Raw genomic sequence first — 288,358 nt, 5'->3', positions numbered from 1 at the left:
CTATCACTCTGTATCACTCTCTGACCCTCTCAGACACTCACGATCACTCTCTGACACTCTCAGAAACTCTCTATCACTCTCTGACGCTCTCTATCACTCTCTGACACTATCTGACACTCTCTATCACTCTCAGACACGCTCAAAGACTCACTATCACTCTCTAACACTCTCCATCACTCTCTGACACAGTCTGATACACTCTATAACTCTCTGACACTCTCAGACACTCACTATCACTCTCTGACACTCTCTATCACACGCTGACTCTCTTTGACACTCTCTATCACTCTCCGACACTCTCGGACACTCTCTGAAACTCTCAGACACTCACTATCACTCTGTGACACTCACTATCACTCTCTGACACTCTCTGACACTCTCTGACATTCTCTGACACTCTCTGACACTCTGTATCACTCTCTGACACTCTCAGACACTCACTATCACTCTCTGACACTCTCTATCACTCTCTGATATTCTCTGACACTCTCTATCACTCTCTGACACTCTCTGACACTCTCTGACACTCACTATCACTCTCTGACACTGTCTTACACTCACTGGCACTCTCTGACACTCTCTATCACTCTCTGACACTCTCGATCACTCTCTATCACTCTCTGACACTCACTGACACTCTCAGACACTCACTATCACTCTCTGACACTGTCTTACACTCACTGGCACTCTCAGACACTCACTATCACTCTCTGACACTCACTATCACTCTCTGACGCTCTCTATCACTCTCTGACACTCTCTGACACTCTCTATCACTCTCAGACACTCTCAGAGACTCACTATCACTCTCTGACACTCTCTATCAGTCTCTATCACTCTCTGACACTCTCTATCACTCTCTATCACTCTCTGATACTCACTGACACTCTCAGGCACTCACTATCACTCTCTGACACTCACTATCACTCTCTGACACTCTCTATCACTCTCTGACGCTCTCTATCACTCTCTGACACTCTCTGACACTCTCTATCACTCTCAGACACTCTCAGAGACTCACTATCACTCTCTGACACTCTCTATCAGTCTCTGACACTCTCTGACACACTCTGACACTCTCTATCACTCTCCGAAACTCTCGGACACTCTCTGAATCTCTCAGACACTCACTATCACTCTCTGACACTCACTATCACTCTCTGACACTCTCTATCACTCTCTATCTCTCTCTGACATTCTCTGACATTCTCTGACACTCTCTATCACTCTGTATCACTCTCTGACCCTCTCAGACACTCACGATCACTCTCTGACACTCTCTATCAGTCTCTATCACTCTCTGACACTCTCTATCACTCTCTATCACTCTCTGATACTCACTGACACTCTCAGACACTCACTATCACTCTCTGACACTCACTATCACTCTCTGACACTCACTATCACTCTCTGACACTCTCTATCACTCTCTGACGCTCTCTATCACTCTCTGACACTCTCTGACACTCTCTATCACTCTCAGACAGTCTCAGAGACTCACTATCACTCTCTGACACTCTCTATCAGTCTCTGACACTCTCTGACACACTCTGACACTCTCTATCACTCTCCGAAACTCTCGGACACTCTCTGAATCTCTCAGACACTCACTATCACTCTCTGACACTCACTATCACTCTCTGACACTCTCTATCACTCTCTATCTCTCTCTGACACTGTCTGACATTCTCTGACACTCTCTATCACTCTGTATCACTCTCTGACCCTCTCAGACACTCACGATCACTCTCTGACACTCTCTATCACTCTCTGATATTCTCTGACACTCTCTATCACTCTCTGACACTCTCTGACACTCACTATCACTCTCTGGCACTCTCAGAGACTCACTATCACTCTCTGACACTCTCTATCAGTCTCTATCACTCTCTGACACTCTCTATCACTCTCTATCACTCTCTGATACTCACTGACACTCTCAGACACTCATTATCACTCTCTGACACTCACTATCACTCTCTGACACTCTCTATCACTCTCTGACGCTCTCTATCACTCTCTGACACTCTCTGACACTCTCTATCACTCTCAGACACTCTCAGAGACTCACTATCACTCTCTGACACTCTCTATCAGTCTCTGACACTCTCTGACACACTCTGACACTCTCTATCACTCTCCGAAACTCTCGGACACTCTCTGAATCTCTCAGACACTCACTATCACTCTCTGACACTCACTATCTCTCTCTGACTCTCTCTGACATTCTCTGACACTCTCTATCACTCTGTATCACTCTCTGACCCTCTCAGACACTCACGATCACTCTCTGACACTCTCTATCAGTCTCTATCACTCTCTGACACTCTCTATCACTCTCTATCACTCTCTGATACTCACTGACACTCTCAGACACTCACTATCACTCTCTGACACTCACTATCACTCTCTGACACTCTCTATCACTCTCTGACGCTCTCTATCACTCTCTATCACTCTCTGACACTCTCTGACACTCTCTATCACTCTCAGACACTCTCAGAGACTCACTATCACTCTCTGACACTCTCTATCAGTCTCTGACACTCTCTGACACACTCTGACACTCTCTATCACTCTCCGAAACTCTGGGACACTCTCTGAATCTCTCAGACACTCACTATCACTCTCTGACACTCACTATCACTCTCTGACACTCTCTATCACTCTCTATCTCTCTCTGACACTCTCTGACATTCTCTGACACTCTCTATCACTCTGTATCACTCTCTGACCCTCTCAGACACTCACGATCACTCTCTGACACTCTCTATCACTCTCTGATATTCTCTGACACTCTCTATCACTCTCTGACAATCTCTGACACTCACTATCACTCCCTGGCACTGTTTTACACTCTCTGACACACTCTATCACTCGCTATCACTCTCTGACACTCTCTGACACTCTCTGACACTCTCTATCACTCTGTTTCACTCTCTGACACTCACAGACACTTACTATCACTCTCTGACACTCTCTATCACTCTCTGACATTCTCTGACACTCACTATCACTCTCTGACACTCTCAGAGACTCACTATCACTCTCTGACACTCTCGATCACTCTCTGACACTCTCTGACAGTCTCTGACAATCTCAGACACTCACTATCACTCTCTGATACTCTCAGACACTCACTATCACTCTCTGACACTCTCTATCACTCTCTGACACGCTCTGACACTCACTATCACTCGCTGACACTGTCATACAATCTCTGACACTCTCAGACACTCACTATCACTCTCTGACGCTCACTATCACTCTCTGACACTCACTATCACTCTCTGACACTCTCTATCACTCTCTATCTCTCTCTGACACTCTCTGACACTCTCTGACACTCTCTGTCACTCTGTATCACTCTCTGACCCTCTCAGACACTCACGATCAGTCTCAGACACTCTCAGAGACTCACTATCACTCTCTGACACAGTCTGATACACTCTATCACTCTCTGACACTCTCAGACAATCTCTATCACTCTCTGATGCTCTCTATGACTCTCTGACACTCTCTGACACTCTCTATCACTCTCAGACACTCTCAGAGACTCACTATCACTCTCTAACACTCTCCATCACTCTCTGACACAGTCTGATACACTCTATCACTCTCTGACACTCTCAGACACTCACTATCACTCTCTGACACTCTCTATCACACGCTGACTCTCTCTGACACTCTCTATCACTCTCCGACACTCTCCGACACTCTCTGAAACTCTCAGACACTCACTATCACTCTGTGACACTCACTATCACTCTCTGACACTCTCTGACACTCTCTGACACTCTCTGACACTCTGTATCACTCTCTGACACTCTCAGACACTCACTATCACTCTCTGACACTCTCTATCACACTCTGATATTCTCTGACACTCTCTATCACTCTCTGACACTCTCTGACACTCACTATCACTCTCTGACACTGTCTTACACTCACTGGCAATCTCTGACACTCTCTATCACTCTCTGACACTCTCTATCGCTCTCTATCACTCTCTGACACTCACTGACACTCTCAGACACTCACTATCACTCTCTGACACTGTCTTACACTCACTGGCACTCTCAGACTCTCACTATCACTCTCTGACACTCTCTATCACTCTCTGACGCTCTCTATCACTCTCTGACACTCTCTGACACTCTCTATCACTCTCTATCACTCTCTGACACTCTCTATCACTCTCTATCACTCTCTGACACTCACTGACACTCTCAGACACTCACTATCACTCTCTGACACTCACTATCACTCTCTGACACTCTCTATCACTCTCTGACGCTCTCTATCACTCTCTGACACTCTCTGACACTCTCTATCACTCTCTATCACTCTCAGACACTCTCAGAGACTCACTATCACTCTCTGACACTCTCTATCAGTCTCTGACACTCTCTGACACACTCTGACACTCTCTATCACTCTCTGACACACTCTGACACTCTCAGACTCACTCAGAGACTCACTATCACTCTCTGACACTCTATATCACTCTCTATCACTCTCTGACACTCTCTATCACTCTCTATCACTCTCTGACACTCTCTATCACTCTCTATATCTCTATGACACTCTCTGACACTCTCTTTCACTCTGTATCACTCTCTGACACTCTCAGACACTCACTATCACTCTCTAACACTCTCTGACACTCTCTGACACTCTCTATCTCTCTCTGACACTCTCTGACTGTCTCTGACAATCTCAGACAATCACTATCACTCCCTGATACTCTCTAACACTCTCTGACACTCTCTAACACTCTCTGACACTCTCTATCTCTCTCTGACACTCTCTGACAGTCTCTGACAATCTCAGACACTCACTATCACTCCCTGATGCTCTCTGACACTCACTATCACTCTCTGACACTCTCTATCACTCTCTGACACGCTCTGACACTCTCAGACACTCACTATCACTCTCTGACACTCTCTGACACTCACTATCAATCTCTGACACTGTCATACAATCTCTGACACTCTCTGACACTCTCTATCACTCTCTGACACTCTCTGTCACTCTCCGACACTCTCGGACACTCTCTGAAACTCTCTGACACTCACTATCACTCTCTGACACTCACTATCACTCTCTGACACTCTCTATCACTCTCTATCTCTCTCTGACACTCTCTGACACTCTATTTCACTCTGTATCACTCTCAGACACTCACGATCACTCTCTGACACTCTCTATCACTCTCTGATATTCTCTGACACTCTCTATCACTCTCTGACACACTCTGACACTCACTATCACTCTCTGACTCTCTTTTACACTCTCTGACACACTCTATCACTCGCTATCTCTCTCTGACACTCTCTGACACTCTCTATCACTCTGTTTCACTCTCTGACACTCACAGACACTCACTATCACTCTCTGACCCTCTCTTTCACTCTCTGACACTCTCTGACACTCACTATCACTCTCTGACACTGTCTTACACTCTCTGACACTCTCTAACACTCTCTATTACTCTCTGACACTCACTGATACACTCTGACACTCACTATCACTCTCTGACACTATCTATCACTCTCTGACTCTCTCTGACACTCTCTATCACTCTCTATCACTCTCTGACACTCTCTATCAGTCTCTATCACTCTCTGACACTCACTGACACTCTCAGACACTCACTATCACTCTCTGACACTCACTATCACTCTCTGACACTCTCTATCACTCTCTATCACTCTCTGACTCTCACTGACACTCACTGACACTCTCAGACACTCACTATCACTCTCTGACACTCACTATCACTCTCTGACACTCTCTATCACTCTCTATCACTCTCTATCACTCTCTGACACTCTCTATCACTCTCTATCACTCTCAGACACTCACTATCACTCTCTGACACTCTCAGACACTCACTATCACTCTCTGACACTCTGAGACACTCACTATCACTCTCTGACACTCTCTGACACTCTCTATCTCTCTCTGACACTCTCTGACAGTCTCTGACAATCTCAGACACTCACTATCACTCCCTGATACTCTCTGACAATCACTATCACTCTCTGACACTCTCTATCACTCTCTGACACGCTCTGACACTCTCAGACACTCACTATCACTCTCTGACACTCTCTGACACTCTCTGACACTCACTATCACTCTCTGACACTGTCATACAATCTCTGACACTCTCTGACACTCTCTATCACTCTCTGACACTCACTATCACTCTCTGACACTCTCTATCACTCTCTATCTCCCTCTGACACTCTCTGACATTCTCTGACACTCTCTATCACTCTGTATCACTCTCTGACCCTCTCAGACACTCACGATCACTCTCTGACACCCTCTATCACTCTCTGATATTCTCTGACACTCTCTATCACTCTCTGTCACTCTCTGACACTCACTATCACTCTCAGACACTCACTATCACTCTCTGACACTCTCTATCACTCTCTATCTCTCTCTGACACTCTCTGACATTCTCTGACACTCTCTATCACTCTGTATCACTCTCTGACCCTCTCAGACACTCACGATCACTCTCTGACACTCTCTATCACTCTCTGAAATTCTCTGACACTCTCTATCACTCTCTGACAATCTCTGACACTCACTATCACTCTCTGGCACTGTTTTACACTCTCTGACACACTCTATCACTCGCTATCACTCTCTGACACTCTCTGACACTCTCTGACACTCTCTATCACTCTGTTTCACTCTCTGACACTCACAGACACTTACTATCACTCTCTGACACTCTCTATCACTCTCTGACATTCTCTGACACTCACTATCACTCTCTGACACTCTCAGAGACTCACTATCACTCTCTGACACTCTCGATCACTCTCTGACACTCTCTGACAGTCTCTGACAATCTCAGACACTCACTATCACTCTCTGATACTCTCAGACACTCACTATCACTCTCTGACACTCTCTATCACTCTCTGACACGCTCTGACACTCACTATCACTCGCTGACACTGTCATACAATCTCTGACACTCTCAGACACTCACTATCACTCTCTGACGCTCACTATCACTCTCTGACACTCACTATCACTCTCTGACACTCTCTATCACTCTCTATCTCTCTCTGACACTCTCTGACACTCTCTGACACTCTCTGTCACTCTGTATCACTCTCTGACCCTCTCAGACACTCACGATCAGTCTCAGACACTCTCAGAGACTCACTATCACTCTCTGACACAGTCTGATACACTCTATCACTCTCTGACACTCTCAGACAATCTCTATCACTCTCTGATGCTCTCTATGACTCTCTGACACTCTCTGACACTCTCTATCACTCTCAGACACTCTCAGAGACTCACTATCACTCTCTAACACTCTCCATCACTCTCTGACACAGTCTGATACACTCTATCACTCTCTGACACTCTCAGACACTCACTATCACTCTCTGACACTCTCTATCACACGCTGACTCTCTCTGACACTCTCTATCACTCTCCGACACTCTCCGACACTCTCTGAAACTCTCAGACACTCACTATCACTCTGTGACACTCACTATCACTCTCTGACACTCTCTGACACTCTCTGACACTCTCTGACACTCTGTATCACTCTCTGACACTCTCAGACACTCACTATCACTCTCTGACACTCTCTATCACACTCTGATATTCTCTGACACTCTCTATCACTCTCTGACACTCTCTGACACTCACTATCACTCTCTGACACTGTCTTACACTCACTGGCAATCTCTGACACTCTCTATCACTCTCTGACACTCTCTATCGCTCTCTATCACTCTCTGACACTCACTGACACTCTCAGACACTCACTATCACTCTCTGACACTGTCTTACACTCACTGGCACTCTCAGACTCTCACTATCACTCTCTGACACTCTCTATCACTCTCTGACGCTCTCTATCACTCTCTGACACTCTCTGACACTCTCTATCACTCTCTATCACTCTCTGACACTCTCTATCACTCTCTATCACTCTCTGACACTCACTGACACTCTCAGACACTCACTATCACTCTCTGACACTCACTATCACTCTCTGACACTCTCTATCACTCTCTGACGCTCTCTATCACTCTCTGACACTCTCTGACACTCTCTATCACTCTCTATCACTCTCAGACACTCTCAGAGACTCACTATCACTCTCTGACACTCTCTATCAGTCTCTGACACTCTCTGACACACTCTGACACTCTCTATCACTCTCTGACACACTCTGACACTCTCAGACTCACTCAGAGACTCACTATCACTCTCTGACACTCTATATCACTCTCTATCACTCTCTGACACTCTCTATCACTCTCTATCACTCTCTGACACTCTCTATCACTCTCTATATCTCTATGACACTCTCTGACACTCTCTTTCACTCTGTATCACTCTCTGACACTCTCAGACACTCACTATCACTCTCTAACACTCTCTGACACTCTCTGACACTCTCTATCTCTCTCTGACACTCTCTGACTGTCTCTGACAATCTCAGACAATCACTATCACTCCCTGATACTCTCTAACACTCTCTGACACTCTCTAACACTCTCTGACACTCTCTATCTCTCTCTGACACTCTCTGACAGTCTCTGACAATCTCAGACACTCACTATCACTCCCTGATGCTCTCTGACACTCACTATCACTCTCTGACACTCTCTATCACTCTCTATATCTCTATGACACTCTCTGACACTCTCTTTCACTCTGTATCACTCTCTGACACTCTCAGACACTCACTATCACTCTCTAACACTCTCTGACACTCTCTGACACTCTCTATCTCTCTCTGACACTCTCTGACTGTCTCTGACAATCTCAGACAATCACTATCACTCCCTGATACTCTCTAACACTCTCTGACACTCTCTAACACTCTCTGACACTCTCTATCTCTCTCTGACACTCTCTGACAGTCTCTGACAATCTCAGACACTCACTATCACTCCCTGATGCTCTCTGACACTCACTATCACTCTCTGACACTCTCTATCACTCTCTGACACGCTCTGACACTCTCAGACACTCACTATCACTCTCTGACACTCTCTGACACTCACTATCAATCTCTGACACTTTCATACAATCTCTGACACTCTCTGACACTCTCTATCACTCTCTGACACTCTCTGTCACTCTCCGACACTCTCGGACACTCTCTGAAACTCTCTGACACTCACTATCACTCTCTGACACTCACTATCACTCTCTGACACTCTCTATCACTCTCTATCTCTCTCTGACACTCTCTGACACTCTATTTCACTCTGTATCACTCTCAGACACTCACGATCACTCTCTGACACTCTCTATCACTCTCTGATATTCTCTGACACTCTCTATCACTCTCTGACACACTCTGACACTCACTATCACTCTCTGACTCTCTTTTACACTCTCTGACACACTCTATCACTCGCTATCTCTCTCTGACACTCTCTGACACTCTCTATCACTCTGTTTCACTCTCTGACACTCACAGACACTCACTATCACTCTCTGACCCTCTCTTTCACTCTCTGACACTCTCTGACACTCACTATCACTCTCTGACACTGTCTTACACTCTCTGACACTCTCTAACACTCTCTATTACTCTCTGACACTCACTGATACACTCTGACACTCACTATCACTCTCTGACACTATCTATCACTCTCTGACTCTCTCTGACACTCTCTATCACTCTCTATCACTCTCTGACACTCACTGACACTCTCAGACACTCACTATCACTCTCTGACACTCACTATCACTCTCTGACACTCTCTATCACTCTCTATCACTCTCTGACTCTCACTGACACTCACTGACACTCTCAGACACTCACTATCACTCTCTGACACTCACTATCACTCTCTGACACTCACTATCACTCTCTGACACTCTCTATCACTCTCTATCACTCTCTATCACTCTCTGACACTCTCTATCACTCTCTATCACTCTCAGACACTCACTATCACTCTCTGACACTCTCAGACACTCACTATCACTCTCTGACACTCTGAGACACTCACTATCACTCTCTGACACTCTCTGACACTCTCTGACACTCTCTATCTCTCTCTGACACTCTCTGACAGTCTCTGACAATCTCAGACACTCACTATCACTCCCTGATACTCTCTGACAATCACTATCACTCTCTGACACTCTCTATCACTCTCTGACACGCTCTGACACTCTCAGACACTCACTATCACTCTCTGACACTCTCTGACACTCTCTGACACTCACTATCACTCTCTGACACTGTCATACAATCTCTGACACTCTCTGACACTCTCTATCACTCTCTGACACTCACTATCACTCTCTGACACTCTCTATCACTCTCTATCTCTCTCTGACACTCTCTGACATTCTCTGACACTCTCTATCACTCTGTATCACTCTCTGACCCTCTCAGACACTCACGATCACTCTCTGACACCCTCTATCACTCTCTGATATTCTCTGACACTCTCTATCACTCTCTGTCACTCTCTGACACTCACTATCACTCTCAGACACTCTCAGAGACTCACTATCACTCTCTGACACTCTCTATCAGTCTCTGACACTCTCTGACACACTCTGACACTCTCTATCACTCTCCGAAACTCTCGGACACTCTCTGAATCTCTCAGACACTCACTATCACTCTCTGACACTCACTATCACTCTCTGACACTCTCTATCACTCTCTATCTCTCTCTGACACTGTCTGACATTCTCTGACACTCTCTATCACTCTGTATCACTCTCTGACCCTCTCAGACACTCACGATCACTCTCTGACACTCTCTATCACTCTCTGATATTCTCTGACACTCTCTATCACTCTCTGACACTCTCTGACACTCTCTGACACTCTCTATCACTCTGTTTCACTCTCTGACACTCACAGACACTTACTATCACTCTCTGACACTCACAGACACTTACTATCACTCTCTGACACTCTCTATCACTCTCTGACATTCTCTGACACTCACTATCACTCTCTGACACTCTCAGACACTCACTATCACTCTCTGACACTGTCTTACACTCACTGGCACTCTCAGACACTCACTATCACTCTCTGACACTCACTATCACTCTCTGACGCTCTCTATCACTCTCTGACACTCTCTGACACTCTCTATCACTCTCAGACACTCTCAGAGACTCACTATCACTCTCTGACACTCTCTATCAGTCTCTATCACTCTCTGACACTCTCTATCACTCTCTGATACTCACTGACACTCTCAGACACTCACTATCACTCTCTGACACTCACTATCACTCTCTGACACTCTCTATCACTCTCTGACGCTCTCTATCACTCTCTGACACTCTCTGACACTCTCTATCACTCTCAGACACTCTCAGAGACTCACTATCACTCTCTGACACTCTCTATCAGTCTCTGACACTCTCTGACACACTCTGACACTCTCTATCACTCTCCGAAACTCTCGGACACTCTCTGAATCTCTCAGACACTCACTATCACTCTCTGACACTCACTATCTCTCTCTGACACTCTCTGACATTCTCTGACACTCTCTATCACTCTGTATCACTCTCTGACCCTCTCAGACACTCACGATCACTCTCTGACACTCTCTATCAGTCTCTATCACTCTCTGACACTCTCTATCACTCTCTATCACTCTCTGATACTCACTGACACTCTCAGACACTCACTATCACTCTCTGACACTCACTATCACTCTCTGACACTCTCTATCACTCTCTGACGCTCTCTATCACTCTCTGACACTCTCTGACACTCTCTATCACTCTCAGACACTCTCAGAGACTCACTATCACTCTCTGACACTCTCTATCAGTCTCTGACACTCTCTGACACACTCTGACACTCTCTATCACTCTCCGAAACTCTGGGACACTCTCTGAATCTCTCAGACACTCACTATCACTCTCTGACACTCACTATCACTCTCTGACACTCTCTATCACTCTCTATCTCTCTCTGACACTCTCTGACATTCTCTGACACTCTCTATCACTCTGTATCACTCTCTGACCCTCTCAGACACTCACGATCACTCTCTGACACTCTCTATCACTCTCTGATATTCTCTGACACTCTCTATCACTCTCTGGCACTGTTTTACACTCTCTGACACACTCTATCACTCGCTATCACTCTCTGACACTCTCTGACACTCTCTGACACTCTCTATCACTCTGTTTCACTCTCTGACACTCACAGACACTTACTATCACTCTCTGACACTCTCTATCACTCTCTGACATTCTCTGACACTCACTATCACTCTCTGACACTCTCAGAGACTCACTATCACTCTCTGACACTCTCTATCACTCTCTATATCTCTCTAACACTCTCTGACACTCTCTTTCACTCTGTATCAGTCTCTGACACTCTCAGACACTCACTATCACTCACTGACACACTCTGACACTCTCAGACTCACTCAGAGACTCACTATCACTCTCTGACACTCTCTATCACTCTCTATCACTCTCTGACACTCTCTAAAACTCTCTGACACTCTCTGACACTCTCTATCACACTCTATCAATCTCGATATCTCTCTGACACTCTCAGACACTCACTATCACTCTCTGACACTCTCTAACACTCTCTGACACTCTCTATCTCTCTCTGACACTCTCTGACAGTCTCTGACAATCTCAGACACTCACTATCACTCTCTGATACTCTCTGACACTCACTGTCACTCTCTGACACTCTCTATCACTCTCTGACACGCTCTGACACTCACTATCACTCGCTGACACTGTCATACAATCTCTGACACTCTCAGACACTCACTATCACTCTCTGACGCTCACTATCACTCTCTGACACTCACTATCACTCTCTGACACTCTCTATCACTCTCTATCTCTCTCTGACACTCTCTGACACTCTCTGACACTCTCTGTCACTCTGTATCACTCTCTGACCCTCTCAGACACTCACGATCAGTCTCAGACACTCTCAGAGACTCACTATCACTCTCTGACACAGTCTGATACACTCTATCACTCTCTGACACTCTCAGACAATCTCTATCACTCTCTGATGCTCTCTATGACTCTCTGACACTCTCTGACACTCTCTATCACTCTCAGACACTCTCAGAGACTCACTATCACTCTCTAACACTCTCCATCACTCTCTGACACAGTCTGATACACTCTATCACTCTCTGACACTCTCAGACACTCACTATCACTCTCTGACACTCTCTATCACACGCTGACTCTCTCTGACACTCTCTATCACTCTCCGACACTCTCGGACTCTCTCTGAAACTCTCAGACACTCACTATCACTCTGTGACACTCACTATCACTCTCTGACACTCTCTGACACTCTCTGACACTCTCTGACACTCTGTATCACTCTCTGACACTCTCAGACACTCACTATCACTCTCTGACACTCTCTATCACACTCTGATATTCTCTGACACTCTCTATCACTCTCTGACACTCTCTGACACTCACTATCACTCTCTGACACTGTCTTACACTCACTGGCAATCTCTGACACTCTCTATCACTCTCTGACACTCTCTATCGCTCTCTATCACTCTCTGACACTCACTGACACTCTCAGACACTCACTATCACTCTCTGACACTGTCTTACACTCACTGGCACTCTCAGACTCTCACTATCACTCTCTGACACTCTCTATCACTCTCTGACGCTCTCTATCACTCTCTGACACTCTCTGACACTCTCTATCACTCTCTATCACTCTCTGACACTCTCTATCACTCTCTATCACTCTCTGACACTCACTGACACTCTCAGACACTCACTATCACTCTCTGACACTCACTGTCACTCTCTGACACTCTCTATCACTCTCTGACACGCTCTGACACTCACTATCACTCGCTGACACTGTCATACAATCTCTGACACTCTCAGACACTCACTATCACTCTCTGACGCTCACTATCACTCTCTGACACTCACTATCACTCTCTGACACTCTCTATCACTCTCTGTCACTCTCAGACACTCTCAGAGACTCACTATCACTCTCTGACACTCTCTATCAGTCTCTGACACTCTCTGACACACTCTGACACTCTCTATCACTCTCTGACACACTCTGACACTCTCAGACTCACTCAGAGACTCACTATCACTCTCTGACACTCTATATCACTCTCTATCACTCTCTGACACTCTCTATCACTCTCTATCACTCACTATCACTCTCTGACACTCTCTATCACTCTCTATCACTCTCAGACACTCTCAGAGACTCACTATCACTCTCTGACACTCTCTATCAGTCTCTGACACTCTCTGACACACTCTGACACTCTCTATCACTCTCTGACACACTCTGACACTCTCAGACTCACTCAGAGACTCACTATCACTCTCTGACACTCTATATCACTCTCTATCACTCTCTGACACTCTCTATCACTCTCTATCACTCTCTGACACTCTCTATCACTCTCTATATCTCTATGACACTCTCTGACACTCTCTTTCACTCTGTATCACTCTCTGACACTCTCAGACACTCACTATCACTCTCTAACACTCTCTGACACTCTCTGACACTCTCTATCTCTCTCTGACACTCTCTGACTGTCTCTGACAATCTCAGACAATCACTATCACTCCCTGATACTCTCTAACACTCTCTGACACTCTCTAACACTCTCTGACACTCTCTATCTCTCTCTGACACTCTCTGACAGTCTCTGACAATCTCAGACACTCACTATCACTCCCTGATGCTCTCTGACACTCACTATCACTCTCTGACACTCTCTATCACTCTCTGACACGCTCTGACACTCTCAGACACTCACTATCACTCTCTGACACTCTCTGACACTCACTATCAATCTCTGACACTGTCATACAATCTCTGACACTCTCTGACACTCTCTATCACTCTCTGACACTCTCTGTCACTCTCCGACACTCTCGGACACTCTCTGAAACTCTCTGACACTCACTATCACTCTCTGACACTCACTATCACTCTCTGACACTCATAATCACTCTCTGACACTCTCTATCACTCTCTATCTCTCTCTGACACTCTCTGACACTCTATTTCACTCTGTATCACTCTCAGACACTCACGATCACTCTCTGACACTCTCTATCACTCTCTGATATTCTCTGACACTCTCTATCACTCTCTGACACACTCTGACACTCACTATCACTCTCTGACTCTCTTTTACACTCTCTGACACACTCTATCACTCGCTATCTCTCTCTGACACTCTCTGACACTCTCTATCACTCTGTTTCACTCTCTGACACTCACAGACACTCACTATCACTCTCTGACACTCTCTTTCACTCTCTGACACTCTCTGACACTCACTATCACTCTCTGACACTGTCTTACACTCTCTGACACTCTCTATCACTCTCTCTCACTCTCTGACACTCACTGATACACTCTGACACTCACTATCACTCTCTGACACTATCTATCTCTCTCTGACTCTCTCTGACACTCTCTATCACTCTCTATCACTCTCTGACACTCTCTATCAGTCTCTATCACTCTCTGACACTCACTGACACTCTCAGACACTCACTATCACTCTCTGACACTCACTATCACTCTCTGACACTCTCTATCACTCTCTATCACTCTCTGACTCTCACTGACACTCACTGACACTCTCAGACACTCACTATCACTCTCTGACACTCACTATCACTCTCTGACACTCTCTATCACTCTCTATCACTCTCTATCACTCTCTGACACTCTCTATCACTCTCTATCACTCTCAGACACTCACTATCACTCTCTGACACTCTCAGACACTCACTATCACTCTCTGACACTCTGAGACACTCACTATCACTCTCTGACACTCTCTGACACTCTCTGACACTCTCTATCTCTCTCTGACACTCTCTGACAGTCTCTGACAATCTCAGACACTCACTATCACTCCCTGATACTCTCTGACAATCACTATCACTCTCTGACACTCTCTATCACTCTCTGACACGCTCTGACACTCTCAGACACTCACTGTCACTCTCTGACACTCTCTGACACTCTCTGACACTCACTATCACTCTCTGACACTGTCATACAATCTCTGACACTCTCTGACACTCTCTATCACTCTCTGACACTCTCTATCACTCTCTGACACTCACTATCACTCTCTGACACTCACTATCACTCTCTGACACTCTCTATCACTCTCTATCTCTCTCTGACACTCTCTGACATTCTCTGACACTCTCTATCACTCTGTATCACTCTCTGACCCTCTCAGACACTCACGATCACTCTCTGACACCCTCTATCACTCTCTGATATTCTCTGACACTCTCTATCACTCTCTGTCACTCTCTGACACTCACTATCACTCTCTGACACGCTCTGACACTCTCAGACACTCACTATCACTCTCTGACACTCTCTGACACTCACTATCACTCTCTGACACTGTCATACAATCTCTGACACTCTCTGACACTCTCTATCACTCTCTGACACTCTCTGTCACTCTCCGACACTCTCGGACACTCTCTGAAACTCTCAGACACTCACTATCACTCTCTGACACTCACTATCACTCTCTGACACTCACTATCACTCTCTGACACTCTCTATCACTCTCTATCTCTCTCTGACACTCTCTGACACTCTATTTCACTCTGTATCACTCTCTGACCCTCTCAGACACTCACGATCAATCTCTGACACTCTCTATCACTCTCTGATATTCTCTGACACTCTCTATCACTCTCTGACACACTCTGACACTCACTATCACTCTCTGACACTCTTTTACACTCTCTGACACTCTCTATCACTCGCTATCTCTCTCTGACACTCTCTGACACTCTCTATCACTCTGTTTCACTCTCTGACACTCACAGACACTCACTATCACTCTCTGACACTCTCTATCACTCTCTGACACTCTCAGACACTCACTATCACTCTCTGACACTCACTATCACTCTCTGACGCTCTCTCTCACTCTCTGACGCTCTCTATCACTCTCTGACACTCTCTGACACTCTCTATCACTCTCGATCACTCTCTGACACTCTCTATCACTCTCTATCACTCTCTGACACTCACTGACACTCACTGACACTCTCAGACACTCACTATCACTCTCTGACACTCTCTGACACTCTCTGACACTCTCTATCACTCTCTGACACTCACTGACACTCTCTGACACTCTGAGACACTCACTATCACTCTCTGACACTCTCTGACACTCTCTGACACTCTCTATCTCTCTCTGACACTCTCTGACAGTCTCTGACAATCTCTATCTCTCTCTGACACTCTCTGACAGTCTCTGACAATCTCAGACACTCACTATCACTCCCTGATACTCTCTGACAATCACTATCACTCTCTGACACTCTCTATCACTCTCTGACACGCTCTGACACTCTCAGACACTCACTATCACTCTCTGACACTCTCTGACACTCTCTGACACTCACTATCACTCTCTGACACTGTCATACAATCTCTGACACTCTCTGACACTCTCTATCACTCTCTGACACTCTCTATCACTCTCTGACACTCACTATCACTCTCTGACACTCACTATCACTCTCTATCTCTCTCTGACACTCTCTGACATTCTCTGACACTCTCTATCACTCTGTATCACTCTCTGACCCTCTCAGACACTCACGATCACTCTCTGACACCCTCTATCACTCTCTGATATTCTCTGACACTCTCTATCACTCTCTGTCACTCTCTGACACTCACTATCACTCTCTGACACTGTTTTACACTCTCTGACACTCTCTATCACTCGCTATCTTTCTCTGACACTCTCTGACACTCTCTGACACTCTCTATCACTCTGTTTCACTCTCTGATACTCACAGACACTCACTATCACTCTCTGACACTCTCTATCACTCTCTGTCACTCTCTGACACTCACTATCACTCTCTGACACTGTTTTACACTCTCTGACACTCTCTATCACTCGCTATCTTTCTCTGACACTCTCTGACACTCTCTGACACTCTCTATCACTCTGTTTCACTCTCTGATACTCACAGACACTCACTATCACTCTCTGACACTCACTATCATTCTCTGACACTATCGATCACTCTCTGACACTCTCTATCACTCTCTGACACAGGCTGACACACTCTATCACTCTCTGACACTCACTATCACTCTCTGACACTCACTATCACTCTCTGACACTCTCTATCACACGCTGACTCTCTCTGACACTCTCTGACACTCTCTATCAGTCTCTGAAACTCTCTGACACACTCAGAGACTCACTATCACTCTCTGACACTCTCTGTCACTCTCTGACTCTCTCTGACACTCTCTGACACTCCCTGACACTCTCTGACACTCTCTATCACTCTCTGACACTATCTGACACTCTCAGACACTCTCAGACACTCTCAGAGACTCACTATCACTCTCTGACACTCTCTATCACTCTCTGACACTGTCTGACACTCTCTGACACTCTCAGACACTCACTATCACTCTCTGACACTCTCTGACACTCTCTATCACTCTCTGACACTCTCTGACACTCACTATCACCCTCTGACACTGTCTTACACTCTCTGACACTCTCTATCACTCTCTATCACTCTCTGACACTCACTGACAATCTCAGACACTCACTATCACTCTCTGACACTCACTATCACTCTCTGACATTCTCTGACACTCTCTATCTCTCTCTATCACTCTCTATTACTCTCTGACGCTCTCTTTCACTCTCTGACATTCTCTGACACTCTCTATCACTCTCTGACACTCTCTATCACTCTCTATCACTCTCTATCACTCTCTGACACTCACTGACACTCTCAGACACTCAGTATCACTCTCTGACACTCACTATCACTCTCTGACACTCTCTATCACTCTCTGACGCTCTCTGACACACTCTGACACTCTCTATCACTCTCTATCACTCTCTGACACTCTCTATCACTCTCTATCACTCTCTATCACTCTCTGACACTCTCTGACACTCTCTAACCATCTCTATATCTCTCTGACACTCTCTATCACTCTCTTTCACTCTGTTTCACTCTCTGACACTTTCAGACACTCACTATCACTCTCTGACACTCTCTAACACTCTCTAACACTCTCTATCTCTCTCTGAAACTCTCTGACAGTCTCTGACAATCTCAGACACTCACTATCACTCTCTGATACTCTCTGACACTCACTATCACTCTCTGACACTCTCTATCACTCTCTGACACGCTCTGACACTCTCAGACACTCACTATCACTCTCTGACACTCTCTGACACTCTCTGACACTCTCTGACACTCTCTGACACACTCTGACACAATCTGACACACTCTGACACTCACTATCACTCTCTGACACTGTCATACAATCTCTGACACTCTCTGAAACTCTCTATCACTCTCTGACACTCTCTATCACTCTCCGACACTCTCGGACACTCTCTGAAACTCTCAGACACTCACTATCACTCTCTGACACTCACTATCACTCTCTGACACTCACTATCACTCTCTGACACTCACTATCACTCTCTGACACGCTCTATCACTCTCTATCTCTCTCTGACACTCTCTGACACACTCTGACACTCACTATCACTCTCTATCACTCTCTATCACTCTCTATCTCTCTCTGACACTCTCTGACCCTCTCAGACACTCACTATCACTCTCTATCACTCTCTATCACTCTCTATCACTCTCTATCACTCTCTATCACTCTCTGATTTTCTCTGACACACTCTATCACTCTCTGACACACTCTGACACTCACTATCACTCTCTGACACTGTTTTACACTCTCTGACACTCTCTGACAATCTCTATCACTCTCTGACACTCTCTACCACTCTCTATCACTCTCTGACACTCACTGACACTCTCAGACACTCACTATCACTCTCTGACACTCACTATCACTCTCTGACTCGCTCGATCACTCTCTGACACTCTCTGACACTCTCTGACACTCTCTATCACTCTCTATCACTCTCTGACACTCACTGACACTCTCAGACACTAACTATCACTCTCTGACACTCACTATCACTCTCTGACACTCTCTATCACTCGCCGACGCTCTCTATCACTCTCTGACACTCTCTGACACTCTCTATCACTCTCTGACACTCACTATCACTCTCTGACACTCTCTATCACTCTCTATATCTCTCTAACACTCTCTTTCACTCTGTATCACTCTCTGACACTCTCAGACACTCACTATCACTCACTGACACTCTCTAACACTCTCTGACACTCTCTGACACTCTCTATCTCTCTCTGACACTCTCTGACAGTCTCTGACAATCTCTGACAATCTCAGACAATCACTATCACTCTCTGATACTCTCTGACACTCACTATCGCTCTCTGAAACTCTCTATCACTCTCTGACACGCTCTGACACTCTCCGACACTCACTATCACTCTCTGACACTCTCTGACTCTCACTATCACTCTCTGACACTCACTATCACTCTCTGACACTCTCTGACACTCACTATCACTCTCTGACACTCTCTATCACTCTCTGACACGCTCTGACACTCTCAGACACTCTCTATCTCTCTCTGACTCTCTTTATCACTCTCTATCACTCTGTATCACTCTCTAACACTCTGTATCACTCTCTGACACTCTCAGGCACTCACTATCACTCTCTGACACTCACTATCACTCTCTGACGCTCTCTATCACTCTCTGGTACTCTCTGACACTCTCTATCACTCTCTCTCACTCTCTGACACTCTCTATCACTCTCTATCACTCTCTGACACTCACTGACACTCTCAGACACTCACTATCACTCTCTGACACTCACTATCACTCTCTGACACTCACTATCATTCTCTGACACTCTCTATCACTCTCTGACTCTCTCTATCACTCTCTGACACTCTCGATCACTCTCTGACACTCTCTATCACTCTCTGACACAGGCTGACACACTCTATCACTCTCTGACACTCTCAGACACTCACTATCACTCTCAGACACTCACTATCACTCTCTGACACTCTCTATCACACGCTGACTCTCTCTGACACTCTCTGACACTCTCTATCAGTCTCTGAAACTCTCTGACACACTCAGAGACTCACTATCACTCTCTGACACTCTCTGTCACTCTCTGACTCTCTCTGACACTCTCTGACACTCCCTGACACTCTCTGACACTCTCTATCACTCTCTGACACTCTCTGACACTCTCAGACACTCTCAGACACTCTCAGAGACTCACTATCACTCTCTGACACTCTCTATCACTCTCTGACACTGTCTGACACTCTCTGACACTCTCAGACACTCACTATCACTCTCTGACACTCTCTGACACTCACTATCACTCTCTGACACTCTCTGACATTCTCTGACACTCACTATCACTCTCTGACACTCACGATCACTCTCTGACACTCTCTGACACTCACTATCACTCTCTGACACTCTCTATCAGTCTCTGACACACTCTATCACTCTCTGACACTCTCTATCACTCTCTATCACTCTCTGACACTCTCTATCACTCTCTATCACACTCTATATCTCTCTGACACTCTCTGATACTCTCTTTCACTCTGTATCACTCTCTGACACTCTCTAACACTCTCTGACACTCTCTATCACTCTCTGACACTCTCAGACACTCTCTATCTCTCTCTGACTCTCTTTATCACTCTCTATCACTCTGTATCACTCTCTAACACTCTGTCTCACTCTCTGACACTCTCAGGCACTCACTATCACTCTCTGACACTCACTATCACTCTCTGACGCTCTCTATCACTCTCTGGTACTCTCTGACACTCTCTATCACTCTCTCTCACTCTCTGACACTCTCTATCACTCTCTATCACTCTCTGACACTCACTGACACTCTCAGACACTCACTATCACTCTCTGACACTCACTATCACTCTCTGACACTCACTATCATTCTCTGACACTCTCTATCACTCTCTGACTCTCTCTATCACTCTCTGACACTCTCGATCACTCTCTGACACTCTCTATCACTCTCTGACACAGGCTGACACACTCTATCACTCTCTGACACTCTCAGACACTCACTATCACTCTCAGACACTCACTATCACTCTCTGACACTCTCTATCACACGCTGACTCTCTCTGACACTCTCTGACACTCTCTATCAGTCTCTGAAACTCTCTGACACACTCAGAGACTCACTATCACTCTCTGACACTCTCTGTCACTCTCTGACTCTCTCTGACACTCTCTGACACTCCCTGACACTCTCTGACACTCTCTATCACTCTCTGACACTCTCTGACACTCTCTGACACTCTCAGACACTCACTATCACTCTCTGACACTCTCTGACACTCACTATCACTCTCTGACACTCTCTGACATTCTCTGACACTCACTATCACTCTCTGACACTCACGATCACTCTCTGACACTCTCTGACACTCACTATCACTCTCTGAAACTCTCTATCAGTCTCTGACACACTCTATCACTCTCTGACACTCTCTATCACTCTCTATCACTCTCTGACACTCTCTATCACTCTCTATCACACTCTATATCTCTCTGACACTCTCTGACACTCTCTTTCACTCTGTATCACTCTCTGACACTCTCTATCACACGCTGACTCTCTCTGACACTCTCTATCACTCTCTGACACTCTCGGACACTCTCTGAAACTCTCAGACACTCACTATCACTCTCTATAACTCTCTATTACTCTCTGACACTCTCAGACACTCACTATCACTGTCTGACACTCTCTATCACTCTCTGATATTCTCTGACACTCTCTATCACTCTCTGACACTCTCTGACACTCACTATCACTCTCTGACACTGTCTTACACTCACTGGCACTCTCTGAAACTCTCTATCACTCTCTGAAACTCTCTATCACTCTCTGACACTCTCTATCACTCTCTATCACTCTCTGACGCTCACTGACACTCACTGACACTCACTGACACTCTCAGACACTCACTATCACTCTCTGACACTCACTATCACTCTCTGACACTCACTATCACTCTCTGACGCTCTCTATCACTCTCTGACTCTCTCTGACACTCTCTATCACTCTTTATCACTCTCTGACACTCTCTATCACACTCTATCACTCTTTGACACTCACTGACACTCTCAGACACTCACTATCACTCTCTGACACTCACTATCACTCTCTGACTCTCACTATCACTCTCTGACGCTCTCTATCACTCTCTGACACTCTCTATCACTCTCAGACACTCTCAGAGACTCACTATCACTCTCTGACACTCTCTATCTGTCTCTGACACTCTCTGACACACTCTGACACTCTCTATCACTCTCTGACACACTCTGACACTCTCAGACTCACTCGGAGACTCACTATCACTCTCTGACACTCTCTATCACTCTCTATCACTCTCTGACACTCTCTAGCACTCTCTATCACTCTCTATCACTCTCTATCACTCTCTATCACTCTCTATATCTCTCTGACACTCTCTTTCAGTCTGTATCACTCTCTGACACTCTCAGACACTCACTATCACTCTCTGACACTCTCTAACACTCTCTGACACTCTCTGACACTCTCTATCCCTCTCTGACACTCTCTGACAGTCTCTGACAATCTCAGACACTCACTATCACTCCCTGATACTCTCTGACACTCACTATCACTCTCTGACACTGTCATACAATCTCTGACACTCTCTGACACTCTCTACCACTCTCTGACACTCTCTATCACTCTCCGACACTCTCGGACACTGTCTGAAACTCTCAGACACTCACTATCACTCTCTGACACTCACTATCACTCTCTGACACTCACTATCACTCTCTGACACTCTCTATCACTCTCTATCTCTCTCTGACACTCTCTGACATTCTCTGACACTCTCTATCACTCTGTATCACTCTCTGACCCTCTCAGACACTCATGATCACTCTCTGACACTCTCTATCACTCTCTGATATTCTCTGACACTATCTATCACTCTCTGACACTCTCTGACACTCACTATCACTCTCTGACACTGTTTTACACTCTCTGACACTCTCTATCACTCGCTATCTCTCTCTGACACTCTCTAACACTCTCTATCACTCTCTGACACTCTCTATCACTCTCTATCACTCTCTATATCTCTCTGACACTCTCTGACACTCTCTTTCACTCTGTATCACTCTCTGACACTCTCAGACACTCACCATCACTCTCTGACACTCTCTAACACTCTCTGACACTCTCTGACACTCTCTATCTCTCTCTGACACTCTCTGACAGTCTCTGACAATCTCAGACACTCACTATCACTCCCTGATACTCTCTAACACTCTCTGACACTCTCTATCTCTCTCTGACACTCTCAGACACTCACTATCACCCTCTGACACTCTCTGACACTCACTATCACTCTCTGACAAGCTCTGACACTCTCTGACACTCTCTGACACTCTCTGACACGCTCTGACACTCTCAGACACTCACTATCACTCTCTGACACTCTCTGACACTCACTATCACTCTCTGAAACTGTCATACAATCTCTGACACTCTCTGACACTCTCTATCACTCTCTGACACTCTCTATCTCTCTCAGACACTCTCTATCTCTCTCTGACACTCTCTGACACTCACTATCACTCCCTGATAATCTCTGACACTCTCTATCACTCTCTGACACGCTCTGACACTCTCTGACACTCTCTATCACTCTCTGACACGCTCTGACACTCTCAGACACTCACTATCACTCTCTGACACTCTCTGACACTCTCTGACACTCACTATCACTCTCTGACACCGTCATACAATCTCTGACACTCTCTGACACTCTCTATCACTCTCTGACTCTCTCTATCACTCTCCGACACTCTCGGACACTCTCTGAAACTCTCAGACACTCACTATCACTCTCTGACACTCACTATCACTCTCTGACACTCTCTATCACTCTCTATCTCTCTCTGACAATCTCTGACATTCTCTGACACTCTCTATCACTCTGTATCGCTCTCTGACCCTCTCAGACACTCACGATCACTCTCTGACACTCTCTATCACTCTCTGACACTCTCTGACACTCACTATCACTCTCTGACACTGTTTTACACTCTCTGACACTCTCTATCACTCGCTATCTCTCTCTGACACTCTCTGACACTCTCTGACACTCTCTATCACTCTGTTTCACTCTCTGGCACTCACAGACACTCACTATCACTCTCTGACACTCTCTATCACTCTCTGACACTCTCTGACACTCACTATCACTCTCTGACACTCTCAGAGACTCACTATCACTCTCTGACACTCTCTATCACTCTCTATATCTCTCTAAAATTCTCTGACACTCTCTTTCACTCTGTATCACTCTCTGACACTCTCAGACACTCACTATCACTCACTGACACACTCTGACACTCTCAGACTCACTCAGAGACTCACTATCACTCTCTGACACTCTCTATCACTCTCTGACACTCTCTATCACTCTCTATCACTCTCTATCACTCTCTGACACTCTCTATCACTCTCTATCACTCTCTGACACTCTCTATCACTCTCTATATCTCTCTGACACTCTCTGACACTCTCTTTCACTCTGTATCACTCTATGACACTCTCAGACACTCACTATCACTCTCTGACACTCTCTAACACTCTCTGACACTCTCTATCTCTCTCTGACACTCTCTGACACTCTCTGACACTCTCTGTCACTCTCAGACTCACTCAGAGACTCACTATCACTCTCTGACACTCTCTATCACTCTCTATCAATCTCTGACACTCTCTATCACTCTCTAATACTCTCTGACACTCTCTTTCACTCTGTATCACTCTCTGACACTCTCAGACACTCACTATCACTCTCTGACACTCTCTAACACTCTCTGACATTATCTATCTCTCTCTGACACTCTCTGACAGTCTCTGACAATCTCAGACACTCACTATCACTCTCTGATACTCTCTGACACTCACTATCACCCTCTGAAACTCTCTATCACTCTCTGACACGCTCTGACACTCTCAGACACTCACTATCACTCTCTGACACTCTCTGACACTCACTATCACTCTCTGACACTCTCTGACACTCACTATCACCCTCTGACACTCTCTGACACTCACTATCACTCTCTGACACTGTCATACAATCTCTGACACTCTCTGACACTCTCTGACACTCTCTATCACTCTCTGACACGCTCTGACACTCTCAGACACTCACTATCACTCTCTGACACTCTCTGACACTCTCTGACACTCTCTGACACTCTCTGACACACTCTGACACAATCTGACACACTCTGACACTCACTATCACTCTCTGACACTGTCATACAATCTCTGACACTCTCTGAAACTCTCTATCACTCTCTGACACTCTCTATCACTCTCCGACACTCTCGGACACTCTCTGAAACTCTCAGACACTCACTATCACTCTCTGACACTCACTATCACTCTCTGACACTCACTATCACTCTCTGACACGCTCTATCACTCTCTATCTCTCTCTGACACTCTCTGACACTCTCTGACACTCTCCATCACTCTGTATCACTCTCTGACCCTCTCAGACACTCACTATCACTCTCTGACACTCTCTATCACTCTCTGATATTCTCTGACACACTCTATCACTCTCTGACACACTCTGACACTCACTATCACTCTCTGACACTGTTTTACACTCTCTGACACTCTCTGACAATCTCTATCACTCTCTGACACTCTCTACCACTCTCTATCACTCTCTGACACTCACTGACACTCTCAGACACTCACTATCACTCTCTGACACTCACTATCACTCTCTGACTCGCTCGATCACTCTCTGACACTCTCTGACACTCTCTGACACTCTCTATCACTCTCTATCACTCTCTGACACTCACTGACACTCTCAGACACTAACTATCACTCTCTGACACTCACTATCACTCTCTGACACTCTCTATCACTCGCCGACGCTCTCTATCACTCTCTGACACTCTCTGACACTCTCTATCACTCTCTGACACTCACTATCACTCTCTGACACTCTCTATCACTCTCTATATCTCTCTAACACTCTCTTTCACTCTGTATCACTCTCTGACACTCTCAGACACTCACTATCACTCACTGACACTCTCTAACACTCTCTGACACTCTCTGACACTCTCTATCTCTCTCTGACACTCTCTGACAGTCTCTGACAATCTCTGACAATCTCAGACAATCACTATCACTCTCTGATACTCTCTGACACTCACTATCGCTCTCTGAAACTCTCTATCACTCTCTGACACGCTCTGACACTCTCCGACACTCACTATCACTCTCTGACACTCTCTGACACTCACTATCACTCTCTGACACTCACTATCACTCTCTGACACTCTCTGACACTCACTATTACTCTCTGACACTCTCTATCACTCTCTGACACGCTCTGACACTCTCAGACACTCTCTATCTCTCTCTGACTATCTCTATCACTCTCTATCACTCTGTATCACTCTCTAACACTCTGTATCACTCTCTGACACTCTCAGGCACTCACTATCACTCTCTGACACTCACTATCACTCTCTGACGCTCTCTATCACTCTCTGGTACTCTCTGACACTCTCTATCACTCTCTCTCACTCTCTGACACTCTCTATCACTCTCTATCACTCCCTATCACTCTCTGACACTCACTGACACTCTCAGACACTCACTATCACTCTCTGACACTCACTATCACTCTCTGACACTCACTATCATTCTCTGACACTCTCTATCACTCTCTGACTCTCTCTATCACTCTCTGACACTCTCGATCACTCTCTGACACTCTCTATCACTCTCTGACACAGTCTGACACACTCTATCACTCTCTGACACTCTCAGACACTCACTATCACTCTCAGACACTCACTATCACTCTCTGACACTCTCTATCACACGCTGACTCTCTCTGACAATCTCTGACACTCTCTATCACTCTCTGAAACTCTCTGACACACTCAGAGACTCACTATCACTCTCTGACACTCTCTGTCACTCTCTGACTCTCTCTGACACTCTCTGACACTCCCTGACACTCTCTGACACTCTCTATCACTCTCTGACACTCTCTGACACTCTCAGACACTCTCAGACACTCTCAGAGACTCACTATCACTCTCTGACACTCTCTATCACTCTCTGACACTGTCTGACACTCTCTGACACTCTCAGACACTCACTATCACTCTCTGACACTCTCTGACACTCACTATCACTCTCTGACACTCTCTGACATTCTCTGACACTCACTATCACTCTCTGATACTCTCTGACACTCTCTGACACTCTCAGACACTCACTATCACTGTCTGACACTCTCTATCACTCTCTGATATTCTCTGACACTCTCTATCACTCTCTGACACTCTCTGACACTCACTATCACTCTCTGACACTGTCTTACACTCACTGGCACTCTCTGAAACTCTCTATCACTCTCTGACACTCTCTATCACTCTCTATCACTCTCTGACGCTCACTGACACTCACTGACACTCACTGACACTCACTGACACTCTCAGACACTCACTATCACTCTCTGACACTCACTATCACTCTCTGACACTCACTAACACTCTCTGACGCTCTCTATCACTCTCTGACTCTCTCTGACACTCTCTATCACTCTTTACCACTCTCTGACACTCTCTATCACACTCTATCACTCTTTGACACTCACTGACACTCTCAGACACTCACTATCACTCTCTGACACTCACTATCACTCTCTGACTCTCACTATCACTCTCTGACGCTCTCTATCACTCTCTGACACTCTCTATCACTCTCTATCACTCTCTGACACTCTCTGACACTCACTATCACTCTCTGACACTGTCTTACACTCACTGGCACTCTCTGAAACTCTCTATCACTCTCTGACACTCTCTATCACTCTCTATCACTCTCTGACGCTCACTGACACTCACTGACACTCACTGACACTCTCAGACACTCACTATCACTCTCTGACACTCACTATCACTCTCTGACACTCACTATCACTCTCTGACACTCACTATCACTCTCTGATGCTCTCTATCACTCTCTGACTCTCTCTGACACTCTCTATCACTCTTTATCACTCTCTGACACTCTCTATCACACTCTATCACTCTTTGACACTCACTGACACTCTCAGACACTCACTATCACTCTCTGACACTCACTATCACTCTCTGACTCTCACTATCACTCTCTGACGCTCTCTATCACTCTCTGACACTCTCTATCACTCTCAGACACTCTCAGAGACTCACTATCACTCTCTGACACTCTCTATCTGTCTCTGACACTCTCTGACACACTCTGACACTCTCTATCACTCTCTGACACACTCTGACACTCTCAGACTCACTCGGAGACTCACTATCACTCTCTGACACTCTCTATCACTCTCTATCACTCTCTAGCACTCTCTATCACTCTCTATCACTCTCTATCACTCTCTATCACTCTCTATCACTCTCTATCACTCTCTATATCTCTCTGACACTCTCTTTCAGTCTGTATCACTCTCTGACACTCTCAGACACTCACTATCACTCTCTGACACTCTCTAACACTCTCTGACACTCTCTATCCCTCTCTGACACTCTCTGACAGTCTCTGACAATCTCAGACACTCACTATCACTCCCTGATACTCTCTGACACTCACTATCACTCTCTGACACTCTCTATCACTCTCTGACACGCTCTGACACTCTCAGACACTCACTATCACTCTCTGATACTCTCTGACACTCACTATCACTCTCTGACACTGTCATACAATCTCTGACACTCTCTGACACTCTCTACCACTCTCTGACACTCTCTATCACTCTCCGACACTCTCGGACACTCTCTGAAACTCTCAGACACTCACTATCACTCTCTGACACTCACTATCACTCTCTGACACTCACTATCACTCTCTGACACTCTCTATCACTCTCTATCTCTCTCTGACACTCTCTGACATTCTCTGACACTCTCTATCACTCTGTATCACTCTCTGACCCTCTCAGACACTCATGATCACTCTCTGACACTCTCTATCACTCTCTGATATTCTCTGACACTATCTATCACTCTCTGACACTCTCTGACACTCACTATCACTCTCTGACACTGTTTTACACTCTCTGACACTCTCTATCACTCGCGATCTCTCTCTGACACTCTCTAACACTCTCTATCACTCTCTGACACTCTCTATCACTCTCTATCACTCTCTATATCTCTCTGACACTCTCTGACACTCTCTTTCACTCTGTATCACTCTCTGACACTCTCAGACACTCACCATCACTCTCTGACACTCTCTAACACTCTCTGACACTCTCTGACACTCTCTATCTCTCTCTGACACTCTCTGACAGTCTCTGACAATCTCAGACACTCACTATCACTCCCTGATACTCTCTAACACTCTCTGACACTCTCTATCTCTCTCTGACACTCTCTGACAGTCTCTGACAATCTCAGACACTCACTATCACTCCCTGATACTCTCTGACACTCTCTATCACTCTCTGACACGCTCTGACACTCTCAGACACTCACTATCACCCTCTGACACTCTCTGACACTCACTATCACTCTCTGACAAGCTCTGACACTCTCTGACACTCTCTGACACTCTCTGACACGCTCTGACACTCTCAGACACTCACTATCACTCTCTGACACTCTCTGACACTCACTATCACTCTCTGAAACTGTCATACAATCTCTGACACTCTCTGACACTCTCTATCACTCTCTGACACTCTCTATCTCTCTCAGACACTCTCTATCTCTCTCTGACACTCTCTGACACTCACTATCACTCCCTGATAATCTCTGACACTCTCTATCACTCTCTGACACGCTCTGACACTCTCTGACACTCTCTATCACTCTCTGACACGCTCTGACACTCTCAGACACTCACTATCACTCTCTGACACTCTCTGACACTCACTATCACTCTCTGACACTGTCATACAATCTCTGACACTCTCTGACACTCTCTATCACTCTCTGACTCTCTCTATCACTCTCCGACACTCTCCGACACTCTCTGAAACTCTCAGACACTCACTATCACTCTCTGACACTCACTATCACTCTCTGACACTCTCTATCACTCTCTATCTCTCTCTGACAATCTCTGACATTCTCTGACACTCTCTATCACTCTGTATCGCTCTCTGACCCTCTCAGACACTCACGATCACTCTCTGACACTCTCTATCACTCTCTGACACTCTCTGACACTCACTATCACTCTCTGACACTGTTTTACACTCTCTGACACTCTCTATCACTCGCTATCTCTCTCTGACACTCTCTGACACTCTCTGACACTCTCTATCACTCTGTTTCACTCTCTGGCACTCACAGACACTCACTATCACTCTCTGACACTCTCTATCACTCTCTGACACTCTCTGACACTCACTATCACTCTCTGACACTCTCAGAGACTCACTATCACTCTCTGACACTCTCTATCACTCTCTATATCTCTCTAAAATTCTCTGACACTCTCTTTCACTCTGTATCACTCTCTGACACTCTCAGACACTCACTATCACTCACTGACACACTCTGACACTCTCAGACTCACTCAGAGACTCACTATCACTCTCTGACACTCTCTATCACTCTCTGACACTCTCTATCACTCTCTATCACTCTCTATCACTCTCTGACACTCTCTATCACTCTCTATCACTCTCTGACACTCTCTATCACTCTCTATATCTCTCTGACACTCTCTATCACTCTCTATATCTCTGACACTCTCTGACACTCTCTTTCACTCTGTATCACTCTATGACACTCTCAGACACTCACTATCACTCTCTGACACTCTCTAACACTCTCTGACACTCTCTATCTCTCTCTGACACTCTCTGACACTCTCTGTCACTCTCAGACTCACTCAGAGACTCACTATCACTCTCTGACACTCTCTATCACTCTCTATCAATCTCTGACACTCTCTATCACTCTCTAATACTCTCTGACACTCTCTTTCACTCTGTATCACTCTCTGACACTCTCAGACACTCACTATCACTCTCTGACACTCTCTAACACTCTCTGACACTCTCTATCTCTCTCTGACACTCTCTGACAGTCTCTGACAATCTCAGACACTCACTATCACTCTCTGATACTCTCTGACACTCACTATCACCCTCTGAAACTCTCTATCACTCTCTGACACGCTCTGACACTCTCAGACACTCACTATCACTCTCTGACACTCTCTGACACTCACTATCACTCTCTGACACTCTCTGACACTCACTATCACCCTCTGACACTCTCTGACACTCACTATCACTCTCTGACACTGTCATACAATCTCTGACACTCTCTGACACTCTCTGACACTCTCTATCACTCTCTGACATTCTCTATCACTCTCTGACACTGTCATACAATCTCTGACACTCTCGGACACTCTCTGAAACTCTCAGACACTCACTATCACTCTCTGACACTCACTATCACTCTCTGACACTCACTATCACTCTCTGACACTCTCTGACAGTCTCTGACAATCTCAGACACTCACTATCACTCTCTGATACTCTCTGACACTCACTATTACTCTCTGAATCTCTCTATCACTCTCTGACACGCTCTGACACTCTCAGACACTCACTATCACTCTCTGACACTCTCTGACACTCACTATCACTCTCTGACACTCTCTGACACTCACTATCACTCTCTGACACTCTCTGACACTCACTATCACTCTCTGACACTGTCATACAATCTCTATCTCTCTCTGACACTCTCTGACACTCTCTATCACTCTCTGACACTCTCTATCACTCTCCGACACTCTCGGACACTCTCTGAAACTCTCAGACACTCACTATCACTCTCTGACACTCACTATCACTCTCTGACACTCTCTATCACTCTCTGACACTCTCTATCACTCTCTATCTCTCTCTGACACTCTCCGACACTCTCTGACACTCTCTGACACTCTCTATCAATCTCTATCACTCTGTATCACTCTCTGACCCTCTCAGACACTCACGATCACTCTCAGACACTCTCAGAGACTCACTAACACTCTCTGACACTCTCTATCACTCTCTGACACAGTCTGATACTCTCTATCACTCTCTGACACTCTCTGACACTCTCTATCACTCTCAGACACTCTCAGAGACTCACTATCACTCTCTGACACTCTCCATCACTCTCTGACACAGTCTGATACACTCTATCACTCTCTGACACTCTCAGACACTCACTATCACTCTCTGACACTCTCTTTCACAAGCTGACTCTCTCTGACACTCTCTATCACTCTGTATCACTCTGTATCACACTGTATCACTCTCTGACACTCTCAGACACTCACTATCACTCTCTGACACTCTCTGACACTCTCTGACACTCTCTATCACTCTCTGATATTCTCTGACACTCTCTATCACTCTCTGACACTCTCTGACACTCACTATCACTCTCTGACACTGTCTTACACTCACTGGCACTCTCTGACACTCTCTATCACTCTCTGACACTCTCTATCACTCTCTATCACTCTCTGACACTCACTGACGCTCTCAGACACTCACTATCACTCTCTGACACTCACTATCACTCTCTGACGCTCTCTGTCACTCTCTGACTATCTCTGTCACTCTCTGACTCTCTCTGACACTCTCTGACATTCTCTATCACTCTCTATCACTCTCTGACACTCACTATCACTCTCTGACACTCACTATCACTCTCTGACACTCACTATCACTCTCTATCACTCTCTGACATTCACTATCACTCTCTATCACTCTCTGACACTCACTGACACTCTCAGACACTCACTATCACTCTCTGACACTCACTATCACTCTCTGACACTCTCTATCACTCTCTGACACTCTCAGAGACTCGCTATCACTCTCTGACACTCTCTATCAGTCTCTGACACTCTCTGACACACTCTGACACTCTCTATCACTCTCTGACACACTCTGACACTCTCAGACTCACTCAGAGACTCACTATCACTCTCTGACACTCTCTATCACTCTCTATCACTCTCTGACACTCGCTATCACTCTCTATCACTCTCTGACACTCTCTATCACTCTCTATCACTCTCTATATCTCTCTGACACTCTCTGACACTCTCTTTCACTCTGTCTCACTCTCTGACACTCTCAGACACTCACTATCACTCTCTGACACTCTCTAACACTCTCTGACACTCTCTGACACTCTCTATCTCTCTCTGACACTCTCTGACAGTCTCTGACAATCTCAGACACTCACTATCACTCCCTGATACTCTCTGACACTCACTATCACTCTCTGACACTCTCTATCACTCTCTGACACTCTCTGACAGTCTCTGACAATCTCAGACACTCACTATCACTCCCTGATACTCTCTGACACTCACTATCACTCTCTGACACTCTCTATCTCTCTCTGACACGCTCTGACACTCTCAGACACTCACTATCACTCTCTGACACTCTCTGACACTCACTATCACTCTCTGACACTGTCATGCAATCTCTGACACTCTCTGACACTCTCTATCACTCTCTGACACTCTCTGACAATCACTATCACTCTCTGACACTGTCATGCAATCTCTGACACTCTCTGACACTCTCTATCACTCTCTGACACTCTCTGTCACTCTCCAACACTCTCAGACACTCTCTGAAACTCTCAGACACTCACTATCACTCTCTGACACTCACTATCACTCTCTGACACTCACTATCACTCTCTGACACTCTCTATCACTCTCTGACATTCTCTGACACTCTCTATCACTCTGTATCACTCTCTGACCCTCTCAGACACTGACGATCACTCTCTGACACTCTCTATCACTCTCTGATATTCTCTGACACTCTCTATCACTCTCTGACACTCTCTGACACTCACTATCACTCTCTGACACTGTTTTACACTCTCTGACAATCTCTATCACTCGCTATCTCTCTCTGACACTCTCTATCACTCTGTTTCACTCTCTGACACTCACAGACACTCACTATCACTCTCTGACACTCTCTATCACTCTCTGACACTCTCTATCACTCTCTGACACTCGCTGACACTCACTATCACTCTCTGACACTGTCTTACACTCTCTGACACTCTCTATGACTCTCTGACACTCTCTATCACTCTCTATCACTCTCTGACACTCACTGACACTCTCAGACACTCACTATCACTCTCTGACACTCACTATCACTCTCTGACACTCACTATCACTCTCTGACGCTCTCTATCACTCTCTGACACTCTCTGACACTCTCTATCACTCTCTATCACTCTCTGACACTCTCTATCACTCTCTATCACTCTCTGACACTCACTGACACTCACTGACACTCACTATCACTCTCTGACACTCACTATCACTCTCTGACACTCACTATCACGCTCTGACACTCTCTATCACTCTCTGACACTCTCTGACACTCTCTGACACTCTCTATCACTCTCTATCACTCTCTATCACTCTCTGACACTCTCTGACACTCTCTATCACTCTCTATCACTCTCTGACACTCACTGACACTCACTGACACTCACTATCACTCTCTGACACTCACTATCACTCTCTGACACTCTCTATCACTCTCTGACACTCTGACACTCTCTGACACTCTCTACCACTCTCTATCACTCTCTGACACACTCTATCAATCTCTGACACTCTCTATCACTCTCTGACCCTCTCAGACACTCAATATCACTCTCTGACACTCACTATCACTCTCTGACACTCTATCACTCTCTGACGCTCTCTATCACTCTCTGACACTCTCTGACACTCTCTATCACTCTCTATCACTCTCTGACACTCTCTATCACTCTCTGACCCTCTCAGACACTCACGATCACTCTCTGACACTCTCTATCACTCTCTGATATTCTCTGACACTCTCGATCACTCTCTGACACTCACTATCACTCTCTGACACTCACTATCACTCTCTGACACTGTTTTACACTCTCTGACACTCTCTATCACTCGCTATCTCTCTCTGACACTCTCTGACACTCTCTGACACTCTCTATCACTCTGTTTCACTCTCTGACACGAACAGACACTCACTATCACTCTCTGACACTCTCTATCACTCTGTGACACTCTCTGACACTCTCTGACACTCACTATCGCTCTCTGACACAGTCTTACACTCTCTGACACTCTCTATCACTCTCTATCACTCTCTGACACTCACTGACACTCTCAGACACTCACTATCACTCTCTGACACTCACTATCACTCTCTGACTCTCACTATCACTCTCTGACGCTCTCTATCACTCTCTGACACTCTCTGACACTCTCTATCACTCTCTATCACTCTCTGACACTCTCTATCACTCTCTGACACTCACTGACACTCTCAGACACTCACTATCACTCTCTGACACTCACTATCACTCTCTGACACTCTCTATCACTCTCTGACGCTCTCTATCACTCTCTGACGCTCTCTATCACTCTCTGACACTCTCTGACACTCTCTATCACTCTCTATCACTCTCTGACACTCTCTATCACTCTCTATATCTCACTGACACTCTCTGACACTCTCTTTCACTCTGTATCACTCTCTGACACTCTCAGACACTCACTGTCACTCTCTGACACTCTCTAACACTCTCTGACACTCACTATCACTCTCTGACACTCTCTGGCACTCACTATCACTCTCTGACACTGTCATACATTCTCTGACACTCTCTGACACTCTCTATCACTCTCTGACACTCTCTATCACTCTCCGACACTCACTATCACTCTCTAACACTCTCTATCACTCTCTATCTCTCTCTGACACTCTCTGACATTCTCTGACACTCTCTATCACTCTGCATCACTCTCTGACACTCTCAGACACTCACGATCACTCTCTGACACTCTCTATCACTCACCGATATTCTCTGACACTCACTATCACTCTCTGACACTGTTTTACACTCTCTGACACTCTCTATCACTCGCTATCTCTCTCTGACACTCTCTATCACTCTCTATCTCTCTCTGACACTCTCTATCACTCTCTGACACTCTCTGACACTCTCTATCACTCTCTGACACGCTCTGACACGCTCTGACACTCTCAGACACTCACTATCACTCTCTGACACTCTCTGACACTCACTATCACTCTCTGACACTGTCATACAATCTCTGACACTCTCTGACAGTCTCTATCACTCTCTGACACTCTCTATCACTCTCTATCATTCTCCGACACTCTCGGACACTCTCGGACACTCTAGGACACTCTCAGACACTCACTATCACTCTGTGACACTCACTATCACTCTCTGACACTCTCTATCACTCTCTATCTCTCTCTGACACTCACTGACACTCTCTGACACTCTCTATCACTCTCTATCACTCTCTATCACTCTCTGACACTCTCTGACACTCACTATCACTCTCTGACACTGTCTTACACTCTCTGACACTCTCTATCACTCTCTGACACTCTCTATCACTCTCTATCACTCTCTGACACTCACTGACACTCTCAGACACTCACTATCACTCTCTGAACAAAGAACAAAGAACAAAGATAATTACAGCACAGGAACAGGCGCTTCTGCCCTCCAAGCCTGCGCCGATCCAGAGCCTCTCTCTAAACATGTCGTCTATTTTCTAAGCTTCTGTATCTCTTTTCTTCCTGCCCATTCATGTATCTGTCTAGATACATCTTAAAAGACTCCATCGTGCCCGCATCTACCACCTCCGCTGGCAATGCGTTCCAGGTGCCCACCACCCTCTGCGTAAAGAACTTTCCACGCATATCCCCCCTAAACTTTTCCCCTTTCACTTTGAACTCGTGTTCTCTAGTAATTGAAACCCCCACTCTGGGAAAAAGCTTCTTGCTATCCACCCTGTCTATACCTCTCATGATTTTGTACACCTCAATCAGGTCCCCCCTCAACCTCCGTCTTTCTAATGAAAATAATCGTAATCTACTCAACCTCTCTTCATAGCTAGCGCCCTCCATACCAGGCAACATCCTGGTGAACCTCCTCTGCACCCTCTCCAAAGCATCCACATCCTTTTGATAATGTGGCGACCAGAACTGTACGCAGTATTCCAAATGTGGCCGAACCAAAGTCCTATATAACTGTAACATGACCTGCCAACTCTTGTACTCAATGCCCCGTCCAATGAAGGAAAGCATGCCGTATGCCTTCTTGACCACTCTATTTACCTGCGTTGCCACCTTCAGGGAACAGTGGACCTGAACACCCAAATCTCTCTGGACATCAATTTTCCCCAGGACTTTTCCATTTACTGTATAGTTCACTCTTGAATTGGATCTTCCAAAATGCATCACCTCGCATTTGCCCTGATTGAACTCCATCTGCCATTTCTCTGCCCAACTCTCCAATCTATCTATATTCTGCTGTATTCTCTGACAGTCCCCTTCACTATCTGCTACTCCACCAATCTTAGTGTCGTCTGCAAATTTGCTAATCAGTCCACCTATACTTTCCTCCAAATCATTAATGTATATCACAAACAACAGTGGTCCCAGCACGGATCCCTGTGGAACACCACTGGTCACACGTCTCCATTTTGAGAAACTCCCTTCTACTGCTACTCTCTGTCTCCTGATGCCCAGCCAGTTCTTTATCCATCTAGCTAGTACACCTTGGACCCCAAGCGCCTTCACTTTCTCCATCAGCCTGCCATGGGGAACCTGATCAAACACCTTACTGAAGTCCATGTATATGACATCGACAGCCCTTCCCTCATCAATCAACTTTGTCACTTCCTCAAAGAATTCTATTAAGTTGGTAAGACATGACCTTCCCTGCACAAAACCATGTTGCCTATCACTGATGAGCCCATTTTCTTCCAAATGGGAATAGATCCTATCCCTCAGTATCTTCTCCAGCAGCTTCCCGACCACTGACGTCAGGCTCACCGGTCTATAATTACCAGGATTATCCCTGCTAACCTTCTTAAACAAGGGGACAACATTAGCAATTCTCCAGTCCTCCGGGACCTCACCCGTGTTTAAGGATGCTGCAAAGATATCTGTTAAGGCCCCAGCTATTTCCTCTCTCGCGTCCCTCAGTAACCTGGGATAGATCCCATCCGGACCTGGGGACTTGTCCACCTTAATGCCCTTCAGAATACCCAACACTTCCTCCCTCCTTATGCCGACTTGACCTAGAGTAATCAAACATCTGTTCCTAACCTCAACATCCGTCATGTACCTCTCCTCGGTGAATACCGATGCAAAGTACTCGTTTAGAATCTCACCCATTTTCTCTGAGTCCAAGCATAACATTCCTCCTTTGTCCTTTAGTGGGCCAATCCTTTCTCTAGATACCCTCTTTCTCCTTATATATGAATAAAAGGCTTTGGGATTTTCCTTAACCCTGTTTGCTAAAGATATTTCATAACCCCTTTTAGCCCTCTTAATTCCTCGTTTCAGATTGGTCCTACATTCCCGATATTCTTTCAAAGCTTCGTCTTTCATCAGCCGCCTAGACCTTATGTATGCTTCCTTTTTCCTCTTAGCTGGTCTCACAATTTCACCTGTCATCCATGGTTCCCTAATCTTGCCATTTCTATCCCTCATTTTCACAGGAACATGTCTCTCCTGCATGCTAATCAACCTCTCTTTAAAAGCCTCCCACATATCACATGTGGATTTACCTTCAAACAGCTGCTCCCAATCTACATTTCCCAGCTCCTGCCGAATTTTGGTATAGTTGGCCTTCCCCCAATTTAGCACTCTTCCTTTAGGACCACTCTCGTCTTTGTCCATGAGTATTTTAAAGCTTACGGAATTGTGATCACTATTCCCAAAGTAGTCCCCTACTGAAACTTCAACAACATGGCCGGGCTCATTCCCCAACACCAGGTCCAGTATGGCCCCTTCCCGAGTTGGACTATTTACATACTGCTCGAGAAAACCCTCCTGGATGCTCCTTACAAATTCTGCTCCATCTGGACCTCTAACATTAAGCGAATCCCAGTCAATGTTGGGAAAATTAAAATCTCCTATCACCACCACCCTGTTGCTCCTACATCTTTCCATAATCTGTTTACATATTTGTACCTCTATCTGACGCTCGCTGTTGGGAGGCCTGTAGTACAGCCCCAACATTGTTACCGCACCCTTCCTATTTCTGAGTTCTGTCCATATTGCCTCACTGCTCGAGTCCTCCATAGTGCACTCCTTCAGCACAGCTGTGATATCCTCTTTGACCAGTAATGCAACTCCTCCACCCCTTTTACCTCCCTCTCTATCCCGCCTGAAGCATCGATATCCTGGGATATTTAGTTGCCAATCATGCCCTTCCCTCAACCAAGTCTCAGTAATAGCAATAACATCATACTCCCAGGTACTAATCCAAGCCCTAAGTTCATCTGCCTTACCAACTACACTTCTTGCATTAAAACAAATGCACCTCAGACCACCAGTCCCTTTATATTCATCATCTGCTCCCTGCCTGCTCTTCCCCTTGGTCACACTGACTTCATTATCTAGTTTCTTACAGGCTTTTGTTACTGCCTCCTCACTGTCAACTGACCTCAATTGGTTCCCATCCCCCTGCCACATTAGTTTAAACCCTCCCCAACAGCGTTAGCAAAAGCACCTCCAAGGACATTGGTTCCAGTCCGGCCCAGGTGTAGACCGTCCAATTTGTAATCGTCCCACCTCCCCCAGAACCGGTCCCAATGTCCCAAAAATCTGAACCCCTCCTTCCTGCACCATCTCTCAAGCCACGCATTCATCCTGACTATTCTTTCATTTTTACTCTGACTATCACGTGGCACTGGTAGTAATCCTGAGATTACTACCTCCGAGGTCCTACTCTTTAACTTGGCTCCTAACTCCCTAAACTCTGCTTGTAGGACCTCATCCCGTTTTTTACCTATATCATTAGTGCCTATGTGCACAATGACAACTGGCTGTTTACCTTCCCCCTTTAGAATGTTCTGCAGCCGATCTGAGACGTCCCCTGACCCGTGCACCTGGGAGGCAACATACCATTCGGGAGCCTCGTTTTCGACCACAGAACCGCCTATCTACTCCCCTTACAATCGAATCCCCTACGACTATAGCCCTTCCACTCTTTTTCCCGCCCTTCTGAGCAGCAGAGCCAGCCACGGTGCCATGGACCTGGCTACTGCTGCCTTCCCCTGGTGAGCCATCTCCCTCAACAGTATCCAAAACGGTATACTTGTTTTGGAGGGAGATGACCGCAGGGGACTCCTGCGCTGCCTTCCTGCTCTTTCTCTGCCTTTTGGTCACCCATTCCCTTTCTCCCTCAGCAATCCTAATCTGCGGTGTGACCAATTCACTAAACGTGCTATCCACGACCTCCTCAGCATCGCGCATGCTCCAAAGTGAGTCCATCCGCAGCTCGAGAGCCGTCATGCGGTCTAACAAGAGCTGCAGCTGGACACACTTCCTGCACGTGAAGGAGTCAGGGTCATCAGCCATGTCCCTGAGCTCCCACATTGAGCAAGAGGAGCATGATACGGGTCTGAGATCTCCTGCAATTTTTAATCTTAAGTTTAAACTTAGTTAAATGAAAAAGGAACGAAAAGTTTTCACCAATCACAATAAAACCAGAGAAATCGAAAAAGCCTTACCTTATAAACACCCCACCGAGTCCTTTTTTTTTTTTGGTTAGAGGAGGAGGGCGGGTGGGAGACACTACAAGTGTGGTGTCTCGGGTTCAGAAACCGCCCAAATATATAGTGTTTTACTTACCCAGCAGCCCCCTGGCCTCCGCCGAAATACAACAGGAAATTAAATTTACTTTCAAACTGACTTTCCCAGCTGCTCACTCGCTCACACGCTGCTCCCGAAAAAGCTGCTGCACTGAAAGGAAAGTTATTTTAAACCGCCCAAATATATAGTGTTTTACTTACCCAGCAGCCCCCTGGCCTCCGCCGAAAAACACTCACTCTCACTCTCTGACGCTCTCTATCACTCTCTGACACTCTCTGACACTCTCTATCACTCCCTATCACTCTCTGACACTATCTATCACTCTCTATCACTCTCTGACACTCACTGACGCTCTCAGACACTCACTATCACTCTCTGACACTCACTATCACTCTCTGACACTCTCTATCACTCTCTGACGCTCTCTATCACTCTCTATCACTCTCTGACACTCTCTGACACTCTCTGACACTCTCTATCACTCTCAGACACTCTCAGAGACTCACTATCACTTTCTGACAATCTCTATCACTCTCTGACACAGTCTGACACACTCTATCACTCTCTGACACTCTCAGACACTCACTATCACTCTCTGACACTCTCTATCACACGCTGACTCTCTCTGACACTCTCTGACACTCTCTATCACTCTCTGACACTCTCTGACACACTCAGAGACTCACTATCACTCTCTGACACTCTCTGTCACTCTCTGACTCTCTCTGACATACTCTGACACTCTCCATCACTCTCTATCACTCTCTGACACTCTCTGACACTCTCTGACACTCTCAGAGACTCACTATCACTCTCTGACACTCTCTCTCACTCTCTGACACTGTCTGACACTCTCTGACACTCTCAGACACTCACTATAACTCTCACGCACTCTCTGGCACTCACTATCACTCTCTGACACTGTCTGACACTCTCTAACACTCTCTATCTCTTTCTGACACTCTCTGACAATCTCAGACACTCACAATCACTCTCTGACACTATCTATCACTCTCTATCACTCTCTGACACTCACTGACGCTCTCAGACACTCACTATCACTCTCTGACACTCACTATCACTCTCTGACACTCTCTATCACTCTCTGACGCTCTCTATCACTCTCTATCACTCTCTGACACTCTCTGACACTCTCAGAGACTCACTATCACTTTCTGACAATCTCTATCACTCTCTGACACAGTCTGACACACTCTATCACTCTCTGACACTCTCAGACACTCACTATCACTCTGTGACACTCTCTATCACACGCTGACTCTCTCTGACACTCTCTGACACTCTCTATCACTCTCTGACACTCTCTGACACACTCAGAGACTCACTATCACTCTCTGACACTCTCTGTCACTCTCTGACTCTCTCTGACATACTCTGACACTCTCCATCACTCTCTATCACTCTCTGACACTCTCTGACACTCTCTGACACTCTCAGAGACTCACTATCACTCTCTGACACTCTCTCTCACTCTCCCACACTGTCTGACACTCTCTGACACTCTCAGACACTCACTATAACTCTCACGCACTCTCTGGCACTCACTATCACTCTCTGACACTGTCTGACACTCTCTAACACTCTCTATCTCTTTCTGACACTCTCTGACAATCTCAGACACTCACAATCACTCTCTGATACTCTCTGACACTCACTATCACTCTCTGACACTCTCTATCACTCTCTGACACGCTCTGACACTCACTATCACTCTCTGACACTGTCATACAATCTCTGACACTCTCTGACACTCTCTATCACTCTCTGACACTCTCTATCACTCTCGATCACTCTCTATCACTCTCCGACACACTCGGACACTCTCTGAAACTCTCAGACACTCACTATCACTCTGTGACACTCACTATCACTCTCTGACACTCACTATCACTCTCTGACACTCTCTATCACTCTCTATCTCTCTCTGACACTCTCTGACACTCTCTGACACTCTCTATCACTCTGTATCACTCTGTATCACTCTCTGACACTCTCCGACACTCACTATCACTCTCTGACACTCTCTATCACTCTCTGATATTCTCTGACACTCTCTGACACTCTCTATCACTCTCTGACACTCTCTGACAATCTCAGACACTCACTATCAATCTCTGATACTCTCTGACCCTCTCTATCACTCTCTGACAGTCTCTCTCACTCTCTGACACTCTCTGACACTCTCAGACACTCACTATCACCCTCTGACACTGTCATACACTCTCTGACACGCTCTGACACTCTCCATCACTCTCTGACACTCTCTATCACTCTCGAACACTCTCTGACACTCTCGGACACTCACTATCTCTCTCTGACACACACTATCACTCTCTGACACTCAGTATCACTCTCTGACACTCTCTATCACTCTCTATCACTCTCTATCCATCTCAGACACTCTCAGAGACTCACTATCACTCTCTGACACTCTCTATCACTCTCTGACACTCTCTATCACTCTCTGACACAATCTGACACACTCTATCACTCTCTGACACTCTCAGACACTCACTATCGCTCTCTGACAATCTCTATCACACTCTGATTCTCTCTGACACTCTCTATCACTCTCTGACACTCTCTGACACTCTCTGACACTCTCAGAGACTCACTATCACTCTCTGACACTCTCTGTAAGTCTCTGACACTCTCTGACACACTCTATCACTCACTGACACTCTCTGACACTCTCTGACACTCACTATCACTCTCTGACACTGTCATACAATCTCTACACTCTCTGACACTCTCTATCACTCTCTGACACTCTCTATCACTCTCTATCTCTCTCCGACACTCTCTATCACTCTCTGTCACTCTCTATCACTCTCTATCACTCTCTATATCTCTCTGACACACACTGACACTCTCTTTCACTCTGTATCACTCTCTGACACTCTCAGACACTCACTATCACTCTCTGACACTCTCTAACGCTCTCTGACACTCTCTATCTCTCTCTGACACTCTCTGACACTCTCTGACAATCTCAGACACTCACTATCACTCTCTGATACTCTCTGACACTCACTATCACTCTCTGACACTCTCTATCACTCTCTGATATTCTCTGACACTCTCTGACACTCTCTATCACTCTCTGACACTCTCTGACAATCTCAGACACTCACTATCAATCTCTGATACTCTCTGACCCTCTCTATCACTCTCTGACAGTCTCTCTCACTCTCTGACACTCTCTGACACTCTCAGACACTCACTATCACCCTCTGACACTGTCATACACTCTCTGACACGCTCTGACACTCTCCATCACTCTCTGACACTCTCTATCACTCTCGAACACTCTCTGACACTCTCGGACACTCACTATCTCTCTCTGACACACACTATCACTCTCTGACACTCAGTATCACTCTCTGACACTCTCTATCACTCTCTATCACTCTCTATCCATCTCAGACACTCTCAGAGACTCACTATCACTCTCTGACACTCTCTATCACTCTCTGACACTCTCTATCACTCTCTGACACAATCTGACACACTCTATCACTCTCTGACACTCTCAGACACTCACTATCGCTCTCTGACAATCTCTATCACACTCTGATTCTCTCTGACACTCTCTATCACTCTCTGACACTCTCTGACACTCTCTGACACTCTCAGAGACTCACTATCACTCTCTGACACTCTCTGTAAGTCTCTGACACTCTCTGACACACTCTATCACTCACTGACACTCTCTGACACTCTCTGACACTCACTATCACTCTCTGACACTGTCATACAATCTCTACACTCTCTGACACTCTCTATCACTCTCTGACACTCTCTATCACTCTCTATCTCTCTCCGACACTCTCTATCACTCTCTGTCACTCTCTATCACTCTCTATCACACTCTATATCTCTCTGACACTCACTGACACTCTCTTTCACTCTGTATCACTCTCTGACACTCTCAGACACTCACTATCACTCTCTGACACTCTCTAACGCTCTCTGACACTCTCTATCTCTCTCTGACACTCTCTGACACTCTCTGACAATCTCAGACACTCACTATCACTCTCTGATACTCTCTGACACTCACTATCACTCTCTGACACTCTCTATCACTCTCTGACACGCTCTGACACTCTCAGACACTCACTATCACTCTCTGACAGTCTCTATCACTCTCTATCACTCTCCGACACTCTCAGACACTCTCTGAAACTCTCAGACACTCACTATCACTCGGTGACACTCACTATCACTCTCTGACACTCACTATCACTCTCTGACACTGTCATACAATCTCTGACACTCTCTGACAGTCTCTATCACTCTCTGAGACTCTCTATCACTCTCTATCTCTCTCTGACACTCTCTGACAATCTCTGACACTCTCTGAGTCTCTCTATCACTCTCTATCACTCTCTGACACTCTCTGACAATCTCTGACACTCTCTGACACTCTCTATCACTCTCTGACACTCTTTGACAATCTCAGACACTCACTATCACTCTCTGATACTCTCTGACCCTCTCTATCACTCTCTGACACTCTCTCTCACTCTCTGACACTCTCTGACACTCTCAGACACTCACTATCACTCTCTGACACTGTCATACTCTCTCTAACACGCTCTGACTCTCTCTATCTCTCTCTGACACTCTCTATCACTCTCGATCACTCTCTGACACTCTCGGACACTCTCTGACACTCTCAGACACTCACTATCTCTCTCTGACACACACTATCACTCTCTGACACTCAGTATCACTCTCTGACACTCTCTATCACTCTCTATCACTCTCTATCCATCTCAGACACTCTCAGAAACTCACTATCACTCTCTGACACTCTCTATCACTCTCTGACACAGCCTGACACACTCTATCACTCTCTGACACTCTCAGACACTCACTATCGCTCTCTGACCATCTCTATCACACTCTGACTCTCTCTGACACTCTCTATCACTCTCTGACACTCTCTGACACTCTCTGACACTCTCCATCACTCTCGGACACTCTCTTACACTCTCAGACACTCTCAGAGACTCACTATCACTCTCTGACACTCTCTATCACTCTCTGACACTGTCTGACACTCTCTGACACTCAGACACTCACTATCACTCTCTGACACTCTGTGACTCTCACTGTCACTCTCTGACACTGTCTGAAACTCTCTGACAGTCTCTGACATTCTCTATCACTCTCTGACGTTCTCGGACACTCTCTGACACTCTCAGACAATCACTTTCACTCTCTGACACCCTCTATCACTCTCTGACACTCTCTGACAATCTCAGATACTCACTTTCACTCTCTGACACTCACTATCACTCTCTGACACTCTCTATCACTCTCTGACACACTCTGACACTCTCTATCACTCTCTGACACACTCTGACACACTCTGACACTCTCAGAAACACTCAGAGACTCACTATCACTCTCTGACACTCTCTATCTCTCTTTGAGACTCTCTGACACTCTCTGACAATCTCAGACACTCACTATCACTCTCTGATACTCTCTGACACTCACTATCACTCTCTGACACTCTCTATCACTGTCTGACACGCTCTGACACTCTCAGACACTCACTATCACTCTCTGACACTCTCTGACACTCACTATCACACTCTGACACTTTCATACAATCTCTGACACTCTCTGACAGTCTCTATCACTCTCTGACACCCTCTATCACACTCTGACACTCTCTGACAATCTCAGATACTCACTATCACTCTCTGACACTGACTATCACTCTCTGACACTCTCTCTCACTCTCTGACACTCTCGATCACTCTCAATCACTCTCTGACACTCTCTATCACTCTCTATCACACTCTGACACTCACTGACACTCTCAGACACTCACTATCACTCTCTGACACTCTCTATCACTCTCGGACGCTCTCTATCACTCTCTGACACTCTCTGACACTCTCTATCACTCTCAGACACTCTCAGAGACTCACTATCACTTTCTGACACTCTCTATCACTCTCTGACACAGTCTGACACACTCTATCACTCTCTGACACTCTCAGACACTCACTATCACTCTCTGACACTCTCTATCACACGCTGACTCTCTCTGACACTCTCTGACACTCTCTATTACTCTCTGACACTCTCTGACAATCTCAGACACTCACCATCACTCTCTGATACTCTCTGACACTCACTATCACTCTCTGACACTCTCTATCACTCTCTGACACGCTCTGACACTCACTATCACTCTCTGACACTGTCATACAATCTCTGACACTCTCTGACAGTCTCTATCAATCTCTGACACTCTCCATCACTCTCTATCACTCTCTGACACTCTCGGACATTCTCTGAAACTCTCAGACACTCACTATCACTCTGTGACACTCACTATCACTCTCTGACACTCTCTATCACTCTCTATCTCTCTCTGACACTCTCTGACACTCTCTATCACTCTGTATCACTCTCTGACACTCTCAGACACTCACTGTCACTCTCTAACACTCTATATCACTCTCTGATATTCTCTGACACTCTCTATCACTCTCTGACACTCTCTGACACTCACTATCACTCTCTGACACTGTCTTACACTCTCTGACACTCTCTATCACTCTCTGACAGTCTCTATCACTCTCCATCACTCCCTGACACTCACTGACACTCTCAGACACTCACTATCACTCTCTGACACTCACTCTCACTCTCTGACGCTCTCTAGCACTCTCTGACACTCTCTGACACTCTCTATCCCTCTCTATCACTCTCTGACACTCTCTATCACTCTCTATCACTCTCTGTCACTCACTGACACTCTCAGACACTCACTATCACTCTCTGACACTCACTATCACTCTCTGACACTCTCTATCACTCTCTGACGCTCTCTATCACTCTCTGACACTCTCTGACACACTCTATCACTCTCAGGCACTCTCAGAGACTCACTGTCACTTTCTGACACTCTCTATCACTCTCTGACACAGTCTGACACACTCTATCACTCTCTGACACTCTCAGACACTCACTATCACTCTCTGACACTCTCTATCACACGCTGACTCTCTCTGACACTCTCTGACACTCTCTATCACTCTCTGACACTCTCTGACACACTCAGAGACTCACTATCACTCTCTGACACTCTCTGTCACTCTCTGACTCTCTCTGACTCTCTCTGACACTCTCTATCACTCTCTATCACTCTCTGACACTGTCTGACACTCTCTGACACTCTCAGACACTCACTATCACTCTCTGACACTCTCTGGCACTCACTATCACTCTCTGACACTGTCTGACACTCTCAGACATTCACTATCACTCTCTGACACTCTCTGGCACTCACTATCACTCTCTGACACTGTCTGACACTCTCAGACACTCACTATCACACTCTGACACTCTCTAACACTCTCTGACACTCTCTGTCTCTCTCTGACACTCTCTATCACTCTCTGACACGCTCTGACTCTCTCAGACACTCACTATCACTCTCTGATACTCTCTGACTCTCACTATCACTCTCTGACACTCTCTATCACTCTCTGACACGCTTTGACTCTCTCAGACACTCACTATCACTCTCTGACACTCTCTGACACTCACTATCACTCTCTGACACTCTCTATCACTCTCTATCACTCTCCGACACTCTCGGACACTCTCTGAAACTCTCAGACACTCACTATCACTCTGTGACACTCACTATCACTCTCTGACACTCACTATCACTCTCTGACACTCTCTATCACTCTCTATCTCTCTCTCTGACACTCTCTGACACTCTCTGACACTCTCTATCACTCTGTATCACTCTCTGACACTCTCAGACACTCACTATCACTCTCTGACACTCTCTATCACTCTCTGATATTCTCTGGCACTCTCTATCACTCTCTGACACTCTCTGACACTCACTATCACTCTCTGACACTGTCTTACACTCTGACACTCTCTATCACTCTCTGACACTCTCTATCACTCTCTGACACTCACTGACACTCTCAGACACTCACTATCACTCTCTGACACTCTCTATCACTCTCTGACGCTCTCTATCACTCTCTGACACTCTCTGACACTCTCTATCACTGTCTGACACGCTCTGACACTCTCAGACACTCACTATCACTCTCTGACACTCTCTGACACTCACTATCACTCTCTGACACTGTCATACAATCTCTGACACTCTCTGACAGTCTCTATCACTCTCTGACACTCTCTATCACTCTCCGATACACTCAGACACTCTCAGAAACTCTCAGACACTCACTATCACTCTCTGACACTCACTATCACTCTCTGACACTCACTATCTCTCTCTCTCCCTCTCTCTGACACTCTCTGACACTCTCTGATACTCTCTCTCACTCTGTATCACTCTCTGACACTCTCAGACACTCACTATCACTCTCTGAAACTCTCTGACACTCACTATCACTCTCTGACACTGTCTTACACTCACTATCACTCTCTGACACTCTCTATCACTCTCTATCACTCTCTGACACTCACTGACACTCTCAGACACTCACTATCACTCTCTGACACTCTCTATCACTCTCTGACGCTCTCTATCTCTCTCTGACACTCTCTGACACTCTCTATCACTCTCTGACACTCTCTGACACACTCAGAGACTCACTATCACTCTCTGACACTCTCTGTCACTCTCTGACTCTCTCTGACTCTCTCTGACACTCTCTATCACTCTCTATCACTCTCTGACACTGTCTGACACTCTCTGACACTCTCAGACACTCACTATCACTCTCTGACACTCTCTGGCACTCACTATCACTCTCTGACACTGTCTGACACTCTCAGACATTCACTATCACTCTCTGACACTCTCTGGCACTCACTATCACTCTCTGACACTGTCTGACACTCTCAGACACTCACTATCACACTCTGACACTCTCTAACACTCTCTGACACTCTCTATCTCTCTCTGACACTCTCTATCACTCTCTGACACGCTCTGACTCTCTCAGACACTCACTATCACTCTCTGATACTCTCTGACTCTCACTATCACTCTCTGACACTCTCTATCACTCTCTGACACGCTTTGACTCTCTCAGACACTCACTATCACTCTCTGACACTCTCTGACACTCACTATCACTCTCTGACACTCTCTATCACTCTCTATCACTCTCCGACACTCTCGGACACTCTCTGAAACTCTCAGACACTCACTATCACTCTGTGACACTCACTATCACTCTCTGACACTCACTATCACTCTCTGACACTCTCTATCACTCTCTATCTCTCTCTCTGACACTCTCTGACACTCTCTGACACTCTCTATCACTCTGTATCACTCTCTGACACTCTCAGACACTCACTATCACTCTCTGACACTCTCTATCACTCTCTGATATTCTCTGGCACTCTCTATCACTCTCTGACACTCTCTGACACTCACTATCACTCTCTGACACTGTCTTACACTCTGACACTCTCTATCACTCTCTGACACTCTCTATCACTCTCTGACACTCACTGACACTCTCAGACACTCACTATCACTCTCTGACACTCTCTATCACTCTCTGACGCTCTCTATCACTCTCTGACACTCTCTGACACTCTCTATCACTGTCTGACACGCTCTGACACTCTCAGACACTCACTATCACTCTCTGACACTCTCTGACACTCACTATCACTCTCTGACACTGTCATACAATCTCTGACACTCTCTGACAGTCTCTATCACTCTCTGACACTCTCTATCACTCTCCGATACACTCAGACACTCTCAGAAACTCTCAGACAGTCACTATCACTCTCTGACACTCACTATCACTCTCTGACACTCACTATCTCTCTCTCTCCCTCTCTCTGACACTCTCTGACACTCTCTGATACTCTCTCTCACTCTGTATCACTCTCTGACACTCTCAGACACTCACTATCACTCTCTGAAACTCTCTGACACTCACTATCACTCTCTGACACTGTCTTACACTCACTATCACTCTCTGACACTCTCTATCACTCTCTATCACTCTCTGACACTCACTGACACTCTCAGACACTCACTATCACTCTCTGACACTCTCTATCACTCTCTGACGCTCTCTATCTCTCTCTGACACTCTCTGACACTCTCTATCCCTCTCAGACACTCTCAGAGACTCACTGTCACTCTCTGACACTCTCTATCACTCTCTGACACTCTCTGACACACTCTGACACTCTCTATCACTCTCTGACACACTCTGACACACTCTGACACTCTCAGACTCATTCAGATACTCACTATCACTCTCTGACACTCTCTATCACTCTCTATCACTCTCTGACACTCTCTATCACTCTCTATCACTCTCTATCACTCTCTATCACTCTCTATACCTCTCTGACACTCTCTGACACTCTCTTTCACTCTGTATCACTCTCTGACACTGTCATACAATCTCTGACACTCTCTGACAGTCTCTATCACTCTCTGACACTCTCTATCACTCTCTATCACTCTCCGACACTCTCGGACACTCTCAGAAACTCTCAGACACTCACTATCACTCTGTGACACTCACTATCACTCTCTGACACTCTCTATCACTCTCTATCTCTCTATGACACTCTCTGACACTCTCTGACACTCTCTATCACTCTGTATCACTCTCTGACACTCTCAGACACTCACTATCACTCTCATACACTCTATATCACTCTCTGATATTCTCTGACTCTCTCTATCACTCTCTGACACTCTCTGACACTCTCTGACACTCACTATCACTCTCTGACACTGTCTTACACTCTCTGACACTCTCTATCACTCTCTGATACTCTCTGTCACTCTCTATCACTCTCTGACACTCACTATCACTCTCTGACACTCACTCTCACTCTCTGACGCTCTCTCTCACTCTCTGACACTCTCTGACACTCTCGATCACTCTCAATCACTCTCTGACACTCTCTATCACTCTCTATCACTCTCTGACACTCACTGACACTCTCAGACACTCACTATCACTCTCTGACACTCTCTATCACTCTCGGACGCTCTCTATCACTCTCTGACACTCTCTGACACTCTCTATCACTCTCAGACACTCTCAGAGACTCACTATCACTTTCTGACACTCTCTATCACTCTCTGACACAGTCTGACACACTCTATCACTCTCTGACACTCTCAGACACTCACTATCACTCTCTGACACTCTCTATCACACGCTGACTCTCTCTGACACTCTCTGACACTCTCTATTTCTCTCTGACACTCTCTGACAATCTCAGACACTCACCATCACTCTCTGATACTCTCTGACACTCACTATCACTCTCTGACACTCTCTATCACTCTCTGACACGCTCTGACACTCTCAGACACTCACTATCACTCTCTGACACTCTCTGACACTCACTATCACTCTCTGACACTGTCATACAATCTCTGACACTCTCTGACAGTCTCTATCAATCTCTGACACTCTCCATCACTCTCTATCACTCTCTGACACTCTCGGACATTCTCTGAAACTCTCAGACACTCACTATCACTCTGTGACACTCACTATCACTCTCTGACACTCTCTATCACTCTCTATCTCTCTCTGACACTCTCTGACACTCTCTATCACTCTGTATCACTCTCTGACACTCTCAGACACTCACTGTCACTCTCTAACACTCTATATCACTCTCTGATATTCTCTGACACTCTCTATCACTCTCTGACACTCTCTGACACTCACTATCACTCTCTGACACTGTCTTACACTCTCTGACACTCTCTATCACTCTCTGACACTCTCTATCACTCTCTATCACTCTCTGACACTCACTGACACTCTCAGACACTCACTATCACTCTCTGACACTCACTCTCACACTCTGACGCTCTCTATCACTCTCTGACTCTCTCTGACACTCTCTATCACTCTCTATCACTCTCTGACACTCTCTATCACTCTCTATCACTCTCTGTCACCCACTGACACTCTCAGACACTCACTATCACTCTCTGACACTCACTATCACTCTCTGACACTCTCTATCACTCTCTGACGCTCTCTATCACTCTCTGACACTCTCTGACACTCTCTATCACTCTCAGGCACTCTCAGAGACTCACTATCACTTTCTGAAACTCTCTATCACTCTCTGACACAGTCTGACACACTCTATCACTCTCTGACACTCTCAGATACTCACTATCACTCTCTGACACTCTCTATCACACGCTGACTCTCTCTGAAACTCTCTGAACACTCTCGATCACTCTCTGACACTCTCTGACACACTCAGAGGCTCACTATCACTCTCTGACACTCTCTGTCACTCTCTGACTCTCTCTGACTCTCTCTGACACTCTCTATCACTCTCTATCACTCTCTGACACTCTCTGACACTCTCTGACACTCTCAGACACTCACTATCACTCTCTGACACTCTCTGGCACTCACTATCACTCTCTGACACTGTCTGACACTCTCAGACACTCACTATCACTCTCTGACACTGTCTGGCACTCACTATCACTCTCTGACACTGTCTGACACTCTCAGACACTCACTATCACACTCTGACACTCTCTATCACTCTCTGACACGCTCTGACTCTCTCAGACACTCACTAACACTCTCTGGTACTCTCTGACACTCACTATCACACTCTGACACTCTCTATCACTCTCTGACACGCTCTGACTCTCTCAGACACTCACTATCACTCTCTGACACTCTCTGACACTCTCTATCACTCTCTGACACTCTCTATCACTCTCAATCACTCTCCGACAGTCTCGGACACTCTCTTAAACTCTCAGGCACTCACTATCACTCTATGACATTCTCTATCACTCTCTATCTCTCTCTCTGACACTCTCTGACACTCTCTGACACTCTCTATCACTCTGTATCACTCTCTGACACTCTCAGACACTCACTATCACTCTCTGACACTCTCTATCACTCTCTGATATTCTCTGACACTCTCTATCACTCTCTGACACTCTCTGACACTCACTATCACTCTCTGACACTGTCTTACACTCTGACACTCTCTATCACTCTCTGACACTCTCTATCACTCTCTATCACTCTCTGACACTCACTGACACTCTCAGACACTCACTATCACTCTCTGACACTCTCTATCACTCTCTGACGCTCTCTATCACTCTCTGACACTCTCTGACACTCTCTATCACTGTCTGACACGCTCTGACACTCTCAGACACTCACTATCACTCTCTGACACTCTCTGACACTCACTATCACTCTCTGACACTGTCATACAATCTCTGACACTCTCTGACAGTCTCTATCACTCTCTGACACTCTCTATCACTCTCCGACACACTCGGACACTCTCAGAAACTCTCAGACACTCACTATCACTCTCTGACACTCACTATCACTCTCTGACACTCACTATCACTCTCTCTCTCTCTCTGACACTCTCTGACACTCTCTCTCACTCTGTATCACTCTCCAACACTCTCAGACACTCACTATCACTCTCTGACACTCTCTATCACTCTCTGATATTCTCTGACACTCTCTATCACTCTCTGACACTCTCTGACACTCACTATCACGCTCTGACACCGTCTTACACTCACTATCACTCTCTGACACTCTCTATCACTCTCTATCACTCTCTGACACTCACTGACACTCTCAGACACTCACTATCACTCTCTGACACTCTCTATCACTCTCTGACGCTCTCTATCACTCTCTGACACTCTCTGACACTCTCTATCCCTCTCAGACACTCTCAGAGACTCACTGTCACTCTCTGACACTCTCTATCACTCTCTGACACTCTCTGACACACTCTGACACTCTCTATCACTCTCTGACACACTCTGACACAATCTGACACTCTCAGACTCATTCAGATACTCACTATCACTCTCTGACACTCTCTATCACTCTCTATATCTCTCTGACACTCTCTGACACTCTCTTTCACTCTGTATCACTCTCTGACACTCTCAGACACACACTATCACTCTCTGACACTCTCTAACACTCTCTGACACTCTCTATCTCTCTCTCTCTCTCTCTCACACTCTCTGACACTCTCTGACAGTCTCTGACAGTCTCTGACAATCTCAGACACTCACTATCACTCTCTGACAATGTTTTACACTCTCTGACACTCTCTGACACTCACTATCACTCTCTGACACTGTCTTACACTCTCTATCACTCTCTGACACTCACTGACACTCTCAGACACTCACTATCACTCTCTGACACTCTCTATCACTCTCTGACGCTCTCTATCACTCTCTGACACTCTCTGACACTCTCTATCACTGTCTGACACGCTCTGACACTCTCAGACACTCACTATCACTCTCTGACACTCACTATCACTCTCTGACACTGTCATACAATCTCTGACACTCTCTGACAGTCTCTATCACTCTCTGACACTCCCTATCACTCTCAGACACACTCGGACACTCTCAGAAACTCTCAGACACTCACTATCACTCTCTGACACTCACTATCACTCTCTGACACTCACTATCACTCTCTCTCTCTCTGACACTCTCTGACATTCTCTGACACTCTCTCTCACTCTGTATCACTCTCTGACACTCTCAGACACTCACTATCACTCTCTGACACTCTCTATCACTCTCTGATATTCTCTGACACTCTCTATCACTCTCTGACACTCTCTGACACTCACTATCACTCTCTGACACTGTTTTACACTCTCTGACACTCTCTATCACTCTGTATCACTCTCTGACACTCTCAGAAACTCACTAACACTCTCGGACAGTCTCTATCACTCTCTGATATTCTCTGACACTCTCTATCACTCTCTGACACTCTCTGACACTCACTATCACTCTCTGACACTGTCTTACACTCACTATCACTCTCTGACACTCTCTATCACTCTCTATCACTCTCTGACACTCAATGACACTCTCAGACACTCACTATCACTCTCTGACACTCTCTATCACTCTCTGACGCTCTCTATCACTCTCTGACACTCTCTGACACTCTCTATCCCTCTCAGACACTCTCAGAGACTCACTGTCACTCTCTGACACTCTCTATCACTCTCTGACACTCTCTGACACACTCTGACACTCTCTATCACTCTCTGACACACTCTGACACTCTCAGACTCATTCAGATACTCACTATCACTCTCTGACACTCTCTATCACTCTGTATCACTCTCTGACACTCTCAGACGCACACTATCACTCTCTGACACTCTCTAACACTCTCTGACACTCTCTATCTCTCTCTATCTCTCTCTCACACTCTCTGACACTCTCTGACAGTCTCTGACAGTCTCTGACAATCTCAGACACTCACTATCACTCTTTGACACTGTTTTACACTCTCTGACACTCTCTATCACTCTCTGACACTCTCTACCACTCTCCGACGCTCTCTATCACTCTCTGACACTGTTTTACACTCTCTGACACTCAATGACACTCTCAGACACTCACTATCACTCTCTGACACTCACTATCACTCTCTGACACTCTCTATCACTCTCCGACGCTCTCTATCACTCTCTGACACTCTCTGACACTCTCTATCACTCTCTATATCTCTCTAACACTCTCTGACACTCTCTTTCACTCTGTATCACTCTCTGACACTCTCAGACACTCACTATCACTCACTGACACTCTGTAACACTCTCTGACACTCTCTATCTCTCTCTGACATTCTCTGACACGCTCTGACACTCTCAGACACTCACTATCACTCTCTGACACTCACTATCACTCTCTGACACTCTCTATCACTCTCTGACACGCTCTGACACTCTCAGACACTCTCTATCTCTCCCTGACACTCTCTATCACTCACTATCACTCTCTGACACTCTCTGACACTCACTATCACTCTCTGACACTCTCTATCACTCTCTGACACTCTCTATCACTCTCTGACACGCTCTGACACTCTCAGACACTCTCTATCTCTCTCTGACACTCTCTATCACTCTGTATCACTCTCTGACACTCTCAGACACTCACTAACACTCTCTGACACTCACTATCACTCTCTGACACTCACTATCACTCTCTGACGCTCTCTATCACTCACTATCACTCTCTGACACTCTCTATCACTCTCTGACACGCTCTGACACTCTCAGACACTCTCTATCTCTCTCTGACACTCTCTATCACTCTGTATCACTCTCTGACACTCTCAGACACTCACTATCACTCTCTGACACTCACTATCACTCTCTTACGCTCTCTATCACTCTCTGACACTCTCTGACACTCTCTATCACTCTCTCTCACTCTCTGACACTCTCTAACACTCTCTATCACTCTCTGACACTCACTGACACTCTCAGACACTCACTATCACTCTCTGACGCTCTCTATCACTCTCTGACACTCTCTATCACTCTCATACACCCTCCGAGACTCACTATCACTCTCTGACGCTCTCTATCACTCTCTGAAACAATCTGACACACTCTATCACTCTCTGACACTCTCAGACACTCACTATCACTCTCTGACACTCTCTATCACACGCTGACACTCGCTGACACACTCAGAGACTCACTATCACTCTCTGACACTCTCTGTCACTCTCTGACTCTCTCTGACACTCTCTGACACTCTCTATCACTCTCTGACACTCTTTGACACTCTCCGACACTCTCAGAGACTCACTATCACTCTCTGACACTCTCTATCACTCTCTGACACTGTCTGACACTGTCTGACACTCTCAGACACTCACTATCACTCTCTGACACTCTCTGACATTCTCTGACACTCACTGTCACTATCTGACACTCACTATCACTCTCTGACACTCTCTATCACTCTCTAACTCTCTCTGACACTCTCTGACACTCTCTGACACTCTCTATCACTCTGTATCACTCTCTGACCCTCTCAGACACTCACGATCACTCTCAGAGACTCTCAGAGACTCACTATCACTCTCTGACACTCTCTGACACTCTCTATCACTCTCTGACACTCTCTATCACTCTCTGACACTCACTGACACTCTCAGACACTCACTATCACTCTCTGACACTCACTATAACTCTCTGACGCTCTCTATCACTCTCTGACTCTCTCTGACACTCTCTATCACTCTCTGACACTCTCTATCACTCTCTGACACGCTCTGACACTCTCAGACACTCACTATCACTCTCTGACACTATCTGACACTCACTATCACTCTCTGACACTCTCTATCACTCTCTGACACGCTCTGACAATCTCAGACACTCTCTATCTCTCTCTGACACTCTCTATCACTCTGTATCACTCTCTGACACTCTCAGACACTCACTATCACTCTCCGACACTCTCTGACACTCACTATCACTCTCTGACATTCTCTATCACTCTCTGACACGCTCTGACACTCTCAGACGCTCTCTATCTCTCTCTGACACTCTCTATCACTCTGTATCACTCTCTGACACTCTCAGACACTCACTATCACTCTCTGACACTCACTATCACTCTCTGACGCTCTCTATCACTCTCTGACACTCTCTATCACTCTCTCTCACTCTCTGACACTCTCTATCACTCGCTTTCACTCTCTGACACTCACTGACACTCTCAGACACTCACTATCACATTCTGACACTCACTATCACACTCCGACACTCTCTATCACTCTCTGACGCTCTCTATCACTCTCTGACACTCTCTATCACTCTCAGACACCCTCAGAGACACAAAAGCACTCTCTGACACTCTCTATCACTCTCTGAAACAGTCTGACACACTCTATCACTCTCTGACACTCTCAGACACTCACTATCACTCTCTGACACTCTCTATCACACGATGACTCTCTCTGACACTCTCTGACACTCTCTATCACTCTCTGACACTCTCTGACACACTCAGAGACTCACTATCACTCTCTGACACTCTCTGTCACTCTCTGACTCTCTCTGACACTCTCTGACACTCTCTATCACTCTCTGACACTCTCTGACACTCTCAGACACTCTCAGAGACTCACTATCACTCTCTGACACTCTCTATCACTCTCTGACACTGTCTGACACTCTCTGACACTCTCAGACACTCACTATCACTCTCTGACACTCTCTGACACTCACTATCACTCTCTGACACTCTCTGACATTCTCTGACACTCACTATCACACTCTGACACTCACTATCACTCTCTGACACTCTCTATCACTCTCTATCTCTCTCTGACACTCTCTGACACTCTCTGACACTCACTATCACTCTGTATCACTCTATGACCCTCTCAGACACTCACGATCACTCTCAGAGACTCTCAGAGACTCACTTTCACTCTCTGACACTCTCTATCACTCTCTGACACAGTCTGATACACTCTATCACTCTCTGACACTCTCAGACACTCTCTATCACTCTCTGACGCTCTCTATCAGTCTCAGACACTCTCAGAGACTCACTATCACTCTCTGACACTCTCCATCACTCTCTGACACAGTCTGATACACTCTATCACTCTCTGACACTCTCAGACACTCACTGTCACTCTCTGACACTCTCTATCACACGCTGACTCTCTCTGACACTCACTATCACTCTCTGACACAGTCTTACACTCACTGGCACTCTCTGACACACTATCACTCTCTGACACTCACTATCACTCTCTGACGCTCTCTATCACTCTCTGACTCTCTCTGACACTCTCTATCACTCTATATCACTCTCTGACACTCTCTATCACTCTCTATCACTCTCTGACACTCACTGACACTCTCAGACACTCACTATCACTCTCTGACACACACTATCACTCTCTGACACTCTCTATCACTCTCTGACGCTGTCTATCACTCTCTGACACTCTCTGACACTCTCTATCACTCTCAGACAATCTCAGAGACTCACTATCACTCTCTGACACTCTCTATCAGTCTCTGACACTCTCTGACACACTCTGACACTCTCTATCACTCTCTGACACACTCTGACACTCTCAGACACACTCAGAGACTCACTATCACTCTCTGACACTCTCTATCACTCTCTATCACTCTCTATAACTCTCTGACACTCTCTATCACTCTCTATCACTCTCTGACACTCTCTATCACTCTCTATATCTCTCTGACACTCTCTGACACTCTCTTTCACTCTGTATCACTCTCTGACACTCTCAGACACTCACTATCACTCTCTGACACTCTCTAACACTCTCTGACATTCTCTATCTCTCTCTCTGACACTCTCTGACAGTCTCTGACAATCTCAGACACTCACTATCACTCCCTGATACTCTCTGACATTCACTATCACTCTCTGACACTCTCTATCACTCTCTGACACGCTCTGACACTCTCAGCCACTCACTATCACTCTCTGACACTCTCTGACACTCACTATCACTCTCTGACACTGTCATACAATCTCTGACACTCTCTGACACTCTCTATCACTCTCTGACACTCTCTGTCACTCTCCGACACTCTCGGAGACTCTCTCAAAGTCTCAGACACTCACTATCACTCTCTGACACTCACTATCACTCTCTGACACTCACTATCACTCTCTGACACTCTCTATCACTCTCTATCTCTCTCTGACACTCTCTGACATTCTCTGACACTCTCTATCACTCTGTATCACTCTCTGACCCTCTCAGACACTCACGATCACTCTCTGACACTCTCTATCACTCTCTGATATTCTCTGACACTCTCTATCACTCTCTGACACTCTCTGACACTCACTATCACTCTGTGACACTGTTTTACACTCTCTGACACTCTCTATCACTCGCTATCTCTCTCTGACACTCTCTATCACTCTCTATCACTCTCTATATCTCTCTGACACTCTCTGACACTCTCTTTCACTCTGTATCACTCTCTGACACTCTCAGACACTCACTATCACTCTCTGACACTCTCTAACACTCTCTGACACTCTCTATCTCTCTCTGACACTCTCTGACACTCTCAGACACTCACTATCACTCCCTGATACTCTCTGACACTCTCTATCACTCTCTGACACGCTCTGACACTCTCAGACACTCACTATCACTCTCTGACACTCTCTGACACTCACTATCACTCTCTGACACTGTCATACAATCTCTGACACTCTCTGACACTCTCTATCACTCTCTGACACTCTCTATCACTCTCCGACACTCTCGGACACTCTCTGAAGCTCTCAGACACTCACTATCACTCTCTGACACTCACTATCACTCTCTGACACTCTCTATCACTCTCTATCTCTCTCTGACACTCTCTGACATTCTCTGACACTCTCTGACACTCTCTATCACTCTCTGATATACTCTGACACTCTCTATCACTCTCTGACACTCTCTGACACTCACTATCACTCTCTGACACTGTTTTACACTCTCTGACACTCTCTATCACTCGCTATCTCTCTCTGACACTCTCTGACACTCTCTGACACTCTCTGACACTCACTATCACTCTCTGACACTCTCAGAGACTCACTATCACTCTCTGACACTCTCTATCACTCTCTATATCTCTCTAGCACTCTCTGACACTCTCTTTAACTCTGTATCACTCTCAGACTCACTCAGAGACTCACTATCACTCTCTGACACTCTCTATCACTCTCTATCACTCTCTGACACTCTCTATCACTCTCTATCACTCTCTGACACTCTATATCACTCTCTATCACTCTCTATATCTCTCTGACACTCTCTTTCACTCTGTATCACTCTCTGACACTCTCAGACACTCACTATCACTCTCTGACACTCTCTAACACTCTCTGACACTCTCTATCTCTCTCTGACACTCTCTGACAGTCTCTGACAATCTCAGACACTCACTATCACTCTCTGATACTCTCTGACACTCACTATCACTCTCTGACACTCTCTATCACTCTCTGACACGCTCTGACACTCTCAGGCACTCACTATCACTCTCTGACACTCTCTGACACTCACTATCACTCTCTGACACTGTCATACAATCTCTATCACTCTCCGACACTCTCGGACACTCTCTGAAACTCTCAGACTCTCACTATCACTCTCTGACACTCACTATCACTCTTTGACACTCACTATCACTCTCTGACACTCTCTATCACTCTCTATCTCTCTCTGACACTCTCTGACACTCTCTGACACTCTCTATCACTCTGTATCACTCTCTGACCCTCTCAGACACTCACGATCACTCTCTGACAATCTCCATCACTCTCTGACACAGTCTGATACACTCTATCACTCTCTGACACTCTCAGACACTCACTATCACTCTCTGACACTCTCTATCACACGCTGACTCTCTCTGACACTCTCTATCACTCTCCGACACTCTCGGACACTCTCTGAAACTCTCAGACACTCACTATCACTCTGTGACACTCACTATCACTCTCTGACACTCTCTGACACTCTCTATCACTCTGTATCACTCTCTGACACTCTCAGACACTCACTATCACTCTCTGACACTCTCTATCACTCTCTGATATTCTCTGACACTCTCTATCACTCTCTGACACTCTCTGACACTCACTATCACTCTCTGACACTGTCTTACACTCACTGGCACTCTCAGAGACTCACTATCACTCTCTGACACTCTCTATCAGTCTCTGACACTCTCTGACACACTCTGACACTCTCTATCACTCTCTGACACACTCTGACACTCTCAGACACACTCAGAGACTCACTATCACTCTCTGACACTCTCTATCACTCTCTATCACTCTCTGACACTCTCTATCACTCTCTATCACTCTCTATATCTCTCTGACACTCTCTGACACTCTCTTTCACTCTGTATCACTCTCTGACACTCTCAGACACTCACTATCACTCTCTGACACTCTCTAACACTCTCTGACACTCTCTATCTCTCTCTGACACTCTCTGACAGTCTCTGACAATCTCAGACACTCACTATCACTCCCTGATACTCTCAGACACTCACTATCACTCTCTGACACTCTCTGACACTCACTATCACTCTCTGACACTGTCATACAATGTCTGACACGCTCTGACACTCTCTATCACTCTCTGACACTCTCTGACACTCTCTATCACTCTCCGACACTCTCGGACACTCTCTGAAACTCTCAGACACTCACTATCACTCTCTGACACTCACTATCACTCTCTGACACTCACTATCACTCTCTGACACTCTCTATCACTCTCTATCTCTCACTGACACTCTCTGACATTCTCTGACACTCTCTATCACTCTGTATCACTCTCTGACCCTCTCAGACACTCACTATCACTCTCTGACACTCACTATCACTCTCTGACACTCACTATCACTCTCTGACACTCTCTATCACTCTCTATCTCTCACTGACACTCTCTGACATTCTCTGACACTCTCTATCACTCTGTATCACTCTCTGACCCTCTCAGACACTCACGATCACTCTCTGACACTCTCTATCACTCTCTGATATTCTCTGACACTCTCTATCACTCTCTGACACTCTCTGACACTCACTATCACTCTCTGACACTGTTTTACACTCTCTGACACTCTCTATCACTCGCTATTTCTCTCTGACACTCTCTATCACTCTCTATCACTCTCTGACACTCTCTATCACTCTCTATCACTCTCTATATCTCTCTGACACTCTCTGACACTCTCTTTCACTCTGTATCACTCTCTGACACTCTCAGACACTCACTGTCACTCTCTGACACTCTCTAACACTCTCTGACACTCTCTATCTCTCTCTGACACTCTCTGACAGTCTCTGACAATCTCAGACACTCACTATCACTCCCTGATACTCTCTGACACTCTCTATCACTCTCTGACACGCTCTGACACTCTCAGACACTCACTATCACTCTCTGACACTCTCTGACACTCACTATCTCTCTCTGACACTGTCATACAATCTCTGACACTCTCTGACACTCTCTATCACTCTCTGACACTCTCTATCACTCTCCGACACTCTCGGACACTCTCTGAAACTCTCAGACACTCACTATCACTCTCTGACACTCACTATCACTCTCTGACACTCTCTATCACTCTCTATCTCTCTCTGACACTCTCTGACATTCTCTATCACTCTCTGATATTCTCTGACACTCTCTATCACTCTGTGACAATCTCTGACACTCACTATCACTCTCTGACACTGTTTTACACTCTCTGACACTCTCTATCACTCGCTATCTCTTCTGAAAACTCTCTGACACTCTCTATCACTCTGTTTCACTCTCTGACACTCACAGACACTCACTATCACTCTCTGACACTCTCTATCACTCTCTGACACTCTCTGACACTCACTATCACTCTCTGACACTCTCAGAGACTCACTATCACTCTCTGACACTCTCTATCACTCTCTATATCTCTCTAGCACTCTCTGACACTCTCTTTCACTCTGTATCACACTCAGACTCACTCAGAGACTCACTATCACTCTCTGACACTCTCCATCACTCTCTGACACAGTCTGATACACTCTATCACTCTATGACACTCTCAGACACTCACTATCACTCTCTGACACTCTATCACACGCTGACTCTCTCTGACACTCTCTATCACTCTCCGACACTCTCGGACACTCTCTGAAACTCTCAGACACTCACTATCACTCTGTGACACTCACTATCACTCTCTGACACTCTCTGACACTCTCTGACACTCTCTATCACTCTGTATCACTCTCTGACAATCTCAGACACTCACTATCACTCTCTGTCACTCTCTATCACTCTCTGATATTCTCTGACACTCTCTATCACTCTCTGACACTCTCTGACACTCACTATCACTCTCTGACACTGTCTTACACTCACTGGCACTCTCTGACACTCTCTATCACTCTCTGACACTCTCTATCACTCTCTGACGCTCTCTATCACTCTCTGACACTCTCTGACACTCTCTATCACTCTCAGACACTCTCAGAGACTCACTATCACTCTCTGACACTATCAGTCTCTGACACTCTCTGACACACTCTGAAACTCTCAGACTCACTCAGAGACTCACTATCACCTTCGAGAAGGTGACCAAACAGGTGGATGAGGGTAAAGCTGTGGATGTGGTGTATATGGATTTCAGTAAGGCGTTTGATAAGGTTCCCCACGGTAGGCTATTGCAGAAAATACGGAAGTATGGGGTTGAAGGTGATTTAGAGCTTTGGATCAGAAATTGGCTAGCTGAAAGAAGACAGAGGGTGGTGGTTGATGGCAAATGTTCATCCTGGAGTTTAGTTACTAGTGGTGTACCGCAAGGTTCTGTTTTGGGGCCACTGCTGTTTGTCATTTTTATAAACGACCTGGATGAGGGTGTAGAAGGGTGGGTTAGTAAATTTGCGGATGACACGAAGGTCGGTGGAGTTGTGGATAGTGTCGAAGGGTGTTGTAGGGTACAGAGGGACATAGATAGGCTGCAGAGCTGGGCTGAGAGATGGCAAATGGAGTTTAATGCGGAGAAGTGTGAGGTGATTCACTTTGGAAGGAGTAACAGCAATGCAGAGTACTGGGCTAATGGGAAGATTCTTGGTAGTGTAGATGAGCAGAGAGATCTTGGTATCCAGGTACATAAATCCCTGAAAGTTGCTACCCAGGTTAATAGGGCTGTTAAGAAGGCATATGGTGTGTTAGCCTTTATTAGTAGGGGGATCGAGTTTCGGAGCCACGGGGTCATGATGCAGCTGTACAAAACTCTGGTGAGGCCGCACCTGGAGTATTGCGTGCAGTTCTGGTCACCGCATTATAGGAAGGATGTCGAAGCTTTGGAAAGGGTGCAGAGGAGATTTACTAGGATGTTGCCTGGTATGGAAGGAAGGTCTTACGAGGAAAGGCTGAGGGACTTGGGGTTGTTTTCGTTAGAGAGAAGGAGGAGGAGAGGTGACTTAATAGAGACATACAAGATAATCAGAGGGTTAGATAGGGTGGATAGTGAGAGTCTTTTTCCTCGGATGAGGATGGCAAACACGAGGGGACATAGCTTTAAGTTGAGGGGTGAAAGATATAGGACAGATGTCAGAGGTAGTTTCTTTACGCAGAGAGTAGTAGGGGCGTGGAACGCCCTGCCTGCAACAGTAGTAGACTCGCCAACTTTAAGGGCATTTAAGTGGTCATTGGATAGACATATGGATGTAAATGGAATAGTGTAGGTCAGATGATCGGCGCAACATCGAGGGCCGAAGGGCCGGTACTGCGCTGTAATATTCTAATTCTAATTCTAATTCTAATTCTGACACTCTCTATCACGCGCTATCTCTCTCTGACACTCTCTGACACTCTCTGACACTCTCTGACACTCTCTATCACTCTGTTTCACTCTCTGACACTCACAGACACTCACTATCACTCTCTGACACTCTCTATCACTCTCTGACACTCTCTGACACTCACCATCACTCTCTGACACTGTCTTACACTCTCTGACACTCTCTATCACTCTCTATCACTCTCTGACACTCACTGACACTCTCAGACACTCACTATCACTCTCTGACACTCACTATCACTCTCTGACGCTCACTATCACTCTCTGACGCTCTCTATCACTCTCTGACACTCTCTGACACTCTTTATCACTCTCTATCACTCGCTGACACTCTCTATCACTCTCTATCACTCTCTGACACTCACTGACACTCTCAGACACTCACTATCACTCTCTGACACTCACTATCACTCTCGGACGCTCTCTATCACTCTCTGACACTCTCTATCACTCTCTATCACTCTCTGACACTCTCTATCACTCTCTATCATTCTCTGACACTCTCTATCACTCTCTATCACTCTCTATATCTCTCTGACACTCTCTGACACTCTCTTTCACGCTGTATCACTCTCTGACACTCTCAGACACTCACTATCAGTCTCTGACACTCACTATCACTCTCTGACACTGTTTTACACTCTCTGACACTCTCTATCACTCGCTATCTCTCTCTGACACTCTCTGACACTCTCTGACACTCTCTATCACTCTGTTTCACTCTCTGACACTCTCTATCACTCTCTGACACGCTCTGACACTCTCAGACACTCACTATCACTCTCTGACACTCTCTGACACTCACTATCACTCTCTGACACTGTCATGCAATCTCTGACACTCTCTGACACTCTCTATCACTCTCTGACACTCTCTGTCACTCTTCGACACTCTCGGACACTCTCTGAAACTCTCAGACACTCACTATCACTCTCTGACACTCACTATCACTCTCTGACACTCACTATCACTCTCTGACACTCTCTATCACTCTCTATCTCTCTCTGACACTCTCTGACATTCTCTGACACTCTCTATCACTCTGTATCACTCTCTGACCCTCTCAGACACTCACGATCACTCTCTGACACTCTCTATCACTCTCTGATATTCTCTGACACTCTCCATCACTCTCTGACGCTCTCTGACACTCTCTATCACTCTCTGACACTCTCTATCACTCTCTATCCATCTCTATATCTCTCTGACACTCTCTGACACTCTCTTTCACTCTGTATCACTCTCTGACACTCTCAGACACTCACTATCACTCTCTGACACTCTCTAACACTCTCTAACACACTCTGACACTCACTATCACTCTCTGACACTGTCTTACACTCTCTGACACTCTCTATCACTCTCTATCACTCTCTGACACTCACTGACACTCTCAGACACTCACTATCACTCTCTGACACTCACTATCACTCTCTGACACTGTTTTACACTCTCTGACACTCTCTATCACTCGCTATCTCTCTCTGACACTCTCTGACACTCTCTGACACTCTCTATCACTCTGTTTCACTCTCTGACACTCTCTATCACTCTCTGACACGCTCTGACACTCTCAGACACTCACTATCACTCTCTGACACTCACTATCACTCTCTGACACTGTCATGCAATCTCTGACACTCTCTGACACTCTCTATCACTCTCTGACACTCTCTGTCACTCTCCGACACTCTCGGACACTCTCTGAAACTCTCAGACACTCACTATCACTCTCTGACACTCACTATCACTCTCTGACACTCACTATCACTCTCTGACACTCTCTATCACTCTCTATCTCTCTCTGACACTCTCTGACATTCTCTGACACTCTCTATCACTCTGTATCACTCTCTGACCCTCTCAGACACTCACGATCACTCTCTGACACTCTCTATCACTCTCTGATATTCTCTGACACTCTCCATCACTCTCTGACACTCTCTGACACTCTCTATCACTCTCTGACACTCTCTATCACTCTCTATCCATCTCTATATCTCTCTGACACTCTCTGACACTCTCTTTCACTCTGTATCACTCTCTGACACTCTCAGACACTCACTATCACTCTCTGACACTCTCTAACACTCTCTAACACACTCTGACACTCACTATCACTCTCTGACACTCTCTATCACTCTCTATCACTCTCTGACACTCACTGACACTCTCAGACACTCACTATCACTCTCTGACACTCACTATCACTCTCTGACACTCTCTATCACTCTCTGACACTCTCTGACACTCTCTATCACTCTCTATCACTCTCTGACACTCTCTATCACTCTCTATCACTCTCTGACACTCACTGACACTCTCAGACACTCACTATCACTCTCTGACACTCACTATCACTCTCTGAAACTCTCTATCACTCTCTGACACTCTCTATCACTCTCTGACACTCTCTGACACTCTCTATCACTCTCTGACACTCTCAGAGACTCACTATCACTCTCTGACACTCTCTATCACTCTCTGACACTCTCTATCACTCTCTGACACACTCTGACACTCTCAGACTCACTCAGAGACGCACTATCACTCTCTGACACTCTCTATCACTCTCTGACACTCTCTATCACTCTCTATCCATCTCTATATCTCTCTGACACTCTCTGACACTCACTATCACTCTCTGACACTCTCTATCACTCTCTAACACTCTCGATCTCTCTCTGACACTCTCTGACAGTCTCTGACAATCTCAGACACTCACTATCACTCTCTGATACTCTCTGACACTCACTATAACTCTCTGACACTCTCTATCACTCTCTGACACGCTCTGACACTCTCAGACACTCACTATCACTCTCTGACACTCTCTGACACTCACTATCACTCTCTGACACTGTCATACAATCTCTGACACTCTCTGACACTCTCTATCACTCTCTGACACTCTCTATCACTCTCCGACACTCTCGGACACTCTCTGAAACTCTCAGACACTCACTATCACTCTCTGACACTCACTATCACTCTCTGACACTCACTATCACTCTCTGAAACTCTCTATCACTCTCTATCTCTCTCTGACACTCTCTGACACTCTCTGACACTCTCTGACACTCTCTATCACTCTCTGACACTGTCTTACACTCTCGGACACTCTCTATCACTCTCTATCACTCTCTGACACTCACTATCACTCTCTGACACTCACTATCACTCTCTGACACTCTCTATCACTCTCTATCTCTCTCTGACACTCTCTGACACTCTCTATCACTCTGTATCACTCTCTGACCCTCTCAGACACTCACTATCACTCTCTGACACTCTCTATCACTCTCTGATATTCTCTGACACATCTCTATCACTCTCTGACACTCTCTGACACTCACTATCACTCTCTGACACTATTTTACACTCTCTGACACTCTCTGACACTCTCTGACACTCACTGACACTCTCAGACACTCACTATCACTCTCTGACACTCACTATCACTCTCTGACACTCTCTATCACTCTCTATCACTCTCTGACACTCTCTATCACTCTCTATCCATCTCTATATCTCTCTGACACTCTCTGACACTCTCTTTCACTCTGTATCACTCTCTGACACTCTCAGACACTCACTATCACTCTCTGACACTCTCTAACACTCTCTAACACACTCTGACACTCACTATCACTCTCTGACACTGTCTTACACTCTCTGACACTCTCTATCACTCTCTATCACTCTCTGACACTCACTGACACTCTCAGACACTCACTATCACTCTCTGACACTCACTATCACTCTCTGACGCTCTCTATCACTCTCTGACACTCTCTGACACTCTCTATCACTCTCTATCACTCTCTGACACTCTCTATCACTCTCTATCACTCTCTGACACTCACTGACACTCTCAGACACTCACTATCACTCTCTGACACTCACTATCACTCTCTGAAACTCTCTATCACTCTCTGACACTCTCTATCACTCTCTGACACTCTCTGACACTCTCTATCACTCTCTGACACTCTCAGAGACTCACTATCACTCTCTGACACTCTCTATCACTCTCTGACACTCTCTGACACACTCTGACACTCTCTATCACTCTCTGACACACTCTGACACTCTCAGACTCACTCAGAGACTCACTATCACTCTCTGACACTCTCTATCACTCTCTGACACTCTCTATCACTCTCTATTACTCTCTGACACCCTCTATCACTCTCTATCCATCTCTATATCTCTCTGACACTCTCTGACACTCACTATCACTCTCTGACACTCTCTATCACTCTCTAACACTCTCGATCTCTCTCTGACACTCTCTGACAGTCTCTGACAATCTCAGACACTCACTATCACTCTCTGACACTCTCTATCACTCTCTGACACGCTCTGACACTCTCAGACACTCACTATCACTCTCTGACACTCTCTGACACTCACTATCACTCTCTGACACTGTCATACAATCTCTGACACTCTCTGACACTCTCTATCACTCTCTGACACTCTCTATCACTCTCCGACACTCTCGGACACTCTCTGAAACTCTCAGACACTCACTATCACTCTCTGACACTCACTATCACTCTCTGACACTCACTATCACTCTCTGAAACTCTCTATCACTCTCTATCTCTCTCTGACACTCTCTGACACTCTCTGACACTCTCTATCACTCTCTGACACTGTCTTACACTCTCTGACACTCTCTATCACTCTCTATCACTCTCTGACACTCACTATCACTCTCTGACACTCACTATCACTCTCTGACACTCTCTATCACTCTCTATCTCGCTCTGACACTCTCTGACACTCTCTATCACTCTGTATCACTCTCTGACCCTCTCAGACACTCACTATCACTCTCTGACACTCTCTATCACTCTCTGATATTCTCTGACACATCTCTATCACTCTCTGACACTCTCTGACACTCACTATCACTCTCTGACACTGTTTTACACTCTCTGACACTCTCTGACACTCTCTATCACTCTCTGACACTCTCTACCACTCTCTGTCACTCTCTGACACTCACTGACACTCTCAGACACTCACTATCACTCTCTGACACTCACTATCACTCTCTGACGCTCTCTATCACTCTCTGACACTCTCTGACGCTCTCTATCACTCTCTATCACTCTCTATCACTCTCTATCACTCTCTGACACTCACTGACACTCTCAGACACTCACTATCACTCTCTGACACTCACTATCACTCTCTGAAACTCACTATCACTCTCCGACGCTCTCTGACACTCTCTGACACTCTCTGACACTCTCTATCACTCTGAGACTCACTATCACTCTCTGACACTCTCTGTCACTCTCAGACACTCACTATCACTCTCTGACACTCACTATCACTCTCTGAAACTCTCTATCACTCTCTGACACTCTCTGACACACTCAGAGACTCACTATCACTCTCTGACACTCTCTGTCACTCTCTGACACTCTCTGACACTCTCTGACACTCTCTATCACTCTCTGACACTCTCTGACACTCTCAGACACTCTCAGAGACTCACTATCACTCTCTGACACTCTCTATCACTCTCTGACACTGTCTGACACTCTCTGACACTCTCAGACACTCACTATCACTCTCTGACACTCTCTGACACTCTCTATCACTCTCTGACACTGTCTGAAACTCTCTGACACTATCTGACATTCTCTATCACTCTCTGACACTCTCGGACACTCTCTGATACTCTCCGATACTCTCTATCACTCTCTGACACTCTCTGACACTCTATCACTCTCTGACACTCTCTGACTCTCTCTGACACTCTCTGACATTCTCTGACACTCACTATCACTCTCTGACACTGTCTGAAACTCTCTGACACTATCTGACATTCTCTATCACTCTCTGACACTCTCGGACACTCTCTGACACTCTCAGATACTCTCTATCACTCTCTGACACTCTCTGACACTCTCTATCACTCTCTATCCATCTCTATATCTCTCTGACACTCTCTGACACTCTCTTTCACTCTGTATCACTCTCTGACATTCTCTGACACTCTCTAACACTCTCTAACACTCTCTAACACTCTCTGACACTCACTATCACTCTCTGACACTGTCTTACACTCTCTGACACTCTCTATCACTCTCTATCACTCTCTGACACTCACTGACACTCTCAGACACTCACTATCACTCTCTGACACTCACTATCACTCTCTGACGCTCACTATCACTCTCTGACACTCACTATCACTCTCTGACGCTCTCTATCACTCTCTGACACTCTCTGACACTCTCTGACACTCTCTATCACTCTCTGACACTCTCTATCACTCTCTATCACTCTCTGACACTCACTGACACTCTCAGACACTCACTATCACTCTCTGACACTCACTATCACTCTCTGAAACTCTCTATCACTCTCTGACACTCTCTATCACTCTCTGACACTCTCTGACACTCTCTATCACTCTCTGACACTCTCAGAGACTCACTATCACTCTCTGACACTATCACTCTCTGACACTCTCTGACACACTCTGACACTCTCTATCACTCTCTGACACACTCTGACACTCTCAGACTCACTCAGAGACTCACTATCACTCTCTGACACTCTCTATCACTCTCTGACACTCTCTATCACTCTCTATCACTCTCTGACACCCTCGATCACTCTCTATACATCTCTATATCTCTCTGACACTCTCTGACACTCACTATCACTCTCTGACACTCTCTATCACTCTCTAACACTCTCGTTCTCTCTCTGACACTCTCTGACGGTCTCTGACAATCTCAGACACTCACTATCACTCTCTGATACTCTCTGACACTCACTATCACTCTCTGACACTCACCATCACTCTCTGACACTCACTATCACTCTCTGACGCTCTCTATCACTCTCTGACACTCTCTGACGCTCTCTATCGCACTCTATCACTCTCTATCACTCTCTATCACTCTCTGACACTCACTGACACTCTCAAACACTCACTATCACTCTCTGACACTCACTATCACTCTCTGACACTCACTATCACTCTCCGACGCTCTCTGACACTCTCTGACACTCTCTGACACTCTCTATCACTCTCAGACACTCTCAGAGACTCACTATCTCTCTCTGACACTCTCTATCACTCTCTATATCTCTCTAACACTCTCTGACACTCTCTTTCACTCTGTATCACTCTCTGACACTCTCAGACACTCTCAGACACTCTCTATCTCTCTCCTACACTCTCTATCACTCTGTATCACTCTCTGACACACTCAGACACTCACTATCACTCTCTGAAACTCACTATCACTCTCTGACGCTCTCTATCACTCTCTGACACTCTCTGACTATCTCTATCACTCTCTATCACTCTCTGACACTCACTGACACTCTCAGATACTCACTATCACTCTCTGACACTCTCTATCACTCTCAGACACCCTCAGAGACTCACTATCACTCTCTGTCACTCTCTATCACTCTCTGATATTCTCTGACACATCTCTATCACTCTCTGACACTCTCTGACACTCACTATCACTCTCTGACACTGTTTTACACTCTCTGACACTCTCTGACACTCTCTATCACTCTCTGACACTCTCTACCACTCTCTGTCACTCTCTGACACTCACTGACACTCTCAGACACTCACTATCACTCTCTGACACTCACTATCACTCTCTGACGCTCTCTATCACTCTCTGACACTCTCTGACGCTCTCTATCACTCTCTATCACTCTCTATCACTCTCTATCACTCTCTGACACTCACTGACACTCTCAGACACTCACTATCACTCTCTGACACTCACTATCACTCTCTGAAACTCACTATCACTCTCCGACGCTCTCTGACACTCTCTGACACTCTCTGACACTCTCTATCACTCTCAGACACTCTCAGAGACTCACTATCACTCTCTGACACTCTCTATCACTCTCTATATCTCTAACACTCTCTGACACTCTCTTTCACTCTGTATCACTCTCTGACACTCTCAGACACTCTCAGACACTCTCTATCTCTCTCTGACACTCTCTATCACTCTGTATCACTCTCTGACACACTCAGAAACTCACTATCACTCTCTGAAACTCACTATCACTCTCTGACGCTCTCTATCACTCTCTGACACTCTCTGACACTCTCTATCACTCTCTCTCACTCCCTGACACTCTCTATCACTCTCTGTCACTCTCTGACACTCACTGACACTCTCACACACTCACTATCACTCTCTGACACTCTCTATCACTCTCTGACGCTCTCTATCACTCTCTGACACTCTCTATCACTCTCCGACACCCTCAGAGACTCACTATCACTCTCTGTCACTCTCTATCACTCTCTGACACAGTCTGACACACTCTATCAGTCTCTGACACTCTCAGACACTCACTATCACTCTCTGACAATTTCTATCACACGCTGACTCTTTCTGACACTCTCTGACACTCTCTATCACTCTCTGACACTCTCTGACACACTCAGAGACTCACTATCACTCTCTGACACTCTCTGTCACTCTCTGACTCTCTCTGACACTCTCTGACACTCTCTATCACTCTCTGACACTCTCTGACACTCTCAGACACTCTCAGAGACTCACTATCACTCTCTGACACTCTCTATCACTCTCTGACACTGTCTGACACTCTCTGACACTCTCAGACACTCACTATCACTCTCTGACACTCTCTGACACTCACTATCACTCTCTGACACTGTCTGAAACTCTCTGACACTATCTGACATTCTCTATCACTCTCTGACACTCTCGGACACTCTCTGATACCCTCCGATACTCTCTATCACTCTCTGACACTCTCTGACACTCTATCACTCTCTGACACTCTCTGACTCTCTCTGACACTTTCTGACATTCTCTGACACTCACTATCACTCTCTGACACTGTCTGAAACTCTCTGACACTATCTCACATTCTCTATCACTCTCTGACACTCTCGGACACTCTCTGACACTCTCAGATACTCTCTATCACTCTCTGAAACTCTCTGACACTCTCTATCACTCTCTATCACTCTCTGACACTCTCTATCACTCTCTATCCATCTCTATATCTCTCTGACACTCTCTGACACTCTCTTTCACTCTGTATCACTCTCTGACACTCTCTGACACTCTCTAACACTCTCTAACACTCTCTGACACTCTCTATCACTCTCTATCACTCACTGACACTCTCAGACACTCACTATCACTCTCTGACACTCGCTATCACTCTCTGACGCTCTCTATCACTCTCTATCACTCTCTGACACTCTCTGACACTCTCTATCACTCTCTAACACTCTCTGACACTCACTGACACTCTCAGACACTCACTATCACTCTCTGACACTCACTATCACTCTCTGAAACTCTCTATCACTCTCTGACACTCTCTATCACTCTCTGACACTCTCTGACACTCTCTATCACTCTCTGACACTCTCAGAGACTCACTATCACTCTCTGACACTCTCTATCACTCTCTGACACTCTCTGACGCACTCTGACACTCTCTATCACTCTCTGACACACTCTGACACTCTCAGACTCACTCAGAGACTCACTATCACTCTCTGACACTCTCTATCACTCTCTGACACTCTCTATCACTCTCTATCACTCTCTGACACCCTCTATCACTCTCTATACATCTCTATATCTCTCTGACACTCTCTGACACTCACTATCACTCTCTGACACTCTCTATCACTCTCTGACACTCTCTGACAGTCTCTGACAATCTCAGACACTCACTATCACTCTCTGATACTCTCTGACACTCACTATCACTCTCTGACACTCTATCACTCTCTGACACGCTCTGACACTCTCAGACACTCACTATCACTCTCTGACACTCTCTGACACTCACTATCACTCTCTGACACTGTCATACAATCTCTGACACTCTCTGACACTCTCTATCACTCTCTGACACTCTCTATCACTCTCCGACACTCTCGGACACTCTCTGAAACTCTCAGACACTCACTATCACTCTCTGACACTCACTATCACTCTCTGACACTCACTATCACTCTCTGAAACTCTCTATCACTCTCTATCTCTCTCTGACACTCTCTGACACTCTCTGACACTCTCTGACACTCTCTATCACTCTCTGACACTGTCTTACACTCTCGGACACTCTCTATCACTCTCTATCACTCTCTGACACTCACTATCACTCTCTGACACTCACTATCACTCTCTGACACTCTCTATCACTCTCTATCTCTCTCTGACACTCTCTGACACTCTCTATCACTCTGTATCACTCTCTGACCCTCTCAGACACTCACTATCACTCTCTGACACTCTCTATCACTCTCTGATATTCTCTGACACTCTCTATCACTCTCTGACACTCTCTGACACTCACTATCACTCTCTGACACTGTTTTACACTCTCTGACACTCTCTGACACTCTCTATCACTCTCTGACACTCTCTACCACTCTCTATCACTCTCTGACACTCACTGACACTCTCAGACACTCACTATCACTCTCTGACACTCACTATCACTCTCTGACGCTCTCTATCACTCTCTGACACTCTCTGACGCTCTCTATCGCACTCTATCACTCTCTATCACTCTCTATCACTCTCTATCACTCTCTGAAACTCACTGACACTCTCAGACACTCACTATCACTCTCTGACACTCACTATCACTCTCTGACACTCACTATCACTCTCCGACGCTCTCTGACACTCTCTGACACTCTCTGACACTCTCTATCACTCTCAGACACTCTCAGAGACTCACTATCACTCTCTGACACTCTCTATCACTCTCTATATCTCTCTAACACTCTCTGACACTCTCTTTCACTCTGTATCACTCTCTGACACTCTCAGACACTGTCAGACACTCTCTATCTCTCTCTGACACTCTCTATCACTCTGTATCACTCTCTGACACACTCAGACACTCACTATCACTCTCTGAAACTCACTATCACTCTCTGACGCTCTCTATCACTCTCTGACACTCTCTGACAATCTCTATCACTCTCTCTCACTCTCTGACACTCTCTATCACTCTCTATCACTCTCTGACACTCACTGACACTCTCAGATACTCACTATCACTCTCTGACACTCTCTATCACTCTCTGACGCTCTCTATCACTCTCTGACACTCTCTATCACTCTCAGACACCCTCAGAGACTCACTATCACTCTCTGTCACTCTCTATCACTCTCTGACACAGTCTGACACACTCTATCACTCTCTGACACTCTCAGACACTCACTATCACTCTCTGACACTTTCTATCACACGCTGACTCTCTCTGACACTCTCTGACACTCTCTATCACTCTCTGACACTCTCTGACACACTCAGAGACTCACTATCACTCTCTGACACTCTCTGTCACTCTCTGACTCTCGCTGACACTCTCTGACACTCTCTATCACTCTCTGAGACTCTCTGACACTCTCAGACACTTTCAGAGACTCACTATTACTCTCTGACACTCTCTATCACTCTCTGACACTGTCTGACACTCTCTGACACTCTCAGACACTCACTATCACTCTCTGACACTCTCTGACACTCACTATCACTCTCTGACACTCTCTGACATTCTCTGACACTCACTATCACTCTCTGACACTGTCTGAAACTCTCTGACACTATCTGACATTCTCTATCACTCTCTGACACTCTCGGACACTCTCTGACACTCTCAGATACTCTCTATCACTCTCTGACACTCTCTGACACTCTATCACTCTCTGACACTCTCTGACTCTCTCTGACACTCTCTGACATTCTCTGACACTCACTATCACTCTCTGACACTGTCTGAAACTCTCTGACACTATCTGACATTCTCTATCACTCTCTGACACTCTCGGACACTCTCTGACACTCTCAGATACTCTCTATCACTCTCTGACACTCTATCACTCTCTGACACTCTCTGACTCTCTCTGACACTCTCAGACACTCACTATCACTCTCTGACACTGTCTGACACTCTATATCACTCTCTGACACTCTCTGACACTCTCTGACACTCTCTGACAGTCAGTATCACTTTTTGACACTCTCTGAAAGTCTCTGACAATCTCAGACATTCACTATCACTCTCTGACACTCACTATCACTCTCTGACACTCTCGGACACCCACTATCACTCTCTGACAATCTCTGACACTTACTATCACTCTCTGACAATCACTATCACTCTCTGACACTCTCTATCACTCTCTGACACTCTCTACCACTCTCTATCACTCTCAGACACACTCAGAGACTCACTATCACTCTCTGAGACTCTCTATCACTCTCCATCACTCTCTGACACTCACTATCACTCTCTGACGCTCTCTATCACTCTCTGACACTCTCTGACACTCTCTATCACTCTCTATCACTCTCTATCACTCTCTATCAATCTCTGACACTCACTGACACTCTCAGACACTCACTATCACTCTCTGACACTCACTATCACTCTCTGACACTCTCTATCACTCTCCGACGCTCTCTAGCACTCTCTGACACTCTCTGACACTCTCTATCACTCTCTGACACTCTCTATCACTCTCTGACAATCTCAGACACTCACTATCACTCTCTGATACTCTCTGACACTCCCTGACACGCTCTGACACTCTCAGACACTCACTATCACTCTCTGACACTGTCATACACTGTCTGACACTCTCTGACACTCTCTATCACTCTGTGACACTCTCTATCACTCTCTATCACTCTCTGACACTCTCGGACACTCACTGACACTCTCAGACACTCACTATCACTCTCTGACACTCACTATCACTCTCTGGCACTCTCTATCACTCTCTGACACTCTCTGACACTCTCTATCACTCTCTATCACTCTCTGACACTCTCTATCACTCTCTGACACTCACTGACACTCTCAGACACACACTATCACTCTCTGACACTCACTATCACTCTCTGAAACTCTCTATCACTCTCTGACACTCACTATCACTCTCTGAAACTCTCTATCACTCTCTGACACTCTCTATCACTCTCTGACACTCTCTGACACTCACTATCACTCTCTGAAACTCTCTATCACTCTCTGACACTCTCTATCACTCTCTGACACTCTCTGACACTCTCTATCACTCTCTGACACTCTCAGAGACTCACTATCACTCTCTGACACTCTCTATCACTCTCTGACACTCTCTGACACACTCTGACACTCTCTATCACTCTCTGACACACTCTGACACTCTCAGACTCACTCAGAGACTCACTATCACTCTCTGACACTCTCTATCACTCTCTGACACTCTCTATCACTCTCTATCACTCTCTGACACCCTCTATCACTCTCTATCCATCTCTATATCTCTCTGACACTCACTATCACTCTCTGACACTCACTATCACTCTCTGAAACTCTCTATCACTCTCTGACACTCTCTATCACTCTCTGACACTCTCTGACACTCTCTATCACTCTCAGACACTCTCAGAGACTCACTATCACTCTCTGACACTCTCTATCAGTCTCTGACACTCTCTGACACTCTCTGACACACGCTGACACTCTCTGACACACTCTGACACTCTCAGACTCACTCAGAGACTCACTATCACTCTCTGACACTCACTATCACTCTCTGACGCTCTCTATCACTCTCTGACTCTCTCTGACACTCTCTATCACTCTCTGACACTCACTATCACTCTATGACACTCTCTATCACTCTCTGACGCTCTCTATCACTCTCTGACACTCTCTGACACTCTCTATCACTCTCAGACACTCTCAGAGACTCACTATCACTCTCTGACACTCTCTATCAGTCTCAGACACTCTCTGACACTCTCTGACACACGCTGACACTCTCTGACACACTCTGACACTCTCAGACTCACTCAGAGACTCACTATCACTCTCTGACACTCTCTATCACTCTCTATCACTCTCTGACACTCTCTATCACTCTGTATCACTCTCTGACACTCTCTATCACTCTCTATCACTCTCTATATCTCTCTGACACTCTCTGACACTCTCTGACACTCTCTTTCACTCTGTATCACTCTCTGACACTCTCAGACACTCACTATCACTCTCTGACACTCTCTAACACTATCTGACACTCTCTATCTCTCTCTGACACTCTCTGACAGTCTCTGACAATCTCAGACACTCACTATCACTCCCTGATACTCTCTGACACTCACTATCACTCTCTGACACTCTCTATCACTCTCTGACACGCTCTGACACTCTCAGACACTCACTATCACTCTCTGACACTCTCTGACACTCACTATCACTCTCTGACACTGTCATGCAATCTCTGACACTCTCTGACACTCTCTGTCACTCTCTGACACGCTCTGACACTCTCAGACACTCACTATCACCCTCTGACACTCTCTGACACTCACTATCACTCTCTGACACTGTCATACAATCTCTGACACTCTCTGACACTCTCTAGCACTCTCTGACACTCTCTATCACTCTCCGACACTCTCTGACACTCTCTGAAACTCTCAGACACTCACTATCACTCTCTGACACTCACTATCACTCTCCGACACTCACTATCACTCTCTGACACTCACTATCACTCTCTATCTCTCTCTGACACTGTCTGAAATTCTCTGACACTCTCTATCACTCTGTATCACTCTCTGACCCTCTCAGACACTCACGATCACTCTCTGACACTCTCTTTCACTCTCTGATATTCTCTGACACTCTCTATCACTCTCTGACACTCTCTGACACTCACTATCACTCTCTGACACTGTTTTACACTCTCTGACACTCTCTATCACGCGCTATCTCTCTCTGACACTCTCTGACACTCTCTGACACTCTCTGACACTCTCTGACACTCTCTGACACTCTCTATCACTCTGTTTCACTCTCTGACACTCACAGACACTCACTATCACTCTCTGACACTCTCTATCACTCTCTGACACTCTCTGACACTCACTATCACTCTCTGACACTGTCTTACACTCTCTGACACTCTCTATCACTCTCTATCACTCTCTGACACTCACTATCACTCTCTGACACTGTCATACAATCTCTGACACTCTCTGACACTCTCTATCACTCTCTGACACTCTCTATCACTCTCCGACACTCTCGGACACTCTCTGAAACTCTCAGACACTCACTATCACTCTCTGACACTCACTATCACTCTCTGACACTCACTATCACTCTCTGAAACTCTCTATCACTCTCTATCTCTCTCTGACACTCTCTGACACTCTCTGACACTCTCTGACACTCTCTATCACTCTCTGACACTGTCTTACACTCACTGACACTCTCTATCACTCTCTATCACTCTCTGACACTCACTATCACTCTCTGACACTCACTATCACTCTCTGACACTCTCTATCACTCTCTATCTCTCTCTGACACTCTCTGACACTCTCTATCACTCTGTATCACTCTCTGACACTCTCAGAGACTCACTATCACTCTCTGACACTCTCTCTCAATCTCTGACACTCTCTGACACACTCTAACACTCTCTATCACTCTCTGACACTCTCTATCACTCTCTATCACACTCTGACACCCTCGATCACTCTCTATACATCTCTATATCTCTCTGACACTCACTATCACTCTCTGACACTCTCTATCACTCTCTAACACTCTCGATCTCTCTCTGACACTCTCTGACAGTCTCTGACAATCTCAGACACTCACTATCACTCTCTGATACTCTCTGACACTCACTATCACTCTCTGACACTCTCTATCACTCTCTGACACGCTCTGACACTCTCAGACACTCACTATCACTCTCTGACACTCTCTATCACACTCTGACACTCACTATCACTCTCTGAAACTCTCTATCACTCTCTATCACTCTCTGACACTCACTATCACTCTCTGACACTCACTATCACTCTCTGACACTCTCTATCACTCTCTATCTCTCTCTGACACTCTCTGACACTCTCTATCACTCTGTATCACTCTCTGACCCTCTCAGACACTCACTATCACTCTCTGACACTCTCTATCACTCTCTGATATTCTCTGACACTCTCTATCACTCTCTGACACTCTCTGACACTCACTATCACTCTCTGACACTGTTTTACACTCTCTGACACTCTCTGACACTCTCTATCACTCTCTGACACTCTCTACCACTCTCTGTCAATCTCTGACACTCTCTGACTCTCTCTGACACTCTCTATCACTCTCTGACACTCACTATCACTCTCTGACACTCTCTATCACTCTCTGACGCTCTCTATCACTCTCTGACACTCTCTGACACTCTCTATCACTCTCAGACACTCTCAGAGACTCACTATCACTCTCTGACACTCTCTATCAGTCTCTGACACTCTCTGACACTCTCTGACACACGCTGACACTCTCTGACACACTCTGACACTCTCAGACTCACTCAGAGACTCACTATCACTCTCTGACACTCTCTATCACTCTCTATCACTCTCTATCACTCTCTATCACTCTGTATCACTCTCTGACACTCTCTATCACTCTCTATCACTCTCTATATCTCTCTGACACTCTCTGACACTCTCTGACACTCTCTTTCACTCTGTATCACTCTCTGACACTCTCAGACACTCACTATCACTCTCTGACACTCTCTAACACTATCTGACACTCTCTGTCTCTCTCTGACACTCTCTGACAGTCTCTGACAATCTCAGACACTCACTATCACTCCCTGATACTCTCTGACACTCACTATCACTCTCTGACCCTCTCTATCACTCTCTGACACGCTCTGACACTCTCAGACACTCACTATCACTCTCTGACACTCTCAGACACTCACTATCACTCTCTGACACTCTCTGATACTCACTATCACTCTCTGACACTGTCATGCAATCTCTGACACTCTCTGACACTCACTATCACTCTCTGACGTTCTCTATCACTCTCTGACACTCTCTGACACTCTCTGACAACCTCTATCACTCTCTGACACTCTCTGACAATCTCAGACACTCACTATCACTCTCTGACACTCTCTATCACTCTCTGAAACTCTCTGTCACTCTCTATCACTCTCAGACACACTCAGAGACTCACTATCACTCGCTGACACTCTCTGACACTCTCTGCCACTCTCTGACACTCTTTGACACTCTCTTTCACTCGCTGACACTCTCTGACACTCTCTGACAATCTCAGAAACTCTCAGACACTCTCTATCATTCTCTGTCACTCTCTATCATTCTCTGACACTCTCTATCACTCTCTGACACTCTCTATCTCTCTCTATCACTCTCAGACACACTTAGAGACTCACTATCACTCTCTGACACTCTCTGACACTCTCTATCACTCGCTGACACTCTCTGACACTCTCTGACACTCTCTGTCACTCTCTGACACTCTCTGACACTCTCTGACACTCACTATCAATCTGAGACACTCACTATAACTCTCTGATACTCTCTGACACTCACTATCACTCTCTGACAATCTCTATCTATCTCTGACACTCTCTGACACTCACTATCTCTCTCTGATAGTCTCTATCTCTCTCTGACACTCTGACACTCTCTGACACTCACTATCACTATCTGACACTATCTGACACACTCTATCACTCTCTATTGCTCTCTGACTATCTCTGACACTCTCAGAAACTAACTATCACCCTCTGACACTCACTATCACTCTCTGACACTCTCAGAAACTAACTATCACTCTCTGACACTCACTATCACTCTCTGACACTCTCTGACACTCTCTATCTCCCTCTGACACTCTCTGACACTCTCTATCACTCACTATCACTCTCTGACACTCTCACTCACTCTCTGACACTCTCTATCTCCCTCTGACACTCTCTGACACTCTCTATCACTCACTATCACTCTCTGACACTCTCTGACACTCTCTATCACTCTCTGACACTCTCAGAAACTAACTATCACCCTCTGACACTCACTATCACTCTCTGACACTCTCAGAAACTAACTATCACTCTCTGACACTCACTATCACTCTCTGACACTCTCCGAAACTCTCGCTCACTCTCTGACACTCTCTATCTCCCTCTGACACTCTCTGACACTCTCTATCACTCACTATCACTCTCTGACACTCTCACTCACTCTCTGACACTCTCTATCTCCCTCTGACACTCTCTGACACTCTCTATCACTCACTATCACTCTCTGACACTCTCTGACACTCTCTATCACTCTCTGACACTCTCTGACACTCTCTATCACTCTCTGACACTCTCTGACACTCACTATCACTCTATGACACTCTCTATCTCTCTCTGACACTCTCTGACACTCTCTATCACTCACTATCACTCTCTGACACTCTCTGACACTCTCTATCACTCTCTGACACTCTCTGACACTCTCTATCACTCTCTGACACTCTCTGACACTCTCTGACACTCTCAGACACTCACTATCACTCTCTGACACTCTCTGACACACTCTGACACTCTCTGACACACTCTATCACTCTCAGAAACTCACTATCACTCTCTATCACTCTCTGACACTCTCTATCACTCTCTGGCACTCTCTATCACTCTCTGGCACTCTCTATCACTCTCTGACACACTCTGACACTCTATATCACTCTCTATCACTCTCTGACACACTCTGACACACTCTGACTCTCTCAGACACTCTCAGACACTCACTATCACTCTCTGACACTCTCTGACAATCTCTGTCAGTCTCTATCACTCTCTGACACCCTCTATCTCTCTCTGACACTCTGTTACACTCTCTATCACTCTCTATCACTCTCTATCGCTCTCTGACACTCTCTGACACTCTCCGACTCTCTCAGACACTCACTATCACTCTCTGATACTCTCTGATACTCTCTGACACTCTGTATCACTCTATGACACACTCTATCTCTCTCTGACACTCTCTGACACTCTCTGACACCCTCTGACACTCTCTATCACTCTCTATCACTCTCTGACACACTCTGACACTCTCAGACACTCACTATCACTCTCTGACACACTCTGACAATCTCTGACACTCTCTGACACTCTGTAGCACTCTATGACACACTCTATCTCTCTCTGACACTCTCTGACACTCTCTGACACCCTCTGACACTCTGTGACACTCTCTATCACTCTCTATCGCTCTCAGACACTCTCTGACACTCTCAGACACTCACTATCACTCTCTGACACACTCTATCTCTCTCTGACTCTCTCTGAAACTCTCTGACACTCTCTGACACTCACTATCACTCTCTGACACTCTCTATCACTCTCTGACATTCTCTATCTCTTTCTGAAACTCTCTGACACTCTCTATCACTCTCTATCGCTCTCTGACACTCTCTGGCTCTCTCAGAATCTCACTATCGCTCTCTGACGCTCTCTGTAACTCTCTGCCACTATCTGAAACTCTCTGACACTCTCTGACACTCTCTGACACTCTCTGTCACTCTCTGACACTCTCTGACACTCTCTGACACTCTCTGACAATCTCAGACAGTCTCAGACAATCTCAGACAATCACTAACACTCTCTGACACTCTCTATCTCTCTCTGACACTCTCTGACATTCTCCGACACTCTCTGACACTCTCTATCACTCTCTAACACTCTCAGACACTCTCAGACACTCACTATCACTCTCTGACAATCTCTATCACTCTCTGCCACTCTCTGACACTCTCTATCACTCTCTGACACACTCTGACACTCTCAGACACTCTCAGACAGTCACTATCAATCTCTGACACTCTCTGACGCACTCTGACACACTCTATCACTCTCTGACACTCTCTGAAACTCACTATCACTCTCTGACACTCTCTATCGCTCTCTATCATTCTCTGACACTCTCTGAAACTCTCTGACACAGTCAGACACTCTCAGACACTCACTATCACTCTCTGACACTCTCTGACATTCTCTGACACTCTCTATCACTCTCTATCACTCTCTGACACTCTCTGACACTCTCTATCACTCTCTGACACTCTCTGACACTCTCAGACACTCACTATCACTCTCCGACTCTCTCTATCACTCTCTGCAACTCTCTGCCACTCTCTGACACACTCTACCACTTGCTGACACTCTCAGACACTCTCAGACACTCATTATAGCTCTCTGACTCTCTCTGACACTCTCTGCAACTCTCTGACACTCTCTACCACTCGCTGACACTCTCTGACACTCTCTGACTATCTCAGACACTCTCAGACATTCTCAGACACTCATTAACACTCTCTGATACTCTTTGACACTCTCTTGCACTCTCGGACACTCTCTGAAACACTCTGACACTCTCTATCACTCTCTGACACTCTCTGAAACTCACTATCTCTCTCTGACACTCTTTATCACTCTCTATCACTCTCTGACACTCTCTGACACTCTCTGACACTCTCTATCACTCTCTATCACTCTCTGACACTCTCTGAAACTCTCTGAAACTCACTATCTCTCTCTGACACCCTCTATCACTCTCTGACAATCTCTGACAATCTCAGACACTTACTATCACTCTCTGACACTCTCTATCACTCTCTGACACTCTCTGACACTCACTATCACTCTCAGACACTCACTATCACTCTCTGACTCGCACTATCGCTATCTGACAACCTCTATCACTCTCTGAAACTCTCTGACACTCTCAGACAGTCACTATCACTCTCTGACACTCACTATCAATCTCTGACACTCACTATCACTCTCTGACACTCTCAGACACTCACTATCACTTTCAGACACTCACTATCACTCTCTGACTCTCACTATCACTCTCTGACACTCACTATCACTCTCTGACATTCTCTATCACTCTCTGACACTCTCTGACAACCTCTATCACTCTCTGACACTCTCTGACAATCTCAGACACTCACTATCACTCTCTGACACTCTCTATCACTCTCTGACACACTCAGAGACTCACTATCACTCGCTGACACTCTCTGACACTCTCTGCCACTCTCTGACACTCTTTGACACTCTCTTTCACTCGCTGACACTCTCTGACACTCTCTGACAATCTCAGAAACTCTCAGACACTCTCAGAGACTCACTATCACTCTCTGACACTCTCTCACACTCTCTATCTCTCTCTATCACTCTCTGACACTCTCTGACACTCTCTGACACTCTCTGACACTCTCTATCACTCCCTGACACTCTCTATCATTCTCTGACACTCTCTATCATTCTCTGACACTCTCTATCACTCTCTGACACTCTCTATCTCTCTCTATCACTCTCAGACACACTCAGAGACTCACTATCACTCTCTGACACTCTCTGACACTCTCTATCACTCGCTGACACTCTCTGACACTCTCTGTCACTCTCTGACACTCTCTGACACTCTCTGACACTCACTATCAATCTGAGACACTCACTATAACTCTCTGATACTCTCTGACACTCACTATCACTCTCTGACAATCTCTATCTATCTCTGACACTCTCTGACACTCACTATCTCTCTCTGATAGTCTCTATCTCTCTCTGACACTCTGACACTCTCTGACACTCACTATCACTATCTGACACTATCTGACACTCTCTATCACTCTCTATTGCTCTCTGACTATCTCTGACACTCTCAGAAACTAACTATCACCCTCTGACACTCACTATCACTCTCTGACACTCTCAGAAACTAACTATCACTCTCTGACACTCACTATCACTCTCTGACACTCTCTGACACTCTCTATCTCCCTCTGACACTCTCTGACACTCTCTATCACTCACTATCACTCTCTGACACTCTCGCTCACTCTCTGACACTCTCTATCTCCCTCTGACACTCTCTGACACTCTCTATCACTCACTATCACTCTCAGAAACTAACTATCACCCTCTGACACTCACTATCACTCTCTGACACTCTCAGAAACTAACTATCACTCTCTGACACTCACTATCACTCTCTGACACTCTCTGAAACTCTCGCTCACTCTCTGACACTCTCTATCTCCCTCTAACACTCTCTGACACTCTCTATCACTCACTATCACTCTCTGACACTCTCTGACACTCTCTATCACTCTCTGACACTCTCTGACACTCACTATCACTCTATGACACTCTCTATCTCTCTCTGACACTCTCTGACACTCTCTATCACTCTCTGACAATCCCTGACACTCTCAGACACTCACTATCACTCTCTGACACGCTCTATCACTATCTGACACTCTCTGACACTCTCTATCACTCTCTGACACTCTCTGACACCCTCTGACACTCTCTATCACTATCTGACACTCTCTGACACTCTCTGATATTCTCTATCACTCTCTGACACTCTCTGACACTCTCAGACACTCACTATCACTCTCTGACTCTCTCTATCACTCTCTGCCACTCTCTGACACTCTCGATCACTCTATGACACTCTCTATCACTCTCTGACACTCTCTATCACTATCTGACACTCTCTGACACTCTCTGACACTCTCTATCACTCTCTGACACTCTCTGACACTCTTTATCACTCTCTGACACTCTCTGACACTCTCAGACACTCACTATCACTCTCTGACACGCTCTATCACTATCTGACACTCTCTGACACTCTCTATCACTCTCTGACACTCTCTGACACCCTCTGACACTCTCTATCACTATCTGACACTCTCTGACACTCTCTGATACTCTCTATCACTCTCTGACACTCTCTGACACTCTCAGACACTCACTATCACTCACTGACTCTCTCTATCACTGTCTGACACTCTCTGACACTCTCTGACACTCTCTATCACTCTCTGACACTCTCAGACACTCACTATCACTCTCTGACTCTCTCTATCACTCTCTGCCACTCTCTGACACTCTCTATCACTCTCTGACACTCTCTGACACTCTCTGACACTCTCTGACAATCTCAGACACTCTCAGACACTCTCAGACACTCTCTGACACTCTCTGACAATCTCAGACACTCTCAGACACTCTCAGACACACTCTGACACTCTCTGACACACTCTGAAACTCTCTGACACACTCTGAAACTCTCTATCACTCTCTGTCATTCTCTGACACTGCCTGACAATCACTATCACTCTCTGACTCTCTCTATCACTCTCTGCCACTCTCTGACATTCTCTCTCACTCTTTGACACTCTCTATCACTATCTGACACTATCTGACACTCTCTATCACTCTCTATCGCTCTCTGGCACTCTCTGACACACTCAGCAACTCACTATCACTCTCTGACACTCTCTATCACTCTCTGACACTCTCTATCACTCTCTGACACTCTCTGACACTCACTATCACTCTCTGACACTCTCTATCTCTGTCTGACACGCTCTGACAGTCACTATCACTCTCTGACACTCTCTATCACTCTCTGACACTCTCTATCTCCTTCTGACACTCTCTGACACTCTCTATCACTCTCTATCACTCTCTGACACTCTCTGACACTCTCAGGCACTCACTATCACTCTCTGACACGCTCTATCACTATCTGACACTCTCTGACACTCTCTATCACTCTCTGACACTCTCTGACACTCTCTGACACTCTCTATCACTATCTGACACTCTGACACTCTCTGACACTCTCTATCACTCTCTGACACTCTCTGACACTCTCAGACACTCACTATCACTCTCTGACTCTCTCTATCTCTCTCTGCCACTCTCTGACCCTCTCTATCACTCTCTGACACTCTCTGGCACTCTCAGACACTCTCAGCCACTCTCAGACACTCACTATCACTCTCTGACTCTCTCTATCTCTCTCTGCCACTCTCTGACCCTCTCTATCACTCTCTGACACTCTCTGGCACTCTCAGACACTCTCAGCCACTCTCAGACACTCACTATCACTCTCTGACACTCTCTGACACACTCTGACACTCTCTGACACACTCGATCACTGTCTGCCACTCTCTGACACTCTCTGCCACTCTCTGACACTCTCTATCACTCTCTGACACTCTCTGACACTCTCAGACACTCTCAGACACTCACTATCACTCTCTGACACTCTCTGACAAACTCTGACACTCTCTGACACACTCTATCACTGTCTGACACTCTCTGACACTCTCTGACACTCTCTGACACTCTCAGACACTCTCTGAAACTCACTATCACTCTCTGACACTCTCTATCACTCTCTATCATTCTCTGACACTCTCAGACACTCTCAGACACTCACTATCACTCTCTGACACTCTCTGACACTCTCTGACACTCTCTATCACTCTCTATCACTCTCTGACACTCTCAGACACTCACTATCACTCTCTGATACTCTCTGACAATCTCTATCTCTCTCTGACACTCTCTATCTCTCTCTGACACTCTCAATCACTCTCTGACACTCTCTATCGCTCTCTGACACTCTCTGACACTCTCAGAAACTCACTATCACTCTCTGACACACGCTATCACTATCTGACACTATCTGACTCTCTCTATCACTCTCTATCGCTCTCTGACACTCTCTGACACTCTCAGAAACTCACTATCACTCTCTGACACTCTCTCTCACTCTCTGACACTCTCTATCACTCTCTGACACTCTCTGACACTCTCTATCACTCACTATCACTCTCTGACACTCTCTGACACTCTCTATCACTCTCTGACACTCTCTGACACTCTCTATCACTCTCTGACACTCTCTGACACTCTCTGACATTCACTATCACTCTCTGACACTCTCTATCTCTCTCTGACACTCTCTATATCTCTCTGACACTCTGACACTCTCTGACACTCACTATCACTATCTGACACTATCTGACACTCTCTATCACTCTCTATTGCTCTCTGACTATCTCTGACACTCTCAGAAACTAACTATCACCCTCTGACACTCACTATCACTCTCTGACACTCTCAGAAACTAACTATCACTCTCTGACACTCACTATCACTCTCTGACACTCTCTGAAACTCTCGCTCACACTCTGACACTCTCTATCTCCCTCTGACACTCTCTGACACTCTCTATCACTCACTATCACTCTCTGACACTCTCGCTCACTCTCTGACACTCTCTATCTCCCTCTGACACTCTCTGACACTCTCTATCACTCACTATCACTCTCTGACACTCTCTGACACTCTCTGACACTCTCTATCACTCTCTGACACTCTCAGAAACTAACTATCACCCTCTGACACTCACTATCACTCTCTGACACTCTCAGAAACTAACTATCACTCTCTGACACTCACTATCACTCTCTGACACTCTCTGAAACTCTCGCTCACTCTCTGACACTCTCTATCTCCCTCTGACACTCTCTGACACTCTCTATCACTCACTATCACTCTCTGACACTCTCTGACACTCTCTATCACTCTCTGACACTCTCTGACACTCTCTATCACTCTCTGACACTCTCTGACACTCACTATCACTCTATGACACTCTCTATCTCTCTCTGACACTCTCTGACACTCTCTATCACTCTCTGACAATCCCTGACACTCTCAGACACTCACTATCACTCTCTGACACGCTCTATCACTATCTGACACTCTCTGACACTCTCTATCACTCTCTGACACTCTCTGACACCCTCTGACACCCTCTGACACTCTCTATCACTATCTGACACTCTCTGACACTCTCTGATATTCTCTATCACTCTCTGACACTCTCTGACACTCTCAGACACTCACTATCACTCTCTGACTCCCTCTATCACTCTCTGCCACTCTCTGACACTCTCGATCACTCTATGACACTCTCTATCACTCTCTGACACTCTCTATCACTATCTGACACTCTCTGACACTCTCTGACACTCTCTATCACTCTCTGACACTCTCTGACACTCTCAGACACTCACTATCACTCTCTGACACGCTCTATCACTATCTGACACTCTCTGACACTCTCTATCACTCTCTGACACTCTCTGACACCCTCTGACACTCTATATCACTATCTGACACTCTCTGACACTCTCTGACACTCTCTGATACTCTCTATCACTCTCTGACACTCTCTGACACTCTCAGACACTCACTATCACTCTCTGACTCTCTCAATCACTCTCTGCCACTCTCTGACACTCTCTATCACTCTCTGACAATCTCTATCACTCTCTGACAATCTCTATCACTATCTGACACTCTCTGACACTCTCTGACACTCTCTATCACTCTCTGACACTCTCTGACACTCTCAGACACTCACTATCACTCTCTGACTCTCTCTATCACTCTCTGCCACTCTCTGACACTCTCTGACAATCTCAGACACTCTCAGACACTCTCAGACACTCACTATCACTCTCTGACACTCTCTGACACTCTCTATCACTCTCTGACACTCTCTGACACTCTCAGACACTCACTATCACTCTCTGACTCTCTCTATCACTCTCTGCCACTCTCTGACACTCTCTATCACTCTCTGACACTCTCTGACACTCTCTGACACTCTCTGACAATCTCAGACACTCTCAGACACTCTCAGACACACTCTGACACTCTCTGACACACTCTGAAACTCTCTGACACACTCTGAAACTCTCTATCACTCTCTGTCATTCTCTGACACTGCCTGACAATCACTATCACTCTCTGACTCTCTCTATCACTCTCTGCCACTCTCTGACACTCTCTCTCACTCTTTGACACTCTCTATCACTATCTGACACTATCTGACACTCTCTATCACTCTCTATCGCTCTCTGACACTCTCTGACACACTCAGCAACTCACTATCACTCTCTGACACTCTCTATCACTCTCTGCCACTCTCTGACACTCTCTATCACTCTCTGACACTCTCTGACACTCTCTGACACTCTCTGACAATCTCAGACACTCTCAGACACTCTCAGACACACTCTGACACTCTCTGACACACTCTGAAACTCTCTGACACACTCTGAAACTCTCTATCACTCTCTGTCATTCTCTGACACTGCCTGACAATCACTATCACTCTCTGACTCTCTCTATCACTCTCTGCCACTCTCTGACACTCTCTCTCACTCTTTGACACTCTCTATCACTATCTGACACTATCTGACACTCTCTATCACTCTCTATCGCTCTCTGACACTCTCTGACACACTCAGCAACTCACTATCACTCTCTGACACTCTCTATCACTCTCTGACACTCTCTATCACTCTCTGACACTCTCTGACACTCACTATCACTCTCTGACACTCTCTATCTCTGTCTGACACGCTCTGACAGTCACTATCACTCTCTGACACTCTCTATCACTCTCTGACACTCTCTATCTCCTTCTGACACTCTCTGACACTCTCTATCACTCTCTATCACTCTCTGACACTCTCTGACACTCTCAGGCACTCACTATCACTCTCTGACACGCTCTATCACTATCTGACACTCTCTGACACTCTCTATCACTCTCTGACACTCTCTGACACTCTCTGACACTCTCTATCACTATCTGACACTCTGACACTCTCTGACACTCTCTATCACTCTCTGACACTCTCTGACACTCTCAGACACTCACTATCACTCTCTGACTCTATCTATCTCTCTCTGCCACTCTTTGACCCTCTCTATCACTCTCTGACACTCTCTGGCACTCTCAGACACTCTCAGCCACTCTCAGACACTCACTATCACTCTCTGACTCTCTCTATCTCTCTCTGCCACTCTCTGACCCTCTCTATCACTCTCTGACACTCTCTGGCACTCTCAGACACTCTCAGCCACTCTCAGACACTCACTATCACTCTCTGACACTCTCTGACACACTCTGACACTCTCTGACACACTCGATCACTGTCTGACACTCTCTGACACTCTCTGCCACTCTCTGACACTCTCTATCATTCTCTGACACTCTCTGACTCTCTCAGACACTCTCAGACACTCACTATCACTCTCTGACACTCTCTGACAAACTCTGACACTCTCTGACACACTCTATCACTGTCTGACACTCTCTGACACTCTCTGACACTCTCTGACACTCTCAGACACTCTCTGAAACTCACTATCACTCTCTGACACTCTCTATCACTCTCTATCATTCTCTGACACTCTCAGACACTCACTATCACTCTCTGACACTCTCTGACACTCTCTATCACTCTCTATCACTCTCTGACACTCTCAGACACTCACTATCACTCTCTGATACTCTCTGACAATCTCTATCTCTCTCTGACACTCTCTTTCTCTCTCTGACACTCTCAATCACTCTCTGACACTCTCTGGCACTCTCTGAAATTCTTCATAACTCTCTGAAACTCTCTGGCACTCTCTGACACCCTCTGACACTCTCAGACACTCTCAGACACTCACTATCACTCTCTGACACTCTCTGAAACTCTCTGACACTCTCTGACAGTCTCTGACAGTCTCTATCACTCTCTGATACTCTCTGACACTCTCAATCACTGTCTGACACTCTCTATCTCTCTCTGAAACTCTCTATCTCTCTCTGACACTCTCTGACATTCTCTGACACTCTCTGACACCCTCTGACACTCTCTATCACTCTCTATGACTCTCTATCACTCCTTGACACACTCAGACACACTCTGACAATTCAGACACTCTCAGACACTAACTATCACTCTCAGACGAACTCTCTGACACTCTCTGACACTCTCTGACATTCTCTGACACTATCTGACACTCTCTATCACTCTCTATCGTTCTCTGACACTCTCTGACACTCTCAGACACTCTCTATCACTCACTATCACTCTCTGACACTCTCTGACACTCTCTATCACTCTCTGACACTCTCTGACACTCTCTATCACTCTCTGACATTCACTATCACTCTCTGACACTCTCCATCTCTCTCTGACACTCTCTGACACTCTCTGACACTCTCTATCTCTCTCTGACACTCTGACATTCTCTGACACTCACTATCACTATCTGACACTATCTGACACTCTCTATCACTCTCTATCACTCTCTGACACTCCCTGACACGCTCAGAAACTAACTATCACTCTCTGACACTCACTATCACTCTCTGACACTCTCTGAAAGTCTCGCTCAATCTCTGACACTCTCTATCTCCCTCTGACACTCTCTGACACTCTCTATCACTCGCTATCACTCTCTCTCACTCTCTGACACTCTCTATCACTCTCTGACACTCTCTGACACTCTCAGACACTCTCTATCTCTCTCTGACACTCTCTGACACTCTCTATCACTCTCTATCACTCTCTATCACTCTCTGACACTCTCTGACACTCTCAGACACTCACTATCACTCTCTTACACGCTCTATCACTATCTGACACTCTCTGACACTCTCTGACACTCTCTATCACTCTCTGACACTCTCTGACACTCTCAGACAATCACTATCACTCTCTGACTCTCTCTATCACTCTCTGCCACTCTCTGACACTCTCTATCACTCTATGACATTCTCTATCACTCTCTGACACTCTCTATCACTATCTGACACTCTCTGACACTCTCTGACACTCTCTATCACTCTCTGACACTCTCTGACACTCTCAGACACTCACTATCACTCTCTGACACGCTCTATCACTATCTGACACTCTCTGACACTCTCTATCACTCTCTGACACTCTCTGAAACCCTCTGACACTCTCTATCACTCTCTGACACTCTCTGACACTCTCTGACACTCACTATCACTCTCTGACACTCTCTATCACTCTCTGCCACTCTCTGACACTCTCTATCACTCTATGACACTCTCTCTCACTCTCTGACACTCTCTATCACTATCTGACACTCTCTGACACTCTCTGACACTCTCTATCACTCTATGACACTCTCTCTCACTCTCTGACACTCTCTATCACTATCTGACACTCTCTGACACTCTCTGACACTCTCTATCACTCTCTGACACTCTCTGACACTCTCAGACACTCATTATCTCTCTCTGACTCTCTCTGCCACTCTCTGACACTCTCTATCGCTCTCTATCACTCTCTATCACTCTCTGACACTCTCTGACACTCTCTGACAATCTCAGACACTCTCTGACACTCTCAGAAACTCTCTGACACTCTCTGACACACTCTGAAACTCACTATCACTCTCTGACACTCTCTATCACTCTCTATCACTCTCTATTACTCTCTGACACTCTCTGACACTCTCTGACACTCTCAGACACTCTCAGACTCTCTCTCACTCTCCGACAATCACTATCACTCTCTGACTCTCTTTATCACTCTCTGCCACTCTCTGTCACTCTATGCCACTCTCTATCACTCTCTATCACTCTCTGACACACTCTGAAACTCACTAACACTCTCTGATACTCTCTGACAATCTCAGACACTCTCAGACACTCTCAGACACACTCTGACGCTCTCTGACACTCTCTGACACACTCTGAAACTCACTATCACTCTCTGACACTCTCTATCACTCTCTATCACTCTCTATCACTCTCTGACACTCTCAGACACTCACAATCACTCTCTGACAATCACTATCACTCTCTGACTCTCTCTATCACTCTCTGCCACTCTCTGACACTCTCTCTCACTCTATGCCACTCTCTATCACTCTCTGATACTCTCTGACACTCTCTGACACACTCTGACTCTGTCAGACACTCTCAGACACTCTCAGACACTCTCAGACACACTCTGACACTCTCTGACACACTCTGAAGCTCACTATCACTCTCTGACACTCCCTGACACTCTCTGACACTCTCTGACAATCACAGACACTCTCAGACAATCTCAGACACGCTCAGACACACTCTGACACTCTCTGACAAACTCTGAAGCTCACTATCACTCTCTGACACTCTCTGTGACACTCTATCACTCTCTGACACTCTCTGACACTCTCTATCATTCTCTGACACTCTCTGACACTCTCTTTCACTCTCAGACACTCTCTGACACTCTCTGACACTCTCTATCACTCTCTATCACTCTCTGACACTCTCTGAAACTCACTATCACTCTCTGTCACTCTCTATCATTCTCTGACACTCTCTGACACTCTCAGACACTCACAATCACTCTCTGACACTCTCTGACACTCTCTGACAATCTCTGACACTCTCTTTCACTCTCTAACACTCTCTGACACTCTCTGAAACTCACTATCACTCTCTGTCACTCTCTATCATTCTCTGACACTCTCTGACACTGTCAGACACTCACTATCACTCTCTGATACTCTATGACACTCTATCACTCTCTGACATCCTCTATCTCTCTCTGACACTCTCTATCTCTCTCTGACACTCTCAATCACTCTCTGACACTCTCTGACACTCTCTGAAACTCACTATCACTCTCTGTCACTCTCTATCATTCTCTGACACTCTCTGACATTCTCAGACACTCACAATCACTCTCTGACACTCTCTGACACTCTCTGACACTCTCTATCACTCTCTATCACTCTCTGACACTCTCTGACACTCTCTGAAACTCACTATCACTCTCTGTCACTCTCTATCATTCTCTGACACTCTCTGACATTCTCAGACACTCACAATCACTCTCTGACACTCTCTGACACTCTCTGACACTCTCTGACACTCTCTATCACTCTCTATCACTCTCTGACACTCTCTGAAACTCACTATCACTCTCTGTCACTCTCTATCATTCTCTGACACTCTCTGACACTGTCAGACACTCACTATCACTCTCTGATAGTCTCTGACACTCTATCACTCTCTGACATCCTCTATCTCTCTCTGACACTCTCTATCTCTCTCTGACACTCTCAATCACTCTCTGACACTCTCTGACACTCTCTGACACTCTCGATCACTCTCTATCACTCTCTGACACACTCTGACACACTCTGACACTCTCAGACACTCACTATCACTCTCTGACACTCTCTGAAACTCTCTGACACTCATTTAAACTCTCTGACAGTCTCTGACAGTCTCTATCACTCTTTGATACTCTCTGACACTCTCTATCACTCTCTGACACTCTCTGACATTCTCTGACATTCTCTGACACTCTCTGACACCCTCTGACACTCTCTATGACTCTCTATGGCTCTCTATCACTCTCTGACACTCTCTGACACACTCTGACACTCTCAGAATCTCTCAGACACTCACTATCACTCTCTGACTCTCTCTGCCACTCTCTGACACTCTCTATCACTCTCTGACACTCTCTGACACTCTCTGTCACTCTCTGACAATCTCAGACACTCTCAGACACTCTCAGACACTCTCAGACACTCTCTGAATATCTCTAACATACTCTGACACTCTCTGACACTCTCTGACACTCTCTGACACTCTCTATCACTCTCTATCACTCTCTGACACTCTCTGAAACTCACTATCACTCTCTGTCACTCTCTATCATTCTCTGACACTCTCTGACATTCTCAGACACTCACAATCACTCTCTGACACTCTCTGACACTCTCTGACACTCTCTGACACTCTCTATCACTCTCTATCACTCTCTGACACTCTCTGAAACTCACTATCACTCTCTGTCACTCTCTATCATTCTCTGACACTCTCTGACACTGTCAGACACTCACTATCACTCTCTGATAGTCTCTGACACTCTATCACTCTCTGACATCCTCTATCTCTCTCTGACACTCTCTATCTCTCTCTGACACTCTCAATCACTCTCTGACACTCTCTGACACTCTCTGACACTCTCGATCACTCTCTATCACTCTCTGACACACTCTGACACACTCTGACACTCTCAGACACTCTCAGACACTCACTATCACTCTCTGACACTCTCTGAAACTCTCTGACACTCATTTAAACTCTCTGACAGTCTCTGACAGTCTCTATCACTCTTTGATACTCTCTGACACTCTCTATCACTCTCTGACACTCTCTGACATTCTCTGACATTCTCTGACACTCTCTGACACCCTCTGACACTCTCTATGACTCTCTATGGCTCTCTATCACTCTCTGACACTCTCTGACACACTCTGACACTCTCAGAATCTCTCAGACACTCACTATCACTCTCTGACTCTCTCTGCCACTCTCTGACACTCTCTATCACTCTCTGACACTCTCTGTCACTCTCTCTCACTCTCTGTCACTCTCTGACAATCTCAGACACTCTCAGACACTCTCAGACACTCTCTGAATATCTCTAACATACTCTGACACTCTCTATCACTCTCTGACACACTCTGAAACTCACTATCACTCTCTGACACTCTCTATCACTTTCTATCATTCTCTGACACTCTCTGACACTCTCAGACACTCACTATCACTCTCTGATACTCTCTGACACTCTCTATCACTCTCTGACACTCTCTATCTCTCTCTGACACACTCTGACAAACTCTGACACTCTCAGACACTCTCAGACACTCACTATCACTCTCTGACACTCTCTGAAACTCTCTGACACTAATTTAAACTCTCTGACAGTCTCTGACAGTCTCTATCACTCTTTGATACTCTCTGACACTCTCTGTCACTCTCTGTCACTCTCTGACAATCTCAGACACTCTCAGACACTCTCAGACAATCTCTGATTATCTCTAACATACTCTGACACTCTCTATCACTCTCTGACACACTCTGAAACTCACTATCACTCTCTGACACTCTCTATCACTTTCTATCATTCTCTGACACTCTCTGACACTCTCAGACACTCACTATCACTCTCTGACACTCTCTGACACACTCTGACTCTGTCACTCTCAGACACTCTCAGACACTCTCAGACACACTCTGACACTCTCTGACACACTCTGAAGCTCACTATCACTATCTAACACTCTCTGACACTCTCTGACACTCTCTGACAATCACAGACACTCTCAGACAATCTCAGACACGCTCAGACACACTCTGACACTCTCTGACACACTCTGAAGCTCACTATCACTCTCTGACACTCTCTGTGACACTCTATCACTCTCTGACACTCTCTGACACTCTCTATCATTCTCTGACACTCTCTGACACTCCATGACACTCTCAGACACTCTCTGACACTCTCTGACACTCTCTATAACTCTCTATCACTCTCTGACACTCTCTGAAACTCACTATCACTCTCTGTCACTCTCTATCATTCTCTGACACTCTCTGACACTCTCAGACACTCACAATCACTCTCTGACACTCTCTGACACTCTCTGACATTCACTATCACTCTCTGACACTCTCCATCTCTCTCTGACACTCTCTGACACTCTCTGACACTCTCTATCTCTCTCTGACACTCTGACATTCTCTGACACTCACTATCACTATCTGACACTATCTGACACTCTCTATCACTCTCTATCACTCTCTGACACTCCCTGACACGCTCAGAAACTAACTATCACTCTCTGACACTCACTATCACTCTCTGACACTCTCTGAAACTCTCGCTCAATCTCTGACACTCTCTATCTCCCTCTGACACTCTCTGACACTCTCTATCACTCGCTATCACTCTCTGACACTCTCTGACACTCTCTATCACTCTCTGACACTCTCTGGCACTCTCTATCACTCTCTGACACTCTCTGACACTCACTATCACTCTCTGACACTCTCTATCTCTCTCTGACACTCTCTGACACTCTCTGACACTCTCTATCACTCTCTATCACTCTCTATCACTCTCTGACACTCTCTGACACTCTCAGACACTCACTATCACTCTCTTACACGCTCTATCACTATCTGACACTCTCTGACACTCTCTGACACTCTCTATCACTCTCTGACACTCTCTGACACTCTCAGACAATCACTATCACTCTCTGACTCTCTCTATCACTCTCTGCCACTCTCTGACACTCTCTATCACTCTATGACACTCTCTATCACTCTCTGACACTCTCTATCACTATCTGACACTCTCTGACACTCTCTATCACTCTCTGACACTCTCTGACACTCTCAGACACTCACTATCACTCTCTGACACGCTCTATCACTATCTGACACTCTCTGACACTCTCTATCACTCTCTGACACTCTCTGAAACCCTCTGACACTCTCTATCACTCTCTGACACTCTCTGACACTCTCTGACACTCACTATCACTCTCTGACACTCTCTATCACTCTCTGCCACTCTCTGACACTCTCTATCACTCTATGACACTCTCTCTCACTCTCTGACACTCTCTATCACTATCTGACACTCTCTGACACTCTCTGACACTCTCTATCACTCTATGACACTCTCTCTCACTCTCTGACACTCTCTATCACTATCTGACACTCTCTGCCACTCTCTGACACTCTCTATCATTCTCTGACACTCTCTGACTCTCTCAGACACTCTCAGACACTCACTATCACTCTCTGACACTCTCTGACAAACTCTGACACTCTCTGACACACTCTATCACTGTCTGACACTCTCTGACACTCTCTGACACTCTCTGACACTCTCAGACACTCTCTGAAACTCACTATCACTCTCTGACACTCTCTATCACTCTCTATCATTCTCTGACACTCTCAGACACTCACTATCACTCTCTGACACTCTCTGACACTCTCTATCACTCTCTATCACTCTCTGACACTCTCAGACACTCACTATCACTCTCTGATACTCTCTGACAATCTCTATCTCTCTCTGACACTCTCTTTCTCTCTCTGACACTCTCAATCACTCTCTGACACTCTCTGGCACTCTCTGAAATTCTTCATAACTCTCTGAAACTCTCTGGCACTCTCTGACACCCTCTGACACTCTCAGACACTCTCAGACACTCACTATCACTCTCTGACACTCTCTGAAACTCTCTGACACTCTCTGACAGTCTCTGACAGTCTCTATCACTCTCTGATACTCTCTGACACTCTCAATCACTGTCTGACACTCTCTATCTCTCTCTGAAACTCTCTATCTCTCTCTGACACTCTCTGACATTCTCTGACACTCTCTGACACCCTCTGACACTCTCTATCACTCTCTATGACTCTCTATCACTCCTTGACACACTCAGACACACTCTGACAATTCAGACACTCTCAGACACTAACTATCACTCTCAGACGAACTCTCTGACACTCTCTGACACTCTCTGACATTCTCTGACACTATCTGACACTCACTATCACTCTCTATCGTTCTCTGACACTCTCTGACACTCTCAGACACTCTCTATCACTCACTATCACTCTCTGACACTCTCTGACACTCTCTATCACTCTCTGACACTCTCTGACACTCTCTATCACTCTCTGACATTCACTATCACTCTCTGACACTCTCCATCTCTCTCTGACACTCTCTGACACTCTCTGACACTCTCTATCTCTCTCTGACACTCTGACATTCTCTGACACTCACTATCACTATCTGACACTATCTGACACTCTCTATCACTCTCTATCACTCTCTGACACTCCCTGACACGCTCAGAAACTAACTATCACTCTCTGACACTCACTATCACTCTCTGACACTCTCTGAAAGTCTCGCTCAATCTCTGACACTCTCTATCTCCCTCTGACACTCTCTGACACTCTCTATCACTCGCTATCACTCTCTGACACTCTCTGACACTCTCTATCACTCTCTGACACTCTCTGGCACTCTCTATCACTCTCTGACACTCTCTGACACTCACTATCACTCTCTGACACTCTCTATCTCTCTCTGACACTCTCTGACACTCTCTATCACTCTCTATCACTCTCTATCACTCTCTGACACTCTCTGACACTCTCAGACACTCACTATCACTCTCTTACACGCTCTATCACTATCTGACACTCTCTGACACTCTCTGACACTCTCTATCACTCTCTGACACTCTCTGACACTCTCAGACAATCACTATCACTCTCTGACTCTCTCTATCACTCTCTGCCACTCTCTGACACTCTCTATCACTCTATGACATTCTCTATCACTCTCTGACACTCTCTATCACTATCTGACACTCTCTGACACTCTCTGACACTCTCTATCACTCTCTGACACTCTCTGACACTCTCAGACACTCACTATCACTCTCTGACACGCTCTATCACTATCTGACACTCTCTGACACTCTCTATCACTCTCTGACACTCTCTGAAACCCTCTGACACTCTCTATCACTCTCTGACACTCTCTGACACTCTCTGACACTCACTATCACTCTCTGACACTCTCTATCACTCTCTGCCACTCTCTGACACTCTCTATCACTCTATGACACTCTCTCTCACTCTCTGACACTCTCTATCACTATCTGACACTCTCTGACACTCTCTGACACTCTCTATCACTCTATGACACTCTCTCTCACTCTCTGACACTCTCTATCACTATCTGACACTCTCTGACACTCTCTGACACTCTCTATCACTCTCTGACACTCTCTGACACTCTCAGACACTCATTATCTCTCTCTGACTCTCTCTGCCACTCTCTGACACTCTCTATCGCTCTCTATCACTCTCTATCACTCTCTGACACTCTCTGACACTCTCTGACAATCTCAGACACTCTCTGACACTCTCAGAAACTCTCTGACACTCTCTGACACACTCTGAAACTCACTATCACTCTCTGACACTCTCTATCACTCTCTATCACTCTCTATTACTCTCTGACACTCTCTGACACTCTCTGACACTCTCAGACACTCTCAGACTCTCTCTCACTCTCCGACAATCACTATCACTCTCTGACTCTCTTTATCACTCTCTGCCACTCTCTGTCACTCTATGCCACTCTCTATCACTCTCTATCACTCTCTGACACACTCTGAAACTCACTAACACTCTCTGATACTCTCTGACAATCTCAGACACTCTCAGACACTCTCAGACACACTCTGACGCTCTCTGACACTCTCTGACACACTCTGAAACTCACTATCACTCTCTGACACTCTCTATCACTCTCTATCACTCTCTATCACTCTCTGACACTCTCAGACACTCACAATCACTCTCTGACAATCACTATCACTCTCTGACTCTCTCTATCACTCTCTGCCACTCTCTGACACTCTCTCTCACTCTATGCCACTCTCTATCACTCTCTGATACTCTCTGACACTCTCTGACACACTCTGACTCTGTCAGACACTCTCAGACACTCTCAGACACTCTCAGACACACTCTGACACTCTCTGACACACTCTGAAGCTCACTATCACTCTCTGACACTCCCTGACACTCTCTGACACTCTCTGACAATCACAGACACTCTCAGACAATCTCAGACACGCTCAGACACACTCTGACACTCTCTGACAAACTCTGAAGCTCACTATCACTCTCTGACACTCTCTGTGACACTCTATCACTCTCTGACACTCTCTGACACTCTCTATCATTCTCTGACACTCTCTGACACTCTCTTTCACTCTCAGACACTCTCTGACACTCTCTGACACTCTCTATCACTCTCTATCACTCTCTGACACTCTCTGAAACTCACTATCACTCTCTGTCACTCTCTATCATTCTCTGACACTCTCTGACACTCTCAGACACTCACAATCACTCTCTGACACTCTCTGACACTCTCTGACAATCTCTGACACTCTCTTTCACTCTCTAACACTCTCTGACACTCTCTGAAACTCACTATCACTCTCTGTCACTCTCTATCATTCTCTGACACTCTCTGACACTGTCAGACACTCACTATCACTCTCTGATACTCTATGACACTCTATCACTCTCTGACATCCTCTATCTCTCTCTGACACTCTCTATCTCTCTCTGACACTCTCAATCACTCTCTGACACTCTCTGACACTCTCTGAAACTCACTATCACTCTCTGTCACTCTCTATCATTCTCTGACACTCTCTGACATTCTCAGACACTCACAATCACTCTCTGACACTCTCTGACACTCTCTGACACTCTCTATCACTCTCTATCACTCTCTGACACTCTCTGACACTCTCTGAAACTCACTATCACTCTCTGTCACTCTCTATCATTCTCTGACACTCTCTGACATTCTCAGACACTCACAATCACTCTCTGACACTCTCTGACACTCTCTGACACTCTCTGACACTCTCTATCACTCTCTATCACTCTCTGACACTCTCTGAAACTCACTATCACTCTCTGTCACTCTCTATCATTCTCTGACACTCTCTGACACTGTCAGACACTCACTATCACTCTCTGATAGTCTCTGACACTCTATCACTCTCTGACATCCTCTATCTCTCTCTGACACTCTCTATCTCTCTCTGACACTCTCAATCACTCTCTGACACTCTCTGACACTCTCTGACACTCTCGATCACTCTCTATCACTCTCTGACACACTCTGACACACTCTGACACTCTCAGACACTCACTATCACTCTCTGACACTCTCTGAAACTCTCTGACACTCATTTAAACTCTCTGACAGTCTCTGACAGTCTCTATCACTCTTTGATACTCTCTGACACTCTCTATCACTCTCTGACACTCTCTGACATTCTCTGACATTCTCTGACACTCTCTGACACCCTCTGACACTCTCTATGACTCTCTATGGCTCTCTATCACTCTCTGACACTCTCTGACACACTCTGACACTCTCAGAATCTCTCAGACACTCACTATCACTCTCTGACTCTCTCTGCCACTCTCTGACACTCTCTATCACTCTCTGACACTCTCTGACACTCTCTGTCACTCTCTGACAATCTCAGACACTCTCAGACACTCTCAGACACTCTCAGACACTCTCTGAATATCTCTAACATACTCTGACACTCTCTGACACTCTCTGACACTCTCTGACACTCTCTATCACTCTCTATCACTCTCTGACACTCTCTGAAACTCACTATCACTCTCTGTCACTCTCTATCATTCTCTGACACTCTCTGACATTCTCAGACACTCACAATCACTCTCTGACACTCTCTGACACTCTCTGACACTCTCTGACACTCTCTGACACTCTCTGACACTCTCTATCACTCTCTATCACTCTCTGACACTCTCTGAAACTCACTATCACTCTCTGTCACTCTCTATCATTCTCTGACACTCTCTGACACTGTCAGACACTCACTATCACTCTCTGATAGTCTCTGACACTCTATCACTCTCTGACATCCTCTATCTCTCTCTGACACTCTCTATCTCTCTCTGACACTCTCAATCACTCTCTGACACTCTCTGACACTCTCTGACACTCTCGATCACTCTCTATCACTCTCTGACACACTCTGACACACTCTGACACTCTCAGACACTCTCAGACACTCACTATCACTCTCTGACACTCTCTGAAACTCTCTGACACTCATTTAAACTCTCTGACAGTCTCTGACAGTCTCTATCACTCTTTGATACTCTCTGACACTCTCTATCACTCTCTGACACTCTCTGACATTCTCTGACATTCTCTGACACTCTCTGACACCCTCTGACACTCTCTATGACTCTCTATGGCTCTCTATCACTCTCTGACACTCTCTGACACACTCTGACACTCTCAGAATCTCTCAGACACTCACTATCACTCTCTGACTCTCTCTGCCACTCTCTGACACTCTCTATCACTCTCTGACACTCTCTGTCACTCTCTCTCACTCTCTGTCACTCTCTGACAATCTCAGACACTCTCAGACACTCTCAGACACTCTCTGAATATCTCTAACATACTCTGACACTCTCTATCACTCTCTGACACACTCTGAAACTCACTATCACTCTCTGACACTCTCTATCACTTTCTATCATTCTCTGACACTCTCTGACACTCTCAGACACTCACTATCACTCTCTGATACTCTCTGACACTCTCTATCACTCTCTGACACTCTCTATCTCTCTCTGACACACTCTGACAAACTCTGACACTCTCAGACACTCTCAGACACTCACTATCACTCTCTGACACTCTCTGAAACTCTCTGACACTAATTTAAACTCTCTGACAGTCTCTGACAGTCTCTATCACTCTTTGATACTCTCTGACACTCTCTGTCACTCTCTGTCACTCTCTGACAATCTCAGACACTCTCAGACACTCTCAGACAATCTCTGATTATCTCTAACATACTCTGACACTCTCTATCACTCTCTGACACACTCTGAAACTCACTATCACTCTCTGACACTCTCTATCACTTTCTATCATTCTCTGACACTCTCTGACACTCTCAGACACTCACTATCACTCTCTGACACTCTCTGACACACTCTGACTCTGTCACTCTCAGACACTCTCAGACACTCTCAGACACACTCTGACACTCTCTGACACACTCTGAAGCTCACTATCACTATCTAACACTCTCTGACACTCTCTGACACTCTCTGACAATCACAGACACTCTCAGACAATCTCAGACACGCTCAGACACACTCTGACACTCTCTGACACACTCTGAAGCTCACTATCACTCTCTGACACTCTCTGTGACACTCTATCACTCTCTGACACTCTCTGACACTCTCTATCATTCTCTGACACTCTCTGACACTCCATGACACTCTCAGACACTCTCTGACACTCTCTGACACTCTCTATAACTCTCTATCACTCTCTGACACTCTCTGAAACTCACTATCACTCTCTGTCACTCTCTATCATTCTCTGACACTCTCTGACACTCTCAGACACTCACAATCACTCTCTGACACTCTCTGACACTCTCTGACATTCACTATCACTCTCTGACACTCTCCATCTCTCTCTGACACTCTCTGACACTCTCTGACACTCTCTATCTCTCTCTGACACTCTGACATTCTCTGACACTCACTATCACTATCTGACACTATCTGACACTCTCTATCACTCTCTATCACTCTCTGACACTCCCTGACACGCTCAGAAACTAACTATCACTCTCTGACACTCACTATCACTCTCTGACACTCTCTGAAACTCTCGCTCAATCTCTGACACTCTCTATCTCCCTCTGACACTCTCTGACACTCTCTATCACTCGCTATCACTCTCTGACACTCTCTGACACTCTCTATCACTCTCTGACACTCTCTGGCACTCTCTATCACTCTCTGACACTCTCTGACACTCACTATCACTCTCTGACACTCTCTATCTCTCTCTGACACTCTCTGACACTCTCTATCACTCTCTATCACTCTCTATCACTCTCTGACACTCTCTGACACTCTCAGACACTCACTATCACTCTCTTACACGCTCTATCACTATCTGACACTCTCTGACACTCTCTGACACTCTCTATCACTCTCTGACACTCTCTGACACTCTCAGACAATCACTATCACTCTCTGACTCTCTCTATCACTCTCTGCCACTCTCTGACACTCTCTATCACTCTATGACACTCTCTATCACTCTCTGACACTCTCTATCACTATCTGACACTCTCTGACACTCTCTATCACTCTCTGACACTCTCTGACACTCTCAGACACTCACTATCACTCTCTGACACGCTCTATCACTATCTGACACTCTCTGACACTCTCTATCACTCTCTGACACTCTCTGAAACCCTCTGACACTCTCTATCACTCTCTGACACTCTCTGACACTCTCTGACACTCACTATCACTCTCTGACACTCTCTATCACTCTCTGCCACTCTCTGACACTCTCTATCACTCTATGACACTCTCTCTCACTCTCTGACACTCTCTATCACTATCTGACACTCTCTGACACTCTCTGACACTCTCTATCACTCTATGACACTCTCTCTCACTCTCTGACACTCTCTATCACTATCTGACACTCTCTGACACTCTCTGACACTCTCTATCACTCTCTGACACTCTCTGACACTCTCTGACACTCTCAGACACTCATTATCTCTCTCTGACTCTCTCTGCCACTCTCTGACACTCTCTATCGCTCTCTATCACTCTCTGACACTCTCTGACACTCTCTGACAATCTCAGACACTCTCAGACACTCTCAGAAACTCTCTGACACTCTCTGACACACTCTGAAACTCACTATCACTCTCTGACACTCTCTATCACTCTCTATCACTCTCTATTACTCTCTGACACTCTCTGACACTCTCTGACACTCTCTGACACTCTCAGACACTCTCAGACTCTCTCTCACTCTCCGACAATCACTATCACTCTCTGACTCTCTTTATCACTCTCTGCCACTCTCTGTCACTCTCTGACACTCTCTATCACTCTCTATCACTCTCTGATACTCTCTGACACTCTCTGACACACTCTGACTCTGTCAGACACTCTCAGACACTCTCAGACACACTCTGACACTCTCTGACACACTCTGAAGCTCACTATCACTCTCTGACACTCCCTGACACTCTCTGACACTCTCTGACAATCACAGACACTCTCAGACAATCTCAGACACGCTCAGACACACTCTGACACTCTCTGACAAACTCTGAAGCTCACTATCACTCTCTGACACTCTCTGTGACACTCTATCACTCTCTGACACTCTCTGACACTCTCTATCATTCTCTGACACTCTCTGACACTCTCTTTCACTCTCAGACACTCTCTGACACTCTCTGACACTCTCTATCACTCTCTATCACTCTCTGACACTCTCTGAAACTCACTATCACTCTCTGTCACTCTCTATCATTCTCTGACACTCTCTGACACTCTCAGACACTCACAATCACTCTCTGACACTCTCTGACACTCTCTGACAATCTCTGACACTCTCTTTCACTCTCTAACACTCTCTGACACTCTCTGAAACTCACTATCACTCTCTGTCACTCTCTATCATTCTCTGACACTCTCTGACACTGTCAGACACTCACTATCACTCTCTGATACTCTATGACACTCTATCACTCTCTGACATCCTCTATCTCTCTCTGACACTCTCTATCTCTCTCTGACACTCTCAATCACTCTCTGACACTCTCTGACACTCTCTGAAACTCACTATCACTCTCTGTCACTCTCTATCATTCTCTGACACTCTCTGACATTCTCAGACACTCACAATCACTCTCTGACACTCTCTGACACTCTCTGACACTCTCTATCACTCTCTGACACTCTCTGACACTCTCTGAAACTCACTATCACTCTCTGTCACTCTCTATCATTCTCTGACACTCTCTGACATTCTCAGACACTCACAATCACTCTCTGACACTCTCTGACACTCTCTGACACTCTCTGACACTCTCTATCACTCTCTGACACTCTCTGAAACTCACTATCACTCTCTGTCACTCTCTATCATTCTCTGACACTCTCTGACACTGTCAGACACTCACTATCACTCTCTGATAGTCTCTGACACTCTATCACTCTCTGACATCCTCTATCTCTCTCTGACACTCTCTATCTCTCTCTGACACTCTCAATCACTCTCTGACACTCTCTGACACTCTCTGACACTCTCGATCACTCTCTATCACTCTCTGACACACTCTGACACACTCTGACACTCTCAGACACTCTCAGACACTCACTATCACTCTCTGACACTCTCTGAAACTCTCTGACACTCATTTAAACTCTCTGACAGTCTCTGACAGTCTCTATCACTCTTTGATACTCTCTGACACTCTCTATCACTCTCTGACACTCTCTGACATTCTCTGACATTCTCTGACACTCTCTGACACCCTCTGACACTCTCTATGACTCTCTATGGCTCTCTATCACTCTCTGACACTCTCTGACACACTCTGACACTCTCAGAATCTCTCAGACACTCACTATCATTCTCTGACTCTCTCTGCCACTCTCTGACACTCTCTATCACTCTCTGACACTCTCTGTCACTCTCTCTCACTCTCTGTCACTCTCTGACAATCTCAGACACTCTCAGACACTCTCAGACACTCTCTGAATATCTCTAACATACTCTGACACTCTCTGACACTCTCTGACACTCTCTATCACTCTCTATCACTCTCTGACACTCTCTGACAATCTCAGACACTCTCAGACACTCTCAGACACTCTCTGAATATCTCTAACATACTCTGACACTCTCTGACACTCTCTGACACTCTCTATCACTCTCTATCACTCTCTGACACTCTCTGAAACTCACTATCACTCTCTGTCACTCTCTATCATTCTCTGACACTCTCTGACATTCTCAGACACTCACAATCACTCTCTGACACTCTCTGACACTCTCTGACACTCTCTGACACTCTCTATCACTCTCTATCACTCTCTGGCACTCTCTGAAACTCACTATCACTCTCTGTCACTCTCTATCATTCTCTGACACTCTCTGACACTGTCAGACACTCACTATCACTCTCTGATAGTCTCTGACACTCTATCACTCTCTGACATCCTCTATCTCTCTCTGACACTCTCTATCTCTCTCTGACACTCTCAATCACTCTCTGACACTCTCTGACACTCTCTGACACTCTCGATCACTCTCTATCACTCTCTGACACACTCTGACACACTCTGACACTCTCAGACACTCTCAGACACTCACTATCACTCTCTGACACTCTCTGAAACTCTCTGACACTCATTTAAACTCTCTGACAGTCTCTGACAGTCTCTATCACTCTTTGATACTCTCTGACACTCTCTATCACTCTCTGACACTCTCTGACACTCTCTGACATTCTCTGACATTCTCTGACACTCTCTGACACCCTCTGACACTCTCTATGACTCTCTATGGCTCTCTATCACTCTCTGACACTCTCTGACACACTCTGACACTCTCAGAATCTCTCAGACACTCACTATCACTCTCTGACTCTCTCTGCCACTCTCTGAAACTCTCTATCACTCTCTGACACTCTCTGTCACTCTCTCTCACTCTCTGTCACTCTCTGACAATCTCAGACACTCTCAGACACTCTCAGACACTCTCTGAATATCTCTAACATACTCTGACACTCTCTATCACTCTCTGACACACTCTGAAACTCACTATCACTCTCTGACACTCTCTATCACTTTCTATCATTCTCTGACACTCTCTGACACTCTCAGACACTCACTATCACTCTCTGATACTCTCTGACACTCTCTATCACTCTCTGACACTCTCTATCTCTCTCTGACACACTCTGACACACTCTGACACTCTCAGACACTCTCAGACACTCACTATCACTCTCTGACACTCTCTGAAACTCTCTGACACTAATTTAAACTCTCTGACAGTCTCTGACAGTCTCTATCACTCTTTGATACTCTCTGACACTCTCTGTCACTCTCTGTCACTCTCTGACAATCTCAGACACTCTCAGACACTCTCAGACAATCTCTGATTATCTCTAACATACTCTGACACTCTCTATCACTCTCTGACACACTCTGAAACTCACTATCACTCTCTGACACTCTCTATCACTTTCTATCATTCTCTGACACTCTCTGACACTCTCAGACACTCACTATCACTCTCTGACACTCTCTGACACACTCTGACTCTGTCACTCTCAGACACTCTCAGACACTCTCAGACACACTCTGACACTCTCTGACACACTCTGAAGCTCACTATCACTATCTAACACTCTCTGACACTCTCTGACACTCTCTGACAATCACAGACACTCTCAGACAATCTCAGACACGCTCAGACACACTCTGACACTCTCTGACACACTCTGAAGCTCACTATCACTCTCTGACACTCTCTGTGACACTCTATCACTCTCTGACACTCTCTGACACTCTCTATCATTCTCTGACACTCTCTGACACTCCATGACACTCTCAGACACTCTCTGACACTCTCTGACACTCTCTATAACTCTCTATCACTCTCTGACACTCTCTGAAACTCACTATCACTCTCTGTCACTCTCTATCATTCTCTGACACTCTCTGACACTCTCAGACACTCACAATCACTCTCTGACACTCTCTGACACTCTCTGACACACTCTGAAACTCACTATCACTCTCTGACACTCTCTATCACTCTCTATCACTCTCTGACACTCTCTGACACTCTCAGACACTCACAATCACTCTCTGACAATCACTATCACTCTCTGACTCTCTCTATCACTCTCTGCCACTCTCTGACACTCTCTCTCACTCTATGCCACTCTCTATCACTCTCTGATACTCTCTGACACTCTCTGACACACTCTGACTCTGTCAGACACTCTCAGACACTCTCAGATACACTCTGACACTCTCTGACACACTCTGAAGCTCACTATCACTCTCTGACACTCTCTGACACTCTCTGACACTCTCTGACAATCACAGACACTCTCAGACAATCTCAGACACGCTCAGACACACTCTGACACTCTCTGACACACTCTGAAGCTCACTATCACTCTCTGACACTCTCTGTGACACTCTATCACTCTCTGACACTCTCTGACACTCTCTATCACTCTCTATCACTCTCTGACACTCTCTGAAACTCACTATCACTCTCTGTCACTCTCTATCATTCTCTGACACTCTCTGACACTCTCAGACACTCACAATCACTCTCTGACACTCTCTGACACTCTCTGACACTCTCTGACATTCTCTATCACTCTCTATCACTCTCTGACACTCTCTGAAACTCACTATCACTCTCTGTCACTCTCTATCATTCTCTGACACTCTCTGACACTGTCAGACACTCACTATCACTCTCTGATACTCTCTGACACTCTATCACTCTCTGACATCCTCTATCTCTCTCTGACACTCACTATCTCTCTCTGACACTCTCAATCACTCTCTGAAACTCTCTGACACTCTCGATCACTCTCTATCACTCTCTGACACCCTCTGACACCCTCTGACACTCTCAGAAACTCTCAGACACTCACTATCACTCTCTGACACTCTCTGAAACTCTCTGACACTCATTTAAACTCTCTGACAGTCTCTGACAGTCTCTATCACTCTTTGATACTCTCTGACACTCTCTATCACTCTCTGACACTCTCTGACATTCTCTGACATTCTCTGACACTCTCTGACACACTCTGACACTCTCTATGACTCTCTATGGCTCTCTATCACTCTCTGACACTCTCTGACACACTCTGACACTCTCAGAATCTCTCAGACACTCACTATCACTCTCTGACTCTCTCTGCCACTCTCTGACACTCTCTATCACTCTCTGACACTCTCTGTCTCTCTCTCTCACTCTCTGTCACTCTCTGTCACTCTCTGACACTCTCAGACACTCTCAGACACTCTCAGACACTCTCAGACACTCTCTGACACACTCTGAAGCTCACTATCACTCTCTGACACTCTCTGACACTCTCAGACACTCTCAGACACTCTCTGACACTCTCTGACAATCACTATCACTCTCTGACTCTCTTTATCACTCTCTGCCACTCTCTGTCACTCTATGCCACTCTCTATCACTCTCTATCACTCTCTGACACACTCTGAAACTCACTAACACTCTCTGATACTCTCTGACAATCTCAGACACTCTCAGACACTCCCATACACACTCTGACGCTCTCTGACACTCTCTGACACACTCTGAAACTCACTATCACTCTCTGACACTCTCTATCACTCTCTATCACTCTCTATCACTCTCTGACACTCTCTGACACTCTCAGACACTCACAATCACTCTCTGACAATCAGTATCACTCTCTGACTCTCTCTATCACTCTCTGCCACTCGCTGACACTCTCTCTCACTCTATGCCACTCTCTATCACTCTCTGATACTCTCTGACACTCTCTGACACACTCTGACTCTGTCAGACACTCTCAGACACTCTCAGACACTCTCAGACACACTCTGACACTCTCTGACACACTCTGAAGCTCACTATCACTCTCTGACACTCTCTGACACTCTCTGACACTCTCTGACAATCACAGACACTCTCAGACAATCTCAGACACGCTCAGACACACTCTGACACTCTCTGACAAACTCTGAAGCTCACTATCACTCTCTGACACTCTCTGTGACACTCTATCACTCTCTGACACTCTCTGACACTGACTATCATTCTCTGACACTCTCTGACACTCTCTTTCACTCTCAGACACTCTCTGACACTCTCTGACACTCTCTATCACTCTCTATCACTCTCTGACACTCTCTGAAACTCACTATCACTCTCTGTCACTCTCTATCATTCTCTGACACTCTCTGACACTCTCAGACACTCACAATCACTCTCTGACACTCTCTGACACTCTCTGACACTCTCTATCACTCTCTATCACTCTCTGACACTCTCTGAAACTCACTATCACTCTCTGTCACTCTCTATCATTCTCTGACACTCTCTGACACTGTCAGACACTCACTATCACTCTCTGATACTCTCTGACACTCTATCACTCTCTGACCTCCTCTGTCTCTCTCTGACACTCTCTATCTCTCTCTGACACTCTCAATCACTCTCTGACACTCTCTGACACTCTCGATCACTCTCTATCACTCTCTGACACACTCTGACACACTCTGACACTCTCAGACACTCTCAGACACTCACTATCACTCTCTGACACTCTCTGAAACTCTCTGACACTCATTTAAACTCTCTGACAGTCTCTGACAGTCTCTATCACTCTTTGACACTCTCTGACATTCTCTGACATTCTCTGACACTCTCTGACACCCTCTGACACTCTCTATGACTCTCTATGGCTCTCTATCACTCTCTGACACTCCCTGACACACTCTGACACTCTCAGAATATCTCAGACACTCACTATCACTCTCTGACTCTCTCTGCCACTCTCTGACACTCTCTATCACTCTCTGACACTCTCTGTCACTCTCTCTCACTCTCTGTCACTCTCTGACAATCTCAGACACTCTCAGACACTCTCTGAAACTCTCTGACACTCATTTAAACTCTCTGACAGTCTCTGACAGTCTCTATCACTCTTTGATACTCTCTGACACTCTCTGTCACTCTCTGTCACTCTCTGACAATCTCAGACACTCTCAGACACTCACTATCACTCTCTGACACTCTCTGACACACTCTGACTCTGTCAGACACTCTCAGACACTCTCAGACACTCTCAGACACACTCTGACACTCTCTGACATACTCTGAAGCTCACTATCACTCTCTGACACTCTCTGACACTCTCTATCATTCTCTGACACTCTCTGACACTCCATGACACTCTCAGACACTCTCTGACACTCTCTGACACTCTCTATAACTCTCTATCACTCTCTGACACTCTCTGAAACTCACTATCACTCTCTGTCACTCTCTATCATTCTCTGACACTCTCTGACACTCTCAGACACTCACAATCACTCTCTGACACTCTCTGACACTCTCTGACACACTCTGAAACTCACTATCACTCTCTGACACTCTCTGACACTCTCTATCACTCTCTGACACTCTCTGACACTCTCTGACACTCTCTGACACTCTCTGACACTCTCTGACACTCTCTGACAATCACTATCACTCTCTGACTCTCTCTATCACTCTCTGCCACTCTCTGACACTCTCTCTCACTCTATGCCACTCTCTATCACTCTCTGATACGCTCTGACACTCTCTGACACACTCTGACTCTGTCAGACACTCTCAGACACTCTCAGACACTCTCAGATACACTCTGACACTCTCTGACACACTCTGAAGCTCACTATCACTCTCTGACACTCTCTGACACTCTCTGACACTCTCTGACACTCTCTGACAATCACAGACACTCTCAGACAATCTCAGACACGCTCAGACACACTCTGACACTCTCTCACACACTCTGAAGCTCACTATCACTCTCTGACACTCTCTGTGACACTCTATCACTCTCTGACACTCTCTGACACTCTCTATCATTCTCTGACACTCTCTGACACTCTCTGACACTCTCAGACACTCTCTGACACTCTCTGACACTCTCTATCACTCTCTATCACTCTCTGACACTCTCTGAAACTCACTATCACTCTCTGTCACTCTCTATCATTCTCTGACACTCTCTGACACTCTCAGACACTCACAATCACTCTCTGACACTCTCTGACACTCTCTGACACTCTCTGACATTCTCTATCACTCTCTATCACTCTCTGAAACTCACTATCACTCTCTGTCACTCTCTATCATTCTCTGACACTCTCAGACAGTGTCAGACACTCACTATCACTCTCTGATACTCTCTGACACTCTATCACTCTCTGACAACCTCTATCTCTCTCTGACACTCTCTATCTCTCTCTGACACTCTCAATCACTCTCTGACACTCTCTGACACTCTCGATCACTCTCTATCACTCTCTGACACCCTCTGACACCCTCTGACACTCTCAGACACTCTCAGACACTCACTATCACTCTCTGACACTCTCTGAAACTCTCTGACACTCATTTAAACTCTCTGACAGTCTCTGACAGTCTCTATCACTCTTTGATACTCTCTGACACTCTCTATCACTCTCTGACATTCTCTGACACCCTCTGACACCCTCTGACACTCTCTATGACTCTCTATGGCTCTCTATCACTCTCTGACACTCTCTGACACACTCTGACACTCTCAGAATCTCTCAGACACTCACTATCACTCTCTGACTCTCTCTGCCACTCTCTGACACTCTCTATCACTCTCTGACACTCTCTGTCACTCTCTCTCACTCTCTCTCACTCTCTGTCACTCTCTGACAATCTCAGACACTCTCAGACACTCTCGGACACTCTCTATCATTCTCTGACACTCTCTGACACTGTCAGACACTCACTATCACTCTCTGATACTCTCTGACACTCTCTGACAATCACAGACACTCTCAGACAATCTCAGACACGCTCAGACACACTCTGCCACTCTCTGACACACTCTGAAGCTCACTATCACTCTCTGACACTCTCTGTGACACTCTATCACTCTCTGACACTCTCTGACACTCTCCATCATTCTCTGACACTCTCTGACACTCTCTGACACTCTCAGACACTCTCTGACACTCTCTGACACTCTCTATCACTCTCTATCACTCTCTGACACTCTCTGAAACTCACTATCACTCTCTGTCACTCTCTATCATTCTCTGACACTCTCTGGCACTCTCAGACACTCACAATCACTCTCTGACACTCTCTGACACTCTCTGACACTCTCTGACACTCTCTATCACTCTCTATCACTCTCTGACACTCTCTGAAACTCACTATCACTCTCTGTCACTCTCTATCATTCTCTGACACTCTCTGACACTGTCAGACACTCACTATCACTCTCTGATACTCTCTGACACTCTATCACTCTCTGACATCCTCTATCTCTCTCTGACACTCTCTATCTCTCTCTGACACTCTCAATCACTCTCTGACACTCTCTGACACTCTCTGACACTCTCGATCACTCTCTATCACTCTCTGACACACTCTGACACACTCTGACACTCTCAGACACTCTCAGACACTCACTATCACTCTCTGACACTCTCTGAAACTCTCTGACACTCATTTAAACTCTCTGACAGTCTCTGACAGTCTCTATCACTCTTTGATACTCTCTGACACTCTCTATCACTCTCTGACACTGTCTGACATTCTCTGACATTCTCTGACACTCTCTGACACCCTCTGACACTCTCTATGACTCTCTATGGCTCTCTATCACTCTCTATCACTCTCTGACACTCTCTGACACACTCTGACACTCTCAGAATCTCTCAGACCCTCACTATCACTCTCTGACTCTCTGTGCCACTCTCTGACACTCTCTATCACTCTCTGACACTCTCTGTCACTCTCTCTCACTCTCTGTCACTCTCTGTCACTCTTTGACAATCTCAGACACTCTCAGACACTCTCAGACACTCTCAGACACTCTCTGAATATCTCTAACATACTCTGACACTCTCTATCACTCTCTGACACACTCTGAAACTCGCTATCGCTCTCTGACACTCTCTATCAGTTTCTATCATTCTCTGACACTCTCTGACTCTCTCAGACACTCACTATCACTCTCTGATACTCTCTGACACTCTCTATCACTCTCTGACACTCTCTATCTCTCTCTGACACACTCTGACACACTCTGACACTCTCAGACACTCTCAGACACTCTCAGACACTCACTATCACTCTCTGACACTCTCTGAAACTCTCTGACACTCATTTTAACTCTCTGACAGTCTCTGACAGTCTCTATCACTCTTTGATACTCTCTGACACTCTCTGTCACTCTCTGTCACTCTCTGACAATCTCAGACACTCTCAGACACTCTCAGACACTCTCTGATTATCTCTAACATACTCTGACACTCTCTATCACTCTCTGACACACTCTGAAACTCACTATCACTCTCTGACACTCTCTATCACTTTCTATCATTCTCTGACACTCTCTGACACTCTCAGACACTCACTATCACTCTCTGACACTCTCTGACACACTCTGACTCTGTCAGACACTCTCAGACACTCTCAGACACTCTCAGACACTCTCAGACACTCTCAGACACTCTCAGACACACTCTGACACTCTCTGACACACTCTGAAGCTCACTATCACTCTCTGACACTCTCTGACACTCTCTGACACTCTCTGACAATCACAGACACTCTCAGACAATCTCAGACACGCTCAGACACACTCTGACACTCTCTGACACACTCTGAAGCTCACTATCACTCTCTGACACTCTCTGTGACACTCTGACACTCTCAGACACTCTCTGACACTCTCTATCACTCTCTATCACTCTCTGAAACTCACTATCACTCTCTGTCACTCTCTATCATTCTCTGACACTCTCTGACACTCTCAGACACTCACAATCACTCTCTGACACTCTCTGACACTCTCTGACACTCTCTGACACTCTCTATCACTGTCTGACACTCTCTGAAACTCACTATCACTCTCTGTCACTCTCTATCATTCTCTGACACTCTCTGACACTGTCAGACACTCACTATCACTCTCTGATACTCTCTGACACTCTATCACTCTCTGACATCCTCTATCTCTCTCTGACACTCTCTATCTCTCTCTGACACTCTCAATCACTCTCTGACACTCTCTGACACTCTCTGACACTCTCTGACACTCTCTGGCACTCTCTGACAGCCTCTGACACTCTCGATCACTCTCTATCACTCTCTGACACACTCTGACACACTCTGACACTCTCAGACACTCTCAGACACTCACTATCACTCTCTGACACTCTCTGAAACTCTCTGACACTCATTTAAACTCTCTGACAGTCTCTGACAGTCTCGATCACTCTTTGATACTCTCTGACACTCTCTATCACTCTCTGACACTCTCTGACACTCTCTGACATTCTCTGACATTCTCTGACACTCTCTGACACCCTCTGACACTCTCTATGACTCTCTATGGCTCTCTATCACTCTCTGACACTCTCTGACACACTCTGACACTCTCAGAATCTCTCAGACACTCACTATCACTCTCTGACTCTCTCTGCCACTCTCTGACACTCTCTATCACTCTCTGACACTCTCTGTCACTCTCTCTCACTCTCTGTCACTCTCTGTCACTCTCTGACAATCTCAGACACTCTCAGACACTCTCAGACACTCTCTGAATATCTCTAACATACTCTGACACTCTCTATCACTCTCTGACACACTCTGAAACTCACTATCACTCTCTGACACTCTCTATCACTTTCTATCATTCTCTGACACTCTCTGACACTCTCAGACACTCACTATCACTCTCTGATACTCTCTGACACTCACTATAACTCTCTGACACTCTCTATCTCTCTCTGACACACTCTGACACACTCTGACACTCTCAGACACTCTCAGACACTCACTATCACTCTCTGACACTCTCTGAAACTCTCTGACACTCATTTAAACTCTCTGACAGTCTCTGACAGTCTCTATCACTCTTTGATACTCTCTGACACTCTCTGTCACTCTCTGTCACTCTCTGACAATCTCAGACACTCTCAGACACTCTCAGACAGTCTCTGATTATCTCTAACATACTCTGAAAATCTCTATCACTCTCTGACACACTCTGAAACTCACTATCACTCTCTGACACTCTCTATCACTTTCTATCATTCTCTGACACTCTCTGACACTCTCAGACACTCACTATCACTCTCTGATACTCTCTGACACTCTCTATCACTCTCTGACACTCTCTATCTCTCTCTGACACTCTCTAACTCTCTCTGACACTCTCTGACACCCTCTGAACTCTCTATCACTCTCTATCACTCTCTGACACACTCTGACACACTCTGACAATCTCAGACACTCTCTATCACTCTCTATCACTCTCTGACACACTCTGACACTCTCTGACAGTCTCTATCACTCTCTGACACCCTCTATATCTCTCTGACACTCTGTGACACTCTCAGACACTCACTATCACTCTCTATAACTCTCTGACACTCTCTGACACCATCTGACACTCTCTGACAGTCTCTATCACTCTCTGACACCCTCTATCACTGTCTGACTCTCTCTATATCCCTCTGACACTCTCTATCTCTCTCTGACACTCTCTGACATTCTCTGACACTCTCTGACACCCTCTGACTCTCTCTATCACTCTCTATCACTCTCTATCACTCTCTGACACACTCTGACACTCTCAGACACTCACTATCACTCTCTGACACTCTCTATCACTCTCTGCCACTCTCTATCACTCGCTGACACTCTCTGACACTCTCTGACACTCTCTGACATACTCTGACACTCTCTATCACTCTCTGACACTCTCTGACACTCTCAGACACTCACTATCACTCTCTGATACGCTCTGACTCTCTCTATCACTCTCTGACACTCTCTATCTCTCTCTGACACTCTCTATCTCTCTCTGACGCTCTCTATCACTCTCTGACACTCTCTGACACTCTCTGACACTCTCTATAACTCTCTGACACTCTCTGACACTCTCTGACACCCTCTGACACTCTCTATCACTCTCTGACACAATCTGACACACTCTGACACACTCTGACACTCTCAGACACTCTCAGACACTCACTATCACTCTCTAACACTCTCTGACACTCTCTGACAGTCTCTATCACTCTCTGACACCCTCTATATCTCTCTATGACACTCTGTGACACTCGCTATCACTCTCTATCGCTCTCTGACACTCTCTGACACTCTCAGACACTCACTATCACTCTCTGCCACTCTCTGACACTCTCTATCACTCGCTGACACTCTCTGACACTCTCTGACATACTCTGACACTCTCTGTCACTCTCTGACACTCTCTGGCACCCTCTGACACTCTCTGACATACTCTGACTCTCTCTATCACTCTCTGACACTCTCTGAAACTCACTATCACTCTCTGACACTCTCTATCACTTTCTATCATTCTCTGACACTCTCTGACACTCTCAGACACTCACTATCACTCTCTGCCACTCTCTGACACTCTCCATCACTCGCTGACACTCTCTGCCACTCTCTGCCACTCTCAGACAATCTCAGACACTCTCAGACACTCTCAGACACTCTCTGACACTGTCTGACACTCTCTGACATACTCTGACACTCTCTATCACTCTCTGACACTCTCTGAAACTCACTATCACTCTCTGACACTCTCTATCACTTTCTATCATTCTCTGACACTGTCTGACACTCTCAGACACTCACTATCACTCTCTGATACTCTCTGACACTCTCTATCACTCTCTGACACTTTCTATCTCTCTCTGACACTCTCTATCTCTCTCTGACACTCTCTATCACTCTCTGACACTCTCTGACACCCTTTGACACTCTCTATCACTCTCTGACACACTATGACACACTCTGACACTCTCAGACACTCTCAGACACTCACTATCACTCTCTGACACTCTCTGACACTCTCTGACACTCTCTATCACTCTCTGACACCCCCTATCTCACTCTGACACTCTGTGACACTCTCTATCACTCTCTATCACTCTCTATCAATCTCTGACACTCTCTGACAATCTCAGACACTCTCAGACACTCTCAGACGCTCTCAGACACTCTCTATCACTCTCTGACACTCTCTGAAACTCACTATCACTCTCTGACACTCTCTGACAGTCTCTATCATTCTCTGACACTCTCTGACACTCTCAGACACTCACTATCACTCTCTGAAACTCTCTGACAATCTCTATCACTCTCTGACACTCTCTATCTCTCTCTGACACTCTCTATCTCTCTCTGACACTCTCAATCACTCTCTGACACTCTCTGACACTCACTGACGCTCTCTATAACTCTCTGCCACTCTCTAACACTCTCTGACACTCTCTGACAGTCTCTATCACTCTCTGACACCCTCTATATCACTCTATGGCACTCTGTGACACTCTCTATCACTCTCTATCGCTCTCTGACACTCTCTGACACTCTCAGACACTCACTATCACTCTCTGCCACTCTCTGACACTCTATCACTCGCTGACACTCTCTGACACTCTCTGACATACTCTGACACTCTCTGTCACTCTCTGACACTCTCTGGCACCCTCTGACACTCTCTGACATACTCTGACTCTCTCTATCACTCTCTGACACTCTCTGAAACTCACTATCACTCTCTGACACTCTCTATCACTTTCTATCATTCTCTGACACTATCTGACACTCTCAGACACTCACTATCACTCTCTGCCACTCTCTGACACTCTCTATCACTCGCTGACACTCTCTGCCACTCTCTGACAATCTCAGACACTCTCAGACACTCTCTGACACTCTCTGACACTCTCTGACACTCTCTATCACTCTCTGACACTCTCTGAAACTCACTATCACTCTCTGACACTCTCTATAACTTTCTATCATTCTCTGACACTGTCTGACACTCTCAGACACTCACTATCACTCTCTGCCACTCTCTGACACTCTCTATCACTCGCTGACACTCTCTGACACTCTCTGACAATCTCAGACACTCTCAGACACTCTCTGACACTCTCTGACACTCTCTGACACTCTCTGACATACTCTGAGACTCTCTATCACTCTCTGACACTCTCTGAAACTCACTATCACTCTCTGACACTCTCTATCACTTTCTATCATTCTCTGACACTGTCTGACACTCTCAGACACTCACTATCACTCTCTGATACTCTCTGACACTCTCTATCACTCTCTGACACTTTCTATCTCTCTCTGACACTCTCTATCTCTCTCTGACACTCTCTATCACTCTCTGACACTCTCTGACACATCTCTATCACTTTCTATCATTCTCTGACACTCTCTGACACTCTCAGACACTCACTATCACTCTCTGTCACTCTCTGACACTCTCTATCACTCGCTGACACTCTCTGCCACTCTCTGACAATCTCAGACACTCTCAGACACTCTCAGACACTCTCTGACACTCTCTGACATACTCTGTCACTCTCTATCACTCTCTGACACTCAATATCACTCTCTGCCACTCTCTGACACTCTCTATCACTCGCTGACACTCTCTGACACTCTCAGACACTCTCAGACACTCTCAGATACTCTCTGACACTCTCTGACACTCTCTGACATACTCTGACACTCTCTATCACTCTCTGACACTCTCTGAAACTCACTATCACTCTCTGACACTCTCAATCACTTTCTATCATTCTCGGATACTGTCTGACACTCTCAGACACTCACTATCACTCTCTGATACTCTCTGACACTCTATATCACTCTCTGACACTCTCTATCTCTCTCTGACACTCTCTATCTCTCTCTGACACTCTCTATCACTCTCTGACACACTATGAAACACTCTGACACTCTCAGACACTCTCAGACACTCACTATCACTCTCTGACACTCTCTGACACTCACTGACAGTCTCTATCACTCTCTGACACCCTCTATCTCTCTCTGACACTCTGTGACACTCTCTATCGCTCTCTAACACTCTCTGACACTCTCAGACACTCTCTATCACTCTCTGACACTCTCTGAAACTCACTATCACTCTCTGACACTCTCTGACACTCTCTATCATTCTCTGACACTCTCTGAAACTCACTATCACTCTCTATCACTCTCTGACACTCACTATCACTCTCTGCCACTCTCTGACACTCTCTATCACTCGCTGACACTCTCTGACACTCTCAGACACTCTCAGACACTCTCAGATACTCTCTGACACTCTCTGACACTCTCTGACATACTCTGACACTCTCTATCACTCTCTGACACTCTCTGAAACTCACTATCACTCTCTGACACTCTCTATCACTTTCTATCATTCTCGGATACTGTCTGACACTCTCAGACACTCACTATCACTCTCTGATACTCTCTGACACTCTCTATCACTCTCTGACACTCTCTATCTCTCTCTGACACTCTCTATCTCTCTCTGACACTCTCTATCACTCTCTGACACACTATGAAACACTCTGACACTCTCAGACACTCTCAGACACTCACTATCACTCTCTGACACTCTCTGACACTCACTGACAGTCTCTATCACTCTCTGACACCCTCTATCTCTCTCTGACACTCTGTGACACTCTCTATCGCTCTCTAACACTCTCTGACACTCTCAGACACTCTCTATCACTCTCTGACACTCTCTGAAACTCACTATCACTCTCTGACACTCTCTGACACTCTCTATCATTCTCTGACACTCTCTGAAACTCACTATCACTCTCTGACACTCTCTGACACTCTCTATCATTCTCTGACACTCTCTGACACTCTCAGACACTCACTATCACTCTCTGATACTCTCTGACACTCTCTATCACTCTCTGACACTCTCTATCTCTCTCTGACACTCTCTATCTCTCTCTGACACTCTCAATCACTCTCTGACACACTCTGACACTCTCTGACACTCTCTATCACTCTCTGCAACTCTCTGAAACTCACTATCACTCTCTGACACGCTCTATCACTTTCTGTAATTCTCTGACAATGTCTGACACTCTCAGACACTCACTATCACTCGCTGACAATCTCTGACACTCTCTGACGTACTCTGACACTCTCTATCACTCTCTGACACTCTCTGAAACTCACTATCACTCTCTGACACGCTCTATCACTTTCTATAATTCTCTGACAATGTCTGACACTATCAGACACTCACTATCACTCTGTGATACTCTCTGACACTCTCTATCACTGTCTGACACTCTCTATCTCTCTCTGACACTCTCTATCTCTCTCTGACACTATCTATCACTCTCTGACACCCTTTGACACTCTCTATCACTCTCTGACACACTATGACACACTCTGACACTCTCAGACACTCTCAGACACTCACTATCACTCTCTGACACTCTCTGACACTCTCTGTCAGTCTCTATCACTCTCTGACACCCTCTATCTCTCTCTGAAACTCTGTGACACTCTCTATCACTCTCTATCACTCTCTGACACTCTCTGACAATCTCAGACACTCTCAGACACTCTCAGACACTCTCTATCACTCTCTGACACTCTCTGAAACTCACTATCACTCTCTGACACTCTCTGACACTCTCTATCATTCTCTGACACTCTCTGACACTCTCAGACACTAACTATCACTCTCTGATACTCTCTGACACTCTCTATCACTCTCTGACATTCTCTATCTCTCTCTGACACTCTCTATCTATCTCTGACACTCTCAATCACTCTCTGAAACTCACTATCACTCTCTGACACTCTCTGACACTCTCTATCATTCTCTGACACTCTCTGACACTCTCAGAAACTCACTTTCACTCTCTGATACTCTCTGACACTCTCTATCACTCTCTGACACTCTCTGACACTCTCAGACACTCACTATCAATCTCTGACACTCTCTGACACTCTCTGACAGTCTCTATCACTCTCTGACACCCTCTATCTCTCTCTAACACTCTGTGACACTCTCTATCACTCTCTATCGCTCTCTGACACTCTCTGAAACTCACTATCACTCTCTGACACTCTCTGAAACTCACTATCACTCTCTGACACTCTCTGAAACTCACTATCACTCTCTGACACTCTCTGACACTCTCTATCATTCTCTGACACACTCTGACACACTCTGACACTCTCAGACACTCTCAGACACTCACTATCACTCTCTGACTCTCTCTATCACTCTATGCCACTCTCTATCACTCGCTGACACTCTCTGAAACTCTCTGACACTCTCTGACACACTCTGACACTCTCAGACACTCTCAGACACTCACTATCACTCTCTAACACTCTCTGACACTCTCTGACAGTCTCTATCACTCTCTGACACACTCTATCTCTCTCTCTGACACTCTGTGACACTCTCTATCACTCTCTATCGCTCTCTGACACTCTCTGACACTCTCAGACACTCACTATCACTCTCTGCCACTCTCTGACACTCTCTGACACTCTCTATCACTCGCTGACACTCTCTGACATTCTCTGACATACTCTGACACTCTCTATCACTCTCTGACACTCTCTGGCACCCTCTGACACTCTCTGACATACTCTGACTCTCTCTATCACTCTCTGACACTCTCTGAAACTCACTATCACTCTCTGACACTCTCTATCACTTTCTATCATTCTCTGACACTCTCTGACACTCTCTGAAACTCACTATCACTCTCTGACACTCTCTATCACTTTCTATCATTCTCTGACACTCTCTGACACTCTCAGACACTCACTATCACTCTCTGCCACTCTCTGACACTCTCTATCACTCGCTGACACTCTCTGCCACTCTCTGACAATCTCAGACACTCTCAGACACTCTCAGACACTCACTATCACTCTCTGCCACTCTCTGACACTCTCTATCACTCGCTGACACTCTCTGCCACTCTCTGACAATCTCAGACACTCTCAGACACTCTCAGACACTCTCAGACATACTCTGACACTCTCTATCACTCTCTGACACTCTCTGACACTCTCTGAAACTCACTATCACTCTCTGACACTCTCTATCACTTTCTATCATTCTCTGACACTCTCTGACACTCTCTATCATTCTCTGATACTCTGTGACACTCTCTATCACTCTCTATCACTCTCTGACACTCTCTGACAATATCAGACACTCTCAGACTCTCTCAGACACTCTCTATCACTCTCTGACTCTCTCTGAAACTCACTATCACTCTCTGACACTCTCTGACACTCTCTATCATTCTCTGATACTCTCTGACACTCTCAGACACTCACTATAACTCTCTGATACTCTCTGACACTCTCTATCACTCTCTGACACTCTCTGACACTCTCTATCTCTCTCTGACACTCTCTATCTCTCTCTGACACTCTCTATCACTCTCTGACATTCACTATCACTCTCTGACACTCTCTGACACTCTCTATCATTCTCTGACACTCTCAGACACTCACTTTCACTCTCTGATACTCTCTGATACTCTCTGACACTCTCTATCACTCTCTGACACTCTCTGACACTCTCAGACACTCACTATCACTCTCTGACACTCTCTGACACTCTCTGACAGTCTCTATCACTCTCTGACACCCTCTATCTCTCTCTGACACTCTCTGAAACTCACTATCACTCTCTGACACTCTCTGAAACTCACTATCACTCTCTGACACTCTCTGAAACTCACTATCACTCTCTGACACTCTCTGAAACTCACTATCACTCTCTGACACTCTCTGACACTCTCCATCATTCTCTGACACACTCTGACACTCTCAGACACTCTCAGACACTCTCTGACTCTCTCTATCACTCTCTGCCACTCTCTATCACTCGCTGACACTCTCTGAAACTCTTTGACACACTCTGACACTCTCAGACACTCTCAGACACACTCAGACACTCACTATCACTCGCTAACACTCTCTGACACTCTCTGACAGTCTCTATCACTCTCTGACACCCTCTATCTCTCTCTGACACTCTGTGACACTCTCTATCACTCTCTATCGCTCTCTGACACTCTCAGACACTCACTATCACTCTCTGCCTCTCTCTGACACTCTCTATCACTCGCTGACACTCTCTATCACTCTCTGACACTCTCTGACACTCTCTGGCACCCTCTGACACTCTCTGACATACTCTAACTCTCTCTATCACTCTCTGACACTCTCTGAAACTCACTATCACTCTCTGACACTCTCTATCACTTTCTATCATTCTCTGACACTCTCTGACACTCTCAGACACTCACTATCACTCTCTGCCACTCTCTGACACTCTCTATCACTCGCTGACACTCTCTGCCACTCTCTGACACTCTCAGACACTCTCAGACACTCTCAGACACTCTCTGACACTCTCTGACATACTCTGACACTCTCTATCTCTCTCTGACACTCTCTATCACTCTCTGACACTCTCTGACACCCTTTGACACTCTCTATCACTCTCTGACACACTATGACACACTCTGACACTCTCAGACACTCTCAGACACTCACTATCACTCTCTGACACTCTCTGACACTCTCTGACAGTCTTTATCACTCTCTGACACCCTCTATCACTCTCTGACACTCTGTGACACTCTCTATCACTCTCTATCACTCTCTGACACTCTCTGACAATCTCAGACACTCTCAGACACTCTCAGACACTCTCTATCACTCTCTGACACTCTCTGAAACTCACTATCACTCTCTGACACTCTCTGACACTCTCTAACATTCTCTGACACTCACTGACACTCTCAGACACTCACTATCACTCTCTGATACTCTCTGACACTCTCTATCACTCTCTGACACTCTCTATCTCTCTCTGACACTCTCTATCTCTCTCTGACACTCTCAATCACTCTCTGACACTCTCTGACACTCTCTGACACTCTCTATAACTCTCTGCCACTCTCTATCACTCGCTGACACTCTCTGACACTCTCTGACATACTCTGACACTCTCTATCACTCTCTGACACTCACTATCACTCTCTGACACGCTCTATCACTTTCTATAATTCTCTGACAATGTCTGACACTCTCAGACACTCACTATAACTCTCTGATACTCTCTGACACTCTCTATCACTCTCTGACACTCTCTGACACTCTCTATCTCTCTCTGACACTCTCTATCTCTCTCTGACACTCTCTATCACTCTCTGACACTCACTATCACTCTCTGACACTCTCTGACACTCTCTATCATTCTCTGACACTCTCAGACACTCACTTTCACTCTCTGATACTCTCTGATACTCTCTGACACTCTCTATCACTCTCTGACACTCTCTGACACTCTCAGACACTCACTATCACTCTCTGACACTCTCTGACACTCTCTGACAGTCTCTATCACTCTCTGACACCCTCTATCTCTCTCTGACACTCTGTGACACTCTCTATCACTCTCTATCGCTCTCTGACACTCTCAGACACTCACTATCACTCTCTGCCTCTCTCTGACACTCTCTATCACTCGCTGACACTCTCTATCACTCTCTGACACTCTCTGACACTCTCTGGCACCCTCTGACACTCTCTGACATACTCTAACTCTCTCTATCACTCTCTGACACTCTCTGAAACTCACTATCACTCTCTGACACTCTCTATCACTTTCTATCATTCTCTGACACTCTCTGACACTCTCAGACACTCACTATCACTCTCTGCCACTCTCTGACACTCTCTATCACTCGCTGACACTCTCTGCCACTCTCTGACACTCTCAGACACTCTCAGACACTCTCAGACACTCTCTGACACTCTCTGACATACTCTGACACTCTCTATCTCTCTCTGACACTCTCTATCACTCTCTGACACTCTCTGACACCCTTTGACACTCTCTATCACTCTCTGACACACTATGACACACTCTGACACTCTCAGACACTCTCAGACACTCACTATCACTCTCTGACACTCTCTGACACTCTCTGACAGTCTTTATCACTCTCTGACACCCTCTATCACTCTCTGACACTCTGTGACACTCTCTATCACTCTCTATCACTCTCTGACACTCTCTGACAATCTCAGACACTCTCAGACACTCTCAGACACTCTCTATCACTCTCTGACACTCTCTGAAACTCACTATCACTCTCTGACACTCTCTGACACTCTCTAACATTCTCTGACACTCACTGACACTCTCAGACACTCACTATCACTCTCTGATACTCTCTGACACTCTCTATCACTCTCTGACACTCTCTATCTCTCTCTGACACTCTCTATCTCTCTCTGACACTCTCAATCACTCTCTGACACTCTCTGACACTCTCTGACACTCTCTATAACTCTCTGCCACTCTCTATCACTCGCTGACACTCTCTGACACTCTCTGACATACTCTGACACTCTCTATCACTCTCTGACACTCACTATCACTCTCTGACACGCTCTATCACTTTCTATAATTCTCTGACAATGTCTGACACTCTCAGACACTCACTATAACTCTCTGATACTCTCTGACACTCTCTATCACTCTCTGACACTCTCTGACACTCTCTATCTCTCTCTGACACTCTCTATCTCTCTCTGACACTCTCTATCACTCTCTGACACTCACTATCACTCTCTGACACTCTCTGACACTCTCTATCATTCTCTGACACTCTCAGACACTCACTTTCACTCTCTGATACTCTCTGATACTCTCTGACACTCTCTATCACTCTCTGACACTCTCTGACACTCTCAGACACTCACTATCACTCTCTGACACTCTCTGACACTCTCTGACAGTCTCTATCACTCTCTGACACCCTCTATCTCTCTCTGACACTCTGTGACACTCTCTATCACTCTCTATCGCACTCTGACACTCTCTGAAACTCACTATCACTCTCTGACACTCTCTGAAACTCACTATCACTCTCTGACACTCTCTGAAACTCACTATCACTCTCTGACACTCTCTGACACTCTCCATCATTCTCTGACACACTCTGACACTCTCAGACACTCTCAGACACTCTCTGACTCTCTCTATCACTCTCTGCCACTCTCTATCACTCGCTGACACTCTCTGAAACTCTCTGACACTCTTTGACACACTCTGACACTCTCAGACACACTCAGACACTCACTATCACTCGCTAACACTCTCTGACACTCTCTGACAGTCTCTATCACTCTCTGACACCCTCTATCTCTCTCTGACACTCTGTGACACTCTCTATCACTCTCTATCGCACTCTGACACTCTCAGACACTCACTATCACTCTCTGCCACTCTCTGACACTCTCTATCACTCGCTGACACTCTCTATCACTCTCTGACACTCTCTGACACTCTCTGGCACCCTCTGACACTCTCTGACATACTCTAACTCTCTCTATCACTCTCTGACACTCTCTGAAACTCACTATCACTCTCTGACACTCTCTATCACTTTCTATCATTCTCTGACACTCTCTGACACTCTCAGACACTCACTATCACTCTCTGACACTCTCTGACACTCTCTATCTCTCTCTGACACTCTCTATCACTCTCTGCCACTCTCTGACACTCTCAGACACTCTCAGACACTCTCAGACACACTCTGACACTCTCAGACACTCTCAGACACTCACTATCACTCTCTGACACTCTCTGACACTCTCTGACACTCTCTGACAGTCTCTATCACTCTCTGACACTCACTATCACTCTCTGACATGCTCTATCACTTTCTATAATTCTCTGACAATGTCTGACACTCTCAGACACTCACTATCACTCTCTGATACTCTCTGACACTCTCTATCACTCTCTGACACTCTCTATATCTCTCTGACACTCTCTATCACTCCCTGACACACTCTGACACTCTCAGACACTCTCAGACACTCACTATCACTCTCTGACACTCTCTGACACTCTCTGACAGTCTCTATCACTCTCTGACACCCTCCATCTCTCTCTGACACTCTGTGACACTCTCTATCACTCTCTATCGCTCTCTGACACTCTCTGACAATCTCAGACACTCTCAGACACTCTCAGACACTCACTATCACTCTCTGACTCTCTCTTTCACTCTCTGCCACTCTCTATCACTCGCTGACACTCTCTGAAACTCTCTGACACTCTCTGACATACTCTGACACTCTCTATCACTCTCTGACACTCTCTGAAACTCACCATCCCTCTCTGACACTCTCTATCACTCTCTATCATTCTCTGACACTCTCTGACACTCTCAGACTCTCACTATCACTCTCTGATACTCTCTGACACTCTCTATCACTCTCTGACACTCTCTATCTCTCTCTGACACTCTCTATCTCTCTCTGACACTCTCAATCACTCTCTGACACTCTCTGACAATCTCTGACACTCTCTGACACTCTCTATAACTCTCTGCCACTCTCTGACACATCTCTGACACTCTCTGACACTCTCTGACATACTCTGACACTCTCTATCACTCTCTGACACTCTCTGAAACTCACTATCACTCTCTGACACTCTCTATCACTTTCTATCATTCTCTGACAATGTCTGACACTCTCAGACACTCACTATCACTCTCTGATACTCTCTGACACTCTCTATCACTCTCTGACACTCTCTATCTCTCTCTGACACTCTCTATCACTCTCTGACACTCTCTGACACCCTGTGACACTCTCAAACAATCTCTGACACACTCTGACACACTCTGACACTCTCAGACACTCTCAGACACTCACTATCACTCTCTGACACTCTCTATCACTCTCTGACACCCTCTATCTCTCTCTGACACTCGGTGACACTCTCTATCACTCTCTGACACTCTCTGACACTCTCAGACACTCACTATCACTCACTCTCTGATACTCTCTGACACTCTCTATCACACTCTGACACTCTCTGACACTCTCAGACACTCACTATCACTCTCTGACACTCTCTGACACTCTGACAGTCTCTATCACTCTCTGACACCCTCTATCTCTCTCTGACACTCTGTGACACTCTCTATCACTCTCTATCGCTATCTGACACTCTCTGAAACTCACTATCACTCTCTGACACTTTCTGAAACTCACTATCACTCTCTGACACTCTCTGACACTCTCTATCATTCTCTGACACACTCTGCCACTCTCAGACACTATCTGACATTCTCTGACATACTCTGACACTCTCTATCACTCTCTGACACTCTCTGACACTCTCAATCATTCTCTGACACTCTCAGACACTCACTATCACTCTCTGCCACTCTCTATCACTCGCTGACACTCTCTGAAACTCTCTGACACTCTCTGACATACTCTGACACTCTCTATCACTCTCTGACACTCTCTGAAACTCACTATCACTCTCTGACACTCTCTGACAGTCTCTATCATTCTCTGACACTCTCTGACACTCTCAGACACTCACTATCACTCTCTGATACTCTCTGACACTCTCTATCACTCTCTGACACTCTCTATCTCTCTCTGACACTCTCTATCTCTCTCTGACACTCTCAACCACTCTCTGACACTCTCTGACACTCTCTATAACTCTCTGCCACTCTCTATAACTCGCTGACACTCTCTGACACTCTCTGACACTCTCTGATACACTCTGACACTCTCTATCACTCTCTGACACTCTCTGACCCTCTCTGACACTCTCTTACTCTCTGACACTCTCTGAAACTCACTATCACTCTCTGACACTCTCTACCACTTTCTATCATTCTCTGACACTGTCTGACACTCTCAGACACTCACTATCACTCTCTGATACTCTCTGACACTCTCTATCACTCTCTGACACTATCTATCTCTCTCTGACACTCTCTATATCTCTCTGACATTCTCTGACACCCTTTGACACTCTCTATCACTCTCTGACACACTCTGACACTCTCAGACACTCTCAGACACTCACTATCACTCTCTGACTCTCTCTATCACTCTCTGATACTCTCTGACACTCTCTATCACTCTCTGACACTCTCTATCTTTCTCTGACACTCTCTATCTCTCTCTGACACTCTCTATCTATCTCTGACACTCTCAATCACTCTCTGACACTCTCTGACACTCTCTGGCACTGTCTGACAGCCTCTGACACTCTCTATCACTCTCTATCACTCTCTGACACACTCTGACACACTCTGACACTCTCAGACACTCTCAGACACTCACTATCACTCTCTGACACTCTCTGAAACTCTCTGACACTCTGTGACACTCTCAGACACTCACTATCACTCTCTATCACTCTCTGACACACTCTGACACACTCTGACACTCTCAGACACTCTCAGACACTCACTATCACTCTCTGACACTCTCTATAACTCTCTGACACTCTCTGACACCCTCTGACATTCTCTGACAGTCTCTATCAATCTCTGACACTCTCTATCACTGTCTGACACTCTCTATCTCTCTCTGACACTCTCTATCTCTCTCTGACACTCTCTGACATTCTCTGACACTCTCTGACACTCTCTATAACTCTCTGACACTCTCTGACACTCCCTGACACCCTCTGACACTCTCTGTCACTCTCTATGACTCTCTATCACTCTCTGACACACTCTGACACACTCTGACACTCTCAGACTCTCTCAGACACTCACTATCACTCTCTGCCGCTCTCTATCATTCGCTGACACTCTCTGACACTCGCTGACATACTCTGACACTCTCTGACATACTCTGACACTCTCTATTACTCTCTGACACTCTCTGAAACTCACTATCACTCTCTGACACTCTCTGACACTCTCTCTCATTCTCTGACACACTCTGACACTCTCAGAGACTCACTATCACTCTCTGATACGCTCTGACTCTCTCTATCACTCTCTGACACTCTCTATCTCTCTCTGACACTCTCTATCTCTCTCTGACACTCTCTATCTCTCTCTGACACTCTCTATCACTCTCTGACACTCTCTGACACTCTCTGACACTCTCTATAACTCTCTGACACTCTCTGACACTCTCTATCATTCTCTGACACACTCTGCCACTCTCAGACACTATCTGACATTCTCTGACATACTCTGACACTCTCTATCACTCTCTGACACTCTCTGACACTCTCAATCATTCTCTGACACTCTCAGACACTCACTATCACTCTCTGCCACTCTCTATCACTCGCTGACACTCTCTGAAACTCTCTGACACTCTCTGACATACTCTGACACTCTCTATCACTCTCTGACACTCTCTGAAACTCACTATCACTCTCTGACACTCTCTGACAGTCTCTATCATTCTCTGACACTCTCTGACACTCTCAGACACTCACTATCACTCTCTGATACTCTCTGACACTCTCTATCACTCTCTGACACTCTCTATCTCTCTCTGACACTCTCTATCTCTCTCTGACACTCTCAACCACTCTCTGACACTCTCTGACACTCTCTATAACTCTCTGCCACTCTCTATAACTCGCTGACACTCTCTGACACTCTCTGACACTCTCTGATACACTCTGACACTCTCTATCACTCTCTGACACTCTCTGACCCTCTCTGACACTCTCTTACTCTCTGACACTCTCTGAAACTCACTATCACTCTCTGACACTCTCTACCACTTTCTATCATTCTCTGACACTGTCTGACACTCTCAGACACTCACTATCACTCTCTGATACTCTCTGACACTCTCTATCACTCTCTGACACTATCTATCTCTCTCTGACACTCTCTATATCTCTCTGACATTCTCTGACACCCTTTGACACTCTCTATCACTCTCTGACACACTCTGACACTCTCAGACACTCTCAGACACTCACTATCACTCTCTGACTCTCTCTATCACTCTCTGATACTCTCTGACACTCTCTATCACTCTCTGACACTCTCTATCTTTCTCTGACACTCTCTATCTCTCTCTGACACTCTCTATCTATCTCTGACACTCTCAATCACTCTCTGACACTCTCTGACACTCTCTGGCACTGTCTGACAGCCTCTGACACTCTCTATCACTCTCTATCACTCTCTGACACACTCTGACACACTCTGACACTCTCAGACACTCTCAGACACTCACTATCACTCTCTGACACTCTCTGAAACTCTCTGACACTCTGTGACACTCTCAGACACTCACTATCACTCTCTATCACTCTCTGACACACTCTGACACACTCTGACACTCTCAGACACTCTCAGACACTCACTATCACTCTCTGACACTCTCTATAACTCTCTGACACTCTCTGACACTCTCTGACACCCTCTGACATTCTCTGACAGTCTCTATCAATCTCTGACACTCTCTATCACTGTCTGACACTCTCTATCTCTCTCTGACACTCTCTATCTCTCTCTGACACTCTCTGACATTCTCTGACACTCTCTGACACTCTCTATAACTCTCTGACACTCTCTGACACTCTCTATAACTCTCTGACACTCTCTGACACTCCCTGACACCCTCTGACACTCTCTGTCACTCTCTATGACTCTCTATCACTCTCTGACACACTCTGACACACTCTGACACTCTCAGACTCTCTCAGACACTCACTATCACTCTCTGCCGCTCTCTATCATTCGCTGACACTCTCTGACACTCTCTGACACTCGCTGACATACTCTGACACTCTCTGACATACTCTGACACTCTCTATTACTCTCTGACACTCTCTGAAACTCACTATCACTCTCTGACACTCTCTGACACTCTCTCTCATTCTCTGACACACTCTGACACTCTCAGAGACTCACTATCACTCTCTGATACGCTCTGACTCTCTCTATCACTCTCTGACACTCTCTATCTCTCTCTGACACTCTCTATCTCTCTCTGACACTCTCTATCTCTCTCTGACACTCTCTATCACTCTCTGACACTCTCTGACACTCTCTGACACTCTCTATAACTCTCTGACACTCTCTGACACCCTCTGACACCCTCTGACACTCTCTATCACTCTCTGACACACTCTGACACTCTCAGACACTCACTACCACTCTCTGACACTCTCTGACACTCTCTGACAGTCTCTATCACTCTCTGACACCCTGTATCTCTCTCTGACACTCTGTGACACTCTCTGACACTCTCTGACACTCTCAGACACTCACTATCACTCTCTGCCACTCTCTGCCACTCTCTATCACTCGCTGACACTCTCTGACACTCTCTGACAATCTCAGACACTCACTGTCACTCTCTGCCACTCTCTGACACTCTCTATCAATCTCTGACACTCTCTATCTCTCTGTGAAACTCTCAATCACTCTCTGACACTCTCTGACACTCTCTATAACTCTCTGCCACTCTCTATCACTCGCTGACACTCTCTGACGCTCTCTGACACTCTCTGACACTCTCTGACATACTCTGACACTCTCTATCACTCTCTGACACTCTCTGACACTCTCTATCATTCTCTGAAACTCTCTGACACTCTCTGACATACTCTGACACTCTCTATCACTCTCTGACACTCTCTGAAAGTCACTATCACTCTCTGACACTCTCTGACACTCTCTATCATTCTCTGACACTCTCTGACATTCTCAGACACTCACTATCACTCTCTGATACTCTCTGACACTCTCTATCACTCTCTGACACTCTCTATCTATCTCTGACACTCTCTATCTCTCTCTGACACTGTCAATCACTCTCTGACACTCTCTGACACTCTCTGACACTCTCTATAACTCTCTGCCACTCTCTATCACTCGCTGACACTCTCTGAAACTCTCAGACACTCTCTGACATACTCTGACACTCTCTATCACTCTCTGACACTCTCTGACACTCTCAGACACTCACTATCATTCTCTGACATACTCTGACACTCTCTATCATTCTCTGACGCTCTCTGACACTCTCTATCATTCTCTGACATACTCTGACACTCTCTATCATTCTCTGACACTGTCTGACACTCTCAGACACTCACTATCACTCTCTGATACTCTCTGACACTCTATATCACTCTCTGACACTCTCTATCTCTCTCTGACACTCTCAATCTCTCTCTGACACTCTCTGACACCCTTTGACACTCGCTATCACTCTCTGACACACTCTGACACACTCAGACACTCTCAGACACTCTCAGACACTCACTATCACTCTCTGACTCTCTCTATCACACTCTGCCACTCTCTGAAACTGAATATCACTCTCTGACGCTCTCTGACACTCTCTATCATTCTCTGACACTCTCTGACACTCTCAGACACTCACTATCACTCTCTGATACACTCTGACACTCTCTATCACTCTCTGACACTCTCTATCTTTTTCTGACACTCTCTATCTCTCTCTGACACTCTCAATCACTCTCTGACACTCTCTGACACTCTCTGACACTCACTATAACTCTCTGACAGTCTCTGGCACTCTCTGACAGCCTCTGACACTCTCTATCTCTATCTGACACACTCTGACACACACTGACACTCTCAGACACTCTCAGACACTCACTATCACTCTCTGACACTCTCTGAAACTCTCTGACACTCTGTGACACTCTCAGACACTCACTATCACTCTCTATAACTCTCTGACACTCTCTGACACTCTCTGACACCCTCTGACATTCTCTGACAGTCTCTATCACTCTCTGACACTCTCTATCACTGTCTGACACTCTCTATCTCTCTCTGACACTCTCTATCTCTCTCTGACACTCTCTGACATTCTCTGACACTCTCGGACACTCTCTATAACACTCTGACACTCTCTGACACCCTCTGACACACTCTGACACTCTCAGACTCTCTCAGAAACTCACTATCACTCTCTGCCACTCTCTATCACTCGCTGACACTCTCTGACACTCTCTGACATACTCTGACACTCTCTATCACTCTCTGACACTCTCTGAAACTCACTATCACTCTCTGACACTCTCTGACACTCTCTCTCATTCTCTGACACTCTCTGACACTCTCAGACACTCACTATCACTCTCTGATACGCTCTGACTCTCTCTATCACTCTCTGACACTCTCTATCTCTCTCTGACACTCTCTATCTCTCTCTGACACTCTCAGTCACTCTCTGACACTCTCTGACACTCTCTGACACTCTCTATAACTCTCTGACACTCTCTGACACTCTCTGACACCCTCTGACAACCTCTGACACTCTCTATCACTCTCTGACACACTCTGACACTCTCAGACACTCACTACCACTCTCTGACACTCTCTGACACTCTCTGACAGTCTATATCACTCTCTGACACCCTCTACCTCTCTCTGACACTCGGTGACACTCTCTGTCACTCTCTATCGCTCTCTGACACTCTGACACTCTCAGACACTCACTATCACTCTCTGCCACTCTCGGACACTCTCTATAACTCTCTGACACTCTCTGACACACTCTGACACACTCTGACACTCTCAGACTCTCTCAGACACTCACTATCACTCTCTGCCACTCTCTATCACTCACTGACACTCTCTGACACTCTCTGACACTCTCTGACATACTCTGACACTCTCTATCACTCTCTGACACTCTCTGAAACTCACTATCACTCTCTGACACTCTCTGACACTCTCTCTCATTCTCCGACACTCTCTGACACTCTCAGACACTCACTATCACTCTCTGATACGCTCTGACTCTCTCTATCACTCTCTGACACTCTCTATCTCTCTCTGACACACTCTATCTCTCTCTGACACTCTCAGTCACTCTCTGACACTCTCTGACACTCTCTGACACTCTCTATAACTCTCTGACACTCTCTGACACTCTCTGACACTCTCTGACACCCTCTGACACCCTCTGACACTCTCTATCACTCTCTGACACACTCTGACACTCTCAGACACTCACTACCACTCTCTGACACTCTCTGACACTCTCTGACAGTCTCTATCACTCTCTGACACCCTCTATCTCTCTCTGACACTCGGTGACACTCTCTGTCACTCTCTATCGCTCTCTGACACTCTCTGACACTCTCAGACACTCACTATCACTCTCTGCCACTCTCTATCACTCGCTGACACTCTCTGACACTCTCTGACAATCTCAGACACTCACTATCACTCTCTGCCACTCTCTGACACTCTCTATCAATCTCTGACACTCTCTATCTCTCTCTGACAATCTCTATCTCTCTCTGACACTCTCAATCACTCTCAATCACTCTCTGACACTCTCTGACACTCTCTGACACTCTCTATAACTCTCTGCCACTCTCTATCACTCGCTGACACTCTCTGACACTCTCTATCATTCTCTGAAACTCTCTGACACTCTCTTACATACTCTGACACTCTCTATCACTCTCTGACACTCTCTATCTCTCTCTGACACTCTCTATCACTGTCTGACACTCTCTATCACTCGCTGACACTCTCTGACACTCTCTGACACTCTCTGAAACTCACTATCACTCTCTTACACTCTCTGACACTCTCTCTCATTTTCTGACACCCTCTATCTCTCTCTGACACTCTGTGACACTCTCTATCACTCTCCATCGCTCTCTGACACTCTCTGACACTCTCAGACACTCACAATCACTCTCTGACACACTATATCACTCTCTGACACTCTCTGACACTCACTATCACTCTCTGACACACTCTATCACTCTCTGACACTCTCTGACACTCACTATCACTCTCTGACACTCTCTATCACTCTCTGACACTCTCTATCTCTCTCTGACACTCTCTATCTCTCTCTGACACTCTCAGTCACTCTCTGACACTCTCTGACACTCTCTGACACTCTCTGACACCCTCTGACAACCTCTGACACTCTCTATCACTCTCTGACACACTCTGACACTCTCAGACACTCACTACCACTCTCTGACACTCTCTGACACTCTCTGACAGTCTATATCACTCTCTGACACCCTCTACCTCTCTCTGACACTCGGTGACACTCTCTGTCACTCTCTATCGCTCTCTGACACTCTGACACTCTCAGACACTCACTATCACTCTCTGCCACTCTCGGACACTCTCTATAACTCTCTGACACTCTCTGACACACTCTGACACACTCTGACACTCTCAGACTCTCTCAGACACTCACTATCACTCTCTGCCACTCTCTATCACTCACTGACACTCTCTGACACTCTCTGACACTCTCTGACATACTCTGACACTCTCTATCACTCTCTGACACTCTCTGAAACTCACTATCACTCTCTGACACTCTCTGACACTCTCTCTCATTCTCCGACACTCTCTGACACTCTCAGACACTCACTATCACTCTCTGATACGCTCTGACTCTCTCTATCACTCTCTGACACTCTCTATCTCTCTCTGACACTCTCTTTCTCTCTCTGACACTCTCAGTCACTCTCTGACACTCTCTGACACTCTCTGACACTCTCTGACACTCTCTGACACTCTCTATAACTCTCTGACACTCTCTGACACTCTCTGACACCCTCTGACACCCTCTGACACTCTCTATCACTCTCTGACACACTCTGACACTCTCAGACACTCACTACCACTCTCTGACACTCTCTGACACTCTCTGACAGTCTCTATCACTCTCTGACACCCTCTATCTCTCTCTGACACTCGGTGACACTCTCTGTCACTCTCTATCGCTCTCTGACACTCTCTGACACTCTCAGACACTCACTATCACTCTCTGCCACTCTCTATCACTCGCTGACACTCTCTGACACTCTCTGACACTCTCTATAACTCTCTGACACTCTCTGACACTCTCTGACACCCTCTGACACCCTCTGACACTCTCTATCACTCTCTGACACACTCTGACACTCTCAGACACTCACTACCACTCTCTGACACTCTCTGACACTCTCTGACAGTCTCTATCACTCTCTGACACCCTCTATCTCTCTCTGACACTCGGTGACACTCTCTGTCACTCTCTATCGCTCTCTGACACTCTCTGACACTCTCAGACACTCACTATCACTCTCTGCCACTCTCTATCACTCGCTGACACTCTCTGACACTCTCTGACAATCTCAGACACTCACTATCACTCTCTGCCACTCTCTGACACTCTCTATCAATCTCTGACACTCTCTATCTCTCTCTGACAATCTCTATCTCTCTCTGACACTCTCAATCACTCTCTGACACTCTCTGACACTCTCTGACACTCTCTATAACTCTCTGCCACTCTCTATCACTCGCTGACACTCTCTGACACTCTCTATCATTCTCTGAAACTCTCTGACACTCTCTTACATACTCTGACACTCTCTATCACTCTCTGACACTCTCTATCACTCTCTGACACTCTCTATCTCTCTCTGACACTCTCTATCACTGTCTGACACTCTCTATCACTCGCTGACACTCTCTGACACTCTCTGACACTCTCTGACACTCTCTCTCATTTTCTGACACCCTCTATCTCTCTCTGACACTCTGTGACACTCACAATCACTCTCTGATACTCTCTATCACTCTCTATCGCTCTCTGACACTCTCTGACTCTCTCAGAATCTCACTATCGCTCTCTGACACACTCTGACATTCTCTGACACTCTCTGACACTCTCTATCACTCTCTGACACTCTCAGACACTCTCAGACAATCACTATCACTCTCTGACACTCTCTGACACTCTCTGACACTCTCAGACACTCACTATCACTCTCCGACTCTCTCTATCACTCTCTGCAACTCTCTGCCACTCTCTTACACTCTCTACCACTCGCTGACACTCTCTGACACTCACTATCACTCTCTGACACTATCTGACTTTCTCTGACACTCTCTATCACTCTCTATCACTCTCTGACACTCTCTGACACTCTCTATCACTCTCTGACACTCTCTGACACTCTCAGACACTCACTATCACTCTCCGACTCTCTCTATCACTCTCTGCAACTCTCTGCCACTCTCTGACACTCTCTACCACTCGCTGACACTCTCTGACACTCTCTGACAATCTCAGACACTCTCAGACACTCTCAGACACTCATTATCGCTCTCTGACTCTCTCTGACCCTCTCTGCAACTCTCTGACACTCTCTACCAATCGCTGACACTCTCTGACACTCTCAGACACTCACTATCACTCTCTGACACTCTCTGACAGTCTCTATCACTCTCTGACACTCTCTATCACTCTCTGACACTCTCTATCTCTCTCTGACACTCTCTATCTCTCTCTGACACTCTCTGACAATCTCAGACACTCTCAGACACTCTCAGACACTCATTATCGCTCTCTGACTCTCTCTGACCCTCTCTGCAACTCTCTGACACTCTCTACCAATCGCTGACACTCTCTGACACTCTCAGACACTCACTATCACTCTCTGGCACTCTCTGACAGTCTCTATCACTGTCTGACACTCTCTAGCACTCGCTGACACTCTCTGACACTCTCTGACACTCTCTGACATACTCTGACACTCTCTATCACTCTCTGACACTCTCTGAAACTCACTATCACTCTCTGACACACTCTCTCATTCTCTGACACTCTCTGACACTCTCAGACACTCACTATCACTCTCTGATACGCTCTGACTCTCTCTATCACTCTCTGACACTCTCTATCACACATAGGCACCAACGACATAGGTAGGAAGAGAGATGGGGATTTAAGGCAGAAATTCAGGGAGCTAGGGTGGAAGCTTAGAGCGAGAACAACCAGAGTTGTTATCTCTGGGTTGTTGCCTGTGCCACGTGCTAGCGAAGAGAGGAATAGGGAGAGAGAGGAGTTGAACACGTGGCTGCAGGGATGGTGTAGGAGGGAGGGTTTTGGTTTCCTGGATAATTGGGGCTCTTTCTGGGGTAGGTGGGACCTCTACAAACAGGATGGTCTTCACCTGAACCAGAGGGGTACCAATATCCTGGGGGGGAGATTTGTTAGTGCTCTTCGGGGGGGTTTAAACTAAATCAGCAGGGGAATGGGAACCTAAATTGTAGTTCCAGTGTACAGGCTGTTGAGAGTAGTGAGGTAGGGGATAAGGTTACAGGGACGCAAGAGGGCACTGGCAAGCAAGAACTTGGTTTAAAGTGTGTCTACTTCAACGCCAGGAGCATCCGGAATAAGGTGGGTGAGCTTGCAGCATGGGTTGGTACCTGGGATCCTGATGTTGTGGCCATTTCAGAGACATGGGTAGAGCAGGGGCAGGAATGGATGTTGCAGGTTCCGGGATTTAGATGTTTCAGAAAGAACAGAGAAGAGGGTAAAAGAGGGGGGTGGTGTGGCATTGTTAATCAAGGAAAGTATTACAGCGGCAGAAAGGACGTTTGAGGACTCGTCTACTGAGGTAGTATGGGCCGAGGTTAGAAACAGGAGAGGAGAGGTCACCCTGTTGGGAGTTTTCTATAGACCTCCGAATAGTTCCAGAGATGTAGAGGAAAGGATAGCGAAGATGATTCTCGACAGGAGCGAGAGTAACAGGGTAGTGGTTATGGGGGACTTTAACTTTCCAAATATTGACTGGAAATACTATAGTTCGAGTACTTTAGATGGGTCTGTTTTTGTTCAGTGTGTGCAGGAGGGTTTTCTGACACAGTATGTGGACAGGCCAACCAGGGGCGATGCCACATTGGATTTGGTACTGGGTAATGAACCCGGCCAGGTGTTCGATTTAGATGTAGGTGAGCACTTTGGCGATAGTGATCACAATTCGGTTAGGTTTACCTTAGCGATGGGCAGGGACAGGTATATACCGCAGGGCAAGAATTATAGCTGGGGGAAAGGAAATTATGACGCGATTAGGCAAGATTTAGGATGTGTAGGATGGGGAAGGAAACTGAAGGGGATGGGCACAAACGAAATGTGGAGCTTATTCAAGGAGCAGCTAATGCGTGTCCTTGATAAGTATGTACCTGTCAGGCAGGGAGGAAGTTGTCGAGCGAGGGAGCCGTGGTTTACTCAAGAAGTTGAAGCGCTTGTCAAGAGGAAGAGGGCGGCTTATGTTAGGATGAGACGTGAAGGCTCAGTTATGGCGCTTGAGAGTTACAAGCTAGCCAGGAAGGATCTAAAGGGAGGGCTAAGAAGAGCAAGGAGAGGACACGAGAAGTCATTGGCGGATAGGATCAAAGAAAACCCTAAGGCTTTCTATAGGTATATCAGGAATAAACGAATGATAAGAGTTAGAACAGGGCCAATCAAGGATAGTAGTGGGAAGTTGTGTGCGGAATCAGAGGAGATAGGGGAAGCGTTAAATGAATATTTTTCGTCAGTATTTACAGTAGAAAAAGAAAATGTTGCCGAGGAGATTACTGAGATACAGCCTACTAGGCTAGATGGGATTGAGATTCACAAGGAGGAGGTGTTAGCAATTTTGGAAAGAGTGAAAATAGATAAGTCCCCTGGGCCAGATGGGATTTATCCTAGGATTCTCTGGGAAGCCAGGGAGGAGATTGCAGAGCCGTTGTTGTTGATCTTTAAGTCGTCATTGTCGACAGGAGTAGTGCCGGAGGACTGGAGGATAGCAAATGTTGTCCCCTTGTTCAAGAAGGGGAGTAGAGACAGCCCTGGTAATTATAGATCTGTGAGCCTTACTTCGGTTGTGGGTAAAATGTTGGAAAAGGTTATAAGAGACAGGATTTATAATCATCTTGAAAAGAATAAGTTCATTTGCGATAGTCAGCACGGTTTTGTGAATGGTAGGTCGTGCCTCACAAACCTTATTGAGTTTTTCGAGAAGGTGACCAAACAGGTGGATGAGGGTAAAGCCGTGGATGTGGTGTATATGGATTTCAGTAAGGCGTTTGATAAGGTTCCCCACGGTAGGCTATTGCAGAAAATACGGAAGTATGGGGTTGAAGGTGATTTAGAGCTTTGGATCAGAAATTGGCTAGCTGAAAGAAGACAGAGGGTGGTGGTTGATGGCAAATGTTCATCCTGGAGTTTAGTTACTAGTGGTGTACCGCAAGGTTCTGTTTTGGGGCCACTGCTGTTTGTCATTTTTATAAACGACCTGGATGAGGGTGTAGAAGGGTGGGTTAGTAAATTTGCGGATGACACGAAGGTCGGTGGAGTTGTGGATAGTGTCGAAGGGTGTTGTAGGGTACAGAGGGACATAGATAGGCTGCAGAGCTGGGCTGAGAGATGGCAAATGGAGTTTAATGCGGAGAAGTGTGAGGTGATTCACTTTGGAAGGCGTAACAGCAATGCAGAGTACTGGGCTAATGGGAAGAATCTTGGTAGTGTAGATGAGCAGAGAGATCTTGGTATCCAGGTACATAAATCCCTGAAAGTTGCTACCCAGGTTAATAGGGCTGTTAAGAAGGCATATGGTGTGTTAGCCTTTATTAGTAGGGGGATCGAGTTTCGGAGCCACGGGGTCATGATGCAGCTGTACAAAACTCTGGTGAGGCCGCACCTGGAGTATTGCGTGCAGTTCTGGTCACCGCATTATAGGAAGGATGTCGAAGCTTTGGAAAGGGTGCAGAGGAGATTTACTAGGATGTTGCCTGGTATGGAAGGAAGGTCTTACGAGGAAAGGCTGAGGGACTTGGGGTTGTTTTCGTTAGAGAGAAGGAGGAGGAGAGGTGACTTAATAGAGACATACAAGATAATCAGAGGGTTAGATAGGGTGGATAGTGAGAGTCTTTTTCCTCGGATGAGGATGGCAAACACGAGGGGACATAGCTTTAAGTTGAGGGGTGAAAGATATAGGACAGATGTCAGAGGTAGTTTCTTTACGCAGAGAGTAGTAGGGGCGTGGAACGCCCTGCCTGCAACAGTAGTAGACTCGCCAACTTTAAGGGCATTTAAGTGGTCATTGGATAGACATATGGATGTAAATGGAATAGTGTAGGTCAGATGATCGGCGCAACATCGAGGGCCGAAGGGCCTGTACTGCGCTGTAATATTCTAATTCTAATTCTAATACTAATTCTAATTCTATTTCTCTCTGACACTCTCTATCTCTCTCTGACACTCTCTGACACCCTTTGACACTCTCTATCACTCTCTGATTCACTCTGACACACTCTGACACTCTCAGACACTCTCAAACACTCAGTAACACTCTCTGACACTCTCTGACACTCTCTGACACATTCTATCAACTACTGACACTCTCAGACACACACAGACATTTTCAGACACTCTCTGACACACTCCATCACTCTATGACACTCTCTGACACTCTCTATCACTCTCTGACAATCTCTGACTCTCTCTGATGCTCTCTGACACTCTCTGACACTCTCTGATACACTCTGACACTCTCAGACAGTCTCTGACACTTCTATCACTCTCTGACACTCTCTATCACTCTCTGACAATCTCTGACACTCTCTGATACACTCTGAAACTATCAGACACTCTCTGACACTCTCTATCGCTCTCTGACACTCTCTGAAAATCTCTGATACCCTCTGACACTCACAGACACTCTCAGACACTCTCTGACACTCTCTGATACCCTCTATCACTCTCTGATACTCCCTGACACTCTCAGGCACTCTCTCGCACTCTCTGACACTCTATATCACTCTCTGACACTCTCTGAAACTCTCTATCACTGTCTGACACTCTCTGACACTCTCTGACACTCTCTATCACTCTCTGACACTCTCTGACACTCTCTGACACTCTCAGACTCTCTCTGACACTCTCTTACACACGCTATCACTCTGTGACACACTCTGGCACACACTGACACTCGCTGAAACTCCCTTGCACCCTCTGACACTCTCTGACACTCTCTGGCACTCTCTATCACTCTCTGACACTCTCTGACACTCTCAGACAGTCTCAGACACTCTCTATCACTCTCTGAAACTCTCTACCACGCTTTGACTCTCTCTAACTCTCTCTATCACTCTCTGGCACTCTCTGACACTCTCGGATACACTCTGACACTCCCTGACTCTCACTGACACTCTCTATCTCTCTCTGACACTCTCTGAAACTCTCTATCACTCTCTGACACACTCTGACACACTCTGACACTCTCTATAACTCTCTGACACGCTCTGACACTCTCTGTCGCTCTCGGATACACTCTGACACTCGCTGACACTCTCAGAATTTCTCTGACACTCTCTGGCACTCTCGATCACTCTCTGACACTCTCTGACACTCTCGATCACTCTCGATCACTCTCTATCACTCTCTGACACACTCTGACACTCTCTGACACTCTCTGACACTCTCTGATACTCTCTGATACTCTCAGACTCTCTCCATCACTCTATGACACTCTCTATCACTCTCTGTCACTCTCTATCACTCTCTGACAATCTCTGACACTCCCTGACACTCTCTGTCGCTCTCGGACACTCTCAGACACATTCCATCACTCTCTGACATTCTCAGACACTCTCTGAAACACTCTTTCAAACTCCATCACTCTCTGACACTCTCTATCACTCTCTGACACTCTCTGACACTCTCTGATACACTCTGACACTCTCAGACAGTCTCTGACACTTCTATCACTCTCTGACACTCTCTATCACTCTCTGACAATCTCTGACACTCTCTGATACACTCTCAAACTCTCAGACACTCTCTGACACTAACTATCACTCTCTGACACTCTCTGAAAATCTCTGATACACTCTGACACTCTCAGACACTCTCTGACACTCTGTATCACTCTCTGACACTCTCTGACACTCTCTGACACTCTCTGTCTCTCTCTGACAAGCTCTGACACTCTCTGATACACTCTGAAACTCTCAGACACTCTCTGACACTCTCTATCACTCTCTGACAGTCTCTGAAAATCTCTGATGCACTCTGACACTCACAGACACTCTCAGACACTCTCTGACACTCTCTGATACCCTCTATCACTCTCTGATACTCCCTGACACTCTCTGACACTCTCTGACACTCTCTGACACCCTTTGACACTCTCTATCACTCTCTGACACACTATGACACACTCTGACACTCTCAGACACTCTCAGACACTCACTATCACTCTCTGACACTCTCTGACACTCTCTGACAGTCTCTATCACTCTCTGACACCCTCTATCACTCTCTGACACTCTGTGACACTCTCTATCACTCTCTATCACTCTCTGACACTCTCTGACAATCTCAGACACTCTCAGAGACTCACTATCACTCTCTGATACGCTCTGACTCTCTCTATCACTCTCTGACACTCTCTATCTCTCTCTGACACTCTCTATCACTCTCTGACACTCTCTGACACTCTCTGACACTCTCTATAACTCTCTGACACTCTCTGACACTCTCTGACACCCTCTGACACCCTCTGACACTCTCTATCACTCTCTGACACACTCTGACACTCTCAGACACTCACTACCACTCTCTGACACTCTCTGAAACTCTCTGACAGTCTCTATCACTCTCTGACACCCTGTATCACTCTCTGACACCCTGTATCACTCTCTGACACTCTGTGACACTCTGTGACACTCTCTGACACTCTCAGACACTCACTATCACTCTCTGCCACTCTCTGCCACTCTCTATCACTCGCTGACACTCTCTATCTCTCTCTGACATTCTCTGACACCCTTTGACACTCTCTATCACTCTCTGACACACTCTGACACTCTCAGACACTCTCAGACACTCACTATCACTCTCTGACAGTCTCTATCATTCTCTGACACTCTCTGACACTCTCAGACACTCACTATCACTCTCTGATACTCTCTGACACTCTCTATCACTCTCTGACACTCTCTATCTCTCTCTGACACTCTCTATCTCTCTCTGACACTCTCAACCACTCTCTGACACTCTCTGACACTCTCTATAACTCTCTGCCACTCTCTATAACTCGCTGACACTCTCTGACACTCTCTGACACTCTCTGATACACTCTGACACTCTCTATCACTCTCTGACACTCTCTGACCCTCTCTGACACTCTCTTACTCTCTGACACTCTCTGAAACTCACTATCACTCTCTGACACTCTCTACCACTTTCTATCATTCTCTGACACTGTCTGACACTCTCAGACACTCACTATCACTCTCTGATACTCTCTGACACTCTCTATCACTCTCTGACACTATCTATCTCTCTCTGACACTCTCTATCTCTCTCTGACATTCTCTGACACCCTTTGACACTCTCTATCACTCTCTGACACACTCTGACACTCTCAGACACTCTCAGACACTCACTATCACTCTCTGACTCTCTCTATCACTCTCTGATACTCTCTGACACTTTCTATCACTCTCTGACACTCTCTATCTTTCTCTGACACTCTCTATCTCTCTCTGACACTCTCTATCTATCTCTGACACTCTCAATCACTCTCTGACACTCTCTGACACTCTCTATAACTCTCTGACACTCTCTGGCACTGTCTGACAGCCTCTGACACTCTCTATCACTCTCTATCACTCTCTGACACACTCTGACACACTCTGACACTCTCAGACACTCTCAGACACTCACTATCACTCTCTGACACTCTCTGAAACTCTCTGACACTCTGTGACACTCTCAGACACTCACTATCACTCTCTATAACTCTCTGACACTCTCTGACACTCTCTGACACCCTCTGACATTCTCTGACAGTCTCTATCAATCTCTGACACTCTCTATCACTGTCTGACACTCTCTATCTCTCTCTGACACTCTCTATCTCTCTCTGACATTCTCTGACACTCTCTGACACTCTCTATAACTCTCTGACACTCTCTGACACTCCCTGACACCCTCTGACACTCTCTGTCACTCTCTATGACTCTCTATCACTCTCTGACACACTCTGACACACTCTGACACTCTCAGACTCTCTCAGACACTCACTATCACTCTCTGCCGCTCTCTATCATTCGCTGACACTCTCTGACACTCTCTGACACTCTCTGACACTCGCTGACATACTCTGACACTCTCTGACATACTGTGACACTCTCTATTCCTCTCTGACACTCTCTGAAACTCACTATCACTCTCTGACACTCTCAGACACTCTCTATCACTCTCTGACACTCTCTGAAACTCACTATCACTCTCTGACACTCTCTGACACTCTCTAACATTCTCTGACACTCACTGACACTCTCAGACACTCACTATCACTCTCTGATACTCTCTGACACTCTCTATCACTCTCTGACACTCTCTATCTCTCTCTGACACTCTCTATCTCTCTCTGACACTCTCAATCACTCTCTGACACTCTCTGACACTCTCTGACACTCTCTATAACTCTCTGCCACTCTCTATCACTCGCTGACACTCTCTGACACTCTCTGACATACTCTGACAGTCTCTATCACTCTCTGACACTCACTATCACTCTCTGACACGCTCTATCACTTTCTATAATTCTCTGACAATGTCTGACACTCTCAGACACTCACTATCACTCTCTGATTCTCTCGGACACTCTCTATCACTCTCTGACACTCTCTATCTCTCTCTGACACTCTCTATCACTCTCTGACACTCTCTCACACCCTGTGACACTCTCAATCACTCTCTGACACACTCTGACACTCTCAGACACTCTCAGACACTCACTATCACTCTCTGACACTCTCTGACACTCTCTGACACTCTCTGACATTCTCTATCACTCTCTGACACTCACTATCACTCTCTGACATGCTCTATCACTTTCTATAATTCTCTGACAATGTCTGACACTCTCAGACACTCACTATCACTCTCTGATACTCTCTGACACTCTCTATCACTCTCTGACACTCTCTATATCTCTCTGACACTCTCTATCACTCCCTGACACACTCTGACACTCTCAGACACTCTCAGACACTCACTATCACTCTCTGACACTCTCTGACACTCTCTGACAGTCTCTATCACTCTCTGACACCCTCCATCTCTCTCTGACACTCTGTGACACTCTCTATCACTCTCTATCGCTCTCTGACACTCTCTGACAATCTCAGACACTCTCAGACACTCTCAGACACTCACTATCACTCTCTGACTCTCTCTTTCACTCTCTGCCACTCTCTATCACTCGCTGAAACTCTCTGAAACTCTCTGACACTCTCTGACATACTCTGACACTCTCTATCACTCTCTGACACTCTCTGAAACTCACCATCCCTCTCTGACACTCTCTATCACTCTCTATCATTCTCTGGCACTCTCTGACACTCTCAGACTCTCACTATCACTCTCTGATACTCTCTGACACTCTCTATCACTCTCTGACACTCTCTATCTCTCTCTGACACTCTCTATCTCTCTCTGACACTCTCAATCACTCTCTGACACTCTCTGACACTCTCTGACACTCTCTGACACTCTCTATAACTCTCTGCCACTCTCTGACACATCTCTGACACTCTCTGACACTCTCTGACATACTCTGACACTCTCTATCACTCTCTGACACTCTCTGAAACTCACTATCACTCTCTGACACTCTCTATCACTTTCTATCATTCTCTGACAATGTCTGACACTCTCAGACACTCACTATCACTCTCTGATACTCTCTGACACTCTCTATCACTCTCTGACACTCTCTATCTCTCTCTGACACTCTCTATCACTCTCTGACACTCTCTGACACCCTGTGACACTCTCAAACAATCTCTGACACACTCTGACACACTCTGACACTCTCAGACACTCTCAGACACTCACTATCACTCTCTGACACTCTCTGACAGTCTCTATCACTCTCTGACACCCTCTATCTCTCTCTGACACTCGGTGACACTCTCTATCACTCTCTGACACTCTCTGACACTCTCAGACACTCACTATCACTCACTCTCTGATACTCTCTGACACTCTCTATCACACTCTGACACTCTCTGACACTCTCAGACACTCACTATCACTCTCTGACACTCTCTGACACTCTGACAGTCTCTATCACTCTCTGACACCCTCTATCTCTCTCTGACACTCTGTGACACTCTCTATCACTCTCTATCGCTATCTGACACTCTCTGAAACTCACTATCACTCTCTGACACTTTCTGAAACTCACTATCACTCTCTGACACTCTCTGACACTCTCTATCATTCTCTGACACACTCTGCCACTCTCAGACACTATCTGACATTCTCTGACATACTCTGACACTCTCTATCACTCTCTGACACTCTCTGACACTCTCAATCATTCTCTGACACTCTCAGACACTCACTATCACTCTCTGCCACTCTCTATCACTCGCTGACACTCTCTGAAACTCTCTGACACTCTCTGACATACTCTGACACTCTCTATCACTCTCTGACACTCTCTGAAACTCACTATCACTCTCTGACACTCTCTGACAGTCTCTATCATTCTCTGACACTCTCTGACACTCTCAGACACTCACTATCACTCTCTGATACTCTCTGACACTCTCTATCACTCTCTGACACTCTCTATCTCTCTCTGACACTCTCTATCTCTCTCTGACACTCTCAACCACTCTCTGACACTCTCTGACACTCTCTATAACTCTCTGCCACTCTCTATAACTCGCTGACACTCTCTGACACTCTCTGACACTCTCTGATACACTCTGACACTCTCTATCACTCTCTGACACTCTCTGACCCTCTCTGACACTCTCTTACTCTCTGACACTCTCTGAAACTCACTATCACTCTCTGACACTCTCTACCACTTTCTATCATTCTCTGACACTGTCTGACACTCTCAGACACTCACTATCACTCTCTGATACTCTCTGACACTCTCTATCACTCTCTGACACTATCTATCTCTCTCTGACACTCTCTATCTCTCTCTGACATTCTCTGACACCCTTTGACACTCTCTATCACTCTCTGACACACTCTGACACTCTCAGACACTCTCAGACACTCACTATCACTCTCTGACTCTCTCTATCACTCTCTGATACTCTCTGACACTTTCTATCACTCTCTGACACTCTCTATCTTTCTCTGACACTCTCTATCTCTCTCTGACACTCTCTATCTATCTCTGACACTCTCAATCACTCTCTGACACTCTCTGACACTCTCTATAACTCTCTGACACTCTCTGGCACTGTCTGACAGCCTCTGACACTCTCTATCACTCTCTATCACTCTCTGACACACTCTGACACACTCTGACACTCTCAGACACTCTCAGACACTCACTATCACTCTCTGACACTCTCTGAAACTCTCTGACACTCTGTGACACTCTCAGACACTCACTATCACTCTCTATAACTCTCTGACACTCTCTGACACTCTCTGACACCCTCTGACATTCTCTGACAGTCTCTATCAATCTCTGACACTCTCTATCACTGTCTGACACTCTCTATCTCTCTCTGACACTCTCTATCTCTCTCTGACATTCTCTGACACTCTCTGACACTCTCTATAACTCTCTGACACTCTCTGACACTCCCTGACACCCTCTGACACTCTCTGTCACTCTCTATGACTCTCTATCACTCTCTGACACACTCTGACACACTCTGACACTCTCAGACTCTCTCAGACACTCACTATCACTCTCTGCCGCTCTCTATCATTCGCTGACACTCTCTGACACTCTCTGACACTCTCTGACACTCGCTGACATACTCTGACACTCTCTGACATACTGTGACACTCTCTATTCCTCTCTGACACTCTCTGAAACTCACTATCACTCTCTGACACTCTCTGACACTCTCTCTCATTCTCTGACACTCTCTGACACTCTCAGAGACTCACTATCACTCTCTGATACGCTCTGACTCTCTCTATCACTCTCTGACACTCTCTATCTCTCTCTGACACTCTCTATCTCTCTCTGACACTCTCTATCTCTCTCTGACACTCTCTATCACTCTCTGACACTCTCTGACACTCTCTGACACTCTCTATAACTCTCTGACACTCTCTGACACTCTCTGACACCCTCTGACACCCTCTGACACTCTCTATCACTCTCTGACACACTCTGACACTCTCAGACACTCACTACCACTCTCTGACACTCTCTGAAACTCTCTGACAGTCTCTATCACTCTCTGACACCCTGTATCACTCTCTGACACTCTGTGACACTCTGTGACACTCTCTGACACTCTCAGACACTCACTATCACTCTCTGCCACTCTCTGCCACTCTCTATCACTCGCTGACACTCTCTATCTCTCTCTGACATTCTCTGACACCCTTTGACACTCTCTATCACTCTCTGACACACTCTGACACTCTCAGACACTCTCAGACACTCACTATCACTCTCTGACTCTCTCTATCACTCTCTGATACTCTCTGACACTTTCTATCACTCTCTGACACTCTCTATCTTTCTCTGACACTCTCTATCTCTCTCTGACACTCTCTATCTATCTCTGACACTCTCAATCACTCTCTGACACTCTCTGACACTCTCTATAACTCTCTGACACTCTCTGGCACTGTCTGACAGCCTCTGACACTCTCTATCACTCTCTATCACTCTCTGACACACTCTGACACACTCTGACACTCTCAGACACTCTCAGACACTCACTATCACTCTCTGACACTCTCTGAAACTCTCTGACACTCTGTGACACTCTCAGACACTCACTATCACTCTCTATAACTCTCTGACACTCTCTGACACTCTCTGACACCCTCTGACATTCTCTGACAGTCTCTATCAATCTCTGACACTCTCTATCACTGTCTGACACTCTCTATCTCTCTCTGACACTCTCTATCTCTCTCTGACATTCTCTGACACTCTCTGACACTCTCTATAACTCTCTGACACTCTCTGACACTCCCTGACACCCTCTGACACTCTCTGTCACTCTCTATGACTCTCTATCACTCTCTGACACACTCTGACACACTCTGACACTCTCAGACTCTCTCAGACACTCACTATCACTCTCTGCCGCTCTCTATCATTCGCTGACACTCTCTGACACTCTCTGACACTCTCTGACACTCGCTGACATACTCTGACACTCTCTGACATACTGTGACACTCTCTATTCCTCTCTGACACTCTCTGAAACTCACTATCACTCTCTGACACTCTCTGACACTCTCTCTCATTCTCTGACACTCTCTGACACTCTCAGAGACTCACTATCACTCTCTGATACGCTCTGACTCTCTCTATCACTCTCTGACACTCTCTATCTCTCTCTGACACTCTCTATCTCTCTCTGACACTCTCTATCTCTCTCTGACACTCTCTATCACTCTCTGACACTCTCTGACACTCTCTGACACTCTCTATAACTCTCTGACACTCTCTGACACTCTCTGACACCCTCTGACACCCTCTGACACTCTCTATCACTCTCTGACACACTCTGACACTCTCAGACACTCACTACCACTCTCTGACACTCTCTGAAACTCTCTGACAGTCTCTATCACTCTCTGACACCCTGTATCACTCTCTGACACTCTGTGACACTCTGTGACACTCTCTGACACTCTCAGACACTCACTATCACTCTCTGCCACTCTCTGCCACTCTCTATCACTCGCTGACACTCTCTGACACTCTCTGACAATCTCAGACACTCACTGTCACTCTCTGCCACTCTCTGACACTCTCTATCAATCTCTGACACTCTCTATCTCTCTCTGAAACTCTCAATCACTCTCTGACACTCTCTGACACTCTCTATAACTCTCTGCCACTCTCTATCACTCGCTGACACTCTCTGACGCTCTCTGACACTCTCTGACACTCTCTGACATACTCTGACACTCTCTATCACTCTCTGACACTCTCTGACACTCTCTATCATTCTCTGAAACTCTCTGACACTCTCTGACATACTCTGACACTCTCTATCACTCTCTGACACTCTCTGAAAGTCACTATCACTCTCTGACACTCTCTGACACTCTCTATCATTCTCTGACACTCTCTGACATTCTCAGACACTCACTATCACTCTCTGATACTCTCTGGCACTCTCTATCACTCTCTGACAGTCTCTATCTATCTCTGACACTCTCTATCTCTCTCTGACACTGTCAATCACTCTCTGACACTCTCTGACACTCTCTGACACTCTCTATAACTCTCTGCCACTCTCTATCACTCGCTGACACTCTCTGAAACTCTCAGACACTCTCTGACATACTCTGACACTCTCTATCACTCTCTGACACTCTCTGACACTCTCAGACACTCACTATCATTCTCTGACATACTCTGACACTCTCTATCATTCTCTGACGCTCTCTGACACTCTCTATCATTCTCTGACATACTCTGACACTCTCTATCATTCTCTGACACTGTCTGACACTCTCAGACACTCACTATCACTCTCTGATACTCTCTGACACTCTATATCACTCTCTGACACTCTCTATCTCTCTCTGACACTCTCAATCTCTCTCTGACACTCTCTGACACCCTTTGACACTCGCTATCACTCTCTGACACACTCTGACACTCTCTGACACTCACTATAACTCTCTGACACTCTCAATCACTCTCTGACACTCTCTGACACTCTCTGACACTCACTATAACTCTCTGACAGTCTCTGGCACTCTCTGACAGCCTCTGACACTCTCTATCACTATCTGACACACTCTGACACACACTGACACTCTCAGACACTCTCAGACACTCACTATCACTCTCTGACACTCTCTGAAACTCTCTGACACTCTGTGACACTCTCAGACACTCACTATCACTCTCTATAACTCTCTGACACTCTCTGACACTCTCTGACACCCTCTGACATTCTCTGACAGTCTCTATCACTCTCTGACACTCTCTATCACTGTCTGACACTCTCTATCTCTCTCTGACACTCTCTATCTCTCTCTGACACTCTCTGACATTCTCTGACACTCTCGGACACTCTCTATAACACTCTGACACTCTCTGACACCCTCTGACACACTCTGACACTCTCAGACTCTCTCAGACACTCACTATCACTCTCTGCCACTCTCTATCACTCGCTGACACTCTCTGACACTCTCTGACATACTCTGACACTCTCTATCACTCTCTGACACTCTCTGAAACTCACTATCACTCTCTGACACTCTCTGACACTCTCTCTCATTCTCTGACACTCTCTGACACTCTCAGACACTCACTATCACTCTCTGATACGCTCTGACTCTCTCTATCACTCTCTGACACTCTCTATCTCTCTCTGACACTCTCTATCTCTCTCTGACACTCTCAGTCACTCTCTGACACTCTCTGACACTCTCTGACACTCTCTATAACTCTCTGACACTCTCTGACACTCTCTGACACCCTCTGACAACCTCTGACACTCTCTATCACTCTCTGACACACTCTGACACTCTCAGACACTCACTACCACTCTCTGACACTCTCTGACACTCTCTGACAGTCTATATCACTCTCTGACACCCTCTACCTCTCTCTGACACTCGGTGACACTCTCTGTCACTCTCTATCGCTCTCTGACACTCTGACACTCTCAGACACTCACTATCACTCTCTGCCACTCTCGGACACTCTCTATAACTCTCTGACACACTCTGACACACTCTGACACACTCTGACACTCTCAGACTCTCTCAGACACTCACTATCACTCTCTGCCACTCTCTATCACTCACTGACACTCTCTGACACTCTCTGACACTCTCTGACATACTCTGACACTCTCTATCACTCTCTGACACTCTCTGAAACTCACTATCACTCTCTGACACTCTCTGACACTCTCTCTCATTCTCCGACACTCTCTGACACTCTCAGACACTCACTATCACTCTCTGATACGCTCTGACTCTCTCTATCACTCTCTGACACTCTCTATCTCTCTCTGACACTCTCTATCTCTCTCTGACACTCTCAGTCACTCTCTGACACTCTCTGACACTCTCTGACACTCTCTATAACTCTCTGACACTCTCTGACACTCTCTGACACCCTCTGACACCCTCTGACACTCTCTATCACTCTCTGACACACTCTGACACTCTCAGACACTCACTACCACTCTCTGACACTCTCTGACACTCTCTGACACTCTCTGACAGTCTCTATCACTCTCTGACACCCTCTATCTCTCTCTGACACTCGGTGACACTCTCTGTCACTCTCTATCGCTCTCTGACACTCTCTGACACTCTCAGACACTCACTATCACTCTCTGCCACTCTCTATCACTCGCTGACACTCTCTGACACTCTCTGACAATCTCAGACACTCACTATCACTCTCTGCCACTCTCTGACACTCTCTATCAATCTCTGACACTCTCTATCTCTCTCTGACAATCTCTATCTCTCTCTGACACTCTCAATCACTCTCTGACACTCTCTGACACTCTCTGACACTCTCTATAAATCTCTGCCACTCTCTATCACTCGCTGAATCTCTCTGACACTCACTATCATTCTCTGAAACTCTCTGACACTCTCTTACATACTCTGAGACTCTCTATCACTCTCTGACACTCTCTATCTCTCTCTGACACTCTCTATCACTGTCTGACACTCTCTATCACTCGCTGACACTCTCTGACACTCTCTGACACTCTCTGAAACTCACTATCACTCTCTTACACTCTCTGACACTCTCTCTCATTTTCTGACACCCTCTATCTCTCTCTGACACTCTGTGACACTCTCTATCACTCTCCATCGCTCTCTGACACTCTCTGACACTCTCAGACACTCACAATCACTCTCTGACACACTCTATCACTCTCTGACACTCTCTGACACTCACTATCACTCTCTGACACTCTCTATCACTCTCTGACACTCTCTATCTCTCTCTGACACTCTCTATCTCTCTCTGACACTCTCAATCACTCTCTGACACTCTCTGACACTCTCTATTACTCTCTGATACACTCTGACACTCTCTATCACTCTCTGACACTCTCAGACACTCACTATCACTCTCTGATACTCTCTATCACTCTCTATCGCTCTCTGACACTCTCTGACTCTCTCAGAATCTCACTATCGCTCTCTGACACTCTCTGACATTCTCTGACACTCTCTGACACTCTCTATCACTCTCTGACACTCTCAGACACTCTCAGACAATCACTATCACTCTCTGACAATCTCTATCACTCTCTGACACTCTCTGACACTCTCTATCACTCTCTATCACTCTCTGACACTCTCTGACACTCTCTGACACTCTCAGACACTCTGACAGTCACTATCAATCTCTGACACTCTCTGACGCACTCTGACACACTCTATAACTCTCTGACACTCTCTGAAACTCACTATCACTCTCTGACACTCTCTATCGCTCTCGATCATTCTCTGACACTCTCTGACACTCTCTGACACTCTCAGACACTCACTATCACTCTCTGACACTATCTGACATTCTCTGACACTCTCTATCACTCTCTATCACTCTCTGACACTCTCTGACACTCTCTGACACTCTCTATCACTCTCTGACACTCTCTGACACTCTCTGACACTCTCAGACACTCACTATCACTCTCCGACTCTCTCTATCACTCTCTGCAACTCTCTGCCACTCTCTTACACTCTCTACCACTCGCTGACACTCTCTGACACTCACTATCACTCTCTGACACTATCTGACTTTCTCTGACACTCTCTATCACTCTCTATCACTCTCTGACACTCTCTGACACTCTCTATCACTCTCTGACACTCTCTGACACTCTCAGACACTCACTATCACTCTCCGACTCTCTCTATCACTCTCTGCAACTCTCTGCCACTCTCTGACACTCTCTACCACTCGCTGACACTCTCTGACACTCTCTGACAATCTCAGACACTCTCAGACACTCTCAGACACTCATTATCGCTCTCTGACTCTCTCTGACCCTCTCTGCAACTCTCTGACACTCTCTACCAATCGCTGACACTCTCTGACACTCTCAGACACTCACTATCACTCTCTGACACTCTCTGACAGTCTCTATCACTCTCTGACACTCTCTATCACTCTCTGACACTCTCTATCTCTCTCTGACACTCTCTATCTCTCTCTGACACTCTCTGACAATCTCAGACACTCTCAGACACTCTCAGACACTCATTATCGCTCTCTGACTCTCTCTGACCCTCTCTGCAACTCTCTGACACTCTCTACCAATCGCTGACACTCTCTGACACTCTCAGACACTCACTATCACTCTCTGACACTCTCTGACAGTCTCTATCACTGTCTGACACTCTCTAGCACTCGCTGACACTCTCTGACACTCTCTGACACTCTCTGACATACTCTGACACTCTCTATCACTCTCTGACACTCTCTGAAACTCACTATCACTCTCTGACACACTCTCTCATTCTCTGACACTCTCTGACACTCTCAGACACTCACTATCACTCTCTGATACGCTCTGACTCTCTCTATCACTCTCTGACACTCTCTATCACACATAGGCACCAACGACATAGGTAGGAAGAGAGATGGGGATTTAAGGCAGAATTTCAGGGAGCTAGGGTGGAAGCTTAGAGCGAGAACAACCAGAGTTGTTATCTCTGGGTTGTTGCCTGTGCCACGTGCTAGCGAAGAGAGGAATAGGGAGAGAGAGGAGTTGAACACGTGGCTGCAGGGATGGTGTAGGAGGGAGGGTTTTGGTTTCCTGGATAATTGGGGCTCTTTCTGGGGTAGGTGGGACCTCTACAAACAGGATGGTCTTCACCTGAACCAGAGGGGTACCAATATCCTGGGGGGGAGATTTGTTAGTGCTCTTCGGGGGGGTTTAAACTAAATCAGCAGGGGAATGGGAACCTAAATTGTAGTTCCAGTGTACAGGCTGTTGAGAGTAGTGAGGTAGGGGATAAGGTTACAGGGACGCAAGAGGGCACTGGCAAGCAAGAACTTGGTTTAAAGTGTGTCTACTTCAACGCCAGGAGCATCCGGAATAAGGTGGGTGAGCTTGCAGCATGGGTTGGTACCTGGGATCCTGATGTTGTGGCCATTTCAGAGACATGGGTAGAGCAGGGGCAGGAATGGATGTTGCAGGTTCCGGGATTTAGATGTTTCAGAAAGAACAGAGAAGAGGGTAAAAGAGGGGGGTGGTGTGGCATTGTTAATCAAGGAAAGTATTACAGCGGCAGAAAGGACGTTTGAGGACTCGTCTACTGAGGTAGTATGGGCCGAGGTTAGAAACAGGAGAGGAGAGGTCACCCTGTTGGGAGTTTTCTATAGACCTCCGAATAGTTCCAGAGATGTAGAGGAAAGGATAGCGAAGATGATTCTCGACAGGAGCGAGAGTAACAGGGTAGTGGTTATGGGGGACTTTAACTTTCCAAATATTGACTGGAAATACTATAGTTCGAGTACTTTAGATGGGTCTGTTTTTGTTCAGTGTGTGCAGGAGGGTTTTCTGACACAGTATGTGGACAGGCCAACCAGGGGCGATGCCACATTGGATTTGGTACTGGGTAATGAACCCGGCCAGGTGTTCGATTTAGATGTAGGTGAGCACTTTGGCGATAGTGATCACAATTCGGTTAGGTTTACCTTAGCGATGGGCAGGGACAGGTATATACCGCAGGGCAAGAATTATAGCTGGGGGAAAGGAAATTATGACGCGATTAGGCAAGATTTAGGATGTGTAGGATGGGGAAGGAAACTGAAGGGGATGGGCACAAACGAAATGTGGAGCTTATTCAAGGAGCAGCTAATGCGTGTCCTTGATAAGTATGTACCTGTCAGGCAGGGAGGAAGTTGTCGAGCGAGGGAGCCGTGGTTTACTCAAGAAGTTGAAGCGCTTGTCAAGAGGAAGAGGGCGGCTTATGTTAGGATGAGACGTGAAGGCTCAGTTATGGCGCTTGAGAGTTACAAGCTAGCCAGGAAGGATCTAAAGGGAGGGCTAAGAAGAGCAAGGAGAGGACACGAGAAGTCATTGGCGGATAGGATCAAAGAAAACCCTAAGGCTTTCTATAGGTATATCAGGAATAAACGAATGATAAGAGTTAGAACAGGGCCAATCAAGGATAGTAGTGGGAAGTTGTGTGCGGAATCAGAGGAGATAGGGGAAGCGTTAAATGAATATTTTTCGTCAGTATTTACAGTAGAAAAAGAAAATGTTGCCGAGGAGATTACTGAGATACAGCCTACTAGGCTAGATGGGATTGAGATTCACAAGGAGGAGGTGTTAGCAATTTTGGAAAGAGTGAAAATAGATAAGTCCCCTGGGCCAGATGGGATTTATCCTAGGATTCTCTGGGAAGCCAGGGAGGAGATTGCAGAGCCGTTGTTGTTGATCTTTAAGTCGTCATTGTCGACAGGAGTAGTGCCGGAGGACTGGAGGATAGCAAATGTTGTCCCCTTGTTCAAGAAGGGGAGTAGAGACAGCCCTGGTAATTATAGATCTGTGAGCCTTACTTCGGTTGTGGGTAAAATGTTGGAAAAGGTTATAAGAGACAGGATTTATAATCATCTTGAAAAGAATAAGTTCATTTGCGATAGTCAGCACGGTTTTGTGAATGGTAGGTCGTGCCTCACAAACCTTATTGAGTTTTTCGAGAAGGTGACCAAACAGGTGGATGAGGGTAAAGCCGTGGATGTGGTGTATATGGATTTCAGTAAGGCGTTTGATAAGGTTCCCCACGGTAGGCTATTGCAGAAAATACGGAAGTATGGGGTTGAAGGTGATTTAGAGCTTTGGATCAGAAATTGGCTAGCTGAAAGAAGACAGAGGGTGGTGGTTGATGGCAAATGTTCATCCTGGAGTTTAGTTACTAGTGGTGTACCGCAAGGTTCTGTTTTGGGGCCACTGCTGTTTGTCATTTTTATAAACGACCTGGATGAGGGTGTAGAAGGGTGGGTTAGTAAATTTGCGGATGACACGAAGGTCGGTGGAGTTGTGGATAGTGTCGAAGGGTGTTGTAGGGTACAGAGGGACATAGATAGGCTGCAGAGCTGGGCTGAGAGATGGCAAATGGAGTTTAATGCGGAGAAGTGTGAGGTGATTCACTTTGGAAGGCGTAACAGCAATGCAGAGTACTGGGCTAATGGGAAGAATCTTGGTAGTGTAGATGAGCAGAGAGATCTTGGTATCCAGGTACATAAATCCCTGAAAGTTGCTACCCAGGTTAATAGGGCTGTTAAGAAGGCATATGGTGTGTTAGCCTTTATTAGTAGGGGGATCGAGTTTCGGAGCCACGGGGTCATGATGCAGCTGTACAAAACTCTGGTGAGGCCGCACCTGGAGTATTGCGTGCAGTTCTGGTCACCGCATTATAGGAAGGATGTCGAAGCTTTGGAAAGGGTGCAGAGGAGATTTACTAGGATGTTGCCTGGTATGGAAGGAAGGTCTTACGAGGAAAGGCTGAGGGACTTGGGGTTGTTTTCGTTAGAGAGAAGGAGGAGGAGAGGTGACTTAATAGAGACATACAAGATAATCAGAGGGTTAGATAGGGTGGATAGTGAGAGTCTTTTTCCTCGGATGAGGATGGCAAACACGAGGGGACATAGCTTTAAGTTGAGGGGTGAAAGATATAGGACAGATGTCAGAGGTAGTTTCTTTACGCAGAGAGTAGTAGGGGCGTGGAACGCCCTGCCTGCAACAGTAGTAGACTCGCCAACTTTAAGGGCATTTAAGTGGTCATTGGATAGACATATGGATGTAAATGGAATAGTGTAGGTCAGATGATCGGCGCAACATCGAGGGCCGAAGGGCCTGTACTGCGCTGTAATATTCTAATTCTAATTCTAATACTAATTCTAATTCTATTTCTCTCTGACACTCTCTATCTCTCTCTGACACTCTCTGACACCCTTTGACACTCTCTATCACTCTCTGATTCACTCTGACACACTCTGACACTCTCAGACACTCTCAAACACTCAGTAACACTCTCTGACACTCTCTGACACTCTCTGACACATTCTATCAACTACTGACACTCTCAGACACACACAGACATTTTCAGACACTCTCTGACACACTCCATCACTCTATGACACTCTCTGACACTCTCTATCACTCTCTGACAATCTCTGACTCTCTCTGATGCTCTCTGACACTCTCTGACACTCTCTGATACACTCTGACACTCTCAGACAGTCTCTGACACTTCTATCACTCTCTGACACTCTCTATCACTCTCTGACAATCTCTGACACTCTCTGATACACTCTGAAACTATCAGACACTCTCTGACACTCTCTATCGCTCTCTGACACTCTCTGAAAATCTCTGATACCCTCTGACACTCACAGACACTCTCAGACACTCTCTGACACTCTCTGATACCCTCTATCACTCTCTGATACTCCCTGACACTCTCAGGCACTCTCTCGCACTCTCTGACACTCTATATCACTCTCTGACACTCTCTGAAACTCTCTATCACTGTCTGACACTCTCTGACACTCTCTGACACTCTCTATCACTCTCTGACACTCTCTGACACTCTCTGACACTCTCAGACACTCTCTGACACTTATATAACTGTCTGACACACTCTGAAACTCTCTATCACTCTCTGACAATCTCTCACACTCTCTGACACTCTCATACACTCTCAGACAGCCTCAGACACTCTCTGTCACTCTCTGAAACGCTCGACGACGCATTGACACTCTCTAACTCTCTCTATCACTCTCTGACACTCCCTGACACACTCTGACACTCTCAGGCAATCTCTACCACTCTCTATCACTCACTGACACTCTCTGATACACTCTGACACTCGCTGACACTCTCTGACACTCTCTGACACTTTCAGACTGTCCATGTCCCTCTCAGACTCTCTCTGACTCTCTCGATTACTCTCTATCACTCTCTGACACTCTATATCACTTTCTGACACAGCCTGACACACACTGACACTCTCAGGCACTCTCTGAAACTCTCTATCACTCTCTGAAACTCTCTGACACTCGCAGACACTCTCTGGCACTCTCTATCACTCTCTGACACTCTCTATCACACTCTGACACTTTCTGTCACTCTCTGTCACTCTCTGTCACTCTCTATCACTCTCTACCACTCTCTGTCACTCTCTGACACTCTCTGACACTCTCTATCACTCTCTGACACAATCTGACACTCTCAGACCCTCTCAGAACCTCTCTGACACTTTCTATCACTCTCTGACTCTCTCAGACACTCTCTGTCACATTCTATCACTCTCTGACACTGTTTGACACTCTCTGACACTCTCAGAAACTCTCAGACACTTTATATCACTCACTGACACTCTCTGACACTCTCGGAGACTCTCAGATAGTCTCAGACACTTTCTATCACTCTCTGACACTGTCTGACAATCTCTGACACTCTCAGACTAAATCTTTCACTCTCTATCCCTCTATGACACTCCCTATCACTCCCTAACACTCTCAGATACTCTTTGGCACTCTCTTTCACTCTCCATCACTCTCTGACACTGTCAGACACTCTCTGACAATCTCATACTCTCTCAGACACTATCTATCACTCTATGAAACTCTCCGACAATCTCTGTCACTCTCTATCACTCTCTGACACTCTCTGACACTTTCCGACACTCTCAGACACACTCTACCACTCTCTATCACTCTCTGACACTCTCTGAGACTCTCTGATACACTCTGACACTTCCTGACACTGCCTGACACTCTCTGACACTCCCTGACACTCTCTGACACTCTCTCACACTCTCTGACACTCTCTGACAATCTCTGACAATCTCAGACACTCCCTGACACTTTCTATGACTCTCTGACACTCTCTGACACTTTCAGACACTCTCAGACACACTCATACACTCTCTGGCGCTCTCTGGCACTCTCTATCACTCTCTGGCACTCTCTATCACTCTCTGACACTCTCTGACACTCTCTGACACTCTCAGACTCTCCCTGACGCTCTCAGACTCTCTCTGACTCTCTCTATCACTCTCTGATACTCTCTGACACTCTCAGACACTCTCAGACACTCTCAGACACTCTCTGACACTCTCGGACGCTCTCTATCACTCTCTGACACTCTATATCACTTTCTGACACAGCCTGACACACACTGACACTCTCAGGCACTCTCTGAAACTCTCTATCACTCTCTGAAACTCTCTGACACTCGCAGGCACTCTCTGACACTTTTTATCACTTTCTGACACTCTCTATCACTCTCTGACACTCTCTATCACACTCTGACACTTTCTGTGACTCACTGACACTCTCAGGCAATCTCTATCACTCCCAGGCACTCTCTATCACTCTCTGACACTCTCTGACACTCTCTGACACTCTCTGTCACTCTCTGTCACTCTCTGACACTCTCTGACAATCTCAGACACAATCTGACACTCTCTATGATTCTCTGATACTCTCTGACACTTTCAGACACTCTCAGACACACTCATACAATCTCTGGCACTCTCTGGCACTCTCTATCGCTCTCTGGCACTCTCTATCACTCTCTGACACTTTCAGACTGTCCATGTCCCTCTCAGACTCTCTCTGACTCTCTCTATCACTCTCTATCACTCTCTGACACTCTATATCACTTTCTGACACTGCCTGACACACACTGACACTCTCAGGCACTCTCTGAAACTCTCTGACACTCGCAGACACTCTCTGGCACACTCTATCACTCTCTGACACTCTCTATCACACTCTGACACTTTCTGTCACTCTCTGTCACTCTCTGTCACTCTCTATCACTCTCTACCACTCTCTGTCACTCTCTGACACTCTCTGACACTCTCTATCACTCTCTGACACTCTCTGACACTCTCAGACCCTCTCAGAACCTCTCTGACACTTTCTATCACTCTCTGACTCTCTCAGACACTCTCTGTCACATTCTATCACTCTCTGACACTGTTTGACACTCTCTGACACTCTCAGAAACTCTCAGACACTTTATATCACTCGCTGACACTCTCTGACACTCTCGGAGACTCTCAGATATTCTCAGACACTTTCTATCACTCTCTGACACTGTCTGACAATCTCTGACACTCTGAGACAAAATCTTTCACTCTCTATCCCTCTATGACACTCCCTATCACTCCCTAACACTCTCAGATACTCTTTGGCACTCTCTTTCACTCTCCATCACTCTCTGACACTGTCAGACACTCTCTGACAATCTCATACTCTCTCAGACACTATCTATCACTCTATGAAACTCTCCGACAATCTCTATCACTCTCTATCACTCTCTGACACTCTCTGACACTTTCCGACACTCTCAGACACACTCTACCACTCTCTATCACTCTCTGACACTCTCTGAGACTCTCTGATACACTCTGACACTTCCTGACACTGCCTGACACTCTCTGACACTCCCTGACACTCTCTGACACTCTCTCACACTCTCTGACACTCTCTGACAATCTCTGACAATCTCAGACACTCCCTGACACTTTCTATGACTCTCTGACACTCTCTGACACGTTCAGACACTCTCAGACACACTCATACACTCTCTGGGGCTCTCTGGCACTCTCTAGCACTCTCTGGCACTCTCTATCACTCTCTGACACTCTCTGACACTCTCTGACACTCTCAGACTCTCCCTGACGCTCTCAGACTCTCTCTGACTCTCTCTATCACTCTCTGATCCTCTCTGACACTCTCTGACACTCTCAGACACTCTCAGACACTCTCAGACACTCTCAGACACTCTCTGACACTCTCGGACGCTCTCTATCACTCTCTGACACTCTATATCACTTTCTGACACAGCCTGACACACACTGACACTCTCAGGCACTCTCTGAAACTCTCTATCACTCTCTGAAACTCTCTGACATTCGCAGACACTCTCTGACACTTTTTATCACTTTCTGACACTCTCTATCACTCTCTGACACTCTCTATCACACTCTGACACTTTCTGTGACTCACTGACACTCTCTGTCAATCTCTATCACTCCCAGGCACTCTCTATCACTCTCTGACACTCTCTGACACTCTCTGTCACTCTCTGTCACTCTCTGTCACTCTCTGACTCTCTCTGACACTCTCAGATACTCGCTGACGCTCTCAGACACTCTCAGACACTTTCTGTCACTCTCTGACGCTCTCAGACACTCTCTGACACTTTCTATCACTCGCTGACACTCTCTGACACTCTCAGAGACTCTCAGACAGTCTCAGACACTTTCTATCACTCTCTGACACTGTTTGACAATCTCTGACACTGTTAGACACTCACTTTCACTCTCTATCCCTCTATGACATTCCCTATCTCTCCCTTACACTCTCAGATTCTCTATGATAATCTCTTTCACTCTCCATCACTCTCAGACACTCTCAGACACTCTCAGACACTCTCTGACACTCTCAGACTCTCTCAGACACTCTCTATCACTCTCTATCACTCTCTGACACACTCTGACACTGTCTATCACTCTTTGACACTCTCTGACTCTCACTATCACTCTCTATCACTCTCTGGCACACTCTGACACTCTCTGGCACTCTCAGACAGTCTCAGACACTCTCTATCACTCTCAGACACTCTCTATCGCTCTCTATCACTCTCTATCACTCTCTGACACTCTCTGACACTCTCTGACACTCTCTGACACTCTCAGACACTCTCTATCACTCACTGACACTCTCTATCACTCTCTGACACTCTCTGACACAATCTGACACACTCAGACACTCTATCACTCTCTATCACTCTCTGTTATTCTCTGACAATCTCTGACACTCTCTGATACACTCTGACACTCTCAGACAGTCTCTGACACTTCTATCACTCTCTGAAACACTCTGACACTCTCTATCACTCTCTGACAATCTCTGACACTCTCTGAAACTCTCAGGCACTCGCTGGGACACTCTGACACTCTCTATCACTTTCTGACACACTCTGACTCTGTCTGACTCTCCCTGACATTCTCAGACACTCTCAGACACTCTCAGACACTCTCTTTCGCTCTCAGACACTCTCTTTCGCTCTCTATCACTCTATGACATTCACTATCACTCCCTGACACTCTCAGATTCTGTCTGACAATCTCTTTCACCCTCCATCACTCTCTGACACTCTCTGACACTCTCTGACACTCTCAGACACTCTCTGACACTCTCTGACACCTCAGACATCTCTACAACTCTCTCTCACTCTCTGATACACTCTATCACTCTCTGACACTCTCTGATACACTCTGACACTCTCAGACACTCTCTGACACTCTGCATCACTCTCTGACACTCTCTGACACTCTCTATCACTCTCTGACACTCGCTGACACTCTCTGATACACTCTGACACATCTATGACTCTCTGACACTCTCTATCACTCTCAGACACTCTCTGACACTCTCTATCACTCTCTGAAACTCTGAAAATCTCTGATACACTCTAACACTCTCAGACACTCTCTGATACTCTGTATCACTCTCTGTCACTCTCTGACACTCTCTGACACTCTCTATCACTCTCTGACACTCTCTATCACTCTCTGACAATCTCTGACACTCTCTGATACACTCTGAAACTCTCAGACACTCTCTGACACTCTCTATCACTCTCTGACACTCTCTGAAAATCTCTGATACACTCTGACACTCACAGACACTATCAGACACTCTCTGACACTCTCTGACACTCTCTGATACCTTCTATCACTCTCTGATACTCTCTGACACTCTCAGGCACTCTCTGACACTCTCTGGCACTCTCTCGCACTCTCTGACACTCTATATCACTCCCTGACACTCTCTGAAACTCTCTATCTCTCTCCGACACTCTCTATCACTCTCCGACACTCTCTAACACTCTCTGACACTCTCTGACACTCTCTGACACTCTCTGACACTCTCTGTCGCTCTCGGATACACTCTGACACTCGCTGACACTCTCAGACTCTCTCTGACACTCTCTTACACACGCTATCACTCTCTGACACACTCTGTCACACACTGACTCTCGCTGAAACTCCCTTACACCCTCTGACACTCTCTGGCACTCTCTGGCACTCTCCGGCACTCTATATCACTCTCTGACACTCTCTGACACTCTCTATCACTCTCTGACACTCTCTATCACTCTCTGACAATCTCTGACACTCTCTGATACACTCTGAAACTCTCAGACACTCTCTGACACACTCTATCACTCTCTGACACTCTCTGAAAATCTCTGATACACTCTGACACTCACAGACACTATCAGACACTCTCTGACACTCTCTGATACCTTCTATCACTCTCTGATACTCTCTGACACTCTCAGGCACTCTCTGACACTCTCTGGCACTCTCTCGCACTCTCTGACATTCTCTATCACTCTCTGACACTCAAAGACACTCTCTATCACTCTCTGACACTCTCTGACACTTTCTGATACACTCTGACACTCTCAGACAGTCTCCGACACTTCTATCACTCTCTGAAACACTCTGACACTCTCTATCACTGTCTGACAATCTCTGACACTCTCTGACACTCTCTGACACTCTCAGACACTCCCTGACACTCTCTGAGACTCTCTGACACTCTCACACCCTCTCTGACACACTCTGACACCCTCAGGCACTCTCAGACACTCTCTATCACTCTCCATCACTCTCCATCACTCTCCGACACTCTCTCATACAGTCTATCACTCTCTGACACTCGCAGACATTCTCTGAAACATTCTATCAATTACTGAAACTCTCAGACACACTCAGACATTTTCAGACACTCTCTGACACACTCTCTGACACTCTCTGACACTCTCTATCACTCTCTGACAATCTCTGACACTCTCTGATACTCTCTGACACTCTCTGACACTCTCTGACACTCTCTGACATTCTCTGACACTCTCTATCACTCTCTGACACTCTCTGACACTCTCTGATACACTCTGACACTCTCAGACAGTCTCTGACACTTCTATCATTCTCTGACACTCTCTATTACTCTCTGACAATCTCTGACACTCTCTGATACACTCTGAAACTCTCAGACACTCTCTGACACTCTCGATAACTCTCTGTCACTCTCTGTCACTCTCTGTCACTCTCTATCACTCTCTACCACTCTCTGTCACTCTCTGACACTCTCTGACACTCTCTATCACTCTCTGACACTCTCTGACACTCTCAGACCCTGTCAGAACCTCTCTGACACTTTCTATCACTCTCTGACTCTCTCAGACACTCTCTGTCACATTCTATCACTCTCTGACACTGTTTGACACTCTCTGACACTCTCAGAAACTCTCAGTCACTTTATATCACTCGCTGACACTCTCTGACACTCTCGGAGACTCTCAGATAGTCTCAGACACTTTCTATCACTCTCTGACACTGTCTGACAATCTCTGACACTCTCAGACTAAATCTTTCACTCTCTATCCCTCTATGACACTCCCTATCACTCCCTAACACTCTCAGATACTCTTTGGCACTCTCTTTCACTCTCCATCACTCTCTGACACTGTCAGACACTCTCTGACAATCTCATACTCTCTCAGACACTATCTATCACTCTATGAAACTCTCCGACAATCTCTGTCACTCTCTATCACTCTCTGACACTCTCTGACACTTTCCGACACTCTCAGACACACTCTACCACTCTCTATCACTCTCTGACACTCTCTGAGACTCTCTGATACACTCTGACACTTCCTGACACTGCCTGACACTCTCTGACACTCCCTGACACTCTCTGACACTCTCTCACACTCTCTGACACTCTCTGACAATCTCTGACAATCTCAGACACTCCCTGACACTTTCTATGACTCTCTGACACTCTCTGACATTTTCAGACACTCTCAGACACACTCATACACTCTCTGGCGCTCTCTGGCACTCTCTATCACTCTCTGGCACTCTCTATCACTCTCTGACACTCTCTGACACTCTCTGACACTCTCAGACTCTCCCTGACGCTCTCAGACTCTCTCTGACTCTCTCTATCACTCTCTGATACTCTCTGACACTCTCAGACACTCTCAGACACTCTCAGACACTCTCTGACACTCTCGGACGCTCTCTATCACTCTCTGACACTCTATATCACTTTCTGACACAGCCTGACACACACTGACACTCTCAGGCACTCTCTGAAACTCTCTATCACTCTCTGAAACTCTCTGACACTCGCAGACACTCTCTGACACTTTTTATCACTTTCTGACACTCTCTATCACTCTCTGACACTCTCTATCACACTCTGACACTTTCTGTGACTCACTGACACTCTCAGGCAATCTCTATCACTCCCAGGCACTCTCTATCACTCTCTGACACTCTCTGACACTCTCTGTCACTCTCTGTCACTGTCTGACACTCTCTGACAATCTCAGACACAATCTGACACTCTCTATGATTCTCTGATACTCTCTGACACTTTCAGACACTCTCAGACACACTCATACAATCTCTGGCACTCTCTGGCACTCTCTATCGCTCTCTGGCACTCTCTATCACTCTCTGACACTTTCAGACTGTCCATGTCCCTCTCAGACTCTCTCTGACTCTCTCTATCACTCTCTATCACTCTCTGACACTCTATATCACTTTCTGACACTGCCTGACACACACTGACACTCTCAGGCACTCTCTGAAACTCTCTATCACTCTCTGAAACTCTCTGACACTCGCAGACACTCTCTGGCACACTCTATCACTCTCTGACACTCTCTATCACACTCTGACACTTTCTGTCACTCTCTGTCACTCTCTGTCACTCTCTATCACTCTCTACCACTCTCTGTCACTCTCTGACACTCTCTGACACTCTCTATCACTCTCTGACACTCTCTGACACTCTCAGACCCACTCAGAACCTCTCTGACACTTTCTATCACTCTCTGACTCTCTCAGACACTCTCTGTCACATTCTATCACTCTCTGACACTGTTTGACACTCTCTGACACTCTCAGAAACTCTCAGACACTTTATATCACTCGCTGACACTCTCTGACACTCTCGGAGACTCTCAGATAGTCTCAGACACTTTCTATCACTCTCTGACACTGTCTGACAATCTCTGACACTCTGAGACAAAATCTTTCACTCTCTATCCCTCTATGACACTCCCTATCACTCCCTAACACTCTCAGATACTCTTTGGCACTCTCTTTCACTCTCCATCACTCTCTGACACTGTCAGACACTCTCTGACAATCTCATACTCTCTCAGACACTATCTATCACTCTATGAAACTCTCCGACAATCTCTATCACTCTCTATCACTCTCTGACACTCTCTGACACTTTCCGACACTCTCAGACACACTCTACCACTCTCTATCACTCTCTGACACTCTCTGAGACTCTCTGATACACTCTGACACTTCCTGACACTGCCTGACACTCTCTGACACTCCCTGACACTCTCTGACACTCTCTGACACTCTCTGACACTCTCTGACAATCTCTGACAATCTCAGACACTCCCTGACACTTTCTATGACTCTCTGACACTCTCTGACACGTTCAGACACTCTCAGACACACTCATACACTCTCTGGGGCTCTCTGGCACTCTCTATCACTCTCTGACACTCTCTGACACTCTCTGACACTCTCAGACTCTCCCTGACGCTCTCAGACTCTCTCTGACTCTCTCTATCACTCTCTGATCCTCTCTGACACTCTCAGACACTCTCAGACACTCTCAGACACTCTCAGACACTCTCTGACACTCTCGGACGCTCTCTATCACTCTCTGACACTCTATATCACTTTCTGACACAGCCTGACACACACTGACACTCTCAGGCACTCTCTGAAACTCTCTATCACTCTCTGAAACTCTCTGACACTCGCAGACACTCTCTGACACTTTTTATCACTTTCTGACACTCTCTATCACTCTCTGACACTCTCTATCACACTCTGACACTTTCTGTGACTCACTGACACTCTCTGTCAATCTCTATCACTCCCAGGCACTCTCTATCACTCTCTGACACTCTCTGTCACTCTCTGTCACTCTCTGTCACTCTCTGACTCTCTCTGACACTCTCAGATACTCGCTGACGCTCTCAGACACTCTCAGACACTTTCTGTCACTCTCTGACGCTCTCAGACACTCTCTGACACTTTCTATCACTCGCTGACACTCTCTGACACTCTCAGAGACTCTCAGACAGTCTCAGACACTTTCTATCACTCTCTGACACTGTTTGACAATCTCTGACACTGTTAGACACTCACTTTCACTCTCTATCCCTCTATGACATTCCCTATCTCTCCCTTACACTCTCAGATTCTCTATGATAATCTCTTTCACTCTCCATCACTCTCAGACACTCTCAGACACTCTCAGACACTCTCTGACACTCTCAGACTCTCTCAGACACTCTCTATCACTCTCTATCACTCTCTGACACACTCTGACACTGTCTATCACTCTTTGACACTCTCTGACTCTCACTATCACTCTCTATCACTCTCTGGCACACTCTGACACTCTCTGGCACTCTCAGACAGTCTCAGACACTCTCTATCACTCTCAGACACTCTCTATCGCTCTCTATCACTCTCTATCACTCTCTGACACTCTCTGACACTCTCTGACACTCTCTGACACTCTCAGACACTCTCTATCACTCACTGACACTCTCTATCACTCTCTGACACTCTCTGACACAATCTGACACACTCAGACACTCTATCACTCTCTATCACTCTCTGTTATTCTCTGACAATCTCTGACACTCTCTGATACACTCTGACACTCTCAGACAGTCTCTGACACTTCTATCACTCTCTGAAACACTCTGACACTCTCTATCACTCTCTGACAATCTCTGACACTCTCTGAAACTCTCAGGCACTCGCTGGGACACTCTGACACTCTCTATCACTTTCTGACACACTCTGACTCTGTCTGACTCTCCCTGACATTCTCAGACACTCTCAGACACTCTCAGACACTCTCTTTCGCTCTCAGACACTCTCTTTCGCTCTCTATCACTCTATGACATTCACTATCACTCCCTGACACTCTCAGATTCTGTCTGACAATCTCTTTCACCCTCCATCACTCTCTGACACTCTCTGACACTCTCTGACACTCTCAGACACTCTCTGACACTCTCTGACACCTCAGACATCTCTACAACTCTCTATCACTCTCTGATACACTCTATCACTCTCTGACACTCTCTGATACACTGCATCACTCTCTGACACTCTCTGACACTCTCTATCACTCTCTGACACTCGCTGACACTCTCTGATACACTCTGACACATCTATGACTCTCTGACACTCTCTATCACTCTCTGACAATCTCTGACACTCTCTGATACACTCTGAAACTCTCAGACACTCTCTGACACTCTCTATCACTCTCTGAAACTCTGAAAATCTCTGATACACTCTGACACTCTCAGACACTCTCTGATACTCTGCATCACTCTCTGACACTCTCTGACACTCTCTATCACTCTCTGACACTCGCTGACACTCTCTGATACACTCTGACACATCTATGACTCTCTGACACTCTCTATCACTCTCTGACAATCTCTGACACTCTCTGATACACTCTGAAACTCTCAGACACTCTCTGACACTCTCTATCACTCTCTGAAACTCTGAAAATCTCTGATACACTCTGACACTCTCAGACACTCTCAGATACTCTGTATCACTCTCTGTCACTCTCTGACACTCTCTGACACTCTCTATCACTCTTTGACACTCTCTATCACTCTCTGACACTCTCTATCACTCTCTGACAATCTCTGACACTCTCTGATACACTCTGAAACTCTCAGACACTCTCTGACACTCTCTATCACTCTCTGACACTCTCTGAAAATCTCTGATACACTCTGACACTCACAGACACTATCAGACACTCTCTGACACTCTCTGACACTCTCTGATACCTTCTATCACTCTCTGATACTCTCTGACACTCTCAGGCACTCTCTGACACTCTCTGGCACTCTCTCGCACTCTCTGACACTCTATATCACTCCCTGACACTCTCTGAAACTCTCTATCTCTCTCCGACACTCTCTATCACTCTCCGACACTCTCTAACACTCTCTGACACTCTCTGACACTCTCTGACACTCTCTGACACTCTCTGTCGCTCTCGGATACACTCTGACACTCGCTGACACTCTCAGACTCTCTCTGACACTCTCTTACACACGCTATCACTCTCTGACACACTCTGTCACACACTGACTCTCGCTGAAACTCCCTTACACCCTCTGACACTCTCTGGCACTCTCTGGCACTCTCCGGCACTCTATATCACTCTCTGACACTCTCTGACACTCTCTATCACTCTCTGACACTCTCTATCACTCTCTGACAATCTCTGACACTCTCTGATACACTCTGAAACTCTCAGACACTCTCTGACACACTCTATCACTCTCTGACACTCTCTGAAAATCTCTGATACACTCTGACACTCACAGACACTATCAGACACTCTCTGACACTCTCTGATACCTTCTATCACTCTCTGATACTCTCTGACACTCTCAGGCACTCTCTGACACTCTCTGGCACTCTCTCGCACTCTCTGACATTCTCTATCACTCTCTGACACTCAAAGACACTCTCTATCACTCTCTGACACTCTCTGACACTCTCTGATACACTCTGACACTCTCAGACAGTCTCCGACACTTCTATCACTCTCTGAAACACTCTGACACTGTCTATCACTGTCTGACAATCTCTGACACTCTCTGACACTCTCTGACACTCTCAGACACTCCCTGACACTCTCTGAGACTCTCTGACACTCTCACACCCTCTCTGACACACTCTGACACCCTCAGGCACTCTCAGACACTCTCTATCACTCTCCATCACTGTCCATCACTCTCCGACACTCTCTCATACATTCTATCACTCTCTGACACTCGCAGACATTCTCTGAAACATTCTATCAATTACTGAAACTCTCAGACACACTCAGACATTTTCAGACACTCTCTGACACACTCTCTGACACTCTCTGACACTCTCTATCACTCTCTGACAATCTCTGACACTCTCTGATACTCTCTGACACTCTCTGACACTCTCTGACATTCTCTGACACTCTCTATCACTCTCTGACACTCTCTGACACTCTCTGATACACTCTGACACTCTCAGACAGTCTCTGACACTTCTATCATTCTCTGACACTCTCTATTACTCTCTGACAATCTCTGACACTCTCTGATACACTCTGAAACTCTCAGACACTCTCTGACACTCTCGATCACTCTCTGACACTCTCTGAAAATCTCTGATACACTCTGACACTCTCAGACACTCTCTGACACTCTGGATCACTCTCTGACACTCTCTGACACTCTCTATCACTCTCTGACAATCTCTGACACTCTCTGATACACTCTGAAACTCTCAGACACTCTCTGACACTTTCTATCACTCTCTGACACTCTCTGAAAATCTCTGATACACTCTGACACTCACAGACACTCTCAGACACTCTCAGACACTGTCTGACACGCTCTGATACCCTCTATCACTCTCTGATACTCTCTGACACTCTCAGGCACTCTCTGACACTCTCTGGCACTCTCTCGCACTCTCTGACACTCTATATCACTCTCTGACACTCTCTGAAACTCTCTATCGCTCTCGGATACACTCTGACACTCGCTGACACTCTCAGACTCTCTCAGACATTTTCAGACACTCTCTGACACACTCTATCACTCTATGACACTCTCTGATACTCTCTGACACTCTCTGACTGTCTCTATCACTCTCTGACACTCTCTGACACTCTCTGATACACTCTGACACTCTCAGACAGTCGCTGACACTTCTATCACTCTCTGACACTCTCTATCACTCTCTGACAATCTCTGACACTCTCTGATACACTCTGAAACTCTCAGACACTCTCTGACACTCTCTGTCGCTCTCGGATACACTCTGACACTCGCTGACACTCTCAGACTCTCTCTGACACTCTCTTACACATGCTATCACTCTCTGACACACTCTGTCACACACTGACACTCGCTGAAACTCCCTTACACCCTCTGGCACTCTCTGGCACTCTCCGGCACTCTCTGACACTCTCTATCACTCTCTGACACTCTCTGACACTCTCGATTACTCTCTATCACTCTCCATCACTCTCTGACACTCTCAGACACTCTCAGACAGTCTCAGACACTCTCTATCAATCTCTGAAACACTCTACCACGCTTTGACTCTCTCTAACTCTCTCTATCACTCTCTGGCACTCTCTGACACTCTCGGATACACTCTGACACTCCCTGACTCTCTCTGACACTCTCTTTCACTCTCTGACACTCTCTGACAATCTCAGACACACTCAGACACTCTCTGATACTCTCTATCACTCTCTGACACTCTCGGACACATTCAGACACTCTCAGACACTCACTACCACTCTCTGACACTCTCTGATACACTCTGCCACACCCTGACACTCTCTGACACATTCTGTCACTCTCTGACACTCTCTGACAATCTCAGACACAATCAGAAACTTTCAGACACTCTCTGTCACTCTCTGACACTCTCTGACTCTTTCAGACACTCTCAGACACACTCAGACACTCTCTGGCACTCTCTGGCACTCTTTATCACTCTCTGACACTCTCTGACAATCTCAGACACAATCAGACACTCTCTGGCGCTCTCTGGCGCTCTCTATCACTCTCTGGCACTCTCTATCACTCTCTCACACGCTCTGACACTTTCTGACACTCTCTGAATGTTTATATCACTCTCTGACACACTCTATCACTGTCTGACACTGCCTGACACTCTCAGACTCTCCCTGACAATCTCAGACTCTCTCTGACTCTCTCTATCACTCTCTGACACTCTCTGACACTCTCTGTCACTCTCTGACACTCTCAGACACTCTCTGACACTCTCTGACGCTCTCGGACGCTCTCAGACACTCTCTCTCACTCTCTATCACTCTCTATAACTCTCTGACACTCTCTATCACTCTCTGACACTCTCTGACACTCTCAGGCACTCTCTGAACGTCTCTATCACTCTCAGACACTCTCAGACATTTTCAGACACTCTCTGACACACCCTATCACTCTCTGACTATCTCTGACACTCTCTGATACTCTCTGACACTCTCTGACTCTCTCTATCACTCTCTGACACTCTCTGACACTCTCTGATACACTCTGACACTCTCAGACAGTCGCTGACACTTCTATGACTCTCTGACACTCTCTATCACTCTCTGACAATCTCTGATACTCTCTGAAACACTCTGAAACTCTCAGACACTCTCTGACACTCTCTATCCCTCTCTGACACTCTCTGAAAATCTCTGATACACTCTGACACTCTCAGACACTCTCTGACACTCTGTATCACTCTCTGACACTCTCTGACACTCTCTATCACTCTCTGACAATCTCTGACACTCTCTGATACACTCTGAAATTCTCTGACACTCTCTGACACTCACAGACACTGTCTGACACGCTCTGATACCCTCTATCACTCTCTGATACTCTCTGACACTCTCAGGCACTCTCTGACACTCTCTGGCAATCTCTCGCACTCTCTGACACTCTATATCACTCTCTGACAATCTCTGAAACTCTCTATCACTCTCTGACACTCTCTGACACTCTCTGACACTCTCTGACACTCTCTGTCGCTCTCAGATACACTCTGACACTCGCTGACACTCTCAGACTCTCTCTGACACTCTCTTACACACGCTATCACTCTCTGACACACTCTGTCACACACTGACACTCACTGAAACTCCCTTACACCCTCTGACACTCTCTGGCACTCTCTGGCACTCTCCGACACTCTATGTCTCTCTCTGACACTCTCTGACACTCTCTATCACTCACTGACACTCTCTGACACTCGCAGACACTCTCTGACACATTCTATCAATTACTGACACTCTCAGACACTCTCAGACATTTTCAGACACTCTCTGACACTCTCTATCACTCTCTGACAATCTCTGACACTCTCTGATACTCTCTGACACTCTCTGACTTTCTCTATCACTCTCTGACACTCTCTGATACACGCTGACACTCTCAGACAGTCGCTGACACTTCTATCACTCTCTGACACTCTCTATCACTCTCTGAAAATCTCTGACACTCTCTGATACACTCTGAAACTCTCAGACACTCTCTGACACTCTCTGTCACTCTCGGATACACTCTGACACTCGCTGACACTCTCAGACTCTCTCTGACACTCTCTTACACATGCTATCACTCTCTGACACACTCTGTCACACACTGACACTCGCTGAAACTCCCTTACACCCTCTGACACTCTCTGGCACTCTCTGGCACACTCCGGCACTCTCTGACACTCTCGATCACTCTCTGACACTCTATATCACTCTCTGAAACTCTCTACCACGCATTGACTCTCTCTAGCTCTCTCTATCACTCTCTGGCACTCTCTGACACTCTCGGATACACTCTGACACTCCCTGACTCTCTCTGACACTCTCTTTCACTCTCTGACACTCTCTGACAATCTCAGACACACTCAGACACTCTCTATCACTCTCTGACACTCTCTGACACATTCAGACACTATCAGACACTCACTACCACTCTCTACCACTCTCTGACACTCTCTGATACACCCTGACACTCTCTGACACATTCTCTCACTCTCTGACACTCTCTGACAATCTCAGACACAATCAGAAACTCTCAGACACTCTCTGTCACTCTCTGACACTCTCTGACACTTTCCGACACTCTCAGACACACTCAGACACTCTCTGGCACTCTCTGGCACTCTCTATCACTCTCTGACACTCTCTGACTATCTCAGACACAATCAGACACGCTCTGGCACTCTCTGGCGCTCTCTATCACTCTCTGGCACTCTCTATCACTCTCTCACACTCTCTGACACTCTCTGACACTCTCTGAATGTTTATATCACTCTCTGACACACTCTATCACTGTCTGACACTGCCTGACACTCTCAGACTCTCCATGACAATCTCAGACTCTCTCTGACTCTCTCTATCACTCTCTGACATTCTCTGACACTCTCTGTCACTCTCTGACGCTCTCAGACACTCTCAGACACTCTCTGACACTCTCTGACGCTCTCAGACACTCTCAGACACTCTCTCTCACTCTCCATCACTCTCAATCACTCTCTGACACTCTCTATCACTTTCTGACACTGCCTGACACACACTGACACTCTCAGGCGCTCTCTGAAAGTCTCTATCACTCTCTGAAACTCGCAAACACTCTCTGACACATTCTATCAATTACTGACACTCTCAGACACACTCAGACATTTTCAGACACTCTCTGACACACTCTATCACTCTATGACACTCTCTGACACTCTCTATCTCTCTCTGACAATCTCTGACACTCTCTGATGCTCTCTGACACTCTCTGACACTCTCTATCACTCTCTGACACTCTCTGACACTCTCTGATACACTCTGACACTCTCAGACAGTCTCTGACACTTCTATCACTCTCTGAAACTCTCTATCACTCTCTGACAATCTCTGACACTCTCTGATACACTCGGAAACTCTCAGACACTCTCTGACACTCTCTATCACTCTCTGACACTCTCTGAAAATCTCTGATACACTCTGACACTCTCAGACACTCTCTGACATTCTGTAACACTCTCTGACACTCTCTGACACTCTCTATCACTCTCTGACAATCTCTGACACTCTCTGATACACTCTGAAACTCTCAGACATTATCTGACACTCTCTATCACTCTCTGACACTCTCTGAAAATCTCTGATACACTCTGACACTCACAGACACTCTCAGACACTCTCTGACACTCTCTGATACCCTCTATCACTCTCTGATACTCCCTGACACTCTCAGGCACTCTCTCGCACTCTCTGACACTCTATATCACTCTCTGACACTCTCTGAAACTTTCTATCACTCTCTGACACTCTCTGACACTCTCTGACACTCTCTGTCGCTCTTGGATACTCTCTGACACTCGCTGACACTCTCAGACTCTCTCTGACACTCTCTTACACACGCTATCACTCTCTGACACACTCTGGCACACACTGACACTCGCTGAAACTCCCTTACACCCTCTGACACTCTCTGGCACTCTCTGGCACACTCCGGCATTCTATATCACTCTCTGACACTCTCTATCACTCTCTGACACTCTCTGACACTCTCTGACACTCTCTGACACTCTCGATCACTCTCTATCACTCTCTATCAATCTCTGACACTCTCAGACACTGTCAGACAGTCTCAGACACTCTCTATCACTCTCTGAAACTCTCTACCACGCTTTGACTCTCTCTAACTCTCTCAATCACTCTCTGGCACTCTCTGACACTCTCGGATACACTCTTTCACTCTCTGACACTCTCTGACACTCTTTGACAATCTCAGACACACTCAGACACTCCCTGACACTCTCTATCACTCTCTGACACTCTCTGACACATTCAGACACTCTCAGACACTCACTACCACTCTCTGACACTCTCTGATACACTCTGACACACCCTGACACTCTCTGACACATTCTGTCACTCTCTGACACTCTCTGATACACTCTGAAACTCTCAGACACTCTCCGACACTCTCAGTCACTCTCTGACACTCTCTGAAAATCTCTGATACACTCTGACACTCACAGACACTCTCAGGCACTCTCTGACACTCTCTGATACACTCTGAAACTCTCAGACACTCTCTGACACTCTCTATCGCTCTCTGACACTCTCTGAAAATCTCTGATACACTCTGATACTCACAGACACTCTCAGACACTCTCTGACACTCTCTGATACCCTCTATCACTCTCTGATACTCTCTGACACTCTCAGGCACTCTCTGACACTCTCTGGCACTCTCTCGCACTCTCTGACACTCTATATCACTCTCTGACACTCTCTGAAAATATCTATCACTCTCTGACACTCTCTGACACTCTCTGACACTCTCTATCACTCTCTGACACTCTCGATCAGTCTCTATCACTCTCTATCACCCTCTGACACTCTCTGGCACTCTCTGGCACTCACCGTCACTCTATATCACTCTCTGACACTCTCTGACACTATCTATCACTCTCTGACACTCTCTGACACTCTCGATCACTCTCTGCCACTCTCTGACACTCTCTGATACACTCTGACACACCCTGACACTCTCTGACACATTCTGTCACTCTCTGACACTCTCTGACAATCTCAGACACAATCAGAAACTCTCAGATACTCTCTGTCACTCTATGACACTCTCTGACTCTTTCAGACACTCTCAGACACACTCAGACACTCTCCTGCACTCTCTGGCACTCTCTATCACTCTCTGACAATCTCAGACACAATCAGACACTCTCTGGCACTCTCTGGCGCTCTCTATCACTCTCTGGCACTCTCTATAACTCTCTCACGCTCTCTGACACTCTCTGACACTCTCTGAATGTTTATATCACTCTCTGACACACTCTATCACTCTCTGACAATCTCAGACACAATCAGACACTCTCTGGCACTCTCTGGCGCTCTCTATCACTCTCTGGCACTCTCTATAACTCTCTCACGCTCTCTGACACTCTCTGACACTCTCTGAATGTTTATATCACTCTCTGACACACTCTATCACTGTCTGACACTGCCTGACACTATCAGACTCTCCCTGGCAATCTCAGACTCTCTCTGACTCTCTCCATCACTCTCTGACACTCTCTGACACTCTCTGTCAATCTCTGTCACTCTCTGACACTCTCAGACACTCTCAGACACTCTCAGACACTCTCTGACACTCTCTGACACTCTCTGACACACTCTGACACTCTCTGACACTCTCAGACACTCTCTTTCACTCTCTATCACTCTATGACACTCCCTATCACTCCCTGACACTCTCAGATTCTGTCTGACAATCTCTTTCACTCTCCATCACTCTCTGACACACTCTGACACTCTCTGACTCTCTCTGGCACTCTCTCGCACTCTCTGACACTCTATATCACTCTCTGACACTCTCTGACACTCTCTGTCACTCTCGGATACACTCTGACACTCGCTGACACTCTCAGACTCTCTCTGACACTCTCTGACACACGCTATCACTCTCTGACACATTCTGTCACACACTGACACTCGCTGACACTCCGTTACACCCTCTGACACTCTCTGACACTCTCTGGCACTCTCTGGCACTCTCCGCCACTCTATACCACTCTCTGACACTCTCTGACACTCTCTAAAAACTCTCTGACACTCTCTGACACTCTCGATCACTCTCTATCTCTCTTTATCACTCTCTGACACACTCTGACACTCTCTGACACTCTCTGACACTCTCAGACACTCTCCATCACTCTCTGACACTCTCTATCACTCTCTGACACTCTCTGACTATCTCAGACACAATCAGACACGCTCTGGCACTCTCTGGCGCTCTCTATCACTCTCTGGCACTCTCTATCACTCTCTCACACTCTCTGACACTCTCTGACACTCTCTGAATGTTTATATCACTCTCTGACACACTCTATCACTGTCTGACACTGCCTGACACTCTCAGACTCTCCATGACAATCTCAGACTCTCTCTGACTCTCTCTATCACTCTCTGACGCTCTCAGACACTCTCAGACACTCTCTCTCACTCTCCATCACTCTCAATCACTCTCTGACACTCTCTATCACTTTCTGACACTGCCTGACACACACTGACACTCTCAGGCGCTCTCTGAAAGTCTCTATCACTCTCTGAAACTCGCAAACACTCTCTGACACATTCTATCAATTACTGACACTCTCAGACACACTCAGACATTTTCAGACACTCTCTGACACACTCTATCACTCTATGACACTCTCTGACACTCTCTATCTCTCTCTGACAATCTCTGACACTCTCTGATGCTCTCTGACACTCTCTGACACTCTCTATCACTCTCTGACACTCTCTGACACTCTCTGATACACTCTGACACTCTCAGACAGTCTCTGACACTTCTATCACTCTCTGAAACTCTCTATCACTCTCTGACAATCTCTGACACTCTCTGATACACTCGGAAACTCTCAGACACTCTCTGACACTCTCTATCACTCTCTGACACTCTCTGAAAATCTCTGATACACTCTGACACTCTCAGACACTCTCTGACATTCTGTAACACTCTCTGACACTCTCTGACACTCTCTATCACTCTCTGACAATCTCTGACACTCTCTGATACACTCTGAAACTCTCAGACATTATCTGACACTCTCTATCACTCTCTGACACTCTCTGAAAATCTCTGATACACTCTGACACTCACAGACACTCTCAGACACTCTCTGACACTCTCTGATACCCTCTATCACTCTCTGATACTCCCTGACACTCTCAGGCACTCTCTCGCACTCTCTGACACTCTATATCACTCTCTGACACTCTCTGACACTCTCTGTCACTCTCGGATACACTCTGACACTCGCTGACACTCTCAGACTCTCTCTGACACTCTCTGACACACGCTATCACTCTCTGACACATTCTGTCACACACTGACACTCGCTGACACTCCGTTACACCCTCTGACACTCTCTGACACTCTCTGGCACCCTCTGGCACTCTCCGGCACTCTATACCACTCTCTGACACTCTCTGACACTCTCTAAAAACTCTCTGACACTCTCTGACACTCTCGATCACTCTCTATCTCTCTTTATCACTCTCTGACACACTCTGACACTCTCTGACACTCTCTGACACTCTCAGACACTCTCCATCACTCTCTGACACTCTCTATCACTCTCTGACACTCTCTATCACTCTCTGACACTCTCTGACACTCCCTGACACTCTCTTTCACTCTCTATCACTCTATGACACTCCCTATCACTCCCTGACACTCTCAGATTCAGTCTGACAATCTCTTTCACTCTCCATCACTCTCTGACACTCTCTGACACTCTCTGACTCTCTCTGGCACTCTCTCGCACTCTCTGACACTCTATATCACTCTCTGACTCTCTCTGACACTCTCTGTCGCTCTCGGATACACTCTGACACTCGCTGACACTCTCAGACTCTCTCTGACACTCTCTGACACACGCTATCACTCTCTGACACATTCTGTCACACACTGACACTCGCTGACACTCCGTTACACCCTCTGACACTCTCTGGCACTCTCTGGCACTCTCCGGCACTCTATATCACTCTCTGACACTCTCTGACACTCTCTAAAATCTCTCTGACACTCTCTGACACTCTCGATCACTCTCTATCACTCTTTATCACTCTCTGACACACTCTGACACTCTCTGACACTCTCTGACACTCTCAGACACTCTCCATCACTCTATGACACACTCTATCACTCTCTGACACTCTCTGACACTCCCTGACACTCTCTGTCGCTCTCGGACACACTCAGACACTTTCCATCACTCTCTGACACTCTCAGACTCTCTCTATCACTTTCTGACACTGCCTGACACACACTGACACTCTCAGGCACTCTCTGAAAGTCTCTATCACTCTCTGAAACTCTCTGACACTCGCAGACACTCTCTGACACATTCTATCAATTACTTACAATCTCAGACACTCTCAGACATTTTCAGACACTCTCTGACAGACTCTATCACTCTATGACACTCTTGACACTCTCGAACACGCTCTGACACACTCTGTCACTCTCTGACACTGACTGACACACTCTGACACTCTCAGACACTCTCTGACACTCTCTGTCGCTCTTGGATACTCTCTATCACTCTCAGACACTCTCAGACAGTCTCAGACACTCTCTATCACTCTCTGAAACTCTCTACCACGCTTTGACTCTCTCTATCTGTCTCTATCACTCTCTGGAGCTCTCTGACACTCGCAGATACACTCTGACACTCCCTGACACTCGCTGACACTCTCTTTCACTCTCTGACACTCTCTGACAATCTCAGACACAATCAGAAACTCTCAGACACTCTATGTCACTCTCTGACACTCTGTGACACTTTCAGACACTCTCAGACACTCTCAGACACTTTCTATCTCTCTCTGACACACTCTGACACTTTCTGGCTCTCTGTGGCACTCTCTATCACTCTCTCTCACTCTGACACTCTCTGACACATTCTGACACTCTCTGACACTCTCTGAATGTTTATATCACTCTCTGACTCACTCTATCACTGTCTGACACTCCCTGACATTATCAGACTCTCTCTGACTCTGTCTATCACTCTCTGACAATCTCTGACACTCCAGGACACTCTCAGACATTCTCTGACACTCTCTGACACTCTCTGACGCTCTCAGAGACTCTCTATCACTCTCTATCACTCTCTGACACTCTCTATCACTTTCTGACACTGCCTGACACACACTGACACTCTCAGCCACTTTCTGAATGTCTCTATCACTCTCTTTAACTCTTTGACGTTCTCTGACAATCTCAGGCACTCTCTGACACTTTCTAACACTCTCTGAATATATCAGACACTTTTTATCACTCTCCGACACACTCTGACACTCTCTGACACTTTCTATCACTCTCTGACACTCTCAGACACTCTCAGACACATTCTGTCTCTCTTTGACACTCTCTGACACTCTCAGAGACTCTCAGGCAATCTCAGACGCTCACTATCACTCTCTGCCACTGTTTGACACTCTCTGACACTCTCAGACACTCCCTGACACTCTCAGACACTTTCTATCACTCTCTGACACACTCTGACACTCTCTGGCACTCTCAGACACTCTCTATCACTCTCCATCACTCTCCGACACTCTCTCATACTCTCTGTCACTCTCTGACACACTCAGACACTGTCTGGGACTCTCTGACACTCTCTATCACTTTCTGACACTCTCTGACTCTGTCTGACTCTCTCTGACATTCTCAGACACTCTCAGACTTTCTCAGACACTCTCAGACACTCTCTATCACTCTATGACACTCCCTATCACTCCCTGACACTCTCAGATTCTGTCTGACAATCTCTTTCACTCTCCATCACTCTCTGACACTCTCTGACACTCTCAGATACTCTCTGACACTCTCTGACACCTCAGACATCTCTACCACTCTCTATCACTCTCTGATACTCTCTATCGCTCTCCAGCACTCTCTGAAACTCTCTGATACACTCTGACACTCACAGACACTCTCTGACACTCTGCATCACTCTCTGACACTCTCTGACACTCTCTATCACTCTCTGACACTCTCTGACACTGTCTGATACACTCTGACACTCTCAGACAGTCTCTGACACTTCTATCACTCTCTAACACACTCTGACACTCTCTATCACTCTCTGACAATCTCTGACACTCTCTGATACACTCTGAAACTCTCAGGCACTCTCTGACACTCTCTATCACTCTCTGACACTCTCTGACACTCTCTGAAACTCTCTGATACACTGTGACACTCTCAGACACTCTCTGACATTCTGTATCACTCTCTGACACTCTCTGACACTCTCTATCACTCTCTGACAATCTCTGACACTCTCTCATACACTCTGACACTCTCAAACACTCTCTGACACTTATATCACTCTCTGACACACTCTGAAACTCTCTATCACTCTCTGACAATCTCTGACACTCTCTGACACTCTCAGACACTCTCAGACAGTCTCAGACACTCTCTGTCACTCTCTGAAACTCTCTACCTCGCTTTGACTCTCTCTAACTCTCTCTATCACTCTCTGGCACTCTCTGACACTCTCGGATACACTCTGACACTCCCTGACTCTCTCTGACACTCTCTTTCACTCTCTGACACCCTCTGACAATCTCAGACACACTCAGACACTCTCTGACACTCTCTATCACTCTCTGACACTCTCTGACACATTCAGACAATCGCAGACACTCTCAGGCAATCTCTACCACTCTCTATCACTCACTGACACTCTCTGATACACTCTGACACTCCCTGACACTCTCTATCACTCTCTGACACTCTCTGACACCCTCTGACAATCTCAGACACAATCTGACACTCTCTCTGACTCTCTGACAATCTCTGACACTTTCAGACACTCTCAGACACACTCATACACTCTCTGGCACCCTCTGGCACTCTCTATCGCTCTCTGGCAATCTCTATCACTCTCTGACACTCTCTGAAACTCTCTGACGCTTTCAGACTGTCCATGTCACTCTCAGACAGTCTCTGACACTTCTATCACTCTCTGAAACACTCTGACACTCTCTATCACTCTCAGACACTCTCAGACACTCCCTGACACTCTCTGAGACTCTCTGACACTCTCACACCCTCTCTGACACACTCTGACACCCTCAGGCACTCTCAGACACTCTCTATCACTCTCCATCACTCTCCGACACTCTCCGACACTCTCTCATACTCTCTATCACTCTCTGAAACTCTCAGGCACTCGCTGGGACACTCTGGCCCTCTCTATCAATTTCTGACACACTCTGACTCTGTCTGACTCTCCCTGACATTCTCAGACACTCTCAGACACTCTCAGACACTCTCAGACACTCTCTGACACGCTCTGACACTCTCTGACACTCTCAGACACTCTCTTTCGCTCTCTATCACTCTGTGACACTCACTATCACTCCTTGACACTCTCAGATTCTGTCTGACAATCTCTTTCACTCTCCATCACTCTCTGACACTCTCTGAAACTCTCAGACGCTCTCAGACACTCTCAGACACTCTCTGACACTCTCTGACACTCTCTGACACCTCAGACATCTCTACAACTCTCTATCACTCTCTGACACTCTCTGATACACTCTGAAACTCTCAGACACTCTCTGAAAGTCTCTGATACACTCTGACACTCTCAGACACTCTCTGACACTCTGCATCACTCTCTGACACTCTCTGACACTCTCTATCACTCTCTGACACTCTCTGACACTCTTTGATACACTCTGACACTCTCTGACAGTCTCGGACACTTCTATGACTCTCTGACACTCTCTATCACTCTCTGACAATCTCAGACACTCTCTGATACACTCTGAAACTCTCAGACACTCTCTGACACTCTCTATCACCCTCTGACACTCTCTGAAAATCTCTGATGCACTCTGACACTCTCAGACACTCTCTGATACTCTGTATCACTCTCTGACACTCTCTGACACTCTCTATCACTCTCTGACACTCTCTATCACTCTCTGACAATCTCTGACACTCTCTGATACACTCTGAAACTCTCAGACACTCTCTGACACTCTCTATCACTCTCTGACACTCGCTGAAAATCTCTGATACACTCTGACACTCACAGACACTCTCAGACACTCTCTGACACTCTCTGATACTCTCTATCACTCTCTGATACACTCTGACACTCTCAGGCACTCTCTGACTCTCTCTGGCACTCTCTCACACTCTCTGACATTCTATATCACTCTCTGACACTCTCTGAAACTCTCTATCACTCTCTGACACTCTCTGACACTCTCTATCACTCTCTGACACTCTCTGACACTCTCTGTCGCTCTCGGATACACTCTGACAATCGCTGACACTCTCAGACTCTCTCTGCCACTCTCTTACACACGCTATCACTCTCTGACACATTCAGTCACACACTGACACTCGCTGACACTCCGTTGCACCCTCTGACACTCTCTGGCACTCTCCGGCACTCTCTAAAAACTCTCTGACACTCTCTGACACTCTCGATCACTCTCTATCACTCTTTATCACTCTCTGACACACTCTGACATTCTCTGACACTCTCTGACACTCTCAGACACTCTCCATCACTCTATGACACTCTCTATCACTCTCTGACACTCTCTATCACTCTCTGACACTCTCTGACACTCCCTGACACTCTCTGTCGCTCTCGGACACTCTCAGACACTTTCCATCACTCTCTGACACTCTCAGACTCTCTCTGAAACTCTCTTTCACACTCTATCACTCTCTGACGCACTCTCTCACTCTCTGACACACTCTGACACTCTGTATCACTCTTTGACTCTCACTGACACTCTCTGACACTCTCAGACAGTCTCAGACACTCTCTATCACTCTCTGAAACTCTCTACCACGCTTAGACTCTCTCTAACTATCTCTATCACTCTCTGGCACTCTCTGACACTCTCGGATACAGTCTGACACTCCCTGACTCTCTCTGATACTCTCTTTCACTCTCTGACACTCTCTGACAATCTCAGACACACTCAGACACTCTCTGACACTCTCTATCACTCTCTGACACTCTCTGACACATTCAGACACTCTCAGACACTCACTGCCACTCTCTACCACTCTCTGATACACCCTGACACTCTCTGACACATTCTCTCACTCTCTGACACTCTCTGACAATCTCAGACACAATCAGAAACTCTCAGACACTCTCTGTCACTCTCTGACACTCTCTGACTCTTTCAGACACTCTCAGACACACTCAGACACTCTCTGGCACTCTCTGGCACTCTCTATCACTCTCTGACACTCTCTGACTATCTCAGTCACAATCAGACACTCTCTGGCACTCTCTGGCGCTCTCCATCACTCTCTGGCACTCTCTATCACTCTCTCACACTCTCTGACACTCTCTGACACTCTCTGAATGTTTATATCAGTCTCTGACACACTCTATCACTGTCTGACTCTGCCTGACACTCTCAGACTCTCCCTGACAATCTCAGACTCTCTCTGACTCTCTCTATCACTCTCTGACACTCTCTGACACTCTCTGTCACTCTCTGACACTCTCAGACTATCTCAGACACTCTCTGACACTCCCTGACGCTCTCAGACACTCTCTCTCACTCTCCATCACTCTCTATCACTCTCTGACACTCTCTATCACTTTCTGACACTGCCGACACACACTGACACTCTCAGGCACTCTCTGAAAGTCTCTATCACTCTCTGAAACTCTTTGACACTCGCAGACACTCTCTGATACATTCTATCAATTACTGACACTCTCAGACACACTCAGACATTTTCAGACACTCTCTGACACTCTCTGATACTCTCTGACACTCTCTGACACTCTATATCACTCTCTGACACTCTCTGACACTCTCTGATACACTCTGACACTCTCAGACAGTCTCTGACACTTCTATCATTCTCTGACACTCTCTATCACTGTCTGACAATCTCTGACACTCTCTGATACACTCTGAAACTCTCAGGCACTCTGTGACACTCTCTATCACTCTCTGACACTCTCTGAAAATCTCTGATACACTCTGACACTCTCAGACACTCTCTGACACTCTGTATCACTCTCTGACACTCTCTGACACTCTCTATCACTCTCTGACAATCTCTGACACTCTGATACACTCTGAAACTCTCAGACACTCTCTGACACTCTCTATCACTCTCTGACACTCTCTGAAAATCTCTGATACACTCTGACACTCACAGACACTCTCAGACACTCTCTGACACTCTCTGATACCCTCTATCACTCTCTGATACTCTCTGACACTCTCAGGCACTCTCTGGCACTCTCTGGCACTCTCTCGCACGCTCTGACACTCTATATCACTCTCTGACACTCTCTGAAACTCTCTATCACTCTCTGACACTCTCTGACACTCTCTGACACTCTCTACCACTCTCTGACACTCTCTGACACTCTCTGACACTCTCTGACACTCGCTGACACTCTCAGACTCTCTCTGACACTCTCTTACTCACGCTATCACTCTCTGACACACTCTGTCGCACACTGACACTCGCTGAAACTCCCTTACACCCTCTGACACTCTCTGGCACTCTCTGGCACTCTCCGGCACTCTATATCACTCTCTGACACTCGGACAGTCCCTGACACTTTCAGACACTCTCAGACACACTCATACACTCTCTGGCACCCTCTGGCACTCTCTATCGCTCTCTGGCACTCTCTATCACTCTCTGACACTCTCTGATACTTTCAGACTGTCCATGTCACTCTCAGACTCTCTCTGACTCTCTCTATCACTCTCTGACACTCTCTGACTCTCTCAGACACTCTCTGACACTCTATCACTCTCTGACACTCTATATCACTTTCTGACACTGCCTGACACACACTGACACTCTCAGGCACTCTCTGAAACTCTCTATCACTCTCTGAAACTCTCTGACACTCGCAGACACTCTCTGACACTTTTTATCACTTTCTGACACTCTCAGACAATCCCAGACACTCTCTGGCACTCTCTATCACTCTCTGACACTCTCTATCACTCTCTGACACTTTCTGTCACTCTCACTCACTCTCAGCCTCTCTCTATCACTCTCTGACACTCTCTGACACTATCTGACACTCTCAGACTCTTTCAGACACTATCTATCACTCGATGAAACTCCCTGACACTCTCTATCACTCTCTGGCACACTCTGACTCTCCCTGACACTTTCTATCACTCTCTGACTCTCTCAGACACTCTCAGCCTCTCTCTATCACTCTCTGACACTCTCTGACACTCTCTGACACTCTCAGACTCTTTCAGACACTATCTATCACTCGATGAAACTCCCTGACACTCTCTATCACTCTCTGGCACACTCTGACTCTCCCTGACACTTTCTATCACTCTCTGACTCTCTCAGACACTCTATGTCACTTTCTATCACTCTCTGACACTGTTTGACACTCTCTGACACTCTCAGATACTCTCAGACACTTTATATCACTCTCTGACACTCTCAGACAGTCTCTGACACTTTCTATCACGCGCTGACACTCTCTGACACTCTCAAAGACTCTCTGATAGTCTCAGACACTTTCAATCACTCTCTGACACTGTCTGACAATCTCTGACACTCTCAGACTCACTCTTTCACTCTCTATCCCTCTATGACACTCCCTATCACTCCCTAACTCTCTCAGATACTTTATGGCACTCTCTTTCACTCTCCATCACTCTCTGACACTGTCAGACTCTCTCTGACACTCTCAGACTCTCTCAGACACTAGAAACTCTCTGACACTCTCTATCACTCTCTGGCACACTCTGACTCTCTCTGACACTCAGACATTCTCTATCACTGTCTGACACTCTCTGACACACTCTGAGACTCTCTGATACACTCTGACACTCCCTGACACTCTCTGACACTCTCCATCACCCTCTGACACTCTCTATGACTCTCTGACACTCTCTGACACTTTCAGACACTTTCAGACACAATCATACTCTCTCTGGCGCTCTCTGGCACTCTCTATCACTCTCTGGCACTCTCTATCACTCTCTGACACTCTCTGACACTCTCTGACACTCTCAGACTCTCCCTGACGTTCTCAGACACTCTCTGACTCTCTCTATCACTCTCTGACACTCTCTGACACTCTCAGACGCTCTCTGACACTCTCTATCACTCTCTGACACTCTATATCAGTTTCTGACACATCCTGACACACACTGACACTCTCAGGCACTCTGTGAAACTCTCTATCACTCTCTGAAACTCTCTGACACTCGCAGACACTCTCTGACACTTTTTATCACCTTCTGACACTCTCAAACAATCTCAGACACTCTCAGACACTCTCTGGCACTCTCTATCACTCTCTGACACTCTCTATCACACCCTGACACTTTCTGTCACTCTCTGACACTATCTGTCACTCTCTATCACTCCCAGGCACTCTCTATTACTCTCTGACACTCTCTGTCACTCTCTGACCATCTCTACCACTCTCTACCACTCTCTGTCACTCTCTGACACTCTCTGACTCTCTCTGACACTCTCAGACACTCTCTGACTCGCTCAGACCCTCTCAGACACTCTCTGACACTTTCTATCACTCTGTGACACTCTCAGACACTCTCTGTCACCTTCTATCACTCTCTGACACTGTTTGACACTCTCTGACACTCTCAGACACTCGCTGACACTTTATGTCACTCGCTGACAGTCTCTGACACTCTCAGAGAATCTCAGACAGTCTCAGACACTTTCTATCACTCTCTGACACTGTCTGACAATCTCTGACACTCTCAGACACTCACTTTCACTCTCTATCCCTCTATGACACTCCCTATCTCTCGCTTACACTCTCAGATTCCCTTTGACAATCTCTTTCACTCTCCATCACTCTCAGACACTCTCAGACACTCTCAGACACTCTCTGACACTCTCAGACTATCTCAGATACTCTCAGACACTCTCTATCACTCTCTATCACTCTCTGACACACTCTGACACTGTCTATCACTCTTTGACACTCTCTGACACTCACTATCACTCTCAGACACTCTCTATCGCTCTCTGTCACTCTCTGGCGCACTCTGACACTCTCTGGCACTCTCAGACACTCTCTATCACTCTCTATCACTCTGACACACTTTGACAGTCTCTGACACTCTCAGACAGTCTCAGACACTCTCTATCACTCTCAGACACTCTCTATCGCTCTCTATCGCTCTCTGTCACTCTCTGACACTCTCTGACACTCTCTGACACTCTCTGACACAATCTGACACACTCAGACACTCTATCGCTCTCTATCACTCTCTGTTACTCTCTGACACACTCTGACACTCTCTGACACTCTCTTTCACTCTCTATCCCTCTATGACACTCCCTATCTCTCCCTAACATACTCAGATTCTCGATGGCACTCTCTTTCACTCTCCATCAATCTCTGACACTGTCAGACACTCTCTGACACTCTCAGACACTCTCGGACACTCTCAGAATCTCTCAGACACTCTCTATCACTCTATATCACTCTCTGACACTCTCTGACACCATCTATCACTCTATGAAACTGTCTGACACTCTCTATCACTCTCTATCACTCTCTGGCACACTCTGACTCTCTCTGACACTCTCTGACACTCTCTATCACTCTCTGACACTCTCTGACACTTTCCAACACTCTCAGACACTCTCTCCCACTCTCCAGCAATCTCTGACACTCGCTGACACTCTCTGATAAACTCTGACACTCACTGACACTCCCTATCACTCTCTGACACTCTCTGACAATCTCAGACACACTCTGACACTCTCTATGACTCTCTGACACTCTCTGACACTTTCAGGCACTCTCAGACACACTCTGACACTCTCTGGCACTCTCTGGCAATCTCCATCACTCTCTGGCACTCTCTACCACTCTGTGACACTCTCAGACTCTCCCTGACACTCTCAGACTCTCTCTGACTCTCTCTATCACTCTCTGACACTCTCAGACACTCTCAGACACACTCAGACACTCTCTGACACTCTCTGACACTCTCTGACACTCCCTATCACTCTCTGACACTCTCTGACAATCTCAGACACACTCTGACACTCTCTATGACTCTCTGACACTCTCTGACAATTTTAGTCACACTCAGACACACTCTGACACTCTCTGGCACTCTCTGGCAATCTCCATCACTCTCTGGCACTCTCTACCACTCTGTGACACTCTCAGACTCTCCCTGACACTCTCAGACTCTCTCTGACTCTCTCTATCACTCTCTGACACTCTCTGACACTCTCAGACACTCTCAGACACACTCAGACACTCTCTGACACTCTCAGACACTCTCAGACACTCTCTATCACTCTCTGACACTCTATATCACTTTCTGACTCGGCCTGACACACACTGACACTCTCAGGCACTCTCTGAAACTCTCTATCACTCTCTGAAACTCTCTGACACTCGTAGGCACTCTCTGACACTTTGTATCACTTTCTGACACTCTCAGACTATCTCAGACACTCTCAGACACTCTCTGGCACTCTCTATCACTCTCTGACACTCTCGATCACGCTCTGACACTTTCTGTCACTCTCTGACACTCTCTGTCAATCTCTATCACTCTCAGGCACTCTCTATCACTCTCTGACACACACTGACACTCTCTATCACTCTCTGACACTCTCTAAAATTCTCTACCTCTCTCTTTCACTCTCTGAAACTCTCGATCACACTCTGACACATTCTGTCACTCTCTGACACTGTCTGTCACTCTCTATCACTCTCAGACACTCTCTGACACTCTCAGACCCTCTCATACACTCTCTGACACTTTCTATCACTCTCTGACACTCTCAGACACTCTCTGTCACTTTATATCACTCTCTGACACTGTTTGATACTCTCTGACACACCCAGACACTCTCAGACACTTTCTATCACTCTCTGACAATCTCAGACACACTCTGACACTCTCTATGACTCTCTGACACTCTCTGACACTTTCAGGCACTCTCAGACACACTCTGATACTCTCTGGCACTCTCTGGCAATCTCCATCACTCTCTGGCACTCTCTACCACTCTGTGACACTCTCAGACTCTCCCTGACACTCTCAGACTCTCTCTGACTCTCTCTATCACTCTCTGACACTCTCTGACACTCTCAGACACTCTCAGACACACTCAGACACTCTCTGACACTCTCTGACACTCTCTGACACTCCCTATCACTCTCTGACACTCTCTGACAATCTCAGACACAATCTGACACTCTCTATGACTCTCTGACACTCTCTGACAATTTTAGGCACTCTCAGACACACTCTGACACTCTCTGGCACTCTCTGGCAATCTCCATCACTCTCTGGCACTCTCTACCACTCTGTGACACTCTCAGACTCTCCCTGACACTCTCAGACTCTCTCTGACTCTCTCTATCACTCTCTGACACTCTCTGACACTCTCAGACACACTCAGACACTCTCTGACACTCTCAGACACTCTCAGACACTCTCTATCACTCTCTGACACTCTATATCACTTTCTGACTCTGCCTGACACACACTGACACTCTCAGGCACTCTCTGAAACTCTCTATCACTCTCTGAAACTCTCTGACACTCGTAGGCACTCTCTGACACTTTGTATCACTTTCTGACACTCTCAGACTATCTCAGACACTCTCAGACACTCTCTGGCACTCTCTATCACTCTCTGACACTCTCGATCACGCTCTGACACTTTCTGTCACTCTCTGACACTCTCTGTCAATCTCTATCACTCTCAGGCACTCTCTATCACTCTCTGACACACACTGACACTCTCTATCACTCTCTGACACTCTCTAAAATTCTCTACCACTCTCTTTCACTCTCTGAAACTCTCGATCACACTCTGACACATTCTGTCACTCTCTGACACTGTCTGTCACTCTCTATCACTCTCAGACACTCTCTGACACTCTCAGACCCTCTCATACACTCTCTGACAGTTTCTATCACTCTCTGACACTCTCAGACACTCTCTGTCACTTTATATCACTCTCTGACACTGTTTGATACTCTCTGACACACCCAGACACTCTCAGACACTTTCTATCACTCTCTGACACTCTCAGACACTCTCTGTCACTTTATATCACTCTCTGACACTGTTTGATACTCTCTGACACACCCAGACACTCTCAGACACTTTCTATCACTCTCTGACACTCTCAGACACTCTCTGACACCTTTAATCACTCGCTGACACTCTCAGAGACTCTCAGACAGTCTCAGACACTTTCTATCACTCTCTGACACTGTCTGACAATCTCTGACACTCTCAGACACTCACTTTCACTCTCTATCCCTCTATGACACTCCCTATCACTCCATAACACTCTCAGAATCACTATGAAAATCTCTTTCACTCTCCATCACTCTCTGACACTCTCAGACTCTCTCAGACACTCTCAGACTCTCTCTATCACTCTCTGAATCTCTCAGACACTCGCTGACACTTTCTATCACACTCTGACACTCTCTGACACTCTCAGATAATCTCAGACAGTCTCAGCCACTTTCTATCACTCTCTGACACTGTCTGACAATATCTGACACTCTCAGACACTCTATTTCGCTCTCTATCCCTCTATGACACTCCCTATCACTCCCTAACACTCTCAGACGCTCTCTATCACTCTCTGAATCTCTCAGACACTCGCTGACACTTTCTATCACACTCTGACACTCTCAGACACTCTCAGACACTCTCAGACGCTCTCAGACACTCTCAGACACTCTCTATCACTCCATATCACTCTCTGACACTCTCTGTCACTATCTATCACTCTATGAAACTCTCTGACACTCTCTATCACTCTCTGTCACTCTCTGGCCACCCTGACTCTCTCTGACACTCTCTGACACTCTCCATCACTCTCTGACACTCTCTGACATTTTCCGACACTCTCAGACACTCTCTACCACTCTCTATCAATCTCTGACGCTCTATGACACTCTCTGATACACTCTGACACTCGCTGACACTCTCTGACAGTCTCCATCACTCTCTGACACTCTCTGACAATCTCAGACACTCCCTGACACTGTCTATGACTGTCTGACACTCTCTGACATATTCAGCCACTCTCAGACACACTCATACACTCTCCGGCACTCTCTGGCACTCTCTATCACTCTCTGACACTCTCTGACACTCTCAGACTCTCCCTGACACTCTCAGACTCTCTCTGACTCTCTCTATCACTCTCTGACACTCTCTGACACTCTCTGTCACTCTCTGATACTCTCAGACGCTCTCTGACACTCTCTGTCAGTCTCTGACACTCTATATCACTTTCTGACTCTGCCTGACACACAGAGACACTCTCAGGATCTCTCTGAAACTCTCTATCACTCGCTGAAACTCTCTGACACTCGCAGACACTCTCTGACACTCTCAGGCAATCTCAGACACTCCCTGGCACTCTCCATCACTCTCTGACACTTTCTGTCACTCTCTGACACTCTCTGTCATTCTCTATCACTCTCAGGCACTCTCTGTCACTCTCTGACACACTCTGTCACTCTCTGACACTCTCTACCTCTCTCTACCACTCTCTACCACTCTCTGTCACTCTCTATCACTCTCTATCACTCTCAGACACTCTCAGACACTCTCTGACACTCTCAGACTCTCTCAGACACTCTCAGACACTCTCTATCACTCTCTATCACTCTCTGGCACACTCTGACACTCTCTGGCACTCTCAGACACTCTCTATCACTCTCTGACACACTCTGACAGTCTCAGACACACTCTGACACTCTCTGACACTCTCAGACACTCTCTAACACTCTCTGAAACTCTCTGACACTCTCAGACCCTCTCAGACACTCTCTGACACTTTCTATCACTCTCTGACACTCTCTGTCACTCTCTATCACTCTCAGGCACTCTCTGTCACTCTCTGACACACTCTGTCACTCTCTGACACTCTCTACCTCTCTCTACCACTCTCTACCACTCTCTACCACTCTCTGTCACTCTCTATCACTCTCAGACACTCTCAGACACTCTCTGACACTCTCAGACTCTCTCAGACACTCTCAGACACTCTCTATCACTCTCTATCACTCTCTGGCACACTCTGACACTCTCTGGCACTCTCAGACACTCTCTATCACTCTCTGACACACTCTGACAGTCTCAGACACACTCTGACACTCTCTAACACTCTCTGACACTCTCTGACACTCTCAGACCCTCTCAGACACTCTCTGACACTTTCTAGCACTCTCTGAAACTCTCTGACACTCTCTATCACTCTCGGACACTCTCTGACACTCTCTGACACTCTCAGACACTCTCTGACTCTCTCAGACCCTCTCAGACACTCTCTGACACTTTCTATCACTCTCTGAAACTCTCAGACACTCTCTGTCACTTTCTATCACTCTCTGACACTTTTTGACACTCTCTGACACTCCCAGACAATCTCAGACACATTCTATCACTCTCTGACACTCTCTGACACTCTCTGACACTTTCTATCACTCGCTGACACTCTCTGACACTCGCAGACACTCTCTGACACTCTCAGGCAATCTCAGACACTCCCTGGCACTCTCCATCACTCTCTGACACTTTCTGTCACTCTCTGACACTCTCTGTCACTCTCTATCACTCTCAGGCACTCTCTGTCACTCTCTGACACACTCTGTCACTCTCTGACACTCTCTGACACTCTCTACCACTCTCTACCACTCTCTACCACTCGCTGTCACTCTCTATCACTCTCAGACACTCTCAGACACTCTCTGACACTCTCAGACACTCTCAGACACTCTCTATCACTCTCTATCACTCTCTGGCACACTCTGACACTCTCTGGCACTCTCAGACACTCTCAGACACTCTCAGACACTCTCTATCACTCCATATCACTCTCTGACACTATCTATCACTCTATGAAACTCTCTGACACTCTCTATCACTCTCTAGTACACTCTGACTCTCTCTGACTCTCTCTGACTCTCTCAGACACTCTCTATCACTCTCGATCACTCTCTGACACACTCTGACAGTCTCAGACACTCTCAGACACTCTCTTTCACTCTCTATCCCTCTATGAAACTCCATATCACTCCCTAACACTCTCAGATTCTCTATGACACTCTCTTTCACTCTCCATCAATGTCTGACACTGTCAGACACTCTCTGACACTCTCAGACACTCTCTGACTCTCTCACTCTCAGACACTCTCTATCAATCTATATCACTCTCTAGTACACTCTGACTCTCTCTGACTCTCTCAGACACTCTCTATCACTCTCTATCACTCTCTGACACTCTCTGACAATCTCTGACACTCTCAGACACTCTCAGACACTCTCAGACACTCTCAGACACTCTCTATCACTCCATATCACTCTCAGACACTTTCTATCACTCTCTGACACTGTCTGACAATCTCTGACACTCTCAGACACTCTCTTTCACTCTCTATCCCTCTATGAAACTCCATATCACTCCCTAACACTCTCAGATTCTCTATGACACTCTCTTTCACTCTCCATCAATGTCTGACACTGTCAGACACTCTCTGACACTCTCAGACACTCTCTGACTCTCTCACTCTCAGACACTCTCTATCAATCTATATCACTCTCTAGTACACTCTGACTCTCTCTGACTCTCTCAGACACTCTCTATCACTCTCTATCACTCTCTGACACTCTCTGACAATCTCTGACAATCTCTGACACTCTCAGACACTCTCAGACACTCTCAGACACTCTCAGACACTCTCTATCACTCCATATCACTCTCTGACACTATCTATCACTCTATGAAACTCTCTGACACTCTCTATCACTCTCTAGTACACTCTGACTCTCTCTGACTCTCTCTGACTCTCTCAGACACTCTCTATCACTCTCGATCACTCTCTGACACACTCTGACAGTCTCAGACACTCTCAGACACTCTCAGACACTCTCTATCACTCTCTGACACTCTCTGACAATCTCTGACACTCTCAGACACTCTCAGACACTCTCTATCACTCCATATCACTCTCTGACACTCTCTGTCACTATCTATCACTCTATGAAACTCTCTGACACTCTCTATCACTCTCTGTCACTCTCTGGCCACTCTGACTCTCTCTGACACTCTCTGACACTCTCCATCACTCTCTGACACTCTCTGACATTTTCCGACACTCTCAGACACTCTCTACCACTCTCTATCAATCTCTGACGCTCTCTGACACTCTCTGATACACTCTGACACTCGCTGACACTCTCTGACACTCTCCATCACTCTCTGACACTCTCTGACAATCTCAGACACTCCCTGACACTGTCTATGACTGTCCGACACTCTCTGACATATTCAGCCACTCTCAGACACACTCATACACTCTCCGGCACTCTCTGGCACTCTCTATCACTCTCTGACACTCTCTGACACTCTCAGACTCTCCCTGACACTCTCAGACTCTCTCTGACTCTCTCTATCACTCTCTGACACTCTCTGACACTCTCTGAAACTCTCAGACGCTCACTGACACTCTCTATCACTCTCTGACACTCTATATCACTTTCTGACTCTGCCTGACACACAGTGACACTCTCAGGATCTCTCTGAAACTCTCTATCACTCGCTGAAACTCTCTGACACTCGCAGACACTCTCTGACACTCTCTATCACTTTCTGACACTCTCAGGCAATCTCAGATACTCCCTGTCACTCTCTATCACTCTCTGACACTCTCTATCACACTCTGACACTTTCTATCACTCTCTGACACAATTTGACACTCTCTATCACTCTCTGACACTCTCAGAAACTCTCTATCACTCTATGACACTCTCTGACACTCTCAGACACTCTCTATCACTCTCTATCACTCTCTGACACACTCTGACAGTCTCTGACAGTCTCTGACACTCTCAGACACTCTCTATCACTCTCTGAAACTCTCTATCACTCTCTATCACTCTCTGAAACTCTCAGACACTGTCTATCACTCTCTGATACTCTATATCACTCTCTATCACTCTCTATCAGTCTCTGACACACTCTGACACACTCTGAAACTCTCTGACACTCTCAGACACTCTGTATCACTCTCTGACACTCTCTATCACTCTCTATCACTCTCTATCACTCTCTATCACTCTCTGACACTCTCTATCACTCTCTATCACTCTCTATCACTCTCTGACACTCTCTATCACTCTCTATCACTCTCTGACACTCTCTATCACTCTCTATCACTCTCTATCACACTCTATCACTCTCTGACACTCTCAGACACTCTCTATCACTCTCTGACACTCTCTGACACTCTCTGAAACTCTCAGACGCTCTCAGACACTCTGTATCACTCTCTGACACTCTCTATCACTCTCTATCACTCTCTGACACTCTCTATCACTCTCTATCACTCTCTATCACTCTCTATCCCTCTCTGACACTCTCAGAGACTCTCTATCACTCTCTGGCACTCTCTACCACTCTGTGACACTCTCAGACTCTCCCTGACACTCTCAGACTCTCTCTGACTCTCTCTATCACTCTCTGACACGCTCTGACACTCTCAGACACTCTCAGACACACTCAGACACTCTCTGACACTCTCAGACACTCTCAGACACTCTCTATCACTCTCTGACACTCTATATCACTTTCTGACTCGGCCTGACACACACTGACACTCTCAGGCACTCTCTGAAACTCTCTATCACTCTCTGAAACTCTCTGACACTCGTAGGCACTCTCTGACACTTTGTATCACTTTCTGACACTCTCAGACTATCTCAGACACTCTCAGACACTCTCTGGCACTCTCTATCACTCTCTGACACTCTCGATCACGCTCTGACACTTTCTGTCACTCTCTGACACTCTCTGTCAATCTCTATCACTCTCAGGCACTCTCTATCACTCTCTGACACACACTGACACTCTCTATCACTCTCTGACACTCTCTAAAATTCTCTACCACTCTCTTTCACTCTCTGAAACTCTCGATCACACTCTGACACATTCTGTCACTCTCTGACACTGTCTGTCACTCTCTATCACTCTCAGACACTCTCTGACACTCTCAGACCCTCTCATACACTCTCTGACAGTTTCTATCACTCTCTGACACTCTCAGACACTCTCTGTCACTTTATATCACTCTCTGACACTGTTTGATACTCTCTGACACACCCAGACACTCTCAGACACTTTCTATCACTCTCTGACACTCTCAGACACTCTCTGACACCTTTAATCACTCGCTGACACTCTCAGAGACTCTCAGACAGTCTCAGACACTTTCTATCACTCTCCGACACTCTCAGACCCTCACTTTCACTCTCTATCCCTCTATGACACTCCCTATCACTCCATAACACTCTCAGAATCACTATGAAAATCTCTTTCACTCTCCATCACTCTCTGACACTCTCAGACTCTCTCAGACACTCTCAGACTCTCTCTATCACTCTCTGAATCTCTCAGACACTCGCTGACACTTTCTATCACACTCTGACACTCTCTGACACTCTCAGATAATCTCAGACAGTCTCAGCCACTTTCTATCACTCTCTGACACTGTCTGACAATATCTGACACTCTCAGACACTCTATTTCGCTCTCTATCCCTCTATGACACTCCCTATCACTCCCTAACACTCTCAGACGCACTCTATCACTCTCTGAATCTCTCAGACACTCGCTGACACTTTCTATCACACTCTGACACTCTCAGACACTCTCAGACACTCTCAGACGCTCTCAGACACTCTCAGACACTCTCTATCACTCCATATCACTCCATATCACTCTCTGACACTCTCTGTCACTATCTATCACTCTATGAAACTCTCTGACACTCTCTATCACTCTCTGTCACTCTCTGGCCACCCTGACTCTCTCTGACACTCTCTGACACTCTCCATCACTCTCTGACACTCTCTGACATTTTCCGACACTCTCAGACACTCTCTACCACTCTCTATCAATCTCTGACGCTCTATGACACTCTCTGATACACTCTGACACTCGCTGACACTCTCTGACACTCTCCATCACTCTCTGACACTCTCTGACAATCTCAGACACTCCCTGACACTGTCTATGACTGTCTGACACTCTCTGACATATTCAGCCACTCTCAGACACACTCATACACTCTCCGGCACTCTCTGGCACTCTCTATCACTCTCTGACACTCTCTGACACTCTCAGACTCTCCCTGACACTCTCAGACTCTCTCTGACTCTCTCTATCACTCTCTGACACTCTCTGACACTCTCTGACACTCTCTGATACTCTCAGACGCTCTCTGACACTCTCTGTCAGTCTCTGACACTCTATATCACTTTCTGACTCTGCCTGACACACAGAGACACTCTCAGGATCTCTCTGAAACTCTCTATCACTCGCTGAAACTCTCTGACACTCGCAGACACTCTCTGACACTCTCAGGCAATCTCAGACACTCCCTGGCACTCTCCATCACTCTCTGACACTTTATGTCACTCTCTGACACTCTCTGTCACTCTCTATCACTCTCAGGCACTCTCTGTCACTCTCTGACACACTCTGTCACTCTCTGACACTCTCTACCTCTCTCTACCACTCTCTACCACTCTCTGTCACTCTCTATCACTCTCTATCACTCTCAGACACTCTCAGACACTCTCAGACACTCTCTATCACTCTCTATCACTCTCTGGCACACTCTGACACTCTCTGGCACTCTCAGACACTCTCTATCACTCTCTGACACACTCTGACAGTCTCAGACACACTCTGACACTCTCTGACACTCTCAGACACTCTCTAACACTCTCTGACACTCTCTGACACTCTCAGACCCTCTCAGACACTCTCTGACACTTTCTATCACTCTCTGACACTCTCTGTCACTCTCTATCACTCTCAGGCACTCTCTGTCACTCTCTGACTCACTCTGTCACTCTCTGACACTCTCTACCTCTCTCTACCACTCTCTAACACTCTCTACCACTCTCTGTCACTCTCTATCACTCTCAGACACTCTCAGACACTCTCTGACACTCTCAGACTCTCTCAGACACTCTCAGACACTCTCTATCACTCTCTATCACTCTCTGGCACACTCTGACAGTCTCTGGCACTCTCAGACACTCTCTATCACTCTCTGACACACTCTGACAGTCTCAGACACACTCTGACACTCTCTAACACTCTCTGACACTCTCTGACACTCTCAGACCCTCTCAGACACTCTCTGACACTTTCTAGCACTCTCTGAAACTCTCTGACACTCTCTATCACTCTCGGACACTCTCTGACACTCTCTGACACTCTCTGACACTCTCAGACACTCTCTGACTCTCTCAGACCCTCTCAGACACTCTCTGACACTTTCTATCACTCTCTGAAACTCTCAGACACTCTCTGTCACTTTCTATCACTCTCTGACACTTTTTGACACTCTCTGACACTCCCAGACAATCTCAGACACATTCTATCACTCTCTGACACTCTCTGACACTCTCTGACACTTTCTATCACTCGCTGACACTCTCTGACACTCGCAGACACTCACTGACACTCTCAGGCAATCTCAGACACTCCCTGGCACTCTCCATCACTCTCTGACACTTTCTGTCACTCTCTGACACTCTCTGTCACTCTCTATCACTCTCAGGCACTCTCTGTCACTCTCTGACACACTCTGTCACTCTCTGACACTCTCTACCACTCTCTACCACTCTCTACCACTCTCTGTCACTCTCTATCACTCTCAGACACTCTCAGACACTCTCAGACACTCTCTGACACTCTCTGGCACTCTCAGACACTCTCTATCACTCTCTGACACACTCTGACAGTCTCAGACACACTCTGACACTCTCTAACACTCTCTGACACTCTCTGACACTCTCAGACCCTCTCAGACACTCTCTGACACTTTCTATCACTCTCTGAAACTCTCTGACACTCTCTATCACTCTCGGACACTCTCTGACACTCTCTGACACTCTCTGACACTCTCAGACACTCTCTGACTCTCTCAGACCCTCTCAGACACTCTCTGACACTTTCTATCACTCTCTGAAACTCTCAGACACTCTCTGTCACTTTCTATCACTCTCTGACACTTTTTGACACTCTCTGACACTCCCAGACAATCTCAGACACTTTCTATCACTCTCTGACACTCTCTGACACTTTCTGACACTTTCTATCGCTCGCTGACACTCTCTGACACTCTCAGAGACTCTCAGACAGTCTCAGACACTTTCTATCACTCTCTGATACTGTCTGACAATCTCTGACACTCTCAGACACTCACTTTCAATCTCTACCCCTCTATGACACTCCCTATCACTCCCTAACACTCTCAGATTCTCTATGACAATCTCTTTCACTCTCCATCACTCTCAGACACTCTCAGACACTCTGACACTCTCAGACTCTCTCAGACACTCTCAGACACTCTCAGACACTCTCTATCACTCTCTATCACTCTCTGGCACTCTCAGACACTCTCTATCACTCTCTGACACACTCTGACAGTCTCAGACACACTCTGACACTCTCTGACACTCTCAGACACTCTCTAACACTCTCTGACACTCTCAGACACTCTCAATCACACTCTATCACTCTCTGACACTCTCTGACACTCTCTGACACACTCTGACACTCTCTGACCCTCTCTGACACACTCTGTCACTCACAGAGACTCTCAGACATTCTCTATCACTCTCTGACACTCTCTGACACTCTCTGACACTCTCTGTCTCTCTCTGACTCTCTGAGACACTCTCTGACACTTTCTATCACTCTCTGAAACTCTCAGACACTCTCAGACACTTTCTATCACTCTCTGCCACTCTCTGACAGTCTCAGACACTTTCTATCACTCTCTGACACTGTCTGACAATCTCTGACACTCTCAGACACTCTCTTTCACTCTCTATCCCTCTATGAAACTCCATATCACTCCCTAACACTCTCAGATTCTCTATGACACTCTCTTTCACTCTCCATCAATGTCTGACACTGTCAGACACTCTCTGACACTCTCAGACACTCTCTGACTCTCTCACTCTCAGACACTCTCTATCAATCTATATCACTCTCTAGTACACTCTGACTCTCTCTGACTCTCTCAGACACTCTCTATCACTCTCTATCACTCTCTGACATTCTCTGACAATCTCTGACACTCTCAGACACTCTCAGACACTCTCAGACACTCTCAGACACTCTCTATCACTCCATATCACTCTCTGACACTATCTATCACTCTATGAAACTCTCTGACACTCTCTATCACTCTCTAGTACACTCTGACTCTCTCTGACTCTCTCTGACTCTCTCAGACACTCTCTATCACTCTCGATCACTCTCTGACACACTCTGACAGTCTCAGACACTCTCAGACACTCTCAGACACTCTCTATCACTCCATATCACTCTCTGACACTCTCTGTCACTATCTATCACTCTATGAAACTCTCTGACACTCTCTATCACTCTCTGTCACTCTCTGGCCACTCTGACTCTCTCTGACACTCTCTGACACTCTCCATCACTCTCTGACACTCTCTGGCATTTTCCGACACTCTCAGACACTCTCTACCACTCTCTATCAATCTCTGACGCTCTCTGACACTCTCTGATACACTCTGACACTCGCTGACACTCTCTGACACTCTCCATCACTCTCTGACACTCTCTGACAATCTCAGACACTCCCTGACACTGTCTATGACTGTCCGACACTCTCTGACATATTCAGCCACTCTCAGACACACTCATACACTCTCCGGCACTCTCTGGCACTCTCTATCACTCTCTGACACTCTCTGACACTCTCAGACTCTCCCTGACACTCTCAGACTCTCTCTGACTCTCTCTATCACTCTCTGACACTCTCTGACACTCTCTGAAACTCTCAGACGCTCACTGACACTCTCTATCACTCTCTGACACTCTATATCACTTTCTGACTCTGCCTGACACACAGTGACACTCTCAGGATCTCTCTGAAACTCTCTATCACTCGCTGAAACTCTCTGACACTCGCAGACACTCTCTGACACTCTCTATCACTTTCTGACACTCTCAGGCAATCTCAGATAGTCCCTGGCACTCTCTATCACTCTCTGACACTCTCTATCACACTCTGACACTTTCTATCACTCTCTGACACAATTTGACACTCTCTATCACTCTCTGACACTCTCAGAAACTCTCTATCACTCTATGACACTCTCTGACACTCTCAGACACTCTCTATCACTCTCTATCACTCTCTGACACACTCTGACAGTCTCTGACAGTCTCTGACACTCTCAGACACTCTCTATCACTCTCTGAAACTCTCTATCACTCTCTATCACTCTCTGAAACTCTCAGACACTGTCTATCACTCTCTGATACTCTATATCACTCTCTATCACTCTCTATCAGTCTCTGACACACTCTGACACACTCTGAAACTCTCTGACACTCTCAGACACTCTGTATCACTCTCTGACACTCTCTATCACTCTCTATCACTCTCTATCACTCTCTATCACTCTCTATCACTCTCTGACACTCTCTATCACTCTCTGACACTTTCTATCACTCTCTGACACAATTTGACACTCTCTATCACTCTCTGACACTCTCAGAAACTCTCTATCACTCTATGACACTCTCTGACACTCTCAGACACTCTCTATCACTCTCTATCACTCTCTGACACACTCTGACAGTCTCTGACAGTCTCTGACACTCTCAGACACTCTCTATCACTCTCTGAAACTCTCTATCACTCTCTATCACTCTCTGAAACTCTCAGACACTGTCTATCACTCTCTGATACTCTATATCACTCTCTATCACTCTCTATCAGTCTCTGACACACTCTGACACACTCTGAAACTCTCTGACACTCTCAGACACTCTGTATCACTCTCTGACACTCTGTATCACTCTCTGACACTCTCTATCACTCTCTATCACTCTCTATCACTCTCTATCACTCTCTATCACTCTCTGACACTCTCTATCACTCTCTATCACTCTCTGACACTCTCTATCACTCTCTATTACTCTCTGACACACTCTGACACACTCTGACACACTCTGAAACTCTCTGACACTCTCAGACACTCTCTATCACTCTCTGACACTCTCTGACACTCTCTGGAACTCTCTGACACTCTCTATCATTTTCTGACACTCTCTATCACTCTCAAACACTCTCTATCAATCTCTGACACGCTCTGACACTCTCAGACACTCTCTGACACTCTCTGACACTCTCTGACACTCTCAGAAACTCTCTGACACTCTCAGACACTCTCAATCACTCTCTGACTCTCTCTGACACACTCTGACACTCTCTGACATTCTCTGACACTCTCTGACACTCTCAGACACTCTCTGACACTCTCTGACACTCTCGATCACTCCATGTCACTCTCTGACACTCTATATCACTCTCTATTACTCTCTGACACACACTGACACTCTCAGACACATTCAATCACTCTCTTTCACTCTCTGACACTCTTTGACACTCTCGATCACTCTTTGACACTCTCTGACACTCTCTGACACTCTCTATCACTCTCTATCACTCTTTGACACTCTCTGACACTCTCTATCACTCTCTATTACTCTTTGACACACTCTGACACACTCTGAAACTCTCAGACACTCTCTATCACTCTCTGACACTCTCAGACACTCTCAGACACTCTCTGACACTCTCAGACACACTCAGACACTCTCTAACACTCTCTATCACTCTCTATCACTCTCAGACACTCTCAAACACTCTCTGACACTCTCTGACACTCTCTGAGACTCTCAGACACACTCAGACACTCTCAGACACTCTCAGACACTCTCTATCACTCCATATCACTCTCTGACACTATCTATCACTCTATGAAACTCTCTGACACTCTCTATCACTCTCTAGTACACTCTGACTCTCTCTGACTCTCTCTGACTCTCTCAGACACTCTCTATCACTCTCGATCACTCTCTGACACACTCTGACAGTCTCAGACACTCTCAGACACTCTCAGACACTCTCTATCACTCCATATCACTCTCTGACACTCTCTGTCACTATCTATCACTCTATGAAACTCTCTGACACTCTCTATCACTCTCTGTCACTCTCTGGCCACTCTGACTCTCTCTGACACTCTCTGACACTCTCCATCACTCTCTGACACTCTCTGGCATTTTCCGACACTCTCAGACACTCTCTACCACTCTCTATCAATCTCTGACGCTCTCTGACACTCTCTGATACACTCTGACACTCGCTGACACTCTCTGACACTCTCCATCACTCTCTGACACTCTCTGACAATCTCAGACACTCCCTGACACTGTCTATGACTGTCCGACACTCTCTGACATATTCAGCCACTCTCAGACACACTCATACACTCTCCGGCACTCTCTGGCACTCTCTATCACTCTCTGACACTCTCTGACACTCTCAGACTCTCCCTGACACTCTCAGACTCTCTCTGACTCTCTCTATCACTCTCTGACACTCTCTGACACTCTCTGAAACTCTCAGACGCTCACTGACACTCTCTATCACTCTCTGACACTCTATATCACTTTCTGACTCTGCCTGACACACAGTGACACTCTCAGGATCTCTCTGAAACTCTCTATCACTCGCTGAAACTCTCTGACACTCGCAGACACTCTCTGACACTCTCTATCACTTTCTGACACTCTCAGGCAATCTCAGATAGTCCCTGGCACTCTCTATCACTCTCTGACACTCTCTATCACACTCTGACACTTTCTATCACTCTCTGACACAATTTGACACTCTCTATCACTCTCTGACACTCTCAGAAACTCTCTATCACTCTATGACACTCTCTGACACTCTCAGACACTCTCTATCACTCTCTATCACTCTCTGACACACTCTGACAGTCTCTGACAGTCTCTGACACTCTCAGACACTCTCTATCACTCTCTGAAACTCTCTATCACTCTCTATCACTCTCTGAAACTCTCAGACACTGTCTATCACTCTCTGATACTCTATATCACTCTCTATCACTCTCTATCAGTCTCTGACACACTCTGACACACTCTGAAACTCTCTGACACTCTCAGACACTCTCTATCACTCTCTGACACTCTCTATCACTCTCTATCACTCTCTATCACTCTCTATCACTCTCTATCACTCTCTGACACTCTCTATCACTCTCTGACACTTTCTATCACTCTCTGACACAATTTGACACTCTCTATCACTCTCTGACACTCTCAGAAACTCTCTATCACTCTATGACACTCTCTGACACTCTCAGACACTCTCTATCACTCTCTATCACTCTCTGACACACTCTGACAGTCTCTGACAGTCTCTGACACTCTCAGACACTCTCTATCACTCTCTGAAACTCTCTATCACTCTCTATCACTCTCTGAAACTCTCAGACACTGTCTATCACTCTCTGATACTCTATATCACTCTCTATCACTCTCTATCAGTCTCTGACACACTCTGACACACTCTGAAACTCTCTGACACTCTCAGACACTCTGTATCACTCTCTGACACTCTCTATCACTCTCTATCACTCTCTATCACTCTCTATCACTCTCTATCACTCTCTATCACTCTCTGACACTCTCTATCACTCTCTATCACTCTCTGACACTCTCTATCACTCTCTATCACTCTCTATCACTCTCTATCACTCTCTGACACTCTCAGACACTCTCTATCACTCTCTGACACTCTCTGACACTCTCTGAAACTCTCAGACGCTCTCAGACACTCTGCATCACTCTCTGACACTCTCTATCACTCTCTATCACTCTCTGACACTCTCTATCACTCTCTATCACTCTCTATCACTCTCTATCCCTCTCTGACACTCTCAGAGATTCTCTATCACTCTCTGACACTCTCGATCACACTCTATCACTCTCTGACACACTTTGAAACTCTCTATAACTCTCTGACACTCTCTATCACTCTCTGATACTCTCAGACGCTATCACTCTCTATCACTGTCTGACACACTCTGACACTCTCTATCACTCTCACACGCTCTGACACTCTCTATAACTCTCTGACACTCTCTGACACTATCTGACACTCTCAGACACTCTCAGACACTCTCAGACATTCTCTATTACTCTCTGACACCCACAGACACTCTCTGACACTCTCATACACCCTCTATCACTCTCTGACACTCTCAGACACTCTCTGACACTCTCAGACATTCTCAGACACTCTCAATCACTCTCTGACAATCTCTATCGCTCTCTGACACTCTCTGACACTCTATGTCACTCTCTATCGCTTTCTGACACTCTCAGACATTCTCCATCACTCTCTGACAATCGCTATCACTCTCTGACACTCTCTGAAACTCTCTGACACAATCTGATACTCTCCATCGCTCTCTGACAATCTCTATCGCTCTCTGACACTCTCTGACACACTCTGACACTTTCTGACACACACAGACTCTCTCTATCACTCTCTGACTCTCTCTATCACTCTCTGACACTCTCTGACACTCTCAGACATTCTCTATCACTCCCTATCACTCTCTGACACACTCTGACACTTTTTATCACCTTCTGACACTCTCAGACAATCTCAGACACTCTCAGACACTCTCTGGCACTCTCTATCACTCTCTGACACTCTCTATCACACTCTGACACTTTCTGTCACTCTCTGACACTCTCTGTCACTCTCTATCACTCCCAGGCACTCTCTATTACTCTCTGACACTCTCTGTCACTCTCTGACCATCTCTACCACTCTCTACCACTCTCTGTCTCTCTCTATCACTCTCTGACTCTCTCTGACACTCTCAGACACTCTCTGACTCGCTCAGACCCTCTCAGACACTCTCTGACACTTTCTATCACTCTCTGACACTCTCAGACACTCTCTGTCACTTTCTATCACTCTCTGACACTGTTTGACACTCTCTGACACTCTCAGACACTCGCTGACACTTTCTGTCACTCGCTGACAGTCTTTGACACTCTCAGAGAATCTCAGACAGTCTCAGACACTTTCTATCACTCTCTGACACTGTCTGACAATCTCTGACACTCTCATACACTCTCAGACACTCTCTGACACTCTCAGACTATCTCAGATACTCTCAGACACTCTCTATCACTCTCTATCACTCTCTGACATACTCTGACACTGTCTCTCACTCTTTGACACTCTCTGACACTCACTATCACTCTCAGACACTCTCTATCGCTCTCTGTCACTCTCTGGCGCAGCCTGACACTCTCTGGCACTCTCAGACACTCTCTATCACTCTCTATCACTCTGACACACTCTGGCAGTCTCTGACACTCTCAGACAGTCTCAGACACTCTCTATCACTCTCAGACATTCTCTATCGCTCTCTGTCGCTCTCTGTCACTCTCTGTCACTCTCCGACACTCTCTGACACTCTCCATCAATCTCTGACACTCTCAGACACTCTCTGTCACTCACTGACACTCTCTATCACTCTCTGACACACTCTGACACTTTTTATCACCTTCTGACACTCTCAGACAATCTCAGACACTCTCAGACACTCTCAGACACTCTCTGGCACTCTCTATCACTCTCTGACACTCTCTATCACACTCTGACACTTTCTGTCACTCTCTGACACTCTCTGTCACTCTCTATCACTCCCAGGCACTCTCTATTACTCTCTGACACTCTCTGTCACTCTCTGACCATCTCTACCACTCTCTATCACTCTCTGACTCTCTCTGACACTCTCAGACACTCTCTGACTCGCTCAGACCCTCTCAGACACTCTCTGACACTTTCTATCACTCTCTGACACTCTCAGACACTCTCTGTCACTTTCTATCACTCTCTGACACTGTTTGACACTCTCTGACACTCTCAGACACTCGCTGACACTCTCAGACTCTCTCTGACTCTCTCTATCACTCTCTGACACTCTCTGACACTCTCTGACACTCTCTGACACTCTCAGACTCTCCCTGACACTCTCAGACTCTCTCTGACTCTCTCTATCACTCTCTGACACTCTCTGACACTCTCTGAAACTCTCAGACGCTCTCTGACACTCTCTATAACTCTCTGACACTCTATATCACTTTCTGACTCTGCCTGACACACAGAGACACTCTCAGGATCTCTCTGAAACTCTCTAACACTCGCTGAAACTCTCTGACACTCGCAGACACTCTCTGACATTTTCCGACACTCTCAGACACTCTCTACCACTCTCTATCAATCTCTGACGCTCTCTGACGCTCTCTGACACTCTCTGATACACTCTGACACTCGCTGACACTCTCTGACACTCTCCATCACTCTCTGACACTCTCTGACAATCTCAGACACTCCCTGACACTCTCTATGACTCTCTGACACTCTCTGACATATTCAGACACTCTCAGACACACTCATACACTCTCCGGCACTCTCTGGCACTCTCTATGACTCTCTGACACTCTCTGACACTCTCTGACACTCTCAGACTCTCCCTGACACTCTCAGATTCTCTCTGACTCTCTCTATCACTCTCTGACACTCTCTGACACTCTCTGATACTCTCTGACTCTCTCTATCACTCTCTGACACTCTCTGACACTCTCTGACACTCTCTGATACTCTCAGACACTCTCAGACACTCTCTATCACTCTCTCTCTCACTCTGACGCTCACTGACACTCTCTGACAATCTCAGACACTCTCAGACACTCTCTATCACACTCTGACACTCACTGATACTCTCAGACATTCTCTGTCACTCTCAGACACTCTCTGTCACTATCAGACACTCTCAGACACTCTCAGAAACTCTCTATCACACTCTGAAACTCTCTATCACACCCTGACTCTCCCTTTTGCTCTCTGACACTCTCTGACACTCTCAGACACTCTCTATCACTCTCTATCACTCTCTGACACTCTCTGACACTCTCAGACACTCTCTATCACTCTCCATCACTCTCTGACACTCTCTTTCAATCTTTATCACTCTCTGTCACTCTCAGACACTCTCTATCACTCTCTCTCACTCTCTGACGCTCTCTGACACTCTCTGACAATCTCAGACACTCTCAGACACTCTCTATCACACTCTGACACTCACTGACACTCTCAGACATTCTCTGTCACTCTCAGACACTCTCTGTCACACTCTGACTCTCACTATCACTCTCTATCACTCTCTGACACTCTCAGACACTCTCTGACACTCTCTATCACTCTCTGACACTCTCTATCACCCTCTGACACTCTCTATCACTCTCTGACGCTCTCTGACACTCTCTGACAATCTCAGACACTCTCAGACACTCTCTATCACACTCTGACACTCTGACACTGTCAGACACTCTCCGTCACTCTCAGAAACTCTCTGTCACTCTCAGACACTCTCAGACACTCTCAGAAACTCGCTATCACACTCTGACTCTCTCTTTCGCTCTCTGACACTCTCTGACACTCTCAGACACTCTCTATCACTAGAGAGTTCTGTGCTGTATGTTCTATGTTCTATACTTTCAAAAGGCTTTTGGATAGGTATATGGATAAAGGAGAATGATGGGGTATGGATTAAATTGTCCTTGACAGAGGACAAAGGATCGGCACAACATTGTGGGCCGAAGGGCCTGTTCTGTGCTGTATGTTCTATGTTCTATGTTCTATCACTCTCTATCACTCTCTGACACTCTCTGACACTCTCAGAATCTCTCTCTCACTCTCTGACACTCTCAGACTCTATCTATCACTCTCAGACACTCTCTATCACACTCTGAAACTCACTATCACTCTCTGACACTCTCTATCACTCTCTGACACTCACTGACACTCTCAGACACTCTCAGACACTCTCTATCACACTCTGAAGCTCTCTGACACTCTCAGACACTCTCTATCACTCTCTGACACTCTCTGACACTCTCTGACACTCTCTGAAACTCTCTGAAACTCTCAGACACTCTCTATCACTCTCTGACACTCTCTATCACTCTCTGACATTCTCAGACACTCTCTATCACTCTCTGACACTCTCTGACACTGTCTGACACTCTCTGTCACTCTATGATTCTCTCTGACACTCTCTATCACTCTCTAACACTCTCTGACACTCTCTGACAATCTCCAACGCTCTCAGACACTCTCTATCACTCTCAATCCAACTCTGACCCTCTCTGACCCTCTCTGACACTCTCTGACACACTCAGACACTCTCTAACACTCTCTGACACTCTCTGACACTGTCTGACACTCTCAGACACTCTCTATCACTCTCCGGCACACTCTGACACTTTGTGACTCTCTCAGACACACTCAATCACTCTCTATCACTCTCTGACACGCTCTGACACTCTCTGACAGTCTCAGACACTCTCTGACACTCTCTGACTCCCTCTGACTCCCTCTGACACTCTCTGACACTCTCTATCACTCTCAGACACTCTCTATCACACTCTGACACTATCTATCACTCTCTGACACTCTCTGACACTCTCAGACACTCTCTATCACTCTCAGACACTCTCTATCACTCTCTGACACTCTCTATCACTCTCTATCACTCTCTGACACTCTCTGACACTCTCATACACACTCTATCAATCTCTATCACTCTCTGACACACTCTGACAATCTCTGACACTCTCAGACATTCTCAGACACTCTATAACACTCTCTGACACTCACTGACACTCGCAGACACTCTCTGTCACTCTTAGACACCTCAGTAACTCTCTATCTCTCTCTGAAACTCTCTGACACTCTCTGAAGCTCTCTGAAGCTCTCTGACACTCTCTATCACTCTATGACACTCTCTGACACTCTCTATCACTCTCTATCACTCTCTGGCACTGTCTGACACACTCAGACACTCTCTATCACTCTCTATCAATCTCTGACACACTCTGACAGTCTCTGACACTCTCAGACTCTCTCAGACACTCTCTGACATTTTCTGACACTCTCAGACAATCACTATCACTCTCTATCACTCTCTGACACTCTATATCACTCTCTGAAACTCTCTGAAACTCTCTGACACTCAATGACACTCAATGACACTCTCTGACATTCCCTATCACTCTCTATCACTCTCTATCACTCTCTGACACTCTCAGACACTCTCTGACACTCTCAGACACTCTCTAACACTCTCAGACACTCTCTGGCACTCTCTGACACTCTCTGACACTCTCAGACACTCTCTGAGACTCTCGATCACTCTATGACACTCTCTGACACTCTCTATCACTCTCTATTACTCTCTGACACACTCTGACACTCTCAGACACATTCAATCACTCTCTATCACTCTCTGACACTCTTTGACACTCTCGACCACTCATTGACACTCTTTGACACTCTCTGACACTCTCTATCACTCTCTATTAATCTCTGACACACTCTGACACTCTCTGACACTTTCAGACAATCTCTATCACTCTCTGACACTCTCTGACACTCTCAGACACTCTCTGACACTCTCAGACACACTCAGACACGCTCTAACACTATCACTCTCTATCACTCTCAGACACTCTCAGACACTCTCAATCACTCTCTGACACTCTCTGACACTCTCAGACACTCTCTATCACTCTCTGACACTCTCAGACACTCTCTGACACTCTCAGACACTCTCTGACACTCTCAGACACACTCAGACACTCTCAGACACTCTCTATCACTCTCTGACACTCTCTGACACTCTCTATCACTTTCTGACACTCTCTGACACTCTCTGACACTCTCAGACACTCTCTGACACTCTCAGACAGTCTTTATCACTCTCAGACAATCTCTCTCACTCTCTGACACTCTCCATCACTCTCTATTACTCTCTGACACTCTTTGACGCTCTCTATCACTCTATGACAATCTCTGACACACTCTATCACTCTCCATTACTCTCTGACACTCTTTGACACTCTCTCTCACTCTCTGAAACTCTCAGACACTCTCTATCACTCTCTGACATTCTCTATCATTCTGTGACATTCTCAGACACTCTCTATCACTCTCTGAAACTCTCAGACACTCTCTATCACACTCTGACACTCTCCGACACTCTCTATCACTCTCTGACACTCTCTGACACTCTCTGACACTCTCTGACACTCTCAGACACTCTCTGACACTCTCAGACAGTCTCTATCACTCTCAGACAATCTCTCTCACTCTCTGACACTCTCCATCACTCTCTATTACTCTCTGACACTCTTTGACGCTCTCTATCACTCTATGACAATCTCTGACACACTCTATCACTCTCCATTACTCTCTGACACTCTTTGACACTCTCTCTCACTCTCTGAAACTCTCAGACACTCTCTATCACTCTCTGACATTCTCTATCACTCTGTGACATTCTCAGACACTCTCTATCACTCTCTGAAACTCTCTATCAGTCTCTGACACTCTCTATCACACTCTGAAGCTCTCTGACACTCTCAGACAATCTCCATCACTCTCTGAATCTCGCTGACGCACTCTGACACTCTCTGACACTCTCAGACACACTCAATCACTCTCGATCACGCTCTGACACTCTCTGGGACTCTCAGACACTCTCTATCACTCTCTGACACTCTCTATCACTCTCTGACATTCTCAGACTCTCTCTATCACTCCCTGACACTCTCTATCACTCTCTGACACTCTCTGACACTCTCAGTCACTCTATGATTCTCTCTGACACTCTCTATCAATCTATCACTCTCTGACACTCTCTGACACTCTCTGACGCTCACAGACACTCTCTATCACTCTCAATCACACTCTGACCCTCTCTGACACTCTCTGACACACTCAGACACTCTCTATCACTCTCTATCACTCTCTGACATTCTCAGACACTCTCAGACACTCTCTATCACTCTCTGGCACTCGCTGACACTCTCTGACACTCTCAGACATCGTCAATCACTCTCTATCACTCTCTGAAACTCTTTGACACTCTCTATCACTCTATGACACTCTCTGACACTCTCTATCACTCTCTATTACTCTCTGACACACTCTGACACACTCTGACACACTCTGAAACTCTCTGACACTCTCAGACACTCTCTATCACTCTCTGACACTCTCTGACACTCTCTGGAACTCTCTGACACTCTCTATCATTTTCTGACACTCTCTATCACTCTCAAACACTCTCTATCAATCTCTGACACGCTCTGACACTCTCAGACACTCTCTGACACTCTCTGACACTCTCAGAAACTCTCTGACACTCTCAGACACTCTCAATCACTCTCTGACTCTCTCTGACACACTCTGACACTCTCTGACATTCTCTGACACTCTCTGACACTCTCAGACACTCTCTGACACTCTCTGACACTCTCGATCACTCCATGTCACTCTCTGACACTCTATATCACTCTCTATTACTCTCTGACACACACTGACACTCTCAGACACATTCAATCACTCTCTTTCACTCTCTGACACTCTTTGACACTCTCGATCACTCTTTGACACTCTCTGACACTCTCTGACACTCTCTATCACTCTCTATCACTCTTTGACACTCTCTGACACTCTCTATCACTCTCTATTACTCTTTGACACACTCTGACACACTCTGAAACTCTCAGACACTCTCTATCACTCTCTGACACTCTCAGACACTCTCAGACACTCTCTGACACTCTCAGACACACTCAGACACTCTCTAACACTCTCTATCACTCTCTATCACTCTCAGACACTCTCAAACACTCTCTGACACTCTCTGACACTCTCTGAGACTCTCAGACACACTCAGACACTCTCAGACACTCTCAGACACTCTCTATCACTCCATATCACTCTCTGACACTATCTATCACTCTATGAAACTCTCTGACACTCTCTATCACTCTCTAGTACACTCTGACTCTCTCTGACTCTCTCTGACTCTCTCAGACACTCTCTATCACTCTCGATCACTCTCTGACACACTCTGACAGTCTCAGACACTCTCAGACACTCTCAGACACTCTCTATCACTCCATATCACTCTCTGACACTCTCTGTCACTATCTATCACTCTATGAAACTCTCTGACACTCTCTATCACTCTCTGTCACTCTCTGGCCACTCTGACTCTCTCTGACACTCTCTGACACTCTCCATCACTCTCTGACACTCTCTGGCATTTTCCGACACTCTCAGACACTCTCTACCACTCTCTATCAATCTCTGACGCTCTCTGACACTCTCTGATACACTCTGACACTCGCTGACACTCTCTGACACTCTCCATCACTCTCTGACACTCTCTGACAATCTCAGACACTCCCTGACACTGTCTATGACTGTCCGACACTCTCTGACATATTCAGCCACTCTCAGACACACTCATACACTCTCCGGCACTCTCTGGCACTCTCTATCACTCTCTGACACTCTCTGACACTCTCAGACTCTCCCTGACACTCTCAGACTCTCTCTGACTCTCTCTATCACTCTCTGACACTCTCTGACACTCTCTGAAACTCTCAGACGCTCACTGACACTCTCTATCACTCTCTGACACTCTATATCACTTTCTGACTCTGCCTGACACACAGTGACACTCTCAGGATCTCTCTGAAACTCTCTATCACTCGCTGAAACTCTCTGACACTCGCAGACACTCTCTGACACTCTCTATCACTTTCTGACACTCTCAGGCAATCTCAGATAGTCCCTGGCACTCTCTATCACTCTCTGACACTCTCTATCACACTCTGACACTTTCTATCACTCTCTGACACAATTTGACACTCTCTATCACTCTCTGACACTCTCAGAAACTCTCTATCACTCTATGACACTCTCTGACACTCTCAGACACTCTCTATCACTCTCTATCACTCTCTGACACACTCTGACAGTCTCTGACAGTCTCTGACACTCTCAGACACTCTCTATCACTCTCTGAAACTCTCTATCACTCTCTATCACTCTCTGAAACTCTCAGACACTGTCTATCACTCTCTGATACTCTATATCACTCTCTATCACTCTCTATCAGTCTCTGACACACTCTGACACACTCTGAAACTCTCTGACACTCTCAGACACTCTGTATCACTCTCTGACACTCTCTATCACTCTCTATCACTCTCTATCACTCTCTATCACTCTCTATCACTCTCTGACACTCTCTATCACTCTCTGACACTTTCTATCACTCTCTGACACAATTTGACACTCTCTATCACTCTCTGACACTCTCAGAAACTCTCTATCACTCTATGACACTCTCTGACACTCTCAGACACTCTCTATCACTCTCTATCACTCTCTGACACACTCTGACAGTCTCTGACAGTCTCTGACACTCTCAGACACTCTCTATCACTCTCTGAAACTCTCTATCACTCTCTATCACTCTCTGAAACTCTCAGACACTGTCTATCACTCTCTGATACTCTATATCACTCTCTATCACTCTCTATCAGTCTCTGACACACTCTGACACACTCTGAAACTCTCTGACACTCTCAGACACTCTGTATCACTCTCTGACACTCTGTATCACTCTCTGACACTCTCTATCACTCTCTATCACTCTCTATCACTCTCTATCACTCTCTGACACTCTCTATCACTCTCTATCACTCTCTGACACTCTCTATCACTCTCTATCACTCTCTATCACTCTCTATCACTCTCTGACACTCTCAGACACTCTCTATCACTCTCTGACACTCTCTGACACTCTCTGAAACTCTCAGACGCTCTCAGACACTCTGCATCACTCTCTGACACTCTCTATCACTCTCTATCACTCTCTGACACTCTCTATCACTCTCTATCACTCTCTATCACTCTCTATCCCTCTCTGACACTCTCAGAGATTCTCTATCACTCTCTGACACTCTCGATCACACTCTATCACTCTCTGACACACTTTGAAACTCTCTATAACTCTCTGACACTCTCTATCACTCTCTGATACTCTCAGACGCTATCACTCTCTATCACTGTCTGACACACTCTGACACTCTCTATCACTCTCACACGCTCTGACACTCTCTATAACTCTCTGACACTCTCTGACACTATCTGACACTCTCAGACACTCTCAGACACTCTCAGACATTCTCTATTACTCTCTGACACCCACAGACACTCTCTGACACTCTCATACACCCTCTATCACTCTCTGACACTCTCAGACACTCTCTGACACTCTCAGACATTCTCAGACACTCTCAATCACTCTCTGACAATCTCTATCGCTCTCTGACACTCTCTGACACTCTATGTCACTCTCTATCGCTTTCTGACACTCTCAGACATTCTCCATCACTCTCTGACAATCGCTATCACTCTCTGACACTCTCTGAAACTCTCTGACACAATCTGATACTCTCCATCGCTCTCTGACAATCTCTATCGCTCTCTGACACTCTCTGACACACTCTGACACTTTCTGACACACACAGACTCTCTCTATCACTCTCTGACTCTCTCTATCACTCTCTGACACTCTCTGACACTCTCAGACATTCTCTATCACTCCCTATCACTCTCTGACACACTCTGACACTTTTTATCACCTTCTGACACTCTCAGACAATCTCAGACACTCTCAGACACTCTCTGGCACTCTCTATCACTCTCTGACACTCTCTATCACACTCTGACACTTTCTGTCACTCTCTGACACTCTCTGTCACTCTCTATCACTCCCAGGCACTCTCTATTACTCTCTGACACTCTCTGTCACTCTCTGACCATCTCTACCACTCTCTACCACTCTCTGTCTCTCTCTATCACTCTCTGACTCTCTCTGACACTCTCAGACACTCTCTGACTCGCTCAGACCCTCTCAGACACTCTCTGACACTTTCTATCACTCTCTGACACTCTCAGACACTCTCTGTCACTTTCTATCACTCTCTGACACTGTTTGACACTCTCTGACACTCTCAGACACTCGCTGACACTTTCTGTCACTCGCTGACAGTCTTTGACACTCTCAGAGAATCTCAGACAGTCTCAGACACTTTCTATCACTCTCTGACACTGTCTGACAATCTCTGACACTCTCATACACTCTCAGACACTCTCTGACACTCTCAGACTATCTCAGATACTCTCAGACACTCTCTATCACTCTCTATCACTCTCTGACATACTCTGACACTGTCTCTCACTCTTTGACACTCTCTGACACTCACTATCACTCTCAGACACTCTCTATCGCTCTCTGTCACTCTCTGGCGCAGCCTGACACTCTCTGGCACTCTCAGACACTCTCTATCACTCTCTATCACTCTGACACACTCTGGCAGTCTCTGACACTCTCAGACAGTCTCAGACACTCTCTATCACTCTCAGACATTCTCTATCGCTCTCTGTCGCTCTCTGTCACTCTCTGTCACTCTCCGACACTCTCTGACACTCTCCATCAATCTCTGACACTCTCAGACACTCTCTGTCACTCACTGACACTCTCTATCACTCTCTGACACACTCTGACACTTTTTATCACCTTCTGACACTCTCAGACAATCTCAGACACTCTCAGACACTCTCTGGCACTCTCTATCACTCTCTGACACTCTCTATCACACTCTGACACTTTCTGTCACTCTCTGACACTCTCTGTCACTCTCTATCACTCCCAGGCACTCTCTATTACTCTCTGACACTCTCTGTCACTCTCTGACCATCTCTACCACTCTCTATCACTCTCTGACTCTCTCTGACACTCTCAGACACTCTCTGACTCGCTCAGACCCTCTCAGACACTCTCTGACACTTTCTATCACTCTCTGACACTCTCAGACACTCTCTGTCACTTTCTATCACTCTCTGACACTGTTTGACACTCTCTGACACTCTCAGACACTCGCTGACACTCTCAGACTCTCTCTGACTCTCTCTATCACTCTCTGACACTCTCTGACACTCTCTGACACTCTCTGACACTCTCAGACTCTCCCTGACACTCTCAGACTCTCTCTGACTCTCTCTATCACTCTCTGACACTCTCTGACACTCTCTGAAACTCTCAGACGCTCTCTGACACTCTCTATAACTCTCTGACACTCTATATCACTTTCTGACTCTGCCTGACACACAGAGACACTCTCAGGATCTCTCTGAAACTCTCTAACACTCGCTGAAACTCTCTGACACTCGCAGACACTCTCTGACATTTTCCGACACTCTCAGACACTCTCTACCACTCTCTATCAATCTCTGACGCTCTCTGACGCTCTCTGACACTCTCTGATACACTCTGACACTCGCTGACACTCTCTGACACTCTCCATCACTCTCTGACACTCTCTGACAATCTCAGACACTCCCTGACACTCTCTATGACTCTCTGACACTCTCTGACATATTCAGACACTCTCAGACACACTCATACACTCTCCGGCACTCTCTGGCACTCTCTATGACTCTCTGACACTCTCTGACACTCTCTGACACTCTCAGACTCTCCCTGACACTCTCAGATTCTCTCTGACTCTCTCTATCACTCTCTGACACTCTCTGACACTCTCTGATACTCTCTGACTCTCTCTATCACTCTCTGACACTCTCTGACACTCTCTGACACTCTCTGATACTCTCAGACACTCTCAGACACTCTCTATCACTCTCTCTCTCACTCTGACGCTCACTGACACTCTCTGACAATCTCAGACACTCTCAGACACTCTCTATCACACTCTGACACTCACTGATACTCTCAGACATTCTCTGTCACTCTCAGACACTCTCTGTCACTATCAGACACTCTCAGACACTCTCAGAAACTCTCTATCACACTCTGAAACTCTCTATCACACCCTGACTCTCCCTTTTGCTCTCTGACACTCTCTGACACTCTCAGACACTCTCTATCACTCTCTATCACTCTCTGACACTCTCTGACACTCTCAGACACTCTCTATCACTCTCCATCACTCTCTGACACTCTCTTTCAATCTTTATCACTCTCTGTCACTCTCAGACACTCTCTATCACTCTCTCTCACTCTCTGACGCTCTCTGACACTCTCTGACAATCTCAGACACTCTCAGACACTCTCTATCACACTCTGACACTCACTGACACTCTCAGACATTCTCTGTCACTCTCAGACACTCTCTGTCACACTCTGACTCTCACTATCACTCTCTATCACTCTCTGACACTCTCAGACACTCTCTGACACTCTCTATCACTCTCTGACACTCTCTATCACCCTCTGACACTCTCTATCACTCTCTGACGCTCTCTGACACTCTCTGACAATCTCAGACACTCTCAGACACTCTCTATCACACTCTGACACTCTGACACTGTCAGACACTCTCCGTCACTCTCAGAAACTCTCTGTCACTCTCAGACACTCTCAGACACTCTCAGAAACTCGCTATCACACTCTGACTCTCTCTTTCGCTCTCTGACACTCTCTGACACTCTCAGACACTCTCTATCACTAGAGAGTTCTGTGCTGTATGTTCTATGTTCTATACTTTCAAAAGGCTTTTGGATAGGTATATGGATAAAGGAGAATGATGGGGTATGGATTAAATTGTCCTTGACAGAGGACAAAGGATCGGCACAACATTGTGGGCCGAAGGGCCTGTTCTGTGCTGTATGTTCTATGTTCTATGTTCTATCACTCTCTATCACTCTCTGACACTCTCTGACACTCTCAGAATCTCTCTCTCACTCTCTGACACTCTCAGACTCTATCTATCACTCTCAGACACTCTCTATCACACTCTGAAACTCACTATCACTCTCTGACACTCTCTATCACTCTCTGACACTCACTGACACTCTCAGACACTCTCAGACACTCTCTATCACACTCTGAAGCTCTCTGACACTCTCAGACACTCTCTATCACTCTCTGACACTCTCTGACACTCTCTGACACTCTCTGACACTCTCTGAAACTCTCTGAAACTCTCAGACACTCTCTATCACTCTCTGACACTCTCTATCACTCTCTGACATTCTCAGACACTCTCTATCACTCTCTGACACTCTCTGACACTGTCTGACACTCTCTGTCACTCTATGATTCTCTCTGACACTCTCTATCACTCTCTAACACTCTCTGACACTCTCTGACAATCTCCAACGCTCTCAGACACTCTCTATCACTCTCAATCCAACTCTGACCCTCTCTGACCCTCTCTGACACTCTCTGACACACTCAGACACTCTCTAACACTCTCTGACACTCTCTGACACTGTCTGACACTCTCAGACACTCTCTATCACTCTCCGGCACACTCTGACACTTTGTGACTCTCTCAGACACACTCAATCACTCTCTATCACTCTCTGACACGCTCTGACACTCTCTGACAGTCTCAGACACTCTCTGACACTCTCTGACTCCCTCTGACTCCCTCTGACACTCTCAGACACTCTCTATCACTCTCTGACACTCTCTGACACTCTCTATCACTTTCTGACACTCTCTGACACTCTCTGACACTCTCAGACACTCTCTGACACTCTCAGACAGTCTTTATCACTCTCAGACAATCTCTCTCACTCTCTGACACTCTCCATCACTCTCTATTACTCTCTGACACTCTTTGACGCTCTCTATCACTCTATGACAATCTCTGACACACTCTATCACTCTCCATTACTCTCTGACACTCTTTGACACTCTCTCTCACTCTCTGAAACTCTCAGACACTCTCTATCACTCTCTGACATTCTCTATCATTCTGTGACATTCTCAGACACTCTCTATCACTCTCTGAAACTCTCAGACACTCTCTATCACACTCTGACACTCTCCGACACTCTCTATCACTCTCTGACACTCTCTGACACTCTCTGACACTCTCTGACACTCTCAGACACTCTCTGACACTCTCAGACAGTCTCTATCACTCTCAGACAATCTCTCTCACTCTCTGACACTCTCCATCACTCTCTATTACTCTCTGACACTCTTTGACGCTCTCTATCACTCTATGACAATCTCTGACACACTCTATCACTCTCCATTACTCTCTGACACTCTTTGACACTCTCTCTCACTCTCTGAAACTCTCAGACACTCTCTATCACTCTCTGACATTCTCTATCACTCTGTGACATTCTCAGACACTCTCTATCACTCTCTGAAACTCTCTATCAGTCTCTGACACTCTCTATCACACTCTGAAGCTCTCTGACACTCTCAGACAATCTCCATCACTCTCTGAATCTCGCTGACGCACTCTGACACTCTCTGACACTCTCAGACACACTCAATCACTCTCGATCACGCTCTGACACTCTCTGGGACTCTCAGACACTCTCTATCACTCTCTGACACTCTCTATCACTCTCTGACATTCTCAGACTCTCTCTATCACTCCCTGACACTCTCTATCACTCTCTGACACTCTCTGACACTCTCAGTCACTCTATGATTCTCTCTGACACTCTCTATCAATCTATCACTCTCTGACACTCTCTGACACTCTCTGACGCTCACAGACACTCTCTATCACTCTCAATCACACTCTGACCCTCTCTGACACTCTCTGACACACTCAGACACTCTCTATCACTCTCTATCACTCTCTGACATTCTCAGACACTCTCAGACACTCTCTATCACTCTCTGGCACTCGCTGACACTCTCTGACACTCTCAGACATCGTCAATCACTCTCTATCACTCTCTGAAACTCTTTGACACTCTCTATCACTCTATGACACTCTCTGACACTCTCTATCACTCTCTATTACTCTCTGACACACTCTGACACACTCTGACACACTCTGAAACTCTCTGACACTCTCAGACACTCTCTATCACTCTCTGACACTCTCTGACACTCTCTGGAACTCTCTGACACTCTCTATCATTTTCTGACACTCTCTATCACTCTCAAACACTCTCTATCAATCTCTGACACGCTCTGACACTCTCAGACACTCTCTGACACTCTCTGACACTCTCTGACACTCTCAGAAACTCTCTGACACTCTCAGACACTCTCAATCACTCTCTGACTCTCTCTGACACACTCTGACACTCTCTGACATTCTCTGACACTCTCTGACACTCTCAGACACTCTCTGACACTCTCTGACACTCTCGATCACTCCATGTCACTCTCTGACACTCTATATCACTCTCTATTACTCTCTGACACACACTGACACTCTCAGACACATTCAATCACTCTCTTTCACTCTCTGACACTCTTTGACACTCTCGATCACTCTTTGACACTCTCTGACACTCTCTGACACTCTCTATCACTCTCTATCACTCTTTGACACTCTCTGACACTCTCTATCACTCTCTATTACTCTTTGACACACTCTGACACACTCTGAAACTCTCAGACACTCTCTATCACTCTCTGACACTCTCAGACACTCTCAGACACTCTCTGACACTCTCAGACACACTCAGACACTCTCTAACACTCTCTATCACTCTCTATCACTCTCAGACACTCTCAAACACTCTCTGACACTCTCTGACACTCTCTGAGACTCTCAGACACACTCAGACACTCTCTATCACTCTCTGACACTCTCTGACACTCTCAGACACTCTCTGACACTCTCAGACACACTCAGACACTCTCTATCACTCTCTATCACTCTCAGACACTCTCAAACACTCTCTGACACTCTCTGACACTCTCTGAGACTCTCAGACACACTCAGACACTCTCTATCACTCTCTGACACTCTCTGACACTCTCAGACACTCTCTATCACTCTCTGACACTCTCTGACACTCTCTGACACTCTCTGACACGCTCAGACACACTCAGACACACTCTAACACTCTCTATCAATCTCTATCACTCTCAGACACTCTCAGACACTCTCAATCAATCACAATCACTCTCTGAAACTCTCTGACACTCAATGACACTCTCTGACACTCCCTATCACTCTCTATCACTCTCTGACACTCTCAGACACTCTCTGACACTCTCAGACACTCTCAGACACTCTCAGACAGTCTCTGACACTCTCAGACACTCTCTGACACTCTCTGACACACTCTGACACTCTCTGACACTATCGATCACTCTATGACACTCTCTGACACTCTCTATCACTCTCTATTACTCACTGACACACTCCGACACTCTCAGACACATTCAATCACTCTCTATCACTCTCTGACACTCTTTGACACTCTCGATCCCTCTTTGACACTCTCTGACAATCTCTATCACTCTCTATTACTCTCTGACACACTCTGACACTCTCTGACACTCTCAGACATTCTCTATCACTCTCTGACACTCTCTGACACTCTCAGACACACTCAGACACTCTCCAACACTCTCTATCACTCCCTATCACTCTCAGACACTCTCAATCACTCTCTGAAACTCCCTGACACTCTCAGACTCTCTCAGACACTCTCAATCACTCTCAGACACTCTCAGACACTCTCTGACACTCTCAGACACACTCAGACACTCTCTAACACTCTCTATCACTCTCTATCACTCTCAGACACTCTCAAACACTCTCTGACACTCTCTGACACTCTCTGAGACTCTCAGACACACTCAGACACTCTCTATCACTCTCTGACACTCTCAGACACTCTCTGACAATCTCAGACACACTCTGACACTCTCAGACACTCTCTATCACTCTCTATCACTCTCTGACACTCTCTGACACTCTCAGAATCTCTCTCTCACTCTCTGAAATTCTCAGACACTATCTATCACTCTCTGACACTCTCTACGACACTCTGACATTCTCAGACACTCTCTATCACTCTCTGAAACTCACTATCACTCTCTGACACTCTCTGACACTCTCTATCACTCTCTGACACTCACTGACACTCTCAGACACTCTCTGTCACTCTCAGACACTCTCCATCACACTCTGAAGCTCTCTGACACTCTCAGACACTCTCTATCACTCTCTGACACTCTCTGACACTCTCTGACACTCACTGACACTCTCAGACACACTCAATCACACTCTATCACGCTCTGACACTCTCTGAAACTCTCAGACACTCTCTATCACTCTCTGACACTCTCTATCACTCTCTGACATTCTCAGACACTCTCTATCACTCTCTGACACTCTCTGACACTGTCTGACACTCTCTGTCACTCTATGATTCTCTCTGACACTCTCTATCACTCTCTTTCACTCTCTGACCCTCTCTGACACTCTCTGACACACTCAGACACTCTCCATCACTCTCTTTCCTTCTCTGACACTCTCAGGCACTCTCAGACACTCTCTGTCACTCTCTGGCACGCTCTGACTTTCTCTGACACTCTCAGACACACTCAATCACTCTCTATCACTCTCTGACACTCTTTTACGCTCTATATCACTCTCTATTACTCTCTGACTCACTCTGACGCACTCTGAAATTCTCTGACACTCTCAGACACTGTCTATCACTCTTTGACACTCTCAGACTCTCTCTGACACTCTCAGACGCTCTCTATCACTCTCTATCACTCTCTGACACTCTCTATCATTTCCTGACACTCTCTATCACTCTCAAACACTCTCTATCACTCTCTATCACTCTCTATCACTCTCTGACACTCTGTGACACTCTCAGACACTCACTATCACTCTCTATCACTCTCTGACACACTCTGACATTCTCTGACACTCTCAGACTCTCTCAGACAATCTCTGACACTCTCTGACACTCTCTTTCTCTCTCTGACACACTCAGACACTCTCTATCACTCTCTATCACTCTCTATCATTCTCTGACACTCTTTGACACTCTCTATCACTCCATGACACTCTCTGACACTCTCTATCACTCTCTATTACTCTCTGACACACACTGAAACTCTCTGACACTCTCAGACACTCACTATCACTCTCTATCACTCTCTGACACACTCTGACAGTCGCTGACACTCTCAGACTCTCTCAGACACTCTCTGACACTCTCTGACACTCTCTGACACTCTCTATCACTCTCTATCACTCTCTGACACTCTCTGACACTCTCAGACACTCACTATCACTCTCTATCACTCTCTGACACTCTCTGACACTCTCTATCACTCTCTATCACTCTGTGACACCCTCTATCACTCTTTGACAAACTCTAACACTCTCTATCACGCTCTATCACTCTCTCTCACTCTCTGACACTCTCAGATACTCTCTATCACTCACTGACACTGACTGACACTCTCAGACACTCTCTGTCACTCTCGGTCACTCTCTGTCACTCTCAGACACTCTCAGACACTCTCTATCACTTTCTGACACTCTCTTTCACTCTCTGACACTCTATCACTCTCTGACACTCTCTATCGCTCTCTGACACTCTCACACACTCTGATACTCTCAGACACTCTCCATCACTCTCTATCACACTCTGAAACTCTCTGACATACTCAGAAACTCTCTGTCACTCTCTGACACTCTCAGAAACTCTCTATAAATCTCTGACACCCTCTATCACTCTCTGACATTCTCAGACACTCTCGATCACTCTCTGACACACTCTATCACTCTCTGACACTCTCTGACACTCTCTATCACTCTCTGACACTCACTGACACTCTCAGACACTCTCTGTCACTCTCGGACACTCTCAGACACTCTCTATCACTCTCTATCACACTCAAACGCTCTTTGACACTCTCATACACTCTCTGACTCTCTCAGACACTCTCTGACACTCTCTGACGCTCTCTGACGCTCTCAGACACTCTCTGACACTCTTTGACGCTCTCAGACACTCTCAGAAACTCTCTATCTCTCTCAGAAACTCTCTATCACTCTCTGACACTCATTGACACACTCAGACACACTCAATCACTCTCTATCACTCTCTGACACACTCTGACACTCTCAGACACTCTCTATCACTCTCTGACACTCTCTATCACTCAATGACAGTCTCTGAAAATCTCTGTCACCTTTATCACTTTCTGACACTCTCTGACACTCTCTGACACTCTCTATCATTCTCTATCACTCACTGACACTCTCTGACACTCTCTATCACTCTCTATCACTCTCTGACACACTCAGACACTCTGTGACTCACTGTGACACTCTCTATCACTCTATGACACTCTCTGACGCTCTCTATCACTCTCTATCACTCTCTGACACTCTCTATCAACCTCTGACACTCTCTATCACTCTCTATCACTCTCTGACACTCTCTATCACCCTCTGACACTCTCTATCACTCTCTATCACTCTCTGACACTCTCTGACACTCTCTATCACTCTCTTTCACACTCTGACACTCTCTGACACACTCTATCACTCAATGACACCCTGTGACAATCTCTATCACTCTCCATCACTCTCTGACACTCTCTGACACACTCTGACACTCTCAGACACTCTCTATCACACTCCGTATCACTCTCTGACACCCAATGACACTCTCTATCACTCTCTGATACTCTATATCACTCTCTATCACTCTCTGACACTCTCTGATACTCTCTATCACTCTCTGACACGATCTGACACTCTCTATCACTCTCTATCACTCTCTGACACACACTGACACACTCTATCACTCTCTGACTCTCTCTGACACTCTCTGACACTCGCTATCACTCTATGACTCTCTCTGACACTCTCTATCACTCTTTATCAATCTCTGAAACTCTCTGACATTCTGTGACACATTCTGACACTCTCTATCACTCTATGACACTCTCTGAGACTCTCTATCACTCTCTATCACTCTCTGACACACTCGATCACTCTCTGACACTCTCTGACACTCTCTATCACTCTCTGACACTCACTGACACTCTCAGACACTCTCAGACACTCAGATAGTGAGTGTCTGAGAGTGTCTGAGAGTGTCAGAGTGTGTCATAGTGTGTCAGAGAGTGATAGAGAGTGTCAAAGGGTGTCAGAGAGTGTCAGAGAGTGATAGAGAGTGTCAGAGAGTGATAGAGAGTGTCAGAGAGAGATAGAGAGTGTCAGAGAGAGATAGAGAGTGCCAGAGTGTGATAGAGAGTGTCAGAGAGTATCAGAGAGTGATAGTGAGTGTCTGAGAGTGTCAGACAGTGTCAGAGAATGATAGAAAGTGATAGAGAGTGTCAGAGAGTGATAATGAGTTTCAGAGAGTGTCAGAGAGTGTCAGAGATTGATAGAGAGTGTCAGAGTATGTCAGAGAGTGTCAGAGAGTGTCTGAGAGTGTCTGAGAGTGTCTGAGATTGTCAGAGAGTGGCAGAGAGTGTCAGCGAGTGATAGAGAGTGTCAGAGAGTGGCAGAGAGTGATAGTGAATGTCTGAGAGTGTCAGAGAGTGTCAGAGAGCGATAGAGAGTGATAGTGAGTGTCACAGAGTGTCAGAGAGAGATAGAGGGTGTCAGAGAGTGATAGAGAGTGTCAGAGAGTGTCAGAGAGTGTTAGAGAGTGATAGTGAGTGTCTGAGAGTGTCTGAGAGTGTCAGAGTGTGTCAGAGAGTGTCAGAGAGTTTCAGAGAGTGTCAGCGAGTGATAGAGACTGTCAGAGAGTGATAGTGAGTGTCTGAGAGTGTCTGAGAGTGTCAGAGTGTGTCAGAGAATGATAGAGAGTGTCAGAGAGTGTCAGAGAGTGATAGTGAGTTTCAGAGAGTGTCAGAGATTGATAGTGAGTTTCAGAGACTGTCAGAGATTGATAGTGAGTTTCAGAGAGTGTCAGAGAGCGATAGAGAGTGATAGAGAGTGTCACAGAGTGTCAGAGAGAGATAGAGGGTGTCAGAGAGTGATAGAGACTGTCAGAGAGGGTCAGAGAGTGTCAGAGAGTGTCAGAGAGTGATAGTGAGTGTCTGAGAGTGTCAGAGAGTGTCAGTGAGTGATAGAGAGTGTCAGAGAGTATCAGAGAGTGATAGTGAGTATCTGAGAGTGTCAGAGAGTGTCAGAGATTGATAGAGAGTGTCAGAGAGTGTCAGAAAATGATAGTGAGTTTCAGAGCGTGTCAGAGAGCGATAGAGAGTGATAGAGAGTGTCACAGAGTGTCAGAGAGAGATAGAGGGTGTCAGAGAGTGATAGAGACTGTCAGAGAGTTTCAGAGAGTGTCAGAGAGTGATAGTGAGTGTCTGAGAGTGTCTGAGTGTGTCAGAGTGTGTCAGAGTGTGTCAGAGAGTGATTGAGAGTGTCACAGGGTGTCAGAGAGTGTCAGAGAGTGATAGAGAGTGTCAGAGAGAGATGGAGAGTGTCAGAGAGTGATAGAGAGTGTCAGAGAGTATCAGAGAGTGATAGTGAGTGTCTGAGAGTGTCAGGCATTGTCAGAGAATGATAGAAAGTGATAGAGAGTGTCAGAGAGTGATAGTGAGTTTCAGAGAGTGTCAGAGAGTGATAGAGAGTGTCAGAGTATGTCAGAGAGTGTCAGAGAGTGTCAGAGAGTGTCAGAGAGTGTCAGCGAGTGATAGAGAGTGGCAGAGAGTTATAGAGAGTGTCAGAGAGTGTCAGAGAGTGATAGAGAGTGTCAGAGAGAGATAGAGAGTGTCAGAGAGAGATAGAGAGTGTCAGAGAGTGATAGAGAGTGTCAGAGAGTATCAGAGAGTGATAGTGAGTGTCTGAGAGTGTCAGAGAGTGTCAGAGAATGATAGAGACTGTCAGAGAGTGTCAGAGAGTGATAGTGAGTTTCAGAGAGTGTCAGAGAGTGATAGAGAGTGTCTGAGATTGTCAGAGAGTGTCAGAGAGTGATAGAGAGTGATAGAGAGTGATAGAGAGTGTCACAGAGTGTCAGAGTGAGATATTGGGTGTCAGAGAGTGATAGAGACTGTCAGAGAGTTTCAGAGAGTGTCAGAGAGTGATAGCGAGTGTCAGAGAGTGATAGCGAGTGTCTGAGAGTGTCTGAGAGTGTCAGAGTGTGTCATAGTGTGTCAGAGAGTGATAGAGAGTGTCAAAGGGTGTCAGAGAGTGTCAGAGAGTGATAGAGAGTGTCAGAGAGAGATAGAGAGTGTCAGAGAGAGATAGAAAGTGTCAGAGAGTGATAGAGAGTGTCAGAGAGTATCAGAGAGTGATAGTGAGTGTCTGAGAGTGTCAGACAGTGTCAGAGAATGATAGAAAGTGATAGAGAGTGTCAGAGAGTGATAGTGAGTTTCAGAGAGTGTCAGAGAGTGATAGAGAGTGTCCGAGTATGTCAGAGAGTGTCAGAGAGTGTCAGAGAGTGTCAGAGAGTGTCAGAGAGTGTCTGAGAGTGTCAGAGAGTGTCTGAGAGTGTCTGAGAGTGTCTGAGAGTGTCTGAGATTGTCAGAGAGTGGCAGAGAGTGTCAGCGAGTGATAGAGAGTGTCAGAGAGTGGCAGAGAGTGATAGTGAGTGTCTGAGAGTGTCAGAGAGTGTCAGCGAATGATAGAAAGTGATAGAGAGTGTCAGAGAGTGATAGTGAGTTTCAGAGAGTGTCAGAGAGTGATAGAGAGAGTCAGAGTATGTCAGAGAGTGTCAGAGGGTGCCAGAGAGTGTCAGAGAGTGACAGAGAGTGTCAGAGTATGTCAGAGAGTGTCAGAGAGTGTCAGCGAGTGATAGAGAGTGTCAGAGAGTGTCTGAGAGTGATAGTGAGTGTCTGAGAGTGTCAGAGAGTGTCAGAGAGCGATAGAGAGTGATAGAGAGTGTCACAGAGTGTCATAGAGAGATATAGAGGGTGTCAGAGAGTGATAGAGACTGTCAGAGAGTGTCAGAGGGTGTTAGAGAGTGATAGTGAGTGTCTGAGAGTGTCTGAGAGTGTCTGAGAGTGTCAGAGTGTGTCAGAGTGTGTCAGAGAGTGATAGAGAGTGTCAGAGGGTGTCAGAGAGTGTCAGAGAGTGTCAGAGAGTTATAGAGAGTGTCAGAGAGTGTCAGAGAGTGATAGAGAGCGTCAGAGAGAGATAGAGAGTGTCAGAGAGAGATAGAGAGTGTCAGAGAGTGATAGAGAGTGATAGAGAGAGTCAGAGCGTATCAGAGAGTGATAGTGAGTGTCTGAGAGTGTCAGAGAGTGTCAGAGAATGAGAGTGTCAGAGAGTGTCAGAGAGTGTCAGAGAGTGACAGAGAGTGTCAGAGTATGTCAGAGTATGTCAGAGAGTGTCAGAGAGTGTCAGAGAGTGTCAGAGAGTGTCTGAGAGTGTCAGAGTGTGTCAGAGAGTGATAGAGAGTGATAGAGAGTGTCAGAGGGTGTCAGATGGTGTCAGAGAATGTCAGAGAGTTATGGAGAGTGATAGTGAGTGTCTGAGAGTGTCACAGAGTGTCAGAGAGCTATAGAGAGTGTCAGAGAGTGTCAGAGAATGTCAGAGAGTGTCAGAGAGAGATAGAGAGTGTCAGAGGGAGATAGAGAGTGTCAGACAGTGATAGAGAGTGTCAGAGAGTGATAGACACTGTCAGAGAGTGTCAGATGGTGTCAGAGAATGTCAGAGAGATATGGAGAGTGATAGTGAGTGTCTGAGAGTGTCACAGAGTGTCAGAGAGATATAGAGGGTGTCAGAGAGTGATAGAGACTGTCAGAGACTGTCAGAGTGTGTCAGAGAGTGATAGAGAGTGATAGAGAGTGTCTGAGATTGTCAGAGTGTGTCAGATTGTGTCAGAGAGTGATAGAGAGAGATAGAGAGTGTCAGAGGGTGTCAGAGAGTGTCAGAGAGAGAGAGAGTGTGTCAGAGAGAGATAGAGAGTGTCAGAGAGTGATAGAGAGTGTCAGAGAGTATCAGAGAGTGATAGTGAGTGTCTGAGAGTGTCAGAGAGTGTCAGAGAATGATAGAAAGTGATAGAGAGTGTCAGAGAGTGATAGTGAGTTTCAGAGTGTGTCAGAGAGTGATAGAGAGTGTCAGAGTATGTTAGAGGTAATCAGAGAGTGTCTGAGAGTGTCTGAGAGTGTCTGAGATTGTCAGAGAGTGACAGAGAGTGACAGAGAGTGTCAGAGAGTATCAAAGAGTGATAGAGACTGTCAGAGACTGTCAGAGAGTTTAAATGAGTGTCAGAGAGTTTCAGAGAGTGTCAGAGAGTGATAGTGAGTGTCTGAGAGTGTCTGAGAGTGTCTGAGAGTGTCAGAGTGTGTCAGAGAGAGATAGAGAGTGTCAGAGAGTGATAGAGAGTGTCAGAGAGTATCAGAGAGTGATAGTGAGTGTCTGAGAGTGTCAGAGAGTGTCAGAGAATGATAGAAAGTGATAGAGAGTGTCAGAGAGTGATAGTGAGTTTCAGAGTGTGTCAGAGAGTGATAGAGAGTGTCAGAGTATGTTACAGATATTCAGAGTGTGTCTGAGAGTGTCTGAGAGTGTCTGAGAGTGTCTGAGAGTGTCTGAGATTGTCAGAGAGTGACAGAGAGTGAGAGAGAGTGACAGAGAGTGTCAGCGAGTGATAGAGAGAGTCAGAGAGTGATAGTGAGTGTCTGAGAGATTCTGAGAGTGTCAGCGTGTGTCAGAGAGTGTCAGAGAGTGATAGAGAGTCATAGAGAGTCATAGAGAGTGTCAGAGGGTGTCAGAGAGTGTCAGAGAGTGTCAGAGAGTGTCAGAGAATGTTAGAGAATGTCAGAAAGTGTCAGAGAGTGATAGAGAGTGTCAGAGAGTATCAAAGAGTGATAGAGACTGTCAGAGACTGTCAGAGAGTTTAAATGAGTGTCAGAGAGTTTCAGAGAGTGTCAGAGAGTGATAGTGAATGTCTGAGAGTGTCTGAGAGTGTCAGAGTGTGTCAGAGTGTGTCAGAGAGTGATAGAGAGTGATCGAGAGTGTCAGAGGCTGTCAGAGAGTGCCAGAGAGTGTCAGAGAGTTATAGAGAGTATCAGAGAGTGTCAGAGAGTGTCAGAGAGTGATTGAGAGTGTCAGGGAGAGATAGAGAGTGTCAGAGAGAGATAGAGGATGTCAGAGAGTGATAGAGTGTCAGAGAGTATCAGAGAGTGATAGTGAGTGTCTGACAGTGTCAGAGAGTGTCAGAGAATGATAGAGAGTGACAGAGAGTGATCGTGAGTTTCAGAGAGTGTCAGAGAGTGATAGAGAGCGATAGAGAGTGTCAGAGAGTGATTGTGAGTGTCAGAGAGTGATTGTGAGTGTCTGAGAGTGTCAGAGAGTGTCAGAGAATGATAGAGAGTGACAGAGAGTGATAGTGAGTTTCAGAGAGTGTCAGAGAGTGATAGAGAGTGATAGAGAGTGTCAGAGAGTGTCAGAGAGTGTCAGAGAGTGTCAGAGAATGATAGAGAGTGACAGAGAGTGTCAGAGAGTGATAGAGTGTCACAGAGAGTGTCAGAGAGTGATAATGTGCTTCAGAGTGTGTCAGAGAGTGTCAGAGTGTGTCTGAGCGTGTCTGAGATTGTCTGAGAGTGTCTGTGATTGTCAGAGAGTGTCAGAGAGTGTCAGAGAGTGTCAGAGAGTGATAGTGAGCTTCAGAGTGCGTCAGAGAGTGTCAGAGAGTATCAGACAGTGATAGAGAGTGGCATAGAGTGAGAGAGAGTGTCAGAGAGTGGCAGAGAGTGATAGAGAGAGTCAGAGAGTGATAGTGATTGTCAGAGAGTGTCAGAGAGTGTCAGAGAGTGTCAGAGAGTGATAGAGAGTGATAGAGAGTGTCAGAGAGTGATAGTGAGTTTCAGAGTGTGTCAGAGAGTGTCAGAGAGCGTCAGAGTGTGTCTGAGAGTGTCTGAGAGTGTCTGAGATTGTCTGAGAGTGTCTGAGATTGTCAGAGAGTGTCAGAGAGTGTCAGAGAGTGATAGAGAGTGATAGAGAGTGTCAGAGAGTGGCAGAGAGAGTCAGAGAGAGATAGTGAGTGTCTGAGAGTGTCAGAGAGTGTTAGTGAGTTTCAGAGTGTGTCAGAGAGTGATAGAGAGTGATAGAGAGTGGCATAGAGTGACAGAGAGTGGCAGAGAGTGATAGAGAGAGTCAGAGAGTGATAGTGATTGTCAGAGAGTGTCAGAGAGTTTCAGAGAGTGTCAAAGAGTGATAGAGAGTGATAGAGAGTGATAGAGAGTGTCAGAGAGTGATAGTGAGTTTCAGAGTGTGTCAGAGAGTGTCAGAGAGTGTCTGAGAGTGTCTGAGAGTGTCTGAGAGTGTCTGAGATTGTCAGAGAGTGTCAGAGAGTGTCAGAGAGTGATAGAGAGTGATAGAGAGTGTCAGAGAGTGGCAGAGAGAGTCAGAGAGAGATAGTGAGTGACTGAGAGTGTCAGAGAGTGTCAGAGAGTGATAGAGAGTGTCAGAGAGTGTCAGAGAGTGTCAGATAGTGATAGAGAGTGTCAGAGAGTGAGAGAGAGTGTCATAGAGTGATAGAGAGTGTCAGAGAGTGGCCGAGAGTGATAGAGAGAGTCAGAGAGTGATAGTGAGTGTCAGAGAGTGTCAGAGAGTGTCAGATAGTGATAGAGAGTGTCAGAGGGTTTCAGAGAGTGTCAGAGAGTGATAGAGAGTGTCAGAGAGTGTCAGATAGTGATAGAGCGTGTCAGAGAGTGATAGTGAGTGTCAGAGAGTGTCAGAGAGTGTCAGAGAGTGATAGAGAGTGTCAGAGAGTGTCAGATAGTGATAGAGCGTGTCAGAGAGTGATAGAGAGTGTCAGAGAGTGTCAGATAGTGATAGAGCGTGTCAGAGAGTGATAGTGAGTGTCAGAGAGTGTCAGAGAGTGTCAGAGAGTGATAGAGAGTGTCAGAGAGTGTCAGATAGTGATAGAGCGTGTCAGAGAGTGATAGTGAGTGTCTGAGAGTGTCAGAGAGTGTCAGAGAGTGATAGAGAGTGTCAGAGAGTGTCAGAGAGTGTCAGATAGTGATAGAGAGTGTCAGAGAGTGATAGAGAGTGTCATAGAGTGATAGAGAGTGTCAGAGAGTGGCAGAGAGTGATAGAGAGAGTCAGAGAGTGATAGTGATTGTCTGAGAGTGTCAGAGAGTGTCAGAGAGTGATAGAGAGTGTCAGAGGGTGTCAGAGAGTGTCAGAGAGTGATAGAGAGTGATAGAGAGTGTCAGAGAGTGTCAGATAGTGATAGAGCGTGTAAGAGAGTGATAGTGAGTGTCTGAGAGTGTCAGAGAGTGTCAGAGTGATAGAGAGTGATAGAGAGTGTCAGAGAGTGATAGTGAGTGTCAGAGAGTGTCAGAGAGTGTCAGAGAGTGATAGAGAGTGTCAGAGAGTGTCAGAGAGTGTCAGAGAGTGTCAGAGAGTGTCAGAGAGTGATAGTGAGTGATAGAGAGTGTCAGAGAGTGTCAGAGGGAGATAGAGAGTGTCAGAGATTGAGCGAGAGTTTCAGAGAGTGTCAGAGAGTGATAGTGAGTGTCAGAGAGTGATAGTTAGTTTCTGAGAGTGTCAGGGAGTGTCAGAGAGTGATAGAGAGTGATAGAGAGTGTCAGATAGTGTCAGATAGTGATAGTGAGTGTCAGAGAGTGTCAGAGTGTCAGTGAGAGATAGAGAGTGTCAGAGAGTGTCAGAGAGTGTCAGAGAGAGATGGAGAGTGTCAGAGAGTGATAGTGAATGTCAGAGAGTGTCAGAGAGTGTCAGAGAGTGATAGAGAGTGTCAGAGAGTGTCAGAGAGTGTCAGAGAGTGATAGAGAGTGTCAGAGAGTGTCAGAGAGTGATAGTGAGTGATAGAGAGTGTCTGAGAGTGTCAGAGAGTGTCAGAGAACGATAGAGAGTGATAGAGAGTGATAGAGAGTGTCAGATAGTGTCAGAGAATGTCAGAGAGTGTCAGAGAGTGTAAGAGAGTGTCAGAGAGTTTGTCAGAGAGTGATAGTTAGTGTCTGAGAGTGTCTGAAGTGTCAGAGTGTGTCTGAGTGTGTCAAGGAGTGATAGAGAGTGATAGAGAGTGTCAGAGTGTGTCAGTGATTGTCAGAGAGTGTCAGAGTGTGTCAGAGAGTGTCAGAGATTGATCGAGAGTCATAGAGAGTGATAGAGAGTGTCAGAGGGTGTCAGAGAGTGTCAGAGAATGTCAGAGAGTGTCAGAGAGAGATAGAGAGTGTCAGAGAGAGATAGAGAGTGTCAGACAGTGATTGAGAGTGTCAGAGAGTATCAGAGAGTGATAGAGACTGTCAGAGACTGTCAGAGAGTGTCAGAGAGTGTCAGAGAGTTTCAGAGAGTGTCAGAGAGTGATAGTGAGTCTCTGAGAGTGTCTGAGAGTGTCAGAGGGTGTCAGAGAGTTTCAGAGAGTTATGGAGAATTTCAGAGAGTGCCAGAGAGTGTCAGAGAGTGATTGAGAGTGTCAGAGAGAGATAGAGAGTGTCAGAGAGAGATAGAGATTGTCAGAGAGTATCAGAGAGTGATAGTGAGTGTCTGAGAGTGTCAGAGAGTGATAGAGAGTGATAGAGAGTGTCAGAGTTTGTCAGAGAGTGTCAGAGAGTGATAGTGAGTGTCTGAGAGTGTCTGAGAGTGTCAGAGAGTGTCAGAGAGTGATAGAGTGTGATAGAGAGTGTCAGAGAGTGTCAGAGAGTGTCAGACAGTGATCGAGTGTGTCAGAGAGTGTCAGAGTGTGTCAGAGAGTGTCAGAGAGTGATAGTGAGTGTCTGAGAGTGGCTGAGAGTGTCTGAGAGTGCCAGAGAGTGTCAGAGAGTGATAGAGAGGGCCAGAGAGTGGCAGAGAGAGATAGAGAGAGTCAGAGAGTGATAGTGAGTGTCTGAGAGTGTCAGAGAGTGTCAGAGAGTGATAGAGAGTGTCAGAGAGTGTCAGAGAGTGTCAGATAGTGATAGAGAGTGTCAGAGAGTGTCAGAGAGTGTCAGAGAGTGATAGAGAATGTCAGAGAGTGTCAAATAGTGATAGAGCGTGTCAGAGAGTGATAGTGAGTGCCTGAGAGTGTCCGAGAGTGTCAGAGAGCGATAGAGAGCAATAGAGAGTGATAGAGAGTAATAGAGAGTGTCAGAGAGTGTCAGAAGGAGATAGAGAGTGTCAGAGAGTGATAGAGAGTGTCAGAGAGTGATAGTGACTGTCAGAGCGTGTCAGAGAGTGTCAGAGAGTGTCAGAGAGTGATAGAGAGTGTCAGAGAGTGTCAGAGAGTGATCGTGAGTGTCAGAGAGTGATAGTGAGTTGCTGAGTGTGTCAGATAGTGTCAGATAGTGATAGAGAGTGTCAAAGAGTGAGAGAGAGTGTCAGAGAGTCGCAGAGAGTGATAGAGAGAGTCAGAGAGTGATAGTGATTGTCAGAGAGTGTCAGAGAGTGTCTGAGATTGTCAGAGAGTGTCAGAGAGTGTCACAGAGTGTCAGAGAGTGATAGAGAGTGTCAGAGAGTGTCAGAGAGTGATAGAGAGAGTCAGAGAGTGATAGTGAGAGTCTGAGATTGTCAGAGAGTGTCAGAGAGTGATAGCGAGTGTCAGAGAGTGTCAGATAGTGATAGAGAGTGTCAGAGAGTGATAGAGAGTGTCAGAGAGTGATAGAGAGTGTCAGAGAGTGATAGAGAGTGTCAGAGAGTGGCAGAGAGTGATAGAGAGAGTCAGAGAGTGATAGAGAGTGTCAGAGAGTGGCAGAGAGTGATAGAGAGAGTCAGAGAGTTATAGTGAGTGTCTGAGAGTGTCAGAGAGTGTCAGAGAGTGATAGAGAGTATCAGAGAGTGTCAGAGAGTGTCAGAGAGTGTCAGATAGTGATAGAGAGTGTCAGAGGGTGTCAGAGAGTGTCAGAGAGTGATAGAGAGTGTCAGAGAGTGTCAGATAGTGATGGAGCGTGTCAGAGAGTGATAGTGAGTGTCTGAGAGTGTCAGAGAGTGTCAGAGAGTGATAGAGAGTGTCAGAGAGTGTCAGAGAGTGTCAGATAGTGATAGAGAGTGTCAGAGAGTGATAGAGAGTGTCATAGAGTGAGAGAGAGTGTCAAAGAGTGGCAGAGAGTGATAGAGAGAGTCAGAAAGTGATACTGAGTGTCTGAGAGTGTCAGAGAGTGTCAGAGAGTGATAGAGAATATCAGAGAGTGTCAGAGAGTGTCAGATAGTGATAGAGAGTGTCAGAGGGTGTCAGAGAGTGTCAGAGAGTGATAGAGAGTGTCAGAGAGTGTCAGATAGTGATAGAGCGTGTCAGAGAGTGATAGTGAGTGTCTGAGAGTGTCAGGGATTGTCAGAGAGTGATAGAGAGTGTCAGAGAGTGTCAGAGAGAGATAGAGAGTGTCATAGAGTGACAGTGAGTGTCAGAGAGTGTCAGAGAGTGATAGAGAGTGTCAGAGAGTGTCAGAGAGTGATAGAGAGTGTCAGAGAGTGTCAGAGAGTGATAGTGAGTGATAGAGAGTGTCAGAGAGTGAGCGAGAGTTTCAGAGAGTGTCAGAGAGTGATAGTTAGTTTCTGAGAGTGTCAGAGAGTGATAGTGAGTGTCAGAGGGTGATAGTTAGTTTCTGAGAGTGACAGAGAGTGATAGAGAGTGTCAGAGAGTGTCAGAGAGAGTCAGAGAGTGTCAGAGAGTGATAGTGAGTGATAGAGTGTGTCAGAGAGTGTCAGAGGGAGATAGAGAGTGTCAGAGAGTGAGCGAGAGTGTCAGAGAGTGATAGTGAGTGATAGAGAGTGTCAGAGAGTGTCAGAGGGAGATAGAGAGTGTCAGAGAGTGAGCGAGAGTTTCAGAGAGTGTCAGAGAGTGATAGTGAGTGTCAGAGAGTGATAGTTAGTTTCTCAGAGTGTCAGAGAGTGATAGTGAGTGTCAGAGAGAGGTAGTTAGTTTCTGAGAGTGTCATAGAGTGTCAGAGAGCAATAGAGAGTGATAGAGAGTGTCAGATAGTGTCAGATAGTGATAGTGAGTGTCAGAGAGTGTCAGAGTGTCAGAGAGATATAGAGAGTGTCAGAGAGTGTCAGAGAGTGTCAGAGAGTGTCAGAGAGTGTCAGAGAGAGATAGAGAGTGTCAGACAGTGATAGTGAATGTCAGAGAGTGTCAGAGAGTGTCAGAGAGTGATAGAGAGTGTCAGAGAGTGTCAGAGAGTGATAGAGAGTGTCAGAGAGTGTCAGAGAGTGATAGTGAGTGATAGAGAGTGTCAGAGAGTGTCAGAGAGTGATAGAGAGTGTCAGAGAGTGAGAGAGAGTGTCAGAGAGTGATAGTGAGTTTCTGAGAGTGTCAGAGAGTGTCAGAGAGCGATAGAGAGTGATAGAGAGAGTCAGATAGTGTCAGATAGTGATAGCGTGTGTCAGAGAGTGATAGTTAGTTTCTGAGAGTGTCAGAGAGTGTCAGAGAGTGTCAGAGAGAGATGGAGAATGTCAGAAAGTGATAGTGATAGTCAGAGAGTGATAGAGATTGTCTGAGAGTGTCAGAGAGTGTCAGAGAGTGTAATAGAGAGTCAGAGAGTTCGTCAGAGAGTGATAGTTAGTGTCTGAGAGTATCTGAAGTGTCAGAGTGTGTCTGAGTGTGTCAAGGAGTGATAGAGAGTGATAGAGAGTGTCAGAGGGTGTCAGTGGGTGTCAGAGAGTGTCAGAGTGTGTCAGAGTGTGTCAGAGAGTGTCAGAGATTGATAGAGAGTCATAGAGAGTGATAGAGAGTGTCAGAGGGTGTCAGAGGGTGTCAGAGAGTGTCAGAGAGTGTCAGAGAGTGTCAGTGAATGTCAGAGAGTGTCAGAGAGTGTCAGAGAGTGTCAGAGAGAGATAGAGAGTGTCAGAGATAGATAGAGAGTGTCAGACAGTGATTGAGAGTGTCAGAGAGTATCAGAGAGTGATAGAGACTGTCAGAGACTGTCAGAGAGTGTCAGAGAGTGATAGTGAGTGTCTGAGAGTGTCTGAGAGTGTCAGAGGGTGTCAGAGAGTGCCAGAGAGTGTCAGAGAGTTATAGAGAGTTTCAGAGAGTGCCAGAGAGTGTCAGAGAGTGATTGAGAGTGTCAGAGAGAGATAGAGAGTGTCAGAGAGTGATAGAGAGTGTCAGAGAGTGTCAGAGAGTGATAGTGAGTGTCTGAGAGTGTCTGAGAGTGTCAGAGGGTGTCAGAGAGTGCCAGAGAGTGTCAGAGAGTTATAGAGAGTTTCAGAGAGTGCCAGAGAGTGTCAGAGAGTGATTGAGAGTGTCAGAGAGAGATAGAGAGTGTCAGAGAGTGATAGAGAGTGTCAGAGAGTATCAGAGAGTGATAGTGAGTGTCTGAGAGTGTCAGAGAGTGATAGAGAGTAAGAGTGATAGAGAGTGATAGAGAGTGTCAGAGAGTGTCAGTGAGAGTCAGAGAGTGTCAGAGAGTGATAGTGAGTGTCTGAGAGTGTCTGAGAGTGTCAGAGAATGATAGAGAGTGATAGAGAGTGTCAGAGAGTGATAGTGAGTTTCAGAGAGTGTCAGAGAGTGTCAGAGAGTGTCTGAGAGTGTCAGAGAGTGTCAGACAGTGATAGAGTGTGTCAGAGAGTGTCAGAGTCTGTCAGAGAGTGTCAGAGAGTGATAGTGAGTGTCTGAGAGTGTCAGAGAGTGATAGAGAGTAAGAGTGATAGAGAGTGATAGAGAGTGATAGAGAGTGTCAGAGAGTGTCAGAGAGAGTCAGAGAGTGTCAGAGAGTGATAGTGAGTGTCTGAGAGTGTCTGAGAGTGTCAGAGAATGATAGAGAGTGATAGAGAGTGTCAGAGAGTGATAGTGAGTTTCAGAGAGTGTCAGAGAGTGTCTGAGAGTGTCAGAGAGTGTCAGACAGTGATAGAGTGTGTCAGAGAGTGTCAGAGTCTGTCAGAGAGTGTCAGAGAGTGATAGTGAGTGTCTGAGAGTGTCTGAGAGTGTCTGAGAGTGTCAGACAGTGTCAGAGAGTGATATAGAGTGTCAGAGAGTGGCAGAGAGTGATAGAGAGAGTCAGAGAGTGTCAGAGAGCGTCAGAGAGTGTCAGACAGTAATCGAGTGTGTCAGAGAGTGTCAGAGTGTGTCAGAGAGTGTCAGAGAGTGCTAGTGAGTGTCTGAGAGTGGCTGAGATTGTCTGAGACTGCCAGAGAGTGTCAGAGAGTGATAGAGAGTGTCAGAGAGTGGCAGAGTGAGATAGAGAGAGTCAGAGAGTGATAGTGAGTGTCTGAGAGTGCCAGAGAGTGTCAGAGAGTGATAGAGAGTGTCAGAGAGTGTCAGAGAGTGTCAGATAGTGATAGAGAGTGTCAGAGAGTGTCAGAGAGTGATAGAGAGTGTCAGAGAGTGTCTGATAGTGATAGAGCGTGTCAGAGAGTGATAGTGAGTGCCTGAGAGTGTCAGAGAGTGATAGAGAGTGATAGAGAGTGATAGAGAGTATCAGAGAGTGTCAGAGAGTGATAGAGAGTGTCAGAGAGTGGCAGAGAGTGATAGAGAGAGTCAGAGAGTGATAGTGAGTGTCTGAGAGTGTCAGAGAGTGTCAGAGAGTGATAGAGAGTATCAGAGAGTATCAGAGAGTGTCAGAGAGTGTCAGATAGTGATAGAGAGTGTCAGAGGGTGTCAGAGAGTGTCAGAGAGTGTCAGAGAGTGTCAGAGAGTGTCAGAGAGTGTCAGACAGTGATAGAGCGTGTCAGAGAGTGATAGTGAGTGTCTGAGAGTGTCAGAGAGTGTCAGAGAGTGATAGAGAGTGTCAGAGAGTGTCAGAGAGTGTCAGATAGTGATAGAGAGTGTCAGAGAGTGATAGAGAGTGTCATAGAGTGATAGTGAGTGTCTGAGAGTGTCAGAGAGTGTCAGAGAGTGATAGAGAATATCAGAGAGTGTCAGAGAGTGTCAGATAGTGATAGAGAGTGTCAGAGGGTGTCAGAGAGTGTCAGAGAGTGATAGAGAGTGTCAGAGAGTGTCAGATAGTGATAGAGCGTGTCAGAGAGTGATAGTGAGTGTCTGAGAGTGTCAGGGATTGTCAGAGAGTGATAGAGAGTGATAGAGAGTGTCAGAGAGTGTCAGAGAGAGATAGAGAGTGTCAGAGAGTGATAGTGAGTGTCAGAGAGTGTCAGGGAGTGATAGAGAGTGTCAGAGAGTGTCAGAGAGTGATATTGAATGATAGAGAGAGTCAGAGAGTGTCAGAGGGAGATAGAGAGTGTCAGAGAGTGAGCGAGAGTTTCAGAGAGTGTCAGAGAGTGATAGTGAGTGTCAGAGAGTGATAGTTAGTTTCTGAGAGTGTCAGAGAGTGATGGTGAGTGTCAGAGGGTGATAGTTAGTTTCTGAGAGTGTCAGAGAGTGTCAGAGAGATATAGAGAGTGCCAGAGAGTGTCAGAGAGAGATAGAGAGTGTCAGAGAGTGATAGTGAATGTCAGAGAGTGTCAGAGATTGTCAGAGAGTGATAGAGAGTGTCAGAGAGTGTCAGAGAGTGATAGAGAGTGTCAGAGAGTGTCAGAGAGTGATAGTGAGTGATAGAGAGTGTCAGGGAGTGTCAGAGAGTGATAGAGAGTGTCAGAGAGTGAGAGAGAGTGTCAGAGAGTGATAGTGAGTTTCTGAGAGTGTCAGAGAGTGTCAGAGAGCGATAGAGAGTGATAGAGAGAGTCAGATAGTGTCAGATAGTGATAGCGTGTGTCAGAGAGTGATAGTTAGTTTCTGAGAGTGTCAGAGAGTGTCAGAGAGCGATAGAGAGTGTCAGAGAGTGTCAGAGAGAGATGGAGAATGTCAGAGAGTGTCAGAGAGTGTCAGAGAGTGATAGTGAGTGATAGAGAGTGTCAGAGAGTGTCAGAGGGAGATAGAGAGTGTCAGAAAGTGAGCGAGAGTGTCAGAGAGTGATAGTGAGTGATAGAGAGTGTCAGAGAGTGTCAGAGGGAGATAGAGAGTGTCAGAGAGTGAGCGAGAGTTTTAGAGAGTGTCAGAGAGTGATAGTGAGTGTCAGTGAGTGATAGTTAGTTTCTGAGAGTGTCAGAGAGTGTCAGAGAGCAATAGAGAGTGATAGAGAGTGTCAGATAGTGTCAGAGAGTGATAGTGAGTGTCAGAGAGTGTCAGAGTGTCAGAGAGATATAGAGAGTGTCAGAGAGTGTCAGAGAGTGTCAGAGAGAGATAGAGAGTGTCAGACAGTGATAGTGAATGTCAGAGAGTGTCAGAGAGTGTCAGAGAGTGATAGAGAGTGTCAGAGAGTGTCAGAGAGTGATAGAGAGTGTCAGAGAGTGTCAGAGAGTGATAGTGAGTGATAGAGAGTGTCAGAGAGTGTCAGAGAGTGATAGAGAGTGTCAGAGAGTGAGAGAGAGTGTCAGAGAGTGATAGTGAGTTTCTGAGAGTGTCAGAGAGTGTCAGAGAGCGATAGAGAGTGATAGAGAGAGTCAGATAGTGTCAGATAGTGATAGCGTGTGTCAGAGAGTGATAGTTAGTTTCTGAGAGTGTCAGAGAGTGTCAGAGAGCGATAGAGAGTGTCAGAGAGTGTCAGAGAGAGATGGAGAATGTCAGAAAGTGATAGTGATAGTCAGAGAGTGATAGAGATTGTCTGAGAGTGTCAGAGAGTGTCAGAGAGTGTAATAGAGAGTCAGAGAGTTCGTCAGAGAGTGATAGTTAGTGTCTGAGAGTATCTGAAGTGTCAGAGTGTGTCTGAGTGTGTCAAGGAGTGATAGAGAGTCATAGAGAGTGTCAGAGGGTGTCAGTGAGTGTCAGAGAGTGTCAGAGTGTGTCAGAGAGTGTCAGAGATAGATAGAGAGTGTCAGAGATAGATAGAGAGTGTCAGACAGTGATTGAGAGTGTCAGAGAGTATCAGAGAGTGATAGAGACTGTCAGAGACTGTCAGAGACTGTCAGAGAGTGTCAGAGAGTTTCAGAGAGTGTCAGAGAGTGATAGTGAGTGTCTGAGAGTGTCTGAGAGTGTCTGAGAGTGTCTGAGAGTGTCAGAGGGTGTCAGAGAGTACCAGAGAGTGTCAGAGAGTTATAGAGAGTTTCAGAGAATGCCAGAGAGTGTCAGAGAGTGATTGAGAGTGTCAGAGAGAGATAGAGAGTGTCAGAGAGTGATAGAGAGTGTCAGAGAGTATCAGAGAGTGATAGTGAGTGTCTGAGAGTGTCAGAGAGTGATAGAGAGTAAGAGTGATAGAGAGTGATAGAGAGTGATAGAGAGTGTCAGAGAGTGATAGTGAGTGTCTGAGAGTGTCTGAGAGTGTCAGAGAATGCTAGAGAGTGATAGAGAGTGTCAGAGAGTGATAGTGAGTTTCAGAGAGTGTCAGAGAGTGTCTGAGAGTGTCAGAGAGTGTCAGATAGTGATAGAGTGTGTCAGAGAGTGTCAGAGTGTGTCAGAGAGTGTCAGAGAGTGATAGTGAGTGTCTGAGAGTGTCTGAGAGTGTCAGACAGTGTCAGAGAGTGATATAGAGTGTCAGAGAGTGGCAGAGAGTGATAGAGAGAGTCAGAGAGTGTCAGAGAGCGTCAGAGAGTGTCAGACAGTGATCGAGTGTGTCAGAGAGTGTCAGAGTGTGTCAGAGAGTGTCAGAGAGTGCTAGTGAGTGTCTGAGAGTGGCTGAGAGTGATAGTGAGTGTCTGAGAGTGTCTGAGAGTGTCAGAGAATGATAGAGAGTGATAGAGAGTGTCAGAGAGTGATAGTGAGTTTCAGAGAGTGTCAGAGAGTGTCTGAGAGTGTCAGAGAGTGTCAGACAGTGATAGAGTGTGTCAGAGAGTGTCAGAGTGTGTCAGAGAGTGTCAGAGAGTGATAGTGAGTGCCTGAGAGTGTCTGAGAGTGTCTGAGAGTGTCTGAGAGTGTCAGACAGTGTCAGAGAGTGATATAGAGTGTCAGAGAGTGGCAGAGAGTGATAGAGAGAGTCAGAGAGTGTCAGAGAGCGTCAGAGAGTGTCAGACAGTGATCGAGTGTGTCAGAGAGTGTCAGAGTGTGTCAGAGAGTGTCAGAGAGTGCTAGTGAGTGTCTGAGAGTGGCTGAGAGTGTCTGAGAGTGCCAGAGCGTGTCAGAGAGTGATAGAGAGTGTCAGAGAGCGTCAGAGAGTGTCAGACAGTGATCGAGTGTGTCAGAGAGTGTCAGAGTGTGTCAGAGAGTGTCAGAGAGTGCTAGTGAGTGTCTGAGAGTGGCTGAGAGTGATAGTGAGTGTCTGAGAGTGTCTGAGAGTGTCAGAGAATGATAGAGAGTGATAGAGAGTGTCAGAGAGTGATAGTGAGTTTCAGAGAGTGTCAGAGAGTGTCTGAGAGTGTCAGAGAGTGTCAGACAGTGATATAGAGTGTCAGAGAGTGGCAGAGAGTGGCAGAGAGAGTCAGAGAGTGTCAGAGAGCGTCAGAGAGTGTCAGACAGTGATCGAGTGTGTCAGAGAGTGTCAGAGTGTGTCAGAGAGTGTCAGAGAGTGCTAGTGAGTGTCTGAGAGTGGCTGAGAGTGATAGTGAGTGTCTGAGAGTGTCTGAGAGTGTCAGAGAATGATAGAGAGTGATAGAGAGTGTCAGAGAGTGATAGTGAGTGCCTGAGAGTGTCTGAGAGTGTCTGAGAGTGTCAGACAGTGTCAGAGAGTGATATAGAGTGTCAGAGAGTGGCAGAGAGTGATAGAGAGAGTCAGAGAGTGTCAGAGAGCGTCAGAGAGTGTCAGACAGTGATCGAGTGTGTCAGAGAGTGTCAGAGTGTGTCAGAGAGTGTCAGAGAGTGCTAGTGAGTGTCTGAGAGTGGCTGAGAGTGTCTGAGAGTGCCAGAGCGTGTCAGAGAGTGATAGAGAGTGTCAGAGAGTGGCAGAGAGAGATAGAGAGAGTCAGAGAGTGATAGTGAGTGTCTGAGAGTGTCTGAGAGTGATAGTGAGTTTCAGAGAGTGTCAGAGAGTGTCTGAGAGTGTCAGAGCGTGTCAGACAGTGATATAGAGTGTCAGAGAGTGGCAGAGAGTGATAGAGAGAGTCAGAGAGTGTCAGAGAGCGTCAGAGAGTGTCAGACAGTGATCGAGTGTGTCAGAGAGTGTCAGAGTGTGTCAGAGAGTGTCAGAGAGTGCTAGTGAGTGTCTGAGAGTGGCTGAGAGTGATAGTGAGTGTCTGAGAGTGTCTGAGAGTGTCAGAGAATGATAGAGAGTGATAGAGAGTGTCAGAGAGTGATAGTGAGTGCCTGAGAGTGTCTGAGAGTGTCTGAGAGTGTCAGACAGTGTCAGAGAGTGATATAGAGTGTCAGAGAGTGGCAGAGAGTGATAGAGAGAGTCAGAGAGTGTCAGAGAGCGTCAGAGAGTGTCAGACAGTGATCGAGTGTGTCAGAGAGTGTCAGAGTGTGTCAGAGAGTGTCAGAGAGTGCTAGTGAGTGTCTGAGAGTGGCTGAGAGTGTCTGAGAGTGCCAGAGCGTGTCAGAGAGTGATAGAGAGTGTCAGAGAGTGGCAGAGAGAGATAGAGAGAGTCAGAGAGTGATAGTGAGTGTCTGAGAGTGTCAGAGAGTGTCAGAGAGTGTCAGAGAGTGATATTGAGTGATATTGAGTGATAGAGAGTGTCAGAGAGTGTCAGAGTGAGATAGAGATTGTCAGAGAGTGAGCGAGAGTTTCAGAGAGTGTCAGAGAGTGATAGTGAGTGTCAGAGAGTGATAGTTAGTTTCTGAGAGTGTCAGAGAGTGATGGTGAGTGTCAGAGGGTGATAGTTAGTTTCTGAGAGTGTCAGAGAGTGTCAGAGAGATATAGAGAGTGTCAGAGAGTGTCAGAGAGAGATAGAGAGTGTCAGAGAGTGATAGTGAATGCCAGAGAGTGTCAGAGAGTGTCAGAGAGTGATAGAGAGTGTCAGAGAGTGTCAGAGAGTGATAGAGAGTGTCAGAGAGTGTCAGAGAGTGATAGAGAGTGTCAGAGAGTGAGAGAGAGTGTCAGAGAGTGATAGTGAGTTTCTGAGAGTGTCAGAGAGTGTCAGAGAGCGATAGAGAGTGATAGAGAGAGTCAGATAGTGTCAGATAGTGATAGCGTGTGTCAGAGAGTGATAGTTAGTTTCTGAGAGTGTCAGAGAGTGTCAGAGAGCGATAGAGAGTGTCAGAGAGTGTCAGAGAGAGATGGAGAATGTCAGAAAGTGATAGTGATAGTCAGAGAGTGATAGAGAGTGTCAGAGAGTGTCAGAGAGTGTAATAGAGAGTCAGAGAGTTTGTCAGAGAGTGATAGTTAGTGTCTGAGAGTATCTGAAGTGTCAGAGTGTGTCTGAGTGTGTCAAGGAGTCATAGAGAGTGATAGAGAGTGTCAGAGGGTGTCAGAGAGTGTCAGAGAGTGTCAGAGAGTGTCAGTGAATGTCAGAGAGTGTCAGAGAGTGTCAGAGAGAGATAGGGAGTGTCAGAGATAGATAGAGAGTGTCAGACAGTGATTGAGAGTGTCAGAGAGTATCAGAGAGTGATAGAGACTGTCAGAGACTGTCAGAGAGTGTCAGAGAGTTTCAGAGAGTGTCAGAGAGTGATAGTGAGTGTCTGAGAGTGTCTGAGAGTGTCAGAGGGTGTCAGAGAGTGCCAGAGAGTGTCAGAGAGTTATAGAGAGTTTCAGAGAGTGCCAGAGAGTGATTGAGAGTGTCAGAGAGAGATAGAGAGTGTCAGAGAGTGATAGAGAGTGTCAGAGAGTATCAGAGAGTGATAGTGAGTGTCTGAGAGTGTCAGAGAGTGATAGAGAGTAAGAGTGATAGAGAGTGATAGAGAGTGTCAGAGAGTGTCGGTGAGAGTCAGAGAGTGTCAGAGAGTGATAGTGAGTGTCTGAGAGTGTCTGAGAGTGTCAGAGAATGATAAAGAGTGATAGAGAGTGTCAGAGAGTGATAGTGAGTTTCAGAGAGTGTCAGAGAGTGTCTGAGAGTGTCAGAGAGTGTCAGACAGTGATAGTGAGTGTCTGAGAGGGTCTGAGAGTGTCAGACAGTGTCAGAGAGTGATATAGAGTGTCAGAGAGTGGCAGAGAGTGATAGAGAGAGTCAGAGAGTGTCAGAGAGCGTCAGAGAGTGTCAGACAGTGATCGAGTGTGTCAGAGAGTGTCAGAGTGTGTCAGAGAGTGTCAGAGAGTGCTAGTGAGTGTCTGAGAGTGGCTGAGAGTGTCTGAGAGTGCCAGAGAGTGTCAGAGAGTGATAGAGAGTGTCAGAGAGTGGCAGAGAGAGATAGAGAGAGTCAGAGAGTGATAGTGAGTGTCTGAGAGTGTCAGAGAGTGTCAGAGAGTGATAGAGAGTGTCAGAGAGTGTCAGAGAGTGTCAGAGAGTGTCAGATAGTGATAGAGAGTGTCAGAGAGTGTCAGAGAGTGATAGAGAGTGTCAGAGAGTGTCTGATAGTGATAGAGCGTGTCAGAGAGTGATAGTGAGTGCCTGAGAGTGTCAGAGAGTGTCAGAGAGTGTCAGAGAGCGATAGAGAGTGATAGAGAGTGATAGAGAGTATCAGAGAGTGTCAGAGAGTGATAGAGAGTGTCAGAGAGTGGCAGAGAGTGATAGAGAGAGTCAGAGAGTGATAGTGAGTGTCTGAGAGTGTCAGAGAGTGTCAGAGAGTGGCAGAGAGTGATAGAGAGTATCAGAGAGTGTCAGAGAGTGTCAGATAGTGATAGAGAGTGTCAGAGGGTGTCAGAGAGTGTCAGAGAGTGTCAGAGAGTGTCAGAGAGTGTCAGAGAGTGTCAGAGAGTGTCAGAGAGTGATAGAGAGTGTCAGAGAGTGTCAGAGAGTGTCAGACAGTGATAGAGCGTGTCAGAGAGTGATAGTGAGTGTCTGAGAGTGTCAGAGAGTGTCAGAGAGTGATAGAGAGTGTCAGAGAGTGTCAGAGAGTGATAGAGAGTGTCAGAGAGTGATAGAGAGTGTCATAGAGTGATAGAGAGTGTCAGAGAGTGGCAGAGAGTGATAGAGAGAGTCAGAGAGTGATAGTGAGTGTCTGAGAGTGTCAGAGAGTGTCAGAGAGTGATAGAGAATATCAGAGAGTGTCAGAGAGTGTCAGATAGTGATAGAGAGTGTCAGAGGGTGTCAGAGAGTGTCAGAGAGTGATAGAGAGTGTCAGATAGTGTCAGATAGTGATAGAGCGTGTCAGAGAGTGATAGTGAGTGTCTGAGCGTGTCAGGGATTGTCAGAGAGTGATAGAGAGTGATAGAGAGTGTCAGAGAGTGTCAGAGAGAGATAGAGAGTGTCAGAGAGTGATAGTGAGTGTCAGAGAGTGTCAGAGAGTGATAGAGAGTGTCAGAGAGTGTCAGAGAGTGTCAGAGAGTGATAGTGAGTGTCAGAGAGTGTCAGAGAGTGTCAGAGAGTGATAGAGAGTGTCAGAGAGTGTCAGAGAGTGTCAGAGAGTGATAGTGAGTGTCAGAGAGTGTCAGAGAGTGATAGAGAGTGTCAGAGAGTGTCAGAGAGTGTCAGAGAGTGATATTGAGTGATAGAGAGTGTCAGAGAGTGTCAGAGGGAGAGAGAGAGTGTCAGAGAGTGAGCGAGAGTTTCAGAGAGTGTCAGAGAGTGATAGTGAGTGTCAGAGAGTGATAGTTAGTTTCTGAGAGTGTCAGAGAGTGTCAGAGAGAGATAGAGAGAGTCAGAGAGTGATAGTGAATGTCAGAGAGTGTCAGAGAGTGTCAGAGAGTGATAGAGAGTGTCAGAGAGTGTCAGAGAGTGTCAGAGAGTGATAGTGAGTGTCTGAGAGTGTCTGAGAGTGTCAGAGAATGATAGAGAGTGATAGAGAGTGTCAGAGAGTGATAGTGAGTTTGAGAGAGTGTCAGAGAGTGTCTGAGAGTGCCAGAGAGTGTCAGAGAGTGATAGAGAGTGTCAGAGAGTGGCAGAGAGAGATAGAGAGAGTCAGAGAGTGATAGTGAGTGTCTGAGAGTGTCAGAGAGTGTCAGAGAGTGATAGAGCGTGTCAGAGAGTGATAGTGAGTGCCTGAGAGTGTCAGAGAGTGTCAGAGAGCGATAGAGAGTGATAGAGAGTGAAAGAGAGTGTCAGAGAGTGATCGTGAGTGATAGAGAGTGTCAGAGAGAGATAGAGAGTGTCAGACAGTGCGAGAGAGTGTCAGAGAGTGTCAGAGAGTGATAGTGAGTGTCAGAGATTGAGAGTGAGTTTGTGAGAGTGTCAGAGAGTGTCAGAGAGTGTCAGAGAGAGATAGAGAGTGTCAGAGAGAGATAGAGAGTGTCAGTGAGTGATAGAGAGTGTCAGACAGTGTCAGAGAGTGATAGTGAGTGTCTGAGAGTATCAGAGAGTGATAGTGAGTGTCTGAGAGTGTCAGAGAGTGTCAGAGAATGATTGAGAGTGACAGAGAGTGATAGTGAGTTTCAGAGAGTGTCAGAGAGTGACAGAGAGTGATAGAGAGTGATAGAGAGTGTCAGAGAGTGTCAGAGAGTGTCAGAGAGTTTCAGAGAGTGATAGTGAGTGTCTGAGAGTGTCTGACAGTGTCAGAGAATGATAGAGAGTGTCAGAGAGTGATAGTGAGTTTCAGAGAGAGTCAGAGAGTGATAGTGAGTGTCAGAGAGTGATAGTTAGTTTCTGAGAGTGTCAGAGAGTGATGGTGAGTGTCAGAGGGTGATAGTTAGTTTCTGAGAGTGTCAGAGAGTGTCAGAGAGATATAGAGAGTGTCAGAGAGTGTCAGAGAGAGATAGAGAGTGTCAGAGAGTGATAGTGAATGTCAGAGAGTGTCAGAGAGTGTCAGAGAGTGATAGAGAGTGTCAGAGAGTGTCAGAGAGTGTCAGAGAGTGATAGTGAGTGTCTGAGAGTGTCTGAGAGTGTCAGAGAATGATAGAGAGTGATAGAGAGTGTCAGAGAGTGTCTGAGAGTGTCAGAGAGTGTCAGACAGTGATAGAGTGTGTCAGAGAGTGTCAGAGTGTGTCAGACAGTGTCAGAGAGTGATATAGAGTGTCAGACAGTGATCGAGTGTGTCAGACAGTGATCGAGTGTGTCAGAGAGTGTCAGAGTGTGTCAGAGAGTGTCAGAGAGTGCTAGTGAGTGTCTGAGAGTGGCTGAGAGTGTCTGAGAGTGCCAGAGAGTGTCAGAGAGTGATAGAGAGTGTCAGAGAGTGGCAGAGAGAGATAGAGAGAGTCAGAGAGTGATAGTGAGTGTCTGAGAGTGTCAGAGAGTGATAGAGAGTGTCAGAGGGTGTCAGAGGGTGTCAGAGAGTGTCAGAGAGTGATAGAGAGTGTCAGAGAGTGATAGAGACTGTCAGAGAGTGTCAGAGAGTGTCAGAGAGGGATAGTGAGTGTCTGAGAGTGTCTGAGAGTGTCCGAGTGTGTCAGAGTGTGTCAGAGAGTGATAGAGAGTGATAGAGAGTGATAGAGAGTGTCAGAGGGTGTCAGAGAGTGTCAGAGGGTGTCAGAGAGTTACAGAGAGTGTCAGAGAGTGTCACAGAGTGTCAGAGAGTGATAGAGAGTGTCAGAGAGAGATAGAGAGTGACAGTGAGTGTCTGAGAGTGTCAGAGAGTGTCAGAGAATGATAGAGAGTGTCAGAGAGTGATAGTGAGTTTTAGAGAGTATCAGAGAGAGCTAGAGAGTGTCAGAGTATGTCAGAGAGTGTCAGAGAGTGATGGAGTGTGTCAGAGGGTGTCAGAGAGTGATAGAGGGTGATAGAGAGTGTCAGAGAGTGATAGAGAGTCTCAGAGTGTGTCACAGAATGTCTGAAAGTTTCAGAGAGTGTCAGAGATTGATAAAGAGTGGTAGAGAGTGTCAGAGAGTGTCAGAGAGTGATTGTGAGTGTCTGAGAGTGCCTGAGAGTGTCAGAAGAGTCAGAGAGTGTCAGAGAGTGATAGAGAGTGATAGAGAGTGTCAGAGAGTGATTGTGAGTGTCTGAGAGTGCCTGAGAGTGTCAGAGAGTGTCAGAGAGTGTCAGAGAGTGATAGAGAGTGTCAGAGAGTGTCAGAGCATGTCAGAGAGTGTCAGATAGTGTCAGATAGTGATCGAGTGTCAGAGAGTGATCGTGAGCTTCTGAGAGTGTCAGAGAGTGTCGGAGAGTGATAGAGAGTGTCAGAGAGTGTCAGAGCGTGTCAGAGAGTGATAGAGAGTGTCAGAGAGTGTCAGAGAGTGATTGTGAGTGTCTGAGAGTGCCTGAGAGTGTCAGAGAGTGTCAGAGAGTGTCAGAGAGTGATAGAGAGTATCAGAGAGTGTCAGAGAGTTTCAGATAGTGTCAGAGAGTGATCGTGAGCTTCTGAGAGTGTCAGAGAGTGATCGAGAGTGATCGAGAGTGATAGAGAGTGTCAGAGAATGTCAGAGAATGATAGAGAGCGACAGAGAGTGATAGTGAGTTTCAGAGAGTGTCAGAGAGTGATAGAGAGTGTCAGAGAGTGATTGTGAGTGTCTGAGTGTTCCTGAGAGTGTCAGAGAGTGTCAGTGAGTGTCAGAGCGTGTCAGAGAGTGTCAGATAGTGTCAGATAGTGATCGAGTGTCAGAGAGTGATCGTGAGCTTCTGAGAGTGTCAGAGAGTGTCAGAGTCTGTCAGAGAGTGTCAGAGAGTGCTAGTGAGTGTCTGAGAGTGGCAGAGGGTGTCAGAGAGTGATAGAGAGTGTCAGAGAGTGGCAGAGAGAGATAGAGAGAGTCAGAGAGTGATAGTGAGTGTCAGAGGCTGTCAGAGAGTGCCAGAGAGTGTCAGAGAGTTATAGAGAGTGTCAGAGAGTGATAGAGAGTGTCAGAGAGTATCAGAGAGTGATAGTGAGTGTCTGAGAGTGTCAGAGAGTGATAGAGAGTAAGAGTGATAGAGAGTGATAGAGAGTGATAGAGAGTGTCAGAGAGTGTCAGAGAGAGTCAGAGAGTGTCAGAGAGTGATAGTGAGTTTCAGAGAGTGTCAGAGAGTGTCAGAGAGTGTCAGACAGTGATAGAGTGTGTCAGAGAGTGTCAGAGTGTGTCAGAGAGTGTCAGAGAGTGATAGTGAGTGTCTGAGAGTGTCTGAGAGTGTCTGAGAGTGTCAGAGTGTGTCAGAGAGTGTCAGAGAGTGCTAGTGAGTGTCTGAGAGTGGCAGAGGGTGTCAGAGAGTGATAGAGAGTGTCAGAGAGTGGCAGAGAGAGATAGAGAGAGTCAGAGAGTGATAGTGAGTGTCTGAGAGTGTCAGAGAGTGTCAGAGAGTGTCAGAGAGTGATAGAGAGTGTCAGAGAGTGTCAGATAGTGATAGAGCGTGTCAGAGAGTGATAGTGAGTGCCTGAGAGTGTCAGAGAGTGTCAGAGAGCGATAGAGAGCGATAGAGAGTGATAGAGAGTGATAGAGAGTGATAGAGAGTATCAGAGAGTGTCAGAGAGTGATAGAGAGTGTCAGAGAGTGGCAGAGAGTGATAGAGTGAGTCAGAGAGTGATAGTGAGTGTCTGAGAGTGTCAGAGAGTGTCAGAGAGTGATAGAGAGTATCAGAGAGTGTCAGAGAGTGTCAGATAGTGATAGAGAGTGTCAGAGGGTGTCAGAGAGTGTCAGAGAGTGTCAGAGAGTGATAGAGTGTCAGAGAGTGTCAGAGAGTGTCAGACAGTGATAGAGCGTGTCAGAGAGTGATAGTGAGTGTCTGAGAGTGTCAGAGAGTGTCAGAGAGTGATAGAGAGTGTCAGAGAGTGTCAGAGAGTGTCAGATAGTGATAGAGAGTGTCAGAGAGTGATAGAGAGTGTCATAGAGTGATAGAGAGTGTCAGAGAGTGTCAGAGAGTGATAGAGAATATCAGAGAGTGTCAGAGAGTGTCAGATAGTGATAGAGAGTGTCAGAGGGTGTCAGAGAGTGTCAGAGAGTGATAGAGAGTGTCAGAGAGTGTCAGATAGTGATAGAGCGTGTCAGAGAGTGATAGTGAGTGTCTGAGAGTGTCAGGGATTGTCAGAGAGTGATAGAGAGTGATAGAGAGTGTCAGAGAGTGATAGAGAGTCTCAGAGTGTGTCACAGAATGTCTGAAAGTTTCAGAGAGTGTCAGAGATTGATAAAGAGTGGTAGAGAGTGTCAGAGAGTGATAGAGAGTCTCAGAGTGTGTCACAGAATGTCTGAAAGTTTCAGAGAGTGTCAGAGATTGATAAAGAGTGGTAGAGAGTGTCAGAGAGTGTCAGAGAGTGATTGTGAGTGTCTGAGAGTGCCTGAGAGTGTCAGAAGAGTCAGAGAGTGTCAGAGAGTGATAGAGAGTGATAGAGAGTGTCAGAGAGTGATTGTGAGTGTCTGAGAGTGCCTGAGAGTGTCAGAGAGTGTCAGAGAGTGTCAGAGAGTGATAGAGAGTGTCAGAGAGTGTCAGAGCATGTCAGAGAGTGTCAGATAGTGTCAGATAGTGATCGAGTGTCAGAGAGTGATCGTGAGCTTCTGAGAGTGTCAGAGAGTGTCGGAGAGTGATAGAGAGTGTCAGAGAGTGTCAGAGCGTGTCAGAGAGTGATAGAGAGTGTCAGAGAGTGTCAGAGAGTGATTGTGAGTGTCTGAGAGTGCCTGAGAGTGTCAGAGAGTGTCAGAGAGTGTCAGAGAGTGATAGAGAGTATCAGAGAGTGTCAGAGAGTTTCAGATAGTGTCAGAGAGTGATCGTGAGCTTCTGAGAGTGTCAGAGAGTGATCGAGAGCGACAGAGAGTGATAGTGAGTTTCAGAGAGTGTCAGAGAGTGATAGAGAGTGTCAGAGAGTGATTGTGAGTGTCTGAGTGTTCCTGAGAGTGTCAGAGAGTGTCAGTGAGTGTCAGAGCGTGTCAGAGAGTGTCAGATAGTGTCAGATAGTGATCGAGTGTCGGAGAGTGATCGTGAGCTTCTGAGAGTGTCAGAGAGTGTCAGAGATTGATAGAGAGTGTCAGAGTGTGTCAGAGAGTGATCGAGAGTGATAGAGAGTGTCAGAGGCTGTCAGAGAGTGCCAGAGAGTGTCAGAGAGTTATAGAGAGTGTCAGAGAGTGATAGAGAGTGTCAGAGAGTATCAGAGAGTGATAGTGAGTGTCTGAGAGTGTCAGAGAGTGATAGAGAGTAAGAGTGATAGAGAGTGATAGAGAGTGTCAGAGAGTGTCAGAGAGAGTCAGAGAGTGTCAGAGAGTGATAGTGAGTGTCTGAGAGTGTCTGAGAGTGTCAGAGAATGATAGAGAGTGATAGAGAGTGTCAGAGAGTGATAGTGAGTTTCAGAGAGTGTCAGAGAGTGTCAGAGAGTGTCAGAGAGTGTCAGAGAGCGTCAGAGTGTGTCAGACAGTGATCGAGTGTGTCAGAGAGTGTCAGAGTGTGTCAGAGAGTGTCAGAGAGTGCTAGTGAGTGTCTGAGAGTGGCAGAGGGTGTCAGAGAGTGATAGAGAGTGTCAGAGAGTGGCAGAGAGAGGTAGAGAGAGTCAGAGAGTGATAGTGAGTGTCTGAGAGTGTCAGAGAGTGTCAGAGAGTGTCAGAGAGTGATAGAGAGTGTCAGAGAGTGTCAGATAGTGATAGAGCGTGTCAGAGAGTGATAGTGAGTGCCTGAGAGTGTCAGAGAGTGTCAGAGAGCGATAGAGAGTGATAGAGAGTGATAGAGAGTGATAGAGAGTATCAGAGAGTGTCAGAGAGTGATAGAGAGTGTCAGAGAGTGGCAGAGAGTGATAGAGTGAGTCAGAGAGTGATAGTGAGTGTCAGAGAGTGATAGAGAGTGTCAGAGGGTGTCAGAGAGTGTCAGAGAGTGATAGAGTGTCAGAGAGTGTCAGAGAGTGTCAGACAGTGATAGAGCGTGTCAGAGAGTGATAGTGAGTGTCTGAGAGTGTCTGAGAGTGTCAGAGAGTGTCAGAGAGTGATAGAGAGTGTCAGAGAGTGTCAGAGAGTGTCAGATAGTGATAGAGAGTGTCAGAGAGTGATAGAGAGTGTCATAGAGTGATAGAGAGTGTCAGAGAGTGGCAGAGAGTGATAGAGAGAGTCAGAGAGTGATAGTGAGTGTCTGAGAGTGTCAGAGAGTGTCAGAGAGTGATAGAGAATATCAGAGAGTGTCAGAGAGTGTCAGATAGTGATAGAGAGTGTCAGAGGGTGTCAGAGAGTGTCAGAGAGTGATAGAGAGTGTCAGAGAGTGTCAGATAGTGATAGAGCGTGTCAGAGAGTGATAGTGAGTGTCTGAGAGTGTCAGGGATTGTCAGGGATTGTCAGAGAGTGATAGAGAGTGATAGAGAGTGTCAGAGAGTGATAGAGAGAGATAGAGAGTGTCAGAGAGTGATAGTGAGTGATAGTGAGTGTCAGAGAGTGTCAGAGAGTGATAGAGAGTGTCAGAGAGTGTCAGAGAGTGATATTGAGTGATAGAGAGTGTCAGAGAGTGTCAGAGGGAGAGAGAGAGTGTCAGAGAGTGAGCGAGAGTTTCAGAGAGTGACAGAGAGTGATAGTGAGTGTCAGAGAGTGATAGTTAGTTTCTGAAAGTGTCAGAGAGTGTCAGAGAGATATAGAGAGTGTCAGAGAGTGTCAGAGAGAGATAGAGAGTGTCAGAGAGTGATAGTGAATGTCAGAGAGTGTCAGAGAGTGTCAGAGAGTGATAGAGAGTGTCAGAGAGTGTCAGAGAGTGTCAGAGAGTGTCAGAGAGTGATAGTGAGTGTCTGAGAGTGTCTGAGAGTGTCAGAGAATGATAGAGAGTGACAGAGAGTGTCAGAGAGTGTCTGAGAGTGTCAGAGAGTGTCAGACAGTGATAGAGTGTGTCAGAGAGTGTCAGAGTGTGTCAGAGAGTGTCAGAGAGTGATAGTGAGTGTCTGAGAGTGTCTGAGAGTGTCAGACAGTGTCAGAGAGTGATATAGAGTGTCAGACAGTGATCGAGTGTGGCAGAGAGTGTCAGAGTGTGTCAGAGATTGTCAGAGAGTGCTAGTGAGTGTCTGAGAGTGGCTGAGAGTGTCTGAGAGTGCCAGAGAGTGTCAGAGAGTGATAGAGAGTGTCAGAGAGTGGCAGAGAGAGATAGAGAGAGTCAGAGAGTGATAGTGAGTGTCAGAGAGTGTCAGAGAGTGATCGAGAGTGATAGAGAGTGTCAGAGAGTGTCAGATAGTGATAGAGAGTGTCAGAGAGTGTCAGAGAGTGATAGAGAGTGTCAGAGAGTGTCAGATAGTGATAGAGAGTGTCAGAGAGTGATAGTAAGTGCCTGAGAGTGTCAGAGAGGGTCAGAGAGCGATAGAGAGTGATAGAGAGTGATAGAGAGTATCAGAGAGTGTCAGAGAGTGATAGAGAGTGTCAGAGAGTGGCAGAGAGTGATAGAGAGAGTCAGAGAGTGATAGTGAGTGTCTGAGAGTGTCAGAGAGTGTCAGAGAGTGATAGAGAGTATCAGAGAGTGTCAGAGAGTGATAGAGAGTGTCAGAGAGTGGCAGAGAGTGATAGAGAGAGTCAGAGAGTGATAGTGAGTGTCTGAGAGTGTCAGAGAGTGTCAGAGAGTGATAGAGAGTATCAGAGAGTGTCAGAGAGTGTCAGATAGTGATAGAGAGAGTCAGAGGGTGTCAGAGAGTGTCAGAGAGTGATAGAGAGTGTCAGAGAGTGTCAGAGAGTGTCAGACAGGGACAGAGCGTGTCAGAGAGTGATAGTGAGTGTCTGAGAGTGTCAGAGAGTGTCAGAGAGTGATAGAGAGTGTCAGAGAGTGTCAGAGAGTGTCAGATAGTGATAGAGAGTGTCAGAGAGTGATAGAGAGTGTCAGAGAGTGATAGAGAGTGTCAGAGAGTGGCAGAGAGTGATAGAGAGAGTCAGAGAGTGATAGTGAGTGTCTGAGAGTGTCAGAGAGTGTCAGAGAGTGATAGAGAATATCAGAGAGTGTCAGAGAGTGTCAGATAGTGATAGAGAGTGTCAGAGGGTGTCAGAGGGTGTCAGAGAGTGATAGAGAGTGTCAGAGAGTGTCAGATAGTGATAGAGCGTGTCAGAGAGTGATAGTGAGTGTCTGAGAGTGTCAGGGATTGTCAGAGAGTGATAGAGAGTGATAGAGAGTGTCAGAGAGTGTCAGAGAGAGATAGAGAGTGTCAGAGAGTGATAGTGAGTGTCAGAGAGTGATAGAGAGTGTCAGAGAGTGTCAGAGAGTGATATTGAGTGATATTGAGTGATAGAGAGTGTCAGAGAGTGTCAGAGAGTGTCAGAGAGTGATAGAGAGTGTCAGAGAGTGGCAGAGAGTGATAGAGAGAGTCAGAGAGTGATAGTGAGTGTCTGAGAGTGTCAGAGAGTGTCAGAGAGTGATAGAGAATATCAGAGAATGTCAGAGAGTGTCAGATAGTGATAGAGAGTGTCAGAGGGTGTCAGAGGGTGTCAGAGAGTGATAGAGAGTGTCAGAGAGTGTCAGATAGTGATAGAGCGTGTCAGAGAGTGATAGTGAGTGTCTGAGAGTGTCAGGGATTGTCAGAGAGTGGTAGAGAGTGATAGAGAGTGTCAGAGAGTGTCAGAGAGAGATAGAGAGTGTCAGAGAGTGATAGTGAGTGTCAGAGAGTGTCAGAGAGTGATAGAGAGTGTCAGAGAGTGTCAGAGAGTGATATTGAGTGATATTGAGTGATAGAGAGTGTCAGAGAGTGTCAGAGAGTGTCAGAGAGTGATATTGAGTGATAGAGAGTGTCAGAGAGTGTCAGAGGGAGATAGAGAGTGTCAGAGAGTGAGCGAGAGTTTCAGGGAGTGTCAGAGAGTGATAGTGAGTGTCAGAGAGTGATAGTTAGTTTCTGAGAGTGTCAGAGAGTGATGGTGAGTGTCAGAGGGTGATAGTTAATTTCTGAGAGTGTCAGAGAGTGTCAGAGAGATATAGAGAGTGTCAGAGAGTGTCAGAGAGAGATAGAGAGTGACAGAGAGTGTCAGAGAGTGTCTGAGAGTGTCAGAGAGTGTCAGACAGTGATAGAGTGTGTCAGAGAGTGTCAGAGTGTGTCAGAGAGTGTCAGAGAGTGATAGTGAGTGTCTGAGAGTGTCTGAGAGTGTCTGAGAGTGTCAGACAGTGTCAGAGAGTGATATAGAGTGTCAGAGAGTGTCATTCAGTGATAGAGTGTGTCAGAGAGTGTCAGAGAGCGTCAGAGAGTGTCAGACAGTGATCGAGTGTGTCAGAGAGTGTCAGAGTGTGTCAGAGAGTGTCAGAGAGTGCTAGTGAGTGTCTGAGAGTGGCTGAGAGTGTCTGAGAGTGCCAGAGAGTGTCAGAGAGTGATAGAGAGTGTCAGAGAGTGGCAGAGAGAGATAGAGAGAGTCAGAGAGTGATAGTGAGTGTCTGAGAGTGTCAGAGAGTGTCAGAGAGTGATAGAGAGTGTCAGAGAGTGTCAGATAGTGATAGAGAGTGTCAGAGAGTGTCAGAGAGTGATAGAGAGTGTCAGAGAGTGTCAGATAGTGATAGAGCGTGTCAGAGAGTGATAGTGATTGCCTGATAGTGTCAGAGAGTGTCAGAGAGCGATAGAGAGTGATAGAGAGTGTCAGAGAGTGTCAGAGAGAGATAGAGAGTGTCAGAGAGTGATAGAGAGTGTCAGAGAGTGTCAGAGTGATATAGAGTGTCAGAGAGTGTCAGAGAGTGTCAGAGAGTGTCAGAGAGTGATAGAGAGTGTCAGAGAGTGTCAGAGAGTGATCGTGAGTGATAGAGTGTCAGAGAGTGTCAGAGAGAGATAGAGAGTGTCAGAGAGTGCGAGAGAGTGTCAGAGAGTGTCAGAGAGTGATATTGAGTGATACAGAGTGTCAGAGAGTGTCAGAGGGAGATAGAGAGTGTCAGAGAGTGAGCGAGAGTTTCAGAGAGTGTCAGAGAGTGATAGTGAGTGTCAGAGAGTGATAGTTAGTTTCTGAGAGTGTCAGAGAGTGATGGTGAGTGTCAGAGGGTGATAGTTAGTTTCTGAGAGTGTCAGAGAGTGTCAGAGAGATATAGAGAGTGTCAGAGAGTGTCAGAGAGAGATAGAGAGTGTCAGAGAGTGATAGTGAATGTCAGAGAGTGTCAGAGAGTGTCAGAGAGTGATAGAGAGTGTCAGAGAGTGTCAGAGAGTGATAGTGAGTGTCTGAGAGTGTCTGAGAGTGTCAGAGAATGATAGAGAGTGATAGAGAGTGTCAGAGAGTGTCAGATAGTGATAGAGAGTGTCAGAGAGTGTCAGAGAGTGATAGAGAGTGTCAGAGAGTGTCAGATAGTGATAGAGCGTGTCAGAGAGTGATAGTGATTGCCTGATAGTGTCAGAGAGTGTCAGAGAGCGATAGAGAGTGATAGAGAGTGTCAGAGAGTGTCAGAGAGAGATAGAGAGTGTCAGAGAGTGATAGAGAGTGTCAGAGAGTGTCAGAGTGATATAGAGTGTCAGAGAGTGTCAGAGAGTGATAGAGAGTGTCAGAGAGTGTCAGAGAGTGATCGTGAGTGATAGAGTGTCAGAGAGTGTCAGAGAGAGATAGAGAGTGTCAGAGAGTGCGAGAGAGTGTCAGAGAGTGTCAGAGAGTGATATTGAGTGATACAGAGTGTCAGAGAGTGTCAGAGGGAGATAGAGAGTGTCAGAGAGTGAGCGAGAGTTTCAGAGAGTGTCAGAGAGTGATAGTGAGTGTCAGAGAGTGATAGTTAGTTTCTGAGAGTGTCAGAGAGTGATGGTGAGTGTCAGAGGGTGATAGTTAGTTTCTGAGAGTGTCAGAGAGTGTCAGAGAGATATAGAGAGTGTCAGAGAGTGTCAGAGAGAGATAGAGAGTGTCAGAGAGTGATAGTGAATGTCAGAGAGTGTCAGAGAGTGTCAGAGAGTGATAGAGAGTGTCAGAGAATGTCAGAGAGTGATAGTGAGTGTCTGAGAGTGTCTGAGAGTGTCAGAGAATGATAGAGAGTGATAGAGAGTGTCAGAGAGTGTCTGAGAGTGTCAGAGAGTGTCAGACAGTGATAGAGTGTGTCAGAGAGTGTCAGAGTGTGTCAGAGAGTGTCAGAGAGTGATAGTGAGTGTCTGAGAGTGTCTGAGTGTGTCTGAGAGTGTCAGACAGTGTCAGAGAGTGATATAGAGTGTCAGAGAGTGGCAGAGAGTGATAGAGAGAGTCAGAGAGTGTCAGAGAGCGTCAGAGAGTGTCAGACAGTGATCGAGTGTTTCAGAGAGTGTCAGAGTGTGTCAGAGAGTGTCAGAGAGTGCTAGTGAGTGTCTGAGAGTGGCTGAGAGTGTCTGAGAGTGCCAGAGAGTGTCAGAGAGTGATAGAGAGTGTCAGAGAGTGGCAGAGAGAGATAGAGAGAGTCAGAGAGTGATAGTGAGTGTCTGAGAGTGTCAGAGAGTGTCAGAGAGTGATAGAGAGTGTCAGAGAGTGTCAGATAGTGATAGAGCGTGTCAGAGAGTGATAGTGATTGCCTGAGAGTGTCAGAGAGTGTCAGAGAGCGATAGAGAGTGATAGAGAGTGATAGAGAGTGTCAGAGAGTGTCAGAGAGAGATAGAGAGTGTCAGAGAGTGATAGAGAGTGTCAGAGAGTGTCAGAGTGATATAGAGTGTCAGAGCGTGTCAGAGAGTGATAGTGATTGCCTGAGAGTGTCAGAGAGTGTCAGAGAGCGATAGAGAGTGATAGAGAGTGATAGAGAGTGTCAGAGAGTGTCAGAGAGAGATAGAGAGTGTCAGAGAGTGATAGAGAGTGTCAGAGAGTGTCAGAGTGATATAGAGTGTCAGAGAGTGTCAGAGAGTGATAGAGAGTGTCAGAGAGTGTCAGAGAGTGATCGTGAGTGATAGAGAGTGTCAGAGAGTGCGAGAGAGTGTCAGAGAGTGTCAGAGAGTGATAGTGAGTGTCAGAGAGTGATAGTGAGTTTGTGAGAGTGTCAGAGAGTGTCAGAGAGTGTCAGAGAGAGATAGAGAGTGTCAGAGAGAGATAGAGAGTGTCAGTGAGTGATAGAGAGTGTCAGACAGTGTCAGAGAGTGATAGTGAGTGTCTGAGAGTATCAGAGAGTGATAGTGAGTGTCTGAGAGTGTCAGAGAGTGTCAGAGAATGATTGAGAGTGACAGAGAGTGATAGTGAGTTTCAGAGAGTGTCAGAGAGTGACAGAGAGTGATAGAGAGTGTCAGAGAGTGTCAGAGAGTGTCAGAGAGTTTCAGAGAGTGATAGTGAGTGTCTGAGAGTGTCTGATAGTGTCAGAGAATGATAGAGAGTGTCAGAGAGTGATAGTGAGTTTCAGAGAGAGTCAGAGAGTGTCTGAGAGTGTCTGAGAGTGTCTGAGAGTGTCAGAGAGTGTCAGAGTGTGTCAGAGAGTGTCAGAGTGTGTCAATCTGTGTCAGAGAGTGTCAGAGAGTGGTAGTGAGTGTCTGAGAGTGTCTGAGAGTGTCAGAGAGTGTCAGAGAGTGATAGAGAGTGTCAGAGATTGGCAGAGAGTGATCGAGAGAGTCAGAGAGTGATAGTGAGTGTCTGAGTGTGTCTGAGAGTGTCAGAGACTGTCAGAGAGTGATAGAGAGTGTCAGAGAGTATCAGAGAGTGATAGAGAGAGTCAGAGAGTGATAGTGAGTGGCTGAGAGTGACAGTGAGTGTCAGAGATTGATAGAGAGTGTCAGAGAGTGTCAGATAGTGATCGAGACTGTCAGAGAGTGTCAGAGAGTGTCAGATCGTGATCGAGAGTGTCAGAGAGTGTCAGAGAGTGATAGAGAGTGTCAGAGAGTGTCAGATAGTGATAGAGCGTGTCAGAGAGTGATAGTGAGCGCCTGAGAGTGTCAGAGAGTGTCAGAGAGCGATAGAGAGTGATAGAGTGTGATAGAGAGTGTCAGAGAGTGTCAGAGAGAGACAGAGATTGTCAGAGAGTGAGAGAGAGTGTCAGAGAGTGAGAGAGAGTGTCAGAGAGTGAAGAGAGTGTCAGAGAGTGTCAGAGAGTGATAGTGAGTGTCAGAGAGTGTCAGAGAGTGATAGAGAGTGTCAGAGAGTGTCAGAGAGTGTCAGAGAGCGATAGAGAGTGTCAGAGAGTGATTGTGAGTGTCAGAGAGAGTCAGAGAGTGATAGAGAGTGTCAGAGAGTGTCAGAGAGTGTCAGAGAGTGATGGAGAGTGTCAGAGAGTGTCAGAGAGTGATAGTGAGTGATAGAGAGTGTCAGAGACTGTCAGAGAGAGATAGAGTGTCAGAGAGTGAGAGAGTGTGTCAGAGAGTGTCAGAGAGTGATAGTGAGTGTCAGAGAGTGAAAGTGAGTTTGTGAGAGTGTCAGAGAGTGTCAGAGAGCGACAGAGAGTGATAGAGAGTGTCAGATAGTGTCAGATAGTGATAGAGAGTGTCAGAGAGTGGTAGTGAGTTTCTGAGAGTGTCAGAGAGTGTCAGAGAGCGATTGATAGTGATCGAGCGTGTCAGAGAGTGTCAGTGAAAGATAGAGAGTGTCAGAGAGTGATAGTGAGTGTCAGAGAGTGATAGTGATTGTCTGAGAGTGTCAGAGAGTGATAGAGAGTGATCGAGAGTGTCAGAGAGTGTCAGAGAGTGTCAGAGAGTGTCAGAGAGTGATAGTGAGTGCCTGAGAGTGTCAGAGAGTGTCAGAGAGTGTCAGAGAGCGATAGAGAGTGATAGAGAGTGATAGAGAGTATCAGAGAGTGTCAGAGAGTGATAGAGAGTTTCAGAGAGTGGCAGAGAGTGATAGAGAGAGTCAGAGAGTGATAGTGAGTGTCTGAGAGTGTCAGAGAGTGTCAGAGAGTGATAGAGAGTATCAGAGAGTGTCACAGAGTGTCAGATAGTGATAGAGAGTGTCAGAGGTTGTCAGAGAGTGTCAGAGAGTGATAGAGAGTGTCAGAGAGTGTCAGAGAGTGTCAGACAGTGATAGAGCGTGTCAGAGAGTGATAGTGAGTGTCTGAGTGTGTCAGAGAGTGTCAGAGAGTGATAGAGAGTGTCAGAGAGTGTCAGAGAGTGTCATAGAGTGATAGAGAGTGTCAGAGAGTGGCAGAGAGTGATAGAGAGAGTCAGAGAGTGATAGTGAGTGTCTGAGAGTGTCAGAGAGTGTCAGAGAGTGATAGAGAATATCAGAGAGTGTCAGAGAGTGTCAGATAGAGATAGAGAGTGTCAGAGGGTGTCAGAGAGTGTCAGAGAGTGATAGAGAGTGTCAGAGAGTGTCAGATAGTGATAGAGCGTGTCAGAGAGTGATAGTGAGTGTCTGAGAGTGTCAGGGATTGTCAGAGAGTGATAGAGAGTGATAGAGAGTGTCAGAGAGTGTCAGAGAGAGATAGAGAGTGTCAGAGAGTGATAGTGAGTGTCAGAGAGTGTCAGAGAGTGATAGAGAGTGTCAGAGAGTGTCAGAGAGTGTCAGAGAGTGATAGTGAGTGTCAGAGAGTGTCAGAGAGTGATAGAGAGTGTCAGAGAGTGTCAGAGAGTGATATTGAGTGATAGAGAGTGTCAGAGAGTGTCAGAGGGAGATAGAGAGTGTCAGAGAGTGAGCGAGAGTTTCAGAGAGTGTCAGAGAGTGATAGTGAGTGTCAGAGAGTGATAGTTAGTTTCTGAGAGTGTCAGAGAGTGATGGTGAGCGTCAGAGGGTGATAGTTAGTTTCTGAGAGTGTCAGAGAGTGTCAGAGAGATATAGAGAGTGTCAGAGAGTGTCAGAGAGAGTTAGAGAGTGTCAGAGAGTGATAGTGAATGTCAGAGAGTGTCAGAGAGTGATAGAGAGTGTCAGAGAGTGTCAGAGAGTGTCAGAGAGTGTCAGAGAGTGATAGTGAGTGTCTGAGAGTGTCTGAGAGTGTCAGAGAATGATAGAGAGTGATAGAGAGTGTCAGAGAGTGTCTGAGAGTGTCAGAGAGTGTCATTCAGTGATAGAGTGTGTCAGAGAGTGTCAGAGTGTGTCAGAGAGTGTCAGAGTGTGTCAGAGAGTGTCAGAGAGTGTCTGAGAGTGTCTGAGAGTGTCAGACAGTGTCAGAGAGTGATATAGAGTGTCAGAGAGTGGCAGAGAGTGATAGAGAGAGTCAGAGAGTGTCAGAGAGCGTCAGAGAGTGTCAGACAGTGATCGAGTGTGTCAGAGAGTGTCAGAGAGTGTCAGAGAGAGTCAGAGAGTGCTAGTGAGTGTCTGAGAGTGGCTGAGAGTGTCTGAGAGTGCCAGAGAGTGTCAGAGAGTGATAGAGAGTGTCAGAGAGTGGCAGAGAGAGATAGAGAGAGTCAGAGAGTGATAGTGAGTGTCTGAGAGTGTCAGAGAGTGTCAGAGAGTGTCAGAGAGTGATAGAGAGTGTCAGAGAGTGTCAGATAGTGATAGAGAGTGTCAGAGAGTGTCAGAGAGTGATAGAGAGTGTCAGATAGTGATAGAGCGTGTCAGAGAGTGATAGTGATTGCCTGAGAGTGTCAGAGAGCGTCAGAGAGCGATAGAGAGTGATAGAGAGTGATAGAGAGTGTCAGAGAGTGTCAGAGAGTGTCAGAGAGAGATAGAGAGTGTCAGAGAGTGATAGAGAGTGTCAGAGAGTGTCAGAGTGATATAGAGTGTCAGAGAGTGTCAGAGAGTGATAGAGAGTGTCAGAGAGTGTCAGAGAGTGATCGTGATTGATAGAGTGTCAGAGAGTGTCAGAGAGAGATAGAGAGTGTCAGAGAGTGCGAGAGAGTGTCAGAGAGTGTCAGAGAGTGTCAGAGAGTGATATTGAGTGATAGAGAGTGTCAGAGGGAGATAGAGAGTGTCAGAGAGTGAGCGAGAGTTTCAGAGAGTGTCAGAGAGTGATAGTGAGTGTCAGAGAGTGATAGTTAGTTTCTGAGAGTGTCAGAGAGTGATGGTGAGTGTCAGAGGGTGATAGTTAGTTTCTGAGAGTGTCAGAGAGTGTCAGAGAGATATAGAGAGTGTCAGAGAGTGTCAGAGAGAGATAGAGAGTGTCAGAGAGTGATAGTGAATGTCAGAGAGTGTCAGAGAGTGTCAGAGAGTGATAGAGAGTGTCAGAGAGTGTCAGAGAGTGAGCGAGAGTTTCAGAGAGTGTCAGAGAGTGATAGTGAGTGTCAGAGAGTGATAGTTAGTTTCTGAGAGTGTCAGAGAGTGATGGTGAGTGTCAGAGGGTGATAGTTAGTTTCTGAGAGTGATAGAGAGTGTCAGAGAGTGTCAGATAGTGATAGAGCGTGTCAGAGAGTGATAGTGAGCGCCTGAGAGTGTCAGAGAGTGTCAGAGAGCGATAGAGAGTGATAGAGTGTGATAGAGAGTGTCAGAGAGTGTCAGAGAGAGACAGAGATTGTCAGAGAGTGAGAGAGAGTGTCAGAGAGTGAGAGAGAGTGTCAGAGAGTGAAGAGAGTGTCAGAGAGTGTCAGAGAGTGATAGTGAGTGTCAGAGAGTGTCAGAGAGTGATAGAGAGTGTCAGAGAGTGTCAGAGAGTGTCAGAGAGCGATAGAGAGTGTCAGAGAGTGATTGTGAGTGTCAGAGAGAGTCAGAGAGTGATAGAGAGTGTCAGAGAGTGTCAGAGAGTGTCAGAGAGTGATGGAGAGTGTCAGAGAGTGTCAGAGAGTGATAGTGAGTGATAGAGAGTGTCAGAGACTGTCAGAGAGAGATAGAGTGTCAGAGAGTGAGAGAGTGTGTCAGAGAGTGTCAGAGAGTGATAGTGAGTGTCAGAGAGTGAAAGTGAGTTTGTGAGAGTGTCAGAGAGTGTCAGAGAGCGACAGAGAGTGATAGAGAGTGTCAGATAGTGTCAGATAGTGATAGAGAGTGTCAGAGAGTGGTAGTGAGTTTCTGAGAGTGTCAGAGAGTGTCAGAGAGCGATTGATAGTGATCGAGCGTGTCAGAGAGTGTCAGTGAAAGATAGAGAGTGTCAGAGAGTGATAGTGAGTGTCAGAGAGTGATAGTGATTGTCTGAGAGTGTCAGAGAGTGATAGAGAGTGATAGAGAGTGATCGAGAGTGTCAGAGAGTGTCAGAGAGTGTCAGAGAGTGTCAGAGAGTGATAGTGAGTGCCTGAGAGTGTCAGAGAGTGTCAGAGAGTGTCAGAGAGCGATAGAGAGTGATAGAGAGTGATAGAGAGTATCAGAGAGTGTCAGAGAGTGATAGAGAGTTTCAGAGAGTGGCAGAGAGTGATAGAGAGAGTCAGAGAGTGATAGTGAGTGTCTGAGAGTGTCAGAGAGTGTCAGAGAGTGATAGAGAGTATCAGAGAGTGTCACAGAGTGTCAGATAGTGATAGAGAGTGTCAGAGGTTGTCAGAGAGTGTCAGAGAGTGATAGAGAGTGTCAGAGAGTGTCAGAGAGTGTCAGACAGTGATAGAGCGTGTCAGAGAGTGATAGTGAGTGTCTGAGTGTGTCAGAGAGTGTCAGAGAGTGATAGAGAGTGTCAGAGAGTGTCAGAGAGTGTCATAGAGTGATAGAGAGTGTCAGAGAGTGGCAGAGAGTGATAGAGAGAGTCAGAGAGTGATAGTGAGTGTCTGAGAGTGTCAGAGAGTGTCAGAGAGTGATAGAGAATATCAGAGAGTGTCAGAGAGTGTCAGATAGTGATAGAGAGTGTCAGAGGGTGTCAGAGAGTGTCAGAGAGTGATAGAGAGTGTCAGAGAGTGTCAGATAGTGATAGAGCGTGTCAGAGAGTGATAGTGAGTGTCTGAGAGTGTCAGGGATTGTCAGAGAGTGATAGAGAGTGATAGAGAGTGTCAGAGAGTGTCAGAGAGAGATAGAGAGTGTCAGAGAGTGATAGTGAGTGTCAGAGAGTGTCAGAGAGTGATAGAGAGTGTCAGAGAGTGTCAGAGAGTGATAGTGAGTGTCAGAGAGTGTCAGAGAGTGATAGAGAGTGTCAGAGAGTGTCAGAGAGTGATATTGAGTGATAGAGAGTGTCAGAGAGTGTCAGAGGGAGATAGAGAGTGTCAGAGAGTGAGCGAGAGTTTCAGAGAGTGTCAGAGAGTGATAGTGAGTGTCAGAGAGTGATAGTTAGTTTCTGAGAGTGTCAGAGAGTGATGGTGAGCGTCAGAGGGTGATAGTTAGTTTCTGAGAGTGTCAGAGAGTGTCAGAGAGATATAGAGAGTGTCAGAGAGTGTCAGAGAGAGTTAGAGAGTGTCAGAGAGTGATAGTGAATGTCAGAGAGTGTCAGAGAGTGATAGAGAGTGTCAGAGAGTGTCAGAGAGTGTCAGAGAGTGTCAGAGAGTGATAGTGAGTGTCTGAGAGTGTCTGAGAGTGTCAGAGAATGATAGAGAGTGATAGAGAGTGTCAGAGAGTGTCTGAGAGTGTCAGAGAGTGTCATTCAGTGATAGAGTGTGTCAGAGAGTGTCAGAGTGTGTCAGAGAGTGTCAGAGTGTGTCAGAGAGTGTCAGAGAGTGTCTGAGAGTGTCAGACAGTGTCAGAGAGTGATATAGAGTGTCAGAGAGTGGCAGAGAGTGATAGAGAGAGTCAGAGAGTGTCAGAGAGCGTCAGAGAGTGTCAGACAGTGATCGAGTGTGTCAGAGAGTGTCAGAGAGTGTCAGAGAGAGTCAGAGAGTGCTAGTGAGTGTCTGAGAGTGGCTGAGAGTGTCTGAGAGTGCCAGAGAGTGTCAGAGAGTGATAGAGAGTGTCAGAGAGTGGCAGAGAGAGATAGAGAGAGTCAGAGAGTGATAGTGAGTGTCTGAGAGTGTCAGAGAGTGTCAGAGAGTGTCAGAGAGTGATAGAGAGTGTCAGAGAGTGTCAGATAGTGATAGAGAGTGTCAGAGAGTGTCAGAGAGTGATAGAGAGTGTCAGATAGTGATAGAGCGTGTCAGAGAGTGATAGTGATTGCCTGAGAGTGTCAGAGAGCGTCAGAGAGCGATAGAGAGTGATAGAGAGTGATAGAGAGTGTCAGAGAGTGTCAGAGAGTGTCAGAGAGAGATAGAGAGTGTCAGAGAGTGATAGAGAGTGTCAGAGAGTGTCAGAGTGATATAGAGTGTCAGAGAGTGTCAGAGAGTGATAGAGAGTGTCAGAGAGTGTCAGAGAGTGATCGTGATTGATAGAGTGTCAGAGAGTGTCAGAGAGAGATAGAGAGTGTCAGAGAGTGCGAGAGAGTGTCAGAGAGTGTCAGAGAGTGTCAGAGAGTGATATTGAGTGATAGAGAGTGTCAGAGGGAGATAGAGAGTGTCAGAGAGTGAGCGAGAGTTTCAGAGAGTGTCAGAGAGTGATAGTGAGTGTCAGAGAGTGATAGTTAGTTTCTGAGAGTGTCAGAGAGTGATGGTGAGTGTCAGAGGGTGATAGTTAGTTTCTGAGAGTGTCAGAGAGTGTCAGAGAGATATAGAGAGTGTCAGAGAGTGTCAGAGAGAGATAGAGAGTGTCAGAGAGTGATAGTGAATGTCAGAGAGTGTCAGAGAGTGTCAGAGAGTGATAGAGAGTGTCAGAGAGTGTCAGAGAGTGATAGTGAGTGTCTGAGAGTGTCTGAGAGTGTCAGAGAATGATAGAGAGTGATAGAGAGTGTCAGAGAGTGTCTGAGAGTTTCAGAGAGTGTCAGACAGTGATAGTGTGTGTCAGAGAGTGTCAGAGTGTGTCAGAGAGTGTCAGAGAGTGATAGTGAGTGTCTGAGAGTGTCTGAGAGTGTCTGAGAGTGTCAGACAGTGTCAGAGAGTGATATAGAGTGTCAGAGAGTGGCAGAGAGTGATAGAGAGAGTCAGAGAGTGTCAGAGAGCGTCAGAGAGTGTCAGACAGTGATAGTGTGTGTCAGAGAGTGTCAGAGTGTGTCAGAGAGTGTCAGAGATTGATAGTGAGTGTCTGAGAGTGTCTGAGAGTGTCTGAGAGTGTCAGACAGTGTCAGAGAGTGATATAGAGTGATATAGAGTGTCAGAGAGTGGCAGAGAGTGATAGAGAGAGTCAGAGAGTGTCAGAGAGTGTCAGAGTGTGTCAGAGAGTGTCAGAGAGTGCTAGTGAGTGTCTGAGAGTGGCTGAGAGTGTCTGAGAGTGCCAGAGAGTGTCAGAGAGTGATAGAGAGTGGCAGAGAGTGGCAGAGAGAGATAGAGAGATTCAGAGAGTGATAGTGAGTGTCTGAGAGTGTCAGAAAGTGTCAGAGAGTGATAGAGAGTGTCAGAGAGTGTCAGAGAGTGATAGAGAGTGTCAGAGAGTGTCAGAGAGTGATAGAGAGTGTCAGAGAGTGTCAGATAGTGATAGAGCGTGTCAGAGAGTGATAGTGAGTGCCTGAGAGTGTCAGAGAGTGTCAGAGAGCAATAGAGAGTGATAGAGAGTGATAGAGAGTGTCAGAGAGTGTCAGAGAGAGATAGAGAGTGTCAGAGAGTGATAGAGAGTGTCAGAGAGTGTCAGAGTGATATAGAGTGTCAGAGAGTGTCAGAGAGTGATAGAGAGTGTCAGAGAGTGTCAGAGAGTGTCAGAGAGAGATAGAGAGTGTCAGTGAGTGATAGAGAGTGTCAGGCAGTGTCAGAGAGTGTCAGAGAGTGATCGTGAGTGATAGAGAGTGTCAGAGAGTGTCAGAGAGAGATAGAGAGTGTCAGAGAGTGCGAGAGAGTGTCAGATAGTGTCAGAGAGTGATAGTGAGTGTCAGAGAGTGATAGTGAGTTTGTGAGAGTGTCAGAGAGTGTCAGAGAGTGTCAGAGAGAGATAGAGAGTGTCAGAGAGAGATAGAGAGTGTCAGTGAGTGATAGAGAGTGTCAGGCAGTGTCAGAGAGTGATAGTGAGTGTCTGAGAGTATCAGAGAGTGATAGTGAGTGTCTGAGAGTGTCAGAGAGTGTCAGAGAATGATTGAGAGTGACAGAGAGTGATAGTGAGTTTCAGAGAGTGTCAGAGAGTGACAGAGAGTGATAGAGAGTGTCAGAGAGTGTCAGAGAGTGTCAGAGAGATTCAGAGAGTGATAGTGAGTGTCTGAGAGTGTCTGATAGTGTCAGAGAATGATAGAGAGTGTCAGAGAGTGATAGTGAGTTTCAGAGAGTGTCAGAGAGTGTCAGAGAGTGTCTGAGAGTGTCTGAGAGTGTCAGAGAGTGTCAGAGTGTGTCAGAGAGTGTCAGAGTGTGTCAGAGTGTGTCAGAGTGTGTCAGAGAGTGTCAGAGAGTGTCAGAGAGTGTCAGAGAGTGTCTGAGAGTGTCAGAGAGTGTCAGAGAGTGATAGAGAGTGTCAGAGATTGGCAGAGAGTGATAGAGAGAGTCAGAGAGTGATAGTGAGTGTCTGAGTATGTCTGAGAGTGTCAGAGACTGTCAGAGAGTGATAGAGAGTGTCAGAGAGTGGCAGAGAGTGATTGAGAGAGTCAGAGAGTGATAGTGAGTGGCTGAGAGTGACAGTGAGTGTCAGAGATTGATAGAGAGTGTCAGAGAGTGTCAGATAGTGATCGAGAGTGTCAGAGAGTGTCAGAGAGTGTCAGATAGTGATCGAGAGTGTCAGAGAGTGTCAGAGAGTGATAGAGAGTGTCAGAGAGTGTCAGATAGTGATAGAGCGTGTCAGAGAGTGATAGTGAGTGCCTGAGAGTGTCAGAGAGTGTCAGAGAGCGATAGAGAGTGATAGAGTGTGATAGAGAGTGTCAGAGAGTGTCAGAGAGAGATAGAGATTGTCAGAGAGTGAGAGAGAGTGTCAGAGAGTGAAGATTGTGTCAGAGAGTGTCAGAGAGTGATAGTGAGTGTCAGAGAGTGTCAGAGAGTGATAGAGAGTGTCAGAGAGTGTCAGAGAGTGTCAGAGAGCGATAGAGAGTGTCAGAGAGTGATTGTGAGTGTCAGAGAGAGTCAGAGAGTGATAGAGAGTGTCAGAGAGTGTCAGAGAGTGTCAGAGAGTGATAGAGAGTGTCAGAGAGTGTCAGAGAGTGATAGTGAGTGATAGAGAGTGTCAGAGACTGTCAGAGAGAGATAGAGAGTGTCAGAGAGTGAGAGAGTGTGTCAGAGAGTGTCAGAGAGTGATAGTGAGTGTCAGAGAGTGATAGTGAGTTTGTGAGAGTGTCAGAGAGCGATATAGAGTGATAGAGAGTTTCAGATAGTGATAGAGACTGTCAGAGAGTGATAGAGAGCGTCAGAGAGTGATAGTGAGTGTCAGAGAGTGATAGTGAGTTTCTGAGTGTGTCAGAGAGTGTCAGAGAGCGATAGAGAGTGATAGAGAGTGTCAGATCGTGTCAGATAGTGATAGAGAGTGTCAGAGAGTGGTAGTGAGTTTCTGAGAGTGTCAGAGAGTGTCAGAGAGCGATTGATAGTGATCGAGCGTGTCAGAGAGTGTCAGTGAGAGATAGAGAGTGTCAGAGAGTGATAGTGAGTGTCAGAGAGTGATAGTGATTGTCTGAGAGTGTCAGAGAGTGATAGAGAGTGATCGAGAGTGTCAGAGAGTGTCAGAGAGTGTCAGAGAGTCACAGAGAGTTCGTCAGAGAGTTCGTCAGAGAGTGATAGTTAGTGTCTGAGAGTGTCTGACAGTGTCAGAGTGTGTCAGAGTGTGTCAGAGAGTTATAGAGAGTGTCAGAGTGTGTCAGAGAGTGTCAGAGCGTGTCAGAGAGTTATAGAGAGTTTCAGAGAGTGTCAGAGAGTGTCAGAGAGTGATAGAGAGTGTCAGAGAGAGATAGAGAGAGTCAGAGAGAGATAGAGAGTGTCAGAGAGTGATAGAGAGTGTCAGAGAGTATCAGAGAGTGATAGTGAGTGTCTGAGAGTGTCAGAGAGTGTCAGAGAATGATAGAGAGTGACAGAGAGTGTCAGAGATTGATAGTGAGTTTCAGAGTGTCAGAGAGTGATAGAGAGTGTCAGAGTATGTCAGAGAGTGTCAGAGAGTGTCTGAGAGTGTCTGAGATTGTCAGAGAGTGTCAGAGAGTGTCAGCGAGTGATAGAGAGTGTCAGAGAGTGGCAGAGAGTGATAGAGAGAGTCAGAGAGTGATAGTGAGTGTCTGAGAGTGTCTGAGAGTGTCAGAGAGTGATAGAGAGTGATAGAGAGTGTCAGAGGGTGTCAGAGAGTGTCAGAGAGTGTCAGAGAGTGATAGAGAGTGTCTGAGAGAGATAGAGAGTGTCAGAGAGTTATAGAGAGTGTCAGAGAGTATCAGAGAGTGATAGAGACTGTCAGAGAGTGTCAGAGAGTGTCAGAGAGGGATAGTGAGTGTCTGAGAGTGTCTGAGAGTGTCCGAGTGTGTGAGTGTGTCAGAGAGTGATAGAGAGTGATAGAGAGTGATAGAGAGTGTCAGAGGGTGTCAGAGAGTGTCAGAGAGCTACAGAGAGTGTCAGAGAGTGTCACAGAGTGTCAGAGAGTGATCGAGAGTGTCAGAGAGTATCAGAGAGTGACAGTGAATGTCTGAGAGTGTCAGAGAGTGTCAGAGAATGATAGAGAGTGTCAGAGAGTGATAGTGAGTTTTAGAGAGTATCAGAGAGAGCTAGAGAGTGTCAGAGTATGTCAGAAAGTGTCAGAGAGTGTCAGAGAGTGATGGAGTGTGTCAGAGGGTGTCAGAGAGTGATAGAGAGTGATAGAGAGTGTCAGAGAGTGATAGAGAGTCTCAGAGTGTGTCACAGAATGTCTGAAAGTTTCAGAGAGTGTCAGAGATTGGTAAAGAGTGGTAGAGAGTGTCAGAGAGTGTCAGAGCGTGATTGTGAGTGTCTGAGAGTGCCTGAGAGTGTCAGAAGTGTCAGAGAGTGTCAGAGAGTGATAGAGAGTGATAGAGAGTGTCAGAGAGTGTCAGAGAGTGATTGTGAGTGTCTGAGAGTGTCAGAGAGTGTCAGAGAGTGTCAGAGAGTGATAGAGAGTGTCAGAGAGTGTCAGAGCGTGTCAGAGAGTGTCAGATAGTGTCAGATAGTGATCGAGTGTCAGAGAGTGATTGTGAGCTTCTGAGAGTGTCAGAGAGTGTCGGAGAGTGATAGAGAGTGTCAGAGAGTGTCAGAGCGTGTCAGAGGGTGATAGAGAGTGTCAGAGAGTGTCAGAGAGTGATTGTGAGTGACTGAGAGTGCCTGAGAGTGTCAGAGAGTGTCAGAGAGTGATAGAGAGTATCAGAGAGTGTCAGAGAGTGTCAGATAGTGTCAGAGAGTGATTGTGAGCTTCTGAGAGTGTCAGAGAGTGATCGAGAGTGATCGAGAGTGATAGAGAGTGTCAGAGAATGTCAGAGAATGATAGAGAGTGACAGAGAGTGATAGTGAGTTTCAGAGAGTGTCAGAGAGTGATAGAGAGTGTCAGAGAGTGATTGTGAGTGTCTGAGAGTTCCTGAGAGTGTCAGAGTGTGTCAGAGAGTGTCAGAGAGTGTCAGAGCGTGTCAGAGAGTGTCAGATTATGTCAGATAGTGATGGAGTGTCAGAGAGTGATCGTGAGCTTCTGAGAGTGTCAGAGAGTGATCGAGAGTGATAGAGAGTGGCAGAGGCTGTCAGAGAGTTATAGAGAGTGTCAGAGAGCGATTGAGAGTGTCAGAGAGAGATAGAGAGTGTCAGAGAGAGATAGAGAGTGTCAGAGAGTGATAGAGAGTGTCAGAGAGTATCAGAGAGTGATAGTGAGTGCCTGAGAGTGTTGGAGAATGTCAGAGAATGATAGAGAGTGACAGAGAGTGACAGAGAGTGATAGAGAGTTTCAGAGAGTGATCGAGAGTGATCGAGAGTGATAGAGAGTGTCAGAGAGTGTCAGAGAGTGTCAGAGAGTGTCAGAGAGTGTCTGAGAGTGTCTGAGATTGTCAGAGAGTGTCAGAGAGTGTCAGAGAGTGTCAGCGAGTGATAGAGAGTGTCAGAGAGTGGCAGAGAGTGATAGAGAGAGTCAGAGAGTGATAGTGAGTGTCTGAGAGTGTCTGAGAGTGTCAGATAGTGATAGAGAGTGATAGAGAGTGTCAGAGGGTGTCAGAGAGTGTCAGAGAGTGATAGAGAGTGTCTGAGAGAGATAGAGAGTGTCAGAGAGAGATAGAGAGTGTCAGAGAGTATCAGAGAGTGATAGAGACTGTCAGAGAGTGTCAGAGAGGGATAGTGAGTGTCTGAGAGTGTCTGAGAGTGTCCGAGTGTGTCAGAGTGTGTCAGAGAGTGATAGAGAGTGATAGAGAGTGATAGAGAGTGTCAGAGGGTGTCAGAGAGTGTCAGAGAGTGTCAGAGAGTTACAGAGAGTTTCAGAGAGTGTCACAGAGTGTCAGAGAGTGATAGAGACTGTCAGAGAGAGATAGAGATTGTCAGAGAGAGTTAGAGAGTTTCAGAGAGTGATCGAGAGTGTCAGAGAGTATCAGAGAGTGACAGCGAGTGTCTGAGAGTGTCAGAGAGTGTCAGAGAATGATAGAGAGTGTCAGAGAGTGATAGTGAGTTTTAGAGAGTATCAGGGAGAGCTAGAGAGTGTCAGAGTATGTCAGAGAGTGTCAGAGAGTGTCAGAGAGTGATGGAGTGTGTCAGAGGGTGTCAGAGAGTGATAGAGAGTGATAGAGAGTGTCAGAGAGTGATAGAGAGTCTCAGAGTGTGTCACAGAATGTCTGAAAGTTTCAGAGAGTGTCAGAGATTGATAAAGAGTGGTAGAGAGTGCCAGAGAGTGTCAGAGAGTGATTGTGAGTGTCTGAGAGTGCCTGAGAGTGTCAGAAGTGTCAGAGAGTGTCAGAGAGTGATAGAGAGTGATAGAGAGTGTCAGAGATTGTCAGAGAGTGATTGTGAGTGTCTGAGAGTGCCTGAGAGTGTCAGAGAGTGTCAGAGAGTGTCAGAGAGTGTCAGAGAGTGATAGAGAGTGTCAGAGAGTGTCAGAGAGTGTCAGAGCGTGTCAGAGAGTGTCAGATAGTGTCAGATAGTGATCGAGTGTCAGAGAGTGATCGTGAGCTTCTGAGAGTGTCAGAGAGTGTCGGAGAGTGTTAGAGAGTGTTAGAGAGTGTCAGAGAGTGTCAGAGCGTGTCAGAGAGTGATAGAGAGTGTCAGAGAGTGTCAGACAGTGATTGTGAGTGTCTGAGAGTGCCTGAGAGTGTCAGAGAGTGTCAGAGAGTGTCAGAGAGTGATAGAGAGTATCAGAGAGTATCAGAGAGTGTCAGAGAGTGTCAGATAGTGTCAGAGAGTGATCGTGAGCTTCTGAGAGTGTCAGAGAGTGATCGAGAGTGATCGAGAGTGATAGAGAGTGTCAGAGAATGTCAGAGAATGATAGAGAGTGACAGAGAGTGATAGTGACTTTCAGAGAGTGTCAGAGAGTGATAGAGAGTGTCAGAGAGTGATTGTGAGTGTCTGAGAGTTCCTGAGAGTGTCAGAGAGTGTCTGAGAGTGTCAGAGAGTGTCAGAGAGTGATAGAGAGTGTCAGAGAGTGTCTGAGAGTGATAGAGAGAGTCAGAGAGTGATAGAGAGTGTCAGAGTGTGGCAGAGAGTGATAGAGAGAGTCAGAGAGTGATAGAGAGTGTCAGAGAGTGTCAGAGAGCGATAGAGAGTGATAGAGATTGTCAGAGAGTGTCAGAGAGTTTCAGAGTGTGTCAGAGAGTGTCAGAGAGTGATAGAGAGAGTCAGAGAGTGATAGAGAGTGTCAGAGTGTGGCAGAGAGTGATAGAGAGAGTCAGAGAGTGATAGTGAGTGTCTGAGAGTGTCAGAGAGTGTCAGAGAGTGATAGAGAGTGTCAGAGAGTGTCAGAGAGTGTCAGATAGTGATAGAGAGTGTCAGAGAGTGATAGAGAGAGTCATAGAGTGATAGAGAGTGTCAGAGATTGGCAGAGAGTGATAGAGAGAGTCAGAGAGTGATCGTGATTGTCAGAGAGTGTCAGAGAGTGTCAGAGAGTGTCAGAGAGTGTCAGAGAGTGTCAGATAGTGATAGAGAGTGATAGAGAGTGTCAGAGAGTGATAGAGAGTTTCAGAGTGTGTCAGAGAGTGTCAGAGTGTGTCTTAGAGTGTCTGAGAGTGTCTGAGAATATCAGAGAGTGATAGTGAGTGTCTGAGAGTGTCAGAGAGTGTCAGAGAGTGATGGAGAGTGTCAGAGAGTGTCAGAGAGTGTCAGAGAGTTTCAGATAGTGATAGAGGGTGTCAGAGAGTGATAGAGAGTGTCATAGAGTGATAGAGAGTGTCAGATAGTGGCAGAGAGTGATATAGTGAGTCAGAGAGTGATAGAGAGTGTCAGAGAGTGTCAGAGAGCGATAGAGAGTGATAGAGAGTGTCAGAGAGTGTCAGAGAGTGTCAGAGAGTTTCAGAGTGTGTCAGAGAGTGTCAGAGAGTGATAGAGAGAGTCAGAGAGTGATAGAGAGTGTCAGAGTGTGGCAGAGAGTGATAGAGAGAGTCAGAGAGTGATAGTGAGTGTCTGAGAGTGTCAGAGAGTGTCAGAGAGTGATGGAGAGTGTCAGAGAGTGTCAGAGAGTGTCAGAGAGTTTCAGATAGTGATAGAGGGTGTCAGAGAGTGATAGAGAGTGTCATAGAGTGATAGAGAGTGTCAGATAGTGGCAGAGAGTGATATAGTGAGTCAGAGAGTGATAGAGAGTGTCAGAGAGTGTCAGAGAGCGATAGAGAGTGATAGAGAGTGTCAGAGAGTGTCAGAGAGTGTCAGAGAGTTTCAGAGTGTGTCAGAGAGTGTCAGAGAGTGATAGAGAGAGTCAGAGAGTGATAGAGAGTGTCAGAGTGTGGCAGAGAGTGATAGAGAGAGTCAGAGAGTGATAGTGAGTGTCTGAGAGTGTCAGAGAGTGTCAGAGAGTGATAGAGAGTGATAGAGAGTGTCAGAGAGTGTCAGAGAGTGTCAGATAGTGATAGAGAGTGTCAGAGAGTGATAGAGAGAGTCATAGAGTGATAGAGAGTGTCAGAGATTGGCAGAGAGTGATAGAGAGAGTCAGAGAGTGATCGTGATTGTCAGAGAGTGTCAGAGAGTGTCAGAGAGTGTCAGAGAGTGTCAGAGAGTGTCAGATAGTGATAGAGAGTGATAGAGAGTGTCAGAGAGTGATAGTGAGTGTCTGAGAGTGTCAGAGAGTGTCAGAGAGTGATAGAGAGTGTCAGAGAGTGTCAGAGAGTGTCAGAGAGTGATAGAGAGTGTCAGAGAGTGTCAGAGAGTGATCGTGAGTGATAGAGAGTGTCAGAGAGTGTCAGAGAGAGATAGAGAGTGTCAGAGAGTGCGAGAGAGTGTCAGATAGTGTCAGAGAGTGATAGTGAGTGTCAGAGAGTGATAGTGAGTTTGTGAGAGTGTCAGAGAGTGTCAGAGAGTGTCAGAGAGAGATAGAGAGTGTCAGAGAGAGATAGAGAGTGTCAGTGAGTGATAGAGAGTGTCAGGCAGTGTCAGAGAGTGATAGTGAGTGTCTGAGAGTATCAGAGAGTGATAGTGAGTGTCTGAGAGTGTCAGAGAGTGTCAGAGAATGATTGAGAGTGACAGAGAGTGATAGTGAGTTTCAGAGAGTGTCAGAGAGTGACAGAGAGTGATAGAGAGTGTCAGAGAGTGTCAGAGAGTGTCAGAGAGATTCAGAGAGTGATAGTGAGTGTCTGAGAGTGTCTGATAGTGTCAGAGAATGATAGAGAGTGTCAGAGAGTGATAGTGAGTTTCAGAGAGTGTCAGAGAGTGTCTGAGAGTGTCTGAGAGTGTCAGAGAGTGTCAGAGTGTGTCAGAGAGTGTCAGAGTGTGTCAGAGTGTGTCAGAGTGTGTCAGAGAGTGTCAGAGAGTGGCAGTGAGTGTCTGAGAGTGTCAGAGAGTGTCAGAGAGTGTCAGAGAGTGATAGAGAGTGTCAGAGATTGGCAGAGAGTGATAGAGAGAGTCAGAGAGTGATAGTGAGTGTCTGAGTATGTCTGAGAGTGTCAGAGACTGTCAGAGAGTGATAGAGAGTGTCAGAGAGTGGCAGAGAGTGATTGAGAGAGTCAGAGAGTGATAGTGAGTGGCTGAGAGTGACAGTGAGTGTCAGAGATTGATAGAGAGTGTCAGAGAGTGTCAGATAGTGATCGAGAGTGTCAGAGAGTGTCAGAGAGTGTCAGATAGTGATCGAGAGTGTCAGAGAGTGTCAGAGAGTGATAGAGAGTGTCAGAGAGTGTCAGATAGTGATAGAGCGTGTCAGAGAGTGATAGTGAGTGCCTGAGAGTGTCAGAGAGTGTCAGAGAGCGATAGAGAGTGATAGAGTGTGATAGAGAGTGTCAGAGAGTGTCAGAGAGAGATAGAGATTGTCAGAGAGTGAGAGAGAGTGTCAGAGAGTGAAGATTGTGTCAGAGAGTGTCAGAGAGTGATAGTGAGTGTCAGAGAGTGTCAGAGAGTGATAGAGAGTGTCAGAGAGTGTCAGAGAGTGTCAGAGAGCGATAGAGAGTGTCAGAGAGTGATTGTGAGTGTCAGAGAGAGTCAGAGAGTGATAGAGAGTGATAGAGAGTGTCAGAGAGTGTCAGAGAGTGTCAGAGAGTGATAGAGAGTGTCAGAGAGTGTCAGAGAGTGATAGTGAGTGATAGAGAGTGTCAGAGACTGTCAGAGAGAGATAGAGAGTGTCAGAGAGTGAGAGAGTGTGTCAGAGAGTGTCAGAGAGTGATAGTGAGTGTCAGAGAGTGATAGTGAGTTTGTGAGAGTGTCAGAGAGCGATATAGAGTGATAGAGAGTTTCAGATAGTGATAGAGACTGTCAGAGAGTGATAGAGAGCGTCAGAGAGTGATAGTGAGTGTCAGAGAGTGATAGTGAGTTTCTGAGTGTGTCAGAGAGTGTCAGAGAGCGATAGAGAGTGATAGAGAGTGTCAGATCGTGTCAGATAGTGATAGAGAGTGTCAGAGAGTGGTAGTGAGTTTCTGAGAGTGTCAGAGAGTGTCAGAGAGCGATTGATAGTGATCGAGCGTGTCAGAGAGTGTCAGTGAGAGATAGAGAGTGTCAGAGAGTGATAGTGAGTGTCAGAGAGTGATAGTGATTGTCTGAGAGTGTCAGAGAGTGATAGAGAGTGATCGAGAGTGTCAGAGAGTGTCAGAGAGTGTCAGAGAGTCACAGAGAGTTCGTCAGAGAGTTCGTCAGAGAGTGATAGTTAGTGTCTGAGAGTGTCTGACAGTGTCAGAGTGTGTCAGAGTGTGTCAGAGAGTTATAGAGAGTGTCAGAGTGTGTCAGAGAGTGTCAGAGCGTGTCAGAGAGTTATAGAGAGTTTCAGAGAGTGTCAGAGAGTGTCACAGGGTGTCAGAGAGTGTCAGAGAGTGATAGAGAGTGTCAGAGAGAGATAGAGAGTGTCAGAGAGTGATAGAGAGTGTCAGAGAGTATCAGAGAGTGATAGTGAGTGTCTGAGAGTGTCAGAGAGTGTCAGAGAATGATAGAGAGTGACAGAGAGTGTCAGAGATTGATAGTGAGTTTCAGAGAGTGTCAGAGAGTGATAGAGAGTGTCAGAGTATGTCAGAGAGTGTCAGAGAGTGTCTGAGAGTGTCTGAGATTGTCAGAGAGTGTCAGAGAGTGTCAGAGAGTGTCAGCGAGTGATAGAGAGTGTCAGAGAGTGGCAGAGAGTGATAGAGAGAGTCAGAGAGTGATAGTGAGTGTCTGAGAGTGTCTGAGAGTGTCAGAGAGTGATAGAGAGTGATAGAGAGTGTCAGAGGGTGTCAGAGAGTGTCAGAGAGTGATAGAGAGTGTCTGAGAGAGATAGAGAGTGTCAGAGAGTTATAGAGAGTGTCAGAGAGTATCAGAGAGTGATAGAGACTGTCAGAGAGTGTCAGAGAGTGTCAGAGAGGGATAGTGAGTGTCTGAGAGTGTCTGAGAGTGTCCGAGTGTGTGAGTGTGTCAGAGAGTGATAGAGAGTGATAGAGAGTGATAGAGAGTGTCAGAGGGTGTCAGAGAGTGTCAGAGAGCTACAGAGAGTGTCAGAGAGTGTCACAGAGTGTCAGAGAGTGATCGAGAGTGTCAGAGAGTATCAGAGAGTGACAGTGAATGTCTGAGAGTGTCAGAGAGTGTCAGAGAATGATAGAGAGTGTCAGAGAGTGATAGTGAGTTTTAGAGAGTATCAGAGAGAGCTAGAGAGTGTCAGAGTATGTCAGAAAGTGTCAGAGAGTGTCAGAGAGTGATGGAGTGTGTCAGAGG

The sequence above is a fragment of the Heterodontus francisci genome, chromosome 9, assembly GCF_036365525.1.
Source record: "Heterodontus francisci isolate sHetFra1 chromosome 9, sHetFra1.hap1, whole genome shotgun sequence".
NCBI classification, from domain to species: domain Eukaryota; kingdom Metazoa; phylum Chordata; class Chondrichthyes; order Heterodontiformes; family Heterodontidae; genus Heterodontus; species Heterodontus francisci.
This window is presented reverse-complemented; position numbering follows the sequence as displayed.